General features: G+C 38.2%; 5 protein-coding genes and 1 non-coding gene across 15 annotated transcripts; 2 read left to right on the plus strand and 4 right to left on the minus strand.

The window, feature by feature from the left end:
• Window positions 1–16,880: 16,880 nt before the first annotated feature.
• On the minus strand, window positions 16,881–22,467 carry VCPKMT (valosin containing protein lysine methyltransferase). Of its 2 annotated transcripts, XM_069464698.1 has the most exons (6): window positions 22,202–22,467; window positions 21,996–22,106; window positions 21,762–21,834; window positions 20,685–20,804; window positions 19,858–19,962; window positions 16,881–17,360 (listed from the first exon to the last, which is right to left on the minus strand). In XM_069464698.1, exons 1-6 carry the CDS (start codon window positions 22,465–22,467, stop codon window positions 17,346–17,348), a joined length of 690 nt encoding a protein of 229 aa, XP_069320799.1. In that variant the 3' UTR covers window positions 16,881–17,345. The 2 variants fall into 2 exon arrangements, with proteins under 2 accessions (XP_069320799.1, XP_069320789.1); XM_069464688.1 differs by lacking the exon at window positions 16,881–17,360 and having other exon boundaries at window positions 19,642–19,962.
• Window positions 22,468–23,085: 618 nt separating this feature from the next.
• Window positions 23,086–107,947, minus strand: SOS2 (SOS Ras/Rho guanine nucleotide exchange factor 2). Of its 2 annotated transcripts, XM_069486825.1 has the most exons (23): window positions 107,574–107,947; window positions 86,799–86,924; window positions 84,877–85,008; window positions 83,868–84,032; window positions 81,358–81,561; window positions 80,541–80,684; window positions 76,700–76,810; window positions 71,704–71,802; window positions 62,897–63,024; window positions 61,331–61,986; window positions 60,521–60,602; window positions 58,623–58,745; window positions 53,573–53,676; window positions 51,368–51,590; window positions 48,335–48,454; window positions 48,023–48,185; window positions 43,645–43,762; window positions 40,952–41,124; window positions 37,252–37,368; window positions 35,756–36,017; window positions 35,185–35,226; window positions 25,686–25,795; window positions 23,086–24,817 (listed from the first exon to the last, which is right to left on the minus strand). In XM_069486825.1, exons 1-23 carry the CDS (start codon window positions 107,658–107,660, stop codon window positions 24,308–24,310), a joined length of 3,999 nt encoding a protein of 1,332 aa, XP_069342926.1. In that variant the 5' UTR covers window positions 107,661–107,947; the 3' UTR covers window positions 23,086–24,307. The 2 variants fall into 2 exon arrangements, with proteins under 2 accessions (XP_069342926.1, XP_069342936.1); XM_069486835.1 differs by lacking the exon at window positions 71,704–71,802.
• A 9,953-nt stretch (window positions 107,948–117,900) lies between these two features.
• Window positions 117,901–165,136, minus strand: L2HGDH (L-2-hydroxyglutarate dehydrogenase). Of its 2 annotated transcripts, XM_069464711.1 has the most exons (10): window positions 164,950–165,136; window positions 159,068–159,183; window positions 158,211–158,362; window positions 150,238–150,369; window positions 138,633–138,795; window positions 136,964–136,998; window positions 129,519–129,686; window positions 128,042–128,199; window positions 126,227–126,358; window positions 117,901–118,454 (listed from the first exon to the last, which is right to left on the minus strand). In XM_069464711.1, the coding sequence occupies exons 1-10, from the start codon at window positions 165,087–165,089 to the stop codon at window positions 118,259–118,261; spliced, it is 1,392 nt and encodes a 463-aa protein (XP_069320812.1). In that variant the 5' UTR covers window positions 165,090–165,136; the 3' UTR covers window positions 117,901–118,258. The 2 variants fall into 2 exon arrangements, with proteins under 2 accessions (XP_069320812.1, XP_069320822.1); XM_069464721.1 differs by lacking the exons at window positions 150,238–150,369; window positions 158,211–158,362; window positions 159,068–159,183; window positions 164,950–165,136 and adding an exon at window positions 141,817–141,852.
• On the plus strand, window positions 127,466–127,527 carry LOC138381113 (U7 small nuclear RNA). The gene has a single exon (XR_011233049.1). It is a non-coding gene; the product is annotated as a U7 small nuclear RNA (small nuclear RNA).
• A 108-nt stretch (window positions 165,137–165,244) lies between the features above and the next one.
• DMAC2L (distal membrane arm assembly component 2 like) lies at window positions 165,245–177,968 on the plus strand. Of its 4 annotated transcripts, XM_069464778.1 has the most exons (7): window positions 165,245–165,318; window positions 167,050–167,085; window positions 171,963–172,108; window positions 172,997–173,108; window positions 174,010–174,218; window positions 174,994–175,165; window positions 176,741–177,968. In XM_069464778.1, exons 4-7 carry the CDS (start codon window positions 173,005–173,007, stop codon window positions 176,853–176,855), a joined length of 600 nt encoding a protein of 199 aa, XP_069320879.1. In that variant the 5' UTR covers window positions 165,245–165,318; window positions 167,050–167,085; window positions 171,963–172,108; window positions 172,997–173,004; the 3' UTR covers window positions 176,856–177,968. The 4 variants fall into 4 exon arrangements, with proteins under 4 accessions (XP_069320879.1, XP_069320869.1, XP_069320897.1 ...); XM_069464768.1 differs by lacking the exon at window positions 167,050–167,085 and having other exon boundaries at window positions 171,953–172,108; XM_069464796.1 differs by lacking the exon at window positions 167,050–167,085.
• Window positions 177,969–180,611: 2,643 nt separating this feature from the next.
• On the minus strand, window positions 180,612–237,783 carry CDKL1 (cyclin dependent kinase like 1). 4 transcript variants are annotated; one of them, XM_069464745.1, is made up of 9 exons: window positions 237,616–237,783; window positions 206,868–206,989; window positions 193,137–193,209; window positions 190,572–190,662; window positions 189,321–189,521; window positions 186,893–186,975; window positions 184,060–184,116; window positions 182,397–182,552; window positions 180,612–180,722 (listed from the first exon to the last, which is right to left on the minus strand). In XM_069464745.1, the coding sequence occupies exons 1-9, from the start codon at window positions 237,781–237,783 to the stop codon at window positions 180,612–180,614; spliced, it is 1,062 nt and encodes a 353-aa protein (XP_069320846.1). The 4 variants fall into 4 exon arrangements, with proteins under 4 accessions (XP_069320846.1, XP_069320836.1, XP_069320854.1 ...); XM_069464735.1 differs by having other exon boundaries at window positions 182,361–182,552; XM_069464753.1 differs by lacking the exon at window positions 184,060–184,116 and having other exon boundaries at window positions 182,361–182,552.
• Between the last annotated feature and the right edge of the window lie 15,246 nt (window positions 237,784–253,029).

A 253,029-nucleotide genomic window follows, 5' to 3' on the forward strand; every position in this document is an offset into this window, starting at 1 on the left:
AAGCAATCCTCCTGCCTCAGTCCCCCAAAATGCTAGTATTACAGGCATGCACCACCATGCCTGGCCACAGACCTGACTTTTAAGCTGAGATAGGAGCCTTGAATATTTCAAGGACATTGGCTGGTGGAGTGGCTGTCAGAATTTTTCACCCCTGCCCTGCTAGGAGCCAAAAGGCTGGGTTGAGTCCCCTTTCCACTGCTTACTGGCTGGGGACCCCAACCGAGTCATTTGACATCTCTTAGCCTTGGTTTCTTCTGAAAAACTGAAAGCACTTTGTAAACACTGCTATATAACATCTGACACAATTTCTACTTAGCATGTTTCTTAAAATAATAGTAACAGCTAACATTTGAGGACTTTATATGTGCCCAGCTTTGTGCTAAGCACACATATTATCTCATTTAATCTGTCCAACAACCCCATGAGTTGAATAGCAGTATGTCTCCATATCACAAATGAAGAAACTGAGGTTTAGAGAAGTTAAGCCAGTTGCCTGGGTCACACAGATGGGATGCAGCAGAGCTGAGATAGCTACACCTGGATCTATCAGAACTAGGGGATGTTCTGATGATTAGCTCCAAAACTGTGGGGAGTTATTTAACTGCTTTAAGTTCTGATATTCTTGTATGTTCCATGGCATACCTATCTCCTAGGCCTGTTGTGAGAATTCAGGGAATAACATTTGGGAGTGACATCTAGCACAGTGTGTGGTAGGTACTCAAAGAGTATGATAGGAATTTCCATTGTAGGCACCTGTTATGAACTGAATATATGTGTCCTTCTAAAATTCATATATTGAAATCTTAACCTCTACTGTGATGGTATTAGGAGATAGGGCCTTAGGGAGGTGGTTGGCTCATGAATGGGATTAGTTTCCTTATAAAAAGACACAAGAGCTTGCTCTCTCTCTTTGCTCTCTGCCGTGTGAGGGCACAGCAAGAATTCCTGGTTTCCTGGTTTCCATCTGCAAACCAGGAATAGGGCCCTCACTAGACACCAGATCTGCTGGCACCTCGATTTGGACTTCCTGGCCTCCAGAACTGTGAGAAATAAATTTCTGTTGTCTAAGCCACCCAGTCTCTGCAGCTCGAGCTAAGGCAATACCCCACATCCCAAAACACCAGCCCCTTTGCACAGAGGATAACCTAGTCCCACATGCTAATAGGGGAAGCAGCCAGATTTGCTGGAACTCAATGGCCAATCTGCCATGGTTATCAAAATCTTGTTTCAAGATATATTCGTCCTGAAGAGTTAATGATTGTACAAATTTTATGTTAAGTCTTTTAATATGTTAAGTGAATATCTTATTTTTGAATATTTGTATGAGAAATCTAAACTACTCTGTAACTTAAAGTTTTTGATAAATCAAACAGTCCTTAAAATGCTGATGAAATATATCTCATATTTTAAAACTATAGCTATAAGATTACTGTATTACTTTATTAGGGCTGCCATACCAGAGTACCAGAGACTGGTGGCTTAAACAACAGAAATGTATTTTCTCACAGTCCTGGAGACTGGAGGTTCAAGATCAAGGTGTTAGCAGGGTTGGTTTCTTCTGAGGCTCTCTGCTAGGCTTATAGACAGCTGCCTTCATCCTTTGTCTGCAGTATGTGCTCTTCCCTCTGTGTGTATCTGTGTCCCAATCTCCTCTTCTAAGGACACCAGTCAGATTGGATTAGAGCCACCCTAATGACTGGCCTCATTTTAACTTAATTATCTCTTTAAAGACCCTATCTCCAAACACCACATTCTGAGGTACTGGGGTTACAACTTCAACATATGAAGAAGGGGGGGACACAATTAAACTCATATCAAATACATATTAAGCTGTCTATGGATATATATTTATCAACTATTTTCATAATAGAAATATATTCCTGTTTATCGGATATATTCAGAATCACTGACTCACATGAAACATATATTTATATTTACTGAATATATTTGAGAAAAAAATATGTGCATGAATGTATTCATACAGAGAGTACTCACTGAAACAAGCTTTTGATAAACTGATTATTTTGGTAAACTTGACAAGTTGGTCATATGGTGAATTGATGCTTTGTTGAATTGTCTTTCTGAGAATTAAAAATTGGGCAAATTGATCCGGAGCTTTTGAAAAACTCATGCGAACCAAAATCTAACCACACCTCCCTCCAAGAATATCACACTGTTGCCTGAGAGAGAGAAGCACACAAAGCCACCAGCACCTAAGGAAACAGTACCAGCAATCAGTTCAAGGTTAACCAGCAAAGAAAGCTGTGCAGGAGGCGGATCTTCAGAACTTGGGGAAGGCCAGTTGGGCAGAGTGCACTCCCGGGGGGCCTCAGGATCCTGACACATGCGTGTGGGATGGAAGATGGCCCCAGAGATAATTCCCGTTTCCCCCAGCTCTGTACTCCTTTCTCCCCCAGTCAGGTCACGCGGCCATTTCTGTGTTACAGACGCCACTTCCAAATCACCCAGCAACGGACCCTTGGCAACTTCAGCTCCTTAGTGTTGAGGCCCAGGTCCCCTCCTTCATCATTTAACATTGAAAATTGGAGGACATTAGTGGCGAACTCCTTTATCTTTTGCATGTGTGTCCAAATTTAGCTACATCTCTCTCCCTCCCTCCCTCTCTCCTTCTATTTTTCCCTTCTTCCTTCTCTCCATTAGTCCTGCTGAAGAGGTGACCCTCTTCTTTCCAGAATCAGTTTAACTGCCCTGCTCTGGTTCCTGTTCCTTCCATCCAGGCTTCTCTGCACCTCACAGCCCCCTCCTCTCTTCAACCATAGCCTCCCCCTCCCCATGTGCTTCTGTGAGCCTCTCAACCCTTGCTTTCTCTCCTTGTTCCCACCAAACCTGGTCATGGCCTTCCCAGGCCGTGCGCCCCAATTCTCCAGCTATGAGCTGAGGGGCCATGGTCTGGGGCCATGGGGTGTGCAGCAATCTCAGGGGGATCTTCCGCACTCTCTGCCCATTGTCTTCTGTAACCGTCACGGCCTCGCCTTTCCAGCAAGCAGCAGAACTTCCTCTCTCTGAGCAATGTTGGTGGCTGGGAGGAAGCATGGGCGGGTCCCTGCCACTGAGCGCTCCCTGGAGGTTCAAGCTGGGGGAGCCCTGTCCCACAGGCCAGGCTCGGTGAGGCATCCATCGCCTGCCTGAGTCTCCACAGCAGGGCTTCTCAAGGGCTGGGCTGCTTTAGATCAAGTCCTGGAGCTCCCACAAATCAAAGCAGCATTTACAGCCTGCCGGGGAAGACCTGCACCCTAAATTCTTTTAGGAACAATGAAATGAGACAGAGTACTGAGCTGAGGAGTTCTTTCATTTGATAAGTCAAAGGAGTCAAAGGAAAACACATTTGCAAAATCAGGTCACTCCTCTTTGCTCCAGTAATAAGTGTAATAATAAAAAGTATTTATAAAACGCTCGGCACGTCCCAGGCTCTGTCCTTTCAGGAACTGGTTCCTCTGTGTGACTGTGGGCAGCTGGTATCCGGAGCACCTGCCACAGGGCCTGGCCCGCTGAACGCAAATAAAGAGAGATGGTGACTCCCTGTCTCTGGGCATCTTGTGTGACGAGAGTGAGGGGGGAAGATTGATAAGATCTGGCCCCGGATCAACCAGGGGCTATGAGGAAGAAAGCCCGAGAGACCAAGGAGAGCCGATTCATCAGCTGTCTCCACTCCCTTCTCTGGGGCTTGTTCAGAGATGAAGCTGCTGTGAACAGCCAGCCAGCAGTCCTGGAGAGCCGGCTGTTCATTCTTTTCAAACGTAGTGTGCTGGCCGGGAAGGGGGAAGACGACATCAAGCCTGTTGCCAACCGTGAGCACCACCACAGGAACCCAAGTTTCCATCCAGCTTCCAAATCGACACTTGGCTCTTACATCCCTTTTTCTGTCTGAGCATCCTAAGAACTCTGTGGGTGGACAGAACAAATGTCACCACCACCACCACCATCACCCCTCTCTTACAGATGAAGGAACAGACCTTACCAAGGGACCTGCCTAAGAACTGACAACTAGTGGACAGCAGAGGTGGGAGCTCAGCCTTCACCCCCTGGCTTCTATCTAGTCCAGGAAGTTTCCACCAAATTATGCTGAGGGAAATCTTTAATCAGGAGAGGGACAGGGTGACCTCTGGGTGGTCTGTGTGGCCACTCTCCTAATCACAATCAATACTTGGCATGGATTGTTTGGAAAAGTGGTAGCAAAATACCCAAAGAGGAATCAGAGTGAAGGGAAATTTCTCATGATTGGAGACGTGTTTCTGGGGAGATCCCCAAGTTCCTGAGCAGGGGAGGCTGAACAGGCAGAGCCCTGGGCTCTCTCTTCACAGAATCCCACTTGCCAGGGACCTCAGGGACCTCATGGTAGTGTGGCAAATGATGCTTTTTGTTGTTCTTGCTGCAGAATAATAGTCACGTCTTCAAGGCTATCTGGAAAGTTATGCCTGTGCTCTGGAGACATTAGTAAGAAAAATAAAGCCATAGATTACTCCAGCCTTTTTTTTAATTAATTACAAACCTACTTACAGCCTTCACCCTTTTTCTCTCTCTCTCACATACACACACCCTACTCTCTGCTCATATTTCACAGGTCTGGACACAGATACTTATCTGAATGCAAAGCTCTTAATTGCTAAGTGGCAATATTAGCTTGGGTCTTGCGTTAGCCCTGATCACATTAAGCAAGATCACATAAGGCAGCACTTCTATCACTTCTGACAGTCCTGAGCCCATCCATATGCAATCCCGGCATTTAATCTGGTTTCTGGTTGCTTAGTAATTTAATTCTCCCACAACTGCAGCCAATCATCTGTCAATCATCAAAGCTGCCTTTAAGATCAACTTAGGACTCTCCTGTGGGATCAATAAGTGAAAGGTTGTCTTATGTCTTTGAAAAGTTAGACCCTGTGAGAATCAGGGATCACTCTGGAAAGTTTGGAAATAAATTCATGGTCTTGTTTTAGACTTTTTTTTTTTCTCAATCTGGTTTCAGAATGCTGTCACAGTGTAGGACCTCAGGCATCCTATACAATAAATCACAATTAATTTCTAAAACTACCAATCAGAATAAATGATGTGACCATAAATTGGTTGCATTTACAGTTTCACATCTGGTGATATATAAAAAAATGAGCTCACCTCAATCTTTGCAAATACCTTGACTGCTCTGGAGTATTACACCTAAAAGCTGGTAAAATGTGTACTGTATCTATAGCATCTACACCCCAAGGGTCAACTCTGTCTTCATTCCAGGGCCCCCCTCCCGGTATATAATGGGAATGGGGACGTCTTATCTTGCGCCTCTCCTGAGCGGCCCACCCAGTGTGGATGCCTCCCTGCCCCTTCCAACTCTGCCCTGCCCACCTGGTGAGCTCTCCCTGCTGCTCCCAGACCCGTCCATCTAGAGGATGCTGCCCCCTTCTTTTGGGCCCCGCAGAGGGTGAATGTGGGGCAGGTATGCTCCCACACTGGCCTCTCTCTTCATTTTCTGTCACCCCACTTAGACTGTGCCCGGGTGTCAGACTTTCCTGAAAGCTGGGTAACTAAACGAATTACAGTAGAAGAGGAAAGCATTAAAACTTCACTATACACATGGGTTTCCCCATAATCTAAGAGAAAAGCAGCAAGAAAGCCCCTCCAGATTCTACACTTGCTCTGCATATCTCAAACCTCACTGCCCAAGTACCTCTCCTAATGCATGTTATAACTCTCCCTCTACCTCTCGGGCACCCCCATAACTGAGAGCCAACCCCAGAACCCACCCCACTCTTGTAAACAATTCATTTTCTCAGCTCTTTGAGTTATTCCCTCCAAATAAGGGTCCCTTGGTGGGGATGGAAAGGTGGAGGCCAAAACATTTTCTGGGTGCAAAGAGGGTGGATTTGCTTTGTTAATACATTTAAGCCAAACCACTCCCACAGCAGGTTTTTGTTTCTTTACTTTTGCTTTCTGACTAGTTTTACAGTGTTTACTTTTGTAGTTTGATAGGTTAAGATCTCCACAGTAATGATCAGCAACACAATTCTAGGAAGCTTCTAAATCGACTATGATGATCTGGTAGGTAATAAGGACAAAATGCAAACTTAAAAAGCAGACTACTGGCAGGGTGCAGTGGCTCACGCCTGTAATCCTAGCACTCTAGGAAGCAGAGGTGGGTGGATCATTTGAGCTCAGGAGTTCGAGACCAGCCTAAGCAAGAGTGAGACCCTGTCTCTACTAAAAAAATAGAAAGAAATTAGCTGGACAACTAAAAGAATATAGAAAAAAAATTAGCCGGGCATGGTGGTGCATGCCTGTAGTCCCAGTCACTCAGGAGGCTGAGGAAGGATTGCTTGAGCCCAGGAGTTTGAGGTTGCTGTGAGCTAGGCTGGCACCATGGCACTCTAGCCCGGGCAACAGAGTGAGACTCTGTCTCAAAAAAAAAAAAAAAGGCAGACTACTTCCTGGGAAAAGTAATGTTTGGGAAGGATCTTTAGAGTAGGGTTTGATGGGCAGAAAGGTTGGAAGGCTCTACCAGATAGGAACTGATCCACCGCAAGGGAGAGAAACCCAACCCTAAACCAGCAGAACAAAGTTAACTAAGTTATATAACTGTTGGGTCCAGGGGGTGCAGCTGGCTTTGGGCATAGCTGGCTTCAGAGGCTCAAACTGAATCATCAGGGACAGTGTCCTAATTTCTCTTTTTGCTTCTAGATTCTGCTTTCTTCTGTGTTGACTTTTATTCTTGGGCAGCTCAGGGCTTACTTTATCCTAGCACTAGCTACCCCAGAAAAGAAGTGCCTTGTATCGAGGAGGCTTCTGTGGGTTAGCTTGGGTCCTGAGACCCAAGTTTCTACTTAACCTGGCAGGCTCTTGGGAGGGTTTCAAGCAGAATGATGAAAAGCATGGAACTCCAGTTAGGAGAGTGCTCTACCACCATTGTTTGCACAGATAAGTGTGCAGAGATATTGAAGGTAGGGAGGCTATGAGAGGAGCAAAAGTTAAAAGGAATGAGGCCTGACCTGAGGCGATGGTAGTAAAAATGGAAAGAGGAAGACTATGAGAGAACACAGCAGAGGGGGACTGTAGGGTACACTGATTTTACGTAGAGGCAGAAGGAATTAACGATGGTAAGAGAATGGTGATGCCATCAGCAAAACAAGGATGTGAGAGGCAGAAAAGTATTTTTGCAGAAACTTTCCTAAGAAATGGACATACTATTGGTTGGGCAAGCAAAGGAAGATATCTGGAGGAGGGGCCAGAGCTTAAGAGAGGGGTCCAAGCCAGAGGTCCAGACAGGCGGTATCTATAATAAACTTGTAGTTGGAATCAAGAAAATTGCAAGATCTACAAAGGAGAGTATGTAGCAGAGAGCAGACAAAAGACACAGCTCTAGGGAATCGCAAGTTAGGCAACAAAAAAGGAAAACGAACCAAGAATGATGCCTGAGAAGGAGCGACTAGATGCTGGGCAGAGGGGGAAAGTCAAATAGGAGGGGAGTTCCAGTCCCAAAAGAAAAACAATTAGGCCCCCATGTTCAACACTCCTATTTCCAGAGTTGGTTCTATATTTTAAATTTCATATTCTCCTCGTTCCTCTTCACAAGTGAACTCACAATCAGAGGCCAATGAATAGCCATTGAGGCTAAAACTGTACTTTCTGAGCACCAGTGATTTCCATCCTGATCTAAGTTGTATTGAGACCTGATCTCCTTAGCATTGGTAAGAACGTGTTCTTTTTGGGGTCCTCTAGAATAAGGGCCAGGTATTGAAACAGCTGCCAAGTACTGCTGTGCAAAGACCGCACTGCTGCACTCAACTAGGCTGCGACCAGCAGGCAGCATCACTATGTTGACTCGGGGCCAGATGCACATCTGAACTTGGCACAGGAAGGACAGGTTGGAAGTCACCGTGCATGAAGTACACAATAGGAGCAGTTGAGAGCTGCTTGTCCCTGAAGACAGGGGGGGAAACATTTCAAGATTTCACCTTTTGGGGGACTTTTCTAGTCATTTCTTGAATTTTGGTATTTCCCAGGGTCTTACCTGGGACGTTTTCTCAACCTAGGGATTTGAGGTGATCTGTAAGACCCCATATTTCACTATCTACTCTCTCTTCTGTCAGAAAACCTATATATCGTCCTCCCTCAGTATCCATGGGGGATTAGTTCTGGGAACCCCTGCAGATACCAAAATCCAGATGTTCAAGTCCCTGCTATAAAATGGTATAGTATTTGCATATAACCTACACACATCCTCCCATATACTCTAAATTATCTCTAAATTACATATAATATCTAATGCAATGTAAATGCTATGTAAATAGTTGTTATACTGTACTGTTTAGGAAATGACAAGAATAAAAAGGTCTGCACATGTTCAGCACAGACATAATCCATTTTTTTCCCCAAATATTTTCAATCTGTGGTTGGTTGAAACCCACAGAACCCACAGATATGGAGGGCCAATTGTGTTTAGCTGCCTGTTACGTATATCTAACCAGGGTTGTGTGGTTATTCCGGCTGGGTACTGCAAAGAGTGCCATTGAAAGGGGACATCATTTACATCATAGATATTATTACTGTTTTGAACTTAAAGCAAATAATTAAAATTATAACTGTTGATTCCAAATTTGTATGATTTGTACACAGGACAATTTTCGGGCAGATGTCAGTAAATTCTCTAGTTCTAATAAAACAACTCTTTTCTAAATGAAAGTGTTTTTTTTTTTTTTTTTAAAGGGACGCTTTCTGATGTGTACAAGCACCCTATGTGGGCTTTGGAGGCCTTGACTCTGTCAGGATGCTCCACGGGCACCTGCACCACTTAGTGTCTCTAGTCTGGTCCAGCTCTGCCGTGATGCTCAAGTCCGTCTCGCCCTCCCCATTCCCATGGCTACTGCCTGAGTTCACACCTCACTCCCCAATCCCCAATATCTCTTTCCTGGCTATAGTTAATGCTTCCTTCCTGATTGCTTTACCCCATGTCTTATCTTTCTCTAGCCCACCCACCAAATTGCTTGCAGAATAATCTTTCTAAAATGATTTGACCAAGGGACTTACCTGCTTAAAGTATTACATTATCCTCTCATTGCCTGCAGAATTCAGTTTGCATTCCTAGATACAGCATTTAGACTCTCCATGTCCTTCCCCTGCCCTCCTGCCTACTAGTCATTTCCTACGCACACGCTATGCTCCAACTACACTGAAACCACAGTTGATGCTGTTGCATCTGTTTGTCTAGAAGACCTCACAGGCTGTCCAGTGGATTTCAATTCATCCTTCAAAAATCAGCTCAGTGGTCCCCTCATGAAATCTCCCCTGATCAACTCAGGCACAACTGACCATGCCCTCCTTTGCACTGCTGCTGTAGCTGGCTGCCTACGGTAATGCTCCCAGAGTTGCAGTTACGTTTTGCATGTACCCCTCTTATTATGGATAAGTGAGCAGCTTAAAGGATGAAATCAATCTTACTGACTTATTTGCCTCTAAAACTTAACAGAGCACTGACGTGTACCCCGATACTGAGCACAGTGCCTGCTGACTGCATTGAAAGGGTGAATAAATGTGCTGAATGTTTCAGAGTAGTCGCAGAGGGTGGATCTGATAAAGAGGATCTTTTACCTGAGGTGTTGTTGTTTTAGACTCTTTACACATAAGACTTTGGCTTTAACTGTATAAAAACTTTAACAGCAGCAAGTCCCATTTCATTTCATGTCCTTTTATAGTATTTCGAGGAGTCTCCAGGAACTTTTCTGCTAAGTTCTGTTCCTGCTCTCTCTGCAGCCTCCCCTAGTCTGCTGCTTGGGACCTTTGTGTTTTCAGAAGGGGACTATTTCTTTGGTTTTGTTTTTGGTATTATATTTTTCTGGGAAGTACCCAAACAGTAATGCCCTACAAATTATTTATGCCTTACAGAATTTTTTTGGTAAGAGCAACCTCTCGATTCTCTCGCCCTGTGACTTCTTACTCTCTTCCTGTGATAAAGGTGGGGTCTAAAAGAGGAGATGAAGAAGTCTGAATGGAATATAAATGACATGCACACTGCTAAACTTGGAATCCTTCCTTATTATTATTATTTTATTTTCAGAGGCAGGGTCTCGCTCTGTCACCCAGGCTGGAGTGCAATGGGACGATCATAGCTCACTGCAGCCTTGAACTCATGGGCTCAAGTGATCCTCCTGCTTCAGCCTCCTGAGTAGCTGGGACCATAGGTGTGTGCCCCCACACCTGGCTATTTTTAAAGTTTTTTTAGAGATGGGGTCTTGCTATGTTGCCCAAGGTAGTCTCAAACTAGTGGTCTCAAGCGATTCTCCCAACTTGACCTCTCAAAGTACTGGGATTAAGGCATGAGCCACTGTGAGTGGCCTCTTTCCCTTCTAACAATTGAGGATTTTATTTATTTTTCCTGGACCACTTATGTGTCATTTACTTAGGATGGTTTCTTGCAAACCTCTCTAGTTTGCAAAAGTTTACCACACTGAATTCTCAGAATGAATAGTATAGGCTTAAGTTGGGGAGAATTCCTCCTTATGTATGGTCCCCAAACATTATCTAGTTTAGCCATCACCACAATGTGATTCAGTAGATATCATTCTCATCTTATAGAAAGGGGAACTAACATTCAGAGAGTTTAACTTGCCCAAGAACATACAGCTCGATTAGGTGGTAACAAGATGAGCCATTTTCTCCTTGAGAGAAAAACAGACTGTTCACGCTTGGGTGCATAAAGGGAAGGTGGTCAGATTTATAACTGAGCTGGTGCTGTCTTCCAGAGCTAATTGGGAATTCTGTTCCTATTGGCCACACTACACCTCTCCTGTTCTCTCCTGCTCCTTGGACTCTCAGGTTAACAAGTAGACATTTATGATACAGGGACAAAGGATAACAGACTGAATGTGGGTGTTGGATATATGCTTGAGAGAGAGAGAGTTTTGAACAATTTTTTAAAAAATTTTTGTAACAAGGTTGAGAAAGAAGATAGCTATTTAAAAGCACATTATTGTCCCTGAATTCATAAATGTCACTGAAATCCAAAGACATTCTCTGGTTAAACATTTATTATTTGTGGGAGTGTGAAACTTGTTTTTCCTGTTTTTAAGTTTCAAGAAGCTAGTCCTATGTTCTAAATGAATTATTTGCCATGAGATTATTCTTTGCACTCATTCTGAATGCAAGTGCAAAGCTTCTCATCTAAGTTTTGGATAAAACATGTTATTTATATTTGCAGCACCTTAATATGCAGCTGTATGGTGTATGCAGTACAAACAGGTTTTCAGGACACATTCCTTACAAGAACAAGGTCAAGTATTGAATGTAGACACATGGGATTGTTTGTACTGTGTACATATAACTCTGGCAATGATTTGTCCAAGCAGTGATGAACCAACACGTGGACCTGGAACTCACACTGTTAATGCCTGGATTTCAGTAAATTAACAAATCAGAGTTAAGTTAACTTTCTAAAAATTACTCCAGAGGGTTTAAAAGCACTGACCCATCAAGAGTTTAACATACTGCCAGTGGCACCTCATTAGAGCTAAAAAGCTGAAAGAAATTTGCTAACTACTCAAACATTTAAGCCCAGAAGAGTTGCATTTAGCCATCTCTTTTTCAAGTCTTAATTTTGCTTTGCAAGGAATAAATATTGTTTTCAACCTTGTGAAAATTCAAAAATGTGAATTGATTCATCAAAATAAGTTAATGTATTACAGGTAATGTACAAAGGTTTCTAAAAATGAAGACCATCTATTTAGTATTCACAACAATTTTTTCCATCAATTGAAAACAAAAAGGCCTTGAAAGTTTAACATAATGCAGTAAAAAAAAAAAAAAAAAAAGTGCCACTTTACACTGGCTGATGGAGAAGCAGATACAATTCAAGGTTCTCTCATTCTTGTCTGTTGGTAAAGACATGGTCAGACAGCCCGAGGAATTAGTTAAGTCCTGCAACCCACCACATGCACTTATTATTACACAGTAAAAGATCATTTATGCAGGAAGCAACTGCTACAAAAGTACTTTAAAAAGTCACCTTGCTCTTTTAAAGTTAATAAATCTAAACTCTGAAAATATTGTTATGCAGTTAGATCAAGTCCCAGACTTCAGAAAAATGACTTTCTGCTGTACCTTAATTACCTGCTACCTGGCTTCAGTTTTAACAGAGATAAGAACCATAGAAGGAAGAATTGGCTAAGGGACCAAGGAATGTTAATTTTGGAGCTTCAGGCAATGAACCCAGGCTCCCATATTTAGAAAGGAGGATTTCCTACGTCCCTATTAGCCTTTGAATGCTCATGGCACTTGCTTTTGCACCATAAATATGAACAAAGCTTTTTCTCCCACCATTTTTTCTTCTTTCTAAAATTGCATACTTGTTCATATAATAGTACATGCTGTGGAACAATGTTCTCAACTTCTTCCTATCCCAGTTGCCATTCCCACCATAATGGGGGAGGAATGTTTACACGCACGCTATATTCTCAGAAAGATGCAGATTTCACACTGCAACACAGATAAAATTGATGTGCATTATGCACATTTTCCAAGTCCCTACCTATAATCCTACCCCTATTATATTAATAATCACATCTATTGACTACTTACTACGTGCCTAAGTGCACTGCATTTATTAAACTAATTTAATCCCTTTAGCAACCTATGAGGTAGATACTATTATGATTCTTACCTTATGTACGAGGAAACTGCGGCACAGAGAGCTGAAGTAACTTCAAGGTCACACAGCTAGTAAATGGCAGAACTGGGATTCAAACAGATAACCTGGTCTCAGGGCCTGTGTTCTGACACTCTTTTCAAAATACAAGTGACAAAAACAGTATCATAGAGATAATTTGCTCTAATATATTTTTTAAGTCTATTATTTGCAAACTATAGTATCTTGTTATTAATAATCAATTATTTAGCATATATCTCACAAATTGATGGGGGCTCACTAGATATTCACAGAACTCCATGAACATATTAAGAACTTAAGACAATGTCTTAAATGATCCTAAAACCTAACAGCTTAAGCTTAATTAGTGAAAATGGCTCGAGAGTTCATTGCTTTCCTACCCAACATTTGTAAAGTAAAAACCTTGCCTTCCATTACTTAATTTTCATTAAGATTTTATTGTCACTCTTTCCCCCTGTATTTGTATTAGACTGAAAGTCTCTATGGTATGAAAACAGAATATACTTTTACAATGCTTATTATCAATGAATCGGAACTCTCAAATCTTGATGTTTCCTGAGGAAAAAGAAAAACCTAAAGTCAAATACCTGGCCTAAACTTACAGGGCTGTGGGACAGCCAAAGACAGAGCTTCAGACTTCTGATGTAAAAACTACTACTTACTCTAGTGAGGAAGGAACACTGGTTTGAAAAACTAATTAAAATTAATTAGAAGTTTCAAGCACCTCAGATGTAAAATCATGCATTATGTAAAAGATACTTTCAAGGTGAAATTAGTTTTTAGAGCTTCACTTGAACAAATTTAGCTTCTTAAATGTCTCTCTCCCTCATAGAAGATATCAATAGCAGAAAAATGTTTTATGAATTGCAATTTATGTAGCTTTATGAATGGTATTCAAAAGGCGTATCAGAATGAAATGGACAGAAAAATAAACCAAATACAATTTTAAAAGAAAAAAATCCAGTTTCACTTACACTGTAACTCATACTAGGTAGGCTCATTTAAAAAAAAAAAATCTGATTTAGTTCACCTTTTAAAAGTGTGAATGCATTTCAAAAGATTCTACTTTAACTTTGCTATAAACTGTTTAATGACAAAGTCAAGTAATGCCATCTACAGGCGACCTTTAGAACAACAGTCTATCTCTATGACCCATACTTTTCTTTAAATTTAAATACAGTATCTATAATCTGAGTTACTATTTGGCATCATTTAACAAGTAAAAGGGTAAGAAAAATTATAAAAAGTTATGCCGTGTAAAAAAATTCCACTAACATTCTGCATTAATACTTCAATAATCTAACTTCATTCCCAAGTTCACTCAACATATGATCCATAGATCATTGGATATGAACTGTGGCAGACTAAGATGCAAAGCTATGCGACCTCAATGACCTTTAAAGTTATAACTTAGTATACAGTTGGACACTAAACCTGCAATAATTTTCTGTTGAATCCCCCTTTCCTCTTGAGTAGCACCACCTTTACCTTCTTGACCAGATTCTCTAAATCTTCAGATATTTAGTCTATTTCAGTTTCTAAAGCTCAGTCCTGTTTAAGTCCTGTTTAATTCAAAACGCTTTGAATCCAGTGTGGAATCTTTTATGAAAGTAAAGTCAAGGGGCATTTCAGGCCAAAGACCCCTAAAAGTAGAGTGAAAGGAGGAGGGCATAAAAATTGGAGGAGGGTGAAAAGGCATTCAAAGAATCTAGGTGGACTATGAATATAATTAGTCAATGTCAAATTAATTTTTACAAGTTCCACGTTATGGAACAAGCCAGAAAAGTGGTCACATTGATTCCACATTGGATTCCAAGTGTTTTTTCTCCCTATGCATTGTAGCCTCATTCTAATTACAGATGTTTGCTTTTATATACTTTCTACACTACTCTCTTCCCCTTGGGAAGTAGCTGCTAAAAGTTTCCTTGCTGCAATGGCTCTCAATTTAGGCTTAGCATTAAAATTCCACACTTCTGATTAAATTGGACTAAGATGGGGCCTGAACATGGGTTTCGTTTGCTTTTAACTTTCCAGGTGATCCCATGTGCAGGTTTGAGAAACACTGCCTTACTGTGGGGTTGCAACCCTTTCCCTAATTGGCTATTGCATTCTGATAAATGCTTTATAGGTTCCACTGTGCGGTGGCAACCCACTCACCCACCCAGAGGAGCAGTGCTCATTCCTGAGCATTTTCCCGGCACCGGAAGCCCTTTGCGATTTGAGTTAGCTCTACTCTGCCTGATCCCCAGCCAGTGGCATCAACTCATCTGTTGCACTTGCTTTATACCACACCCACTCCCCACCCACACGTGTTGCTGCAGAAGTCTTCTAGCCCCCAACTCATGTATCAACTCTCAGGCTGATAGGGTGGATCTTTTCAATACCTCTGTCTCACAGTCCCCACAAAACCCCTCCAATTCTATCTCCATGCTCTAGAATCAAACAACAGATGAGCTAATACACTGCTGGATAAACACAAATCCAACCAAAAGGAAAAATGCTTATCTCCCATTCTTGCAAGCATCTTGAATCTTGAGATACTTGCACTCAGGCTTCCCTCCTGAGGTTTCAGAGTACAGATGCTCCCTGTTCCCTCCTCCCATGGGGAAAGCTCAAAGGACTACATTACATTCTCCAACACTGCACTCCTCCAAGAGGGGACTCTCCCAGGGGCCCTAGGCTATCTGCGGAATGGTGGTTGGTGACAGAACATGTTTTCTGAACTGGCACCCCTCAATAAACCCTGCAGTTCTCTTATCTTAGAATGTGCGACGTGGCACCTTTTGACCCCAGCTTTCACCTTATTCCAGAACAGGAAAAATATCCCACTTGACTTTGTTACAAATCACTTACCTCTAGTCAGTCAGTATCTTAGGTCAGTTCCCCAGAAGCACAAAGAGATGAATGTATGCAGGTGGTTTTCTAAGGAGGCGATAAGGAGTGGGAACAGCAGGACAAGGAAGGAAAGTCAAGCAACGGTGTGATTTCTGGCAAAATTGCACAGTGGCTGACTTCAGCCTGACTCCTCCAGGAAATTTTGGAGTGTAAGTTTCACTAGTCTCAGGTAAAGGAGCTGGGCTGTCATACAGTAAAGTCAAGGGGCATTTCAGGCCAAAGACCCCTAGAAGTAGAGTGAAAGGGGGAGGACATAAAAATTGGAGGAGGGTGAAAAGGCATCCAAGGAATCTGGGTGGACTACTATTAATGTAATTGGTCAATGTCAAATTTATTTTTACAAGTTCCATATTACGGAACAAGCCAGCAAAGTGGTCATTTGTTCTAAGATCTCACTAATAATAGCTAGTAGTATCTGTAACTAGCAAAGCAGCATACATTTAGGTTACACTAAGTGCTTGATAAACTGCTCACAAAATGCTAAGGGTAGTATGAACAAAATATTTTGAATAAGAACAGCAAAGCAAACTAAAGATTGAAGTAAGCCTGAAACAAAAGAATTGTTTTCTTGACTTTGACCCTTAATGTCTTTACTATAAGGCTACATTTGCTCTTTCTGGAAAGCAGTCACCTGCTTTAGATGTTCATTTTCTTTAAAACTATTTATGAAACATTCACAAAGTCATAGGGTCTCAAAAACAATGTTTATTTTACTAATAACATAAAATGTGCCATCTAGCACCAATGTCTGTAAATATCAGAATTCCATCCGGTAACTACCCTTTGGAACTGTTATGACTAAAGTCCTTGACAGATTAGTCTACATGAGCAGATAATTATCATGACATAAAATAGAGATGACACAGAATAAAAATTCATTTGATAAATGTATATAGAACTACATTTGTTGTTATTCAAAAAACCTTTCACTATTTCACGTTAACCAGTTAATATCAGTGTTTTTAGCCAGATTTTCTTGGAAGATATACACGAGGAAAAGTACATGAGCCACATAAACACTTAAGACTGAAATTGGGTTTTCTGCTCTCCATTATCAAATGAAAAATTTTGTAAAGACATCTTTTGTTTCACCAATCTCCTGATTTATCTTCTTAGCAACTCACTACAATATAATTTACTATTTACATCACATAGATATGTATGGAGGAGGAAAAGAATAAAACTTTGGCCAATATAAGTATACAAGACTATATTCCAGCTTTTTTTTTTAAAGTAAAAGAATAAGTATTAAAGATAGTTTTTAAAAAATGAAGAAGATATATGATAAAAACTATTGTGTAATTATGTAAATAAATGAAAACCACCTTTTAAATTTACCTATTTTGAAGACGAACTAAGATTTACCGGTTTGAACCAAAAACATTATTATATAATAACTCTCTCTAGAAATTTATTTCTAGTTTCCTGAAAATACCTCTAGTTTCATGAAGCCAACCATGCTGCTTCACTATTTATTTTTGGCAGACTTTAGCCTAACCTCAACACCAATTTTTATTTAAGTAACTGATTTCCAACGTTTCTTTTAAGCAGAACATGATGCTGATTGAGCTCAGTAACCTAAGTTGATTTCAGGCCCACTGGCAGATAAGCAGGCAGGCATTTTTCCATATTGCAGGCAGCCCATGGTGGTTGTCATCTATATATTGGATCTCTAGGGACATGCTGGAAAAATCTGTGAACACAATCTTCCCATGCTGTATTCACATGCTCCATTCACATCTTTAGCTTACCCAGGTTGTTAGAGGCTTGGGTAAGATGACTAAAGGTTTCACGATGGAAATTTCTATAAGAAAAAAATGGAAACTTACAAGATTGATTTTTTATTACCAGTTAAGTATTTACTGGATACTTAATACCAGGTAATACACCTAGTAGTGGCCAAAATGCAATTAAAGTGAACAACCATGCATAATGTTTAGAGATGGTTTTTAGCTGACACCTAAATAAAACACAAGAAACCAAAGGAAAAAAATGAATGTACTGGACATTAATAATAAAAAAATTTGTGCTTCTAAAGACACACTATTAAAAAAAAATGAAAAGAACCCACACAATGGGAGAAAGTATTTGCAAATCATGTATCTGGTGTCTATATAAAGAACTCTTACAAATCAAAAGTACAAAGAAAAATAACTCAATTTAAAAATGGGCCAAGTATTTCCTCAAATACATAAAAAGGTACCCAACATTATTAGTCATTAGGGAAATGAAAATAAAAAACCACAATGAGATACTATCTCACACCGAGATGGCTATAACCAAAAAGACAGAAAATAACAAGTATTGGTAAAGATGTGGAGAAACTGGAACCCTCATACATTGCTGGTAGGAATGTAAAATGGTATAGTAGCTTTGGAATACAGTTTGGCAATTCCTCAAAAAGTTAAACAAAGTTCCCATATAACCTAGCAATTCTACTCTAGATATTAATATATATCCAAGAGATTTGAAAACATATCTTCACACAAAATCTTCTATATGAATAGCAGCATTATTCATCATAGCCAAAAAGCGAAGCAACTGAAATGCCAGCAATTAATGGGTACATGAAGTATGAGATATCCATGCAAAGGAACATTATTCACCCATAAAGTAAAGTGCTAATGCACACTACAGCATGGATAAGGATGGAGAACATTGTGCTAAGTAAAAGAAGCCAGACACAAGAGGCCACACAGTATGTGATTCTATATACATGACATGTGCACAATAGGCAAATCCACAGACAGAGATTAGTGGTTGCCAGCAGATGGGGGGGGCGGTGGGGACAGTGGGGAATGGGTGGGCAGGGGCAGGGACTAGGGAGTGACTGTTAATAGGCATACAGTATCTTTTTGGGGTGATGAAAATGTTTAAAATTCAGAAAGTGTTCATAGTTTGCACAACTATGTAAATATATTAAAAACCACCAAATTGTACATTTTAAAAGGGTAAATTTTATGGCATGTGAATATCTATTTTTAAAAAAGAAACAGTTCTTTGCAAAAAAAGCTTTTATATTCAAGAAACTAAAAATCGTTATGCTTCAAAAAAACTCTACTTTTAAAACGACACAATAACTTCAGCTAACACTAGATACCTTAAGGCACAAAACAAATTTTTCTTTGTCTCTCCAGCACCATGCCACATTAGTTGATCTGAATTTACTAATCCCAGTGACCCCCATTTTTCCTTAGACTGTAATACCTCTTGTTCCCTAAAACTGTAAGTTATATTTCCTTTTAGCTAGAATTCACATAATCAGAATACTTCATCATGAACAAATTCATTCAAAGCAAAGATAATAGAAACAAGTAGGAGCTTATTAAATTTGGCATCCTTAATTCATAAAATTCATCATGCCTTACATTTGTTACATATACAGGAGCTAGGGATACAAAAATGCATGATACAATTCTTCCCTTATTTCTACAGGCTCAAAATATAAGTGTCACAGAGGCAACTTATATAAAATGTGATTGTTATACCAGGTAAAGGAAGAACCAAAAACGGGAGAACATACATAAATTCTACTTAATTAGGTGCACTTTCTCTTTTATGGACCGATCTGTTTGTTTGTTTGTTTGTATTTTTTGAAACAGAGTCTCACTCTGTTCCCCAGGCTAAAGTGCCATTGTGTCAGCCTAGCTCACAGCAACCTCAAACTCCTGGGCTCAAGCAATCCTACTGCCTCAGCCTCCCGAGTAGCTGGGATTACAGGCATGTGCCACCATGCCCGGCTAATTTTTTCTATATATTTTTAGTTTTCCAGATAATTTCTTTCTATTTTTAGTAGAGACGGGGTCTCGCTCTTGCTCAGGCTGGTCTCGAACTCCTGAGCTCAAACAATCCTTCCCCCTCGGCCTCCCAGAATGCTAGGATTACAGGCATGAGCCACCGAGTCCGGCCAAATCTGCTTTTTGTTATAGTTTACTTTGTTTAAAAATTTTTGAATGATTGGAAAAGTTCACAGATTTTAGAATTGGCACTTTAAAATGTCACAGAGATAAAAGAAACATATAAATAACTAAGTCACCTGCCTGAGGTAATGCCCAATTAAAAAGCTATATAAATTACAGCTGGAAAGGACCTTTAAAAAAGCAGCCTGCCTTATTTTAGAGCAAGAATCCAAGGCAACATAGAATAAAAGTGATCTTAATACCGAGAGTTAGTAACTGAGTCCAGTGAATCCTCATAGTTGTTTCTCCACATCAAAATCAAGGCCTGCAACATACATAAGCCCCAGAGACAGTGGCAGGTTGATGAAACCTCCTCAGAGTATGAACTGTGAATGTATTTACCGATTTTTTCTTTCTGATGTATATAATATGAATATCTTCACTTCGATACTCTTCATCATGTTTTTCCAAAGGAATTTTTTCAAAGTCAAAGTCTAGTTGAAGCAGCTATAAATTTAAAAGAGATATACTTCAAATTCAATAAGAACTGACTTGTGGTGATAGAAGTCAGATGGTGGTTACCTTTGGAGGAGTATTGACTGAGAAGGGGCCATGTGGGGAGCCTTCTGAGATTCTGAAAATCTTCTATATCTTTGTGCTAGGTAGTAGTAACTTGGGTGTATATACATGAAAAATTGAGCAGAGCACTTGACATATGTGCATTTTACATGTTTTATCCCAATAAAAACTGTTTAACAATAAAAAATTTTCATTATACTTAGTTCCAAAAGTTCACTAACATTTCATTCTTCATATTCAAGAAAAACATAAAAATAAAAAAGCATTTTAGCATATATTATCCAAGGCAGTCATATACCTGCTTTCTCATTAAACCAAAGTAGTCCTTTCAGCACACAAAATTGAAGGGCCAATTTACCCTCAAAAGGGATCACTCAATATCCGATGGATTTCTGCCCATAAAAAGGGTTTGGATAATCACTAGAAAGGTGAAAGATACTAAAACTCATAAGTACTGCTTTTGTAACTTCTAACTATTTCAAAATAAAAAATTTAAAAATGAAAATAGAATGGCGGGCTGTGAAAGATCCTCTCCTTGGGTTCATACAAGCAGAATGTTTTCTCCACCCAAAATTCCCAAAATATATTTGAACAGAGTCACATGCTGCCTTCCTGAAGGGTAATCACTATACAGATAATAGAGTACTTACCTCAAAATATTTTTTTTCAATTTCTGGATTTTTTCCCATTGTTCGTTGTTCATAACAACATATAATACAAGTCTCAGATCCACTGAGATCTTTTAGAGTTTTCAGCAACGGCTCCAAAGACTATTCAAAAAGAATATATTTTTTGTTTATGACTTAAAAATTTTCTACTTTAAAAGGGGGTTGAGGAGATGGAGGGGCAATTATAATTCTCCTACAATTTATCCATCTCTGAATCAATCCAACAAAGTCCATGTAATTAAAGCTCTATAACTAATGATTGGTAAACTCCTCTTACTAATCAATCGTATTAATTTCAGTTTCCAGAAAAAGAATTCAAGTGACTGCATGTTCCCATGGGAAATCAAATGGAATAGACTTTACTCTTAAAAGTTTTGTTTTATTTAACCTAATTTAACTTGAGATTTAAACAATCAACAATCTACCCTACAAAAGTCTGACACTAACTTTAACATGGGTTGGCTCAATGCTCATTATCATTATTATTTTTTTTTAAATAGAGACGAGGCCTTGCTCTTGCTCAGGCTGGTCTCGAACTCCTGAGCTCAAACAATCCGCCCGCCTAGGCCTACAGGCGTGAGCCACGCCCAGCCAGTGCTCATTATTTAAAAAAATGATTGATGCCCACAACACTAAACTGATATTTAAAGAAAAATCATTCCAAGTCTAATAAACCTTGCACAGAACAGTGAATTTTTTACAATGCAATTTCATTCTCAGTATCATGGTCAACATGTTAACTACAAACAGCTAAGAAAAAAAAGATCATCTTGGCTTTTCATAACAGATCTAAATGGAAAACTCCTTGAAAATTTTTACAGAAGCTTCTAGTAAAATGCAAATGACCTTTTCTCAACACGCTTCACAGGCCTATGTGTTAACCATGAGTGTGTATATACATAATCCCTGGTGACTTTTATCTTCTCTTTACTGCATCATCAACTGTAAGACAAACATCTCCAATTCAGAGATGTTAAAATGTGAAGACGCGTGTCTTTTAGAATTTGTGAAATACGGTTCATCTTCTAAAGGAAGAGATTTCACTCACTGAGTACTTACCTCCTCATAGTATATGCAGTCGGCCATCAGTATGTAATCTGGTGGAGAAGGAAAGTCTTCTATTTCTTCCCCCCTTAAAAATGACAAACAAGTATTTTGACTGTTGCTTAATAATTTAAAATATTCTTGTTTTATAAACAAGAACTGTAAAGTCCCCTTCCATGCTTTTAATGAAACGCAATTTAAAACAAACTAAAAATCGACATCTTAAAACAAGCTGAAAGCCATACAAACCATTTCAGTACCTTGGCTTGAACAGAACCGGTGACAAGATGTTTGTTCATATTAATATTCATCTTCAGCAAGTCTTGCAATTCCTCAAGATCGGTGACTACAACATCTGCCCTATAAAATAACGTCGACTGAGGTGTAGGCAGTGTGGAAAGCCCATAATCTGAGTTTCCCCAGCAATGAGGAACCCCCCTCTCCCCATCTCTTACCCGAGGGTAGCGGCCATGAGCCCCACGGCCCCGGTGCCCGAACCTAGCTCCAGCACCGACCGCCGGCTCAGCGCGTGGGCCCCGTCGCCGGAAAACCCGGGCGTTTCCAAGTATTTAGAAAGGACAATGGCAGCATCCCAAACAACGCAACCCACGCCGCCGGAGACGTGTTGCTGTAGTCGTAGCACCGTGCCATCCCGCTTCTCCAAAACTCGCACAAAGCTCCGCAGCGGGTCCTCCAACGAGGACTCCAGAGTAGCAGCCATCGCTGCCCAGCAACAGCAGGCGGCGCGCGCAGTGGCGTCATATCCACGCGCACGGCCCCGCGGCCCCGCCTCCCCGCGGCCGGGTTAGTGCCACGGCGCGTGCGCAAGTTAACAAAGCCCGGAATGCTGCATTACTTGGGCGTGGCCGAGCGGTGGGACAGCCGCTTCCGCTAGACGCTTGGCTGTTGTCTGTCTGCCCTAAGTCGCACGTTTGGCTTAGCAAACAAGTAGTTTAAATCACTTTACCAGACAAAGCGAGTATATCTGCTCTTTAAAAAGCAAAGCCAACCTCAGAGTGTTTTTACTTAGTTGGAGACAGATTTACACAGTTATTGGCCTTAAATCCAGGCTACTTCTAAAATCCTACCAACGATGTCTATACTCCTCCTCAAGAATTTCCTATAATGCTCCTAGCTTTTCGTATGAATGCACAGAAATAGTTGCTGGAAGCTTGCCACTTGTGTTTAACAGTGAAGACAAAAGTTATCCCTCTAAAATTAACATCACTTAAACTCTTTGGGATTATGTAATTTAAATCACTATTAAAAATAATGTTTATCTACAGGATTCAACAATCTCCCCCTTTGTTCCTTATAATGAAAACACATGTTTGAAAAGTTTTAAAAATTAAGACTGGGGTGATTTATTAATCTTGTTAAGAACTCTGATACAAAGCACAGTAAAAGGCCACAGACCAGTAAATAGACAACGTGGCTTTTGGCTACTTTACAACTGCTGCTACGACACTATCAGCAAAACATGCTTTCATTACTTTGAACGAAGGCGTCCAAATGGCAAATAAAAGTTTTACTCACGTCTCTGATTAAAAAGTTTAATAAAGCTTTAAGTATTTTCTGGTTTAAATATTACCAATCTAAAAAAAAATATTTTTAAAAAATTTCAGTTAACATGAGATTTATAGAGAAAGTTACTAGGTTTTGAAGGCAAGGCAGCTGGTTCCTATGCCATAAGAATTTCCTCTGAATTTATGAATTAGTAAAGTAGCAGATTGTATTATAGGCCTCAAGTCACTTAAATTTATATAGGTTATTAGCAGTATCTTTAAATATACAATATAAACAAAACTGTACATACATGGCATATTAACTTTGCTTTCCAAAACAATAGGCAATTCATTAGCTAAAGACACCGTAGTCTGCAAATACAAAAGGCACATCTGAATGAGATACATGCCCTTTTTTCTTCCATAATTGGGTTATGTAGTCTTTGTTTACATTTTGACAAAATATTTAATAATAAACAGTGCTTTCTATTATTTTCATTCTACTTTTCATTTTTGTCTTCAGCAGCAAATACTGGCATTTAAGACATGGCATTAAAGAGTTTAAGAACAGTTGGTGTTATTCACAATTCTCCTAGATGTAAAAACTATAAGTAAAAACAACTATAAGATGGTCAAAGAGGTTTAAAAATCAGTAACACCATACACCCTCTCCATTTGTGTAAATTCACTGCCTTAAAAAGGCATCTATTACTCAAATTTGAAAAATTCCACAAAAGCACTATCCCCTTTCAGTGCAATCAATGTCACTTTAAACCATATTTTAGCAGAGTCTACAGTGCAAATATAAATTCTTTATACTGGCCTTTTGGCAGCACTGAGGATCCAAGACAAGGCAATGCTACTGATCACCTGAGGATAATGGTGAAGGACATTTGTATTTTTATTTTTCCAATTTTTAAAAGCTTATTTGATCAGTAGCATTTTTGTAAAAGCATTATTTGTAAAAAGTACTAAAATACTATGCCTTTTCTTTAATAAATTAAAAAAAAACTTTACAAATACCATTCCAGTGTCAATGACTACATATGGCTAAGGTCATTGAGGAGTTTCTGCATTTTCTAGCAAAGGCAGTCTATACAATGGGGGGTGCGAAAGCTCCCGTTTGTAAGTCTTTGGTGGCAGTTTTGGTAGGTGAGGGCTTGAATTCTGCCTTGGTGGAACAGGGGGAGCTGGAGGATGAGCAAGATTATTATGACTAGAGCTGAGCACATAGCATCGTCGTGGTACCCTTGGAGAGGGTGTGCTAGGAGGAGTGCTTGGCGAGTTTGGACACGTACTAACATCTCTGAACCAGTCTGGATCTCTGTGAAGATGTCCCAGTGGAGGTGGCTGAAGATTAAATGGACAATTTATAAAGTGTTCTGGAGGACGAAGGGGAACCGGTGGAGGAGTATCAGGAAGAGGATCTCTTGGCGGTGGTGGAGGTGGACTATGCAGAGGCCCGTCAAATGCACCAGTAGGAACAGGAACTCTGGGTTTTACTTTTGGAGGAGGAGGCTGTCTCGGTGGAATAGCAGGAGGGTCATCATCAGATTTCATATTTCCCTCAAAAAAAAAAAGAAAAGAATAATTAAACTATACCTCTATTCTCTTGAAAATTTTGTAATAAAAAATTTTAAAAGATTGAAAAATTCTTATGTGTCAAGTTAAATCCAGAGCTCAAAGTAGATTAATTTGGTTTAATTATCAGATTTATAAGTAAATTACTCCCAGTTTAATTCAGGGCTCAGATTAATATTTTTATATATGAGGTATCTTAATGGAAATGTTAGAACATAAAGCCTTGGGTTATCTTGCTTTGTGTATACATTTCAGAAATTATGTATTAATTATAATAATAGGTAAGTAAATTACAATAATATATAGCTTTGTAGACATGAAAGGACATGATGTCAAGAGGATTTTAATGTCCGGCTTCTGCTTACTGAGCATCTACTTCTATTTTCCCCAATGAGGCCCACAGTAGATCTCAAAAGTGTGACCCAGAGACCACCATCATCAGCAGCATCAGGGAACCTGTTAGAAAAGCAGATTCTTCGGCCCCACCCTAGACCTACTGAATCAGAAACTCTGGGGGAGGGGCTGAGCAATCACCTTTCAGGTAATTCTGATACACCCTTAAATTTCAGAAGCACTGGTTGAAAGTTTGAAGAATACTGCAAATACTATCAAATTTCTTTCCATCTGTACCAGAAAGAAAATGTACTTCTGTGAATCTGCCCAGCCTCTTTTTCAGAAAAGGTTTTCGTGAGGATTAAACAACTACTTAAAGTATTCTCAAATATAACCCAAATGTTGAAAAACCATAAAGGGTAGCCAAAGTATAATTGACAGACTCTTTATAAGACTGAACACTATTTTGAAGATTTACAACTTTCACTAAGTTGAAGCAAACCTAAGTCCTGTTGACTACCTTGGAATTCGAAGCTTCATGATCAAACTTTTTTCGAGGAGGCAGAGGAGGAGGAATCAGTGGCTCATCACTTAGTTTATGTAAATTACCACACGAACTGAAGAAAGACTCTGAGGGAAGAAAAGACTAGTTTAACCACAACTCACAGTGTAATTATAAAACAAAACTTCATCACAACTTGTGATCACTTCTGCTGTGGCATTTGTCAAACTGCATTGTCTTATATAGCTGACTGTTGGTTTATCTATCTTCCCCATTAAACGATAAACTTTCTGAGGGCAGTGTGTGTTTTTGTATCTCTAACATCTAGCACAGTGCCTGCTATATGATAGGTACTATAACTAAATGAAGGCATACAATTAAAATTGATAATGAAATTCTGCTCCCTGGCCGGGCAAGGTGGTTCACGCCTGTAATCCTAGCACTCTGGGAGGCCGAGGCGGGTGGATTGCTCAAGGTTAGGAGTTCGAGACCAGCCTGAGCAACAGCGAGACCCTGTCTCTACTAAAAATAGAAAGAAACTAAAATATATGTATAGAAAAAATTAGCTGGACATGGTGGTGCATGCCTGTAGTCCCAGCTACCCGGGAGGCTGATGCAGTAGGATCGCTTAAGCCCAGGAGTTTGAGGTTGCTGTGAGCTAGGCTGATGCCACGTCACTCATTCTAGCCTGGACAAGAAAGCAAGACTCTGTCTCAAAAAAAAAAAAAAAAAAGAAAAGAAAAAAAGAAATTCTGCTCCCTGAGAAGCCGTTTAAAAATATAAACAAAACAAAATAAAAACAAAACAAAACATGTTTGAATATACTAAAAACTTCCAGAGAAAGATCATCCTAATCAGAGAACAGAGATGTATTTTTGAAGCAGCTACAATCAGGTACATTACTACACAGGTGATAAAACCTCCATATAGGAGACCATAAGGTAGTGTTGTATCACATCACTCTTTCTCCTTGCAAGTCTCTCATTAATAACAAACATGTTATATAACTACATTAAAGGAAATTTATAAAATAAAATATTAGGGGGAAATTACCCCTAAACAGGTCAACCAGACATAGAATAAAAACTATTTTCATTGTCTTTGTATTTTTAATACGATTTTTAAAAATCTGTAATATGGTCCAACTCCCCATTTGGTATCTCTCTATAGACACACAGTTATTATAAAGGCAATAATCAGGTCTTATTTGTCATTATACTGAGATTGGGTACATAGAAGCTAGTTGGGAAAGAAGCTGATGAGTTTCATTTTAAACATTCTAAGTGAACTGCTTATGGGATGTCCAAATAGAGATGACAAACTAATTATTCCATGTGAAAAATTGCTGTCCTGATCATGTGACTCTGCAGTTACCTCTGAGGGTCCTCTGGCTCAGGACCAATAGATGACACAACAGGTATGCCTATGATGTGTTGGCAGATGATGTGGGGAGGTTGGGCAGAGCATTACCTGCTGTAGATGTGCCCAGCATCCTTTACCCTGTCTTTGGGAGAACTCCTCTTAGTGGTGGTGAATCCATACCATTTGGTTTAGTCAGCTAATGCTGCCCAGTGCACCTCAATTCCAGCTCAGAAGTGGGCATGCAACTCACTTTCTTAACATGATCAGATTTTTATCTACCTCTCTTTCATGCATACAGCCATGCACTTCAAGGAAAGTGGACCTAACCCCTTGGCTCAGAGGATAAGGCCTGATTCGCAAAAATCAATCAGAGTAATCCCATTCCTTTAGCCAGAGAGATTGGTTTAACTGTATATACGTGACTTAATTCAGAAAGAGTGAAACTTGAAAGATTTTCTCGGGGCTACTGAAAAGGAAGTTCCTTATTCTTTTGGAAAAGCACTCAGTCATTCTCTGCATCTCTGTACCTCTCTTTCTCTATTACTTGACTGAACAAAGACCCAAATAACCTTTACTCCTCTTGCAAGCACTCTTAGGACTTTGAGGGACAACAGCCTTAGATAAAGCAGATAATCTGGACAAAACAATGAAGAGTCAAAAAGAACTCCAGTTTTTAATAACATCATTGAGCCACTGAATCAACCAGTCTTAAAGCAGCCTTTCACTAGACTTCCAATTATGTCAGAATGTTTTCTTATTGTTTAAGCTAGTCTTAGATGGTAATAGACACACACACTCATGAAAGCAGAAGATATCTGAATGATGATGGGGCAGCTGTGAGAGTTTTTGAATGTGGATCTGATTCTCAAGTCACCACTTAATCACTATGTTATATTTCTCCATAGTAAGCACTCAATAACCCTGGCTGAAGTGTGAATACAATTTTATTTTCTATCAAGAGCATTTCCCTAAAAGATTACAGTTTTCATGAACATTTTAAACACCTGAAGTATTCCAAACTAGTGAATGTAGGATAATTTGCTATACCACTTCTGTAATGTTACTTAGATATCTAAGTCACTTCTAATTTTCTGCCATTCATTCATCCATCCATTCAATCAACAATTAGTTATTGGGCATCTGCCAGGCACTGTTCAAAGCACCAGCAATATAATAGTGAACAAAAACAGGCAAAAAATCATGTTCTTTTAGAGCTTTAATTATAGGTTAGGGACAGAGAATAGATAATTAATTAAAAGTATAAGAGCTATAAATTATAAGAAAAATATTAGGTTGGGAAGGGGTATAAAAAGAGTTCTGGAAGGGGAGCAATTAGGGTGATTAGAGAAGGCCTAAGGTAACACTGAGCAAAATCCTGATAGAGGCAAGGGAGCAGGCCAGAGGTCAAATGGGTGAAGAGCATTATGAGCAGGAATGGCAGGGGCAGAAGCCCTGACACAACGTATCTTATTGTGTTCAGGAGGCAGAGTAGCTATAGCAGTGTAAGTGAGGGGAGAGAATGGTAAAATACGAAGTTTGACAGATCAAAGGCAGCCAGATCGTGTAGGGCCTTGTGGGTCCTGTGAAGGAACTTTGACTTTTACTCTGAGTGAGACAGAAAGTCACTGGATGGCTTTGGGCACAGGCGAGATAAGGTCTAACTTACATTATAAAAGGATCATTCTGGCTGCTATACTGAAAACATACTGAAGTTAAGAAAATGAGAAGTTATGATGCTACTATAATTACACCCCTTCCCGACCTAATATTTCTTCTTATAATTTATACCTATTGTACTTTTTACTTTTACTTAAGAGATTATTGTGGCTTGGACCAGCGTGGCAGCAGTAGAGATGGTGATAGATGGTTAGATTCTGGATATATTTTGAGGGTTATCAAGATTTGCTGACACCTCACATTTGGGTGTGAGAAAAAGAAAGAAGGAAAAGATACCCATAATATTTCTGGTCTAAATAAGTGGATGGTTGAAATTAGAATTAAGATGAAGAGGCAGTGAAAGAAACAACTTTGTAGGGGATGATAAGAAGCTCAATTTTGGAGAAGTTTGAGATTTCTATTAGACATCTAGATAGAGATGTCAAATGGGTCAGTGAATATGTAAGTCTGGAAGTCAGAAGAGAGGTTCTGGCTAGAGATATAAACTTGGGAATTGTCATCATATAAATGACATGAGACTGAATGAGATAACCAAGTGAGTGAGGAAATAAAGAGGTCCAGGGACTGAGTCGTGGGGCCTTTCAATATTAATAGTTTGGGAAGATGAAGAGGAATCAGCAAGAGAGACCAAGGAGCTACAAGTGAAGTAGGATAAAAACCAAGAGAGTGGATGAACAATATGATCTTCATGCATATGACTTTCTCCAAAATATTTTTTGGGTAGTTTATATTACTAAAGGAAGATACTTTGTCTTTCTTGTTTGCCACTGAACCCCTAGCACTTTGCAGAGTAGCTGGTACACACTAAGTATTCAATCTTCTGTTCAATCAGTAAGATCAAAGGGTGTGAATACTTTTATGGTTTGGTATGTTATTTTCAGATTGCTTTCCAAAAGGGTCATACTAATACACCAATTTACATGGGATAAGTAATGTGCCTTTTAACAGAGGATTGTTCATACTAAGAAAAAAATTAATTTAAAACACTAAAATGGCAACTCACTACTGTGTAACTAAAATTTCTCAGATTTCTGATGATGCTGAACACTTACCTATGTTTCTTTACAAGATGTATTTCCTTTGATGCAAACTATCTATCTATTCATGTCCATTGTGGATGGAGTCTTGCTGTTTTTCTCATTTTGTCTGAACACTTTTCATACTTACTATAAATATTTTATTTCTTTCTTTGGGGATTCATTTAAGAATATTCAGAATTTTATGCAGTTAGTCTCAGTGTTTTCTATTAAGTTTCAAAACATAAAATTTTCTTATCATATGGAAAATGTACTATCATTCAAAATAATGTCTATGATTCCTGGCTCTAAAATGGCACAGTGTTACAGGTTGAACTGTTTTCCTCCCAAAAGACATACTGAAGTACTAACACCTGGGTACCTGTGATTGTGAACTTATTGGCATATGGTATTTGCAGATGTAATCAAGTTAGGATGAAGTCATTAAAGTGGGCCATAATCCAATATGACATGACTAATGTCTCTTACAAGAAGAGAAAAAGAGACACACAGGGAGAAGATAGCCATGTGACAAGGTAGGCAGAGAATGAAGTAATGCATCTACAAATTAATGGATACCAAGAATTGCCAGCAAACACCAGAAGCTATTAATAGAAGAGGCAAGGAAGGACTCTCCTCTCCAAGTTTCAGAGTGAGCATGGCCCTGCCAACACCTTGATTTTGGATACCTAACCTCCAGAACTGTTGAGACAAAGTTTTTGCTCTTTTAAGCTACTCAGTTTGTGCTGCTCTGTTATAGCAATACTAAGAAACTAACACACATATTAAAAATATTTCCACCATAGAACAATAAGAAACATACACAAACTCAATAAAACCAGGAAATATGTGAAGCTTTAATTCATGAAGGTGGACTATAATGCACATGAAGGAGACAAATGGAGGAAAATGAAACCCAATGTCTGTAGACAGTGATATTGACAAGCAGCAGATAACTGGCCCCATAGAACCAAATGAAGGCTTAGGAACTAAAGGCACTTGGTACAGTGGAAGATATGGGCATGAAAACAGAAGACCTGGTTAAGTCTGGATAAGTCTGGACTAGAACCCCAATCTCCTCTCCCCCACTTAGCGAGGCCAGGCAACTACCTCATTCCCACCTCTGCAGGAGCCTATGGGTTTTATTTCTGGAGAATCTAAACCCCAGACTTAGGACACTAGTCTATGTTGAAAACATAGATATTCACATTACATGTTGAGACTCTCCCAGGCAGAAGAGTCAAAGATCCTTCTTTAGAGAGACTAAATATGCCTAGAAAAAAAGACTTACAGATTCTGACTGACATTCAGGGATTTCCTAACTAAAAATATTCCCACCACTCCATCACTCTACAGTGAAATCCACAAGTCAACAAACTCCGCCCATGGACATAGCACTTCCCTTCAGTTTTCCTCTCACTATAAAATATGAACAGAAAGGATATCAGACAAGAAAGTAAAGCCTCCAATATGAAAGACAAGAGACTACAACTAATAGAAGAGAGGAGGTTAGAAAAGAGTCAACACCAAAAATAAAACAATTCTTTTTTAAAAGTTATATAATTATCCATCACCTCAAATATTTGTCATTTCTTTGTGGTAAGATCATTTAACACACTGACTACCACACTAGAAAAAAAGTTTTTTCCTTAGGGCCACTATATTTTATTATGAAAATAGAATAAAAATTTTGAAAACAATCCTTTCTAACTTAATGAAATATTTGTTATTTTTTTCTGTGCCTGAGTTATTTGCAACTTGAAAAATAGTTCATGCAGCATCCAAAGTGAAGAGATGTGAGTTACATATGCTTCACAAGGGTCTGGGCTCAAAACTAGTGTGAGTTGAATACAACTCACAGGGCAGTTAATGTGTTAAAATCCTCTCTTTTATCTATTTTGAAATATACATTACTATTAGCTATAGTTACCATGCTGTGCAATAGAACATCAGAACTTATTCCTCCTAACTGAAACTTTGTACCCATTGACCAAAGTCTCCCCTTTTCCTGTCCACTTTAGCCTCTGGATATGCTAAGTAGCCTGATTTGATTATTCAAATGTACATGTATACAATGTGTTGAAATGGAAACATCACATTGTACCCCATAAATATACACAGTTATTATCTGTCAATTAAAAATAAAACTTGGCTGGGCATGGTGGCTCATGCCTATGATCCCAGCACTTTGGGAGGCAGAGGCAGGAGGATCACTTGAGGCCAGGAGTTTGAGACCAGCCTGAACAACATAGTAAGACTCTGTCTCTACAAAAAAATTTAAAAATTAGCCAGGTGTCTTGGTGTACATGTGTAGTCCCAGCTAAAGAGGCTAAGGCAGGATATCACCTGAGCCCAAAATTTCGAGGTTGCAGTGAGCTATGATTGTGCCACATTGCACTCCAGCCTAAGCAACAAAGTATGACCCCAGTCTCTTAAAAAACTTTGAAAAATACCATAATTAATATCTTAAGAGAGATAAAAGACAATGCATCCAGGAAACCAGAACAGGATACTTATAAAAAAGGTATGATTAGAGGGAACCAAAGAGAATTCTTAGAAATTCAAAATCATTACAATTTAAGCTACTTGGTCAGGGGGAAAAAAATAATTTAAAAAAAAAGAAAAAATAAATACAAGAGTTAGAAGATAAAGTGAGGAAATCTTCCAGAAAACAGAGCAAGAAAACAAAGAGATGGACAATAGGAGATAAAAGACAAGAAAACTGGAGGATCCACCTAGGATCTATAAGATAAGGAAAAGGAGCTCCAAAAAAAGGGATCACAGAACATGGTGGGGAAAAAATTATTAGCAAAAGAATACAAAGAACATTTTCTAGAAATCAAACACATGAATCTCTAAATTTAAAGAGCTCATTAAGTAGACAGCAAAATGATAGAAAAAATACCCACGTCAAAGCAGTTCATTGTGAATTTGCAGATCATTAAGAATAAAGAGAAAATTTTATAAGTTTCTCAAAAATATTACAGCAGAGATTGCTAATTGTCTCCCAGTACACATTTCTCATTTTTCCCTTTAGTAATAGGATTCTATTAAATTTGGTAAGGAAATGGCTGCCTAGTTAGAGACAACATTTCTTAGACTCCCTTGTAGCTAGGTATGTCCACATGCCTAAGTTTTGGGATGACAGCAAAAGTGATGTATGCAATTCCCAGATCATGTTTTTATAACAAAGGTCCTTGCCCTTCACCTTCCTGCTGGCTGAAAAATGGTAACAACTGGAGCAGGTGCTCAAGACAGAGATGGAAGCCACATCTTGAGAATTTGAATTGCCCTACTAGCTTGAAAATCCTGTGGAGCAGAGTTGTCTACTTACTCTATTGTGAGAAATAAGCTTCTATTTCATTTAGGCTTTATATCTTTGGGTCCCTCTACTACTGTAGGTATCCCTAGCTATAAAAAAAATTGAAAACGTAGGGTCATTGAGAGAAGGATATTTGTCTATTTTGTTCACTGCCATAACTCTCACACCTAAAATCATGCCTGCACATATCAGGCATTCAAAAATTATGCACTGAATAAATAAATGCATGGTATTAGACTTCTCAACAGTAATTAGGAAAGCTAGAAGACAATGGAGAAATGCCTTCAAGATGCTGAGTCAAAGTGATTTTAAATTCTATGCCCAGCCAAACTATTAACAATTAAAAGTATAATAGGTTTTCAGAAATGCAAGAACTTAAAAATTGTATATCCTATGTATTATCCTTTCTCAGGTAGCTACTGAAGAATCTGCTTCTATCAAAACAAAGGAGTATATCAAGAAAGAAGACATGGAATCCAAAAACAAGGATTCAACACAGGAGGGAAGTAAAGGAAATTTCTAGGATGACAATCAAAGAAAGTTCTAGAATGACAGCTGAGTCAGAGGCTGAGACAGCAACCAGTCCAAACTGGAGCAGGAAGACAAAAGGGCAGCAGGAAGTTCCCAGGTTAAAAAGAAAAAAAAAAAAAAATCCTGATAGGTTTCCTGATTGGTCTGACCTTAAGGAAAACGGCTACGAAAGGGAAAGGTATGAGAAGACTCAGCAATAAATGTTAAACATGTAAATTATTAACTCTAGCAAACAGAGCTGTACAAGAAAGAAAGCATAATCACAGTACACACTACTTCACTTAGCAGTGCATAATATTTGCCCTAAATGTGGTATGTATAGGCAGTGCAGAATGTGAAATGTTCATCTACCATAAAAGGAAATGAATAAACATTGTCCAAAATTGATGATTCCAAAGAGAGAACAATATAAAAACATCATTTAGAAATGTGGAAGTGTCACTGGAGAACAAGAAAAGGAGCAGGGAGACATGAGGTAGGAAACTGCTGTTAATTTCATTTTAAGTGTTTTAGCACTATTTGCATTTTTTATTCATATATCACTTTGATAAAATTTTTTAATTAAAATTAAACATTTAAAAGACTAAACTTACTTTTCTCATAAGATAGGGAATCTTGTTACTATTTAAAGTATATATGTTTTACTATGCTAAAACCAGAAGTCCTCCAGTTTGGGAGAATTATGCCCAAAGCTGCTGTGTTATTTGGGTTATTTTGTTTTAAATAAATGACCACAGGCCGGGCGCGGTGGCTCACGCCTGTAATCCTAGCACTCTGGGAGGCCGAGGCGGGTGGATTGCTCAAGGTCAGGAGTTCGAGACCAGCCTGAGCGAGACCCCGTCTCTACTAAAAATAGAAAGACATTATATGGACACCTAAAAATCTATATAGAAAAAATTAGCCGGGCATAGTGGCGCATGCCTGTAGTCCCAGCTACTCGGGAAGGCTGAGGCAGTAGGATCGCTTGAGCCCAGGAGTTTGAGGTTGCTGTGAGCTAAGCTGACGCCACGGCACTCACTGTAGCCTGGGCAACAAAGTGAGACTCTGTCTCAACAAAAAAAAAAAATAAATGACCACAGAGAGAAAGTTGACAGCATTTATGTTATAAATTATGAAATAATAAAGAATGATAGAAGAGTGGTTTACTTAAAATATGACTTTAATTAAATAAAATAATGTGAAAAAATAAGTGATTGAGGGCTAGCCTGGGAACCTGATAAGCATTGAGTATATTATTCCTATGGGAAAATAGATTAGAAGAGATTAGGAAGAAGAGAAGCAAGTGACATGAAATTACTATTCATTCTGTGCCAAGAAATGTGCTAGGTATTGTTCTACATAATTATTTCATTTGATCCTTAACAAGTTTGGAGATGGCAAGTAATTTGTTCAAGGTCATATAGCCCCTAGAACATAGATCATAAAATGATGAAATAAACTATAGTAAAGTTTAAACAGTACACAGTTGTAAACAAATAATTCAATTTATTTATAACTTTTCTCATTCTTTAAATGTTGCTAAAACCCAAAATACTCAAATATAAATTTAATCAACCAGATTATTATCTTTACAGTCATTTCATTAGAATCTGCTTATAGTCTTACTTACTTGAATGTGGCAAGAGCACTGGAGCAAAGATGCTATTGCTGCCTATTGGAGTAAGAAAAATTAAATTAAAAAGATGGTAACATGTATGATTTTATTCTTTAAATGTCTGCATAAAGCAACATGTAATACACACACAGCACAGAATTTTATCACCATCTTTTGCCATGTCATTTTTTAAAACAATGAACTCAGTATTCTTTGTACCTAGAATGTTTTTCCTTCTTAGTGTAAGTGGTTCCCTCTCTATCACAGTCCCTTTTTAAACTTCCCTTACAGAACTTATCTACTTGTTTTCTTACTCATTGTCTATTGCTCCCTTTAGAGTGGTAGTGGAGCCCAAAAGGCACTAAATAAATCTTTGCTGAATGAATAAAATAGAAGATAATATGTATAAACAATGCACAAATGATGCTTTACTCCCTTGTATTAATCACTGTTTTCACATTTACATGTCACTTTTCACACTAATATGTTCTGCAAAGGATTCTATAGTTCACTAATTAAAAAGATGAGAAGAATTATCTTGAAACACAAGATTCCTTTTTTGCTAAATGGTAAAATCAACACTTACCATAGGAACTGTTGAGATCCACATCTAAAAACACACTAAGGTCTGAAGAAGCAGATACTGGTGGAGTAGATGGTGTATTTGGAGAGGTTGGTGCTGACACTGTTGATTCCAGCTCAGTTTCAGCAATCCGACTAAAGCTTATTTTACATGGTTCTCTTTCTAATGGCGTTGGATGACCTCGTAAAGTGCCTGAGGTAGAGCCATGTCGGCCTGTGTTAGGCCTTATTCCAGGAGATTTTAGGGAGAAAGTTGACTTCCTAGGCTAGGAAAAGCAAACACATCTAACATCATTAGTTTGCATGTATAACACTTTGTTTTTATGGCTAAGAGCTACCTTAGTAATTCTTAAGCATATAGTTAAGAGTGCAATAAAACCTCAATCTGCAAGGTCAGCCTGTAGCATTCTAGCAGAAACTTCCAGATTTGACTGGCTTGATTTTAATTCAAGGTGGACTTGAATATAAGTAAATTTCTTTTCATAACTGCAGAAATAAAATTCTTAAAAATTTGTGTAAAAATCCACTTTTTGCTCCTAAAACATTTGACTTCTCTTTCAAATCATTTATACCAATTTTAAAAACATTTACTGGAAACATAATTTATGCAACATATTATGCTATATGCTTCAGAATTTTTATAAATCCTTTTTCCCCTTTCCTTATACTAAATGATCAACCTCTACAACAGGGCTTTAAAAGTCTTTGGAGAAAATTGCTATCATTGTCTCCCACCCTCACCTCTGGCCCATTTTTAAAATTACGGTAGCAGTAAGCTAATGAAAATGCACAGAACTCATATGTAGAAAACTTGAGTTAAAATCTCAGCTGTGCCAGTATTTAGCTATGTGGCCCTGAAAAAGTTAGTTAATGCCTTTGAACCTCTGATTTTCATTTGTAAAATGAGGATAAGATCTATGTATATCATACAATTGTCGTGAAAATGAGATAACATGAAACCACCTAACTTACTGTTTTGTCCAAAGTTGGTGTATTTGTTTTGCTTAATTTTCAGCTACTTAGAATTAGTCTTCCATTCTACCACCTCTGTTGCCACTGAAAACCCCCAGAGTAACTAGGAAACGTTGCATCAAATGCCACTGAGAGAGGCATGTTCTAGTGGCAACCATGGATCTTGGGGCCCTAATGGCAGAAGTCATGGTCAAGCCAGAAGAACCATAATACATTTGCTTACTCTTTCCCAGGTCTTTTCGTTTCCTTTCATATCCAGCTACCTGTTCGGTTCTCACTTTCTCACACCTTTTTGTCTTATTCTAGCAGGGCCAAAGTGGACAGATAAATAAGTGATACTAAGGTAAAGTTTAAACTAGATTTTATCAAAAGGTTGACATTTTCTCTCATGATATGTATAATTTTAAAAATAGTATCATATTATAAACAAAATACTTAGAAACAGCTAACTTTAAGAGGTTGTTAAACATTGAAAATAATATTATTTTTAAAAACAGAACAATTTTTCCATAATTGTAATGGACTTACAAATCGAGGTGGCTGTTTGCAGTTTCGGGGTTCGATTTCTAGTGACTTATTGAACAAATAATCTGTAAACTCTTTTTCAGATGCACTTCCCATAGGGTTAAGGTTTTCAAAGAATCTCTAGAATTAAACAAATACCATAAGTATATACTTTAGATCTTATTAAAAATTTTTTTGAAAATTATTTCATGATTTCACTACTAAAAAAATTATCAGCAAATTAAGAGATCACAATGTCTGAAAAGTTCACAAGGATTGCTTATTCCAGTCTCTCTAGTTCTGAGTAAGATTGTATAATTTCTGTGGAAGTTATACTCTAGTCTTAAAGTTCTATTAAGATGAAATTTTCATTTATTACCATTGTAATGGCTCAGTAGTTAGCATCGCTTATCCCTTGGTAAACTTGATTCCTACTTACTGGCTGATGATCATTATAACAAGTGAATTCATTATAACAAATGATCAACCAGTAAGCTACCAAAAGTGTTTAGAACAAAATTATAGTTATAATCCACAATGACAATTTGGTAATCATTAAAAAAAAAGTGGAAATACATTGGATTAAGGTGTTTTTCTTAAATTTTTCTTTCTTTTCTTTTTTTTTTTTTTTTTGAGGGATGAGGTCTTGCTATGTTGCCTAGGCTGCAGTGCAGTGGCCATTCAAAGGTGCAATCATAGCATATTGCAGCCTCAAAGTCCTGGCTTAAGCAATCCTCCCACCTCAGCCACCACACCCACCTGGGACTGGACTAAGGTCTATTTAAAAGTAATTTCTGGCCAGAAGCAGTGGCTCATGACCCTAATCCCAGTATTTTGGGAGGCTGAAGTGGAAGGATTGCTTGAGGCCTGGAGTTTGAGACCAGTCTGTGCAACATAGTGAGAGCCCACCTCTTAAAAAAAAAAAACATCAAAAAACTAATCTCAAGAACAATTATAAACTTAAACTTATCTGTGCTGACCTCTAGTATAAAAAATATTTTTATAAAAAAATTTCATCTTTATGAAAAATATTTTCTAAGCTTAAAGTTTTCAAGTAAAAATTTTACATGATTTAGTAGTACCAAAAAAAAAAAAAGACAAAAGAAAAAGAACCAGTAATCTCACTAGCCAGAGATCCCACTGTTTACATTTAATTATTAGAATATCTTTCAATGATTTTACTGCGTGTAAATATATGCATGTATATAAATATTGAAATTTTTTCTGCAAAACTAGGATAACACCACAGTTATTTTTAATCTTTTTAAAGTTTATATTCAATTAATTTTTTCCATGTGGTTTACTTATTTTGTAAAATACAAATTTTAACTCTATAGTATTTCATCAGATGAATGTTCTAGAATTTATTCCACTAACCTCCATACAGTTAGTTTATCCATATAGGTACTTTCTAATTCTTTGCTATTGTAATAATGATAATTGCTATTAGCTCCTTGTATATTTTTCTGTACATTTCTTATGATTTCCTTGAGAAAAATCCTTAGAAGCAAATTACTGAATTTAGCTTTATTTAATTTTGAAGTAGTTTAAAAGTATATATAGGCCAGGCGCCGTGGCTCACGCCTGTAATCTAGCACTCTGGGAGGCCGAGGCGGGAGGATTGCTCGGGTCAGGAATTCGAGACCAGCCTGAGCAAAAGCAAGACCCGATCTCTACTAAAAATAGAAAGAAATGATTTGGACAGCCAAAAATATATATAGAAAAAAATTAGCAGGGCATGGTGGCACATGCCTGTAGTCCCACCTACTGGGGAGGCTGAGGCAGAAGGATTGCTTAAGCCCAGGAGTTTGAGGTTGCTGTGAGCTAGGCTGACGCCATGGCACTCTAGCCAGGGCAAAAGAGTGAGACTCTGTTTCAAAAAAAAAAAAAAAAAAAAAAAAAAAGGTATATAGAAAAATAAGTACTGGGCTTTAGCTCTAGCAGTAGGCAAAATGAGCTTTAAAATTTCTAATATAAAATTTTTCCTGGCCGGGCGCGGTGGCTCACGCCTGTAATCCTAGCACTCTGGGAGGCCGAGGTGGGCGGATCGTTTGAGCTCAGGAGTTCGAGACCAGCCTGAGCAAGACCGAGACCCCATCTCTACTAAAAATAGAAACAAATTATATGGACAGCTAAAAATATATATACAAAAAATTAGCCGGGCATGGTGGCGCATGCCTGTAGTCCCAGCTACTCGGGAGGCTGAGACAGGAGGATCCCTTGAGCTCAGGAGTTTGAGGTTGCTGTGAGCTAGGCTGACGCCACGGCACTCACTCTAGCCTGGGCAACAGAGTGAGACTCTGTCTCAAAAAAAAAAAAAAAAAAAAAATTTTCCTGTTTTTCAGGTATTCTGCCAATTTCAAGAAAATTATTAACATATTACTCCTTTAACAATATTGAAATAATGTGTTCTTATATTCATGTTAGCTAAATTAAATCATATGAGCCAACAATAAAGGATTTTAGAAAGCTATAATAACAGTATTCTTGATTTTCTCATCCTTTGCTCTATTTTTAAATACTATTTAGCTTGGTTAACTATGGTTTGAAAAGTGAATAGCTACTTTGTCTACATTTTAAACCTATTTGACTCAATCAAAAAGAAGGCATTTCCCCCTCAAAATGCTTTAAATGATGATAGGAAGCCTAGACTAGACCACAAAAACCTGTTAGCAGATATGTTTCTGAGATATGAATGATAAAAGTACTATTTCAAGTATACCCAACTAAAATGTAACATTATTTCTGTGGAAAAATATATTGTGAACTCTAATCTGGGCTTCAAGAATATATTTCTTTAGGTTTGTGAAGCTCCACATCATAGAGGATGGGCCTGATGGTGAGGAGATGGGATGAAATAGGTGACCACTGGTAGCTTATCAGCATTTTTTTAAAAGCAAGTATCTGCCTACATTTTAATAAATGGTGTGGTTTAAATCATCCTTTCTTAGGACATTAGGGTACTGTTTTGAACTGGGAACCAAGAACAGTTACTATCTCATAATTTAGGAGGATGGGAGTAATTTTCACTCAATATACCCAACCTACAGACTATGTCTAAAAGTTTAGCACAATTTTTAATGTGACAGGTGAACCTACTTTGGTAGATAGTTATAATGTGTTCTCAATTTCATATAATACAATAACACCTATTTAACATAAAAGTAGTATCATAATTTACTCTAATTCAGAAGGTATCCCACAATTTACGGTGCCACAGAATCAATACTATACACCTACTGCTCAAAATTGAACATAAGTTGATAGAATATTTGAAAAATCATCTTCTGCTATTCATACATACTACTTTCCCAACCCTTCCTCTATTTAAACAGTTTTCTTATGAAGAGATGAATTATTCAATGTTATATTGGCACATGTAAAACATCTAAAATTGGTATCAATCAAATCTAGTAGTGGATTTTCTTTTTACTGCATGGACATCGGAAAGCTTCTTCCATTCTACTTTTTCAACTCTCTTTTTGGAAGTGTTGCTGGAACCAGCTACACAAAGAAGCGATACTTTCAAGAAAAAGTATTTAATATTAACAACTGCAGGCAGTTAGTGTAGAATATCTAATATTTAGCGCTGCTATCTACTGATTATTAACTCATTGTATTATTTTCATAGCAAAGTAAATAGCACGATATGTGATGATATTTCTTAGAGATCACACAGGATTTAACATATTCTTTTTTAAAGATAAGCAAAGAAAATATTTACCCTTATTTCTGGTTCTATCCGTAAACAGTAAGGCTGATTCTGATACTGCTGAATTTCTCCAGTAATTTCAGCCACTTTCCTCCTCTTACTGAAATTGATCAAATCTTTCCCTTTCTTTTTTAAAAAATCATTATTCCCTTCTTCAGTCTTCAGAATATTTGTTAAATATATTCCTAGTTAAAAAAAAAAGTATTTAAAGTTATTTTTAAATTGGTTATTTAATCATTTGGGAAAACAACTGATTTAGTAAAGTTGAAAGATATCCTCCTATATTACTCAGCAGTTGTACTTCTAAAATGTTCGTAAGTCTCTGATAGACAATCATTAATTTTCCATTAAGATCCCATTACTGGGCATATACCCAAAGGAAAAAAGGTCATTCTGTAACAAAGGCACGTGTACCCAAATGTTTATAGCAGCACAATTCACAATAGCAAAGATGTGGAAACAACCCAAATGCCCATCAATACATGATTGGATTAGTAAACTGTGGTATATGTATACCATGGAATACTACTCAGCTATAAGGAATGATGAAGATACAACATCTCTATGGTTCTCCTGGAGAGAGTTGGAACCCATTATATTAAGTGAAGTATCCCAAGAATGGAAAAACAAGCATCACATGTACTCACCAGAAAATTGGTTTCCTTGATCATCACCTAAATACAAATCTGGGAACGACACCAATTGGACATCAGACTGAGGTGGGGGGTGGGGGAGGGGATGGGGGTATGCCTACACAATGAGTGCATTGCGCACCGTTTGGGGAGTGGTAACACTTGAAGGTGCTGACTCGGGAAAGGGGGGTGGGGAAAAAAAATATGATACTATTGTTTTTAACTTGCACTGTTCACTTAATAATTTATCATGAATATTTCCCATATTATTTCATATCATTGTACAAGAAATAATGTATACATTATGAGGGAAAAAAAAAAAATAAAATAAAAAAAAAGAATACATATACAAAAAAAAAAAAAAAAAAAAAAAAATTTTCCATTAAGAATTTTTGGCCGGGCGCAGTGGCTTATGCCTGTAATCCTAGCACTCTGGGAGGCTGAGGGGGAAGGATCATTTGAGCTTAGGAGTCCGAGACCAGACTGAGCAAGAGTGAGACCCCGTCTCTACTAAAAATAGAAAGAAATTAGCTGGACAACTAAAAATATATATAGAAAAAATTAGCCGGGCATGGTGGCGCATGCCTGTAGTCCCAGCTACTCGGGAGGCTGACGCAGAAGGATCGCTTGAGCCCAGGAGTTTGAGGTTGCTGTGAGCTAGGTTGACACCACAGCACTCTAGCCCGGGCAACAAAGTGAGACTCTCATCTTGAAAAAAAAAAAAAAAGGAATTTTTCATAAGGGAAAGAATTTTAAAAGAAAAAGAAATGGCAAATTAAGCTCTTCTAAACACAATTTCACAAAGTTTAAATTGTATTAAATGTATTCCAACCAAATGTTTTAATATTTGATGATAAATATTTAATGCCAATGATCTTACACGATTTTGATCAATACATTAATTTTTAAGCCAATTTTGGTTAATAAGACTACAGATATAACCTAATTTTCTGTTTTCTCAGAGCTCGTAATTTAGATAGAAAAATAATTATTTCTCACTCTTAGACAATAAAAAAGTTTTTGGTCACTTTTTTATGCATAATCACTGATTCATTTTAATTAGTGGTTCTCAACTCAGGTCAGTTTTGTCCGCCAGGGAGTATTTAGGAGTGTCCAGAGACATTTTTAGTTATCATAATTTAGGGAGTACTACTGGCATGTAGTGAATAGAGGCCAGGATGCTGCTAAACATCCTATAATGCAAGACAGACCCTCAAAATAAAGAATTATTTGACCAAAAATATCAGTAGCATTGAGGCTGAGAAACCTTGATTTAAGGCATTCAATTTCAATAGTATTTAAGACAAGTTTCCTTTATAAAATTCTGCTTAATATAATACATAAAAATGTTTTAATTCTAAATTTAAATATCACTTAAAAGTCTTTAATAAATTAAAGAGAAAACAAACACTGTTGATGTGACACAGATATAATAGTTACCATTTATTTCACAAGTACCTACTATATGCTAGACTTTATATTAGGTAGCACAGACAAAATATTTTTAGTCTTTAATTATGACAATTCTGTGAGGTATTATCATAATCTTCATTTTATAGATAAGGAAATAAAGAGTTTATGTATCAATACAGACAGCTACTAAAAGTAGATGAACTCAGATATAAAATAAAGACAACCTGCCTCTAGAGAATGACCCCTCTTGGCTATAACATACTTGCCATCAAAAGATATCCATATTTAGAGACCTAAAAAAAAATTGATCTCAAGGAGGTAGTGAATAGAATGGTGGCTACTAGAGATTGGTAAGTGTGGTGGGAAGGGGTAATGAAGAGGTGTTCTGTTAAATAAAAGGAAAAAGTTCTAGTGTTCAATAGTGCAATACGGCAACTATAGTTAACAATAATTTATTATATTTCACAATAGCTGGAAGTTTTCAAATGTTCCCAACATAAAGCCATGATAAATGTTTCAGGTGAATCATGCCCCAATTACCCTGATTTGATCATTATATGTTATATGCTTGTATCAAAATATAACGTACTCCATGAATATGTACAATTATTATGTATCAATGAAAATTTTAAAAACAGATATCCGTATTTAGTAACTCACCAAAAAAAGGCACACAAGGTGGATTAATTGACTTAAGTTTTACTAAGTATTTTTTAAAGTGATCTTGACTCAGTTCCACAGCCTCATCCAAAATTCTCCGTTTTCTTTCTTGCAATGCCTTTAAAATATATAAATTGAATATAATGTTTTATAATTCAATCATATTTTACGGATGCAGAGCTTTAAATTTTATAAAATTTTGCAAATTAAATGGAAAACAATTTTTTGAGATGAGTGGTATTCCTTTGTGCACTTGCCTGAAATGATCTCTCCTCTCTTAGTCTGTAAATATAAAACCTGTTTTAGGTATACTATGTTGTGGCTGAAAAGATTTCTTACTGTAAAAATGTCAGTTTTTTTCTAATATAAATTAAAGGATTAAGCAATAAAAAAAATTCTTCTTCAGAATCTTGTTAGTTATAACTTTGATTAACCAGGGCTTCAAGTTATAGCTGTAGGAGAGAAAAATTATAATCCCTCAGCATTCAAATATTTTCTGCTCAAAGGTCTTTTGGGGCTAAGAGTAGGGTTTTGGTAAGGAGAAGTAAACTGTGGGAGGGCAAAAAGACAAACAAAAATTGAGTAAATGAAATAAACACAAGCATTTCTTTTATATTTCATTATTAGATTTTCTTATTGAAAATTATCTTAATTTTAACCTGATAAAGCGCACATGTGCACGCGCGCGCGCGCGCGCGCGCACACACACACACACACACACACACACACGCACATACACTCCACAGCAAACAGTATATTTGATGGACACCACTGAATGCATTTCCTTTAAGTTTAGGAAAAAGCAAAGGTAAGAGCATCTTAGCTTTTATTCAATACTACACAGAAGCTAGCATAGATAAGAAAAAGAAACAAAGGACTAGAAATTGAAAAGAAAAAATCTGTCACTATTCACAGAGAATACGATTGTCCATGAAGAAATTCCAATAAATCTACATATAGAATGTTAATGAAGGCCGGGCGCGCGGTGGCTCACGCCTGTAATCCTAGCACTCTGGGAGGCCACGGCGGGTGGATTGCTTGAGGTCAGGAGTTCAAGACTAGCCTGAGCAAGAGCGAGACCCCGTCTCTACTAAAAAAAAAAAGAAATTATCTGGCCAACTAAAATATATATAGAAAAAATTAGTCGGGCATGGTGGCGCATGCCTGTAGTCCAAGGTACTCGGGAGGCTGAGGCAGTAGGATTGCTTAAGCCCAGGAGTTTGAGGTTCCTGTGAGCTAGGCTGATGCCACGGCACTCACTCTAGCCCGGGCAACAGAGCAAGACTCTGTTTCAAAAAAAAAAAAAAAAAAAAAGAATGTTAATGAGAGAATTTAGCAATGTTGCTATTTATAAAATCAATAGATAAAATCAATTGCACTTCTAGATATCAATAAAGAAAACGTGATTTTTAAAAATATTCTAATATAAATTTAACGAAGACGTGTAAGGGTGCTGTCAAAAAAATCATAAAACTTTTTATTAACTGAGTAAATAAATGGAGAGATTTATTGTTCTTGGCTGAAAAGACTTATTACTGTAAAAATGTCAGTTCTTCATTAATTGATTTACAGATCAAATGCAACTCCTATCAAAATCACATTTTTTAAAAAAATGAAGCTTAAATTGATTCTAGAATTTATATAGGAGAACAAAGGGCCAGCAAACATCACTCATGAAAAAGAGTAAGTTTGGTACAGATGTGCCCTACTCTTCTTTATGAAGGACTATTATAAAGTTATGGTAATTTAAACATGTGGCACTGGCACAGGAATAATCAAATAGATCCAACGAACAGAATAGAAAACCAGAAATAGGACCCTTAATTTATGATAAATTTCATTTATTAAATAGATTAATTATTTGGTAATATTTGAGTGTTGACATCTTTAATATATAAAAAGTTTGTACAAATCAATAACATGCGAACACCCAAATAGAAAATACATAATACATACACACATACACACATTATCCTCCATTCCCCTCTAATCACAACCCACTGGGGAAAAAAAACAATGTTAAGAAAGAAGTATGTACCCTCCCACACTATTTTCAATACTTATACAATTACACTTAGAGGTGTAAAGTTTGTTCTGCTTTGTTATACTAAAATGGAATCATACTATAATCATTTTGTGCTTTCTTTTTGTTTTTCCCCTAAAATATCACAAATATTCTTCCAAGATAATACGCATAGATCCCATTTACTTTTTTTTCTATAGCTGAATAATACTCCACACTATAGGTGTAAGATAATGTATATAATCATTCTCCTCTTGATGAACATTAAGGTTGTTTCTAGTTTTTTGCTACTACAATTCTTTTTTTCCTTTCTTTGTTTTGAGACAGGGGCTTGCTCTGTTGCCCAGGCTGGATTACAGTGGTGCCCCCTCCACTCACTGAGGCCTCAAACTCCTGGCTCAATGGATCCTCCTGTCTCAGCCTCCCAAGTAGCTGGTACTACAGGCATGTGCCACCATATCCAGCTAATTTTTTTTATTTTTTGTAGAGACAGGGTCTCCCTATGTTACCCAGGCTGGTCTTAAACTCCTGGCCTTAAGTGATCCTCCCACTTCGGCCTCCTAAAGTGCTAGAGGCACCGCATCTGGCCTTCTGCTACTACAATCAATGCTGCAGTAACTCTATCTTTATAAATATAACATTAGAGTCTGGCACTTTTACTTCTTTAGGATTCTGGATCAAAGAATATGTGTATTTTTAATTTTTACATATATTGCTAGATTACCTTATAGAAAGATTGTAAAACTTTACATTCTCAAAGGCAATATTTTTATGGCTGAGTTTTTAACTTGTTATGCTTCACTTTGAAAAAGACTTTCTAGGTGCAAAAGCAAAGGAAGAACCCATAAATGAAGATTTAACTAAATAAAAATTATAAAACTTCTGTATGTCAAAATATCATAAATTTGTTTTAATTAAAAAGCAGGTAAAATAAAGACAAATAAAAACTAGAGAAAATATAAACAGTTTGACTAATTTTTAATATCTTTAATATATAAACAGTCTATATAAATCAATAAAACACAAGCACTCAAAAAGATAAGTGAGAGAAGACATGAACAAAATAAATCATAAAAAAGAAATAAAAGTGGCCAATACATATGCTTTAAAATATTCAACCTCAGTAGTTATTTTTAAAAATACAATGAAAAAGGAGAACTTTTTCTTTGGCACATGAAATCTGTAAAGAAGTTTTTAATATAGTACATAATGCTCAAGGGTATTTGTCATATCTTGCTGGAAAACACCTTGGCAAAAGTATCAAAAGTCTTTTGTAATTAATTACTCTGACCCAGGATTTCCACCTCTAGAAATTTATTCTAAGAAAGTAATCAAATTCTTACAAAGATTTCTATATATGAATGTTTCAAGATAAATTATTTATTATAGCAAAAAACAGAAATAATTTAATTATTCCACAACTGGGTGATGGAATAAATTATGATTTATCCATGAAGAAACTATATAGCTGTTAAAAATCTTATTTTTGAAGATAAGCTAATAAAATAGGAAACCGTTTATGAGAAAAAGATGCATGCCATAAAAATCTATGCATAATATAATCTCAATTTTGTTATTAAAAATGTACACAAGCAGGGTGCAGTGGCTCACGCCTGTAATCCCAGCATTTTGGGAGACCAAATTAGGAGGACAGCTTGAGGACAGAAGTTTGAGACCAGCCTGGGCAACACAGCAAGAACCTATTTCTACAAAAAATAAGAAAAATTAGCTGGGTGTGGTGGCACAGGCCTGTAGTCCCAGTTACCCAGGAAACTGAAATGGGAGGGAGGATTGCTTGAGCCCAGAAGTTCGAGGTTACAGTGAGCTGTGATTGCACCATTGCACTCCAGCCTGGGCAACAGCAAGACCCTGTTTCTAAAAAATAAAAAAAATAAAAATATATATGTGTAAAATATGTATATACGTATCTATATACACACACAAAATCTTTCTATACTTTCTGTACCTCCTGAATTTCTACATTAAACACATATTATCTTATAATCTAAAAAATAAAATAAATTTCAGTTTTAGAAAGGGTTCTTTTCCATGTTACTCTTTTGTTGAATATACTAAAGGTGATTAATAAGTTATTTGTATATTTATATTAAAAATCCTTTGTCATTTACTTGAGACTATCAATGTATCATTGAAAAAATCCACTTGGAACTTCATTACATTTAGGTAAGTAGATTCATATATCAATATATTTTCTAATATTTTTATGTCACAGTATTTAGGAGAAAAGATGAGTTTGCGAAGAATTTACTCAAAAAGACAGGTGGTAGAAGCAACCTCTTTTACATTAATTTTATCTTCCCCCAAAAGGATGAAATATTTAAGCCTAAAACTTACCTCAAAGGTATGGTCTAGTCTGTATACTGACACTGAATTTACTGCACTGACTATCTCCAATACACCATTGAAATTATTCAAATCTTGAAAAACTTGCAGAATTTCTATAATTCTACTCAGTACTGCCACCCGTTCTTCAAAATTTTCTGCTTCCACAATGCATCTAACAACAAAAAAATTTAATGGTTTAGAAAAGTTTCTTCACCTCACTTAGAAAACAACAACAAAGAAACCTTATAGCCAGAATTTTAGCTTAAATATGATTTAATATTGTGACTATTAAGTATTAACATGGAGTAAATGAAAACTTACTTTTCAAACCAGAGCGTGAGATTTGTGGTATGACGAATCATTTTTAATAAATTTGGAGAATTTATTTCTTTATCTTCTTTGGTCCACACACTCCCTACAAGTTCAGATGGTTGAACTTTCCTGTGGAATCAAAAATCAGTGCAACTTAACCTACAAAGAATTAGTACTAAAATTATTTAAAGATCTCCTAAAACTTAGTAAGAAAAAGACAATTAACTCCAAAGATAAGTGGACAAACATACAAACAAATAACTCACAGAGAAATAGAAATGAACAACCACAAACATGAAAAATAATTTATCTCTTACTCAGGGAAAAGAACATAAAACCGCATTGCAATGTTATTTTACTCCTATCAGACTAACAAAAGTCTGATCATACCAAATGGGTAAAAATATGACAAAAAAGGAACTCTCCAACCATCATATGGAAGTAAAAATGGATATACCCACTTTGTAAAAAATTTGACAATATTTCATAGTACTAAACATACACACACCAGATGACCCAGCCATTCTACTCCTAGGTATACGCCCTACATAAACTCTTAACACAAAGTTACACAAACACATTTACAAGAATGTTCAGTGAAGCATTATTCGCAACAGTAAAAATTCCCAAACAATATAGAGGCTTACCATCAAGAGATTGGATATATTGTGGAACACTCACATAATGGAATACTATACAGCAGCTAACTAGAACTATATTTATCAACTTGAAGAAATATTGAAAACAATTTAAATAAAAATGTTATAGAATGATACATATAGTTTAAAAATGTATAAAACAATGCTATTACTGTCTATGAATATGCATGTATGTATCCAAATTATAAAGACATACAGAGGAACAGTAAATACCAAATTCAGGGTAGTGGTTATTTCTTGGGAGAGAGAACGATAATGAAATTGGGGAGAATTACATGAAGGATTTCAATTTTATCTGTAATATTTTTGTTGCTCATGAGCACTCATTAAGTTATTGTCTATATTTTTTGAATGCCTAAAATATTTAATAAAAAATCAAAGAGAAGAGAAGATTAAATCATTCTATATGGTAAGTCATGATTATATAATTTAAAAAATTGACCAGTGGCATTGCCATCAGTGTCTTATAGACTTCGTTATTCACTTAAAAAAAAAAAAAAGTAGGCCTGACAAGGTGGCTCACACCTATAATCTTAGCACTTCGGGAGGCCTAGGTGGGAAGATTGCTTGAGGCCAGGAGTTCAAGACCAGCCTGAGCAAGAGCGAGACCACATCTCTACAAAACATAGGAAAATTATCTGGGCATGGTGGTTCACATCTGTAGTCCCAGCTACTCAGGAGGCTGAGGTAGGAGGATTGCTTGAGCCCAGGAGTTTGAGGTTGCAGTGAGCTATGATGACACCACTGCACTCTAGTCTGGGCAACAGAGCAAGACCTGTCTCAAAAAAAAAAAAAAAGTTTTAATCAGTAGATTTGAGTACAAATGAGTACTTGCTAACAGTTTTTGAAATAAGTTTTCTTTACTGGCTCTATTATTTCACCAGAAATTTAGTTTACAAATAGCGTGTCAGTGTTTTATGTATGTTACCCTTCTTCCTTAATGCACATCACTTAACCGAAGTATTCTTCTATGTTGTAAAAGTAAGTCCACATGAAGCCAAGTGCTTTGTTTTCTCTGTTCATTCATGTAACAGTCACTCTGTGAGGAAAAACTTGAGTCTGTACTATTTGTTTTGTTACCTCAAGTAACAAGTCCCTTCATTTCTACCTACCACAAATCCCACAATAGAAACAAAACTATATATATTCTTGCTTTTCCCTGTGTAATCCCTATAAAAAATAAATTGGCTGCTAATCAGGATAACTTCTCAAGGGTATTTATATTTTAAAAGGGGGCTCCTACACTATTCACAATAACTAAGATAAGGAATCCTAATGTTCATCAACAGATAATGGATAATGCAGCATATATACACAATGGAATACTATTTCGCCATAAAAAAGAATGAAATTCTATCATTCACAGCAATATGAATAAGCCTAGAGGACACTATGTCAAGTGAAGTACGTCAGGCACACACACAAAAAAATATTGCATGTTATTCCTCATTTGTGGGAACTGAAAATATTTTTGAGCTCATGGAAGCAGACAGTAGAACTGTAGGTACTAAAGGCTGGAAAGGGTAGCGGGGAGGGGAAGACAGGGAGAGGATGGTTAACAGGTACAAAACTACAGTTAGATAGGAGGAATGAGTTCCGATGTTCTGCAGCATTGCAGGGTGAATATGGTGAACTGTAATTTATTACATATTTTCGAAAAGCTAACAGAGAGGATTTTGAATGTTCAAGGTGATGGATATGCTAACTACCCTGATTATCATTATCCATGGTACACACATATCAAAATATCACTCTGTATTCTATAAATAAGTACAATTATTATATGTCAACTAAAAATAAAAGGGGGAAAAAAGAAACAAATAGCAGACACATCAAAAAATAAAAATAAAAGGGGGCTCCTAAAGGCAGAAAAGTTTTTGATGGGATGATAGTGGTGGGGACATATTTTACGACAGAGAGCTGTTACCTGCAAGGTCTGTACTCTTCACAGGAGCCTGGGTTGTAAATGAAAGAAGAAAGCCTGTCTTACTCAATATTCTATTCATTTAGTGGCCAAGAGCCTAGCATCCATACTGATTGACTTCGCTGAATGACCTTAGACTAAAGCAATCTGAGAAAGCATTAGTAGTAGGAGAGGGGCAATTGACTTGAAAGTAGTTGCTATTCTACTGCATTAGTCTTCTCTCTGCCATTCCTCTTGTGAGGGACTGCTAGTCCCTAGTCTAGGCCTAAACAGCAATATAAGACTTTACCTATAGGACAAACTGTAGTTAAAAACTATGCTATGGCTGTTCCTTCAAACCCCTGAATATAGATGAGGTGTTTTTAAGCACTCATGAATAATTTACAAAATGTTTTGAAAACACAGAAGTATGTTCAAGGTTCTTGCAAATAGAGCAGGAAATTAACATTAATTGTCTACCTGTAGAGATCAGATTCCAAAAGTGTTAGCTGACGCGCGATTTCTATTGGATGCAGTGTCATGAGATCAAATGTTTCAAACTGTCCTGGTCTGCTGATATGCCATTCAATTGGTGGAGGGGGACTTTCAAAGGTAATATTATGGCTTATTCCATTTGCCTGAGCTTGTTTCTTCCTCTTGATGATTTTAGCAATTGATTCTACCCATTTCTTCATAGCTTTCCCTGGAAAAAGAACAAATAAAAATGCCTTTTACTTGACAGGGCCGGGCGCGGTGGCTCACGCCTGTAATCCTAGCACTCTGGGAGGCCGAGGTGGGTGGATCGTTTGAGCTCAGGAGTTCGAGACCAGCCTGAGCAAGAGCGAGACCCCATCTCTACTAAAAATAGAAAGAAATTATATGGACAGCTAAAAATATATATAGAAAAAATTAGCCGGGCATGGTGGCACATGCCTGTAGTCCCAGCTACTCGGGAGGCTGAGACAGGAGGATCCCTTGAGCTCAGGAGTTTGAGGTTGCTGTGAGCTAGGCTGACGCCACGGCACTCACTCTAGCCTGGGCAACAGAGTGAGACTCTGTCCCAAAAAAAAAAAGAAAATGCCTTTTACTTGACAGACATAACTACAAATCTTCATATAATCTTTAACCTTCTCTAGCTTCAACAATTATCAACTCATGGCCAATTTTTGTTTCATCTAACCCCACTCGTGCGCTCCCTTCACTGCCTAGATTATTCTGAAACAAATTTAAGACATCATATCATTTCATTCATATTTAAGTATGTGTCTCTAAAAGATTCTTTAAAATAATAACCACAATACAATTATTACACACAAAAACTGATAACTTCTTAATACACTGTATCTTCAAACATTTTGTTAGTGTTCAAATTGCTCTATCTCATAAATGTTTTCTTATAGTTGATTTGAAAAGGAATCTGAACAAGATCCACACACTGCGTTTAGTCAATATGTCTCAAGTCTTCTTTAATCTATAGGTTACCCCTTTATGGTTCATTAACGATTGCAATTTGTTGATGAAACTCAATTAATTGCCCTGTAAGTGTTTTCCAAGCCTGTATTTTGCCAATGCCAACTCTGTGGTATCATTAGTCATGTTTCTCTGTCCCCTGTATTTTCTGAAAACCAGAGACATAAAGATTTGGTCTAATTCAGGATCAACTTTTTGACATGAATACTTGCCAAGAATACTTCTAACAGGAGGCATATAATGTCCAGTTACCTCTCTTTTTGTGATGTTATGCATCTACTTATGATAATTCCCTAGATCTATGCCCCTTCACAATGGCAATAGTTGAAATACTTCTATAAAGATAAACTTTACCTCATGAACTATCTGGTTACCCTGAGTTGTAACTTGTATAGAAAAGGACTTTAGACATTAACATAACCATTTACTTGATTTATTAATATTTTAATGTGTGTGCATTTTAGAAGCTTCTTAGACTACCCATATAATCTAGTGTCCTCATTAAGAATGTAATTTAAAATTAATTTAGTATCATGAACAATTCTAAGCACACATGATAAAAATGTATCTTAAACATCTTAAAGTAGAAACAAAGGAAGGCCAGGCCTAGTGGTTCATGCCTATAATCTCAACACTTTGGGAGGATAGGGCGGGAAGGAGGCTGTGGAAAGAGGATCACTCGAGGTTAGGAGTTCAAGAACAGCCTGGGCAACATAGCGAAACCTCATCTCTACAAAAATAAGAAAAATCAGCCACCAGGCATGGTGGCGTTCGCCTATAGTCTCAGCTCCTCAGTAGGCTGAGGCATGAGGATTGCCTGAGCCCAGGAGTTTGAGGCTGCAGTGAGCTGTGATTGGACTACTGTACCCTGGCCTGGGTGACATGGCAAGACCCTGTCTCAAAAAAAAAAAAGAAAAAGAAAGTAGAAACAAAGGAATCATATTCTCTATCTTAAATAAAATTCCTCTTAAAGAACAAGTAGGACATAAAATAGTCTAGCCTTGTTATGTCATTTATTTTTTTTTCTCTTAGAGATAGGCAGGGTTCCAAGATGACCGTAAACATGTTACCTCCTTAGAGTCTATAAAAACCATTCCAAATGTTATTTCAGCTTCTTAAAAATGAAAAATAGTTTAACTTCTTAATTAAAAGTCACACAAATCTGAAATATACTCATGTGCAACAAAGATTCAATCAAACCTTTAAATAATATACCTCTTACACTTGAAATGAAGGACTCTAGTCTTTCAAGTAATTCCAAATCTCTTTCAAAGTCGTAAAAATGGTGTTCAACCCAGTGCCGAAACACATTTAAGATCCTGATAAAATGGAAAGAAACAAACACATGTTAGTGAAAACTAAGCATTAAATTACACTCCTTTTACTTCTCTAATTCCATGGTGATAGCTTGATATACAAGGGCTAATATAATATTCAATAAATCTCTAATCTATATTTAATTAATACCTTAAGTACTTTAATAATATGAAGAGAGCAGATCTTCAGACTGTGCATTATTTTTAAATTATACTTTTAAAATATTTATAAGCATAAAAATTGTGGTTTCTGTGCTTACCCATTTATATTAAGGAAAAGTCCCTTTTCTTCATTCATATGTAGAAAATTCATAATCTACAGTATAAAAGCTCTTTTTAAATTCTTAAATTAAAAAAGTATTTTTTAACCTAGGAGTATATTTAACTAAGGAGGTGAAGATCTCTAGAAGGAAAACTACAGAATACTGATGAAAGAAATCATAGATGACATAAATGGAAAAACATCCCATGCTAATGGATCAGAATTAATATCCTTAAAATGATCATACTTCCAAAAGCAATTTACAGATTCAATGCAATCCCTATCAAAACGCCAAGGTCATTTTCCACAGACTCAGGCAAAAACAATCCTAAAATTCATATGGAACCAAAAAAGAGCCCGAATAGCCAAAGCAATCCTAAACAAATAGAACAAAGCTGGAGACATCTCATTGCCTGACTTCAAATTATACTGCAAGGATATAGTAACCAAAACAGCTACAGATCAGTGGAACAGCACAGAGAACCCAGAAATAAAGCCACATACTTACAGCCAACTGATCTTTGACAAAGTCATCAATAATACACACTGGGGAAAGGACACTCTTTTCAACAAATGGTGTCAAGAAAATGGGATTGCCAATTGGACCACTATCTCTCAACACATACAAAAATCAACTCAAAATGGATTAAAGACGAATATAAGACCTGAAATTACAAAAATACTAAAAAAAAAACCAAAAAAAAAAAACAACAAAACACCTAAGGAAAATTATTCTGGACATTGGTGTAAGCAAAAAAATTCATGGCTAAGATCTCAAAAGCGCAGGCAACAAAAATAAAAATAGACAAATAGGACTTAATTAACACATTAACTATCATGTGAGTTGTTTTTAACTCACACTAGTTTTGAGCTCGGGGCCTCATGAAGCATATGCAACTCACATCTTTTCACCTTGGGAGCCAAGAGAATTATTTTTAAAGTTGCATATAACTCATGCACAGAAAACAAAAAATAACAAATTCCTCATTGAATTAGAAAGGACAGTTTTGTTTTCAAAGTTTTTATTCTATTTTCATAATAAAACACTGTGGCCCCAAGGAAAAAAAGTTTTTTTCTAGTGTGGTAATCAATGTGTTAAACTAAAAAGCTTCTGCACAGCAAAAGAAATAATCAACAGAGTGAACAGACAAGCCACAGAATGGGAGAAAATACTTGCAAACTACATATCCGACAGGAGACTGATGTCTAGATTTTACAAGGAACTCAACTCAACCAAGAAATAAATTCCATTAAAAAGTAGGCTAAGGGCCAGGCATGGTGGCTCACATCTGTAATCCTAGCACTTTGGGAGGTCGAGGTGGGAGGATCACTTGAGGTCAGGAGTTTGAGACCAGCCTGAGCAAGAGTGAGACCCCATCTCTACTAAAAATAGAAAAATTAGCTAGGCGTGGTGGCCTGCACCTGTAATCCTAGCTACTCAGGAGGCTGAGGCAGGATAATCTCTTGAGTTTGAGGTTGCTATGAGCTAGGCTGACACCATGGCACTCTAGCCCAGGTGACAGAGCGAGACTCCATCTCAAAAAAGAAAAAAGAAAAAAAAAAAACCACAATGAAATACCACTATACACCCAGCAGTATGGCTAAGGTATAAAGACTGACATCATTAAATGTTGGTGAGGATATGAAACAGCTGGAACTCTCACACATTGATGGTGAAACTGTCTTTGGAAAAAGTTTTCGCACTTTCTTCTAAAAGTAAACATACACTTACCTACCTTATGACCCAACCATTCTACTCTGAGTTACCTACCCAAGTAAAAAATACAAGATTTCATAATAAGATTTCTAAGATAAATAGTACTTTATTCATAATAATCAGAAACTGGAAAAAAACCTAGGTATCCTTCAGTGGGGAAAAATGAATAAACAAACTGTGGTATATTCATATAAAAAAACACTAGCGCAGCAATAAAATAGAACAAATTACTGCTACAAGCAGTAATACAAATGACTCTCAGAAGCATGCCGAGTTAACGAAGTCAGACACAAAAGAATATATAAGAATCTATTTATATAAAATTCTAAAGCAGGTAAAACTTATCTATTGAGGGGAAAAAATCAGAATATTGCCTTTGGGCAGTGGGAACAAAAATTTATTAGAAGGGGCATAGGAGAACTTTCTCAGGTATGGTAACATTCTATATCTTGAAAGGACTTTGGATTATAGAGATACATATGTTTGTTAAAATTCAACAATTCTTCCTTTTCCTAGGCAGGAAAAATATTCAGTAAGAGTACACTTAAGATATATTTAATTATATGCACATGTTAAAACAAAAGAATAATAAAGAAAAACTGAACTGTTAATGATATCCAAGGTGAAGTATTTAAGGACCAGTGTATTTCAAAATATGTCCAAAAAATTAGATGATTAATGGGCTAATGGGTGAATGATAAATGAATAGATAGGTAAATAGATATGAATAGATGGACAGATACCTAGGTGGTGGGTGTATGGGAGTGCGTTGCAAAATTCTCTCAATTTTGCTATATGTTTAAAAATTTCATAATAAAATGTTGGAAAAATTACCGTCATGTACCTTGTTAGAAATCCTTCAATGTTCACAGAAACGGTTTAACAATTTGGCCTGGATTTCAAGGTCATCTTCAACTATACCCGACTCCATACAGTTAATCTCATCGACTATTACTTGCAATACAATGTCTATATTCCTCTCAGCTCAATTTCCTTACCTATTTCTCCTCTGCACATCATAGTCATTTCTGTTTTCTTGCCTTTGTTCATATTATTTCCCATTACCCTGAATACGTACAATAACCTTTCTGCCTATCTAAATCCTATACATCCTTTAGAGATAATCTCAGATTTTACCTCTTCCAAAAATGTCTTCCCTAATTACTCCTGCCTAATTTCAGCTATTCCTAAAATTTTATAGAGATATATTTTTCTAAGCCACTTAAACATTCAAAGTAAAATAATACATAACTGTTTCATGTCTCCCTTTTCCTCAATAAAATTATAATATCAAGGTCCCATAATATCATGACAGTCTATGTTATTTTTGTATTCACCATAGTTATGAGTACTGAATTAAGAACACAGAAAATGCTTAGAAATAAAAGAACTTACATGACTGAAAGTCTAAGTTTATATTTCCTCCCCTATATAGCAACCTCATAAATATGTTTCATATTAAGGGATTTAATTTGAATGTAGATTAGTACATTCAAATCGGAGCTAGTAGAAAAAAATTAATTACTTCTTTATTGCTGATGGGTAAATAATCTCATTTTCTTAAACAAAGAATGACATGTTAAAAGTTTTGACTGAAAGACATATTAGCTGGGAGCACTATCATTCCTCTAAAACTACATTTATTTGTGGCAATTATCCTGGAAAATAATTAATAAACTCAGTTCCAAAGTTAAAATTTATTGGTCAACAGTAATCAATGAAAAACATTTAGAGAGAAAAAAATATTTAGATCATATATAATTAATAAAATAACTTGGTTTTCAATGGGTAGATAATACTTTGGTTCTCACTTAGACTATAAAGAAAGCTAGTCAAAGAAGCTTCTAATTTTCAATGCTTAGTGGTATTAAAAAAAATCACATTGAGTAAAGAACTCAAACATAGATTTAAATCCCATTCTGCCACTCCCTTTATATGATCTAGCTCAGATTAACCTTAAGTTTCAATTTCCTTATATATAACGTAGTAATCATGTTGTAGAGATGAGATAAAAAAGTTAAAGCACTTAGGGTAATTAATGCATGGCACACAGTAAGTAATTAACAACTGGCAGTTGCTATAATCGAATACATTTTTAAAAATTAATGGCCAGGTGTGGTAGCTCACGCCTGTAATCCTAGCTCTCTGGGAGGCCGAGGTGGGCGGATATTTTGAGCTCAGGAGTTAGAGACCAGCCTGAGCAAGAGCGAGACCCCATCTCTACTAAAAAAAATAGAAAGAACTTAGCTGGACAACTAAAATATATATATATATATGTGTGTGTGTGTGTGTGTGTGTGTGTGTATATACATATATATATATATATATATAAAAATTAGCCGGGCATGGTGGCACATGCCTGTAGTCCCAGCTACTTGGGAGGCTGAGGCAGAAGGATTACTTGAGCCCAGGAGTTTGAGGTTGCTGTGAGCTAGCCTGACGCCACAGCACTCTAGCCCGGGCAACAGAGTGAGACTGTCTCAAAAAAAAAAAAAAAGAAAGAAATTACTGCAATGATTTCTTAAATAAAGTAGCAAATGTCTATATATTTTGTGAGAGATGATTGGGAAAAGAGCTAGAACTTCCACAAATAGTATAAACTGTAAAAAATCCCAAGATTATTAGATGATCACAATGGGACATGAAGGAAAAAAGTGTGAAAAAAGGTTGACAGTAAGCAAGCCCATTTGAAATTTATAATTTTTACTTAACAACAATAAATGGGTATCCTGATTTCTAAGCATAATATGTCGCATGCCAGAGATATCCAATATAAACCAACAGTATATTTAAATAGTTAAATTTCTTCAGGGTATTTAAGAGTAGCTTCATAGAGAAAGAACTTTGGAAGTTTAACTGAACTGCTGTTTAACAATAATACCTACATTTTAATTAAGAGCTGAGAACTTTTGTGTTAACTATGTATTAAAAATTGAATGACACATAAAAAATATAATATTTAGGCCAAACCTAAGTTGTACTGGTTGGACATATTCCTTGCGAAATCTTTTAAGGTCTGCACTGATGGGCTGCTCTCCTTTCTCTATTGCCAATTTGTCTGCTTCAGTGGGTTCTGGCTCTGGAATTTCAAATCTAAGAAAAAAAAAACAAAAGGAGAGAAATCTGTGCATACATAAATGAAAAGTATTTAAAGTACAAGAGGAAGAATATTTTGACTGAGCAACCCTCTTTCCTACCACTTCAATGAAAGGTACAATTACTGTTTGTTAAACTTCCTTTAGGCTGAGGTTCCCAACCTCTGGGCGGAGGACCAGTACCAGTCTGTGGCCCCTTAGGAACTGGGCCACAGAGCTCTGCCTCCTCCAACCCCTGGGAAAAATTGTCTCCCATGAAACTGGTCCCTGGTGCCAAAAAGGCTGGGGACTGCTGAGTTATGCTTTAAATTTAGACATGAGACTAGCAACAAAGCAGCAATCAAGGGTCAGTGGCAGGTGAGGAGGCAAAGCTTCATCTGTATTTGCAGCTGCTCCCCATCTCCCCATCACTCTCATCACCACCTGAGCTGCACCCCGGCCCACCCTGCATCCATGGAAAAATTGTCTTTGATGAAACCAGTCCCCCAGTGCCAAAAAGATTGGAAACCACTGCCGTAAGGTATAACATGCTACAAAAAAAAATGCCTTTGGCTACACAGTGCTAAGGTTTTGTAGTCTTACTTTTATCAAAAAGTTTTATAACTAGCACTGATCAACACGAAAAGAGCTAAGAAAAGAATCCATAAAGAGTACAACCTCCTTAAAGAACATGACAGAAATGGTTTATCTAAACAATCGGTCCTTAATATTTATGTTATTAAAATTAGACAAATTAAATTTCCTTAAATAAATGAGTATAAATTCAAAGAGAAGGCCAAAACTGAAATTTTAACAATATTTAAAGAATATACCTTAAGTGGGTAAGATAAAAATCAAAGTTTAAAAAAAAAAACTAGACCAATCAGAGGAAATATAGCTAAAATGTAAATCTAACAAGTGTGTTTTCCTTATTTTGGATACAGAAATAGGAATAAATAGATCTTCATAGCACATTACACTGATTCAGTCTGGTCAATTTAGTTTCACAGAACAACACAGTGATAGAAATCAACATAAATTCTGTTAATAAGTTTTTAACTGTGAAACAAAAATCATTTAAAGGTGAAACAAAAATAGTCCAGATTCTATATTTTAAACTATAAAGCATTTAAAATGTCACTAAAATACTGAGAAAAAAAATTCAACCCAAAACTTATTTTCTAAAAATTAATCGTAATAAAGGAATTGTTAATTTTTTAGGTTTAATAATAATATGTGATTTTTAAAAATAAGAGTCCTTATCTTTTAGAGATATATAGAGAAATATTTACAGATGAAATATGTAGTCTGGGATCTACTTCAAAATAATCCTGGGGGTAGGGTGTTTAAATCTGTAGGGAAACAGATGAAACATGAGTTGATAATTACTGAAGTTGGATGATGGATAAATGGGTTTATCATTCTTCTATCCACTCTTGTATATGTTTTGAAATTTTTCATAACAAGTTTTAAAAGTGAAAATCAGAAAAGTCTCTTTTAAGGGAGGATCATTTTATTGACCAAAACAATTTTCATAAAAATGCTAAGTTTTTTTTAATCCTCTAAATTGGTCTTTCAGGTTATCATTTGAAGTACTGCTAAGAGATGAAAAGACCTCTATTATAAACAGGGATTTTGGGGAACACTCTATTTGAAGAGAACAGTAATACTGCCAAATAAATTATGTTCAATAACTACTCAAGTATGTATTACTTACTAGGTACTTTGCAAGATATAAAATAAACAGTTAACTTTTCACAAAATGTCAAAGTAAGTGAAACATATTTTTCTTACCGTTCAATCAGTAAGCTTAGCAATTCCTGTGGTTTACAAAACGAACGATACGTGGTAAGGAAAGTACGAACAAAATTGGGATCTGAAAAGGTAGAGCATAAAACAGGTTTCACGTTTACTTTACTCAGTTTAATTAATTCAGAGTACCCTATTTTGGAGGCCTTCATTCCTTTTTCTTCTTTCTTTGGCTCCTCCCACTGTGGCTTTTCCAGCCAATTGTGGTTTTTTGGTTTGTGTGTGTGTGTGTGTGTGTGTGTGTGCGTGTTTGTTTTTTTGAGATGGGGTCTTGCTCTGTCATCCAGGCTAGGGTGTGGCAGCACAATCATAGCTCACTGCAGCCTCTGATTCCTGGGGTCAAGCAATTCTCCCGCCTCAGCCTCCCAAGTAGCTGGGATTATCAGCTCATGCCACCACATCCCACTAATTTCTTTAATTTTTCGTAGAGATGGCGTCTCCCTATGTTTTCCAGGCAGGTCTTGAACTCCTGGCCTCAAGCTATCCTTCCACCTTGGCCTCCCAGAGGACTGAGATTAGAGATGTGAGCTACTGCACCCAGCCTGTGATATTTCTTGATAAATGAGGATTGTTTTCAATTCAAGATTCATGAATATGAAAATTTTATGAATATTTATTTACTAGTTATTATTACACTTTTAGAAACATAAAGCTATTTATTCCTTTTGCTCATGAAGTATTTTTATATTTTGGAAACAATACATTTTTTTTCCCAAGCCTCAATATTTTTGAACATACTTAAAAAGCTTTTGGATCCTAAGCCCTAGGTAAGCATTTAGAATGAGTTTCACATACCTGCATACATATGATATGTTAACCTTTCAATTAATTTCACCACAGTTCCTCCTTTAATAATGGGGATTCCACTTCGACTTTGCAAGTTGTCTTCAAAAACAATGTTTTCCTCAGAGTCTTTTACTACAAAACGATACACCTCTGGACTTGGTAATCTCAGCGGCTGTTCATTTTCTTCTTTCAGTAATACTGAATCTAGCATTCGATCTAGAGTACTACGATAATGAAGAGAAATAAGGGCTGCCATCCAATTGTTTTTCTCTTCAACAGATTTAGCAGCAAATATTATGCTGTTTTCATCTTTGGATACTAATTCAAAAGCATGTTTGTACTCACAAGTATCTTCTTTATCACAGATTTGTATTTTCCTCATGACAAATTTTTCTTTTAATCTGTATTCTGCACTACTGTAACCTGGAAGTCGGGTCTGGCCATGATTAGGTTTACAACTGATCATTAAGCCATCAAAGAGAAAAATGTGCCGTTCATGTTTAGCACCAATTCTTGTCAATGGTCCTTCCATAATGAATTCATTACAACACTGTCCAATATCTTTGCCTTCCCATCCATCTATGTTTTTCTGAATTTCATTCATTTTTTTGATAGCCAGGTGCTTGCTTCTTAATTGACGATTATAAAAAGGGCAAACAGGATCCCTAAAAACAAAAATACCAAGACAAATTTAGCCTATTCAATGGCTAGGCAACCCTAACTGCTTCAAGTATAAATTACCTCAAATTGAGTGTCAAAAATATTAAGTAACCAAACACTAGATTTTACTCACAGCATTTACTTTCTTCAAACTTTGCCACTACCCCCACAATATGCTGAAATAAGAATAAAAATAAAAGAGAGAAAAAAACCCAAAAAACAAAACTTTGCCACTAAATGAAACATGCCTCAATTTCATTATTACGAAAGAGAAGTACTATAGGCTCTATATTGTTTCTAATGCCTTAAGAACTAAAATTACAAAGAATCTTAAATTTCTTTTACAGATTATATAAGAAATTATTAAATACAACTTTTTAAAAATTTATTAAGTATATTTTAACAATATGACAATGCTAATCTTAAGACTAAAAGACGAAAAGAAAAATGTGAAAAAAGGAATAACTTTCAAGAATGCAACTATCACTATAAATCATACTTTTTTTTTTTTTCTTTTTGAGACAGAGTCTTACTCTGTTGTCCGGGCTAGAGTGCCGTGGTGTCAGCCTAGCTCACAGCAACCTCAAACTCCTGAGCTCACCCAATCCTTCTGCCTCAGCCTCCTGAGTAGCTGGGACTACAGGCATGTGCCACCATGCCTGGCTCATTTTTTCTATATATTTTTAGTTGTCCAGGTAATTTCTTTCTATTTTCAGTAGGGACAGGGTCTCACTCTTGCTCAGGCTGGTCTCGAACTCCTGAGCTCAAACGATCCTCCCGCCTCAGTCTCCCAGAGTGCTACGATTACAGGCGTGAGCCACTGCGCCCGGCCTAAATCATACTTCTTTAGAAAACCTGGCACCAGATACAGTGAAGTATGCAGAAGCATTCATATTTTCAACAATTTGGAATTACCCAGGTCGACGTCTAGGTGAATACTGCCTGTAAATTCGGTCCATGCTACCTTGGAGATTCAGGAGAGCAGTAATAGCTTGGTTCAAACACTCTCTGTCTTCTTGCTCTTCACTACATGCTTTCAATTGCTAAGAAAAAACAAAAACAAAAATTAAAACTGCATTATTTGATTCTTCCCCTAACTTTCTAGTATTTAGAAAAAACAGCAACAAATACTATCAACTCTAAATAAATTTTAAATATACTTAATAAAAAAGCTTACAGTTTTATATAATTATGCATACTTCTTGACCCCTCAAACCAACCCTCTTTCAACACATACAAATACAATACAGATATAAAGTACTGTTAGCATAACGATTAGTAAAAAAAAAAAAGCAACCGTGAAAACCATTTGGACATTTTCTATATATATAAAAAGAGTTAAAAACATCTTAAACATAAAACTTACAAGTCACTTTTATTCAACTATGAATAGAAAAAATAAGATACACTCCTACAAATTATTTCATATTCTCTAACAATTATTTAAGTTTTAGTAATTTCAAAAGCTTACAAATCTTTATTAAGCAACATAATCAAGTACTAACTTTAACATTTCAATCCATCATAAACTTTTCTTCAAAGAGCATCTCACAAAGGATTCCACTGATATCTTTTACAACATAAAATTCAACCACTCTAGTAAATATCAAGAAACCATGAAAATTAATATTCTATCTTACTAACCCTTAGAAATAAGATTTGTAAATTGATTTATTAATCCCCAAAATTCTGGTTTTATTTTATCTATCCAAAAATTTCTTATACCTCACTCTCAAAAAGGAAGAAAATTTACCTTATCATATATAATTCAGATTGGATTGTGCTGCAACATTTCAATATTTTTGACAGAAGAGTTCAAAGTGGAACATTATATAGATTACATAGATATAAATGTTTACTATGTAAGATTATATAGATATAAATATACATTTGTGCAAGAATATGGGAATTTATGATCACTTTCAGAAAATTTTTAAAAACTTAAAACTATTTTGGGTTCTTAAACTAACTTACTAGAAATTTTATGATCAATTAAAATTTTCCTTATGTTTCAAGAACAATCTCAAAAGCATTCAGCGATGATTCCCTTTCCTCAGCAAGGAAATGACTGAATATTGTTTGAGTACTTGGTCCATTACCTTTCATTTACATGTTCTAAAAATTATTCTTTATATGGAACACAGAGCCATCTGATTTGTTTTTGAAGATACATGTAGAGGTCTTGCCATCAAAAGATTAACAATGGAAATAATTTAAGTGACTATGAGAAGTAATACCTTAATCTCCAGATTAAAGAATAAAGAATTGAAAGTGTGAAATGGAGAAAAGTCAAAATACCACAGAAAGTTTTAAAAAGGATCAGTGTTTGGTTATTCTGATTTTTAAAGGTAAAAATTCCTAGCAAGATCACTTATTTTGTTGCTTTAAAGATTTCTTACAAAAAGATCCTTCACAGCTCTACACTAATTGTTTTGTTGATCTAAATTTCCAAATTATCACTAATTACAAGATTTTACCAAAAAGGTATGAGGAAAATTTCTATTATCTACTTGGGTTGTTTTTTTTTTTTTTTTTCCAAATTCCATGGATGTTGAGAATATCTACTTGGTTTTAAGGCTGCTCAAACAAACTCTTCCATGTCTTTTTTTTTTTTCCTTTTCTGTTTTTAAGAGATGGGCTCTCGCTCTGTCACCCAGGCTGGAGTACAGTGGTGAGATCACAGCTCACTGAAATCTTAAACTCCTGGTTTCAAGGGATCCTCCCACCTCAGCTTCTTAAGTAGCTGGGACTCTAAGTGTGAACCACCACATCTGGCTTATTTTTTTTCATTTTGTAGAGACAGTCTCGCTGCTATGTTGCCCAGGCTGGTTTCAAACTCCTGGCCTCAAGGGATCCTCCCACCTTAGCCCCCCAAAGTACTGGGATTACAGGTGAGCCACCATGCCTGGCCTACATGTCATTTTAAAATAGCTACATAATAATTACAAGTTGTCAGGTAGAAAAAAAATCAGGATATTTAGAGAATAGGATTTCCTAGAGATAGAAGAATATAAAACAACAAATGTCTCTGTCATAAACTTAGTCCAATAGTTTGCTAAACATTTCTTTAATTTTCAGCAATGAGATTTACTCAACATCAAATTAATGAATACCCAAGCTAATTTTCTACAGATATTTGAAAGAATATAGCTAAACATTTTACACTGACATAGAAATTACCATACTGAACTACTTACAAATAACTCATGCCCCCCATTAGCTTTCTACATATGGGCTCCTGCCCTTCTTATCCAGCTGGCGAATTTAGCCTCTAGGATACAGCTAAAATGCCTCCTCGTGATGAAGATACCTTCTGATGATGCCTTTTCCCCTTTAAATTTTTTCTTTTGAAATTTATAGAAAAGTTGCAAAGTAACACAAATAACTCCTGTATATCCTGAGTCACCAATTTTTTAACATCTTGTCACATGCTTCATCATTCTGTGTGCTAGTGTGTGCATACCATTTTTCCCAGAACTACTTAAAAGTAGTTTGTGATACTAACCATTCAGTTCCTGGCAGAAGAAAGGGAACCACTGCTGAATGGTTTTGAGATTGTTTTAGGAAAATAAGGAGAAGTCGAAGGTATCATAAATTGCTCTCAAATGGTATCATTCCCCTTTACTCCTTTAATATTTCAGTGGTATGTCTTAGAATAATGATTTTCTTTTACAGAATCACAGTACAGTGATCAACTTTAGGAATTTAACACTGATAAAGTTAAATTATCTAATCTACACTGCATATTCCAATTTTTTCAACTGTCCCAACTTTTCCCCCAATACAGGATCCAGTCAGTGTTACCCTAAGTTGTCATGTTTCCATTGTCTCCTTTAATCTGCACAGTTTGAGCATTTGTCTTTCATGGCTCCTCCAAATAAATAAGGACACATACATACACAGACACTCAGTAGGACAAATCCCTATATACTCAACACCCATATGAATTTTTTTCTGACTTCCCTAAGCAGAGCCTCAGTGATCCCAGAATACTACTACTACTAAGCTTTTATTATATAATTATTTGTTTGATGTCCATCTTCCTCACTAAACTGTGAACTCCTTAAAGCCTGGGGATATGTTTTATTCATTTTTAGCATAGTACTTGGATATGATAGGTACTCGGTAACTGTCAGAAATAATTGTAATAAATGACTATTGTAACAAAATGACTTTTGTTAAGTATTTAGACAAATAATAAACATTTATTGAATTCTACTCAGTACATGCTCTTTTATGCATTAGCTTATTTAATTTTTATTACAACTCTGTGAAATAGGTACTATTGTTATATACATGTTACAGATGAAAGAATTCAGGCACAGAGAAATTACGTAATTTGCCCATTATGAGTAGCAGAGTCTGTATTCAAACCCAGGGGCTCTGATCCCAAAGTCCACACTTTTCAATAGACTACTATATTGCCTTTCTAAAATGACACCACCTATAGCTATGTAAAACACTGGTCTATGCCTAAAACTGGTGACCATGAGTTGAAAGGGATCCCTTCTATGTTAAAAAACAAATTGCATAATTACACAATTTAAAAAATAAAATGAAATGAGTGTGTTTTGGAAAAGAGGTCAAAGAGAATAAATATTCTTGCAATATATGCTTAAACTAAGTAATAAAATGGAAGTGATCTTTCATTAATGTCTAATATCTTATGAGTCTAACTGAAGAATATATTCCTTGCTCACCTGATAATCATTATTCTCCTTAGTTGACGATAAGTGTATCCTGTCCAAGATTTTATACTTCACAGTTTTCTCTTAACTTGATGAGACTTCACTGAAATATGTACCATGCTTTTCTTGAATTCCTACAAAAATGCTACATCTACTATGGATATCTGTGTGCCTACAACAAGGGAAATTATAATAAATTATAAATTTGTCTCTAATTCATTGTATTAGGAGTTCACTCTAGATGTGAAATAATATATTTGAGCAATTCTTTTTTGTTAGTGACAAACTTCTCTCCAGATTTTCATAAAGATAGAGTTAGTAATTTGGTAGGAAATTCAACTCACTAAAATCTATGACCATTTTTTTATGTGCTTTAAAAAAAAATCATCTTTCTTTAGTATGTCCTTGAATGATGTGTCAGTACTGAAAGAGTAAATATGTAATAAAATACTCTTTATAGTATTTTTTTAGAGTCAGAAGATTTCTTTCAATAGAGATTAACATAAGTACTTGATGCTATGAATATACTCACACATACATACACACATGCACACAAAGAATAACAAAGCAAATGCTGCATAATGTTCACAACTGGTGACTCTAGGTGAAGAGAGCTCACTACTGTTTTTATAACTTTTCTCTACTTTTCAAAGTAAAAGGTAATAAAGTATTACCTAAAGAAATTCAATTGTTTCATATTAAAATATTATCTTTCCCAATGAACCTCATTAAAGGTATTAATAATAAGTCTTCCTGTTAAGCTTTAAACTAAGTCCTCCTGAAAGAAGGATAAGTTTTGTTCTTTCCACTACTAAATTTCCAGGGAATGACCAGAGAGTTCAAAGAGTAAGAGGATGTTAGCTGCCTTTGAATAAACCCATTCTGAATTAAGAGTCAATATGTCCTTAGAAATTAAGGATAGAAATAGATCGTTTTCCTCTCAACATATGAATTATGTTATCAAGTTATAAATCAGGAAATGAACTTTCTTTTTCTTCTTATATAAAGACTAAAATATATGTTAAGAAAATAATCTAAATAAAAAAGAAAAGAATCTTTTGCCTAAGATTGCTTTGGGAAAAAAAAAAAGAATCTAAAATTTATCTTTAAAAGTTTATAAAAAAATGAAAACAGTAGTTTGTAATCAACTTCAGACGGGATTAAATTTGAAGAGAACTGGCTGGACACAATGGCTTACGCCTGTAATCCTAGCACTCTGGGAGGCCGAGGCAGGAGGATAGCTTGAGGTCAGGAGTTCAAGACTAGCCTGAGCAAGAATGAGACCCCCGTCTCTACTAAAAATGAAAATAATTAGCCAGGAACTACCAAAAATAGAAAAAATTAGCTAGGTGTGGTGGTGCTCGCCTATAGTCCCAGCTACTTGGGAGGCTGAAGCAGGAGGATCAGTTAAGCCCAGGAGTTTGAGGTTGCTGTGAGCTAGGCTGACACCATGGCACTCTAGCCTGGGCAACAGAACAGGACTCTAAATAAATAAACAAACAAAATAAATAAATAAATATCTGAAAAGAACTAAAAGGAAAAATATTATCTATAAAATGAACTTTAAAATATTGCCATGAGTAATAATAATTCAACAATGTACTTTAAAATAATTTTAGGTAAATTATATATGGCATCCTGTAATTTCTCACTATGTAGTTGTTTTTCCATCTTGCTTTATCATAAATCTGATTTGGGGAAATAAAATTTAAATAATATTTAAATGCTAAATCCACAAATAAATCTCTCTTGGTATATCACTGAAGCAGACATTTCAAACTAAAACAGTGGCTTAAAAGTGCTCTAGGACTGTTTTCTACTCCTAAAGGAACATGATAAACTTTAGTCACATTGGTTCAGTCTTCTTTCTTATGGGCCTCATCCCAAAGTAAATTTACATGAGATGGAATTTACTTTAGATGAGTACGGAGCCAAAACAGTATCACAAAAAGGCAAGCTACAGAATGGGAGAAATATTTGCAAATCATGTATCTGATAGGAGTTAATATCTAGAATATATAAAGAGCTCCTATAACACAACAAAAATAATCTGATTTAAAAATGGGCAAAGGACTCAGATTGTAAAGAAGATATACAAAGGGCCAAAAAGCACATGAAAAGATGTTCAACATCACTAGTTACTAGGGCAATAAAAATGAAAACCATAATGAGATACCAACTCACATCCATTAGGATAGCTGCTATTTAAAAAAAACAAAAACAGAAAATAACAAGTGTTGCCAAGGATGTGCACTCTTGGCGGAAATATAAAATGGTGCAGTGGCTATGAAAAACAGTATGGTGGTTCCTCAAAAAATTTAAAATTAGTAACTAACTACCATATGATCCAGCAATTCCACCTCTGGGTATACACCAAAAAGAATTGAAAGCAGGATCTCGAAGACATATTTATACACCCACGTTCATAGTAGCATTACTCATAGTAGCTAAAAGGTAGAAAAAATCCAAGTGTCTATCAATGGATGAAGGATAAATGTGGTATATACATCCAATGAAATATTATCATCTCTCAAAGTTATCTGTAAGCTTCACTGATGTTGTGTGTTGTTCTAGCTTAATTTTCTTCCACTGTCTGAATCAATTATAACTTTTTATCCTTTCCTGGTTGACAAACAGAATTTGCTATACTGATAACACTTGCTACATTTTTATAAATGTCTTTTGATAAAATATGCATGCATTTTATTACTATAAAGTATCTACTCAGGGATGAAATTGCTTGGTTATAGGGTGTGCATATCTTCTCCAATTTTTTTTTTAGACTCAACGTCTGACTCTGTCACCCAGGCTGGAGTGCAGTGGTGTGATCATAGCTCACTGCGGTCTCCAACTCCTGGGCTCAAGCAATCCTCCTATCTTGCCTCCCGAGCAGGTAGGACTACAGGCGCACACCATCAAATTCAGCTAATTTTTAAATTTTTTGTAGAGACGGGTCTCGCTATGTTGCCCAGGCTGGTCTCAAACTCTGGCCTCCTGCCTCAGCCTTCCAAAGTGCTGAGATTATAGGTGTGAGTCACTGCCCCTGGCCCATACCTTCAAATTTAATAGGTAATGCCAAGCAATTTTCCAAAGGGGTTATATAGCTTATACTTCTATTAGAATGCATAAATGTTCATATTACTCTTTGTGTATATTTTCAGACTTTTAAATTTCTGTCATCTAGTGTGTATGCAATGATACTTGGTTTAATTTTTGGTTTTAACTTGTATTTCCTTGATAATTAATGAGTTTAAATATATGTTGATTGATCTTTTGGATATCCTCTTTTGTGGAGTTATTCACATCTGCCATTTTAAATATCTTCTCTTCTGTAGCTTGTCTTTCCATTCCACATTTCTATTTGTCCTTGCTGTTGCTGTACATAAAACTGAGTATATTTCATATTTATTCCAAGGGTTAGCAGTTGCATTGATAGGACAAGGATGGTTTCTCTTTATTTTTCATTCTTTGAAGCCTTAAGTCACTCCAAACTAATAATAATATCTGCTGCCTTTGGACAAACATCAGAACTCACCAATGAGTACTTCTTTTCCCACTTCAAGATCCTTACACATTTTCTCTTGATCTTTTAAAGGTAGGAGTGGTTACTAAAGTGGGCCTGTGAGAGATGAAGATTTTCTGGCAACTACTCATTCTTATTTCACTGTGTCACTGTCAATATGACTCCAGCTAACACTGGAGGACTTTTGTCTACTTTCAGATTATTTCCCTTTTTCAAATGTAATTCCAACATATCTTGCTCAGTAAAATTTTCATCCCCAACTTCTTTATTGCTCTTTAGAAGCAAAGCATCTTTCTGCTTATTTTGTACCTCTCCTTTAGGATGCCAAGTTAGCATAGACTGTTCAGACTTTTGTCCTTTTAATTCATTGGTAATAATATTAAAATAAAAGCCAGAATAATTCTATGAATATCTTATAAGCATCTAGGCAAGGAATTCATTTAGTAATTTCTAATGAATACCTACCTCAAGAATTCTTTTTTATGGAGTCTTATTACTCACAGCACATGATGCTGGAGGCAACCAGCTTTCATGTACAAATAGATGTACAACTTGATTGTGTATGTCTCTATGGAGACTAATGGATCCACAAAGAACTCATAAAAAGGATTGCAGGCTTCATTTAAATAAAACATAGGCAGGTCCCAATGTATATTTAGATTCCTAAAATTCTTTTAAATTATTTTCACATCTTATTAGAAGTCCTATCATTAGTCTTACAGTAGCCTTCTAATATTTGTCAACATTTAAAAATCCTGGCTTGACTATATCATTGGAACTTATTTTTCTCCCTATCTGGATGATTGGTTTTTAAAATCCCCAAGGTTGGTCTTACTGCTACTATGTCTGTATCTAAGATCAGGACATTGACTATGACAGCCTGACTCATCCTGAGCCACAGCTACTTTTCCCACCAATTAATCACTAGCCTCTAAGTTCTCTTAGCCAATGTGACTAAAACCACCAGGACTAGTGATTAGCCAGTTAATTAAAATAAAGCAAAGAATCATTTTTTAAAAAAGTTTTATATATACATATATATATATATTTTTTTTAATGTGTTGCTTGGGTCCTAGCTAAGAGAGGAAGAATACTATACCGCAAAGAAAAAAATGTCAACTTGGAAAGCACTTTTCTTAATAAGTTAAACAAGATGGAACTTTAGTGCACTGTTTGCACAAAAGCTGTTAATTACTTATATAAAACAAAAGGTAAGAGACTGGTATTATGTGTCTCCAAAAATTAATTTTGAAAAGTAAACTCTTTTCTACTAGTTGAGATTCAACATTATGAAATGACAGACAAAGATAACATTTTCCTCTATCACATGGGAATAATCTGAAGATAAGATATATAGAACTTTCTCCAAGGTCACTGCAAAGAAGTTAGCAATTTTAACATACTTTATTTTAATGAATAAAAAGTATTTAAAAATAATATGATCAGGTCAAAAACTGGTTTTTAGCCCCCAGAAATACAAGTATTTTTGGTTCACAAAGCTTTCATCTTACCTTTAATAATTCAAAATAGTGCCAACAATGATACACTGGCACCAGCATAAGGCGTGGAAGGACATAACGAACTGCCTCTTTAAAACCATCAGCAATGGACTGCAAAGCAAAAAGATATTATAGTCTATCTCTGATATCAAGGATATATAAAAGCAGTGCCTAACAAAAATAGCTTTTAAAAATTCAAGATACAGACTTAGCAAAACTGTAATAGAAAGCATATTCTATATTGAAATTCAAGTGCTGTAAATCAAGTTGTTAGTTTTTTCTCCCTTTCTTCAAGTTATTGAAGATAAATATATACATTTCTTCATCTTTTATATGGCTAAAATAACGTCCACAATAGTCCTCTACAGCTTTTCTTCAAACGTTTGAGCTTCCATATCCCTAAAGGAATTCTGAAAAGCCACGTACCCTCTTGCACATCATCAGATATGTTTTAAATTTAAATAGTTACAAAGGCTGTACTTTGAGGAATGTTGTATATTGTAAATGTGATTTAAATATATTTCACCAAAGAATAAGTGAATAAATTTCAGATTTGGCTCATTTAATTTATGAAAATGTCTGTCATATAACTTGATTGGCAAAGCCAATCTTCACTGTCAAAATAAACAGCTAGCAGACTTAATTTGTCAGAAGTCTGACTTTATTCTTAAATTCAAATATGCATATCAACGTCATGGCCTCAAGAATTAAAAGCATCTGGAAGAATCTACAACTGCTTCTAACATAGTACATCAAGGAATGAGAACTTTATAAGCCTCCCTTCTCCTTTATCCCAAATGACTGAAGTACTTAAAAATGTTATTATATAATAATAATATAAACCTTTTTATAATCATCTCACTTCTTAATTCTTAGGTAATCAGACAGATATGACAAGACATAGAGAAGACATCTCAGCTACCAAGGGTTTTTTGTTTTTTTAAACCATAATCACCCCACATCCTTCTTTTGGAAACTCTTTTGCTTTATATTCAATGAACTCTCCTTTAGGCATAACACCTTTTTTTTTTTTCCTTGGTTAGTGCCCTGGAGGTTTTTACACCTTGGATCAAGGAATAAAGGAAAATTCAATATGGCAAGAGGTAACATGCAAGAAAAGTTGGAAAAGAGAGTGCAAAAAACACAAACAAGATTTCAAGCATACTAGATGTTGATTCCCTTAAAGCCAGTTGTGCCTTTATATACCCTGAAAAATCTCAGTGTATAGTTAGGAATAGGTAATACCTCAGTTTTGGAGACTATTACTCTGCAGAATAAATGATTTCCTAAAATTTATGAGGGATTTAAAAGTCACTCATGTTGATTTTAAACATCTTTAAGGTTCACCTACTGGTATTTCTCCCCTTAAGAAAAATACCAACCAGAGCAATATATGTGAGAAAGAATCTGTTATTTAAAAAAAAAAAAAAAAATCCGCTTGCACAAATACTTCCATAATTCTCATATTTTCTTAACTGAAGTTAAATGATAATTTGTTCAATAGACTTATTACCCAGTAACTAGACTTGTTACTAGGATAGGCAAGAAGAGCCAACTATTTTCTTAAAGATTCATTTCTTTTAGCATTTGCTATGGTCTGAATGTTTACAACCCCCCAAAATTCATATGTTGAAACCTAATCCCCAATGCAATACTATTAAGAGGTGGGACTTTTAGGAGGTGATCAGGACATGAGGGCAGAGCCTTCAGTAATGGGACTGGTGCCCTTTTAAAAGGGGCCCGAGGGAGCTTCTCTGCCCCTTCTCCCACGTGAGGACACAGCGAGAAAGCACCATTTACAAGCCAGAATAAGCCCTCACCAGACACTGAATCTGCTGGCACCTTGATCTTGGACTTCTCAGCCTCCAAAACTGTGAGAAATAAATTCTGTTGTTTATAAAGCAATCCAGTTGATGGTATTTTGTTAGAGCAGCCTGAACATACTAAGAAAGCATTAAAATAATACAGTGATTTGAATTACTCTGGATGTTTTATATATAGTGCTATTGGAACCAATATGAAACTTTAAAATTAGTATATAAGGTCATCTGTTTTATTGATTTGTGCTAAAATGGCTACTAAAGTGTACTCTAAAATTTCTGTAATATTCACAGTGTAAGGAGCCCTCTGATAGTAACTGGAGCTATACTAAGTGTTTAATACATGCCAAACATTGTGTTTCTGCTTTATATGTATTCCTATTTAATTTTCATAATAACTATAAGAGGTATACATTGTTATCATCACCATTTTACAAATAAGCAAACTGAGTCTCACAGATTCAGTGAATTGCGAAAGGTAATGCAACTATTAATTAGCCCAAAACCGCAAGTTCTGGCTCCAAACCTCTTTTTTTTTTTTTTTTGAGACAGAGTCTCACTCTGTTGCCCGGGCTAGACTGCCGTGGTGTCAGCCTAGCTCACAGCAACCTCAAACTCCTGGGCTCACGCAATCCTTCTGCCTCAGCCTCCCAAGTAGCTGGGACTACAGGCATATGCCACCATGCCTGGCTAATTTTTTCTATATATTTTTAGTTGTCCAGCTAGTTTCTTTCTATTTTTAGTAGAGACGGGGTCTCACTCTTGCTCAGGCTGGTCTTGAACTCCTGACCTTGAGCAATCCTCCTGCCTTGGCCTCCCAGAGTGCTAGGATTACAGGCATGAGCCACCACGCCAAACTTCATTTTCTTAAGGTGTGCTATATAGCTTCAAAGATGCTTTTTGGTGAAAGCATTACTTCACCTTAAACTGAATGAAATTTTTTAAGTTAATACAGTATAAGCGAGTTTGGCCTAAAAGGTGTTTTATCTAATTTTCAGTTTTACCGTATATCTGAGGGGATAACTTCAATAACTATGTCCCAAATATTCAAATTCCACTGCAAGAATTCCTAATAAAATAGGAATGAAACAAGAAATGTGTTGTGAGTGCTTTTAATGAGTATCCAAAGTTTTTATACACAGAAGATTGTCCCTTTAATTAATGTTTATTTTACGGTTTTTATGAACCTGTAAGATTTAATTTATTCCTCTCTTGAAGTAATTTGGAAAATTAGGTATAATTTTTATTCCATGTTTACAAATTTTTGAGAATAAAGTAGTAGAAGGAGATACAGGGAATTCACAGTAAAGAGGGCAGGAAGAAGATGGTAAATTCAGTTTTAAACTCGTTATATTTTGAAGTGCCTACAGGATATCCAAGTGAATCAGTTCATGGCAGCTGGTTATATGAAAGTGTGAAAGACACACACACACAGTGCTCATAAGTCAGTGATGGCCTGGAAATACAAAAAGGAAGTCACCAGAATATAGGTATGGATGAAGTCACCCTAGGAGAGCACAGAAAGACAGAAAAACAGAATTGGATAAGAGCTACAATTGAGGAGACTGAGAAGAAATCAGAGAAGTAAAATGAACATTAGAGAAAATGGTATCATAAGAGCCCAGAGACAAGAGGGGGACTAACAAATACTATTGACATAATTATGAAATTAAAATATATGAATTAAAATAGAGGCCAGGCGTGGTGGCTCACACCTGTAATCCTAGCACTCTGGGAGGTCGAGGCAGGAGGATCGTTTGAGCTCAGGAGTTTGAGACCAGCCTGAGCAAGAGCAAGACCCCGACTCTACTAAAAAATAGAAAGAAATTATCTGGACAGCTAAAAATATATATAGAAAAAAATTAGCCAGGCATGGTGGCACGTGCCTATAGTCCCAGCTACTCGGGAGGCTGAGGCAGAAGGATTGCGTGAGCCCAGAAGTTTCAGGTTGCTGTGAGCTAGGCTGACGGCACTCTAGCCTGGGCAACAGAGTGAGACTCTGTCTCAAAAAAAAAAAAAAAAGAGATCTGCTAGATTTGGCAATTAATTGTGAGAGGCTGTTTTTAGTATTATATTCTGATTAGAATACACATGGTAGTGTTTTGACAAAGAACCGTGAAAAAGAACATGAAGACAACTGGCTGCAAAGTGAAAAAATCAAAGAGAGGAGTAGCTAGAGTGAATGGTTTGTTCATTTGTTCGCTTGCTTTAGGGCAATAAAGATTTGACCATAATCACATGCTAAGGGGGGAAAGTTAGTCTAGATGCAGAAGTTTCTACAGCCAATAAGTAGTCAAGTATCACTTATACCAATGTAAGCTTTGCTGTAAGTGCTGATAGAGTAAAAATATAATTTTATTTGGCTCTCTCCACGTATTTTCATTTTATCTAAGTGCATAACTGAACCAATTAACTTGTATACTTCTCCTCAATACAGTTTAAAGATGGCTACTATAATGAATTTTTTAAAATGCAGTATTTACCTCCTTTAAATTATGGGCCTAACACAGAAATCAATAAGAATATATTTGAGGCCATTATGATTTCTCCAAATCTTCCTCCTATAGGGAATATAATCCTAAAATAGCTCTCCAGATTCATTTCTATGTCCAAATCTAGGATGTGCCAGATTCTTCTGGTCATCCAGTATTTGTGATGTTGTACTACAAAAGATTTCCATATAAAGAACAGATTGAGGCCAGGTGCAATGGCACACACCTATAACACCAGCACTTTGGGAGGTCGAAGTAGGAGAATCACTTGAGGCCAGGAGTTTGAGACCAGCCTGGGTAACACAGCAGTGAGACCCAATCTCTACAAAAAAAAAAAAAAAAAAAAAGAGCCAGATGTGGTGGTTCGTGCCTATAGTCCCAGCTACTTGAGAAGCTGAGGCGGGAGGATCCCTTGAAACCAGGAGTTTGAAGCTGCAGTGAGCTATGATCCCACCTCTGTACTCCAGTCTGGGTGACAGAGTGAGACCCCATCTGTTAAAAAAAAAAAAAAAAAGGAGAAAGGCAGAAAACAGAAGACAAGCTACAATGGGTTTAGAATTAATAGGATTTGAGGGATTAATGAAATATTTTCTCACTTGCTTTATAAAAAGACTCCAGAATTACAAACATTTGAAGGATAAGATGGTGAAATATTCCTTTACTTACTTCATAAAAAAGAAAAAAACTTAAGTTTACCTGAAAATGTAGAGCAACTGCAGGTCTGGCCATCAGTTTACTGAAATGTTCATTAAACTCTGGTGAAAGAATGTCCTGTGACAATGTCTCATATGGATCAAATGCTTGTTCCTATTTTTTTGAAAAGAAAAATGTGTTAGGTTTAAAAGAACATGTTATCTACTAATATGGTACAGATTACTTAATGGCAAATTTTTATTCAAGTCCTCGATTAGATTTTATCACTTTTAGCTCTCTATTTTTTCAGGGTCAAATAACAATAACTATGGCTGCAACTGGTAAATTTTTTAAAATGTAAGTAGTGACTTAGAGTAATAGATGGCAAGAGGCTACAGGTCTTAAAATAGGTCACTGACTTTATGGTCACAAATATCAAACTATTAAAATGCTTATGCACATTTATCCCCAGTGAATGAAAAGGGTAAGAGTAGGCTGGAATTTGAAATTCAGCTATGCTTACCTAAGTTGAAATGAGTTTACATTTCAAATTATTTTCAAAGGAAACAAAAGTGATAGCTCTGTTTTATTGACTCTACAGTTTCCAAAATAAGAAAAAGAAAGTCTAGCACAGATAACATACACTAAGATAACAAGCAGAAATCACCCATAGTTTGTCCAATGTCTGTATTTAAATAAACTCCTATTATTTGGTAATAATCAGTAACCCAATGTTTAGTTAGACCTAAGAGATTTGTTTCATTTTTCTAGTTTAAAAGTACAAAAAGAGTGGTTTTTGGGGAAAATAAGTACACTATTGGCAAAAATGCAGAGAAATTAGGATACTTGTATATTGCTAGTGGGACTGTAAAATGGTTCAGCCCCATGGAAGACAATTTGGCAGTTCCTCAAAAAGCTAAACAGAATTACCATATGACCCAGCAATTCCACTCCTAGGTGTACATCCAAAAGCACTGAAAACATTGCAGCATTATTCAAAATAGCTAAAAGGTGGAAACAATCCAGGCATTCATAAGCAAATGAATGAATAAACAAAATGTGGTATACACATGCAATGGATTAGTATTCAACCACAGAAAGTGGTAAGTTCTGACATATGCTATAACATGGATGAATCTTGAAAACATTATGCTAAGTGAAGTAAGCAGGCACAAGGGACAAATATTATATGATTCTACTACATGAAATATCTAAAATAGCCAATTCATAGAGATAGAAGGTAGATTATAGGTTAAGAGGAGTGGGAGGAATAGGGATTTCTTGCTCTTTGGGTAGAGTTTCTGTTTGGGGTGATGAAAAAGTTCTGGAAACAGATAGTAGTGATGGGTGTACAATATTGTGAATTTAATTAATGCCACTGAATTGTACACTTAAAAATGGTTAAAATGGCAAATTTAATGTTTTTTATATATCTATAACCAAAATAAAAAATAAAATAATACGGTATTTTAGAATTACATCTTTAACAGTACAGCAGGCAACCAGACCAAATATAAGATATCATAGCATAAAAACATTCTATTAAGAACAAAGGCTGGGCCGGGCGCGGTGGCTCACGCCTGTAATCCTAGCACTCTGGGAGGCCGAGGTGGGCGGATCGTTCGAGCTCAGGAGTTCGAGACCAGCCTGAGCAAGAGCGAGACCCCACCTCTACTAAAAATAGAAAGAAATTATATAGACAGCTAAAAATATATATAGAAAAAATTAGCCGGGCATGGTGGTGCATGCCTGTAGTCCCAGCTACTCGGGAGGCTGAGACAGGAGGATCGCTTGAGCTCAGGAGTTGGAGGTTGCTGTGAGCTAGGCTGACGCCACGGCACTCACTCTAGCCTGGGCAACAGAGTGAGACTCTGTCTCAAAAAAAAAAAAAAAAAAAAAAAAAAAAAAAAAGAACAAAGGCTGAATATTTTTAATTTTAAAATTTTTTTCTTTTTTTCTCTTCTTCATCATCCTCAGATAATTTTTTTTCTTTTTTCCAAGGTTGAATATTTTGATTAGGCATCAGTAACTGAATATTTCTATACTATCAGTTTCTTTGTCTATAAAATGGATGTAATAAAAGTGATCTAGATTTTCAGAAAAATTATATTCAGAATTCTATATTCAGAGATTATAAAATTAAGAAATTTTTTTACATGAAATCTAAAGACAGCACATTTAAAGCCCTATTTTCCAGAAGACATAAAAATGGCCAATGAGTATGAAAAAATGTTTCACATCACATTTTTAAAAAAGCAAAATTAAAGAAAAATAAATGATTTCTTTTTTCCATTAGAATGGTAAAAATGAATGGAATAATACCCAGAATTAGTAAAAAGGGAGGGGGTGGGCAAAGGGGTACAGGCTTCCATACACTGGAACTTATCTAGAAGTGAATCTGGCAAAATGTTTCAAAGTTCTAACAAATGTACCTAGTCTATAATTTCACTTCCAAGAATATGTCTTAAAAAAATTATTAAACTATGAAGGCATAGTGCAAATACGTTTGTTGCGGTGCTGTTTACAATAACAAAAAAAAAATCTACAACCTTAGGAATATAGATGGTTAAAATGTTACGGTATTTCCACATAACACAGTATTACTAATACTTAAAAACTGGGATAGGTGCAGTAGCTCATGCCTATAATCACAGCACTTTGGGAGGCAGAAGCAGGAGGATCGTTTGAGGCCAGGAGTTCAACACTAGCCTGGACAACATAGTGAGACTCTGTCTCCATAAAAATAAGAAAAATTAGCCAGGCGTGATGGTGCATGCCTGTAGTCCCAGCTACTGGGGAGGCTGAGGCAGGAGGATCACTTGAGCCCTAAGTTTGAGGCAAGGCTGCAGTGAGCCATGATTGCACCACCACACTCCAGCCTGGGTGAGAGAGCAAGACCCTGCCTGCCACCCCCCACCCCGAAAATTTTTTTTAATTGTGTTGAAGTATATTTATTAACACAAAAAACGTTTATGTATGTAGACTAAAAAATAGCAAGTTACAAAATAGTAGGATACTATTTTTTTAAAACACACATACGTTTGTATGTATACACAGAAAAATATAAGAATGAATAAATGTTATAAGAATAAGTTATCTCTGGGTGTTGCAAAATCAAGTGATTTTCATTTTATTTATATTTATCTGTATTTTTCTGAATATTTTTACAATGAGCTATATTACTTTTATAGTCATTTAAAAGACAACATAACTTTCATTTCAGAAAAATTAAAATAATATAAACATCTTTCTAATTAAGATTAAAATCTACAAAATGAGCTATAGTCAATAAAATTTATTTTCCTTCACCTTCACCACACTTACCATTAAGAAAAAAAAAATCCTAAACACTACTCTAGTACATAAACTCTGACTATAAATATTAGCACAAATACAATATAAAGAAAGTATCACTATAACTATAGACAATGCAATTCTAGTTTACTATTGGTTAAATCTTCAGTTTTTTTTTTTTTTTTTGGAGATGGAGTCTGGCTCTCTCACCTGGGCTAGAGTACCGTGGCATCAGCCTAGCTCACAGCAACCTCAAGCTCCTGGTCTTAAGCCATTCTCCTGCCTCAGCCTCCAGAGTAGCTGGGATTACAGGCGCACATCACCACGCCTGGCTAATTTTTCTACGTTTAGTAGAGACAGTGTCTCGCTCTTGCTCAGGCTGGTCTCGAACTCCTGAGCTCAAGTGATCCTCCTGCTTTGGCCTCCCAGAGTGCTAGGATTACAGGCACGAGGCACTGTGCCCAGCCCTTAAGGTTTTTTTTTTGTTGTTTTTTTTTTTTTTTATAATAACCAGCAGTGTCTTCTGATTTTCACAAAGAATTTCTTACTAAACTTCTTAACACAGCAGTTAGGACTCTAATGAGAATATAAAGTAGTTTTGTAAACCTACTTCTGCTAAATCTTCAAAACAGCTGCCAGCTAACGGATGAGGACTGCTTTCATCAGTCATTTCAACTGTGTCTTCAATCAAACCTAAAAGTTTCACAGTCAATTCATGTATATCTGAAATGTTACTAAAAATCTTTTCAATATCCTGAAAAAAAGAAAAAGAAAGGTTAAGATATGGGAGGTTGAGAATTGTGTTTAAAAATTACTAAATAAGTATTAAGGGTGTATTTTCACCCAATCTCAAACTATTTTAATAATATATTCCAAAACATAGTGACAGTCATTTCAGACATGAAAAAGGAAGAGAAATTTAAAAATCTCTTGGATTACACACAGTAAAAATACTGGAAAATATAGATTCTAAATAGTGTCATTAAATAATTCTAAAACCTGGGATTACAGGCACATGCCTGTAATTGTATTTAATTTATAAAATAAAATTATACTGTGGATAATGCTAAGCAACTCTTTACATAAAGAATTCTGGCATTTGAGTGTTTTAAAACTGGCTAAAATGCTAAAAGACTTGATCTAGGTTTTATAGAGCTGGTTAACAAAAAGAGCTGGGATCAGAATGAAGATAACTCCTAATCCAGATTCAATATAGTAAAAACCCCTTTCTAATTTTGTGTCTAATTTTCATTGTCACTGCACTTATTACATTAGTATAATAACTCACATATTTTTAAAACCCATAAATAAATAAAAGCATTTTTATACATTCATAAAGTATATAAAGCTACTATTTATTAATATGATTTTAAGCTGCTGTTTGACTTTTTGGGTACACAGAATTTCAAACCCAAAAAGGTACTTACAGAAGGTTTAAACAGTTTTCTGTCAGAAAGAAAGGCTTCTCGAAACACTTTTATGATCATATTCAGTTCCCGCAGATACTGTCTTTCTTCTGCAATTTCACTTCTGACAAGGTCATAGTAGTTTAATTCACCTGAAGAACTAGGTTCATCTTCACAGAGGGAAACCAAACCTATGTCATCTTGATCAAACATGTCCATCAAAACCTGAGAAATATAAATCAGTAAGATATAAACTTATTTTCCTTACTTTTATAAAACTGCCTCAAAGTACTAGAAATCAAAACATTATTAAACAATGTGTATTATAGTCAAATTTATGTAAGAAAATTTAGAATAAAAGAAAAATAAAAAGTTGAAGGTGGGAAGTGTTCAAATAAAACTGGATATGGCAAAGTAAATATTTCTGGAAATAAGATAGACCTAATGGTGAAATATGTATGTATGTAGATATACATGTGTGTGTGATACAGGGTGTCCCAAAAGTCGCCATACATAAGGAAAATGGGAAATTGTAGCTAAATGTCCCTTTATTTACAAAATATACATTAAGTAATGATCAGTGTGATGCTTTTCTGATGCATATTTACTACCCTGACCACTGCTATTAAGTTCATTTGCTAAACTTCAAACACCCATAGATGCTTAAACAGTTCTAGTGACCATTTCTTCTTTCAGAAATAGTAAAGACTGCTACCATGGACTTACATCAACCAACAGGCAAGAACCAGTTGTAAATTAAAAGCAACAGGAGAGGGTAACCAAACATTATAGAATAATAGTTAAAAAAAAAAAAAAAAAGATTAGACCTAGTTATTCATTCAGTCATTCAAGACTGAATGAAAAATACTCTGAGAGTTCAGAAAGAAGGTATAATCCTGAAAAGGAAATTGAAGAAGGAGAAAAAAGATACATGACAACTAAATAAACAACAAAGGATTCTGGACTAAATCACTGCTATAAAGGACAAGTGGCAAAACCTGAATGTTTGAGAGTTAGATGATACAATGTATCAATGTATTAATTTCCTGGATTTTCACTGTCATACTACAGTAATATTGGAGAATGTTTTTATTTGTCGGACACACTATATTGGCAACTTACTCTCAAATGGTTCAGCAGCAAAGGAATACTTTTTATTGTACTTTCAAATTTTCTGTAAGTCTAAGATACTCTCAAAGTAAAAAAAAAAGTAATCATAATTTTAGAAGTCAAAATATAATGACAAGGTATTCCTACACTGAAATTTAAGCGAAAAATCATTTTTGAAATTATGGCATAGTATAATGAATCTCAGCCATTAAAACTGCACATCTGGAGGTCATTCACCCTTAGAGGTCCCAATTTAGTTAGGCGCCTTCTCTATAAAGTCTTCCTGGCCTCACCCACACTAGAGTTGATTACTATCTCCACTGCACCTTAGACTTATTACTATAATGGTTTTAATCACATTGCGCTGCAATTATTTGTTTATAATATTTTTATTTTGCACTAAAATAAATTCCTCCTAACACAAGGATTGCTATTTTATTCAGTGCTATAACTTCATCATATTCAGGCCAGTGATCGGCACATATGGGGTACTTCAGAAATGTTAATTTAAAAAGTAAGGGGAACAGGCCGGGTGTGGTGGCTCACGCCTGTAATCCTAGCACTCTGGGAGGCCGAGGTGGGCGGATCGTTTGAGCTCAGGAGTTCGAGACCAGCCTGAGCAAGAGCGAGACCCCATCTCTACTAAAAATAGAAAGAAATTATATGGACAGCTAAAAATATATATAGAAAAAATTAGCCGGGCATGGTGGTGCATGCCTGTAGTCCCAGCTACTTGGGAGGCTGAGACAGGAGGATTGCTTGAGCTCAGGAGTTTGAGGTTGCTGTGAGCTAGGCTGACGCCACGGCACTCACTCTAGCCTGGGCAACAGAGTGAGACTCTGTCTCAAAAAAAAAAAAAAAAATAAATAAATAAATAAAAAAGTAAGGGGAACAAAGGAGGAAAAGTAGGAGGGAAAGAAAAAGAGAGAGAAAAATGAAGAGATTCAATTTTTTTCCCCTCAAGTAGCTTACAGCCAGGAAGGAATACAGATATGGAAACAAAAATTATCAGATGAGAGTAACTTCAGTATTGCAAAGTCTTTTTCTGTCTATGCCTCACTAAACTATTCTGTGAATCCAAAGTATGTTCTTCAAAATTAGTTAAAAGTACCTGAGCAGAACAACATATGTTCTCTTTCCAAAATATAAAACTCAAACTACTTTCCTTAAACTGGTTTAAGGCTTTGGAAGTTTTCTCCTGTAAGCAAAAGTTTCTCAGTGAAAAAAAAGAGATCCCCATGCTGCAATATGCTTAAAAACCTGGATATAACATGGTTACTCTGTAAAGCCAGGACTTTTCTGTCTTCCAACAATAGGAATTATAAAAATTACTAATAGAATCATGTATAAAAAAAACACTAAGGCAGAAATGAAATAGTCACTATTATTCAAGTTAAGTTTAAATACCTTTTAATACTTACCTTATCTGCACACATTGATACTTTAATGTCCTGCTGAGATATTTCATAATGTCGGATATTAAAAACATAATTACCAGCCAATTTCAAAATATCAGCTGAGATATACTCTAGTACAGCCACAATATATAGGGACACATGGTAGTCCACTTTGTACCCTAAAACCTCCTGTGGAGAGAATAGATAATTGCAAAAAATGGCACTGTCATGTATCAGTTAAACACTCAAAAATTCCTACTTAACATCCTTGCTTATAAAGAACTTTCTATAAACTAATGTCTAAATTTATGGGTACCATAGGATATAAAATGAGCCTTTGGTCCCAGCATTAGGGTTCTGTTTTTTTTTTAAAGAGACATCTAATCTAACAGCTCTGCCTTTTATAAAACAAGAATAGTTGACTCTAATATATTAATAGAAATCTTGGGCTGAACTTCACTGAAAGCCTCTTAATACATTAACCAACACCCATCTGACAAATATCTGTTAACTTTATCCCCTAATAATAGTAGTTTCTATTGAGGGAAGGATGTGTGTATGTGTGTGCATGTGAGGGGGACACTGTTCTTGAAATTGCTACAAGAGTCTTCAAAGCCATGTACATCAAGCATATTCTAAGACTAAATATTCCCTAGCCTACTTTTCCAGTGTACATAAAATACTTGTGATAATACAGATTAATTGAAAAACTTTGAACTAACAGTAGCTTTTGACATTATGTATTTTCTTAATCAACAAAAGATTGAGAATCATGGCCTACTACATAGAAATCAATTTGGGGTAGCACTCATTAGAAAATGCCACTGAGATGCCATAATGCATTATTGCTATCATTAATTTTTAGTATCAGTTGAAAGGTAATCTGATTTCATCAGAGTATTTTCAGTTTATATACATATGTGTATATGTATGTAAAAGTACACACATGCAAGTGCACATATACACTAACACAGACCATAAATAAAGTATTATTTGTGATAAAGAACTCTCCCAATGGTTAATCTTTTGTTACCTTCAATGAAGGATGGATCTTGTCCACAGGCAGTAAAAGAGGATTTCTTCTTTTTCGTTTCTCTATGGCAGATTGTGCATCAGCAATAGCCCATTTATCAATTGGGTGAGGAAAGGTCTTTTGAACTCGTTCCTGTTCAGATCACAGCAGTACCATTGTAGTATTAACAGATGTGTTCATAAATAGAAATTTCATGCAAAATTCAACTTTATCACTATCCTTAATGCTAGTAGGTAACAGTAACATAACATGTTCTGATTCCTATAATAAATAAATTTTTGGTTTAAAAAAAAAAAAGAGGTCAGCTGGGAACAGTGGCTCACATCTGTAATTCTAGCACTTTGGGGGGAGGCCAAGGCAGGAGGATTGCTTGAGGCCAGAAGTTTTAAGACCAGACTGAGCAATGTAGTGAGACGCCATGCTCTACAAAAAAATTAAAAAAATTAGCCAGGCTCAGTGGCGTGTGCCTCTAGTCCCAGCTACTCCAGAGGCTGAGGCAGGAGGATCCCTTGAGACCCAGGAGTTCGAGGCTGCAGTGAGCACTGTACTCCTGCCTGGTGACAGAGATGGACCCTGTCTCTGAAAAAAAAAGGAGATTGATATTAAATCACTCTCAATCACTCCAAATTAAGACATCCTTTTATACTAAAAGTTGTTGTTTTAAAGAAACAATCTTCAAAAGAAAGGTAAACAATAGGCCAAGCACAGTGGCTCATGCCTGTAATCCTAGCACTCTGGGAGGCCAAGGCGGGAGGATCACTTGAGCTCACGAGTTCGAAACCAGCCTGAATAAGAGAGATACCCCGTCTCTACTAAAAATAAAAAAATCAGCCGGGTGTTGTGGTGCGCTCCTGTAGTCCCAGCTACTCAGCTACTCAGGAGACTGAGGCAGGAGGATTGCTTGAGCCCTGGAGTTTGAGGTTGCAGTGAGCTATGATGATGCCACTGCCGTCTACTCAGGGCAACCGAGTGAGACTCTGTCTCAAAAAAAAAAAAAAAAAAGAAAGGTAAACATTATAGTACAAAGGAAAACTTTGAAAGCTGTAGTAACAGGTATTTCTTTTTTTTTTTTTATTTTTTTTTTATAAATTATAATTTCTTTCTATTTTTTTTTTTTAGTAGAGGTGGGGTCTCGCTCTTGCTCAGGCTGGTCTCGAACTCCTGAGCTCAAACGATCCGCCCACCTCGGCCTCCCAGAGTGCTAGGATTACAGGCGTGAGCCACCGCGCCCGGCCTGTAACAGGTATTTCTAAAAATCTAAAATACTTCCAAGTAACCAAGGCAAAACAATTATTTAAGCACTAATTCACTATTTCTAAATTTCAAATGAATGAAATCATACAACACGTACTCTTTTGAGTCTGGCTTTTTTTTTTTGGCTACGTAATGTCTATGAATTGCAGCTATGTTAATGTACATATTAATAGTTTATTTTTTTATTTTGTTACCAATTAATATTCCATTTTATGTATCTACCATATTTGTTTACACATCTTCTTGTTGAAAGAAATCTGAATTGTTTGATAGTTACTGTGTTTTGAGTCCTCTTTAAAATGCATTTGCCTAACCCCAGGTTATAAAGGTATTCTCCAGCATTTTCTTCTAGAAACTTTATAGCTTCAGCTTTTATGTCTAAGGCTATAATCCATCTTGAATTAATTTTTGTCTGTAGTATGAAATAGGTCTCAAATTTTTTTCTCTCATAAATTTATCTAGTTGTTCTAATACTTTTGCTGCTAAAGAACTTTCTTTCCTCAATGAATTGTTCTGACGTCTTTGTCAAAAATGAACTGGTCATATATATCACACATAGTTTCAGCGGTTTTAGTTTCCACAGTAAGTTAGAACAATACAGATTTGGATACAAAAATTAATTTGTACAGTGGTTTGGTGACTTTTTGAAATAACAAAATAATTTTTACCTCCACATCTTGAACAGTCCTTGGTTGGGCCATGCATAATTTATTAAGCAGCTGAAAAATCAGCTCTTCAATATAATAGAGAGACTCTTCATTAGCTGACAGAGTGGGATGTACTTGCTCCTGCACCTTTAAAAGAAAAAAAGTTCTCAGTTAAATTACTGGCAAAATAACAGGAACTCAAAAGTCAATGAGACTCTTATATATAATTAATAATATTTTACTAGAATGGTTATTCAAAAACAGACATAAAACACAAAATTTTTAAAAACCTGTATATGTTGGTCTCCGTAAACTTTTCTTAACCCACAAGAGTAGTCATTCTTAAAGTTTTTTGGAAACTCTAAAAATCTAAGTAAAGTTACTGAACCCTCTCTTCCCTTCCACCAAAAAGCATATACACATAAAATATTCTACATAATTTTGGAGGAATCATGGATACCCTGAAGTCAACTAATAAATCTCCTAGAAGTCTATGCACTAGGTCATGAATCCCAGTAACAGAGCTGCCTCTGAAAAACTATATTCCTTTACAAATCATAGAGGTGTTCTGTGAAGTAGGTGCTACTCAGCTTTTACAATGGCATACACTCCTTATTGTCATCATCTAGCTATGCTGAGCCTTTTTGTTTTTAAATTTCTTAAAATTAGAATCCAGAAATCCATCCTAAAAAATAATCCAGTCTGACTGGATATAAGAAATACGGTAAATAATAGTGCTAGAATGTAGTAGGTGTCCTGTAAATATTTGTTGAAAGAAAAAATAAGGAAGTATCAATCTTTTTATGCCATGGTATTAAAAGCATATCATGCCACTGGCACAAAAAGTAATAGATAAATAGCCTAATAGTTAACTAAAGGTAATTAAAAAGCCTTCCCATAAAGACAACAGTGTGAAGTTGACCATTTCATCTAAATTTTCAAAATTTAGCATAAAATTTTCCTTCATATCCGGATCACATGCCCACCACGAAATCAATCATTGCCAAACAATGAGTGGCCTAAGATTTGGGGCTTTACCGTTTCCTAAGGGATCCACACCAGAACAAAATCAGGGTTAAAAAAAAATATTTAGCATAAAATGTGTATTATAGCCTCTTATATTTTATAAATCTATAGGGTTTATAGTGAAGTACCTTCTTTCTTTCATTCATTCCTAATATTAGTTATTTGTGTGTTCACTCCTTTTCCTGATCAGTATCTCAGAGGTTTATCAGTTTTATTAATCTTTTTAAGAACAAACTCTTGGCTTTGTTGATCCTCTATTTTATGTTTGTTTTATATTTTATTTATTTCTGCTTCATCTTTGTTACTTCTTCTGCTTTTTATGTTTTGTTTTGTTTTGTTTTGAGACACAGTCTCACTCTCTTGCCTGGGCTAGAGTGCCGTGGCGTCAGCCTAGCTCACAGCAACCTCAAACTCCTGGGCTCAAGTGATCCTCCTGCCTCAGCCTCCCGAGTAGCTGGGACTACAGGCACTTGCCACCATGTCCAGCTAATTTTTTCTGTTTTTAGTTGTTTGGCTAATTTCTTTCTATTTTTAGTAGAGATGGGGTCTCGCACTTGCTCAGGCTGGTCTCGAACTCCTGACCTCCAGCGATCCTCCCAACTCGGCCTCTCAGAGTGCTAGGATTACAGGTGTGAGCCACCATGCCTGGCCTGCTTTTTATGTTCTTTTACTAATGTCTTGGGATGGATACTTAACTCGTTATTTTCCAATCTTTCTTTTCTAATATGTATGTTTTCTCTAAGAACTACTTGTATGTTCTCTAAGAACATACTATGTATGTTTTCTCTAAGAACTCCTAAAAACCCACAGATTTTGAAATGGAATATCTTTGTAATCATCCAGTTCGAAATACTGTCATCACTCAGTATTCCATGGGAGATTGGTTGCAGGACCCCGTGGATACTCAAATTCATGGATGCTCAAGTCTCTAATATAAAATGGTGTAGTATTCACATATAACCTACACACATTCTCACATATACTTTAAATCATATCTAGATTACTTATAATACCTAATACAATGTAAATAGTTGTTATACTGTACTGTTGGTTCTAATTCTCTGGAGAATTCATACTAACATATCCATGCAGGACAAAAATATTATACAGATAACTTATTTGAATTCATAAAAAATAAACTTTTATTTCTATGTACTAGTAACAAAGCCAGCAAATAAAATTTTTAAATAGCATTTACAATAGAATAGAAAATACCACACACCATGAGCCAAATCTTACAAAAGTACACACACCCCTAGGGAGAAAACTAGACTCTGAGAGAAATTAAAGATGTAAATAAATGAAATACCATATTCATGAATTATTCATTAATAATTCATTAATAATTCAATAATGATATTATAAATATATCAATTCTCCCCAAACTGACCCAGGAAGTTATAAAATCACAATCAGAACCAAGTAGGTTGTTTTGCTGACAGTGACAAGGTAATTTCAAAATGTATATGGAAATACAAAAGGCTAAGAAAATTAGTCATTTTTTTTTTTTTTTTTGAGTCAGAGTCTCACTCTGTTGCCTGGCTAGAGTGCAGTGGTGTCATGATAGCTCACTGCAACCTCAAAATCCTGGGCTCAAGGGACCCTCCTGTCTCAGTCTCCTGACTAACTAAGACTACAGGTGCACGCCACCACATCCAGCTAATTTTTGTATTTTTTGTAGAGACAGAGTCTCACTATGTTGACTCAGGCTGGTCTCCAACTCCTGGCCTCAAGCAGTCCTCCTGCCTCAGCCTCCTAAAGTGCTAGACTTACAGGCATGTGCCACTGTACCCAGCCAGTCATGTTACTGGGATTTACTACAATGCATAAGGATAAAGAAACAGATCAATGGAACAGAAAGAAAATCTAGAAGCAATCCCACATATATATGGACCCTTGATTAACAAAAGTGGAACAATAGGGTATGGGGAGTGGTGGGGAGTTGTGGGAGGCAGGGGAAATGGATGAATAGTATGGAATAACTGAATACCCATATGGAGAAAAATCAAACTCAAACCCTACTTCATACTTTATCAAAAAATCAATCCTAGCTGGATTTTAGAGCTAATAAAGTTAGCTAATAATAGACCTAATAAAGTTCTGATAATGTAAAACAAGATGATATTCTTATGACCTCAGGATAGGAAAGGATTTCTTAAATAGGACACAAAAATTACTATCCATAAAGGGAAGAACTGATAAATTTTGTATCATAATTTAATTCAATTTAATTTAATTTTTTTATGAGATGGGGTCTCACTCTTGCTTAGGTTGGTCTTGAACTCCTGGCCTCAAGTAATCTATCCACCTCAGCTTCCTGAAGTGCTAGGATTATACATTATACTTTAAAACTTAAGGTTCATCAAAAGACACCTTTAAGAAAGTAAAAAGGCAAGTTACAGAGTCGGGGAAGACATCTGTAACACATATAACAAAAGGTTTCACATCCAGAGTTTATAAGGAACTCCTAAAAATTCAGTAAGAAAAAAATGATAAAAATCCCAATAGAAAAAAAAAAAGGGCAAAAAATATTTAAACTAGGACTTCACAAAAAAAGAAATTTAAATAGTCAGTATACATTAAAAAAGTGCTCTAGCTCTTTAGTAATCAGGGAAATGCAAATTAAACCACAATGAAAACTATTACCCACTCATCAGACAGCAAAACTAAAAAGTCTAATAATACCAAATGTTGATGGTTATGTGGAGAAACAGGAACACTCACACACCACTACTGGATTGAGCAATAATCAACCATTTTTAATAACATTGCCGGCTGGGCATGGTGGCGCACGCCTGTAATCCTACCACTCTGGGAGGCCGAGGCGGGAGGATCGCTCGAGGTCAGGAGTTCGAGACCAGCCTGAGCAAGAGCGAGACCCCGTCTCTACTAAAAATAGAAAGAAATGATCTGGACAGCTAAAAATATATACATACAAAAAAAATTAGCCGGGCATGGTGGCACACGCCTGTAGTCCCAGCTACTCAGGAGGCTGAGGCAGAAGGATTGTTTAAGCCCAGGAGTTTGAGGTTGCTGTGAGCTTGACACCATGGCACTCTAGTCTGAGCAACAGAGCGAGACTCTGTCTCAAAAAAAAAAAACCAAAACAAACAAACAAACAAACAAAAATAACATTGCCATTATCCACTAAAGTTCAAGATATGCATACCCTATGACTAGGCAATTCCAATACAGGACATACACATTCAGGATATATATATATATATCCTTTAGAGCTATGCAATCCAATATAACAGACACTGGCCACATGTAGTTACTGAATATCTGAAATGTAGGTCCACTGAATTGCAATGGGATGTAAGTGTAAAATATACACCAGATTTCAAAGATTTAGTAAAAAAAAAAAAAAAAGTAAAATATCTCAATAATTTTCAAATTGAATACATGGTGGAATGATTAGATTTATTGGGTTAAATAAAATATATTATTAAAATCTATTTCACCTGTTTTTTTCTTACTTTTTACATGTGGTATGAGAAAATTTTAAATGACACATGTGGTTCACATTATTATTTCTATTAGACTGCTCTATAGAAATGAGTACACGTTTACCAAAAGACATACACAAGAAGGTTGAAAAGTGACATTACTAGTGATACTCTCCAAATCAGAAAAAAGTTCAAATATTCATCTAGAGTGGAATAGATAAATTGTGACATATTTGTACACTGGAATATACACAGCCCCCCAAAAATTACAGTAGTAACAACGGCTTCATAAAATGTGGGTGCATCTTCAACATATCATTGGCAGAAAGAAGTCACATAAAAAGAATACATACAATGGGATTCCATTCACAAAGTTCAAGATCAGACAAAATTAAATGATGGTGTATAGGGACATATGCTTAAGTAAGAAAACTATAAAGAAAATCAAGTCAGTGATTACCATAAAAGTTGCTGCCTTTTGGAGCGTTATTTTGAGAACGCGCTGACAAAGTGCTATCTTCTAACCTTGGAATGGTTACACAAGTGTTCCTTAAACTGTGTATTTATTCTTTATGCATTTTCTGATTGTGTGTTACACTTCATCATAAATAAGGTTTTAAAAAGTTAGAGAATCATCTAGCAAACAGGAAATTATCAATAAAATAAGTCTGAAGGGTTCTCCTAGCACTCAACTCAATGAACAAAATTAAAATGTCAGAACACTGGAGACAAGGAGAATATCCTATAAGACTGGGGGTATGGGGAAGGTAGGGGGAGGAGCGTATTCTATGCAAGAAGCAGACATTAGCTCCAGACTTCAACAGTAACAATAGAAGCTAAATGGCAATGATGTCCAAACTAGAATTCAAAATGCCAACAAATTATAAATCAAATGATAAAATGGAGACATTCTTAGATATAACAAGGTCAAAAATTTTATCTTCCACATATCCTTTCTCATTAAGCTTCTGTAGTTTGTGCTACACTAAAACAAGGGTATAAATCAAGAAAGAGAATATGGGATCTAGGAAATGAAGAGATCAATACATAAGAAAGGAAAAAAAGCCCAGGATAAAGTGAAGGAAAATTATAGGATGGGAGCTATAAGATAGGCATAAAAGTCACCAGTCCAGACTGGAGCAGGTCAGAAGGCTCTGGGAGAAAATGTCTCAAGAAGATGAAATTGACAGTATCTGATGGGACTAAAAATATTGAGAGAATATTTAGATAACTGGTAGAGAGTTTGAGTTTGATAATAAGTACAGTACATAGAAAACTATACAAACAAGAAAACAAGAATAATTACTAACTGTAGTAAAAGGAAAAAGTTAGGAAAGCAAAAGTGGTTTAACTGTAAGTAGCATTCATAGTCACAATAATGTAAATTTTGAATATTAATCTAACCTAAATAAAGATATAACTATGGGGTGGGGGAGGCAGAAATCATGTATATGTGGTAAGGTGTGCATGGTTGGAGGGGGGAGTGTATACGCATATTAAAGAATATTAAGTCCTTACCTTCCACGGTAAGAAGTCAACAGATAATACCCAAAACAGAAAAAACAAAAAATAGCAACATAAGTACTTTTTCTTTCTCAGAAATACAGAAGTGCAGTAGCAGCTCACACCTGTAATCCTAGCACGTTAGGAGGCCAAGGCAGGAGGATCACTTTAGGTCAGAAGTTTGAGACCAGCCTGGGCAAAACAGTGAGACCTCATCTCTAAAAAAAAATTTTTAAATCAGCCAAGTGTGGTGGTACACGTCCATAGTCCCAGCTATTTGGGAGGCTGAGCCAGGAGGATTGCTTGAGCCCAGGAGTTAGAGGCTGCAGTATGCTATGATGGCACCATTGCACTTTGGACGGAGCAACAGAATGAGACCCTGTCTCTATTTAATTAATTAATTCAAAATAGGTTTGAGGGAAATAAATATTTCCTCTTACAGCCTTCACTTTTTTTAGCATGACAAGAGGAAACTTAATTATATCTTAAGTATACATCTCTACTGAATCAATAGAAGTAAAGAAGACTTTTTTTCATATAAAATAAACATTTAGCTGGGCATGGTGGTGTGCCCAAAGTCTCAGCTACTCAGGAGGCTGAGGCAGAAGCACTGCTTGAGCCCAGGAACTTGCGGGCAGCCTGGGCAACACAGCAAGACCTCATCTATCTATAAAACATTTATATTGCAACTGCAGCATAAGGCTGTTTCTTATAACATCTTTTCATAAAAAGCCTCCCAAGGGCCCTACTCAGTAACAATGACTGCCATGAGGATTAAGACGAGTGTAACTGGGATGGATTTTTTCCCCTGTGATTATGATTTTGGTAAATAACCTACAAAACAGCTTTAACACTAAGCATCAAAGTTTCTTATGCCAAACCTCTTAATTTCAAATATGAAAACAGTAATAAAAATAAATATACAATGTTAAAATTCCACCCATAAATGCTATAACAGTACATCAAGATGACAATGAAAGATACCCATACTTTGCACTTCCACAGTATTTACTATCTCAGCATGCTAAGAGACAGTAAACATAAAATTACCACATCAGAATGAATTCACCTATCATATTTTTCTGAAACACTAGTCAGAAAAAGAGCAATTAAAATAATTTTCAGTCCTTTAATAGTAGATTAACAAGTCAGACCTGTATTTTAGTTACACGGTATTTTCAAACTGCCAGAAGGCATTTCCTTACACATACACTGTAAATAGTCGTAATACTATAAATCCATGTATAGACACACATAAAAGCATTTCAAATTATTCTTTACCAATAAACACTATATTTGACAGGTTACAGAAATGTAATTTCCTGATTTATATTTCTTGATTTTCCATATATACAATCAAATAAAAAATCATGCTAGTGTAGTTGTTCAACTAATATTTGAGTTTCAAGTATAATGTGGAAATAAATTCCTTTGGCTACAAAGTCTGACTGATGTTTACGTCAAATTCTTCATTCCATTGCCAAGAATTTTGCAAGGATACAAATGTCTCAAACATCCATTAAGAATACTGGAAGTTTTTTCATTATGAATGAGTTAAAATTTAATTTAAAGAGAAAAATAAATTTCATTCCAAGAATATACACTAAAACTACAAAATACTGGTAATAGAAATTAAAGACTTAAATAAATGAAGAGATAAACTTTATGAGTTGGAAGACTCAACATTAAAATGTCAGTTCCTCTTAAGTGATCTACAGGTTTAATACAATCCCAATCAAAATTCCAGAAGGCTGTTTAATAGACATTGATATGCTGATTTAAAAATTCTTACAGAAATACAAAGATCCTAGAATAATCAAAACAAGTCTAAAAAAGAACAAAGTTGAAGAGCTAACACTAGGGTTAGCTCTAGTGTTAACCCCAGTTAACACTAGATTTTTATAAAGCTACAGTAAATCAAAACAGTATCATACTGATGTAATGATAAGCAAAAAGCCAGGCCCAGTGGCTAATGCCTACAATCCTAGCACTTTGGGAAGCCGAGGCAGGAGGATAGTTTGAAGCCAGGAGTTCAAGACCAGCCTGAGCAACAATTTGAGACCCCATCTCTATTAAAAAAAATAAAATAAAAATTACAAAAATTAGCCAGGCGTGGTAATGTGCACCTGTAATCCCAGCTACTCAGGAGGCTGAGCCATGAGGATTGCTTGAGCCTAGAAGTTTGAGGTTGCAGTGAGCTATAACGAACAGAGGAAGACTCTGCCTCCAAAAAAAAAAAAAAGGATAAGCAAATACATCAGTGGAACAAGATAGAGAATCCAGAAATATGGATGATTGATTTTTTTTTTTTTTTTTTACCAGGCAGGGTCTCTGTTGCCCAGGCTAGAGTGTAGTGACTCGATCATAGCTCACTGTAACCTCAAACTTCTGGGATCAAGTGATTCTCTTGCCTCAGTCTCCTGAGTAGCTGAGTCTACAGGCTCACGCCATCAAGCTCAGTTAATATTTTTATTTTTTGTAGAGAAGGAGTCTTGCTATGTTGCCTGGGCTGGTCTCAAACTCTTGGGCTCAAATGATTCTCCTGCCTTGGCCTCCCAAAGTGCGGGGATTACAGGCATGAGCCACCATGCCCTGCTGGACAACTGATTTTTTATAAATGCACAAAGATCTTTTGCAAAGGAGAAAGGATAGCCTTTTCAATAAATGGTGGTGGAACAAGCAGATATCTATATGCAAAAAATGAAACATACATATACAAAACTATCACATCACATATAAAAATTAATTTAAATGGATCATAGCTCTAAAGGTACACTCTAAATTATAAAACTTCTGGAAAAAAAAATAAGAGAAAATTTTTGAAACCCTGGCTTAGGCAAAGATTTCTTATATATGACACTAAAGACATAGTCCCTAAAAAAAATCAAATGGATAGACTGGACTTTATAAAAATTAAAAACTTTTGCTCTTCAAAATAAAATATTAAGAGAACCAAAAAAAAAAAAAAATGCTACAAACTGGAAGAAAATCTTTGTACAGTATACACTTGACAAAGAACTTGTATCCAGACATGCAAAGAATTCTCAAAACTCACTAAGAAAACAACTCTGCAAAAATAGGCCAAAGACCTGAACAAACACTTTATCAAAGAAGATATGTGGATGGGAAAGAACATGAAAGATGTTCAACATCACTAATCCCTAGGGAAATGCAAACTAAAATCACAAGATACCATTACACCGCTATTAGAATGGCTAAAATTAAATTACCAAGTGTTGGCAAGAGGAACTGGATCTCTCATATACTGCTGGTGGGTATGTAAAACAGTACAACTACTTTGGAAAACATTTGATAGTTTCTCAAAAAGTGAAACATCTACTTACTATCTGATCCAACCACTCTTTGGTAATTACCCAAGAGAAAAGGAAATGTATATACAAAGACTTGTACACAAATGTACATAGCAGCCTTTTTTTTTTTTTTTTTTGTTGAGACAGAGTCTCACTTTGTTGCCCAGGCTAGAGTGAGTGCCGTGGCGTCAGCTTAGCTCACAGCAACCTCAGACTCCTTGGCTTAAGCGATCCTACTGCCTCAGCCTCCCGAGTAGCTGGGACTACAGGCATGCGCCACTATGCCCGGCTAATTTTTTCTATATAGATTTTTAGTTGTCCATATAATGTCTTTCTATTTTTAGTAGAGACGGGGGTCTCGCCTTGCTCAGGCTGGTCTCGAACTCCTGACCTCGAGCAATCCACCCGCCGGCCTCCCAGAGTGCTAGGATTAAAGGCGTGAGCCACCGCGCCCGGCCTACATAGTAGCTTTATATGTAATGGTCAAAATCTGAAAACCCAAATGTACATCAAGTGAATGGACAAACTGTAGTATATCTACATAAGGGAATACTACTAAGCAATGAAAAGGAATGGACTATTGATACATGCAATAACATAAATGAATCTCAAAATAATTATGCTGAGTGAAAGAAGCCAGACAACAAAAGAGTATACACTGCATGATTCCATATCTATAATGATGGAAAGCAGATCTGTGATTGCCTTGGGATGCAGAGTGGGAAGAGATGGGAGGGAGAATTACAGAGTCAAGAGGAAATTTATGGGGCTGAAGGGTATGTTAACTATCTTTATTTTGATTGTTTCACTGTGTGTATATAAAAACTTATCAAATTGTACATTTTAAATATATGCAGTTTATTGTATGTCAATTATATCCCCAATAAAGCTGTTAAAAATAGTATTAAAAATATAATATTCTAAGGTAACATTTTTCAGATCAGAGTGTATAATCAAGAATTAGAACCATAGCTGTAATACTATAAACTCATTAAGGTCAGAAACCATTTGTTTTTGGTTTCCTCCCCTATTTCTCCACCCCTATATTCCTAACACACAGGTAACCCACTACCATGTCATTAAAGGCAGGGTCCTCTGCATAAAGAAAGCACTAAGTAAATACTTGCTAAATAGATTCATGGAGCAAACCAATTTCTTGGCCTCACTGCAATTATATGGAGACTGGGAAAAATTTTAAACTCCATAAAATTTGTTTTTATTCCACTGGATATGTACCTGGAGACGCAGTTATCTCATATAAATGAGGGAATTTCCACTCTGTTTCTCTATTCCTACTGTCTACTAATATTCACTTCTCACTTAAAGTCAGGGATCTTAATTAGGTGCTTTCTTGACAGGTTTTCACAATGTATGTTTATTTAAAATGCAAGTAATAAGTACAGGCCAGGAATCTCATTCTATTTAACTTACTATTAGGTGAGAGCTTACCATAAAACAATTATATAAGAAAGAGTACTAGCTGAAGCAGAAACTTTTGTCATCAAAATTTTCCTTGAATGAAATGAAATGACATATGATCTCTAAGTATCTTCCCATAAAGGCCGGCAAAAGCCTGCAAAACCAAAACAGTATAGGCTACATCAATGGTTCCCAACTTGTTTCAGTGGCAGAGCATTTGGAAGCCAGTGTTACTTGCAGAACATGAAATATTAAGACACTTATATTTCATCATAGTTAGCAGGGACAATGTTAGTAAAAATAACTATAAAACTTAAAATCAAACTACAGGCACACATTTATAAGAAAAAAACAAAAAGCACGATAAGCCATTTTCCCTTTAAAACCTCTGTATCTTTTCATTTATTTTATAATCTCCCACTACTTACTCACTAGCAAGTAAACTGCAGCAGACACCAAAATTTTTTTTTTAATTATGAGAGAAAAACAAAATAGAAAAAAATAATAATATTGGTGCTTTTTCCCCCTGTGAACTGGGAAAAGATCGTTATTACTTTGTTTTATGCTAAATTTAAAAATCCCTGGGCCAAACAGCCACGTCTATCAGCATACTACCTAAAGTACCACATGTACTCTATCTTAAAGAAGAGCTGCCTGACAAGGAGCTTGCACACAAATGGGGAGCAAGTTAGCCTTTCTCACTTTTCTTTCCATAATTGCCCTCCTCCCACTTTACTGAAGAAAGGCAGATCTCTCACTTAGCCTAAAACTCACTATGGTATGTTGTTCTAGGGTGCAAAAAATAAATAAATAAATTCTAGGACACTAAACAAAGACAATTATGAATATTTTCATTTAAATACATCACATTTCCCATCCCTTAGCCTACTGTCAAAAAATCCTCCTGAGGAGATAGGCCCATGAAAACAAAGAAAAAAGAGCATCTTTAAGAAATATTTAAGGCAATATTATAATACCTTCATTCAGGAGAAAAAATCCAAAGCATGCTTTCATACCTTATCTATCTGTCTTACTATTAATATTTGAATTCAGAAGTGAGATGGCGGGCATACGGCAGATAGTAACATTCATTTGACTTAAAAAATTAAATCAGACTTTGACAAAAGACAAATATGACTAGACTGGCTGGCTTAAAAATTAAAACTGACTTTAGTAATGAGGTCATGTGGTAGATATTTTTCATAAAATAATGAGTTTGGTAAGCAGAATTCCAAGATGGCCCCCAAAATTCCCACCCCCTGGTATATATGCCCTGTATAGTCCCTTCTCCTTGAATATGGGTGGAACCTGTGAATATGATGGGATATCATTCCTATGATTAGGTTACCATACATGGCAAAGGCAGCTAAGGTTTTTATGAATTGACTCTGAGTTCATCAGAAAGGAGATTATCCTGGGTGAGGCTGACCTAATCAGATGAGTCTTTAAAACTGGTCTAGAAGTATGAGATAAGGGGTGGTAGCAGATGCATTCCTGTTGACCTTGGTAGAAGCAAACTGACATGTTATGTTAAGTGTCATGTGGCAAGAAATGGCAGGTGGCCTTTAGGAGCTCAGTCCTGTAACTGCAAGGAAATAAATTCTGCCAATAATCACATGAGCTTGGAAGAAGAACCCAAACCTCAAATGAGACCACAGCTGCAGCCAAAACCTTGACTTCAGCTTTGTGAGACCCTAAGCAATGTCCAGCTACACTGTGCCTAGACTTCTGACCTACAGAAACTGTGAGATAATAAACAGGTTTTATGTTAAGCCAATATGTGATAATTTGTTATCCAGCAACAAAAAGCTAACACAATGAGCTAGATCTGCAGCTCCAAAAATTCAAGGAAAATATATTTAAAGAATGTGATAAGATAAAGTGCATTTTATCAATAAATATTGTCTTGGCTAAACTGTACTGAAGTTAATACTGTTTTATTGTCCCAATTTTTCTTCAGTATATTGGATTAAACAAAGTACTCTAAGGACCAGAAAACAAATTAATTTCCAGGCCAGGTGGTTTCCAATTTTTTACCTTAAACAAAACTGAAGGAGAACCCAACTGAGTTGCTGGTAGACAGATCATTAAAAATCATATCTGATGATAGATTTACTATATAATTTGAAAGAATTATATAATTTGGCATATAATTTGAAAGAAGCTTAAAAATTGGGTTTGATTGCTTTAAATTTTTCTTCTAAATTATGCTAACAAGGGTTCTCAGGGCTTATATCTATAAAGTGGAAAACAGGAATAGAATTGATACTGAACTCCGATTCACTTTAGCTAGACTCTCTCTCTCATTATAGCATTAATATTCACCCATGAAACATGAACTAATTTAAAAATAATGTAAATAGTTACACATGTTATTGAGAACTCCATATTCAATAAAGCTTTATAGTTATTAATTATTGTTCAAAATTCATGACATTTGTATGTCTTTGATTGACTATGTCCTATCAACTCAAGATCAATTCAAAAGGAAGGTCTTAAAGCTTTATGATGATAGGAGAAATCTTTAAAAATTCAATATATGGACTTTTTGTTGTAAAGAAGTATTAATACAAAGGAAGGATCAATCAAAGACTTTTTTTTTTTTTTTTAGAGACAGGGTCTCCTCTGTTGCCCAAGTTGAAATGCATGGTACAATCATAGCTTACTGTAAACTCCAACTCCTGAACTCAGATGATCCTCCTTCTCTACTTCCCAAGTAACTAGGACTACAGGCACCTGCCACTGCACCCCGCTGATTTTTTAAAACATTTTTTTTGTAAACACACGGTCTCCCTATGTTGCCCAGACTGGTCTCAAACTCCTGGCCTCAAGTAATCCTCCCGCTTCAGGCTCCCAAAGTGCTGGGATTATAGGTGAAGCCACTGTACCTGGCCAATCAAAGACTTTTTTACCTAAAAGTATTATATTAGAATATAATCGGCCAGGTACAGTGGCTCACACCTGTAATCCCAGCACTTTAGGAGGCCAAAGTGGGAGGGGATCACTTGAGGCCAGGAGTTCGAGACCAGCTTGGGCAATAGCATGATCTCGTCTCTACAAAAAATCAAAAATTAAAAAAATTAGGCAGGCATGGTGACACACACCTGTAGTCCCAGCTACTCCAGAGGCTGAGGCAGGAGGATCATTTGAACCCAGGAGTATGAGGTTGCAGTGATCTATGATGATTCCACTGCATTCTAGCCCAGGCAACAGAGCTAGATCCTGTCTCAAACAAGAATAAAAAATATTTAATTTAGAATATAATTATGTGGGAGAAGCAGAACAAAAAGTTCACAGAGAAAAAAAGAACAATGTAAAATTTCCAACTGTTAAAAAAACTTTGTCATGTGTATTTTAAAAGGATGACAGTAACCAATTATTTGGGCACTTAGATTCCATCTGAAACACTTAAAAGATTGATGAACTGTTTTACTTTAAAACATCAATATTTATAACATATATAAAATTATATCCACTACAACTATTTAAACTTAAGATGAAAATTTCTAGATTCAACATAAAAATGTACAAGTTTTTCAAAATTCTTTTGGAGATACACAGCAAAAAAGTTAGAAAACTCCCAGTTTAGGAGAAAGAATCAAGAAAAGATTCAGTGTTGATTAGATGCAAGCCTGGTGTGAGAAAGGGGGGAAGATGACGATTAGGTTTCTGGCTTGAGAACTGGATATACCATTTATACTGAAGATGCAGGTTTATGGGAGAAAATAACAGCTTGGTTTATATTCTGAACATCTGTGAACAGTTATGTGAGACTGTCCAGGAAGCAGAGGGATGTAGCTGTTTCAGATAGGCTGCAAGGGTAGGCCTCTCCAAGAAGAGGATGTTTGACTATAAAGACCTGAAGGAAGCAAAAGGGCCAGCCACGTGATTATCTGTGGGCACGGCATTTCAGGCAGAAGATACAGAAAGTACAAAAGTCCTTAGACTAAAACATGCCTAAGTGTTACAGGAACAAGAAAGCCAGAGTGGGGCAGGAGTAGAGCAAACAAGGTACAGTAGTAAATGAGGTCAGAGAGATAAAGGGGGGAAGGGAGCACTACCAGAACGTACAGGGCCTAGCAGACCACTGAGAGGACTTGAACTTCTATTCTGAGTGCTAAGAAAATTTTGAACAAAGGAGTGATGTGATCTCACTTATCTCTATTATGCTGAGAAAAAACCGAATGGAACAAGAGTAAAAGAGAGGAGACCAATTAAAAGGCTTTCTCAGTACTCCAGGAGATCGGTGATGATGACTTGATTCCAAGTGGTAAAAGTAAAAAGTCTAAAATGGTGACTGAATATAGTTATAGTCTGAAGTAGAGCTAAAAGGATTTGCTGACAGATTAGATGTGTAGTCCAAAAAAAAAAGAAAGGCAATATTCAAGAATAATTTAATCGCAGCTCTCAGAATCTTAGGAAAAAAAAAAAAAAGAAGAAAAGAAGAATAATTTAAGATTTTGAGTTAGAGCAACTAGAAAGATGAAGTAGCCATTTACTGATATGGGAACGACTACAAAAGGAACAAGTTTTGTGGGGAAGAAAAGTTGTTCAGTATTGGTTGAGATCCCTATGTAGGAGGATCGAGAAAAAAGTTGGATATCCAAGTTTAGGAGAGAGGTCTGAGCCAGAAATATAAATTTGTAAATTATTAAATATAGGTGATACGTGAAGCAATGAGGCTGGGTGGGATCGCCAAGGGAGCAACTATAAATAGAAATAGAAGTCTAAAAACTAAGCTTTGAGGAGGTCAGAATGATGTGGTCAGGAAGATGAGAAGGAATCAAAAAAGAAGACCTAGAAGGAATATCCAGAGAGAGAAAAAACAAAAAAAACAAAAAAAAAAAACCAGGAGAGTTTGATATTCTGGAGGCCAAATGATGAACAGAATTCCAAAAAGAGAAAGAGATCAACTGTCAAATGCTGCTAATGGGTCAACTAAGATACAACTACAAAGTACTTTGTAAGTAAGAGGTAGTGTTTGAATTTGCAAAATGATTTAATGAAGAAAACTAGGGTACAGAAAACTTTACTTGGAAGAGCTAATTAATACCAGTGGCTCTTACCTAGATCATTGATGTTATTTTCATTGCACTTATTTATTTCCACATGTTAAAATGTGAAGTGAATAACACTTTATACATTTCAAAAAGCTTTCTACTTACTATCACGTTTTTATGCAAAAGAGGAAAAGAACTTTAGGTTGTTAACTGTTAATGTGGACTACATGAGATAATGCTAAATCCATTAGTTAACATTAAAATTCCTTTCTGATTCAAGTATTCAGGCTAATAGAGGATATAATCAAACTACTATTTCCTAGAAAGAGAGGCCACGGTTAATATAAAAGACATATACTTGATCTATGTCAAGTGATAACACAGGTAATGCTTTGGATAGTCAGCATAAAACACTTTAATGGAATATTATTGCTCCAAATATACCATACCAAAATTAAACTTAAAACAGAAGAAGGCTACTAAATCATGGTTGACAGGGAGCCAAATGCAGCAAGTTAAAATGCATTCCTAATGCTCATCCAGTTCTGGCTGAACCCCTGGGGTCAGTTTGGGTCATTATTAGTTTGGAATAATTCCAAACGACTCTCTCAAGTTCTGTTGTTACATTCAGCAGCTTTGGGAAACCCAGAACAGGCCTCATGTCACAAAACTCACAGGATCTCTAATCAGTTTCTGGCTTTGACTTGGAGTAATTTTTTCAAAATGCAATTCTGATCAAGTTAATCTAGTTACTTTGTACATAAATGATAACCCTACAGAACGACGCATTCTCGGGCACCAGAGACCTAAACTCGGTGTACCAATAGTCTGCTACACTGGCCTCATCTCCTCATTCTCTTGGTTCTTCAAAACAAGTCATGTTCCTACCTTTCCCTCAGCCTCAAATCCTTTCCCCCCCTTTGTTTTGTTAATTCCTATTGCTCTTTCAGATAATTGTTTAATTCTTTATTATCTGTCTCTCCCAGGCCTCTCAGCCACAGACAGAGAATGGAAGCTTTATGACAGCAGGAGCCTCGAAACATTCTTAGTATCAAGAATAGCACTTGCCCTAACACATGGGAGGCACTCAGTAATATATTTGAATATATCCTCTAGAACGCAGAACAAATGTTACTTCCTTAAAGAAGGCTTCTTGGACTCCCTTATATTTTAGTGACACCAACTTTATTCTCTCAAATCACCCTATACTTTTCTTGTGGGCCCCAGGCAATCTTCTAAAGTGAATTTCCAATAGACATTGGTACAAAGGCAGAAACACTAGAATTTCTCAAAAGCATTTCTGAATCAAAGTCCTCACCCTCTTTTTTTTCTTGCCATGGACAGCTTATTAATTAACCCGGACAGTCTCTTACACCTCTTGCTTTTTAGACAGATATCTAAGAGCAAACTGTCATGGGGTGGGAGGTGGATATTTAACGTAAATCAAATTAGACTCAGGAACAAAGTAATTCAACCAATTCTTTCTACCTCTCTCTGACATTTGTAACTACAGATGGCAAGACAACATTTACTTTGCCATGGCTAGCCTGGTGAAGAACACCTTACCAAAAAGGCATCTACAAGTGGTAACACAGTAATTCTTTGGATAGTCAGCATAAAACACCTTAATGGAAATATCAGGGACTGAAAAACCTGATAAAATGATTTTAAGGCATATTTCCCATACGAAGAATGCTGATTTATCTCAGCACACAATCAAATAACAAGCACAAAGTACCAAAGGCATTTCAAAGACAGAGACTAATAAACTACATTTACAAATATATCCATGCTCTTTTTTTCCCCCAAGTAATATGATAGCTTCAGTGTTCTTGGGGAGTAGTGGTGAAGGCATTTATGTTCCTGGCTCTTTTAGGGAAGATGCATAATTTAGCAGTAATGTAACAATCCATGTATTATTATCCATTAGTAATGTCATTTCACTCTGTTTTGTAGCTCTCTGTGTTTTTAAATGTCCTGGGTGAGGTTAACTAATATTTTAAAAGTTAAAGAACAAACAAGTTAAAGACCACATTTCTATTTCTGAAATTATTTTTCCATAAATCTATTTTTCAATCTTTATGCTCCTACATAATGCAATGAAACTTAATGTTTTTTAAAAATCCCTTGTATTTTCAATGTTGACAAGAGTGATTCTGCCAAATATATATACACATATGTATTCAGTTTTCATAAAAATTAACCAAAACTTGAAAAATAAAAGAGAATAGTAAGTACTTTTCAGTGCAGTGCTATCCTTGAACCATTGGTTACTTTCTATTGACTGGGCTATTTTACAAACCTATAAGATTAACTTACAGATTTTTGGCTGGTAGAGATGCAAATAATTTTTATCCAGTGAAAAAAACTTATCCTTTTATGTTCTTTTAGGATATTAGCTAATTCTGTATCTAACCCAGCAATCTTAATATTCCCTTAATAAATTGCCTATACCTACCTCCTCAAATTTTCAAATGAAGTGGCTTTAACATTGTACTAGTTCCCTCATTAAGTAATGAATTAAATCAAAATCACTGATACAAATTCATTTACATATGCATGAAAGTCATGATTTTACCTTCCTAAAAATTGTATTTTAACAAAGTTTTAGAGGTTCCACCAAGATGCCCAAGTGGACTAACCTGACAGAGCTGATTAAACTACATTGCTCCTTTCACAGACACACAAAAATATTCCTTACAGCTCTGAGCTCAGAAATATCTCATTTACATAAACCAAAACCTCAAAATTTAGAATTTTCAGTCTAAATGGGAAATACCTTTACAACAGGGCCTTGGCTTTTTAAAATTTGTCTTTGTATTCTTAGTGTCCAGCACAGTGACGAGTACCTAAAATGTGTTTAATAAACATTAAGTGACTGAAGGAAGGTAAAGTACACATGTTCAATGGAAACACCAACTGAAGGAAAGAAATATTACAGTCAAACCTAGGAGTCTTTTGTAACTATCTGGTCAGCTGGAGGGGGAAGCCAAGTTCTAGATGCTCTGAATGTAAAGACAGAGCCTCCCCCAAAATGGCAGAAATTCTGATTGTACAAAGTATGGGTGGCAGATAAATATCAGAATTTAAAACTTCCTGCAAAGAAAGAGTAGACCTCTAACTCCTTAAGAGTTACAAATCTTAGCAGACACTATAAGCCTAAAAATTGCAATCTCCCAAATACCACAAAACTGGACATAATCCGAATTACTTTCACTAAAAATTTTCCAAAAATATAAAAAACATTTTCTGTAGGAATGTATCTCAATTCTATAATAACAGTGAGTTAATAAATTAATAGAAATTGCTGTTTTAAATTCATCTCAAAAGACTGTATTTTCTTAGATGTATTTATTTCATAAACAAAGCATATGTCAGAATTGTGGAATATAACATAATGTCCACAAGGCACTTGAGTTCTAGGAAAGCAAGCACAACATATAAATGCAAAGTAATAGCAGCACTAAAGCAATGAATTAGGACTGGAAAACAATCCTGGCTTTGTTTCTTGCCTAACCTGAAAAAGTAAATCTGTATCTGTTCGTGAAGGATTCCTAAGTCAAAGCTATCTACTGAATAAATTATGCAACACATACTCAAATACTATTTGCTACCAGACAGTTCTAATGAATATATACCTGCATCACATTGCCAACAATATAGATCTACATGATAACTGCACTAACACTACTGCGTGGTCAAAGGGCTAATTACTACGTAAGCATTTCCCCCTTTACTTTTAATTAAGACCAGAGTTCATTATCACTACTCAGCACACTTTTCATTGCTTTCCCAGAATTGGGCAGCACATGGAAGGAAGCTCAATTTAATGTAATACTTTAGCACCTGGCACACCAGTGAAATAACTGTTTAAGCTGCCTCTAGTCACCTCCACCAAGTTCTTTAAAAAGACATGACTTAGTACTTGCCCCAAGAAAAGCAATACCTCCTTACAAGAATTAGGAAAATATTGGAAATCTGAAACTCTCAGTGCATGGAGAAAATGTTTTTACCGTTAAAATACACTACTTTCTTTCATTTACAGACATTTAATGTGTGAAGATTTATTTTTTAAGTGCAGCCTTTTAAAGTAATCTTTTTCTCCTTTATTACTTTAAAATTTATTCTTGGTTACTTTGCACAAAAGGCAGAAGGGACTAAGTTTGCATCAATGGCAAAGAGAGCCCCTACTCAGCAGGCAGATAGCTGATCTTTCACCCATTTACAGTTTTTAAATTTGTCCTGACCTTGTAAAAGGATGTATTATAAAAATGATAGTATAGTTATCACCTAAATTACACAGAGGAAGACTGACACCATCTACAGGAGAGACGCACCTTAGCAATGCACCCAAATTTGAAGGATTGATTTGTATAACCTGTACCTTTTTTGTTCCTTAAAATGATTCCAAGTTCTAAATTGCACCCAGTGAAGAAACTGACCAAATTTTATAAGGTAAATCTCTTGTAAATAGGTAAGACATTTTTTTGCAGGAAGTGGAGAGGCGCTTTAAATTTACCTCAAGAACCGTAAAACGAATACGACATTTCACACATGTGAAACATCCATGTTACAAAAAAACATTGCCTCATAAATGAGTGGACACCCTTGACAAGCAAATTGCTTAGGGGGAACACTCCCAAAGAACTTAATTAAAAGTAATTACCCGGCCTGAAAATGTGCTTTTGTTTTAGAAACTGTCTAAATACCAGCGGGACTTTCTCCTGCCCGAATCCAGCCTGAGGACAACAAATTGGTCAACGGCGGAAGTTGCCTGACGAAATGACTGCAACATAAAATCCAGTTTTATGATCATAACAAACCTTCCTTCCGGGACCAGGCAAAAAAAAAAAGAAAAGAAAAGAAAAAAACTTGAGAAAACGTCCTTCTGGATGCAACAGGCAATTATGAGCACCCCCGTAGCCAGCCAAACAGCAACAGTTCGGCCCTGGGGACTCGACACTGGGAGGACGAGCTGCTCCCCGTTAGAATCTCGGGGGGCCGCGGCCCGGGCACCCCGCCCGCCTGCCGCCCGCTCGCCGACGACGCCCCGGCACCTCCCTCGGCCGCCCGGGCCCCAGCACTGACCTTCCGCAGGGCCGAGACCAGCAGTCCCCGCCATTTCGGACTGTTCTCCTCGCTGAAGAACTCGTAAGGCTGCGGCGCCTGCTGCATGGCCCCAGCGGCAGCGCCTCCGCATCGGGGGCGGCCCACGGGCCGAGCCGGGCCGGTGGCCTGACAGGCAGGGTGCGGGCCGCCTCGCCTCGCCTCGCCGGCGGCCGCCGCCTCCCGCCCGGGCCGAGGCTACGGCCGAGGCGGCTCGGAGGCGGCGCCGGCGGGCTGGCGGGGGCCCCAGAGGCGGCTTCCTCGGCCGGGCGGCCCTCGCCCCGCGAAGCGCCGGCAGAGGAAGCGCGGCGGCCCGCGAGCCCGGGCGACCTCCTTTCCCCGCGGCGCTGGCCCGCGGCTCGGGCGGCTCCTCCTCCTTTGTCTGGGTTCGCAGCCCGGCGGGGGTACCGCTGGCCTGGCCCCCGCCCGACTCCCGCTACTGCCGCGGCGGGCGGTGAGCGGCGGCGGCTGCTTGTCTCCTCATCGCCTCATCCCCGCCCTCACAGCCGACACCGCCGCCCGGCCCGGCCCGACCGAGTCACCTCCAGAGGGCCCTGGGGGCCGACCGGGCGTGCGCGTCGGGAGAGCCAGCCCCACTCTAGCGCACACGGTGCGGGCCACCGCCGCCGCCCCTTCAGCAGCCGCGCAGAGCGCCCCGGGGCCGCCGCCGAGCGCCGGGTCCCAGCAGTCGCGGCTCGGCCCGCCCCCTCGGCCCAGCGCTCATTATCCCGAGTCGCCGGAGAAGCCCTGCAAGGAGCATGCGCGCCGCGGAGCGGGCAGAGGCGCCGGTCAGGCGCTGGGGTGCGGGGCCTGGGGGGCCCCGGGGCGGCGGGGGAGTCCGCCTCTCCCGGGGACTTTGCAGGAGGCCTGTTGCAGACAGACTCTCCAACTTATGCATAGGCTCCCTCCTCTTGACCTTCCTAAGGCAATGCTGACTCCGTGTCACTCTTGGCGCGCCTGAGTCCCGGGACTGCAGTCGTGCGTGGCAGTACAGGGATTTGGAGAGAATAAGGGCGTTCAGGCTGGACACAGTATTTAACGTATTTGTGCTCCACTTGGCTTCTTTGTTTATATATGTACTGTATGTAGATACAAAGTGTATACTATATGTAGCATAGTAAGGAGATAGTAACTATTTCATACGGTGGTGGTGTGGGGACCGAAGCATGGAAAGAAAGCATACGGTGGTAAGGCCAGAAGAGGCAGAAGACAATGATGTTGATCAAGCTTGAACTTAAAGATCTTTGACTTGCACGAACCCGTGTGTTTACAGAATCATAACGTTTTTGTAAAACTTTCAAAAGATATTTTCTTTTTTTTTTTTTTTTTTTTTGAGACAGAGTCTCACTCTGTTGCCCAGGCTAGAGTGAGTGCCGTGGCGTCAGCCTAGCTCACAGCAACCTCAAACTCCTGAGCTCAAGCTATCCTCCTGTCTCAGCCTCCCGAGTAGCTGGGACTACAGGCATGCGCCACCATGCCCGGCTAATTTTTTCTATATATATTTTTAGCTGTCCATATAATTTCTTTCTATTTTTAGTAGAGGTGGGGTCTCGTTCTTGCTCAGGCTGGTCTCGAACTCCTGAGCTCAAACGATCTGCCCACCTCGGCCTCCCAGAGTGCTAGGATTACAGGCGTGAGCCACCGCGCCCGGCCCAAAAGATATTTTCTTTATCATGTCTCCAAATTGTGCGGGCTTCAGGTACTGCAAAACCTGGATCCACCCCTGGGATGCGCTTACACTCATTAGCAACCCAGAAAAGATCTCCTGACCTTAAGCTTTTCTGAATTGAAAAGGCATAGACTTTGGAAACTATATCATTAGCACAAATGTCATCCCTCTAAAGATGCTAAGCACATGATTTTTAACAGGTTGTAAAGAAGACAGTCATTTATTTAGTCCCTGTCCTCAGCCACCAGCAGTGAGGAAGAGAAAGGGAAGAACAGAGTGCAAAAAATAACTCAGTGCTACAATTCAGTTCCAGGATTGGTAGCTAAGCAATTATTCTGCCCAAATCACGCACCATTTTGTCATTTTGGCAAAATCAGTAAGGCAAAGTTGGAAAACTTAAGAGATCATTTTTCTAATCCAAGTATCCACTAAGTCAAGAATATCCTTTAATAAATGGCCACATCCATTCCCATGTACTTAGGATAAAAGGTAGGACAGTAAAACCCTTGTATTTCTCCAATTAGTCTTTCAGTCTGTGAGGGCAAAGACTTTGGCTTCTATGAGGGTCCTTATTTTCTCTCCTATTCCCAGACCCCAGCTATAAACTACTAGAATGTCAAACTACTAGGCTGTGACTGTATTTTCTCATAGGAGAGTAAAGTTGTTAGTGAGAAGTTTCATTCTTGGCCAAGGATACTGGAAGGCTTTTCTGGGCCAAATCTGGCCTGACGACACATTTTGTTTAGCTAAGGCTGTATTTAAATTTTTTAAATTGTTAACATTTTAAAATCAAGAGGTTTCATATAAAAATCTGTATTTCCAGCTTCACTTGACAAAGATCTGGCAACTCTGGGCCCTACTGCATTCGCGCAAGGGAATAATCAGCAGACGCTGGGTAGTGGCTGCCCTGTTTAGAAAAGTATGCTGTCCCATTTCCAGTTGGCTATACTCTCCACCTGGCACTCTTCACCCTTTTATGTAACCTGCCTAGTCTCTACAGGCATCTGAGTTGTGATCTCTGGGCTAGGCAAACAGAAATTTGATCCACGTGCATGTGGAAAATAATCCAAGAATGACAGCAGTCAAAAGTTTCCCAACCAGACAAATGGGCCATCTAGAAAAAAATGTTGGATCCATATCCTGCACTCTACACTCGGATAAACTCCAGATATGTCAAAGATTTAAATGTAAAAAATAAAATGAGAAAATAATTTGTTTATAACCTCAGAGTGCAAAAGATCTTTATTCACTGTTATACAAAATCTAGAAGATTGATAAATTTGATTTTTAAAAATGTATGGCAAAAAAATCACCTCTAGATAAGCCTAAAGGCAAATGACAAACTGAAAAATATATCTGCAACTCATTTTTGAAGTTACTTTTCCTAATATATAGAAAAGCTCCTACAAATAAATAAGACTGAAACTAAAAAAGAAAAAAAAGGATAAAGAATATGAAAAGGGAGTTCACAGAAAAAAATATAAATGTCTCTTAAATATATTGAAGATGCTCACTTCACTCACTTTTTAAAATGTAAATTTAAGTTATACTATCACTTTTCACCTATTAAAATATTAATAGCATAGACCAAAAAGTTTGATTACACACTATGATGGTGAAGATATGAGGAAACAGGCATTCTAATTTCTTATTGATGGGAGTATAAATTGTTTCAACTTTTGTCAAGGGCAACTAGATGATATCTATACCAGTTTCAAAGGTACGTACCCTTTGACCTAGAAAATTCTAGGAATATTTCCTGTAGGTATACTTGCTCATATGTAGAATTACTTAGAGACAAGGTTATTCTTTGCAGTGTTGTTTGTTACAGCAAAAACAAAACAAAAAACCCTCTAGAAGTAAACAATTTAAATAATCATCAGTTGGAATTGGGGACTGGTTCAATAAAAAGTAGTAAATCTATACAGTGGAACCTATAAAGTTATTTAAGAATAACCAGGCCTTTCTGAATGTCCTCTAATATATAATGCAAATTGAAAAGAGCAGGATATATAATATAGTGTGTAGAGTGTGGTACCGCTTGCATATAAAAAAGGCAATATTTTATTATATAAGTATATAGTATTTTATTACATAAGTATTTTATTAAATAAATACAATTTCTCTGCAAGGCTACAGAGATTTCTGTTGCCACAAAGATCAAAAACTAGGTAGCTGGGCAAGAGAGGGAGATTTTTCACCATGTACCTTTCTGTGACTTTTGAATTTTCAGTCATATGAATATGATACTTATTAAAAACATCAATTAATTAAAAGGGGCGCCATTGTTTGTTGTTTGTTTGTTCTGAGACAGGATCTCACTCTGTCACCCAGGCTAGAGTGGTGCAGTGGCACAATCATAGCTCACTGCAACCTCAAACTCCTGGGCTGAAGGGATCCTCCTGGCTCAGCCTCCCCAGTAGCTAGGACTACAGGTGCATACCACCATACCTGGCTCATTTTATTTTTTGTAGAGATGGGGTCTTGCTATATTGCCCAGGCTGGTCTTTAACTCCTGGCCTCCAATGATCCTCCCATCTCGGCCTCCCAAAGTGCTAGGATTACAGGCATAAGCCTAAAAGATATTTTTTTAAAGGAAAAATTTCCAGCCTGATTATAAACATTTGCTTCAAATGTTAAAAAATGAAAATGTTAAACACGCTGATACTATAAAGAGGGCCTATGTATATATAACAAAAAGCTCAATCATAAACTTGAACTGAAATTAACATGCTAATTATCATAATAATTTGATAGTAATTTTGCTTGTTGCTTTTGAATTTAGAAAGGCTTTTGGGAGATAATTTTAATAACCCAAGCACATTTTAAGTTTTAAAAGGCAGTTAAAATTTTACCACTAATATTCTCCCACGGAAAAACATTTTGAAGAAGGACTTACTCAACATTTCTCCCCTTTACTCTCTCATACTTCCTCAATTTATTTAAAGCTACAAGTGCTGCCAATCAGTAGCAAACCAAAGCAATGCCACAGCTAGCTCTGGTCCTCTTACAGTCCACCTGCTTGAAAGAAGTTGGAGCAGGCACTCAAACAGACATCCTTTTATGGGTGGCTCATGACCAGAAGCCCAACCCTCTGCAAGAGACAGCATACCAAAAATGTCATCCCAAGAGAAACTATAATTTTGTATGAAATTCCAAAAGATTGATTTATTGTGCCCCCACAAAAAAAAAAAAAAAAAAGCAGCGCTGTGTGTTTATATGCTACATAAAATTTGCTATTGAGCAAACATAATATTTCCTGGTGCTCTGGGGTATGACAATGACACTGAGGTCATCCAGATACTGCCACCACTACTCAATGGAAAATCATTTTTTGTGAGGAAGTAGTTATTCCAGACACCAACTCTTATAATAAAGGTGAAAGGAAAAGGCATCATTCAAGTTCTTGTTATTTATGGGATAGCAATAAAATCCTTCCATGTTCTGACAGTTACAAAGTTGATCTGTCAACAATGAATGTATTCATAATCTGTTCAGAACAACTCCCAGCCAGGGGTGTGTTTGTCGGCAATCATCTGTGTGTATTGATCCTGATCACAGAATAGGGAACTTGGTAAGGAGAAAAGAAATAAGACAGAAACTGACCCGTTTGCCCCAAAGCGTTAACAATTATAGTAATTTGCCTAAGGTGTTTACTATCTGTGCCTAATTACTAGGTGTGATGGATATAGTATATAGCCGGCAACATATATTCTACCCTCCTACTAACCCAGAGATTGGAAAGCTAAAAGCCGTATTTCCTAGATTCCCTTGCAACCAGGGTTCTGAATATGATTTAGGTTGGGCCTATCAGATGCATAGGATTGAAATCTAGAAGGTAGAAGTGAGTTAGAAGCTGCAATTCTGATATTTCTGCTGGCAAGCATCATTCAGTCATTAGTTTTCTGCAACAGCAGCAATTGCTAGACTCACTGTGTGGCAGTTCCCTGTTTGTGGAATAGTTGTTTTGAAACTGCTCTCTTGGTGGCTTGGTTCTGTGGTGTGGCTTTGGAACTTGTTCCTGAAAGCTCAACCTAGAAGCTACTACATCAGCCTTCCAACGATTTTGTATGCTTTAGGATAAATTTGTTCTTTTTTAACTAGCTAGAAGGGATTCTATTCTCTGCAACTGAACCCAAAATACTATACCTCCTCCCTCAGGAGTAGGAAATGTGGCATATGCTAGTTTATATCACTAAACCACAACAAAATGTTTTTATGATTACAATACTATATTCACTGATAATCAAACTTTAATTTGTTGATGAAATTCACATTTACTTTCTACTTAGGAAAAAATAGTGTGATCCTTTGGTGTGATCCATTGATGTGATCCTCTTAAAAACTCCTGTTGCTACTCCTGGAAGCTATTTAAATAGCCTGGAATGACTTTCCAGATTCCCTTCAACCCTGTGGTTCTCACCTAGCATATCCATTCTTAGAATAAATGTCATCACTGTATGCTCTTTCTATAGGAAAGTACTATCCTCTCAATTGGAAATGCTAGTAGAACCTTGAAATCCTTAAATCATGTCAACCTTTCTAAAATAACATTAAATACTAGGCTTTTTCTTTCTTTAACTTCAGAAAACTTACCAAATAATTTTGGAGAGAAATCCAAACTAAAATTGTGTTCAGGCTGAGCGCAGTGGCTCACACCTGTAATTCTAGCATTCTGGGAAGCCGAGGCAGGTAGATTGCTTGAGCTCAGGAGTTCAAGACCAGGCTGAGCAAGAGTGAGACCCCGTCTCTACTGAAAATAGAAAAATTAGCTGGGTGTCATGGCATGTGCCTGTAGTCCCAGCTACTCAGGAAGCTGACGCAGGAGGATCACTTGAGCCCAGGAAGTTGCAGTGAGCTACAATGATTCCACTGTACTCTACCCGTGGCCACAGAGCAAGACTCTGACTAAAAAAAATAAAAGTACATTAAAAAATTCATTAAAAGTACTGTAATGTAAAAATTCATTATAGGAGTGGGAGTTCACTCCTATAATCTCAGCACTTTGGGAGGTCAAGGTGGGAGGATCACTGGAGACCAGGAATTCAAGATCAGCCTGGGCAACATAGTGAGAACTTGTGCCTACCAAAAAAAAAAAAAAAAAAAAAAAAAAAATTCACTACCAACCACAAAATTTTAACAAAGTAAAAGCAAAAAGCATCTTTATATCCCCCAATTCCAAAGCACAAAGTTGGACAACCTTTTCCTTTTGGCCTATAATCAACATGCTTGGTTCTGAATGTTCAGAAGAATCCACGCAATCAGAACTTTGTACATGTCCCAGCTGGAATGATTGATCAAGAATCTAAGAAAAAAGCAATCAAAGGTTAAAGATCTAGGCATCCTGGGAAAAAGCAATTGATATGTGGCCAGTGTGGTTTGGGAAGCCTGCCCCAATCCTACTCAGATATCCAAAAACTGCCCTAGTTGATAAACTGATATCCCTATAGGATACCTCTTATATTCCCAGTGGACAAATTTAAGTAAATTAAATCTGAAAGGCATAAAAGAAACCACCACTACTGTAGCCCTTTCATTCTACTCCTCACTCTTTCAGAACAACAAAGTTAAAAGAGTTTATTCTTAAAATACAGTTTTAAGCAGAACTTAGCTGAAAGTCAAGGTTCTCTAGTGAGAGAAGTCCCTCTGTTAACACTGTCCCTCAGGTCTTTCCCTAAATTAAAAGTTGGGCTCCCTGGGCAATCCAAGGAATACCATCACACACCTCTCTTGCGACATCTAAAAGGTAAAATTCCTCATTTTATCCAAAGAACAAAAGAAATAAGGTAACTCTGATGTGAAACCCTTTCCTTAGCAGAAAATAATAGCACTTAACGAAAAGAACACAATCATATCTAGGATTTGAGGCCAGAAAAGTATGGTTGGTTGGTGTCAACATTGTTCTTCCTTTCAGGGCTTCAAGGTTTTATTTTCATTCTTAAACTCTTTAATGGGTATAAACTATTTGAAAACATCTCTAAGCATCTTTTGCTCTCCACCCACCTCACCCTGTCCTTGCACCCACCCTTCCACCTTAAATACTGATGAAGAATTTCAAAAACTCCCTATGTGTATTAGAAAAACTTAGTGAGTGACTTCACAATTGCTCCTCAAAATGTTTACAAGATCTTTAGATAATAAATAGTGTATGCTCAGAAAGATGAGGAAACATGGACCAAGAAGTCTAGACACAGATCAAGGGCCCTGGAAGACAGAGTCAGCCCTTAAGCAATATAGGCACCATGTCTCCCATGTTCACAGGGATAGCTCACAGGCACAGCCATCAGGGTTGGACAGCCTCCAAAAGCAGGCCCAACAAACTCCCATATGCCAGGGCCTGGCAGTATTCACCACTCTCACCACCATCCTTTGAAGAAAGTTCTAAGAGTTAAAGTTATTCCACAGGCTAGTAGGCAGATTTCCAAATGGCCTCAAGGGAAATGGAACTCTGCCAACAGTAAAGGCAACTCCCCAAACAGTGCAAACTCTGAGAGGATCAAGGGAAGGACTTTGATATATGTATGTATGGGTGGATAAAAGTGTTAAGTGATGAAACACCCAAAATGTAAATGCTCCACTTTTTACTTAAAATATAAACTACTCTACCTCATTGTTATTTATGCACAGATACAGAAATGTTCTGATTTTTTAAAGATTGGCTGTGATCTAAAGAAAACAGTTTATGTTTTACACACAGAAAATTTATTTGAGTAAAAGTTGTTACAGAACTAAAAAATATGTTCTCCACAACATCAAAGCTCATTAAAATATTTTAATATTAATATACATTTTCTTCTCTCAAAAATACACAAAGCCTTTAAATATTATATCAGTATTAAACAATAAAATCCTATGGAAATAAATATAAAATGTTTTACAACCTACATATTCAGAATACTTTCAACAAATTTTTCACTTGTATTTTTGGGGGGTATAGCACAGACTTTCAAGGAATGAAGATTGCTTCAGTTAGGACAGTCATTTTTGAAATTTCAGTTTTTCACAGCCTAGTATGTATGTAATCTTACTGTTGATGAAATAAAGAATTATAAAACTTTCCATCTCTTAGTAGTCTTGTAATGGAACAGAAAAATATCCTGTGTGTTGCATTTCTTCCAGGAATCAGCTATTATGAAAAACCATTAGGCTTGTTTCTTCTGTGAATGATTTCTTTTTTTTTTTTTTTTTTTTTTTTTTTTTTTTTTTTGAGACAGAGTCTCACTCTGTTGCCCAGGCTAGAGTGAGTGCCGTGGCGTCAGCTTAGCTCACAGCAACCTCAAACTCCTGAGCTCAAGCGATCCTCCTGTCTCAGCCTCCCGAGTAGCTGGGACTACAGGCATGCACCACCATGCCCGGCTAATTTTTTCTATATATATTTTTTAGCTGTCCATATAATGTCTTTCTATTTTTAGTAGAGATGGGGTCTCGCTCTTGCTCAGGCTGGTCTCGAACTCCTGAGCTCAAACGATCCGCCCACCTCGGCCTCCCAGAGTGCTAGGATTACAGGCGTGAGCCACCACGCCCGGCCTCTGTGAATGATTTCTGAATCCTTTCAATGCAGTCATCCCAAGTGTTAAATAACTGCCTACTCTATTTACCTAGGATGTGTACTTCTTGGACATGAGCTGATGATATGTAGACCTTCAAATTAATGGATGAGGTAGCTCAATCAATGTAATCACCAACACTTGAAGCGAAAGGAAAAGGAAGAAAACAAAATTTTTCCCATCAAGAAAATCCCACATCTTTGTGTGATCACTCATCACACAGCTTTGGAGAGAGAATAGGAAAGAAAAAATGAAGAGTAGATGATGAATACTGAAAGGTGAAAATGCCTCATCTAAATGTGGTTCTGTAACCAAAGCTCCCCAGTCCGGTCACCACAATTTCATTCACATTTCTATTTTCCAACTTTCTAAATTATACGAATCAATTCAACAGATATCACACACATGTATACAGTATACAGTATGGCACTGGGAACCAACTTAAAATTTTTATGAACTACACATAAATGTAAGGCACTTTCGCGGTTTATAAAAGTGAATGCCTCAAAGTTAGATATTTACCAAAAATGGAGAAATGTCCATATAAAAACTTACAGGAACCCTGAAAAACCAAGTAGGTATGAATCATTAGTGATCTTAGCCAACATTTTGAGAATCTTAGTGTGACTACAGAATGGAGATACAACAGATAAATAACTTTTTAAAATTACAGACTTCTATATAGCCATATCAGGATTCTAAAACTGCTCTCATAAAAACCTATCAGTTCTAAGTTCTTTTAGTTTCTCAACTACCGAAGACTAACGAGTAGGCAACAACTTAGAGTATATTGCTGTCTAGATTTAGTCATTCACCAAACCACATCAGTTATAAAGAGACTGAGAATAATAGAGGCTTTGAGTTTGTTTTACAAAGTTATTTCTTACAAATGTTATAGCTAAGATAGAATCTTACTCAAACTACTTAAAAATGTGAAATTTCATGTGTTTTCTTGAAATCAAGAATTTTTAATTTCCAAATACAAATATTGTTGCTCTAAATAACGTGAGCTTTTCTATGAATCTTCAAAATTAAAAGAACAAAACTTATACTACATTTTCTTGTCTAGGAGAGACAAAAAGTTTAGATTTTATAAAGCCAAAACCTGATTTAAGGGAATAACCAATATTTTATGCCATCTTTCCCCAAATTCTAAAAAAGTCAAATGTTCTCTAGATCATGGTTGGTACGGACAGGTCATTAAAGTGAGGGAGTCAGGACAGATACAACTGTATCTTGCCTCTTTATTCACACACACACAAAAAAGAGTATGAACTTTAATTTTTTAAAAATTATTACCTCTATGTTATATCATTTTAACAATTCAGTGATTATCTTTGACCTAAAAATGAGATTTTTTAAAAACTATTTTCTTAAAAGTAAAGAACACAATTAGTACATTCTTGTTGCTGACGTGGAGATTACAATGCATACCTAGCTCCTTTCATTATTTACAATTCAAATCTTTGTTGTACTTCATCCACAATCATTTCAGAAATTGCAATGGAAGAAGTGGCAGCAGGGGAAGGTGCATTTCTCACATGAAGAATGCGATTTCCGATATGCCCAACTCCTCCATCAAATACAAAATCTTCTACCAGATTTCCATCTCTGTCCAGAGCTTGGGCTCTTACTCCTGCTGGACCTCTGCAAAAGCAAGAGTGAAAGTCAACTGACCCAAAGACATAGGACACTTTACAAGTCAGTGGTTTTCAAAGTATTCTTAAAGCAAGGAAGTCTTTATTCTTCTAAATGTACAAGTATGTGGAAACACAATAGGTTTGTGTTTAGCCAGACTTTCAACTGCAGCCTGTCAAACCTGTATCATTAGCCTAGAACATAATGCTTATTATATAACACTATAACAAATGCTTATCAAATAAATACACAAATACATAAGTTATTTATAAAAGTCTGTTCTTTCCAAAAGTAAATAAATCCACACTTAATTAGAACAGATGCACTTTTTAAAATTTGTATTAATAGAATGAATTTATTATAAAAATCAATCAATGACAACAGAAGTCTCTTCTGATTAATACAAAACAACGAAGGCAGGGGTTATACATTTCAGTTGCAGTCCTATATTTATTTTTATATTTTGCTTTGATCATACACTATTAAAATCTATGGAGAAAAATATTTGCAAGTGGTAACAAGCTCTTGTTTTGTAGTTTGCTTTTATTTTTAAATAGTGTACCCTTCAATATCAGGATCACCTTCAACTAATTAAAGAGAGATGATAGGAAAAGTATAAAAATGATAAATTTTGCAGCATGTTACTATAATAAACCTTCATTATTTAAAGTTCTATTTTAGAACATTTGAGTTCACATATTAGATTTCTGGGTTTTTTTTTTTTAATAGTTAAAATTTACAGATGAAAGTTGAATCAAATGCTTTTGGAATCCAAAACATCTCTTTGAAACTGTTCAAGGAAGCCTAGAGTAAAAAAGTCTATCTTATATATACCACCAAGATTCAAGAAATCAGGCAACAATATTAAACATTTTTATTGATTCTGGGACAACTCAGATATAAGTACTTGCAGAAGATACAAAGAACAATATAAGGGTACTGCCCTCTAAGACCTTAGCCTGGCTAAAGAGAGAAAATAATAATAACAGCTCTTATTTACCAAGTGCTTACTCTGTGTTAAGAATTATCTCACTTAATCCTCAGGACAACTCTAGGAGGCTGATGCAGTTAATATTTAACAGCAAAAAAAAAAAAAAAAAAAAAAAAAAAAAGAAAAGAGAAAGAGATTAAGTAACTTGCCTGAAGAATCATATAGCCATATTATTCATTTATAGAGAGGTAAATAAGAATTATAAAAACAAGTGTGAAAGGCAGTATGATAAAGGTTAGTAATCTTCCCTATAGAATCCTTCAGGGAATCTGTACAGGAGATTTTTGAGCTGTAAGAATTTCCAAATAAGAATCAGATATATCACTTAGAATACAAAAAGACAGAACAAAGGGGACTGAAGTCTAAAATTTCTTAGGGTAAGGATATATCAGTTTATCAGCCAGTGTGTGGTCTATTTTGTGCATTCTTTATTTATAGCTTATCTCAACTCATCAAAGCAACATTTCTCCCCTCTTTTGTTAGAAAATGCTGACGTTGCTATTAAGAGTGTCTCCATGTTTGAGCTTTCCTGTCCCTCTCTTTGTATCTGGCAGAAAACCAACATGTTGGGGATACACAGTGGCATGACCAGCCACTGATGTTGAGTGTTCAATGTAAAACTTACCACTGTACTGAGGTTCTGTCAGCACATTCCCCTGGCTCCTTCTAAGCATACAGAAATTAATACTGATTAACCATAGTTAAAAATGTCTACACTTATTTCCTTTTTTTTTTTTTTTGAGACAGAGTCTTACTCTGTTGCCCGGGCTAGAGTGCCATGGTGTCAGCTACACTTATTTCTCTTACAAACACAAATTATGTTCTCAATGCCCCCTAAACTTTTGTCCAAGTGTTCAAAACCCTATAATCCAAACTAAAAAATACTCATAAAATGTTTTTCTTAGGATCTCACTTTAGTTTAAAGCAAAGTGGTTAGTAACATAAAATGTTTAAATTACCAAATTTTTCATATTTCCTTTTCACTACTTAAGGGAACTTCAGGGTTTTTCTTCTCAGGACTAGATATAGGTTTTCCCCTCAGAACAGCTCAAGGTAAGAATTCTCATTTGAAATCTCATGCATGCCTGTAGTCCCAGCTACTCGGGAGGCTGCCGCAGGAGGATCCCTTGAGCCCAGGAGTTTAAAGTTATAGGGAGCTATGAGCATGCCACTGTACTCCAGCCTGGATGACTGAGCAAGACTCCATCTCTTAAAAAGGGGAAAAAAAAAAAAATTGAAATCTCAGGTAAGACAAACCATTAATTGTCTTCAGGGCAAAGACAGTATCGACACTACTACTTCACCCCCATGTCTAGATTTGTGTCTTCAACTCAGTACATATTCAGTAAGGCTAGAAACTTTTAGCTTTTACTTTTAAATTTTTTAACTTCTAAACTTTTTTTTTAATAGACAGGGTCTCACTCTGTTACCCAGGCTGGCCTTGGACTCTTTAGCTTAAGTGATCTCCCACCTCATCCTCCTGAGGAGCTGGGACTGTAGGTGCCTGCCATCACACCTGGCTAACTTCTAATTCTTTTAACTTTTGTTTTTTGAGACAGAGTCTCACTCTGTTGCCCAGGCTAGAGTGCCATGGCATCAGCTTAGCTCACAGCAACCTCAAACTCCTGGGCTCAAGCGATCCTCCTGTCTCAGCCTCCCGAGTAGCTGGGACTACAGGCATTCACCACCATGCCCGGCTAATTTTTTCTATATATATTTTTAGTTGTCCATATAATTTCTTTCTAATTTTTTAGTAGAGATGGGGTCTTGCTCTTGCTCAGGCTGGTCTCGAACTCCCGAGCTCAAATGATCCGCCCGCCTCGGCCTCCCAGAGTGCTAGGATTACAGGCATGAGCCACCGCGCCTGGCCATCTTTTAACTTTTAATTCTATTTTAACAACGGAAATAATAACTGACTCAGCAAATTAATATCTGCAAATTCAGCTACATTTAATTTAGTATAATATATAGAGATCTGTAGCCATATATTTTGTTACATTTGTAGCTAAATTTAATGGGAATTTACATCCTAGATGCTTATGTATGTGCAGAAACAACAGGTGAATGTGTAACTAATTACATTGATGCATATCGGAGAAGTCCTGTATTGCATTATTGTCATATGGCAGCCGTTATACCATGGGCTAGGGAAACAGCTATGAAAAGTCACAACTAAGATCTTTGGCCAGTCCCAAATAGGACAATCTAGTATTTATAAAACTCTACTGCTAATCTAAATATACAAGTCCACATGAGCACATTTAAATTGGAAGTGGTGGTATGGAGAAAGTGAATAATTCCAACTTAATTTCCAAACACCAAAAAGGGGTATTCTTCTTAAATTTTTTTTATTATGGATACACAACAGTATCCCTCTCCCAAGAGAGGGATATTTTTGTTACTAATTTTCAACTTAACTGGATTATGAAAAGAGAATATGGTTTTGCTACAGCCAATTTTTGAATTTTATTGAGAACCTGGTTTAGAGTTTAGGATAATTTGAGCTTTTGTAAATATTATGTGAGGGCTTAAATAATACCAGTATTCTGTAATAGGGTTGGAGGGATTTGATCTACAGTGTTTTAATTGTGTTGTTCAAATCTTCTAACATTTTATCTGGTTAATCCATCTTTTATTGACAGACATATCTTAAAATCATCCACCACAATTGAGGATTTGTTTATTTCTGCTTGCAATTATATCCTATGGGAGGGGCTGGGTTGAGGGTGTGTCCCTCCACAGAGGTTTTATATTTGCTTCTATTACCACCCTGAGAGTGCTTTCATTTACTTGCTTAATGGAAAATTTTAAACATGTATAAAAGTAAAAAGAACAGTACAGTGAACTCCCATGTACACATTACCCAGTTTCAACAACTATCCATACACAGCCAATCTTACTTCATCTATATATCCCCACCCAACATCCACCTCTCTCCATTAGATTATTTTATTTTTTTTATTTTTTAAGAGAGTCTCACTATGTTGCCAAGGCTGGACTCGAACTCCTGGGCTCAAATGATCTTCCCACCTCAGCCTCTGAAGTAGCTGGGACTACAGGCATGCACCACTGTGCCCCACTGGATTATTTTACAGCAGACTCCAGATGGCATACCATTTCACTTCAGTGTCTATTTATTTTAAAAGGATTCTTAAATAATAACAGTAAACTAACTATTACTTAGTATCAACAATATTCAGTCCATGGTCAAATTGCCTTGATTTTCACTCTGTCTCTATTAGAATTTATTTAAAGTAAGAAAAGGAGGAAAAGGAAAGGGGTGAGGTGGGAGTGGGGGGGAGGGGAGGAGAGAGAGAGAGAAACAGTTGGTTTGAAGATTTGAACAAGTCTGGGTCCACTTTTTAAATTAATTTCTCAGTTTATGGTTCCTAAACCAAACTGGTAGTATAAATTCAAACTCTAAGCACTTGTGAAAGAGTCTAGATTTTTACGAAGATTCCTCCCATTCCTCACCCTCAAGACCAAGTCATACAAAATTCCTTGACACTTTCTGGTGCCACAGGGACTTTTTTCTAGACTTCCTTTTCACAGAGGGTATAGCCTTTTAAGAGTCCCTGGCTGTATGCTGGGGTCTTGGTTCCAACTTTCTACCTTGTATAGACCCAAGGCCTCTTTTCCAGCACTTGAGTGGCAATTAAAAACAAGTCCCTAATATTCTATATCTTGTTTTGTGTGATGGAGATGAGTTTATACAATTGTCAAAATTTATTGAGCACTTAAGGTCTGCATATTTTATTGTAGGTGAGTCACACATGAATTACAAATAAAACTTGGGCCCCTCAATTATTAAAATCTGCTAGCAGATCATCTCTACCTCCAGGCCAGCATCAGCACCAACTCCTCTTAGTACATGAGTTTTCAATTTGCTCTTTGTTTTTTGCTCCTTAGATGTACCTTACATTCCTGCAGTCTCAGCTATATGTATTTCAAGGATGTTTACTGTATTTCTCCAGACTCTTAGTATTTTGTAGTGTGAGAGTTACCAAATTCTCTATGGTGGTTCTCACACAAGAGAGATTTTGCCCCCTAGAGGACATTTGACAATGTCTGGAGACATTTTGGGTTGTCACAACTAGGAGAATGGGTAGCGGCCAGGGATAATGTTTAACATCCTGCAATGAACTGGACAGTCCCCCACAACAAAGAATTATTTGGCCCAAAATGTCAATAGCACCAAGGCTGAGAAACTCTAATATAGATCCTCCTAACCCATTACAACTTTGCTGGACAAATGTTTTGCTTTTGCCTTTGCATTTCACATTGACATAGCCTAGTTATCACTAGTTATGAAAACATCTTGCCCGAAAGTTTACTCTAGAATTCCCCAAAGAAGATATTTTCCAAAATGAAATGTGGGGAAAAGGGAGGATTGTGACCCCCATGTCTTCCTCTTTTATATCCTTACATGCTAACAGATACAAACTGCAGTTAGATTAACACATCAAAATTAATCACAGAATAAATTAAAGGAGTATAGAGTTAAAATTAAAAGCCTTAGAGACTATCATTTAACAGTGAGAAGTTTGTATACTAATGCATATATTTGATAGATTTTAACTTTACGTTATAATCTAATGTTCACCAGCAAATTATTGCCTAAAATGCTCTGGCTAGGCTATGAGAAGTCAAGCTAGATGTCCTGTAGTGGTTAATGAAACTTAAGGACACCATCCTGAGCAACACACCCCACTGAAAGGATTGCTTCAATTATCTTTTACTATCTAGAACTGCTTGATATGTTTCTGCTGCAATACTGATAATACGGTTTTAATACACTGGTTGCAAGGCAAATGAGATAAGACAGGACTTGGGCTTCAAGCTGTGGAAAAGTCTATTGATTTTATTATTACTGAATATTAATATTTCAGGCATATAATAAATTATAGAGAATAACATACTGACTACTCATTTTCTTACCAACCAGCTTAAGAAATAAAGCATTACCCCATAAGATGGAAGCCCCTGTGGAACTCTCGGGATCCTGTTCCCTTCCCTCCTCAGAGGTAACCACTCTCCTGAATTAGGTGTTTATCACTCCCATGCTTGTTTTCATTTTCACATTAGATGTACAATCCATAAACAATATTTGGTATTATTATGGCTATTTTTAAACTTATATAAATGGTATCAAACATATCTTCTGCATCTTCCTTTCTGTTATCGATAATTTCCTGCATTTAATAGCTACAGGAATCAAGAGAAGGAACAAATGGAATTGCTGAATGTATTCAGGTTCTCTGTCTCTAAAGAGAAAATCATCTGTGATTAGGTTGAATTTGTCCCCAAATGCACATGCCTACTGTGCTGTGCCATTTTCTGCTATATGCCAGTGAAACTGGTAACTGAAATTCACACCCTTATACCCAGAGAGAGTAGTCACTAATACCCATAAGCCCGAAGTCCAGTTCTACCATATGAAATCCAGTTGTCTAATAGTTTTCCTTAGGCTTCTGTGAAAGGATGCTAATGGAATACAGGCAGTGAATTCATTGCAACTGTTTCTACACAGATTCACTATGCCCACCTACTGTGTCTTCCAAGGAATATTAATAGCAGTAATAGAGACCAGATTTGACCAATCTATTTTCAGATATACAACCTCACAAGTCTGTTAAAGTAGACCACTGAAAACATAAAAGCCTTTATAAGAAAGGAAATAATGTCTAGATATTTTTATCCCTTTCATTTCGGAAGGTGAATAGAGGGGTGAAGGAGATAACAGTAAAAGCATTAGCTGGCTTTTCATAGTTCTTCTAAGGATTCAAAGAGGCTGGTCTTAGAATGATACATTAGAGTAAGATTTAAACCAGGACACTCCCCTAAGGGAGACAGCTGACGTTAATGCTCTCTTCCCAGATACACAGTCAAGCCTGCTGACATTTTATAGCAGGCTAGTTCAGCAGCTGTTACAGAGAAGGCAGATATTTAGTGCTCTGAGGATTCATGGGAGGATGGATTGTAAATGCAGGATGAGTACCTCAAAGTATACTACTGACTAGTCCTAACAAATGGCCTGTTCATGGAAAAAGGTGAACACTAAAAAAGAGGGAAAAGATAGGCTTGGATAGTATTTAGGATAATCTACAAATCAAGTCCAGGAAATCTTTTATCTCCAAGAAAAAAAGATGTAAGTTTACCCTTACATAGCCCCATACCCTATAGCGAGGACTTAGATCAATTATTACCACTGTTTCCTACCTCTGTCCTGCAAGAGTCCCTGAGGGGAAGAGGGACTGAGAAAGAACAAAAGTAGTAGAGAGAAAGCAAGGAAAGATGTCACATCTAGGAGTGTATTTCTAAAAGGTTTTAAGAATCAATCAAAATATAATGTTTTAATGTGTTTATTCCCTAATTAGTTAACACAGTGATCAATCATCTTATAATTAAAGCCAAAATCACAAAAATGGTGAGGGATATTTTGAAAACTTCAGGCAAAATGTTTTTATCATGAGTGACAGCTAGACACAAAGGTTACGGAGGCATCACAATACAGCTGCAATGGTTATTTCAGTTTAGAGCTGCAAGGTGGTCTAGATAATTACAAATGGACCAGCACTAAAGGCCATGATACAGCAACGGCCTTCTTTTGGGAAAGAGGGAGCAAATAAAGATTCAGGTGACACGCTGATTGACTGTGAAAGTGTGTTTACTAATCACCAAGTCAGACTCATTGACTATGAAAGTGTGTCTACTAATCACCAAGTCAGACTCACCACTCAAGTTCACCTAGGTCAGGACTGTATTTACAATCCTTATCATTTTTTCTTACCTAAGTATATCACCGATGGTGATTTCAGGGATGAATTTTTGAAGGTACTTCACTGTTGCACCAAGAAAACAGGCTTTATATATTTCATTAACTCCATAGGAGAAATTCTGGGACACCAGTTTAATTAAGCCACTGAAAACAGAGACAAAAATCTTTATCAGAGAAAGGAATTCTTTATTACTATAAAACACCTTTACACCTATTGGATTTTTTTTGTGTGTGTGTGTGTGGCATCAGAGAAATATTGGCAAAGTCAGAAAAAGTACAAATTAAAAGCAAATCAACTTTTGACCAATATCAAAAGCAAATGTCATCGACTCAAGAGGTAAACATCTTCCAAACTCAAATTCCCAAGGAATACTTGTTTCAAACTGGGATTCTATAAAGCCTGCCAACATCAAGGTTTTCTAATGCAAATATTACATGCTTCCAACATGCCTAAAAGGCATTAACAGACCTTTTCTTTTTGTGGGGGACAGGGTCTCACACTGTCTCCCAGGCTAAAGTGCAGTGGGTATAATCACAGCTCACTGTGGCCTCAACTTCCTGGGCTCAAGGAATCCTCCTCAGCCTCCCGAGTTGCTGGACGCATTAATAGATATTTCAATCAGGGCATGAAACAAGTCTACCATACTTTTCTTTAGTCAACCATAGGTAAGATATTTTAGTTGTGATTCTCAAGTGAGACTCTGCAGAGCCTATGAATGTATGTAATTTTACATGTACACACATGCTGGGAAGCCCCATCCCAAACTTTCTGTTTCAGAATCTGTGGAAGATGAAACCCAAGTATAGCTTATGATGATTTTGACACGAAACCCTCTGGAGAGGAACATTGCTAAAACTACCAAACAAAATACATCATTATTTTTTTTTATAATAGTAAAAAATGTGCATCCCAGGTCAACACAATCGTACCGTTAGTTTACAAAAAAAAAAAAAAAAAAAAACAAACCCACAAAAAACTTGGGTCATCAGTCATTTCTCCAGCGACTTACAAGATGATAGTGACTGGCTTATAATGATCTTATCAAAGTAAGCCATCTACTGATTTTGAGAGAACCTCCTTTTCGTTTTCAAACTCAGTTAGGTTAACAATGTAAGATTTGGATTGCCAGATGTGTGAATGGCTCTTGGCCTTACCTTATTTTTAACCAAGACATCACTCTGGCTCATCGGAATTTTCTTGAAGTAGTTAAAACATTATGCTTATTCCACAAAACTCTTAATTTGAATTAATAGTTTTTCAGCTCTTTTAGAATTTGTCTAGTGGGTTTTCTGGTTTTCACTGGAAGACCCAAAAATAACAAATAAAAATAAATAAATTTGGATTAATAAAAACTCAATATAACAATCATAAATATGAGGATTCACTCAGTAAGTAGAATACCAAGAAAGACAAAATTTCCCACATTAAAATTATAAGCAAGGCTGGGTGTGGTAGCTCATGCCTGTAGTCCTAGCACTTTGGTAGGCCGAAACAGGAGGTTTGCTTGAGGCCAGGAGTTCAAGACCAGCCTGAGCAAGAGCAAGACCCATCTCTACAAAAAACAGAAAAAATTAGCCATGCATGGTGGAGCACACCTGTAGTTCCAGCTACTCAGGAGGCTGAGGCAGGGGGGGAACACTTGAGCCCAGGAGTTTGAGGTTGTAGTGAGCTATGATGACACCACCGCACTCTAGCCTCAGCAACAGAGTGAGACTCTGTCTCAAAAAAAAAAAGCACATCCTGTAGGAGCTGGATTTTGTGGGGCAAATAAATAAATAAAAATGTAAGCACATAAAATAATTTTTTAAAGTAAATAAAGTTGTTACCTATTTATAATTATATCCATAACATCTCTGGCATTGAAGTCAAAGGGTCTGTAACCTTCCCGCTTAAAGGCAAGAACTGCATTAGGCCCTAGCCAAATATTGCCATCCATCCTTGGTGTGAAGTGAACTCCTAGGAAAGGAAACCGGCTATCTGGGACCTATGGATGTAACACAGCAAAGAACTATTAGCCCCATCTCTCATTTCATTTTATTATAGATGCAAACATTTAATTGGTAATATAAAACACTTTCTTCTCATATATATAATTTACACTGTGAGTTGTACACAGATATACTTTTCTATTAACAAGTTTCTGCTTAGAAATGCCACACAAGGCCGGGCGCGGTGGCTCACGCCTGTAATCCTAGCACTCTGGGAGGCCGAGGTGGGCGGATCGTTTGAGCTCAGGAGTTCGAGACCAGCCTGAGCAAGAGCGAGACCCCACCTCTACTAAAAATAGAAAGAAATTATATGGACAGCTAAAAATATATATAGAAAAAATTAGCCGGGCATGGTGGCACATGCCTGTAGTCCCAGCTACTCAGGAGGCTGAGACAGGAGGATCGCTTGAGCTCAGGAGTTTGAGGTTGCTGTGAGCTAGGCTGACGCCACGGCACTCACTCTAGCCTGGGCAACAGAGTGAGACTCTGTCTCAAAAAAAAAAAAAGAAATGCCACACAAGAAACACTGATGCTGTGGATGCTTGGACACTAATACACACTGTCCCAACTATCCATTTTTCTGGGTAAAGAAAAAAAATGATGAACTGTCTTATTTCAGGTTATTCTCTCTCTCTCTCTCTCTCTCTCTCTATCCTATAACAAGGGATGTCTGTGACTGGCAAGTAACATGAGAACTGCCATAAAAAAACACCCATTCATAGCACAGGCTTTTGCAAAATGGGCAAGTATAAGGTTGAAACACATGAAATTCATGTTTTAGCAAGGTAAAAAGATCAAATAGCTGAATATTGACTATTTCACTGGTTTAACCTCATATATTTTAAGACATTTCATTCATTTCCAGGGTAGTTCCAGACAGAAGAACGAACTCTTCATTTAGACACTTCTGCCTTGTACTCCCTGAAACTACAGAATGGCCACATCCCTTGTCTGCACCCATAGACAGTGAATGAGAAAGAGGGTTGGGTATCTGGGAATTTCATCTGGGAAAGCTTTCTTATGAGTGCTCCCTCCCATGGAGAGGAGGAAGAATCTGGTTAAGAAACCTTAATATACTTCCCATGGTACACTCATGCTTTCTGGAGACATGTACATGTGGGCAATTAATTATAATTTAATAACTATGATATAAAGATTTAGGGATTTAAACATAAGAGAAACAGATGAAATGCTTACATAAACAGCCCTTCAAAATGTCTCTTATTTTTGACCCAGGTAAAAGTTTTTGTTTTCATTCCCTTTATGCCCATAACCAGCTTGAGAAGAGTGAGAAGGCAGAAGCCTCATTACCTACCGGATAAATATTTCCTTTTACAAGATAGCATTTTTCTGGCTTCAATAGCAGGTAATCTCCCCGGAATGGTACAATCTGAGGATCAGGACTGCAGCCACTCAACTCTGAAATTCTGTCTGAGTAAAGTCCTGCACATGTCACAACATACTGACATCGAATTTCCTCTCCCTAGCGCAAAATAAAAGAACAGTGATTTGTACAAAGGAATAGAATAGGTCAAGAGAGGAAAAACAGATAATAGAAAAGGGAAAAAAAGTACAGAAATTGACTTTTTTTTTTTTTTTTTAAGAGACAGGTTCTCACTCTGTCACCCAGTGGCAAGATCATGGCTCACTGTAACCTTGAACTCTTGGGCTCAAGTGATCTGCCTGCCTCAGCCTCCCAAGTAGCTGGGACTACAGCTGTACGCCACCACACCTGGCTAAGTTTTTTTTTTTTTGAAACAGGGTCTCATTGTGTTGCCCAGGCTGGTCTTGAACTCCTGGGTTCAGGCAATCCTTCCACCTCAGCCTCCTAAAGTGCTGGGATTATAGGTGTGAGTCACCTCACCTGGCCAGAAATGGACTTTGTTTTAAAAGAGGAAATCCAGCGCAGGTATTAACAAAAGAAATTCTTCAGCATTTAGGTGGCAGCTAGAGACTTAGGGTATTGGCATGCAGGAGGATGTCACCTTAAATTTTATACTTTAAATTAGAGATAATAATTAGACCTAGCAAGGATACTTAATAAGCTATGCACACATACACAGACCAGCCTATTTTATTAGGACCTACCAGGGAGCTTCTCAACTATTTGTTGTAGGAAGAAGCAAATTTCGTTTAGATGGCCTCCACCAATTTGGGCACCTCTGTATTGCAGACAGCTTCTCCTGTTTTATCTGAGTAATTACCCTATTATTCTTTTGTTACTTTATACGCAATACCCCTGCTCAATCCAACTCTAACCTACCTACCAACCAATTTCTCCTTCCTCCTGATCAACATCTACTTTGCAACTAAGGCTACTTTAAAAATCTCATTCATTCAATTCACATTTATTGAGAGCACACACTGCAGTGAAGGCTTGCTCTGGTGACTGGGAGGCTGCTAATGTTAGGCTATTGTGATTTGCCACAAATATTTTGTGATTATCATCTGCATGTTTTTTAGCTTCACCCTGCCAAGTTTAGCAAATTTGCCACCCTATTCCTAAATCATCTAACCCCCACTGACTACCATACTCTACTTACCATCTCTTTACTTCTTACAGAGTAAACCACTAGCAACTCCTTGTTCTTATTTAGATTTTTTTCCCAGCCTCGGAGTTCTCATCTGTCTTAACATTTTCTTTCTTTCAAGTTCTCACTGATTCAGCCTTATTCTACTGAACTATATTTTCATCTCTATATGCATCCCATTTTTGCCCTTGCTGGACAGTTAAGCCTCTTTTCAAGAGTTATACATGTCACATTTTAGACAAAAATCAGATCAAACTTCTCCATAGTGAAGTCAAATTAGTTAGACTAAACCATGATAGTTTAAAGACCTTTGAAATCAAAAGGGCTATATCAGCAACAACAGAAAAATGCCTTCGTCTAAATAGGTTAATATCATTTCTGTTTATCTAGAGTTATATACCAGAAGTATAAGAGATATTTTTATGTGATATAAATTTACTAGTTCCTACTTAAAAGGTCAGCAGTTCTTTTGTTCCTGGAACATAAAATGCAGTTAGGCTTTATGATAGATGTAAAGATAACAACGGAATTTGTAGAATGGTGCCAGCATGCAATAAGCTAATAGTTCTCTTTAAAAAACTCAAGCAATAATTCCAAAGAAAGAAATTACTAAAAACTATCACAGGTCTTTGAAATCCTTTTATGCTACACATGAAAAACTAATTAAATTCAGTAACATATTAATTTTACTTCCAAACTGAAATTTAAGTAAACATTGAATGATAGATTTGTTCAAACATAAACTTCTTTTAAAACAAAAACAAAAGCCATGCATCTCTATTGCTCTTTCATAAGTGAAACATTTTGTCCCCCATAGCCAATGTATAAATCTTTATTGAGTAAATCCTCTCCCCAAAAGTTTATTTTAAAAATTCCTTTTCTGACAGGCATGGTGGCTCATGCCTATAATCCTAGCACTCTGGAAGGCCAAGGCAGGAGGATTGCTTGAGCCCAGTAGTTCAAGAACAGCGTGGGCAACATAGCGAGACCCCATCTCCACAAAAAAATAAAAAATAAAACAATACCAGGTGTGGTGACATGCCCCTGTAGTCTTAGCTGGGTGGGAGGATAACTTGAGCCCAGGTGTTCAATGCTACAGTGAGCTATGATTGCACCACTGTACTCCAGCCTGGGAGACAGAGCAAGACTAGTTTCTTAGGGGAAAAAAATTCCTTTTCTTTTATTAATATACCTCTCATAAAACCATTTCAATATAAACAGACCTAAAAATTTTAATTTGTACCCCAAAACTATACTAAATGAAAATGCTGAAATAAAAAGCAACAGTTATAGTAACTACGGGGAAAATATATATCCATTAGTATGCGATAGGCCACTGCATATCTTCCATCACATGATGCCATACTCTAGTTCCTTAGATAAGGGTGAGCACAGAAACAGATTTTTATCCTTTGCATGGAAACCCTGGTTGCTCTGCCACTTGGATCACATACTCAGCAGATCTGATGGTAACTGAAGTGTCTGTGGCAGATAGTGATGTTTTTATAGAAACTTTGGCAGGCCCCTAAGGGAAATCATAGCAAAAAACTTTAGGATTTTGGAGGAAAGTTATACCACCCTCTGCAGATCACTATCTTCCTTTTGAGAAAGTGCTTCTGGCTTTGAGTGAACACCACAGGTCACTAAGTTACCCTATGAAGAACCCATTATTAACTGGATATTGTCTGACTCACCAAGCCACAAAATTGGGTGTATACAGCAGCACTCCGTTATCAAGAGGAAGTAGGGTTGTACAGGTCCTGCAGGCACACATTAGTTGCAGAGGACAGTGGCTCAAATTCCCACAACCCCTAGTCTTGCTAAACTGCCTCTTTCCTCTCAATCTGCCCCTAATGGCCCCCACAGGGAGTTCTCTATGACCAGCTGACCGAGGAAGAAAAAAATACAGGCTTTGTTTACAAATGTTCCACACAACAGTCTGGCACCACTCAAAAGTGAACAGCTACAGCACCAGACACCCACTCAGAAGTGGTCCTAAAGGACTGTGGTGAAGGGAAAACCTTCCAGTGGGCAGATCTTTAAACATCACACCTGATGGTTTATCTTACCTAGAAGGAAAGATGGCCAGAGGTATGGCTCTACACTGCTTCATGTTCAATAACTAATGGTTTAGGCCGGGCGCGGTGGCTCACACCTGTAATCCTAGCACTCTGGGAGGCCAAGGCGGGTGGATTGTTTGAGCTCAGGAGTTTGAGACCAGCCTGAGCAAGAGCGAGACCCCGTCTCTACTAAAAAAAAATAGAAAGAAATTATATGGACAGCTAATAATATATATAGAAAAATTAGCTGGGCATGGTGGCGCATGCCTGTAGTCCCAGCTGCTCAGGAGGCTGAGGCAGGAAGATTGCTTAAGCCCAGGAGTTTGAGGTTAGTGAGCTAGGCTAACGCCACAGCACTCTAGCCAGGCAACAGAGTGAGACTCTATCTCAGAAAAATAAATAAATAAGAATAAAAAATAAAAAAAATAAAAAAAAAATAACTTAATAGTTTGGCTGGATGGTCGGGAAAAGGAGCTCTGGGAAAAAGGTATGTGAATGGACCACTCCAAACAGGCTCACAGGGTAAAAATATTTGAGTTCCATATAAATGCTCACAGAAGACTAATTTTGGCCAAGGAAGATTTTAATAATCAGTAGACAAAGATGACTTGCTCTATGGATGTTAGTTAGCCTCTTTTCCTAGCACCCTGTTTTTACCTCATAGTATCATGAACTAAACAGTTAGGGGAAGGGATAATCTTTTCAATAAATGGCACTGGGAAAACTGGATATCCACATGCAAAAGAATGAAATTGGATCCCTGTCTTATACCACTTACAAAAACTAACTTGAAATGGATTAAGAGACAACCTAAGGAATAGTAGAAAATATCTGCAAACCATACACCTGATAAGAGGTTAACATCCAAAATATTAAATATATAAGGAACTCATACAACTCAATAGCAAAAGAATAAATGAACTGATTTAAAAATGGGCAAAGGACCTGAATAGAAATTTTTTCAAAGACATACAAATGTACAGCACAGTGACTATAGTTAAGAATACTGTAAGGTATACTTGAAATTTGCTAAGAGAACAGATCTTAGGTGTTCTCATCACACACACAAAAAAATAGTAACTATGTGAGGTGACGGATGTGTTAACTAACTTGATTGTGGTAATCATTTCACAATGTATTATCAAAGCATCACATTATATACCTTTTAAATATACACAACTTTGCTTGTCAATTATGCCTGAATAAAGCTGAAAAAAAATAATATGGTGGCAAGGATGGAGGTGATGCATGGCCTCAGCAACAAGATCTTACTCACCAAGGCTGATCTGTCTACAGCCACAGCTGAGTGCTCAATCTGCCAACAGTAGAGACCAAGATAGCAACTTATATGGTCCCTGGACTCCTTCCATCATAGAAAAGGCAGCACTTAGTTCTTACTGGAATAGACACTTGCTCTGGATATAAATTTGTCTTCCCTGCCCACAATGCTTCTGCCGAAACCACCGTCTATGAACTTATATGATGCCATATTCACCCTCACAGTATTTTATACAGAAGGATTACTTCTGATCAGTGAACTTATTTTGCAGCAAATGAAATGCAGCAATTGGCTCACGCTCATGGAATTCACTGATTTTACCATTTTCCCCATCATCCTGAAGCCACTGGGTGAAAGAAACTGGAATGGACCTTAGGAGATTCAGTAACAGCACTAGCCAGCAGGCAACACCTTGCAGAGCCAAGGCAATGTCCCCCAGGATACTCTATGTGCTCTAAATCAGTGACTAATATTGTTATTTTTTTCTCCCAGAGCCAGGATTCACAGGTGTAGAAATCAAGAGGCAGAAATGGGAGTAGCCCTTTACTATTACCCCATTGATCCACTAAGTGAAATTTTTGTTTTCTATCCCTATAATTTTGGTCTCTGATGATCTAGAGGTCTTAGTTCCCAAAGAGAGAAATACTTCCATTAGAGAATAAGCAACTTGAAGTTGATATTGCCATACCTGGCCACTTTGGGTTCCCCATGCCAGTGAATCAGTGGGCAAAGAGGGGACTGCAGTACTGAATGGGGTAACTGATCCTGACTCTCAATGAAATAGAGTTGCTCCCACACAGGACTTGGGGATGACAAAGAGAATGTCTGCAATACACATTCCCTGGGGCACCTCTTAGAATTCCCATGTATTGTTATAAAATTTATTGGAAACTACTACAACCCAAAATAGACAGGGCTGCTAATGACACAGATACTTCAGGAACAAAGTTTGGGCTACCTCACCCAACTAGAAACCATGACCAGCTGACATACTTGCCAAAGGCAAAAGCATATGGAATGGATAGTAGAGAAATACAATTATAAATATCAGCTATGACCACATGACTACTTACAGGAATGGGGGATGTTACAGTTATGAGTATTTCTTCCTTACTTTGAAATAAATATATTTATCTATGTATTATCCAATTCTTCCTTTATCCCCATTGTTATACACTGAATTGTATCCCCCTAAAATTCTTATGTTGAGGCCCTAACCCCCAATGTGACTGTTTTTAGATATAGGGCCTTTAGGGAGATAATTAAGGTTAAATGAGGTCATAAGGGTGGGGCCTAAATCAACAGGACTGGTGTCCTTATAAGAGGAAGACACCGAAGTCACTCTCTTTCTGGGCACACACACAGAAGGGGCCATGTGAGGACACAGTGAGAAGGTGGCCACTTAGAAGCCAGACAGAGATCTCACCAGAAACCACCCTACCAACACCTTGATCTTGGACTTCTAGCCTCCAGAACTGTGAGAAAATAAATTTCTAATGTTTAGGTGGCCCACTTTGTGGTATTTTGTTACAGCAGCCTGAGAAGACTAATACACTTATCTCTAACATTCCCCCATTATCTAACACAGTTTCTGAACCTCAGTACTATCGACATTTGGAGCTGGACACTCTCTGTTTTGAGGGCCTGTTCCCCACATTAAAGGACATTTAGCAGTATCCCTGGCCTCTACCCACTAAATGCCAGTAGCACCGCCCCTCCCCTTCTCCCAGCTGTGACAAACAAAAATGTCTCCAGACATTGCTGAATGTCCCCTGCAAACAAAATCACTTCCGGTTGAGAACAATTAATCTAATATAAGATGCTTAAAGAGTGGTTAACCTTATCTCAGTATTTAAGTTACAGGATCTCAAAGGGAGAGTGTGACTAGCTAGAAAGAATGAACATCACTCAAAGATGGATAATGTAGACTCTGCATCTTTTTTGAACAGAGTTAGCTTGTCTTTGGTTTTATGAGGGATAGTTACATCTTATTAAGTGGAAGCACAATTTTACTACTGTCTTTATTTGTAAGCTAAATATGGTTATAAGGGGAGTGTGTGGATGTCAAGTTGACAAGGGGGTTCTACAGGGGATTGTACTGTGTCAATTTGGTTAAGCTGGGAACTGTGCTTGACAGGATCCTTCTCTGCATGGTTTCAACTTAAAGTTGACCAGAACAGGAACTGCATATGACTTGCAGGCAGAAGTAAAACAGCAGCCACTATTCTCTGAAGGGCATCCCAATTCAGTGTTGTGACAGACAGACACCCACTGCCTGGTGAATTCCAGCTCCATATCCAGCTGTTTCCCAACCACTGATCCACCAACTCCCTTCTGAACCTCTGCTTCCTCAGATCCTTTCACAGTTGTGTAAAGCCTAATTCCTATAATAAATCCTGTAGCATTCATTAATGACCCTACTCCCCTGCATAAACCCTGATGATGCAGTAGATATATGGGGAATCCAATGCTTCTGTGCCATTCAATGTTTCTTGCTTTCGGACTACGTGAAGATGAAGGAGAGCAGTCCATTTCCCTCTGCACAATCTTCATACCCCCTCACCACAAAGTCTTCTGATTAGTAGAGAGTCAATGGAGATTAGTAGGCAGAGGGATAAAATATCTATCAGTTTTACTTTAAAATTAAACACTCCAAGTGCCTATAATCCTATTCTTTGCCACCACAGTCACTTTATATAGACATTCCCAACTTGAAACCCTTCTTAGAATGAAAGCTGTTAAATTGCTCTAAAAGAATTTCTCTCAGAATTACTTTTACATTAGATACATTTCATTCAATGACTTAAAATACAGCACTGTGAGTTAATTCAACTTTTTAGGAAGGAGGAGGGGATGAAAGTAAACAACGGTTTTGCTTAAGAATCTTTACCTTTGTATTCTTTATAACAATCGGATATTTCATTCCTGGAAAAAAAAAAAAAGAATTAGTAAAAGATTTATTTTTAGCAAAAGAAGACCAACATTATTTGAACTATTATACTAGTAACAAACTTAAATTACCTTCTCTGCCATAACCATGATTGCACCCCACTTTTCATTCTGAAGCTTTTTACCAAGTAAAAAGATAAAACTAGTTCATACTTGACGATATATAAAACTCTAGCATGTTTCTAGCTTGTTTTATTTTAACTCATCTAATCTATGCTTATAAACCATTTCCCACCTCAGCTCCAACACAGACAGTCCCAGTTTTTCTCTGAACTATAATCCTGAAAATCATGCTGTACAATGGATTATCATAAATCAGCATATATTTTCCCATAGGACTAAAGCTATGATATGAGAAACTTACGTCCAACCTACCTGATTCCTTATAGGTTCTAGGTTGTTTAGAGAAGTAAGAGTTATCACAACACAGAAACTTCTTATAATAAACTGACCATTTATAAAATTAGTTCCCACTCAGATACATGGGATTTCAAAGTCTTATAAAGCATATGTATAGCAAATGAAGAATACAATCTACCTGTAACGTACATTTGATTTATTATGCTACCTACCTATAACAAACTTAATTATTTAAAAATTTTGCTTATTATCTTAGAATTCAGAAGGACACTGGGAGTGATTCAGATGGCCTAGATGTCCTTAAAAACTTGTCAAGGAAGAAAGAACAGAGCACTACTTCTTTTCTCCTTCAAATTTCCCAATAGCAAATAGAAGGCTTACAAATCTTTCATTCAGTTAAAATAAAAATTGATGTCTTCAGAGCAAAACAAAACAAACTCTAAGTATAGTCTTAAATGTGGAGGGGAAGGTAGTTCAGAATGGCTGAGCCATTTTATGACCTTGGGCTATCATTCTAAAACTCCGTGTATCTAAGAATCACTAAAGACTTATTTCAAGACAATTTGATTCAGTAAATCTGAGTGATGCTACAATCTGCACTTTTAACAAGCATTGCCAAGGGATTCTGACTCTAACCTACAGGGTAGGAAAGTGTTTGGGGGCTAATTTTCCATAAACAGCCTTGCTAGATTTTAGTACCAGTCAGAAGTGTCTGATCAGTGCCTAGTTCTACTGCACAAGACCTTCCAGAGTCCCGGTTCTCTCACGTTCAGTCTCACCCTTGTCCCTTCTGTACCCATCTCTGGTTCTGTACCCTACTCTAGCCTCTCTCCTAGTGGCCCTCCCACCAACACTACCCCAGACAAAAACAATCCCAAGTTTTTTTTAACAAGTCAGTACAAGTACAGTCATCCCTCGGTATCCATAGAGGATTGGTTCTAAGAACTCCAAGGATACCCAAATCCATAGATGCTCAAGTCCCTTATATAAAATGGCACAGTGTTTGCATATAATCTATGCACATTCTCCATATACTTTAAATCATCTCTAGATTACTTATAATGTAAATGCTATGTAAACAGCTGTTATACTGTATTTCTTAAATTTGTATTATTTATTGTTGTACTATTATTTTTTATTGGGGTTTTTCTCTGAATATTTTCAATGCTGGGATGGTTGCATCCACAGATGGGGAATCAATAGATACAGAGGGCTGACTGTACTCAATAGAAAAGACAAGGATGGCTTACCATCTTTACTGCTAGAAGGGCTTTCTTTAGCCATTTCAATATCTTTTACTTCAAAACTGGTCAAGACAGAGCCACCTGCTTCTTGAAAATCCTGGGCAAATGACAAAGCCACCTGCCGATAGTCCACAATGCCAGTATATGGACAATCAATAGCCATTAGACCCTGGGACAGAATTATGAAAAAATATACAACATATATATATAATGTCTCTAACAGATAAAAAACATTAAAAATAGGTAAATAAGAAAATCTCTATAATCAGGAAACAATTTTCTCCCTTAGAGGAGTTAATTTGCCAGGTTCTCCCAGCTGCTACTCCATTTATTTATCCCTCACCATATCTGATTCATATCTGACTCTGAGTCAGATTCTATATCATCAAACAAGTATGTTTTAAATATGCTCTACTGAGATTTTCCCAGTAGTATATCACATGTCACGCACATTCAGTGAGAACTCAGAGTTGTTCTAGCTATTCACAATGTTCGCAGAGCATTGTTTTGATTTGCTGCAGACCTTATATCTTATATTCCAGACTACAAATATGGAATGGAGATTTCAATGTGGTTAACTCAAACTTTTTCTTCAGATAATACAAGAAATTAACAGCCTAGTTCATTTTTGTTTGTTTGTTTGTTTCTATTTTTGTCCTTCAAGACAAGTTCAAACTCTGTAGATGAATGAACTATAACCTAAGCTTATTTTATTTTTTGGAATGAATGTTGAAAACGCCATTAGCCTTTTCTAATTCTGAAGAAAAGGATAAGAGTAGAATTTCACACACTAAATATGGACTACATTTTAGTGATCCTTGTCAACAGCACCATTTTCTGTTTCCTTATTGTATATATGAGTATATCAGTTCTCCCAATCAACTTCCCCTAAGAGGGTAGCCTGGTTTCTAGGATAACTAACATCCAGAAGCTGAATGCAACTAGTAAATTCTGTCATCCTATTGTTGGGCCAGCACAGCAGTGTTGTTGTAGTTTTAAAATATTATCTGATATAATATCATTTTAAATATCTCACTCTTGTATTCACCATCCCACCCTCACCCCAACACATTTGCCTGCTTGGCCCTTAAAAGCTTTTGACTTTGCCATCCAACCCTGGCCAATGCTTTCAAAGGGCCAGATCATGTTAAGGGTAAAGACTCACAAAATACCCAATGATCTCTTTTCACAAACTGAAAGCAACATTCGGAAAACTTCAATGTTTTCCTGACAGTCTTGTTTCCAGAATATGAGAGCATTTACCAAGTATAGGAAATTATTCCATTTTGATACACTTGATGTACATAAGACTTTACATTAGACCTAGTCACTGCCCAATAATCCCTAAATTAGGTTAATAACTATAACTCAGCTTCAACCTATAAATAGTATTCTGGGTACAATAACTTTGAAAGGTAATTTAGGATAATACCAAGAGTTTAGTCCACAAAATTTTCCTTACCTAGCATAAAACTATGTGACAAGTATGATAGATAACAAGAGGGGTAAAAATGTGCTGTAAAAGTGCTTCATTCTGGATCAATAGTTTTTTTGAATACCAAATATCTTCCTTATTCATATTTTATTATTACCCAGCACAACGCATGACACATAAAAGGCACTCAAATATTTAAGCAAAGGAATCAATTTGAGGGCTGCCTTTAAACATATACTATTTCTCCCACTCTGGACCTTCTCTAAAGGGTTTCCGTTTTCTTTCTCTTTCTAGTCTTGGCTTTGCCCCTCCCCAATAAGATGCTGGTGTGCCCCACATGTATGTGTGTACTGGGGAAAGGTGGAGAGAGTCACCACTGCCAAGCAATCCAATGCCCTGGCCCAGGACTAGCTGCAGCGCCAGGGCAGAGGCAGCCAAGTCAGGATGGCACTGGTAGACAGACTGGCTGTGTCTGTTAACCAGGAGGCTGGTTATACACTGTCCAGGTCAGCAGGTCAGAGCTTGAAATCTGAAGCCATGACAGGTCAGGTGGCTAGAAAAGAACCAGGCAAGCAGGACAGGAAAAGTTGGGAGTAGAACTCAGTCAGGAGACAGAGGAACAGATGAACATGTGGTTGGCCAATCGTGTTAAAGGCAAGGCAGAAAGATCAGCAGAGCCAAGGTCAGAGGTATCAGTTAGGATTTGCTCGAGAGGGAGCTACGAGAGTTACTCTCCAAAGTCAAAGTTTACAGAGGCAGTTTAAAGTTTTCCAAGAGCCTCCCCCTGGTGATACTTAGTTTTCTTCTTAAAGGGACCTGCTCCAAGAAGCCCTTTAGAGTTGCCCTGATAAACAATTTATCTCCAGAGGGCCTGGCAGAAACACAAGTGATCCCATACCATGGAAATTGTCCCCACTATTTCTGGCAGTGGTGGTGAAGTTGGGGGATAAGGGAGGAATTTACTCAAGCAACTTTTATGAAATAATCAGCCTATATTTTCCATTATCTATTGCCACCCCTAAATACATGTAAACACTAATGATTACATTTTGGCATTACACAAATCGCATCACTTCTGTGGAGGCCTCAAAGAGAAGTAGGATACACACCTTTTGTAAGTTATTCAACTCATTCATCTTTCAAGGTGGGAGGTCATCTCTGAGAAGGTTTTCTGAAACCCTTGGGCTAAGCTAAAAGCATGCCCTTACACTGGTATGAGACAGAGAACCTACCAGCTCTATCAGAATACTTATCACTATATTAAAATGATACTTTCTGCTACACTATATATAACTCCTTTCAGGATGACAGCCATGTTTTTTTGTTTGTTTGTTTGTTTTGAGACAGAGTCTCACTCTGTTGCCCAGGCTAGAGTGCTGTGGCATCAGCCTAGCTCACAGCAACCTCAAACTCTTGGGCTCAAGCAATCCTCCTCCCTCAGCCTCCCAAGTAGCTGGGACTACAGGCATGCGCCACCATGCCCAGCTAATTTTTTCTATATATTTTTAGTTGTCCAGTTAATTTCTTTAGATTTTTAGTAGAGATGGGGTCTCGCTCTTGCTCAGGCTGGTCTCAAACTCCTGACTTTGAGCGATCCTCCCTCCTCGGCCTCCCACAGTGCTAGGATTACAGGCATGAACCACCGCGCCTGGCCAACAGCCATGTCTTATTTATCTTCACATCAGCAGTGCCTACCATAGTGTTTGGCACATGACAAACGAGAAAATTCTGGTTTAACCAAATAGAAAAAAATACCAGTTCCAAGTCAGATCTTGGGCTGGGGAACTCTTCAGGAGCTCTGTGACCCCGGAAAAGTAGCAACCAGTTTCTCTGTTTATAAGACACAAAAATACACATATATAATTTTATTACCTATGCACACATATCTACCTCATTCCAAGGTGCAGACAACAGTATCCACACTCATCCTTAACCTTTGTAACATGTAAAAGGTTTTGGTTTTGCTTTTTCAATGAAGTGTGATATAAAGAATCATGGGTTCCTGTTGCTATTTTTTCTATCTTTAAATTCTTCACAAGGATACACAACAGATAACAATCAGATGAAATCTCCCAAATCCCCCAAATTTCAGTACCACCGGGATTCTGTTTTTCAAACTCTACAATCAAATAATTTTTACCTCATGACCAAATCTACAGGGGGGTCAGCAGCTCAGGTATAATTTTTTTTTTTCTTCTTAATACCAATCTTAAAGTTTGAAAGAGCTTTAGATTTGCAAATAAAAATAACAACATGTTAAAAGTTGGCATGCCGGCCGGGCGCGGTGGCTCACGCCTGTAATCCTAGCACTGTGGGAGGCCCGAGGCAGGTGGTTTGTTTGAGCTCAGGAGTTCGAGACCAGCCTGAGCAAGAGCGAGACCCAGTCTCTACTAAAAATATAAAGAAATGATATGGACAACTAAAACTATATACAGGAAAAATTAGCCGGGCATGGTGGTGCATGCACCTATAGTCCCAGCTACTTGGGAGGCTGAGGCAGGAGGATTGCTTGAGCCCAGGAGTTTGAGGTTGCTGTGAGCTAGGCTGACACCACGGCACTCTAGCCTGAGCAACCAAGTGAGACTCTGTCTCAAAAAAAAAAAAAAAAAAAAAAAAAGTTGGCATGCCTTTTTGAAAGAAATTATCAAATATTTCATTCTCAAAGGTCATATTTGCTAGAAACATGTCAGTGAGATTCTTTTTATAAATTCAAATTTGAAAAAAATTTTCCATTTTATTATTATTATCTTTTAAATCTTTAGAACATGTGAACCTTTTATTTTTAGTTGACATGTAATAACTATATGTATTTATGGAATACAGAGTGATATTTTAATGCATATATACAATGTGTAATGTGATCAAATCAGGGTAGGCCGGGCACGGTGGCTCACGCCTGTAATTCTAGCACTCTGGGAGGCCGAGGAGGGAAGATTGCTCAAGGTCAGGAGTTCAAGACCAACCTGAGTAAGAGTGAGACCCCATCTCTACTAAAAATAGAAAGAAATTATCTGGACAACTAAAAAAATATATATATAGAAAAAATTAGCCAGGCATGGTGGTGCATGCCTGTAGTCCCAGCTACTTGGGAGGCTGAGGCAGGAGGATTGCTTGAACCCAGGAGTTTGAGGTTGCTGTGAGCTAGGCTGACGCCACAGCACTCTAGCCCGAGCAACAGAGCCAGACTCTGTCTCAAAAAAAGAAAGAAAAAAAACAACAACAACAAAAAAAAAATCAGGGTAATTAGCATATCCATTACCTCAAACATTTATCATGCTTTGTGCTGTGAAAATTCAAAATCCTCTCTTCTAATTTTTTAAAACTGTATGTCAGTGAGATTCTGACATCTTAGTCTCACAGCCAAATTCCATCAAAATCACATAAAGCTATGAAACAGCAATTGGTTTAGTATACTTTCAGGAAGCACACGTCAAATAAAGTTTATAGGAGGACACTGTTTTGGACTGAGCTCCTGCACTAGGCCCAACAGACCAAACCAAAATGGAGTCACTCAAGCTAAAAATTCCCTATCACCAGACCAAAACCAAGCTGCTTATCTGACATTCCAAGAAATCAGGAGAGAGAGACAGCCAAACCCCCAAATAGGTCAGTTTTAGCCAGCATGACAAGGAAGTCCTCTCTGTTTTAACCCTATAAGGAAAGTAACTTTGAAACCACCAATCCTCTTTTTGTTCCCTGTTTCTGCTTTCTTCAGTTCTTTTCTGCAAAGCCAAACTCTTCTGCTCAGCTCACTCCCAATAGGGAGTGCCTTTTCTAAATCTTTGGATGAGATGCTCCCTTGGTTCATGAATCACTAATAAAAAGCCAATTAGATCTTTCATCTAAATTTGCTGTAATTTTGTCTTTTAACACATTCAATAGTTTTGTAAAGCACTGTATAGATAAGGAACAGGAAGTGAGTTTAATCTCATTTTAATAGACTATTTTTTAAGAGCAGTTTTAAGTTCACAGCAAAATTGAGCACAAGGTATAGAGATTTCCTATATGCTCCCTGCCCCCACATACATATAGCCCCCTAATCTCTTAATTTTAATATTAGTATTTTTTTTTCCTTGAAGCATGACATCAGTGTAAATAGTAAACTCTTATATGAGTTATTCACAATCCTGGTTTTACAATATGCTAGGATCTCTCTCCACTGTTTTTAAATAGCCTATTTTACTCTACAAAGGAATTGCTAGGGCGTAAAGGAAATAAACAACATAAAATAATGAGTTAAAAGTAAAGCATTCGATCAGGCAGTGTGGCTCATGCCTGTAATCCTAGCATTCTGGGAGGCTGAGGCGGGAGGATCGTTTGAGGTCAGGAGTTCAAGACCAGCCTGAGCAAGAGCGAGAGCCCGTCTCTACTAAAAACAGAAAAAATTAGCTGGGGTTGGCGGTATGTGCGCCTTAGTCCCAGCTGCTCAGAATGAGGCAGGAGGGTCGCGTGAGCCCAGGAGTTTGAGGCTGCAGTGAGCTATGATGACGCCACTGCACCCTAGCCTGGGTGACAAAGCAAGATCCTGTCTAAAAAAGAAAAGAAAAGAAAAGAAAAAAAGTAAAGCATCAGGAAAGGGGCAAATATAAACCAGAGAGAAAGAACACACATAAGTAAATTTCTTTGATTATCTTAACAGATATCTTTGAAAAAGTCCCCAAATATTTCAAACAAAACCAATTTTAGGCCGGGCGCGGTGGCTCACACCTGTAATCCTAGCACTCAGGGAGGCCGAGGCGGGTGGATTGCTCAAGGTCAGGAGTTCGAGACCAGCCTGAGCAAGAGTGAGACCCCGTCTCTACTAAAAATAGAAAGAAATTATATGGACAACTAAAATATATATAGAAAAAATTAGCCAGGCATGGTGGCGCGTGCCTGTAGTCCCAGCTACTCGGGAGGCTGAGGCAGTAGGATCGCTTGAGCCCAGGAGTTTGAGGTTGCTGTGAGCTAGGCTGACGCCATGGCACTCACTCTAGCCTGGGCAACAAAGTGAGACTCTGTCTCAAAAAAAAAAAAAACAAAAAAAACCCAATTTTAATTTACTAGAATTGTTTAAATAAACATATAACATCTACCATTTCTTGAGAGATTAACATATGCTGAATGTTATTATTACACATATTATTTCATTAAATTCTCAGAACCTCCATTTTGCAAAAGAGAAGTTAAAGGCTTAGAAAAATTATAACCCATCAAGTCAACGGCCATTAAAGCAGATGTGAGAGTTGAATTTATGTCTGCATGACTTCTCAGCAGCTGCATGATATTGCTCATCTTATGTTAGATCCAAGTTAATAAAAAAATAGAGAGGATATAGTAAGATAAAATAAAGGATAATATGGCAAAACTCCCTGAAGTCTGAGAATTACTGACCTATGATGTGTAAGAGATATCAGTTAGAAATCAGATAATCCAAAAATAACTATAAATGGCTTTGGCTCTCCTCGCTCCTAGTCCAGTTCCATCCTATGAACCAGAACTTGATTAACTTTCCTAAATTAGGATATTTCACACGTCACTGTTCTGCTCAAATCCTTCAGTCGTTTCCTACTATTTAGATGGGGTAGGTAAACTTTTCTATAAAGGCCAGACAATAAATATTTTTGACTATGTGGGCCTATGATCTCTGTTGCAACTATTCGACCAGGCTGTCTGGCACAAAAGCAGCCACAGATAATACATAAATGAACATATGTGGCTGCATTCCAATAAAACTTTATTTATGGACACTAAAATTTCAATTTCATAAAATTTTCATCTGCCACAAATTATTATTCTTCTTTTAATTTTTTGATTAGCCATTTAACAATGTAAAAACCATTCTTAGCTCACAGGCCATATAAAAACAGGTGGCAGGCTGGATTTGGCCCACAGGCTATAGTTTGCTAACCTCGACTTAGACCATTTAGTATTTGCCCAGAGCTTGAAAGAAGTAGGCAGCCAACAGAAGGCGGCAGCCAAAATGAGAAAGTCAATGAAATGTGTCTTCTTTTTTAAAAAATTAGTCATTAATTCACCATCTCAGGGAGATAAGAAATATGTGGGGAGAGGAAATGGGAGTAAGAGGACCTAGTGTATCCCACAAGCAAAACACTGATTATCCTGACTGAGTCTCAGGGAAGGAATAGGTGGTTTGCTGGAGCTGAAGATACTAAGACCTTCTTTGAATGAAAAACTTATTCAACCCTATTTAAATTCCTAAGTACTACCAGCCTCTTAGGAGCTTTACACAAATTAAGAAAATCTTGGGCCGGGCGCGGTGGCTCACGCCTGTAATCCTAGCACTCTGGGAGGCCGAGGTGGGCGGATCGTTTGAGCTCAGGAGTTCGAGACCAGCCTGAGCAAGAGCGAGACCCCATCTCTACTAAAAATAGAAAGAAATTATATGGACAGCTAAAAATATATATAGAAAAAATTTAGCCGGGCATAGTGGCGCATGCCTGTAGTCCCAGCTACTCGGGAGGCTGAGACAGGAGGATCGCTTGAGCTCAGGAGTTTGAGGTTGCTGTGAGCTAGGCTGACGCCACGGCACTCACTCTAGCCTGGGCAACAGAGAGAGACTCTGTCTCAAAAAAAAAAAGAAGAAAATCTTACATATTTTGACCCAACCTGAACTTTACAACTAGAGACAACTTAAAGTAAAAAAATGTATTTCTATCTTGTCCTTTTGCAGAAAGGATTTGAAGTATTAATAGCTTATAAAAATAAACAAACAGGCTAGTTATCTCAATTGACTGTTCATAGTCATTTATAGATCAAACTCCTTGTTCTACTCTTTCCCCCCTTTTCACTACTACACTTGAGTAGTCTTAAAAACAAACAAACAAAAACACATACAAAACCATATAAACTAACATCAAACATCAAGTCAGCCAAATATACGAATTAGAAAGGAAGAAATAAAATAATTATTATTTGCAGACAACATGACTGTGTATATAGAAAATCCAAAAGAATTTATTAATATAAATGAACTATCAGAATCAATAAGTGAGTTTAACTAGAAAGCTGGATACAAGGTCAAAAGTCAATTTTATTTCCATATACCTTCAACAAACAAATAGAAAATGAACTTTAAATAACAATACTATTTATGAGAGTAACAGAAAACATCAAATGCCTAGAAATAAATCTAAGAGACATGCAAGACCTCTAAATTGAAAATTATAATACCTTATGTAATAAATTAAAGAAAATCCAGATAAAAGGAAGGATATATCATGTTCATAGATTGGAAGACTTAATATCATAAAGATATAAATTGTCTCCAAACAGACCTTCAGATCCAGTGCAATCTCAGTCAAAATCACAACAGGTTATCTTGTGAAGTTTAGTGAATTAATTCTAAAATTTATATGGAAATATAAAGATCCAAGAATAGCCAGGACAATGTTGAAGAACAAAACTGAAGGATTTATTCTACTAGATGTCTAGACCTACTAAAAAGCTACTGTAATTAAGACACTATGGTAGTAGCATAAAAAGAGACAAAGAAACAGAACAGAGTCCACACTCTAGACACACCCATATAGAGTCACCTGATATCACAAAGGTAATACTGCAGCCCAGTGGGGAAATAATGGTTCTTTTGATAAGTGGTGCTGGGTCAGTTGGATATCCATATGGGAGAAAAAAATGCACCTTGACCCCTACCTCATACCATAAACAAAAAACAATTCCAAATGAATTGCAGATCTAACTGTGAAAGGCAAAACAATAAAACTTTTAGAAAACCACATAGAATGTCTTCCAGACTTTGGGATAGGCAAAGACTTCTCAACACAGAAAGCACTAAGCACAATGCATAAATTGATAAATTGATTACATTAAGAACCTCTGTTCATCTAAAGATATTAAGAAAGTGAAATATTAGGAACATTAGAGTGATAGAAGATACTTGTGATATATATATAATGTGTATATGTATGTATATATAAACACACATAAAAGACTCATATATAAAAGACACAGATTATATAATAAACTTTTAAAATTAATAAGAATTGATAATTATAAGAAAGACAGTAGGCCGGGTGCGGTGGCTCACGCCTGTAATCCTAGCACTCTGGGAGGCCGAGGCAGGAGGATCGCTCAAGGTCAGGAGTTCGAGACCAGCCTGAGCAAGAGCGAGACCCCATCTCTACTAAAAAAAAAAAAAAAATAAAATAAGAAAGACAGTGAACCCAGTAGAAAAATGGGAAAAGGACTCAGAGGTACTTCTCAAAAGAAAATATATAAATGGCCAATAAACATATAAAAAGGTGCATAATTTTATGAGCCATCAGGGAAATGTAAATTAAAACCATAATATGATACTACTACTTAACTACCAGAATGGCTAAAATGAAAACAACAAATAATAACAAGTGTTGGTGAGGCTATAGGGCAACTGGAACTCTCATACACAGCTGATGAGAGTATAAATTACAACAAACACTTTGGAAAACTCTTTGGCGATAACTGCCAAAGCTAAACATTTGTATAAATTGCAACCTAGCAATTTCCCTCCTAAGTATACACTCAGTAGAAATGTGTACATGTGTTCACCAAAATATATGTGCTAAAATGTTCAGAGCAGCACTGTTTACACAAAAGAGTACATACGACCTGATTCCACTTATAAAAAATTCAATAACCCATAATGTAAGAAGTCAGGATAGTGGTTAACCTTCAGGAAAAGGTAGTAATAGAGGGCATGACGGAAGTACTGGGAGGCTAGTAATATTCTGTTTGTTGACCTGGGTGCTGGTCACACTTTGTAAAAATTCATTAGGCTATGTATCTATGATTTCTGCTGTACATTATGGATCCAAGAAATTGGGAAAGATAGAAAATAAGTGTGGAAACATAAAGAGGTAAGTTAGTATACAAAAATAAAAATTTATGCTTAACATATCTGGCAAGAGTGGGGTACACTCTTGCCTTGAGTTTCCTTGCAGCCAAGGCAAACATTTAATGGCAATCTGTTAAATGATTCAGTGTCCTTTAGATAAAAACAAGCTAATTGTGCTTAGGAAGAACAAAATTATTCTCAGTACTAAGATCTGAGAGAAATTTCTCCTGAGGGTTCTCAGAACAAGATGTTGTGTAACACAGTGACACAACATATGTTCTCAACCACATCCTTGCAAGTAGAGGCCACAGTGATTGATACAGTGACCTTCTCCATAGGCTGATGTCATAAACCCAAAGCACAATTCAAAGAGAGTAATTGGAGTCAAGGAGTAGAATGGGGAAGACAAAACACTGTAGCGTAGTTGTGCCACTGTGAAAATCTGGAGAGATGTAGAGGAACAACTGGTCTACATATCCTTGAGGCTATCTCCCACAGTATTTCTCTAAACCAAGATTTTGATAGGCATTGCCTGGTGGTGAGTTCAAAGTCATATTCTCTAAGACAGTCTAGCTATTGTATATTGTCAATAAACCAGTGGAAGAGAGCAAACAGGAGATACAGCCATTCATTGGAACAGTCAGTGGAACTGGGGGGTTAGGCTGATAGTCTCTGAAAAGGCTATCAGTAAAGGTTACTTCATGTACCTACTTCTCCCTTTCTTCATGACTTTATTTTCTTCCTCCAACAAGAGGAATAATATGCAGCATAACTATCATATTACTATTCATGTCTCTTTCATGAATAAAGATCTGTTTTTTCCCCATAGCATGTTTTAAGCAAAATACTCTACACCCCACCCTTCATACTCATGCTGGCCTTATCTTCCTAAAATATAGATCAGACACTGCAGCAACCCTCCTCAACAATTTTCAGTGGCTCTCCATAGCCTACTGGCTAAACTTCAAAATTATTAGCATGAATGCCTAACCTTGCCTTTCCAGTCTCATCTCTCATCTCTCACTACACACCAGATGCTCCCAACCACCCCTCACTGCTCAGTGTTTTCTAAACATGCCATATGGTCTCAGACCTCCTCTTGCCTTTATTTATGTTGATCAGACCTGGTATTTTCTCACAGGGAAAGAAGAAATCAGGTGTCCAGAGTTTTCAGCAGTGCCCCCTTGTGTCTGTCACTTCACTACTTCTGTGGCAGAATCATCTAACTGATTTTATATGATTCCTGCCTCCTAGGAACTCACCATCAGCCTCCATGCCATAAGACCGAGCCCTAAATGAAAACATCCCTTTGAACATGTGCATGAAGCTGGTGAATCACTTACCCGACAATATGGCTCCTTCTTTTTTATATCTTCCTGCTGGATCAGCTTCAGGCCCTGGACACCATTCTGTAGGCCTCTCTCATATAAGGACTGAAGTCTGGGAATTTCTTCTTGATCAACAGCTACTATAAGCTTCAGAAAATAAAAATGATAAAGCACATGGATAGTTACACATATCATCAGCTATGAAAGATAAGTCAATGGAAAAATGTATCATCTACTTCTCCCTTTCTGCATAACTTTATTTTCTTCCTCCACCAAGAAAAATTGTCTTAAGAAAACGGCATTAAAACAAATTTTCCCTGAAGGTGAAACATTGCCTCAATTGCTACTTGTTATTACAGTCTCTGCATGTACCTTGGCCAAATACAACTCTTATCACTAACACTCCTTCAATCCCAGAGGGAAGAGAAGCACAGGTTGCTCAGCCTTTACATTTCTTTTTTCCAAAAGAGAATGGCCTTATTTCTATGAGAAAATATGAGGTATCAGTACATCAGAATGACACCTGGTATTCAGTGTAATGGAATATTACTGACAAAACTATCCCTTTTATTTCCTGGAATAAATTTCAAACTATTTACTAATGCATTCTATTGCAGAGGGGAAAAAAACACTAAATTCATCAACTTTACTCATGATTCTTTTACTATTATTTCTGGGCAAAGTATCAGTTTTAAGTAGAGTTTCTTCCTTAATCGTCACCAGCAAAGGAAAGCAGGTGCATGAGAATTCACAAATCATTATTTTAGACCAAGGAGTCAACAGAATTTCATGAGGTAATACTTTTAATCAAGGTGCAAAGGCTATTTAAATTAATAAATAATTAATCTTAAAAACAAATGAAATCAAAGGACACATTCAAGAAAGTAAAAAGATAACCCACAGAATAGGAAAAATATTTGCAAATCATACAGCTGGTAAAGGTCTAGTATCCAGAAAATATCAATTAACTCTTACAATTCAAAAATAAAATGTGTAAATATAGTTTTTTTTTTTTTGGGAGTTTATTAGTCTTTTTTTTTTTATATTTATTTTTTTTTCTAACAGTATATCTTGTTAGATACAGTATGTCCTCATAATGTATACATTTCTTGTACAATGATATGAAATAATATGGGAACTATTCATGATAAATTATTAAGTGAACAGTGCAAGTTAAAAACAATAGTTTCGGCCGGGCGCGGTGGCTCACGCCTGTAATCCTAGCACTCTGGGAGGCCGAGGTGGGCGGATCGTTTGAGCTCAGGAGTTCGAGATCAGCCTGAGCAAGAGCGAGACCTCATTTCTACTAAAAATAGAAAGAAATTATATGGACAGCTAAAAATATATATAGAAAAAATTAGCCGGGCATGGTGGCGCATGCCTGTAGTCCCAGCTACTCGGGAGGCTGAGACAGGAGGATCCCTTGAGCTCAGGAGTTTGAGGTTGCTGTGAGCTAGGCTGACGCCACGGCACTCACTCTAGCCTGGGCAACAGAGTGAGACTCTGTCTCAAAACAAACAAACAAACAAAAAAAACAATAGTTTCATATTTTTTCCCCACCCCCCCTTTCCCGAGTCAGCACCTTCAAGTGTTACCACTCCCCAAACGGTGCGCAATGCACTCATTGTGTAGGCATACCCCCATCCCCTCCCCCACCCCCCACCTCAGTCTGATGTCCAATTGGTGTCGTTCCCAGATTTGTATTTAGGTGATGATCAGGGAAACCAATTTTCTGGTGAGTACATGTGATGCTTGTTTTTCCATTCTTGGGATACTTCACTTAATATAATGGGTTCCAACTCTCTCCAGGAGAACCATAGAGATGTCGTATTTTCATCATTCCTTATAGCTGAGTAATATTCCATGGTATACATATACCACAGTTTACTAATCCAATCATGTATTGATGGGCATTTGGGTTGTTTCCACATCTTTGCTATTGTGAATTGTGCTGCTATAAACATTTGGGTACATGTGCCTTTGTTACAGAATGACCTTTTTTCCTTTGGGTATATGCCCAGTAATGGGATTGCTGGGTCAAATGGCAGGTCTACTTGAATCTGTTTAAGATACCTCCATAATGCTTTCCACAGGGAAGCTTTCCAAGTTTGCAGTCCCACCAGCAGTGTATTAGTGTTCCTGTCTCTCCACACCCACGCCAACACGTGTTGTTTTGGGTTTTATTGATAAAGGCCATTCTCACTGGGGTTAAGTGATATCTCATTGTGGTTTTGATTTGCATTTCCCTGATGATTAGAGATGTTGAACACTTTTTCATATGTTTGTTAGCCATTTTTATATCTTCTTTGGAAAAATTTCTATTCATGTCCTTTGCCCACTTTTGATAGGGTTGCTTGATTTTTTCTTGCTGATTTTCCTGAGTTCTAAATAGATTCTTGTTATCAGTCCTTTATCTGATGTGTAGTATGCAAAAATTTTTTCCCATTCTGTAGGTGGTCTGTTTATTCTCTGGACTGTTTCTTTGGCTGTGCAGAAGCTTTTTAATTTAATCATGTCCCATTCATTTATTTTTGTTGCTGCTGTGATTGCCTTGGGGGTCTTCTTCATAAATTCTTTGCCTAGGCCAATGTCTGTAAGAGTCTTTCCTACATTTTCTTCTAGAATTCTGATTGTATCACGCCTAAGGTTTAAGTCTGTTATCCACCGTGATTTGATTTTTGTGAGAGGTGAAAGCTGTGGGTCCTGTTTCAGTCTTCTACAAGTGGCTAACCAATTCTCCCAGCACCATTTGTTGAATAGGGATTCTTGTCCCCAGAGTATATTCTTTCCCGCTTTGTCGAAAATTAGGTGACTATATGAGGATGGTTCTATATTTGGATTTTCTGTTGTGTTCCACTGGTCTGTGTCCCTGCACTTGTGCCAATACCAGGCTGTTTTAAGAACCACGGCCTTGTAGTATTGTTTGAGGTCTGGCAAATTAATACCTCCCATTTTGTTTTTGTTGCTTAAAATTGCTTTTGCTATACGGGGTCTTCTTTGATTCCATACAAAGTGTATAATTATTTTCTCTATGTCTGTAAAGAATGATGTTGGTAATTTAATAGGGATTGCATTGAATCTGTAGATCACTTTGGGTAGTATAGACATTTTAACAATGTTGATTCTTCCGATCCACGAGCATGGTATATTTTTCCATCTATTTGCAAGTTCTGCTATTTCTTTTCTCAGTGTTTCATAGTTTTCCTTATAGAGGTCCTTTACCTCTTTAGTTAGATATATACCTAGATATTTTATTTTCTTTGTTGCTATTTTGAAGGGTATTGAGTCTTTAATTTGGTTTTCCGATTGACTGTTATTGGCATATATAAATGCCTCTGATTTGTGTATATTAATTTTGTAGCCTGAGACTTTGCTGTATTCGTTAATCAATTCCAGGAGTCTCTTGGTTGAATCCTGGGGGTTTTCCAGATATAACATCATATCATCAGCAAAAAGTGAGAGTTTGATCTCTTCTTTCCCTATTTAGACTCCCTTGATTCTGCTCTCTTGCCTGATAGCTCTCGCAAGGACTTCCAATACTATGTTGAAAAGTAATGGAGACAATGGGCAGCCCTGTCTGGTTTCAGTTCTAAGTGGGAGTGCTTTCAGTTTTTCCCCATTCAGTATGATGTTGGCTGTGGGTTTGTCATATATGGCTTGTATCATTTTTAGGTAGGTTCCATCAATGCCTATTTTGTTAAGCGTTTTTATCATAAAAGGGTGTTGTAAATATAGTTTTATATTTTGCTTCTTCTACTTAACATTATGTCAGGACCATTTTACTATATTACCAAAAAATTTTTCTCATAGCATCTTCAATGGTGACCATGAGCTTTTATTCTTAAAAATAACATGAAGAAGGTGAGCCCTGTGCAGTGACACACATCTCTAGTCCTCGCTACTTGGGAGGCTGAGGCAGGAGGATTGCTTGAGCCCAGGAGTTTGAGGCTGCAGTGAGCTATAATGATGCCACTGCACTCCAGCCTGGGCAATAGAGAGAGACTCTGTGTCTAAAGAAAAAAAAAAAAAAAAAAAATATATATATATGCAAAGAAGGACATCACTACCAACTTTACAGAAGTAAAAAGGCCTATAAAGAAATACTATGAACAACTATGTGCCAACAAATTAGAAAATCTGGATGAAATAGATAAACTCTTAGAAAGATACAAACTTCTGAAACTGATTCAAGAAGAGAAAATGTGAATAGACCTATGACATGTAAAGAGATTGAAAACTCCACAAAGAAAAGCTCAGGCCCAAGGGTTTTACTCATGAATGCTACCAAATGTTTTTTTAAAAAATTAATATCAATTCTTCATAAACTTTTCCAAAAAAACAAGACAAAGAAACACTTCCAAACTAATTCTGTGAGACCAATATTAGCTTGATATCAAAACCAGACATCACAAGAAATTACAGATCAATATCCCTTATAAATATTGATGCAAAAACCCTGAACAAAATACTAATAAACCGAATGCAGCAACATAAAAAAAGGATTATACACCATGACCAAGTGGGATTTATCCTAGGAATGCAAGATCAATTTAACATCCAAGTCAATTAATGTAATAGACTACAGTAATAGAAGAAAGGAGAAAAACCACGTGATTACCTCAATAGAGGCAGAAAAAGTATCTGAGAAAATCCAACACTCTTTCATAATAAAAACAATCTACAAACTAGGAATAGAAAGGAACTATCTCAACCAGATAAAGGGAATCTACAAAAAACCCACATCTAATATACTTAAGGGTAAAAGATTGAATGCTTTCTCCATTAGATCAACAACAACATAAGAATGTTCACTTTTACTACTTCTATTTAACACTGTATTGAAGTTCCACCTACAGAAATTAGGCAAGCAAAATGAATAAAAGGCATCCAAATTGGAAAAGAAGTAAAACTAATTTATTTGCTGATGACATGATCCTGCATATAGAAAAGCCTAAGGAATTCACACACACACAGAACTAATAAATGAGTTCAGCAAGGTTACAGGATAAAAAAGTCAGTATACAAAAATCAATCATATTCTATACATCAGCAATGAATAATTAAAAATGAAATTAAGAAAACAATTCCCCTCACAAAGCATCACAAAAAATAAAATGCTGAGAAATAAATTTAACAAAAGAAGTACAAGACTAACCAGGAATAGTGGCTCATGCCTGTCGTTCCAGCTACTAGGGAGGCTGAGATGGGAGCATCACTTGAGGCCAGGAGTTCGAGACTAGCCTGGGCTATATAGAGAAGACCTCATCTCTAAAAACAAACAAAAAAAAGTAACTGAAAGCTACAAAACATTGTTGAAAGAAATGAAAGAAAATCTAAATAAATGGAAATAAATCCTATCTTCCTGGACTGCAAAATTTAATATTGTTAAGATATCAATAGTCCCCAAATTGCTCTATAGATTCAACACAATTGCTATTAAAAACTCCGGCTGCCTTTTTGGAGAAATTAATGAGTTGCCCCCAAAATTCATTTGGAAATGGTAGGATCCCAGAATAATCAAAAAAATCTTGAAAAAGAAGAACAAAGTTTAATCTGTCATGGGATTAAGGGAGGAAAAAAGCTAAGAAAAAAACAAAAAACAAAATTAGAGGGCTCACACTTTCTGTATTGGCATAAGGATAGACATATACATCAATGGAACAGAATTGAGAATTCATAAATTTATGCTTAACTGATTTTTTATAAGAGTTCCAAAACAATTAATGTAGAAAGAATAGTCTTTCCAACAAATGATGCTGAGACAACTAGATATCCACATGCAAAAGAATGAAGATGGACCCTTTCCTTACAGTATACATCAAAATTAATTAAAAAGTGATCATAGATCTAAATGTATTATAAGAAGTAAGGCTACAAAACTTTTACAAGAAAACATAGGAGAAAATTCTTACAATCCAGTGTCAGGCAATGGTTTCTTAGATATGATACTAAAAGCACGAGTAACAAAAGACAAAAGATACATTGGACTTCATCAAAATTAAAAACTTTAGTGCTTCAATGGACTCCATCAAGAAAGTAAAAAAGAAAACCTACAGAATGGTATAAAATATTTCAAATCACATACCTGTTATACTGTATCCAGAATATATAAAGAACACACACAACTCAACAATAAGACAAAAAAACCAATATTAAAATGGGTAAAAGATTTGAATAGCCAGTTCCTCAAAGAAACTACATGAATGGCCAGCCAATAAACACATGAAAAGATGCTCAACATAGATCCAGCAATCCCACTACTGGGTATATATCCAAAGAAAATATAATCAGTATGTTAAGCAGATATGTGAATCCCATGTTTACAGCAGCATTATTTACAATAGCCAAGTATCCACCAGTGGATGAATGGATAAAGAAAATACAGCGAATATACATAATAGAATACTATTAAGCCTTTAAAAAGAAGAAAATCCTGTCATTTGCAACAACATGGATGAACCTGGAGGACATTATATTAAAGGAAATAAGCCAGGCACAGAAAGATAAATACCACATGATCTCATTTATGTGTGGAATCTAAAACAGTTGAACACATAGAAGTAGAATAGAACAGTGGTTACCAGGAGCTGGGGGTAGGGTTAGGGGTGAGGAGATGGTCAAAGGATACAAAATTTCAGTTAAATAGGAGGGATAAGTTCAGGAATCTATTACATAAAATGGTGATTATAGTTAATAACAATGTATAGTATTCTTGAAGATTGCTAAGAGAGTAGATTTTTAAGTGTTCTTATCCTTAAAAAAAAGTTCAGTACATGAGGTAATGCATGCTGGTTACCTAGATTTAGCCATTCCACAATGTACACACATTTCAAAACAACATGTTGTACATGATAGATACATATGATTTTTGTCAGTTAATAATTTTTAATAAGGAAAAAACAGAAAAGACACTTAACATTATTAATCACTAGGGAAATGTAAATCAAAACTGCAATGAGATATCACTTCATATGGATACAATAAGACAGCTAAAATAAAAAAGACAAGAATAGGTATTAGCAAGGCTATGGAGAAATCAGAATCCTCATAATTACTATTATTAAATAGTGCAGAACTCTGGAAAACAGTTTGGTAGTTCCTCAAAACATTAAACATGGAGTTACCGTACAACCCACACCCAGGTATACACCCAAGAGAGATGAAAACATACATTCACACAAAAACTTGAATACAAATGTCCATAGCAGCATTATTAGTAATAGCCAAAAAGTGGAAACAATTCAAATGCCTATCAACTGATGAACAGGTAAATCAAATGTGGTATATCCATACAATGGAAAATTGTTCAGCCATAAAAAGGAATGAAGTACTGACTCATGCTACAACATAGATGAACTTTGAAAACATTGTGCTAAGTGAAAGAAACTAGTCACCATAAAATACATGATTCTATTTATATGAAAAGTCCAGAATAGGCAAATCCATAGAGGCAGAAAGTATATTAGTGGTTACTAGGGCCTGGGGGGGCAGGGGGTGGGTGGGAATGGGGAGTGACTGCTAATGGGTGTGAGGTTTTTTTTGTGGAGGGGAAGTGATGATAATAGTTTAGAATTAGACTTTGTAAATATACTAAAAACTGAATTGTATACTTTAAAAGGGTGAACATGGCCAGGCACAGTGGTTCATGCCTATAATTCCAGCACTTTGGGAGGTGAGAGAGGACTACTTCAGGCTAAGAGTTTGAGACCATCCTGGGCAACATAGCAAGACCATGTCCTTACAAAAATTTTTTTTTAAAAGGGTGAATGGTATGGTATATAAATTATTTGTCAATAAAACTATTATTTAGAAAATTACATGGAATAAGTCACAACATCATTTTTTTTTAGTTATTCCCTAACATTAGATTTCACAGATTACATAGCTACAAAGGAAGAAAACACCAAGTATTTTTACAATTTCAATATTGAACATCGCTAAGACAATGCTAGTTATAAATAAGTTAAGAACCTAGTAAAAGGCCATACCTTGCCACATTGCTTATAGGAAATTCCCTTTTGGTTACAGTACTCATAGATGAGGGCTGCGCCTTGTACACATAATTTAGCTTTCAGAGATTCAGGTTTATAATAAATTCCACTATGTATGACACCACTGTTATGTCCAGTCTGGTGAAGAGCTATAGAACAAGAGAAACAGGGTAAAAGAAAGTACATGACTCATACAAAATGTAAGAGGTGAGAGAATAAACTTATAATTGAAGCTATTAGAGACCACATCATTTAAAATTCTGCCCTAATTTTTTCAGATCACTGGTAACTTCCTCTAGCAGCCACCCCTGGTATCCATGTTTCATCTCTCCAGCCCATCTCTGATTTTAGCTACAACTTTGGTGTACAAACTCACCTCTCACTACCAGCAAACCACTTTAGGGGCCCACTAGGGCTCTTTGCATTCTGCTCCAGGGCCTTTGGTAACTTGTTTTATTTGGGGGGAGGAGTACAGGGGTGCTCAACATCACTAGTGGCAATACTCAACCAATAGAGACAGGAGCTGATGGATAAATGAGCACAATCCTGGAAGACATTGCTTGCTCCTCAGAGATCCCAGTGAAATCAAGCTCACAGCGACAACCTTGATAATGCACCCTCATGTGGCTTTTCCTCTTTCCTTGTCTTATTCTCCCTATCCCCCTCACTCCTGCCTCCTCAGATAACCTCTCAAATAAATCACCTACATCCAAGTCCTTGTCCTATGCTTTGCTTTCAGGAGAACCCAAACTAAGATACTACCATCAACATTCAGCAAGCATGCCAGATTCCAAACTGACAAAATGAGCAGCTGCCCAAATAAGCCCAAAGGGCAACAATGATAATATACATACCTAAATCTTTCTCCTTTTCCAGAACACCGATAGAAAGTGCTGGATGTCGCAGGATGAGTGCTCTGGCAGAGGCAAGCCCCACAATTCCGCCACCAACGATGACTATGTCAAATGAGCTTCAAGAGAAAGACACCTTTAAAGTAATGCATGTTTACAGTAGACCTCACCAAATTTCACACACACAATTTTCATCACCAATGGACAATTAAACTAATAATCTGTAATTATTAAAATCAAATATGTATTGGGTTTTGTGCTATTTGGCGTCACACTCATGAAAAAGCTAAAAGTTATATGTGTTGTTGGTCAATAGTATAAGCATCACATTCATGAAAAAAACCTTTAAAAGTTACACATATTGCTGGTCAGTAGTACAATCAGATACAACCTATTGGCAAGCAAGATGGCTTGTTGCCCAAACTGCTCTATGTCTCCATAGTATCTGTCCCAGGCTGGTTACATTAAGTGATTACAGTCATGCATCACTTAACAACAGGAATACATTCTAAGAAATGCTTTCTTAGGCAATTTTGTTGTGCAAACATCATAGAGTATACTTACACAAACCTAGATGGTACAGCCTACTACATACCTACGCTATATGGTATGGCCTATTGCTCCTAGGTTACAAACCTGTACAGCCTATTACTGTACCCGAATATTGTAGGCACTTATAACACAATGGTATTTGTGTATCTAAACATATCTAAACACAGAAAAGGTGCAGTAAAAATACGGCATTATAATCTTATGGGACCATCATTGTACATGCAGTCTACGGTTGACCAAAACATTGTTATGTGGTGCAAGACTGTACTTTGTGTTAAGAATCATACTTTTCTACCACCTGGCTTTTAGGAATTCCATAAGAATAACTAATACTAAGATAGGCTTCATATTTTCCAAAACCTCCATAATCTTCCACTAAGGTAGGTTTTAAAACATTTACAAATACTTATCTGTACATGTATGACTTAATCATATTTTATATATAGTCAAGTCACCTCTCAGTATTCACAGGAGCTTGGTTGTAGGAATCTCAGGGATACCAAAGTCCATGGATGCTCAAGTCCCTTATCTGAAATGGCACAGTATTTGCATATTGCCTATGCACATCCTCCTACGTACTATATACTTTAAATCATCTCTGGATTATTAATAATACCTAAAACCATGTAAATGCTATGTAAATAGTTGTAATCCTATATTATTTTTTATTTGTGTTATTTTTTTCAAATATTTTTGATCTGCAGTTGGTTGAATCTGCAGATGCAGAACCCATGGATGTGAGAGCTGACTATACTTTTTCTCCTATATCAAGGTGATATCTATACCAACTGGTGACTATCAATATCCTACAAGAACAAATAAGTCCACAAAAGGAAGGCGTGTGTGAGGGTGTGTATGTAAGAGAGGGTGATGTCTTTCATACTGTTTTTCTTTCTTACTTTCAAGTTCAGCTATGATGCTATGCTTTGCCTTTAAGTCTCAATTCTCTGTAAAAAGTAGCATAACCCTGGCACTTTGTAGGGGTAGTCTTGATTTCTATAACAGTGTTTTTCCATCTTTTTGATAAATATAACATAAAACTGCCTTTTAATAAATATAACATAAAACCTTTGGTGAAGTAGATCTTCCACTGAGAATCACTACTTTGGTACAGCTTCCCAGCCAAGTAGTTTTACCAGGCTCTTGTTTTTGCAGATGATATTATAATAAAACTATCAATGAACTCTTTATTTTCAAATATAAAACTACCATACCTTTTTTCCAACTACATGTGCCACTCTTCACTCCCTCTCCTCAAACCTGAAAAATCCCTATACAATCATTCAAATATGCTTCACGAACTAAACCACAAACCTCCAAGCACCCACTATGGGGAAAGGTACCAAGAACAACAGTAATAGATGAACAATGAAGCATATCTGCAGGCCAAGCTAACCATGGAGGCCAAAGGGGACATCTTTCTCCACAACTCACTTTATCTCAAGTCAACACCAATGAGCAGTTTAACAGATAACTTTTTTAAAGCATTTTACTATGAAACAGTTTAAACCTACACAGAGGTAGACAGAATAGTACCATGAAGCTCTGCACACATATCACCCAGGTTCAATAATTATCAACTCATGATGTATCTAGCTTCTTCTATACCGTACCTATTTTATCCCCTCCTGTATTATAGTATTGTGATGCAAACCCTAAATATAACATTTCATCTATAAAAATTTCAATAAGACCTCTTTCTAGTCTTGAAGATCTCTTTCTAAAAGACCCCTTTATTTCTAAAAGAACTCTTTGAAAACACACATGCTACCATTATTGCAACTAAGAAAATTAACAATCATGTTTTATATCATCATATATTCACTATAAAACTTTTAGGCCAGATGTGGTGGCTCATGCCTGTAATCCTAGCACTCTGGGAGGGTAATAAGGTGGAGAATCGCTTTGAGGTCAGGAGTTCCAGACCAGCCTGCACAAGAGCAAGGCCACCATCTCTACCAAAAACAGAAAAAATTAGCTGGGCATGGTGGCTTGTGCCTGTAGTTCTACCTACTGGGGAGGCTGAAGCAGGAGAATCACTTGAGCCCAGGAGTTTGAGGTTGCTGTGAGCTAGGCTGATGCCACAACTCTAGCCTGGGCCACAGAGTGAAACTCTGTTTCCGGGGAGGAAAAAAAAAAAACCTTTTAGAAAAAGAATTAGGACAAAGTCTTTGGGACCTAGAGTTGACACCAAAAGCATGATCTCTAAAAGAAAAATAAAATGATAAGATGGACTTTATAAAAACTGAAAACTTTTTGCTCTGCAAAAGATGTGTTAAGAGGATGAAAACACATGACCGGCCAGGTGTGGTGGCTCACACCTGTAATCCTAGCACTCTGGGAGGCAGAGGGGGGAAGATCTTTTGAGCTCAGGAGTTCGAGACTAGCCTGAGCAAGAGCAAGACCCCATCTCTACTAAAAATAGAAAGAAATTATCTGGACAACTAAAAATATATATAGAAAAAATTAGCCGGGCATGGTAGCACATGTCTGTAGTCCCAGCTACTCGGGAGGCTGAGATAGGAGGATTGCTGGAGCCCAGAGGTTTGAGGTTGCTGTGAGCTAGACTGACGCCATAGCACTCTAGCCTGGGAAACAGAGTGAGACTGTCTCAACAACAACAATAACAACAAAAAAAGACCAGCCTGAGCAAGAGTGAGACCCCATCTCTACTAAAAATAGAAATTAGCTGGACAACTAAAAATATATAGAAAAAATTAGCCCAGGCATTGTGAATGCCTGTAGTCCCAGCTACTTGGGAGGCAGAGGCAGAAGGATTGCTTGAGCCCAGGAGTTTGAGGTTGCTGTGAGCTAGGCTGACGCCATGGCACTCTAGCAAAAAAAAAAAAAAAAAGATGAAAGATGATCAAAAGATTGGGAGAAAATACTTGTGACCATATTTAACAAAGGACTCATAGCTAGAATATACAAAGAACTCTCAAAACAAACAAGCCATTTGGAAAATGGGCAAAAGATATGAACAAACAGTTCATCAAAGAGGACATATATACAAATGGCAAATAAGCACATGAAAAGATGTTCAACACCATTAATTAACTGCATTGTTGAAACACCATTGCATCAGAGAAATGTAAATTAAAACCACAATGAACTATCACTACACTTCTATCAAAATAGCTAAAATAAAAAAAGTGATAACACCAAATGCTAGTGAGAATGCAGAGAAATTGGATCACTCACACATAGCTGGTGGGAATATAAAATAGTATAGCCACTCTGGAAAACAGTGTGGCAGTTTCTTAAAAAACTATACTGCATTTTCGGGCATTTATCCCAGACATAATTTATGTTCATACAGAAATCTGTATATGAATGTTGATAGCAGGTTTATTCATAACAGCCAAAAACTAGAAACAGCTCAGATGTTCTTCAACTGGTGGCAAATGTTTAAACAAACTGTGATGCACCCATACTATGGAATGCTACTCAACAATTTTTTTAAAACCCACTATCAATATAGGCAACACCTTGGATAGATCAAGGACATTATGCTGCGTGAAAAAAGCCAATCTCAAAAGGTGACATACTATATGATTCCACTTATATAACATTCTCAAAATCACAAAATCATAATGATGCAGACCAGATTAGTGGTTGTAAAGGGTTAGGAAGGGTGGACAGGTAGGGTGTGTACATAAAGGATTAGATAACATAAGGGATATCTTTGTAGCTATGGGACATGTCTATATCTTAATTGAAGTAGTGTTCACACAAATTAACATAAATGATTAAATTGCATGGAATTACACACATATGCACACACAAATGAGTGTAAGTAAAACTGATAGATTCCGAACAAGATTTGTGGATTGTGGCAATATCAACTTTCTGGTTTTGATGTTATACTATAGTTACGTAAGATATCATTTGGGTAAATGGGGAGAAGAGTATACGGGACCTCTCTGTACAATTTCTGTAACTTCTCATGTACGGATTTACAATTATTTAAAAATAAAAAGTATAAACAAAACTTTCACTAACTCCAATTTTCTTCCCTTAAGAAAATGTTCCCAAAAGATTTTCAACATACCCCACAACAAATCACAAATGCTATTGCTAGTATCTCACTTTAATCCCCTCAATCCACTAACACACAGCAGCCAGAGTCAACTTTTTTTTGTTTTTGTTTTTTTTTTTGGCTTGTTTGTTTTTTTGAGACAGAGTTTCACCCTGTTGCCCAGGCTAGAGCGCCGTGGCATCAGCCTCGCTCACAGCAACCTCAAACTCCTGGGCTCAAGCAACCCTCCTGCCTCAGCCTCCAGAGTAGCTGGGACTACAGGCATGCACCACCATGCCCGGCTAATTTTTTCTATATATATTTTTAGTTGTCCAGATAATTCCTTTCTATTTTTTTTTTTTTTTAGTAGAGACGAGGGTCTCGCTCATGCTCAGGCTGGTCTCGAACTCCTGAGCTCAAACGATCCTCCTGCCTCTGCCTCCCAGAATGCTAGGATTACAGGCGTGAGCCACCGCGCCCGGCCCAGAGTCAACTTTTGAAACACCAACATTTAATCACACCTCCCTTCTTTAGAACCTTTTAAGTAGCTTCCTATAACTATTAGAAAAAAAAAATTTAAGGTGTGGTTAAAATAACCTTGCCATGATGCAGCCCTTCTCTGGTGTCATTCTACACCATCTGCCTTCCACTAAGCTCCACTCACACTCACATTGCCCACCTTCTAGTCCTTGAAATAGCCATCAGCTCTTCAGCCTTAGAGCCTTCGCACAAACCGTTCCTTCTACAGAGAGCAAAGACAGTGGTTTCCAATGTGACTTCCAAACTTCAAATCACAGGGCACTGAATTCTGCAGGCTTGATTAGCAACCGAGCTGCTTCTCACGTGGGAAACCCTCTGCAGTATGTGCCAGGTACTGATTGATTTAAGACCCGTTTCAGACCTTCCAAGCAACACCAGGGATGCCAGCTACAGCAACATTTGATTGCTTACAGTATACTAGATCCTTTTATCCTCAAAACGACGACCTACAGGAGAGACTAAGATTCTGTTCACAACTGAGCCCTTAAGGAGGTTAGGTAACCCACCCACAATTGAATAGTAAGTGAAAGGGTTGTATTCAAAGCCAGAACTGCTCTTGACCTCTAATCAACACTGCCGTTCCTCTGGCCCATAAATGCAACAAATGAACCCTGCAGGTTGGTAGCTCCTGGGATCCAAGGCTGGAGCTTCACGGCATCGCAAGCTCCTCTCACGCCTGGGGCAGGGAAGCACGAGCAGGGGCATTGGTCCAACACGAGGCACCTCTGAGAGGAGCAGCAGAGCAGGCGGCGGGGGCCGGCCAGCGGCCACTCACCTGGTGCTGGTGCTGGTGCTGGTGCTGCGGCCACCCCCACACTGAGACCAAGGCCTCCCCGACGCCGGCCTGCACGCCCCGGGGAACCCCCCGCGCGCCCGTCCGCAGGCACTACCTAGGTAACGCAGCGCCGCCACCATTGCCTGCACCTCTTCCCAGCCCACAGAGGTAACCGCTTGAGCCCGACACTCTGTCGGGCACCCGGCGTTCTCCAGCCCCGCCCCCACGCAGGGGCCAATGAGGTGTACGCCTTCGCCCCACGTGGAGGCGGCCTCGGTGGCCAATGGGCGCGCGCGGCGGAGGGCGAAGAGCAGGCCGGCGCTGTAGACGCTGGGGACGCTGGCTCGCTCGCTCGCTGCCTCCGACGCTGTGAGTAGAGCAGCTAGGCCCCGAGCGGGGCGGGACTAGGGTGGTGGTTACGCTCTGCCCTCGCCCTTCTTCCAATGCTGGGCTGGCTGAAAACCTGGTCTTCCGGGTTGTGCGTCTTCCACCTTCACCGCCTAGCGGACTTAGGGCCGCGGGAGAAAGTCTGGGCATGTTTACGGGGAAAATAGTTGGGGCGGGCCCTGGGGCCTCCCTTCTCCCGGCTCGCCCCTCCACGCCCGCCCCGCCCCCCGCGGTCTCCAGCCCCGCCCCCAACGAGCCGCGTGGCGGCTGAAGGGCGCTCCGTGTCCCGCCCTGGCCATTGCTCCTAACGGAGGCTCTTTGTCAAGACAAAGCCTGACAGCCTGCAGTGGGGTTCCTGGCCGTGTCATTCTCATTCAGTCATTGATTCGTCTTTAAATGTCCAGCGCCTACTCTGTACGGGACCGGGCGCTGGACACGGGATAAACCAAACAGTTCTGTCTCTGCCATCATTTAGCAACGTGTCCTTTTTTAAAATACTACACCGAGATACAGTTTTAAATATGCGGTGGGGCCTCTGAATACCTACCTGTAGAGGTCACCTTTTCTTTGTCTGTAAAAGGAGGGCGATGGGCTCTGTAATCTCTAAAGACCTTCTAAACTCTGTAAAATTCTATGATTCACTATCTCTGTGCCAGTTTAACACCCCATCTCAGTGCTTGATGGCAGTTTTAAATGTTTAGGGTTAGGACAGCTGACCAGAGCAAAAATAGAACGATATAATATTATTGCTGAAAGGACTTTATTTGCCTATTTGAATCGGTTCCAGTCATTGGTCGGGTGGCTCAGGGAAGTAATTTCACCTCTTTGACTCAGACCTTCCTCTGTGACAGGAATAGTAGAATAGTATTAATAGCAGCGTCTCCCTCATAGGGCTGTTGAGTGGGTTACATGAGGTGAGGCTCATCAGGTGTTGAGCACAGCTAAGCATTCGGTAAATGACGGCTTATATTATGTTTAAATGGCTTTACCGCGAACAGTAGTACGGATTTTACTTTATTTGTGAAAACAAAGTATTGTGTGCTTGTCCCATCACAAATGAAAAAAAAAAATGAGATAGTTATTCAGCTTTTTATTTTGAGGTAATTGTAGATTCCCCAGCAGTTGTAGGAAATAATAGAGATCCTGTGTACCCAATACCCAGTCTCCCCATTGATAACATTTTGCAAAACTGTAGTACAATATTGCAACCAGATAATTGACATTGACATAATTCATTGATCTCATTCAGGGTTTCCCAGTTTTGTATTTCTCTGTATTATCGTCACATGTGTAGACTCTTGTATCCACCACCACAGTCAAGAGACAGCACAGTTCCAACACCAGGAAGATCCCCCAAGTTGCCATTTTATAACCACAACTTCCCCTTGCAGTCCCACCCAATCTTTTCTCCCTTTCTAAAATTTTGTCGTTTCAAGAATGTTATATAAATGTAATTATACAGCATGTAAGATTTTGGGATTGGTTTTTTTCACTCAGCATAATCCCTTAAGATCCATCAATATTGTTGTATGTATCAATTCCTTTGCATTACTGAGTAGCATTTTATAATATGGATATGCTACCTACAGTATGTTCAACCATTCACCCATCAAAGGACATCTGAGTTGTTTATTGTTTTTAGCTTTTATGAATAAAGCTGTTAAGAACATTAGTGCACAGCTTTTTGTGTGAACCTGTTTTTTGTTTCTCTAGGATAAGTGCCCAAGAGTTCAATTGCTGGATCATATGGTGAGCACGTGTTTAATTTTATAAGAAAAGTGGCTGTACCATTTTACATTCCTACCAGAATTGTATGAGTGATCCAGTTTCTCCTCATTGTCACCAGCATTTGGTGTTGTCACTATTTTTTTATTTTAACCATTCTGATAGGTATGTGGTAGAGATGGTTATTTTTTAGTTTGAACAGGATATAGTTGATTTGTTACTAGCTTAAATATAGAATTATATGCTTTGAGGGGCTGTGATCAGACTTTTGTGGGCTCTGGGCCCATAGTCACGATTGCTTTACTACATGATTTTGAGCATGTGCTTCTTAGTTTAGCCAGGGTGAAAGAACTCAAAATACACATGTTATTTTATTTTATTTTATTGAGACAGGGTCTCTGTCACGGGGCCTGAGTGCAGTGGCACGATCATAGCTTACTGCAACTTAAAACCTCTGGGCTCAAGCAATCCTCCTGCCTAAGCCTCCTAAGTAGCTAGGACTACAGGCCGGTGCCACCACACCTTGCTAATTATTATTATTTTGTAGAGATGAGGTCTCACTATGTTGCTCAGGCTGGTCTCAACCTCTGGGGCTCAAACTGTCCTCCCACCTCAGCCTCCCAAAATGCTAGGATTACAGGCATGAGCCACTGCACCCAGCCACACATGCTCATTTTATAAAATTTTCTCTGCTTACTTTCCCCCCAAGATTTGACTGTATAGTAGTTTGTTTCAATTAAGTAATTTCAAATCAAGGGCTTACTTTGCATTCATATACCCTATAATGTTTGTATTCCTGACACTATATTTCTCCGTTGAGAATTCATGTTCTTCTTCCTCTGTGTAGGTGAGAACCTATAAGAAGTTAGTTAAATGAGTGCCATGTGATGTTGGCCTAAGGACGGCTTTTGGGACCTATGCTTCTAATACCTAATGAATTTCCTCGTTGATTTGTTTCAGTAGATTCTACACACCTCAGGAGTAAGAACTAGAATCAATAATGGGTGGTTTACAGTGGATGGGATTGTAATTTGGGAGAAAAATACCGCATTCTGATGCCACCCCATCCCTCCCGGTCACCACTTTACCATCTTCAACAACTAGTTCATTAATTCAGTACTTTTGACCACCAAGTTAGCCTTCACTTTGAATAGCCCACTGAGTAATTGCATTTAATATGTAACATCAGAACTTCCACTTTAAAAAAAACTGTTTTTATACAAACAGAGAAACTATCAAACTGTAAACTAAAATACAATTTTAAGGCTCACCCCACCCACGGGCTGACTAAATGGACCCCCTCGTGGCCAAAAGGAATATCCTAAATTAAATTGCCTGCCAGGAAGAAGGAGGTCAGACATATCTTATCATGCCCCCTCCCTTCTTGGGAACACCCTTTGTAACCCATTAACAGGCCTAAGGGTATGGGAGACAAACCTGTAGGTCCTCAATTTGCACAACAAATATATGTCTGGTGGCTTATTTCTGATAAACAGCAACTATGTTAAAACATTCCAAGCCTTTAGACAAAGCTTCATGTCTTTAGCCAATTACAAGCCAAAGAATCTTTAAACCCACCTATAACCTATCAGCCCCCCGTTCCAAATGGCCCACCTTTTCGGGCCAAACCAATGTATGCATCCCACGTATTGATTTATGACTTTACCTATAACCGCTGTCTCCCTGAAATATATAAAACCAAACTGTTACCCAGCCACAGCGAGTCCACTTGCTCAAGGCCTCTTGGGCATGGGCTCCGGGTCATGATCCTCAAATTTGGCTGAGAATAAATCTCTTTAAAATTATTTTACAGAGGCCAGGTGTGCTAGCTCACTCCTGTAATCCTAGCACTCTGGGAGGCCGAGGTGGGCGGATCGTTTGAGCTCAAGAGTTCAAGAGCAGCCTGAGCAAGAGCGAGACCCTGTCTCTACTAAAAATAGAAAGAAATTAGCTAGACAACTAAAAATATATAGGAAAAAAATTAGCTGGGCATGGTGGCACATGCCTGTGATCCCAGCTACTGGGGAGGCTGAGGCAGAAGGATCGCTTGAGCCCAGGAGTTTGAGGTTGCTATGAGCTAGGCTGAACCATGGCACTCTAGCCTGGGCAACAGAGTGAGACTCTGTCTCAAAAAAAAATAAATAAATAAAAAGCAAAAATAAAAAATTATTTTACAGAGTTTGGCTTTTTTTCTGTTAACAAAGCCTACTCAGAAAACACTTTGTATATATCCTGTTTTGAGTAACACTTTATAGATCTGGTTTCTAAGTTACAAACATAATTGCAACTTTTAGAAACATTGTTACAAACTTATAGCTCTAAGTTATGTTCTTTTTTTTTTTTTTGGAGACAGAGTCTCACTCTGTTGCCCGGGCTAGAGTGCCGTGGCATCAGCCTAGCTCACAGCAACCTCAAACTCCTGGGCTCAAGTGATCCTCCTGCCTCAGCCTACCGAGTAGCTGGGACTACAGGCATGTGCCACCATGCCCGGCTAATTTTTTTCTATATTTTTAGTTGTCTGGTTAATTTTTTCCTATTTTTTAGTAGAGATGGGGGTCTCGCTCTTGCTCAGGCTGGTCTCGAACTCCTGTCCTGAGCGATCCTCCCACCTCAGCCTTCCAGAGTGCTGGGATTACAGGCATGAGCCACCTCGCCCAGCCTGTTTTTATTTTTATTTTTGTTTTTATAATTTGAATTTCTGGATTATTTATGGCAGCGATAATTTAGTAGTGGCTATTTTCTAACTTTTAACTGGATTATTTTAATTTATTAGAGCTAAATTCACTAACTTACCACTAGAGGTCTCCTCTTTCCCTATAGAAAGCATTCCCAGAGGTAGCTGCTTGCACTCAAGTAGGAATAGTTCCCAAAACCAATTAGCAAAGTTGCAGTTGAGAAGGTAAAAACCTATCAATTTTTTAAACCTCATTGCCAAATATGAATTTAATTTTCATGTTCAAGTTATTTTAAATATATCTAGTGTTTTTAGAGATCACAGCTGAAGTAAATTTTTCCTTCCCCTTAAACTGAATTATAATTGATGGGCCAATGAATCAAGGAAAGTATTCAAAGGCCACTGTAATTCACCTGTTTAATAACAGTTTATTTGGTTTTGTCTTGCTCCATGGAAATTTATGTCAACCATTGAAGACTATTAATTAACACCGTGTTGGATATAATTTGTTTACATGTCATCTGTCTTCATTAGACTATACATTCTATGAGGATGGGAACCATGTCTTTCTCTGTGCCTCTCTCCTTTGCTGTTTTGGGTTTTTGTCTTACCATTGTTTCTTTTGCACTAAATATAGCACACATTCAATAGACATTTATTAAGTGAATGAATGAGCAGATGGACATGGCATTTAAATGAGGTCTGGAGGCTGGATGAGATTTCTGCAGATGGGATTGGTGGGGGTGGGAGGGGGGTGGAATAGAGGGAATAGCCTGAGTAGAAGTTGGGAAGCTCAGACTTGTAAATGAGGTTGGCAACCAGTGGAGTTATTAGAGGTGGGCACAGGTAGAGAGAACTTTAACAAAAAGCTGGAAAGGGTTGAGAAGATGAGAAGAGGTAGCAGGGGGAGAGGTTTGCAGTAATGAAGACAGAGTGATGATGGAAAAGGAGTGAAGAGGGTATTAGGTGATTCCAGGGTTCTGTCCCCAGGCCACATCTCTCATTGCTCAACAGCTTCAACATCATCAGTCACTTCCTCAGCTCTAAGGTGGTTCCCACTCAGGCATCTATCTAGTCCTCTTCTTTCCCTTGAATTCTAGAAATTTGAATGATTAAGGAAAGGGCCCTGGACTGGTAGGCGAGAGAACTGGGTTCAAGTTTCAGCACTGCCACCAATTAGCCATGAAACATTGAGCAAGTCCCCTTAAACACATGCATTTATTAGTACCCCGCCTTGTTCCAGAAAGAATTTAGGGTGTCAGCAAGTTACTTAATATCAGGGCTTCAGTTTCCTCATCTCTAAATGAGAGGTTTGGTCTAGGTGATCTAAGTTCCTTCCAACTGTAGCATTTTGTGACTCTGATTCCAATAATTTATTTGTCATCTCCACTTAGAAGTCCTGCCAAACTTTCATATTTAGAATGTGAAAAACTGGAAGAAAAAAATGGAACTCACAACCCTGTCCTCCTGATGTTGATTTCTGTTAATGACATCACCATCCTACCAGTGACCCGGGACCAAAACTTGGTGTCATCTTCAATTTTAGCCCTTGCTCCCCTAAATCTCACTGAGTCATATGGAATCTAATGACTCTGTAATGTCATTTCCAAACTTCCCGACTGGGCCCTTTCCTAAGGCCACATACAGTTGGGCTGGCTGTCTCATTCTGTTGACTCGAAATCTTGATGCCCCTGTCTGAGTAAATCCCTGAGGCACATCTGTAACAATGCCAATGCTTTGTTCTAAAACCTCAGCAACTCCCGACTGCCTGCAGAATACGATTCCAAACTCCCTGGCTGAGCATGAGAGACCTTTCCTGGCCTGACTATGCAAATTGCCTGCCTCTTCTCATGACTCCCATGTGCTAATGAAACTGAACTACAACATACCTTAAATGTTTCTGCCTCATGTAACAACCTGGTTAACTTTTCTTGACACCCTTGTTGAAATCTCTTTATCCCTTTTTTTTAAAAAAATTCTTTTGAGGCATTTACCAGCGTCTGTCACTTACTTTACTTGATAACTTGTCTTAGTCTATTCCAGCCTGCATTAAATTGTCAGTTCCTCAAAGCAGAGACTATGTTTCATTTATCTTTTTCTCCCCACCTTCCCCACCCCACCACCATACATACCCGGCACATTACTAGAGAAACTTGAATTGAGATAAATCAGATTGAGACCTAGTCCAAAAATCACTTTCTCAACTCATGGTTATAGATTTTTACAGCTGGAGGTCATCTAAGCAAAGCATCTCATTTTACAAATGAGAAAACCAAGGGGCAGAGAGGTGAAGTTACTTGCCCAGTCTTTCCCAGCGGCGCTTGCACAGTTGTTTGCACTGCTCTGGTGACACGAGTTGCAGCTTTGTAATAGGTAGGTCTATTTTCATGTTTTCTCTTCCATCCTGGATGTAATGCATCTTAACCTCAACACATTGTTTTTTTGGGTGACTTTAGTGTGTCGGTTTGATATCGAAAATGTAGATTGGGAGGGGAGCTAGCTGGTTGGGCGCATTTGTAGTTACACTGCCTGAACAGACACTAGGTGGCAACACTGCAGACAGACTGCAATTGAGGTTTGAAAATGGGTCTTAATATTAAAGCTGGAAGGAACATTAGACAACACCATTCAGTCCGACCCTTCCTTTTTGTTTTGTTTTGTTTTGTTTTTGAGACAGAGTCTCACTCTGTTGCCCGGGCTAGAGTGCCGTGGCATCAGCCTAGCTCACAGCAACCTCAAACTCCCGGGCTCAAGCAATCCTTCTGCCTCAGCCTCCTGAGTAGCTGGGACTACAGGCATGCACCACCAGGCCCGGCTAATTTTTCTATATATATTTTATATATATAAATATAATTTATATATAAATTATATATAATTTGTCCATATTATGGACATATAATTTCTTTCTATTTTTAGTAGAGACGGGGTCTTGCTCTTGCTCAGTCTGGTCTTGAACTCCTGAGCTCAAACAATCTGCCCGCCTCGGCCTCCCAAAGTGCTAGGATTACAGGTGTGAGCCACCGCGCCCGGTGCCAACCCTTCCTTTTTGAAGCAGAAAAAAAAACAACAAAGAACAAAACAAAAAACCCAAGTACCAGACAGGAGTGACTTGCTCAATAATTGCCAAAATTGCTGAGTGGGAAGTGAGTCATCAGCTTTATTGACACAAGAGAACTGACTCTGAAGTTGTGAAGTTACTACATGTATGGGACTCTGATTGCCAGCTGATGATCTAATGTGAGCACTGTTTTGTGTGTCTAGATTAAAGGATGCTGTTTGGAAAAGTTTCCTGGCAGTTGTGTGGCCTAAAGAAACTCCCATGGTCATGTGATTCCAGATACTTCTGGGGCTGGTTGAATGCAGTGTTTAATAAGTAAGTTCCTCTAACTAAAGTGAAGAAAGGTGGGATTGTTATAGCTAGATGAGTTCCCAATAGCTCGTTTCATTATTTCATGTATTTCAAGTGTTTTTTGAACATTTTGTGCAGTATGATCTAATTGTGTTTACAAACAAATAAAACACACACACAAACATGGAAAAAAGACAAGAAAAGTAGATTATAGAATATTAACTGTGGCTGTCTGGGTTGCAGGAGTTCAGTGATTTTTCTTCTTTGTCCTTTTGATGCCTTTCAAGTTTTCTAAACTTTTATACAGAAAAACTTAGTAAATGTAATTTTAAAATATTTTATGGCTTTTTAAGGGATGTAGTTAGCCTTTTGAGTACTATCAAGGGAACCCAAGTTTTTTAAAAATTAGTGGGTGGCATGCTTAGAAGTATCATTTTGAAACTGATGAAACTAACCTCATTGCTTACTGTGGCATTGTGATTACTAACTAGAGAAAAAGGCATATGTAGAAGTTAATAAATATCACTTAATGAGATTAACTTGAACATAGGTTCAAAATTATTTCTTCTTTAATATTTTATCAATAATGCTAATCAAGTGTAGTCATTCATTTAATACATAGTTACTGAGTATCTATGGTGTCAAGCACTGTGCTACATATGAATCAATAAAGACTCATGTTTGCCTGATAAACTCATATAAAAATAATATGCATTGACAGTTTATTCGGAAACAAAAACAAAAGCAAAAAATTTAGCAGGTAGAACTATAGCATTTTTTTTAAGAGGATCTCACTAATACATTTATCTCTCTCCTCAGTTATTCAAAATGAAAATTTTTGCTGTTCTGTATTTCTGTTAGTGAATATAGTTAAGAAGTTAGTGATTATTGTAAAATAGAGCTGTTTTTTATCTCTGGTCAACAGAGTGGATTATGAACGCATCAGGGATGTCGGCCCCAACAGGGCGGCGTCTGAGTGGCTGCTGCGATGTGGGGCCATGGTACGCTACCATGGCCAGGAGAGGTGGCAGAAGGACTACAACAACCTCCCAACAGGCCCTCTGGACAAATATAAGATTCAAGCCATCGATGCCACGGACTCTTGTATTATGAGCATTGGATTTGATCACATGGGTAACTACCCTATCATTTTGCTTATAGGCAATGCAGGTGATTTGCATTGATCATTTTGTTGCAGTTGTCTCACTATTATAGTCATAGGTGTGTTCTTTTTTGCCCATTTCAGTACAATCACGTTTGTTTCTTCCTGTGTTTGATATCTATTTTCAAATTAAACAGAGGTTACAAACACCTTCTCCTTCCTCCTATCACTAAGCTTGTTTCTAATATTAATACATGGCTTTATTCTGTGGTTTATTGACTTAAAATTCAAGGCCTTGTTTGTCAAACTTCTAGCATTAAGAAACTCTCAATAATGTAGGAACAATCACATCTACACAGCTTCTGCTTGTGTGAGCATTTCTTTCTTCTAGTGCATGGGCATTTGGTGCAGAGTGGCCCTGTCCATCAGCACAACCTGTAGAGTGAATAACTTTTGTGGTTAATAGGGTAAGCAATTGTTCCGGTTTTCATGAGACTAAGGTATCCCAGAACATAGGGAACTTTCAGTCCTAAAACCAGGTCATTCCTGGGCATACCAGGGGAGTTGGTCATCTTAATGGTAAAGCAGATTTATTTTTATTTATTTATTTATTTATTTATTTATTTTGAGACAGAATCTCGCTGTTACCCAGGCTAGAGTGCCGTGGCATCAGCCTAGCTCACAGCAACCTCAAACTCCTGAGCCCAAGTGATCTTCCTGCCTCAGCCTCCCGAGTAGCTGGACTACAGGCATGAGCCACTGCACCCGGCCTAAAGCAGATTTTTAAACTGTACTTTTTTTCCCCAGAGGGCCTAGAGCATGTTGAAAAAATAAGACTATGCAAATGTCATTACATCGAGGATGACGGTTTGAAGAAACTTAGTCAATTTGAAAAATTACAAAAAAGCATATTGGAAATGGAAATAATTTCCTGTGGGAATATCACAGACAAAGGCATCATTGCTTTGAGTAATTTAAGGTAGGTGGTCAAAACCAAAGTGGAAACGTGATGATGTTAAGGTGAATACTAATAAAAGACACAGTTGGGGGGGTGGTGTCTTTTTTTAGTTTTAAAACATATAATTTAAGAAAATGACCTCATTTTCATATATAATTCTTTTTAAAAGTTAAAATGATCAACCTGAATTAAGGTTTTATTGTATATTTTAGGGGGCATGTTTTTAAAAATTAAATCTACATAAAGTACCTAGCATAGTACCTGCAACAGTAAGCCCTCAATAAGCATTAGCTATTATACTTTCTCTCCTTCTTTTAAAGAAATTTTCCCCAGGTTTTTGGTATTCTCATGACATTAGTTGTATATCTGTTAGCATTTCACTCTGTAATTAAGTTGCTTGAGGGAAAAAACCTTGAAATATTCTCCTATATCTGGAGCCTAGAACACTGCCTGCCACTATAATAAATTTCAAAAACATGCATCCATCGGTTAGGAAAGCTGTTCTACCACCAACCAGACCCATGCCATGGCCTGGAGTAAGTCATCCAATCCCAAACACAAAAACAGATACTGCTAGCAAGAAATGTTTAATAAAAAAATTGTAGGATTCTGAATCTTATCAGAGTGATGGAGAAAGAATATGTTTGTTTAATCAAATCACTATTTAGAGATCTCATCATTCACATTCTGAATCTAATTAATGTAGTTCTGCTTTAACATGTAACGGATCTGCCTGTAACCTCAGTATCACGGGAAGTTTGAGGAATTTTAAACATTAAGACCCAAAGCACTAGATTCTTCATCTCTTACATTAGCTGAGGCTTCAAAGCTTCATCTTCTAATACAAATCTGAATACCTTTAAGAACTTTCCCAATTTTTTTTTCCTTTTTGGGGTTAAGATTCATATTTTATATTTCACATACAAAGGAGATCTATGTCATTATATATATATATATATATATATATATATGAGATATATATACATATATAGTATTTAGAAAGATTCAGCTAGATATATTGATGTAGTTAAGAACAACTATAATTTCCAAAGTCTGGCTTAATTCCTAGCATGAATTTCATTTAAAATAGTATTCAAAGACTACTGCTCTAAGACATTTTGAAGGTGTAGGTTGATATAAACACATTCTTTATGTAATTTTTTTATTTTTATTTATTTATTTATTTTTTTTTTGAGACAGAGTCTCACTCTGTTGCCCAGGCTAGAGTGAGTGCCGTGGCGTCAGCCTAGCTCACAGCAACCTCAGACTCCTGAGCTCAAGCGATCCTCCTGTCTCAGCCTCCCGAGTAGCTGGGACTACAGGCATGCACCACCATGCCCGGCTAATTTTTTCTATATATATTTTTAGCTGTCCATATAATTTCTTTCTATTTTTAGTAGAGGTGGGGTCTCGCTCTTGCTCAGGCTGGTCTCGAACTGCTGAGCTCAAACGATCCTCCCACCTCGGCCTCCCAGAGTGCTAGGATTACAGGCGTGAGCCACCGTGCCCGGCCAATTTTTTTAAAAGTCAATAAATTGATTTACTTTTAATGCTAAAGGCCAAATTGAAGTGACTCTTTTCTGTCTCTATTTGCAGAAACCTCAAGTATTTGTTGTTAAAGGATCTTCCTGGAGTTAGAGAAAAAGAAAATCTTGTCCAAGCCTTTAAGACAGCACTGCCTTCTCTGGAACTAAAATTACACTTGAAGTAAAATAATAAGCGTGTTATTTGAGTATAAAAGATCATTTGAAATTGTTGATCCTAAACAGCAACAAATATACAATCACCAATAGAATTATAAGGATGTCCTATCATGACATCGTAGAAGTAGAGAGTCCATCATATGTAGAAAATAAATATTCAGATGCACTCACTAAAGTTACTGAGAATTTATGTACATTAATTCATTTTAGGAAAAATGCAAACAAGGTAGCATTTTAAATCTAATATGTTCCTCACTTAATATACAAATATATACAGATATCACTGGTAGATACTGATTTAGTGTTCTTTAAAGTGATTTAACTGTGTAACACAGACATTCTTTATTGTATTATAACAGTAATTTGTATTACATTTTACTTTAAAATTACTGAAGCATGTTACTATAAATGCCCAATTATGAAAAACTGGAAGCTAAATTACGGATTCATTGATGGAGTCAATTATGCAAAGCAGTCAGTGGTTGCTGAGGCATGCATTTCTTACTGATTCCCAGGATTTGCATGCATTTCCTATGATCCTGCATTCCTGTGTTCTTGATAGCATACACCCTTTCTCAAAATGCATAGTTGCTGGTTAATTTGTCTATTTTGTAAGCTTAGGCTAGAGTTTTATTAAAACTGAGCTTAGATACTTGGCTGCATTCAAATAGAATAAAGGAAACAATTATAAAGACCAGAAGGCTATATTTAAGTTTTTCTTAAAAAATTGCTTAAAACAAAATTTTAATGTGTCAATTAGAAACTAATTTTTCTTCTCTCATATATCTTGGATACAACCTCTTATAAGCTCAAGGGACATCAAAAAGAAGTGAAGTATAAACACAAATGTCAATTTCTATCTAGAAAGCAGTAACAATGTCACAAGTCGATAAAACAGGTCTTTAATTTTACCTACTTGAAATAGCCTTGATTCTATTATTATTAGTTATATGCCAGCTTGTTTCTGGATTTCTGTATGTTTGGTTTGAACATTCAGTTGTTGAATATCAACTTGATTAAAAATAATTTTTAAATAAACACTTTCTGTGATGCAGCTTTCAGGTAGAAAATGAATTTTAGTAGTGCTTAGAAACTAGCTCATGTAAATAGTGCATAGCATAAATGATACACTATTTATAACAACATTGTCATTTAAAATGTCATAAAATGGAAAATAAAAAAGACAAGGATGTAGAATAATCTCATGTGATACAATGGTGATTTCATGCTGAAGAAGAGGAATACAGATATGGTTAAACTGAACATAAGCATAGATTTACTGGAACTCATTAGAAAAAAATGAGTCCTTTTTCTCAAGTTTGTTTCATTACCATGTGGTACAATAACTGATTTACCATAATTTAGTCAGAGCTACTTTTATATTCTGAATGGTTTTCTGTAATAAAACTATTGGATGAATTAGGCAGTTATAGTCATCTGCCTGCGTCAAGTGCATTTTCTTGGATTAAAGAAAAAAAAAAATTTTAACTATTCACAGAAGTGCGCGTCCCTCCTTGCCATTTGAACCAATGCTGCCTAAGGGGAACTGAATAATATTGGGACTATTGTTTAACACACTGTCAGGTCTATGTATGAAGCTACATACGTTGGGAAGCCTTAGGATATCATTAAATTGCCTGGGGTATCCAAAATTATTGAACAGATGCCAGAATTCAATGGATTACTGAGTAGTAAGTGAATGGGGTCAAACACTGTAATGAAGAAAATTAACACAGGAAGAAAATGAGAGTGCAGAAGATATGTTTTAAAGATACAGTAAAATACAACTTTGAAAACCATGGTTGAGAACTGCTAGGAAATAGTGGCAGCACATCAACCAGAAATGGTGCTGAGCTGTAAGAAGCAGATATGAGGTTTCACATTGCCATTCTGTCTAGGGGACAAGGATGAAAAAGCTTTTTGATTAGGAGCAGTAGGCAAAATCAAAGCTAATTAATTAATTAGTATTATCATATGTTATCATTTTAAGACTCTACAAAGCCAGGAATCCTCGATAACTATAATATCATTTTGGACTTTTTTTCTTTCCTTCCTTCCTCCCTCCCTCCCTCTTTCTTTCCCTTCCCTTCCCTTCTCTTTCCTTCCTTCCTTCCTTTCTTTTTCTCTCTCCTTCCTTCCTTCCTTCCTTCCTTCCTTCTCTTTCTTTCTTTTTCTTTTTTTAAGAGATGGGTCTTACTTTGTTGCCCAGGCTGGAGTGCAGTAGCATGATCATAGCTTACTGCAGCCTCGAACTCCTGGGCTCCCATGTAGCTGGGACTACAGGCACGCACCACCACACCCAGCTTGGACTACTTTCTAATTGGTTGTAAAGATAGTATATATACACACACATACGTGTGTAAGTATATATGCATGTGCACATACACACATATATACCTATAGTGTAAATGTTTCTGGAAAACACCAGTTTACAACCTAAAGTCTTTCATGAGTCAAGTGAAAGCTCACAAACAGTTTCTTCTAAAACCCAGATCACTATATACAGTTTCTACCCTATAGATCTGTCTCCAAGTCTGAGGCTGAGCTGGAGGGAATGAAGTACTAATTATTTTCAATCTAACAGGTTCAGTTACTGCAAAGCCTGTAGGTCTTGTTCTACCCCTTGACCACCCTGGTCAGCTGCCAAGCTTCACGCCATTGTTTGCAAGGAGAATTGAGTGAACAAATGTTGACAGATTACAGTAAATACATCTTGCCTGCAAAAGTGACTAAGATACATCCTTTACTGAAGGTAAAGACAAATGTATATGTAAAAGAATGTATAAACATATCATTAAATATATAAGCATATAAATTACAAAGTATTTATAATTCATATGATTTTAAATATTTGAACTTAAATATTCCAAAAAATTGTTTTAAAATATAAAAATCAAGAGATAGAGTAAGCAGGAAATGGAATTTTAAACATTTTGATTACAAGAACTTAAACTGTTCTTAAATATGATGTTGAAACAATCGGAAAGGCAGGAGATAGGACTCAAGGTAACAGAGATTAAAGGAAATACATATGGGCATTTTATAATCCATTTTTCACATGTAGCATATGGTACAACTGAAGTGTAAATCTTTTTGTTGTTGTTGTTGTTGTTTTTCCTGAAACAGAGTCTCGCTCTGTTGCCTGGGCTAGAGTGAATGCCGTGGCATCAGCCTAGCTCACAGCAACCTCAAACTCCCGGGCTCAAGCAATCCTTCTGCCTCAGCCTCCAGAGTAGCTGGGACTACAGGCATGCACCACCATGCCCGGCTAATTTTTTTCTCTATGTATTTTTAGCTGTCCATATCATTTCTTTTCTATTTTTAGTAGAGGTGGGGTCTCACTCTTGCTCAGGCTGGTCTTGAACTGACCTCGAGCGATCCTCCTGCCTTGGCCTCCCAGAGTGCTAGGATTACAGGCGTGAGCCACCGCACCCGGCCACGTAAATCTTTTTGAAATCATCTAATTTTGTCAGAGGTATGAGGAGTAGATAGAGTTTATTTTCTGTCCCTAAGCTCAGCTGCTTATATAAATAAAAATACAAGTGAAACTCCAAACAGGTTTTTCCTTTCTTTTCTGGACACCATCATCAAGCATGGAAGACTGGATCTGGAATTTCCCTTCATATCATGCCAAGTGGCCTGACTTGCTTATGTTTTCTCCTGGTGTGTTCTCAACATTGTAATTGTTTTCAGTCAAGTGTGTAAGTTTTATTTTCTTCAAATTATTGATCAATTCCTTTTTTTTTTTTTAATCATTAATCTCCTTAAATGTTTGGAAAACGGTAGTTAAGTTTCTTGGTATTAGAGTAGTACTTCTTATTATTCAACGCTGGAAGGGTGCTGCTGCTGCTAGTTAGCTGAGGTAGGTACTGCAACTGAAGATACAAAACTCAGAATTAGGTTCAAAACCATGCCATGCATTTTTTTTCATTATTTAGAATACATCAAAAAAAGAGGTAATTACATAACTTTTTCAGCACAGAAATACTTTTTTTTGCACAGAATCCAGGAACTGAGAGAGGACAAAATGTTTCCATTTGGTCTCTGCTTTTCCTTATAAAGGTTTATTTTATATTGAAAAGCAAAAGCAGGCACATTAAAGAAGATTCATAAAATATGAAAAAGAAAAGAAAATCTACATGTTAATATTATTGGCAAAAAGCATAGGTTTACAAGGGTTGGGAGCTTGCTGGGACCTTAGGGACCATTTAAACCAATGCTTTGTCTTATAGCAGAGAAAACTAGGTCTGGAGCACCTAGGCAATTTGCCCACTTACTCCCTTAGTTAAAAAGGCAAGCCAGCCAGGCATGGTGGCACATGCCTATAGTCCCAGCTACTTGGGACACTGAGGCAGGAGGATCACTTGAGCCCAGGAGTTTGAGATCAGCCTGGGCAACACAGCAAGATCCCACCTCTAAAAAAAGGCAAAACTACTTCCTTCAAGCTTCTGGATAGTGTTTGAATTTATTGTCAGTGTCAAACGAAAGTAAGAACACACCTACAATTTTTGTATTTTACTATATGGCCTTAGGTATCTGAAAAGAGGGTATTTTTTAGTACTTTTAATCAAACCGTTGAATCCTTCAGGACTTAAAAAGCAATACACCAAATAGTGGGGTTCCCCTATTCCAGTAGAAATATTTCCATCAAGACCCTTTGTTCTTGAATACAAAGTAACAGTAAGAAAAGGAGTAACTATGGGGTGGGAGTGGGGAGTCTATTTCTGGTCTGTTTTGCTCCATGGATCACATATGATAGAGAATAAATAAAAACAGTTTTGTAACTGTGGTCTACCTTAGGGCCAGGAGTTCATGCTGTACCTGTTCTTAATGGACTCTTCACCCTTTTCCCTCCTCTGAACCTCACACACACCACCCAAGTACTGTTCAGCGTGCTAGGCAGTGGAGGCTGCAAAGGGAAAGGCTAAGGCAAGATAACTTATAACAAGAAACTTATTGTAAGGCCATTTTACCACTGTACACCAATCAAGATTCTTCCCAGGCTCCCAGTGTGCATTTCGGATGCTATTCTCTGGTTAAACATGCTCTTCTGCTGATACCACTGAAAGCACTCATCAACATACTTGCCCTAGCCAACTCTGACAATAAAGGATCAGGGAAGAAAACAGTTCCTTTTCTGGATAAACATGGAATGTTAATACTGAAGGTGAACATGATGACAGAGAACTGCCTGGGATAAATCTAATTCCATCTTCCTAAGCAGAGTATGTTCAGCTGAACCCACACTCATGCACCTGGCTGAGCTCATGCATGCCAGAACCCCTGGCCCCTGTGTGGCAGCAGGAAACAGCAGGTCAAGGACACCTTTAGGAGTCAGAGAGAAGGGGCCTCAGGTGATAGATGTCTCTGGGGCCCTGGTTGATATATCATGTGACCTGTCTCCAGGTACTGGAATGAGGGTACTGGAACTGCAAGCCACAGTTACCACTCTCAAGTCTAGATTCTGACTCTCTGTACTAGGTGGCAGGTATGAGATCATTTGGAACTATAACCTTGGATGTTTCTGTAAGGCAGTACACCATTTTTACCCCAGGCAGGTGCTTTTGGCTCTGTTGTAGGGTCTTCCTTGCTGGTTTTTCATGTTCTTTTGCCAAATCCCCTACTTCTCTGATGCTGTCAAAATATGGGTGCTGCAACAGCTGTTCACATGTCAGTCTCTCAGCAGGGTCCATGTGGAGGCAGCCCTAAAAGAACAGAAAATTCCCTCTGCTTACTTCTTTAAAATCGTATTAACTTATTAATGTCATTTTTTTTTCTTCTTTGAAAGATTAAACTCTTCAGTTAGGAATAAGAAGGGAAAAAAGTGGGAAAACCCACCAGTTATGATTTTAGCTCTTTCTACAGTCATTCCTAAATGGGTACCCACATAATAAATAGTTTCTACAAGTAGTAACAGATACCTTATTTTGTTCTTTAGGCAGTTGGTGTTCTGTCCTGGGAGAGTAGGATACAATTTTGGAGTTTACCACAGTGGCCAACTAGGATAATCCATTTAGCCAATTTGGTCTTTCGCATGTACTTTGTAAAAACTAGTGTGCTTATTTAAAAAATAATATTTATACATGATACAAATAAAATTAATACAGTATACAGGAAGTCTCCACCATTCTAGGTCTTCTGTTCCTCCTTCTGAAGTCAGCTCCTCTTTTTTTTGAGGGGATAATATATTCTACCAGAAATATTCTATGCATTACAAGCATACATGAGTATGTATGTAAGGAGAGGCATAATCTATATACCTGTATATTAATAATTTTTAACAATTTTATTTGGCATTAAGTAGGCCATGGGGCTCATACTTGGGTAGATTAAATCTCACAACTGCATACCCCAAGGAACTGTCTCAATTGTTTTTGTTACAAATGTATCAGTAAATGTATTAAACAATTTTTACACTATGTGGAACATTGACTGTAACTTCCAAATATTTTCATTGGTACTATACCTCATTTTACTTAAGAGCTATATTTCTAAAATATATAAATCAACTTTTAAAATCAAAACATACTTCAAATGTACTAGGGAATTGGCTATTTGAAAGGATCCTATAGCTAAGTACTTTTTGATTCTTTTTTTTTGAGACAGAGTCTCACTCTGTTGCCCAGACTAGAGTGCCATGGCGTCAGCCTAGCTCACAGCAACCTCAAACTCCTGGGCTCAAGCAATCCTCCTGCCTCAGCCTCCCGAGTAGCTGGGACTACAGGCATGCGCCACCATGCCCAGCTAATTTTTTCTATATATTTTTAGTTATCTGGTTAATTTCTCTCTATTTTTTAGTAGAGACAGGGTCTCGCTCTTGCTCAGGCTAGTCTGGAACTCCTGACCTCCAGTGATCCTCCTGCTTCAGCCTCCCAGAGTGCTGGGATTACAGGGGTGAGCCACCACGCCCGGCCGCTAAGTACTTTTTGAAGAAAAGGATCTCTTTGTAAAACAAACACCGCCCCCTGAAATTTCTATTTTGTGTAAATTTAGATTTCAAATATAATGTTAGGTTTATTTATAGTGAAATACTTATGTTTTCACTGTAATAGAATGTGATCCATTTTAAAAACTGAAAATATTTATACTTTTTAAAGGAGAAGACTTCTAAAAGGAACAATTTTCATTTCATGGATTGACATAAGTAATTAAGATTCTCCACTGATGACAATCCTTGTGTATTTCCCAGTAGGCTGGAAGCTAGGATTTTACCTTCAAGAGCCCCAGGGCAGGATAAGAGATGTTTGGGAATTTTAATTCAAGTGGTTCCTGTTGGAAAGAAAAGGGGCTTTTAATTTACAGCAGGTATTCAAATTAAGGCTACCTCAAATTGGATTTCTTCTGAGTAGAAGCCTCTTCCTGGCACCTTCTCCTCCTCCACCCTCTGTCCACTCCACCTCCCACATGCAGCAACCTCCCTAGGCTTGTTTCACAAGCTCCCTCTCTCCCACTTCTAAATTGCTTTTCCAAATTTACTTCCTAACCATTCCCTTCACTTCCCAAAGAACCGATGCAGGTTGCAAATTATAAGTAAATACTAATGAAAGAAAAAAAATTCATGCTGAGCAAAAAAAAATTGAAATAAGAACTGCTCAGCGTGAATTTTTTTTCTTTCACTAGTATTTACTTATAATTTGCAACCTGGCGTTCACATTGGCATTGTAAAAAGGCAGTCCTAATTATTGCATTTATTGACAATTTTATATAAAGGGAGCTTTGAAATCAATTTTTTCCCCTACCCAGGTGAACAGATGCTTCTTGGTTTTCTGGAATAAACACTGTTGTCTCCTCCCACAAGAGCCTGCAGTTTCCCTGATCAGCCTACTGTTCAAAGAATCTCCCTTTGGCCATATAAGGCTATTTTGCTCCAGTCACCTGCTGGAGACAATCGGGAATAACACTGCAAATGGGAGGAATGCCGAAGGTCAGGCAGACTGGCCAGTTAAAGAGATAGACCACTGGCAATGGCTAAGGAGGGAAGCTGAGAAAATAAGAATAGGCTGCCAAGCTGAGCAAATAAATGACCGCAGTGCGCTGTGTGTATAAAGATGGCAGTGTGTGAGCTGGAGGCTGGAGTGACTGGCCGGGCTCACCTAATGAGCCGCAGTCTGGTGCTGTGGTTAAGTTTCAGAGCACAGTGTTATTGTCGACAGGGAGCCAGCCCCCAACAGCCAGTTCTGGATTGTACACATACTAATCACTGATAACAGAGAGAAAAGCCTCAGTTTTGGAATTCCCTACATTCAACAGGAGGAAAAAAAAATCCTAGAGCAGATTTGCATCAGCCCTTGAAAGTAGCCTTCCCCTCAGCCTCCATAGCTTAAATATTTCTCTTGCTCATTCCGTGTGATGAATCTGAGCACCTCTGGGGATGACTGTGCCATTGCTGACATCAGGCTCTGCTGCCTCAGCAACAAAGCCTGCATGAGGCCGGCTGGTTGGCTGCGATATGCAAAGGTCCATCCTGCCTGCTGAGCCAGTTTCCCAGCCCCAAAAGCAAGCAGGTCTCCTCTGTCAGGGTTACTGACCAGCAGAGGGACTGGAGCACAGATGTTCCACCAGCACAGCCACAGCACTGCTTCTTCCTGTGTTTCTGTCAACAGGAAATCTCCTGCAGGACAGCCTCTGGGAAACTATGGGAAGCTTCTTACATTCACAAAACCTGGGTTGTTCCTGAGGCTTCACCGGTAAACAAGCGAACAGGAAATCACTAAGGGATATTTAGTGCAGAACTAGGAATGTCCAGGTCACAAGGGAGCCAGATGGGTCACCTCCCATATGCCAGGTGTCATTCCTGTCTCTGTCCCAGCATGACCCACTTTTCCGAATGCTGGTGCTGCAGGAGGGGGAGGCAGTGGGGAAGCGGCAGGCTGGGCTGTGGGACAAGCCAAGAGGTTGCGGGGAGAGGCAGAAGGCAAGTGGTAGGGACAGACAGAACTTCCATCTGGAAACTGAGCAGCCCAAGGGTTAGCTTCAATTTGAAAGCACCTTCCTTAGACAGTGGAAACTCAGGATTTCACAGACCTTAATTAAGCTCTGAAATGTTTTTGATTATAATATACGAGCTCATTAGAAGATACTCAAAAATATAAAAAATCATAAAGAAAGAAAAAATTTACCCCAAAATTCCACCACAAAGAGATACCCACTGTTAATGTTTGGGTATATATCCTTGGAGCCACTTATTTCACAAATGTGAAAAGCTTTGCATGGCTTCCCAGAGTCTGTCATATTACTTTGTATTTATATATGTAAACATATGTGTGTATATACATGTGTTGTATATTTATCAAAGTCTTATTATAATTATGTCAAATTATATGTATTGCTTGATAACCATTTTTTTCATTTAACAATATGTTGTGGACTTTTTGTTCAGGGGGATATATAAAAATCTAATTATTTTTACTACATGGTATTTCTATTGTAAGGATGTAGCATAACTTATTTAATTAATCCCCTACTGATGGAACACTAAAGGAAATGATTTCTATTAAATCATGCTACATCCTTATGCTCTTACCTAATGGTTCCATTGGGTTAAGGGTATGAACATTTTTAATTTTTCAGTTTTTTATAAAATGGGTGCTTTTCCCACATTGGCCATAGAGGGCAGGCACCAGAGTGAGGCTGGCCAAGTAAGTTCATTACCGTTTTTGCCCATGGGCTGGGGAGTGAGAGCACAGTGGAGTAGGGAGTTTGGACAATGCTGGGAGAAAAGTAGAATCCTTTTCCTCGATTGGTCAATGTCTAAAAGTTGATTGGCTCTACACTACCTCAGTTCAACTACTGAAAATGATAAAGGACAGGTGAGGCTCAGGCAGGCAGCTCTGCATTCCTGTCCAACAGGCTGGCTAGACTCTTATCAGCAGCCTATGAATTAGCACCGAAGGCCATGGTCTTGCTAACCAATTTGTTCCAATTTTCTTTTTCACTCTTGGACTGACATTCAATGCAGGGAGAGCCATGGGGCTCAGGCAGGTGAGTAACCACCAAAATTTAGCTAGCCTGGCCTGCAGACCTCTCTCCAAAATGGGTCACTTACCATATCTTCAGGATCTGGAATTTTCACCCCACTGAAGTACTGATTCGTGCTAAATACTTGCTGGTGCCTAGGGATGAAATCCCCTTTGGACAAAAAGAAAGAAGGAGGCAAGTAAGAGTGGTTGACAAACACTGATCTGTGGTTTCCCTCCATCAGTGCTGTGTCCATCTGTGCCTACAACTATGAAGCTGCTGTTTCTTTTGCAATCAGAGGGAGAAGAGGCATTCCAGCAATCAACAGCAGCCTGTACTGATCGCTACAGTGGACAACGCACTGTGTTAAGCACGTAGAGGGCAAGCAACAGAAACTGAAGGCTGCAGGTTTCTTGCCTGCAGGGCTTACATTGTATTAATATTTGAGGAATCCAAACCAAAAACTCAGAAGCACATACACACACAAAATACGTCTTTAAAAAAAAAATAGCAAAAGTGCAACAACCACAAATCAATATCATATTAACTGAATCCTGATGGGACAGAATTGTATGGGTCTAGTATTTACAACAGTGCCTGACACATAGCAAGCACTCAATAAATGTTTCAGGGAGGGAGGGAGGGAGGGAACAGAGTGAAAGAAGAAGGGAACAAATCATGAAAGATTTTCTAGCTAGAAGGAATAAGTTTCCAGTGTGGAACCACCTTTTCTTGTTTCACCAGTTAGTGATCACTTGGAAATTTCATTTCATCTACTGTTTAGAAGCACTTATGAAGTAATGCAGAAAAACAAAAGTAGCATTTTTATATACAGGGGATTATATGAAGCTCATCCTGCCCACATTTCAGCCAAATCACCTAAAATCACTCTCATGTAAAATTCTAGGGATATTACACTTGAGAAATTCTGTCCAGAGAATAGAAGGAAATATTCAGAAGGGTTCCCTTGGGGCACATCCAGGCCCACTTCCCAGGGCAGAGTGGAAAACAAAGACGTCCCAACCAGAGATCTAGACATGTTGCAATTGGACTAGGCTAGAGTTCCTACTCCAAGGTATCAAATTGTCTAAATTTACTGGTTTGTTTTAGAAGTTTACCACTCACTCAAATCCAAAACCTGCTACCTCACCCTGTTTTGGACAAGCAATGAAAACATACCCCTTTGCCCCAGACTTCAGTGAGCTGCATCATGAGCACAATTCCCTGTACCTTAAGAATCTCCCATTGGTGCTAGAGGGGTGACATGGGGAGGGTGTCCTGAAATCACTGGAGAAAACACAGTGAAGGAAGGCTGAGCGCCTCTGGAAGGGCTATAATTCACCTTATATGTCACTTGACAAAGTCAAGCTATCAGCAAATATTTACTGCCACAATGTGCAGATGCTGGTGGAGGATAAGAAGAAAGATAAGACATGATATCACCATCAGGTAGCTTACAAGCGTTTTGGGGAAGATAAGAGTACAAGGCAAGATGTGGTGATGGTAGGTGCTTTAAGAGTTTAGAGGAGGAGAAGTTTGCTTTAAATTGGAACACTCGGGGGAGTAGAGTCTAAACTCCCTGACTTTGGAAGAGGGCACTCACTGCTTGCAGATCTTTTCATCTGTCTCCCACCATCCCCCCGCCCCTTCTCTCCTGCTCCTGGCCTCCTCTCCAAGGGTAGAGAGAAAGGAATCAGGGTGGGAAAGCAAGACAAGAAGACTGGCGTGAGAAGAACCAGCCTTTCTTCTTGACACTTAGAAGGGTGAGAATCTTCCTTTACAGAGTCTGAATAATCCAAACTAGTCAGGCAGGCTGCAGTTAAGGACATCCAAATGAATTACTACACCATGATAAATGAAATAAACCATGAAAACATTCTGTAAACTGCTAAGCCCTTATAGAAACGTGAGTTTTTATCGTTGCTATGATCATTATTCAGGGTTTAACTTGATCCAAACTATGTTCAAGTTATTAATACTCAATAACTGTCAATTATTTTTATTAAGCCAAACATGGACCTCTTTTTTTTTTTGAGACAGAGTCTCACTCTGTTCCCCGGGCTAGAGTGCCATGATGTCAGCCTACCTCACAGCAACCTCAAACTCCTGGGCTCAAGCGATCCTTCTGCCTCAGCCTCCCGAGTAGCTGGGACTACAGGCATGCACCACCATGCCCAGCTAATTTTTTCTATATAGTTTTTAGTTGTCCAGATAATTTCTTTCTATTTTTTTTTTTTTTTTAGTAGAGATGGGGTCTTGCTCTTGCTCAGGCTGGTCTTGAACTCCTAAGCTCAAACGATCCACCCGCCTCAGCCTCCCAGAGTGCTAGGATTATAGGCGTGAGCCACCTCGCCCGGCCTGGACGTCTTTAACTGAGTCATTTAAATGAGGCTTTGACAGTTTCCCTCTTTCCTAACTAAAGGCCATTAGATGAGACCAGGAACTTGGCTCTGCCCTGGACCAACGTGGGTGAAACTATCCAGTTTCCCAAAAGGCGGGACAAAAACACCACTTACCCAAGGTTTTCCTAATCAGATAGATCTGATCCACATCTGATTTTCCTGGCCACAGAGGCACTCCTGATAGCAGCTCAGCAAAGACACAGCCAATTGCCCAAACATCTACTGGGGCGCTGTACTGCGTGTCACCCACCAACAGCTCTGGAGAGCGGTACCACCTGGTAGCCACATAGTCTGTGTAGTAGTCACTCGGTCCAGCTGGCAGGGGTGGAACATGGAAAACAGAAAGAGCACTGAAACCTCAGAATCAAAACTGCCAGAGGAAGACCTCAGAAATAAAGCTCGTGCCTAATCTTGTGGCTTTTCTAAATCATTGGTCTCAATGCTGATTGCATATTAAAATCACTTGGAGTATAATATTTTCAAAATTACTGGTACTTGGGCCACACATGAGTCCAGTTAAATCAGAATCCCAGGGGAGGGCCTGTAGCAATCAATATCATTTTTAAAGTTCCCCAGATGATTCTAATCTGCTGCCAAGGTTGAAAACCACTCTTCTAAAGTAGCACTTCTGACAAGTATTATTTTAACAAGAAATGGTGGAAACCAGGAGAGTAATATACTTTTTAATAACCACTTTACTGTAGTATAATTTATATATAGCTTAAATATTTAAACCACTATATGTGCCTAAACATTTTCAGTAATTATAAAATTATAATTTATAGCAAGCGTGTGCCCTAAATATTGTAAGGCTGGTGGTGGGCACACCTCCCCTCCCTAATGAAAAAAAGAAGAAGCCCACGAGAACTGCCGAAAACAGTGCCTGCAGGGCCCAGCTAAGTTAAAGAATAGCCACACCTGGATGGTTACCCTGATAAGGGTCTCGGTTCCTGGAATCTATACATACCACCAGCCCCTCCTAGTTCTCAATACCCACCCTAAAACCATAATGGAAAATTCCTAGCTCTTCGATCCGGAAACCCCCATCCCCCAGCCCTAAAAACATATATAAGCCCACTCAAAACTTCTGGGTGGCATAACTTCTCGGGCCCCTCTCTCAGGACCCGTGAACCTCGCCAAGGCCCCTCTCTTGGGACCCATTACCCTCACCCGGGAGTGCTCAAATAAAGCCTCATTGCTTACCCCTTTCTACTCTGCTCGTCTTTTTTTCTCTGGCGTCGACCATCCAAAAACCTTACAAATATATAGGAACTAGCTTATATATTTCTAAAGCATTTAGATCCTTTATTGTATCAAGAATTTCTCCATCTTTTACACTTAACTAAAGAAAATGTCAATACTCACTCAAAAGCCGAGCAAATCCAAAGTCACAAAGCTTAATCACTGAATGTTTTGTGATGAGAATATTTTCTGGCTTCACATCTCTATGTATGCACTAATTATAAAAATCAAAACAAAAACAGATTCTTAAGGATCAACTCTATATATGTGGGATAAATAAAACACATGAATATTTAACAAATATTGGAGGAATCATTTAAATATCTCATTGGCCTGTTGAATAACAGCAACAGACCAGCATAAAATAAATCTAGTTCTAGTATCATACCTATCACATCCTGAATCATCCCAAATTTCTAAAAGGCCCAAAAGGATCAAGAACAGTGAAAGGAAAAATGAAAGTAGGGTAGCCAGTCTTAGCAAATGAAAATACAGGATACCCGTTTAAATTTGAATCGCAGATAAACAACAAATACAAATAATTTTTTAGTATAAGTATGTCTCATGCAGTATTTGGGATATACTTATACTGAAAAGTTATATATCTGAAATTCAACTGTAACTGGGAGCCCTGATTTTAAGCTAACAACTCTAGGTGAAAGGGAAAATGTTAAAATGCTTGGGCGAGGCCTGTATCATGTCTGCAGGAGCTGCAAGTTGGTGCATAAGCAGAATTCACAATTCAGTTGTTTAACTGAGAACAGAACACAGTTGGCCTGTAAACAGGACAAGCCCTGGGCCTCCTGAGATAAGCTGGGGAAGAGAAGGGCGGTAACCACGAGCTTGCCAAGAGATCTCCCTTCCAGCTCTGACATTCGTCCTGACAAGATAAACAAGAGTAGGCAGCAGCCCTCACCCTCTGGGGATAGTCGCTAGATGTCAGCTGTGTCCCACGCACATCAAGTGCTCTTAGAGCTGCTGCCACCCCTCAGGATGTGGCCCCCGCTCCACAATTTAGACTCAAATCACCTGTGGTTTCCAGACCACAGCCAACATTCTTTAACAGGGTGATATTAGAGGGAAAAATGTTTGAGAATCTTCACATGATTTTCTTATTAAATGACAATTTCCTTGGCAAAGAAAAAAATCAACAACCTAATTAACAATTACATAAAAAAAAAAAAAAAAAACCAAAAACAGTTGGGTCAAAATACAGCTCAGGGTTCCTAATAATCTTCCTTTCTCCCAAGTTGTTTCCTCTCAGAGGGGGAATGTTTACTCCTTCTGCACCCTGAGAAACCCTCCTCAGTCTGCAGCCTTTCTATTAATAGAATCTGGAGAGAAGATAGGGGTTCTTCTTGGGCCTGGCCAGTTCTCTCTCCAAGGGACCTTCTGGGTGAGAGATCAGCATCAGTGTCTCCCCATGGGTATTTATTATTCTGGAAAATTGTGGGGCAGGCAATTTTTGAATTAGTTTATTACAATCTATTTGGTTCTCAGCAATTAATAGATCTGATATCTCTATTCTTTTACCACTAGCTTCACATATTGCTATAAATGGGTACACTCATGAATATCATGATGACATATGGTAAGAAGTACTTGGAAACAAGAATGTGCTCCCATTCATTCTGGGAATTCTTTACAAGTTTCTGTGCCCTCCCCCATCAGCACATGGAGCCAGAGCATCTCCAGGGAGCTGTGGCATGCAATGCATTTGTCTTTAGCATCTCAGATCTTCTCCACAGGGGCCTTCATGCAGTCTCGCCTGCTCCATCATTCCAAAGTCTGCTCTTAGGAAAGTTCTCACTGTCACTCACAGTAACTAGCAATAGGGGTGCCCATTCTCCCTGTTGTACATGTTGATAAGAATGGTAGGCTTCAGCTAAGTGGAGGCTCAGTAGGGAGAAGTACTAGCTACTCTTATATTTTCTCCCTCTGGGAATGCAGCTTCAGGAAAAATCATTTGGAACAGCACAAGGAAGGAGATTTAGCCCTAGCACCTAAATGGACCTTGGCAATTGGAAGGATAACATATTGCCATCAAACTGCACTCGTGGCCAGAATAAAGCTCCAACATTGGAATCTGGTTTCTACGTGCAGGGAGTGGGTAAGTGGGCAGTGTTGTACTGAAGGGAGCAGTAGGCTTCCCAGCATCTGTGAGGTCACATCACAAGGGCAAGAGTCCACTGTGCCTCCCACCAGCCCAGCTGTGGCCAAGAGTGTCAGAGGCTTCCACCAGGCTGCTTGGGTTCAGACTCAGCTCTCATGTCTCACCAAAGCAGACACTAGCACTTGTGCATTGGGCTTGGGACTCCCCCTGCTGCAACTGGCATACTGCAGCTAAACAGGCATGAGTCACCTGGGGTTTCCCTTCTCAATTTCAAAGCGTTTTGAGGGTACCAGAGCAATAAGACTCCAAGTGAGTTGGATTCTACCTTAAATCTCAGTATTTCTAATCAGTATAAATATGACTGGTTTCTTCAAATCATAAAATGCATGTTTTATGTAACCTGAGCAAGAAGGAATAGTTAGGTTGGCATTTTTAGCCTCTGCTAACCCCAACCAGGCTTATGAAGATTTGGGTAAAAAATTATACCCACAAAAGTATGATACAAACTTTGTACAAGGCTCCACCTCAGCTTAAGGGCAGCCTTCTGATTTCTCAAGGGAGATCATGAGACTTACATTGTGTTTGTGGCAAAAATTTACAGCTTGCAGTGTCTGCCAAGTTATGCTCTTCACGAGATGTTCTGGTACCCTAATAAAAATAAAAAAGCAGCACAAACACATTCTTTAGTGTAGCCATGGAATTCAGCTCAAGAAAAGAAAAAGTAAACCAAGACAGGCTTCAGTGGTGAAAAATCCTAGGTGACACATAGAGTCATCTAACTCCTCAAGTAGTCATTCCATGAGTCCCAAGTAGAAAGAATATGTGACCAGCACACCACTGAATCCAGGGAACAGCAGGTTAACAAAAAAGTGCAGACTTCTATAGGGAGGAACATGAAAATCCACCTGGATCTTGATAGGTATTTATAACCACCTATCTCAAACATCTGTGACACTACTGGGAAACTGCCCGGTAACTTGTGCTCCATTTCTCTTTTTTTTTTTTTTCTTTTTTGAGACAGCGTCTCACTCTGTTGCCCGGGCTAGAGTGCCATGGTGTCAGCCCAGCTCACAGCAACCTCAGACTCCTGGGCTCAAGCAATCCTACTGCCTCAGCCTCCCAAATAGCTGGGACTACATGCATGTGCCACCATGCCCGGCTAATTTTTTCTACATATATTTTTAGCTGTCCAGATCATTTCTTTCTATTTTTTAGTAGAGATAGGGTCTCTCTCTTGCTCAGGTTGGTCTCAAACTCCTGACCTCGAGCGATCCTCCTGCCTCGGCCTCCCAGAGTGCTAGGTTGAGCTCCATTTCTATAAAGAACTTTTTGTTGATGTAAAGTTAGTTAATAATATTCAGCACAAAGGATGCTGTTTATTTTTTCAAGTTGCTCCAAACTGATGGCCTGAAGAGGGACTCCTCTTCCATGTGTGGGCACACGGTTTCTCCAGACTCCTAGGCAGCATTGCTTTTTTGGGTTTCTTTCTTTCTTTCTTTTTTTTAGGTAATGAAGATTTTATAGAGGTTTTCATTGCAAACCATGTAACGGAAGTTAATTATCAAAGCCAGAGGCATCGTGGTTCTTTCCCGGCACTGCTCCTCTCTGTCGGCAAGCTGCGCCAGCTCACGGCTTTCTGCCCTCCCCTCCATCACGGCAACTGAACTCTGTGCCACTGTCCCCAGCACCTTTTCCCTGACTTGAAGCTTCTTATATAGCCAGATAGCCAGGGCAACCAGTAGCGCCGGCAGGTCCTTTGTGCAAATTAGAAAAAGGTACCTCATCTGGAAGCATTTTTTTAAAAACATAAGACAATGAGTAAATTGGACTATAGAGACAGTGCATTTACTTTCTGGTGCCCCTACCCCAAGCTGGACTTACTGTTTTTATGAATCACACAATGTTGTTGTGGTCCTCAGACAAAACTAATAAGTAAACCAGGGAGAAAACTCTTGAGTAGTTGTCATTAGGTGACCACAAAAAGTCATTTCTAGCCTCTGAGAGAGGCTACGAGGCCACTGTTGTCACAGACCAGACCATCAGGAAATCGGAAATCCTTTCAAGCAGATCAGAGGATGTTTGAACAGAGTCGGCTAATGTGGGGGAAACAAAGAGGCCACTTCCAGGAAGAATAGCCGGGACACTGCTGGACCAGGACTATGTCGCTGGACTTGAAATAGCTTCTCTCCAAATTCTCTTCCTTGTTCCAGTGGCATATAAACACACATGCTGGAAAAACTCACCTGCCGAGAAAGAAGGCCTAGGAAAACGCAGCTAAGATGGGGACACTTAGGGGAACGCGTTCCCCCAGCCTCCACTTTTTGTCCAGAAAAGTGGAACATAGTTTGATTATTTGATAAATTAAATATTAGTATAGTTATGAGTACCAGACAACTTTAGTCTCTCTAAAAACATTTCCCAAAAGAAATATACAAAAGGAGCATTTAAAAGTAAATTATATCATCATTGCTCCTCTAATGCCAAGCACATTATTACACAATTCTCAAATGTAAAACCTCTATACAACTACCTAGTGTCATCTGCAGTTGGCTACTCACTTCACTTCTTTATTGCTCAGTTTCTTCTCTGGAATGTGGGGGTCTCAGACTCTAAGATCCCTTTTAGCAGCAACACTCTGAGATGATAATAAGAGCCAGGTTTCCATGGTTGGAGAAGGGAGTTACAGATATAGAAAGGGAGAAAAACAGAATATATTCTGTGATGTTGAATTGAAACTGGGTATATGTGTGTATGTATATGTATACGTGTGTATGTATATATGTATGTGTGTACACATATATAAATATAGAGAGAGAGAGAGAGAGAGAGAGAATAGAAAATACTGTGCTGGAAGGGGTGCTGTCTTATATAAGGTGGTCCAGAAAGCTTCTCTGGTTAAAGGAAAATCTGATATAGTGGTTAATGTGGTGAGAAGTGGCCAGATTTGGGCTCTATTTTAAAACTAGAGCCTCCAGGATGTTCTGAGAGATCAAATGTGAGAGAAAGAGAAGAGTCAAGGAACAACGTCAAGGTTTTTAGCTTGAGTAACTGGTACGTGGTGGTGTCTTTTACTGAGGAGAGCTCTGGAGGCGGAATTGGTTTGGGGCGGGGGAGAGTGGATAATTTGCAATCCTTCTTGGACACCCAAAGGAAGATTCTGAGTAGGCAGTTCTGAATTCAGAAGGAAGGTGAGCAATGTGCACTATCTGGGTGACATGTACACTAAAAGCCCTGACTTTACCACTATACAATTCACCCATGTATCAAAAAGCCACTTGTACTCCCTAAACCTATTAAAACAATAACAAAAAAAAAAAAAAAAAAAAAAAGAAGAAGAAGAAGAAGGAGGAGGAGGAGGAAGGTCAGGCTAGAAATATAAATTTGAGAAGCATAAGCATATTGATGGTATTTAGAGCCTAGGACTGGATGAAGCCTAGTAGGGAGTGAATACAGATAAAAGAGAAGAGTTCAGGGTGAGTTCTGAGGCCCTTCGGCATTTAGAGGTCGCAAAGAGGAGAGGGACCCAGCCAGGCAGCCTGGGCTGAGCAGCAAGTGAGCGAAGGCAACACTCAGGAGAATACAGTGTCTCAGAAGCCAACTGAAGAAAGTGTTTCAAAGGGCTTCTGAGTTAAGATGATGGATTTCTAATTTTGTTCCTTCCCCAAACCTGACTAGAACTACACTGAAGACATTTTTTTTTTTTTTTTTTAAAGACAAAACCCCACAAGGTCAGAGAGGACAGGAGAAGAGATAACAGCAACACATTCTGGAATCCGCAAAGCAGTTGAATGAATGATAATTGACTAAACAGATCCCAGAAAGCTGAAATCTAAGCCAGAAGAGGGAAAGTGAAAGACCAACCAATTTACCCCCAAAGAATCGTCAAAGGGCTCTGTGGAACCAGAAGCTAAGGAGGAGTGTGGAAAATCTGTTTAGGAAACAATTAAAACCCTAGATCCCCTCCTCCATTCTATGCCACCAGGGAAAATTCTTTCTGCTAACTGGTGGAAGGCTGAAGTTTTATTTTTTGGGGACGATAAAATAGAGGACATTTGGCATGGTTGAGATTGTGGATACTGTTCTGAAAGCAAGGGATTAAACGGCTGCATATATACCAATCGTTGAATGCTGGAATTTCCCAGTCCTCTTCCCTCACAAGGCTCTGAGAAAGCTGGCAGGCAGACTTCACTTTCTGGGTAAAATATTGAAAGACTTTTTGGGGAAAAGCGTGGGAGGAAAGATCTGAAGGTTCTGACATTGGAGTTTCCTCAGCAAATGGCCCAGCCAGATAACCCCACAGTGAAGCTTACAGCTTCCAATAGTTCCCTACTCTTAACCATGAGCATATAATCAGAGGTTATATAATGCCCAAGAAAATCCTTTAATAAGAAAGTTAGAGATCAGAAAAAAGCAACAGAAATTATGGAGGGTGAAGTGAACATTTTTACAAAGCATTATTATCCTCAGACAGAAAAGGAAAGATGTTTGCATCCATGACATAAGAACAGGATACTAGGCCAGACATGGTGGCCCATGCCTATAGCTCTAGCACTTTGGGAAGCTGAGGCAGGAGGATCATTTGAGGCCAGGAGTTCAAGACCAGCCTGAGCAAGAGTGAGATCCTGTCTCTACAAAAAATAAAAAAATCAGCCAGGCGTGGTGGTGCTCACCTGTAGTCCCAGCTACTCGGGAGGCTAAGGCAGGAAGATCGCTTGAGCCCAGGAGTTTGAAGTTACAGTGAGCTATGATGATGCCACTGCACTCTAGCCCAGGCAACAGAGCGAGACCCTGTCTCAAAACAAACAAACAAACAAACAAACAAAAACAACAACAAAAAAACACAATCACGAGAGGACCAGTCCAAGAGTCCAACACCCAAATAACAGAAGGTCCAGAAAAAGAAAATGGAGAAAACAATGGATAGGAAATCAATAACAAAACAATTCAAAAAAATTTTTCTCTCGGTGGTGGTATAGTGGTGAGCATAGCTACCTTCCAAAACCCTTTTCTCAGACAGAAAGCACCCACCAAATGCCAGCTTAATGGCTAAAAAATCAAGGCCCACTCCTGATTTTCATAATCCAAAATGCTGAGAACAAAGAGAAGATTCTACAAACTTCTGGAAATAAAAAAGGAACAGGACTTTAGAAAGGAAGAGAAAATAGAATGGCATCAGATTTCTTAGCACTAGAAGATAGAAGGCACTAAAACAATGCCTTCAAAGTTTTGAAGGAATATTACTTTCAACCTAAACCAAATACATACTCAGACAAAATATTAATCAAATGTGAGGAGGGAATAAAGACATTTTAGGTGCAAGAGCAAGGTCTCAACCTCTTTTTTTCCCTTGAATGTCTCATACACTCTTTCTCAGGAGGCCCTTGGAGGATTCACTCCACCCAAACTGAGTAGTAAACTATAAAAGAAGATTATATGAGGTAGAGAAAATGGAATACTGAACACAAGAGGGAAGCACCAGGAATCTCTGGGAGGATGGTGAAGGGGGATGACAGGACAACTGCATTCCAGGCGTAAAAAGCAACCAGTCCAGACTGGAACAGTGTGACTCAAGAGCAGGCATGGCAGGGTTGTCATCACCATGCCCTTGGCCTTACACCATCTTAAATAAGTGTGAAAATATTCATCAAACCAACTTAAAAGCTTTGGAAGAGTCTGGATGACTAGCCAGAACCTTCAAGCTAAGGCAGATGTTCATAAGGCTGCAGCCTACACTGGCAAGACTAAGAAGAACATTCCACTTTACTTTTCTTTTCTTTTATTTATTTAATTTTTTTGGAGACAGGGTGTTACTGTGTGGCCCAGGCTAGAATGCAGTGGTGCAATCATAGCTCACGATAGCCTCAAACTCCTGGGCTCAAGAGATCCTCCTGCCTCGACCTCCCGAGTAGCTGGGACTACAGGTGCACGCCACCACACCCAGCTAATTTTTAAACATTTTTTTGTAAAGACAGGGTCTTGCTATGTTGCACAGGCTAGTCTTGAACTCTTGGCCTCAAGAGATCCTCCCACCTCAGCCTCCGAAAGTGCTGGGATTACAGGCATGAGCCACTGCATCCAGCCTCACTCCACTTTAAAGTGTTTGTTTCCATATTGGTAGTAAATGGCGGTCATGGCTGAGCTCTCGAGCAGAATAGAAAAGGAGTGGAACAGGTGTGAAGGGAAGGGGCCCAATTCTCTCTCATTTTTTACTGCCTTTAAGAGCCCTCTAGGGCCAGGCACGGGCTCACACCTGTAATCCTATCACTCTGAGAGGCCTAGGCAGGAGGATTGCTTGAGTTCAGGAGTTTGAGATAAGCCTAAGCAAGAGTGAGACCCCGTTTCTATTAAAAATAGAAAAATTAGCCGAGAGTAGTGGCATGCACCTGTAGTCCCAGGCATCTGCTACTCGGGAGGTTGAGACAGGAGGATCACTCAAGCTCAGGAGTTTGAGGTTGCAGTGAGCTATGATGACACCACTGCACTGTACTCAGGGTGACAGAACGTGACTCTGTCTCAAAAAAAAAAAGAGCGCTTCTACTTCAAAGGCAAATCCTTCCTTCAGAGGAATCACTAAGCTCAACCTTAACCTATGAGGGACGAAGGGGTTTGAACTTTTCTCCTGGGCCTGGTTGTTCTTCCCTACCACGGGATTAGGCAACTGAACTTTAGACAAGCCATATCCCCAGTTCCTCTTCCTAGTAAACAGTGCCCAGAAGGAGCTGGATGGGATTTGGCCTGGGCCTCTTGGATTCCCAGCCAGCTGAGCCTGGTCATGGGATTTGTACTCCTGAAGATGTCAGCTCCTCAGACCTAGAAATGGGAGTGTAGGCATGGGAGGAGAAAGTCAGGCAAGGATACTCCCTTTACTTTCTGTCCCAGACCAAGATGGAAGGGGCCAAGGAGGCATGCTTTCATTCCATAGGTGTCAGGTGATCTCCCTTGAGGTCTTCAGTGCAGTTGCCTTATTGAGAGCTACAGCTGTCCCTCTGGAGCCCACTGAGCTGCTGCAGAGGCAATCCCTCCGGGCAGGGTGGAATGGAATCCATCTTTCGCTAGTCCTCTACCAGTGTGACCTCACGGCATTCTTCCTGCTTGCTTTGGGAATTGTGTTTCACCCCAGGAACATAAAGGGCTCTGAACTACTTGACTCTGAGAAGGGGTAAGGGTGTGTGTGGGGGGGTGTCATTTGAAATGACAATAATCTAGATTTGTGTGTTATTATATATCTTTTGAACCAATTAGAGATGGATGTATTTGGCCAAAAGTAAGAACAACCCAGAAGGAGAAAGACAGAAAATCCAGGAAGCAATGGCTCCAACCATAGAGAAATGCAGAGGGAATTCCAAGGATGATAGCACAGGAAAGTCCCAGGAAGACATCTGGGCTGCAGGCCTGCAGTGCAACAAGCCAGACAGAGGAGAAGGAGGCCTAAAGTCAGGATGTTGCCAAGGAAAAAAATGGAACTAATGGATTACTTCATGTAATTATCCTGTGGGAAAGTATATTGAATGGCTATTAAAAAGAGTGGGAAAAATTAGCAATAGGGTTAAAGAATATTAAGCAAATTTAAAAAGCAAAGCGAATATTAATTTGAGGAAAAACTTCAAGGAAGCCATACTATGGTACAATGCTCAGCTGTAAGTAATATTTACATAGGCACAACAATGGGAACAGTGAATATTGAATTAATAAAGTTTTAATGTAACTATTTTGAGGGATTAGGTACCAGAAGCAGAGGGGATAATAATTTGAGAGCTAAATCTTCAGCTATCATCATAGAAAGCCTATAGATGTCTAAAAATTGATATATCAAGAAATAGCAATACACCACTCTTTTTACATTACATTATATTGCTGAATTTGATTTGCTAATAATTTGCTAAGGATTTTTCACCTAAGTTCATGAAGGATATTCACCTGTCATTTTCTTTTCTTGAAATGTCTTTGTCTGGTTATAGTGTCAGTATATAGTAGCCTTATAAAATGATTTGGGAAATGTACCTTCTTCCTATGTTTTCTGAAAGAGTTTGCAAAAGGTTGCTACTGTTTCTTCCTTATATGTTTGATAAAATTCATATATAAAATATTTTAATAATAAAATTCAAGGTAGCATAACTATAAGGAAAAATATATAACAATCCACATCATTGGTGGTAAGGTAAATTGGTTCAGTTCAGCAAAACTTATGACCCAAGAGTCCCATTTTGAGAAATTCTAAAGGAAAAGTACAAAAGAAGCAAATCCATTTATAGGAAATTTTTTTAATAGCAGAATCATTTATCAGACCAAACACTGAAAATAACCTCAATAGTCAAGAATAGAGGAATGGTAAGATGTAAATGTAACTTAATGTTATGTAGTCATTAATAGCAGATGTAAAGATTATATTGCAACATATATCAAAAATACATACAAAAGAATTTGAAGTGAAGGATAGAAGTGAGGGGAAAAACAGTCATCTCATCACAGAACACACAGAATGCAGTGCTTCATTTGGAAAAGCAGCTAGCAGGTTGGCTGCTTTTACCATGGTCTTCAGGCTTGCAGGCACAGACAATTTTGTCAGCACACCATGACAGCATCCATTTTAAAGGGGCAGGTGAACATGAAACAAATTAACTAGCCTGACATAAAAAACCAGAGTGCCTTCTCATTCACCTACGTTCAAATTCTGAGTACCAGCTCGTGCTTTCTCTGTAGGCAGTTCCACAAAGAAAGTCAAGTTAGAGTGGTGAGCAAAGAATTGGGATGAGTGAAAGTAGGCAGTTTGACTGGTTATTGCTATTAAGCTGAGATAGCTTAATTGTATCCATGTCCACATTAGGAGGGATCTATCATTAGATAAAACATATGCAATCAGTCAAATCCAGCAAGCCCTGCAGACATTCTATCTCTTTCAGATTGCTTTGCATATCTCTGCCCTGATGCATATGTGTTGGTTTCACAAAATAACTCTTGGAAATCAATCTCTGTCTCTCCTTCCAAGTTTTGGGAGGCTATATTGTGCCCCTAATGCCCTAATAACAAGATTGAGATGAACAGAGAGAAACATAAATGACTGCTATATGAAATTGAAGAGGTCTCCCTGATTTTTAAAAATTTCTTCAGAAATATGAGATGGGAGAGATGATGAAGAAATACCATGTATGTCTTTCCAGCATTCTCAATTACAGAAGCCATTCTTTCCACTGTGGCTTATCTAGCATTTGTGACATTGATCAGCAAACAATCAACATTCATTAAGACTTTATTTCTACAAAAGGCTATACAACAAAGATGAGGAATGGGTAGGGGGCTGGCAAGCTTCTATAAAAACAGGAATTTATCCTAAAAGAAATATTTACAGCAATGGTTGTTTATTGTAGCATTGTTAATAAGAGAGAAAAACTAGAAATAATGTAAATATTTATCAATAGGCATTGAATAAAGAAATCATAGTATAGCCATAAAATGGAATTCTATACAGCCATTTAAAAATATAAAAGTAGATATGTATAGATAGGGAGAGATAGCTATAGATATGTATAGATAGCTCCAGAGTACATTTAAAAAATGTAGCTGGGTGCAGTGGCTTGCGCCTGTAGTCCCAACTACTTAGGAGACTGAGGTAGGAGGATCATTTGAGGCCAGCTTGGGCAACATAGTGAGACCCCCATCTCTAAAGTAAATAAAATGTAATTTAATTTAATTTAATTTTAAAAATAAATGCAGAACAGTATGTAGAACATAATCCATTTAAATATATATATGCATAGGCCGGGCGCGGTGGCTCACGCCTGTAATCCTAGCACTCTGGGAGGCCGAGGCGGGTGGATCGCTCAAGGTCAGGAGTTCGAGACCAGCCTGAGCAACAGCGAGACCCCGTCTCTACTAAAAATAGAAAGAAATTATATGGACAACTAAAAATATATATATATAGAAAAATTAGCCGGGCATAGTGGCGCATGCCTGTAGTCCCAGCTACTCGGGAGGTTGAGGCAGGAGGATTGCTTGAGCCCAGGAATTTGAGGTTGCTGTGAGCTAGGCTGAAGCCACGGCACTCACTCTAGCCTGGGCAACAAAGTGAGACTCTGTCTCAAAAAAATAAAAATAAATAAAAATAAATAAATAAATATATATGCATAAAAGAATAAACAATTTCTCAAGCTGTTGATTTTATTTCTATATGTTTCTGTGTTGCTTGAAAAATTTTTACAACAACCAACATATCACTTTTAATGTAAAAGTTCTGGAATTTCATTGTCAGAAACTGAAAACTTGTGGTAATACTCTTAACCAAGAGATGTTCTTTGAACAAACTATATTAGAGTCAGAGAAGGAAATAGTGGTAATGCAATCTGTGCAGGAAAGAACTGATGAAGTATTATGTCTGGCTGCACTTACAGGTAGGCAGAAGAATGAGGAGAGAACATCTAAACTAGTCATTTGTGAAACTGTGAGGTGGTGGAGACCAATAGTTTATAGAATAACAGGTACAAAGCTTATTAAATCCTACAGAAGATAAGGAATGGTAATACATTTGTTTGAGGGCAAATATTAACAATATGAACACAGCACTGGGGATTATAATTGATACGTATTCATGTTACTGTAGCAGAATACATATCTTGTGACACAAATTTGCTTGTTAGTAGAAACATGAAGTTAGTAGTACCATGAAATTGGATCTTGGGAAAGCTTTCCAAGGGAGTACCGGAAGTTACAAACATGTAAATAAGGAGATGAATTAGTATCCATTCAGGTTCAAGGTAGAGATAAGTCTTTGAGTCTGATTTGGCAAGAATTATTTTTAATAATTAAGCAGCTGTTGCCCTTGAGGATGTTATAATTTACTGGGCAAAGGGAGTATGTAGCATAAATAATCCCAGAAGATGTTAGAGGCATCAGAGGAAGGGACTCCTGACTCCCCTCAGTGTGCTGACAGGCATCATAAAGGGGGTCATATCTAAGCTGTGTCTGAAGGACAGCAAGAGTTTTCTAGGCATAGTAGAGAAAGGAGGGCAACCTACGCTGAGAAATCAGCAAGTCCTGAACTCTAGAATACAAATGATTTGACAGGGCGGGTCATGTTTTATGGGGCAAACTGGTGGAAATGGGGCAGTAAAGTGAGTGAGATCTTATATCCTATGCTAGGAGTTTTCACCAAGGCAGTAAGCTTTGGAGAGCTTTTAAAGGATTTTAAGTAGAAGATGACATGATCAACATCGTATTTCAGAAATCTGTACTTGGAAATAAAGACGTGATCGCAGGATATTCTTAGGGCAAGTGCATAAACCTAAGGAGGGCCAAAGCTGGCACAAGCAGGGCAAACACCAGCATCAGCCCCTTATCCCTTGTCGATACTGTCTAACATACCAAATAGGAAACTAAAGGATAATTGAAGTCTTCTGACCCCTAGGGTACTAGATCATCAATTTATAGTATTACAGAGCTGAAAGTCCCCGTAAACTTTACTGAGCCCTAAGCTCTCATTTTAGGTGAGGACACCTGTAAACAACTTGCCCATGGTCACACAGATGGTGCTGACTCACCTTTCCTGGGCATGGACTTACAACATTTTACAGTAGGAGATTTCTAAATTAAAAACAAAACGTGTTCCTATGAATTTAAAAACTTTTGGTTGACACACTTTAACAATATGTACTTCCAGATAAATGCTTCAAGTAAAAAAAAAAAAGAAATAAAAACAAAAAAGAATAAAACAATATGTACTTCTTAATGATGACAAGCAAAAATTTGAAATTGGATTTAAAATAGATTAGAGAATTAACAAATATTTAGTATAATGGAAAGTGACTTTTTAAACAAGCAAAAAAAAAACAAAACAAAACACTTAAGCTTCAAAATAAATGGATATGACCTGGTTAAGAATATATTAATATCTTATTTTTCACACTTGCTCTTTAATAGTGTCCCTTAAGTACATCTTATATTTAATAAATCATTGCATTTTGCTATTTGGAAATGAGGTTGCTTGTAATTAACCACACTTATCTAATGGTTTTTCCCTTCTCTAACCCACCCCCATGAAGCATTTTATATTTCCTAGAACATATATAACACATTTTAGCCAGTGGAGTTGAAAAAATCTGCTTTCAAAACTCTAACCACCCCTTTTCTTCTTCTCAAACTATATGCCAAAAAAACTGACTCCTGATTACTATTAACCCCCACAAATCAGTGTTCCCAAGCCACTCAAACCTAACATGATTAATCAAACTCCCAGCTCCATCTCTCTAGTCTCACATAGCCATGAGTAACTTATACTAGTAAGTTTAACTGAATTGTCACTTGCAACTGTCAAAGATCAAATATCAACATATGAAATGTTTTCTCCTTTGACACATAATTTCTCTGTATCAGTGACTTTCTGGAGGGAGGTGTCTGTCCTCTTGGCTCTCTCTGGTTGTGTAAATTAATATTTTGAAACATGAAAAGCCTGTGCCATGGTCACTAACACACCATGAGCCACTTTCATCCCATTTGCCTGGAGCAGAGCATATATAAACATCATCACATGGCAGAGCAAGCCTGTGGCAAAGATTGAAAGGGTTGTTGGAAGAGCCTCAGCCTCCAGCCACTGAAGTGCAAATGTGAGCCAGGATGGGACACCATTCCACGGCTCTGATGTACAATGCACTCTCCATATTGTCCCCAGCCAAAGTTGAGTTCCCAGGAACAGAGCAAAGAAATGAAAGGATGGGATATCTGTCTCCCCTGCTCAATTTTTCTAAATTCCCCTCCCCTTTCAACTCAAAGGCCACCTCTACCATGAAGCCTTCTTGGATTGACCCACTTTCAATAATATCTCCCGGGGCCTGCTAATCATTCTACCCTCTCCCTCTAGCCACAGTGATTGGCCCAGGTGATTGCATCACCTGAGGTGAGCCAATCAGAGTTCTACTAGATTTAATATGTAGATACTATTCTAGAAGTTCTTCTATAGTCGATCTTCCGTTCTTCTAGAGTATCTATATTGTTTGATATGAGCCTGTGGCCATGCTTTCTATTTTGTGTTTTTCCCTTCCAAACTCCTTCCATCCCACACTACACATATACCCTCCAAAATCTACCATATGGCCGGGCGCGGTGGCTCACGCTTGTAATCCTAGCACTCTGGGAGGCCGAGGTGGGCGGATCCTTTGAGCTCAGGAGTTCGAGACCAGCCTGAGCAAGAGCGAGACCCCATCTCTACTAAAAATAGAAAGAAATTATATGGACAGCTAAAAATATATATACAAAAAATTAGCCGGGCATGGTGGTGCGTGCCTGTAGTCCCAGCTACTCGGGAGGCTGAGACAGGAGGATCGCTTTGAGCTCAGGAGTTTGAGGTTGCTGTGAGCGAGGCTGACGCTACGGCACTCACTCTAGCCTGGGCAACAGAGTGAGACTCTGTCTCAAAAAAAAAAAAAAAAAAAAAAAACAAAACAAAATCTACCATATAAGGAAAGCTTATTTGCAAGACAGAGTAAAACCAAAACTTAGAGAGAAGAATTGAGTAGGGAGGTGGGAAAGAGAGAAAGAGAACAAGAGAGAACAGCCATCACCTATGGTGCTCTGCCTAAAAACACCCAGCTGAGGAGGGGGCGGAAGCTGAAATCCAGCCGGCATCCTGTTCACCCTGGCAAGGGGCTCCCCTCAACTGGAGGAAGAGATCCTCCTCTCCTTTTTCTTTTTCAGACGAAGGCTCTGTCTGCTCACCAAGCCTTCTTCTAATATATACAAAGGTGCTGCATATGGAGGGGGAGAGAGGGAGAGAGACAGAGATGTGATAAGATCAGCGGATGCCCTAGAGTTACAGCCACCAACACATTCCTCTTTCACCTACACTTGCTTTAGTTGGGTTTTTGTCACTTGTAACCAAAGAAGTCCTGACGAACACAGCAGACTAGAGCCCAGATTGCTTCAGATGAAATTCCATGCTTGTTTTAGCCTTCAACATCCCATTAGCCATTGCCTTTGGACTCTTCCTTTCAATCTCCAAGCCTGTATGCTTCCCTAGTCAGGCACAGAATAAGTACTATCCTTCCTTTTCTTTGAGACTGAGATAGCTTCCACACAGAGATAACATACCAAAGAAATCAAGTTCCATCTAATAATGCCGTTGCTGGTTTCTTCATGAAAACGACTATTTATGATCTCTTTCATAACCCTTTTTGGTAATTTTTCTGCTGTCAACCCCAGCAGCAGAGTATGTTGTACAAACACTGGCTGTTCTTGCCTAGTCTTAAAAAGAGTCATCAATACCTTTTCCTCACAAATCCTGGTGTGTTTTTTTGTTTGTTTGTAAGGGTCGGATCACTCACCCTCTTTGGTATCTGTCCAACTCATGGAGAACTGTGTGGTCACAATATTCAAACACCAGGTGAAGCCTCCGCTTCCTCCTGAAGACTTCCAGGAGGTTGACAAGGTTGGGGTGCTTGAGTTGCTGAAAACACAAAAAGCAAGGTGCTTACATGAGAGCTGTGAAAGACAGCATTCTCTAATTTGACCCGATAAAAAAAAGCTGCTTGTCCTTTAGGAGTTTTATTTCTTGGATTGAAGGAGGCTGTAAGCAATATTATCTTAGCTCTCTTCTTGAGATATTAATATTTGTCAGTAGCCTGTAAGAGAAAAATGGTTATAACCCAGGTGGTTGGTGAAGGCAAAGAGAGGTATAAGAAGGCTGGAAAAGAAAGGAGAATGAAAACGGAAGGGAGATGCTAAGTTAATACAAACTCAGCTTTCAAGGCTCAGATCCATGTCCCTTCCTAAGGAGGTCTCCCTCCATCTCCCCAGACTGCTTCAGTGCCTTGTATGTCTAAAAGCCCACCAAAGTACAACTTAGAATTACTAAGTAATTAATAAGTAATCTTTACTTAGTAACTATGGTTCAGTTAATTGTCTAATGTCCTCTGGTATCAATAGATACACACGGATAGCATAAATAAATTCAATAGAATATAAGAAACCATGGCATCAGAGTCTGTGTTCTCTTGTTCACTCAAAATTATGTTGTCATACCTCCAGCATTGCGCCTTACATATAACAGACATTCAATAATTATTTGTAAATGTATGAGTAAGTCATGTTTCCTAGGCCAATGAAACATCTTATTTTTTTTTTGAGACAGAGTCTCACTTTGTTGCCCAGGCTAGAGTGAGTGCCGTGGCGTCAGCCTAGCTCACAGCAACCTCAAACTCCTGAGCTCAAGGGATCCTCCTGTCTCAGCCTCCCGAGTAGTTGGGACTGCAGGCATGCACCACCATGCTTGGCTAATTTTTTCTATATATATATTTTTAGCTGTCCATATAATTTCTTTCTATTTTTAGTAGAGATGGGGTCTCGCTCTTGCTCAGGCTGGTCTCGAACTCCTGAGCTCAAAGGATCCGCCCACCTCGGCCTCCCAAAGTGCTAGGATTACAGGCGTGAGCCACCACGCCCGGTCGAATGAAACATTTTAAAACAGAAAAACAAAGAAGGCTTTCCAATCTGATGTGCCTGAAAATGTGTGTCTAGAAAACAAAGCGCAGGAGTGAATGTCAGCTTTGCAGAGATAAATCTTGTACTTAGCTTCCTGGCCCCTCCTGGACATAATCCTATCAGAAACACTATAACTAGGCACTGATATCTTTTATTTGCTGAGTAAAGCAACAGACTTACACTAAGGAAGACAAAAAATTCACAGGAAACACCTCGGTCAGGGATCCCCTTTCTGCAGTGCCCATCCTTGTTCCACTGATCTAACAGATCACCACTGGTGTCTGTTTTATTTATTGTTGTATGATTTTAACAGTTGGTACATTGCTCCTCTTTTTCCAAATATTCTTTGACAGTGTTATCAGATAAGTTTCCATAAGAATTTTGCAATCAAGTATTGCTTTACCATATTAACTCCCCCTGCCCAATATTTAAAATTGTGGTAAAATATACATAACACAAAATTTACCATCTTAATCATTTTAAAGTGTATGGTTCAGTGGTATTAAGTACATTCATATTGTTGTACAACCATCACCACCATCTATCTCCAGAACTCTTTTCACTTGCAAAACTGAAACTCTGTCCCCATTACACAATAACTCTCCACTTCCTCCTGCCCCCCAGTCCCTGGCAATGACCACCCTGCTCTCTTTCACTGTAATTTTGACTAGGTACCTCTTACAGGTGGAATGATAACAGTATTTGTCTTTTTGTGATTGGCTTATTTCACTTAACATAATGTCCTCAAGTTTCATCCAGGTTGTAGGATATGTCAGAATTTCCTTGCTTTTTAAGGCTGAATAATATTCCATTGCACGTATGTGCCACATTTTTTTTTATCCATTCATCTGTTGATCTGTGAATACTTGTGTTGTTTCTCCCTTTTGGCTATTATAAACAATGCTGCTATGAAAATGGGTGTCCAAATATGTCTTTAAGACCCTGCTTTCAATTATTTTGGTTGTAGGAAGGTCCAGGCATCTGTTTTTTTTTCCCCCAAATTCTCCAGGTGATTCAGTGTGTAGCCAGAGGTATTAATCACCGACAAGCAGGTACTCCATAAGTGATAAAAGGTAGAAGAAAAATTGAAGCTCTTGAACTGCATGCTGTAACACATTTTTATGGATAGTGAGAATAAAGGCAGCCCTCAAAGGAGATACTAAAGAAGACAGTTATTTTCTCATTTTCTTTGTAAAATCCCTCTGTATTTTCAACATACTAAATTCCTGCTCCAGATATTATGCTTGATGAACAAGGATAAAACATCTAAGATACTCTAAAACCCATGGCTTAGTCCATTTGTGCTGCTGTAATGAAATACCTTAGACTGGATAATTTATAAAGAACAGAAATTTATTTCTTACAGCTCTGCAGCCTGGGAAGTCCAAGGTCAAGGTGGCAGCACTGGTGTCTGGTGACAGCTGCTATTTCCAAGATGGTGCCTTGTTGCTGTGTCCTCACATGTGGAAAGGCAGAAGGGCAAGACAGTGCTCCCTTTAACTTCAAACCTTTTTTATAAGGGTGTTAATCCCATTCATGAGGGTGGTGCTCTCATGACTTAATCACCTCCCAAAGGCCATATCTCTAAATACTGTTGCATTGGAGGTTAAGTTTCAACATGAATTTTGGAGAGGTCATCATCATTCAAACCATAGCAGCCCATTAGTCACCTATAGTTCTTAGACCAGAGAGCACTCCAAGCTATAAAATGCCACATTTCTGTTACCATACCTGGAAACTCAGCCTGAACAAACATTTTCCAGACATAGTAGGATAGAACTGACTACTGTCTTAAACCTATGAATTGCATTGGCTCAGACCAGAAACCAAACAACCAAATTAAAAGGGGATAAATAGTAACTTAATGACAGAATTAGCAGAAAGCAGAGGTTTTCTTTCAGACTGAAAAATGATTGCCCTTAGGCTCTACTTTCATTTTCAAACTATTTGGACTTTTGACAAGAAGTGATATTCAGGCCAAGACTTCAAATCTTAGAATCTTTCAGTTTTCCATGTTCCATATCTAGTCCTCACATTTCCAGCCAACCCCCCCCCTTTTTTTTTTTTTTTTTTTTTTTTTTTTAGCAAAAGTAGGAATGCATTAAGTCTATCCAAAAAAAATCCCCTGACCTCTGGATGCTAAGACTGGTGCCTCCAACTTTCTATGTCCAAATCTGCAATGATCACTGTAGGGCACTCCTGCCCCAGGATAAGACCTGAAGAGCCTCTCCACTTGGCCTCTGCTTACCTCTCCAGCCTCATTGCTTGTAACTTTCTCCCAGACACACTGAATTTCTCTCACTTCCTTGAAGTCTCCTATCAGGCCTTGTTTGCTATTTCCTGTCTCTGAACTCCTCACCTCCAGATGTCACTTTCTCTGTCCAGCCTCCTCTGCCCCATCCTGACACAGCTGATATGCACTAAAAGGGCTATGACCTTAGAACCTAAGCAAGGGGTAACCCAGTGGCAGGTGAAGGGCATTGTCACATGGTATCCATGGGTCTGAATGGAAACAGTAAATATTATATCCACCTTGCTATGTTACTAGACACTTTTTTAACCTAGATTTTAAGAACTACACAATATTCTATTCAAATGACATGCAAGTCCTTTCTAGTTTTTGGCTATTATAAATAAGGTTTTGATGAACAATTTATTAGCTGGCTGACCTTAACTTTGCATAAGTTAGTTAGCTTCTCTAGGCCTCAGTTTTCCATCTATAAGAACAGGAAGCTCAAAGGCTGCAGTGAGAATTACACATAAAGCACACACAATAGTGTCAGGTAAATATTAACCTGTTTATAAAGGTTAACTATTGATATTACTACCTTTGGGGTAAATCTATTTGTATTTAGGTTGACTTTTCACTATTCATTTTATTCAACAATTATTTCTATATCTTAAGGTAGGTATATAGGGCACTGTCCTAACCCTAAGGATACAGAGACAAATAAAGCAAGTATTGCCACTACCCTCATGGAGCTTAGAATCTAGGAGGGGAGACAGACACTAGACAAATAATTGCAGATATGATAACTGTTAGAAAAATCAAGGTCAAGGGTACCTGATTTGAGGGTTAGGGTTGGTCCAGGGAAATATCCTTGAGGAAGTGGCCATTAAATTAATGGTTCATTAACTGAGAATGAACTGAAGTTAACTGGGTACCATCTAGAGACCCAGAAGTATAGCCTTATGGCTCTAAATAGTTATGGTCAAATTGCTTTCCAAAAGGATTATGCATATATTTACCCCTCTGCCAGGAGTATGAGAGTACTTTTTACCATATCATGGCCAGCTTTGAGGAGCATATAGACAATTTAAGGCCCGTAATGTATATTGCTAAATTGCTTCCTTTGAAGCCTTACAATGCCTTCTGCAACACAGGAAGGTGTTACATGATTTTTAAAACCACTTGTCTCTCCTATCTTCCTCCATAAGATAACTGTCAAATAATTGCAAATAACTGATAAATTATCTCTCAACTTGTTTTCAGAATAATTTTAATTTAGAAAGATCAATCACTAAGACTAAATCCTAATTAGTGGTTAGAAATATTAAATTAAACATATTTTAAAATAAATTATTAACTCTCTCTAGGTTGGCAGAATTCCGGGTGACCTGAAAATACCCCAGCACAGCAGACATCTGGCCTGGCACAGCACCCTTATGAAGCCAGTCCCTGCCTAGCTGCATTCTTGTGTTCAACAAACATCTACAGAGCACCTACTCTGCATTAGCACTGCTCTGGGCACTAGAAACACACTGGTGAATGACACAGAGGACTCAGGCATTAACCTAAAAAGTGCCATGGATAAGCCCTCTGTATACAAGAGATAAGGCTGCCTCAGAAGAACTGGCCCTAAGGAAGTGACCTTGAGCTGAGTCATGGAGGGTGAGTAAGGTCTGATCAGACCAAGGGCAGGGATAGTGGTGGAGGGACAGATGGCAGCTTTCCAAGCAGAGTGACTGGCCTTGAGCCAGGAGGGAACTTGGGCCACTTAAGGAACTGAAAGACGGTATGGCTTTGAGTCAAGCTCATGGAACTACGGCCAGCCAGACAGCCCGAAGGCAGGTCTTACAGGGCCTTGTGGGCCATGCTAAGCAATTCACACTTTTTCCTAAGTGCAGTGGGAAGCCACTGGAAGGAATTTTAGTAATATGTGCTACCATACCATTTGGGTTTTAAAAGCTCACTGTGGTGGCAGGATATAGAATACCTTGGAGGAGACAAAAAGTGGATGAGAGGGGACCAGTGGAGCACTCACTGATAGCTGAGAGACGACAGTGGCTGGGACCAGAGCAAAGGCAGGGGAGATGGTGAGAAAAGCCCTGTCTTGAGATATGTTTTGTTATTAGAATGGTGAGGATGTGATAATGGATGGGGGTAAGGGATGAGGGAGAGGAGGTGTTGAGAATGACATAAAGGTCTATACAAGGGTGCAGATGGTGGTGCCGTCACTGAAAGGAGGGGCAAGTTTTGAGGGGAAGAGGTTACTGGTTTGGGCTTGTTGAATTGGTGGGTATGTGAGATACCAAGTGCAGTTGTTATGTGGGCTGGATTTTGAGCTGAAGATAAAAGCCAGGGAGTCCGCCCATGTGTAAGTGGAGCCATAGAAACATAGAAGAGTTTGCCCAGGAAGAGCGAGAGTGAGATGGGAAGAGGTCCAAAGAGCCCAAACACCAAGATGTGTGGTGGAGGAGGAGGAAGCACAGAAGAAGAAAGGGAAGAAGGTCCCCCAAGATAAGAGAGAAGACAGCCGAGCATGATGCCATGGGCTATTATGGAAGGAGGAAGTGGTCAAATGCGGCCGATAGGTCAAGAGGAGAGAGAACTGAGAGCACCTAGCAGGCTTCCCCGGGTGAAGTGGAAGCAGTGTCAGTGCAGTGGCAGGACTAGGAGCAGCATCTCAAACTACCATACTCTTCCCTCTCTATTGACTGCCATGCCAACATCTCTGCTTCTGAAACCTGTTTGCAACCAGTAGCCTGGAGGTTTCAATTATAGCTCCATATTGTGAATGTTTGCATTCACAAGGGTCTGGATGTTTCTACTTCAATACTGAATGGACTTCTTTAGGAACATACAAAGGAATTAGATGAGAAGAACCAAGCAACATGATGAATGAACTATTTACAGGCTCACCCTACATTATTTATGACATATATGAGTGATTTTAATAGACAAAACAGACTAAATTACCGTATATACTACAAAGATGTTGTTCAGAGCTCATGTAATTACAATTCCTTCTTATTTATGAGTATGTGAAGGCAAAGCCTCAGGCCTGACTTTATTTCTCAGCATGTTGTTTTGCACTGGCCCAGTTTTAAAGGTCTCAGTGGTCCTCACCAGGCCATTACACTGTCCTTCAGTCATACTCTATCTAGAAGCATGGGCCCGGGCAGACTCAGATTTAGTTTCTCATGCACAAAGTTTCCACCTTTGCTGCTTCTATTTTACTTTGATCTCCCTTTTATGTTCTCTCCGTGGTCTGAATACGGATGTTTCACATTATACTGCTAAGTATTTTCTCTGATATTAAAAAAGGACTCCACTTTTATTATTATTATTATTATTTGGTTGACTTTAACCTGAGCTGTACTTGGTTTCTCTTACAGAGCTGAGAATGCCACATATCCTATTTGTGCAGCTTCCTCTATATGTCATTGGCTCTATGTCTTCATTGGGCATCAATCTGTTGTGAGAAGCCCAGGCTCTACATCCTCTAAGGTCAATTGCTTGGCCTGTTTAGCCCAACTTGTTGCCAATTTTTTTTTTTGAGACAGAGTCTCACTCTGTTGCCCAGGCTACAGTGCCATAGTATCAGCCAGCTCACAGCAACCTCAAACTCCTGAGCTCAAGCAATCCTCCTGCCTCAGCCTCCCCAGTAGCTGGGACTACAAGCACATGCCACCACGCCCAGCTAATTTTTTCTATTTTTAGTAGAGACAGGGTCTCACTGTCGCTCAGGCTGGTCTCAGACTTCTGGGTGCAAGCCATCCTCCCACCTCAGCCTCCCAGAGTGCTAGGATTACAGGCATGAGCCACTGCGCTTGGCCTGACAACTCTTAATGATCAGGAAATGTTACTTTCAAATCCTGGTTACCAGGACTCTCTTGAGCATTCTGGCAATCTAGCAACTCTAGTCTCTGTGGCATTAATGAGCTAGGGCTGAGAGCAGCTCTTCACTTTAGACAAGGCCTATGTGCTTTAGTTCACCACCGTCCCCACCACTTCCCATTACTGCCTGGTACTGAAACCAAATAACAATTGCCCTTTTCATCACTCTTGTATTATTGATTTTCTTATATTAGAGGTAAAAGTGAAATATTTAATGTGCTCATATTTTATCAAAAGTGGGAAAATGGGCTGGACATGGTGGCTCATGCCTGTAATCCTAGCACTTTCGGAAGCGGACGCAGGAGAATCGCTTGAGGCCAGAGTTGAAGAGCAGCCTGAGCACCATAGCAAGATTCCGTCTCTATAAAAAAATAGAAAAATTATCTGGGTGTGGTGGCATGTGCCTGTAGTCCTGGCTACTCAGAAGGCTGAGGCAGGAGAATTGCTTGGTCCAGGACTTTGAGGTTGCTGTGAGCTAGGCTGACCCCATGGCACTCTAGCCTGGAGGAAAAAAAAAAAAAAGAAGAAAAAGAAAAAAGTGGGAAAAGTTGTTTCTCTAAGCAATAGAGACAACTATACAACCACATATTTCATTTTTTGTTGTTATTTTAAAATCTTATTATAAATTAACAGTTTATAATTATATATATTTATGGGATACAAAGTGATGTTATAATTTATGAATATGTGTAGAATAATTAAATCAAGCTACTTAACATATCCATCACCTAAAATACTTACCTTTTTTTGTGGTGAGAACATTTGAAATTTTAGCAATTTTGAAATATATCACTGTTAACTATATTCACTATGCTGTACAATAGATCTCAGAAATAAAACTTATTCCTCCTGTCTAGCTGAGATTTTGCACCCTTTGACCATCATCACCCCACTTTCCCCACCTCCCAGCTTCTGCAACCACCATGCCGCTCTCTGCTTCTTTGATTTTGATTGTTTTAGTTTCCACATATAAGTGAAAACATGCAGTATTTGTCTTTCTGTGCCTGGCTTATTTCACTTAGCATAGTGTTCTCCAATTCCATCTATGTTATTGAAAATGATAGAATTTTCTCCTTTATAAGGCTGAATAGTTATTCTATTGTGTATACAGTCCACATTTTCTTTACCTATTTATCCATTGACAGACACTTAGGTTGATTCTGAATCTTGGCCATCATGAACAGTGCTAAAATGCACATGGAAGTGCAGACATCTTTTCGACAAACTGATTTCAAATCTTTGGGTAAATACCCAGAAGTGGCATTGCTGCATCATATGGTAATTCTATTTTTAGTTTTTTGAAGAACTTCCATACCATTTTCCATAATTTACATTCCTACCAACAATGTACAAGGGTTCTCTTTTCTTCACATACTCATCAACATTTGTTACCTTACATCTGTTTGGTAATAGCCATTCTGACAGGTGTGAGATAATATCTCACTGTGGTTTTATTTGCATTTCCCTAATAGTTAGCAATGTTGAACATTTTTTCACATATCCATTGACCATTTGTATGACTTCTTTTGAGAAATGTCTATTTAAGTCCCATGCCCATTTTTTAATTGGGCTTTTTGTTTTGTTGCTTTTGAGGGGTTTGAGTTCCTTATATATTTTGGATATTAACTCCTTATTGGGTTTATGGCTTGCATATATCTTCTGCCAATCTGTAGATTGTCTCTTCAAACTGTTAATTGTTTTCCTTGCTGTGCAATTACATGATTAGTTTCATGTAATCGCATCTGTCTATTTTTGCTTTTGTTGCCTGCACTTTTGGGGTCAAATCCAAAATAAGCTCAACCATGTCATGTAGTTTTTACCCTTATGTTTTCTTCTAGAAATTCTACAGTTTCTGGTCTTATGTTTAAGTCTTTAATCCATTTTGAGTTGAATTTGTATATTGTGTGAGATAAGGGTCCAATTTTATTCATCTGTATATGAATATCCAGTTTTCCCAACACTATTGAAGAGAACAATTTTGTGTTCGTGGCACCTTTGTTGAAGATGAATTGACTGTACATGTGTGGGTTAATTTCTAGGCTCTCCATTCTGTTCTATTGGTTGATGTATCTTTTTTTTTTTTTTTTGCCAGTTACATGTTGTTTTAATTACTATAACTTTGTAGAGTAGTTTGAAATCAGGTAGTGTGATGATGCCTCAGCTATTTGGAGTTTTGTGATTCTATATGAATTTTAGTATTCTTTTTTCTATTTATATGAAAAATGGCATTGGATTTGTGATAAGGATTGCATTGAATCTGTAGATCACTTTGGGTAGTACAGACATTTTGAATACATGAATACAGAATATGCTTCATTTGTATCTTCTTTAATTTCTTTCATCAACATTTTATAATTTTTAGTGTACAGGTCTTTCACCTTCTTGGTTAAATTTATTCCCAAGTGCTTTTTTGTAGCTACTATAAATGGGATTATTCTCTTGATTTTTTTTTTTTTGATAATTCATAGTTAGTGTATACAGTTGACACTTGAATAGCACAGGGATTGGGGTGCCAACCCTCCATGCAGTTAAAAATCTGTGCATGTCTTTTGACTCCTCCAAAACTTAACTACTAATAGCCTCCTGTTGAATGGAAGCCTCAACTATAACATAAACAATTGCTTAACACACATTATGTATGTTAGATGTATTATGTACTGTATTCTTATAATACAGTAAGCTAGGGAAAAGAAAATGTTATAAAGAAAATCATAAGAAAAAATATATTTACTATACATTAAGTGGAAGTGGATCATCATAAAGGTCTTCATTCTCATCATCTTTACACTGAGTAGGCTAAGGAGGAGGAGGAAGGGGAGAGGTTGGTCTTGCTATCTCAGAGGTGGCAGAGGTGGGAGAAAATCTGCATATAAGTGGGCCTACACAGTCCAAACTTGTGTTATTCAAGGGCCAACTGTAGAAACACTACTGATTTTGGGGGGTTGATTTTTTATCTTGCTATTTTACTGTATTTGTTTATTAGTCCTAACAATTTTTTGGTGACTACTTAGGGTTTTCTATATATAAGATCATGTCATCAGCAAAAAGGGACAATTTCACTTCTTCCTTTCTTATTTGAATGACTTTTATTTTTTATTTTTATCTATCTATCTATTTATTTATTTATTTTTGCCTAATTACTCTGGTGAGAACTTCCAATACTATGTTGAATAGAAGTGATGGGAGTGGGCACCCTTGTTCCAGATCTTAGAGAAAAGGCTTTCAGTTTTTCACCATTGAGTATAATGTTAGCTGTGAGCCTAACATTAGGTCTTATTGTGCTGAGTTAACATTCCTTCTATACCTAATTTGGTGAGGGTTTTTATCATGAAAGAATGTTGAATTTTGTCACATGCTTTTTCTGCATCTAATGAGATGATCATATTACTTTTGTGATTCATTCTGTTAATGGGATATATCACATTTATTGATTTGCATATATTGAACCATCCTTGCATCCCAGGGATAAATCCCATGGGGTCATGGTGTATGACTCTTTTAATGCATTATTGAATTCAGTTTGCTAGTATTTTGTTGAGAATTTCTGCATCTGTGTTCATCAAGGACATTGGCCTATAATTTTCTTTTCTTGTAATGTACTTGTCTGGCTTTGGTATCAAGGTAATGCTGGCCTCTTAAAAACTGTCCCCTACTTTTGTTGTACTGCAATCTATCTCTCCCTTCAAATCCTTTAATATTGGTTTTATAAATTTAGGTGCTCTAATGTTGGGTACAAATTTGTTTACAATTGTTATATTCTCTTGATGAATTGACTTCTTTATCATTATTTATTATTCTTCTTTATGTCTTTACAGTTTTTGACTTAAAGTCTATTTTGTCCAATATAAGTATAGCTATCTCTTCTCTCTTTGGTTTCCATTTGTGTGGAATATCCTTTTCCATGCCTTCACTTTCAGTCTATGTGTGTCCTTAGATGTGAGGTGAATCTCTTGTAGGCAACTGCATATTTCAAGACAAATAAGAAAAAGTGTATTTATTCGTGGAAGTGAATCATTTCCCTGACACCTGCCTGGCCCCTGAAGGTACTGAGTTGGTGACTTCTACTCTTCAGAGGTCCTCAGTGGTTACAGGTTTCTAGACTGACCAGTATATAGACCATTACATTTGTGGTCTCTCATATCCCTCAAGTATCAAGGATTCTCTGGTCTATGTTCTTTGTGGGGGGAGTAGGGAGATATTTACTCTATGTCTGTGATTTAGAGAAAAAGAACAGGCCATTTCCTCAGTGGTTATTTCCTGTTTTCCTTTTAAAAACATTCGTCTTCTCCCACAACTGTGGTAAATAGCAAGAGGACAGAAATTAAAGTTTAGAAAGTTGGAGTTGTGCCAGTAAAATGTTTTTTATAAGCCTTTAAAATTTTTGAAGTTGACTCAAGGTCTTAGTTACACAGACACTTTTGCAAGAATCCTTAATCTTAGCATTCACCTAGAATGGAGACCAGTGATACTCTCTGCCTCTCCCCACTTTAGAATAATTAATCCTGGGTACTTCTCAAGGATTCTCAGACAACCATATTATAACACTCTCAAAGGCTTGAGACTGAGCAAGATTTAAAGATTGTTCAGACAAAGAAGAAAATAAAGAATCAAGCTTCTTCATATTTCTCCACATTCTTCCTTCTCACCAGGATTAATGCTCTCAACTAAATCATGCAACTCAATATAGGAGTTAATGTCAGCAGTATCCAATTTTGCTTTTGACTCAGAAGGCAAGCTCTAAAGTTCACCTGTACCCCATTTAAGGGCTTTAGAAGTACAGGTATGATCCTGATAAAATGAAACCACTAAAGAATTCATATAATAAAAGGTCAATTCTTCTAATAATAATATGTAGATGTAATGCAGTTTCAATTAGAATCCAAAAGGGATTTTTCTGGGAACTATATAAATATATATATTAAAATTTTCAATATAAAATACAGAACAATTTAAATATTTGAAAAAATTTAGAACAACATTTGTATGACATTAGGATGAGACAGAACATCTTGAAAAACAACTCAGGAGATTCAGAAGAAAAAAGACAAGATAGGTAAGTTCGGCTACACAAAAATAAAATAGTGTTGGAGAGATGCAAAAAGTTCTGGAGATAGTTGGTAGTGATGTTTGCACAACAATGTGGATGTACTTAATGCTACCGAACAATACACTTAAAAATGGTTAAAGTGGGAAATTTTATGTTATGTATATTTTATCACAATAAAAAAATAAGATATTGTTGGTTTGATAAAAACACTACAAACAATGTCAAAAGACAACTAATTGGTAGGTAAATATTTGTTAAAGTTATGACAAAAACGGATTATATTCTTTTATTACAAAGAAGCCTTATTTGTGTACTGTTTAAAAAAAAGACAACTCAGTGGGAAAATGGGCAAAAGATATAAATAGGCATTACACAAGAGAAGAAATACAAATGACTGAGAGTCACATGCAAAGATACTCGATCTCAGTGGTAGTAAAAGAAAGTCAAATTAGAGCAATAATGTGATGGCCCCTTTTCCCTAACAGGTAGGCAAACATTGAAAAGACTGGTAGCATCCAGAGCTGACAGGGCCATAGGAAAATGGGTCTTCTCACATGTGGCTGTTTACAGTACAAACTGCTATAACCATTTGGGAAAGTTACTAGCAATATTTACTAAATTAAAACTACACACACCAAAAAGATGGGCCAATGATTCTTGGAGAAATAGCTGACTCTAGGACTAGGGCAAGAAATATACAAGGTGAGACTGGAGGAACTTGTAGTGCCAGAAAGTAAGAAAGTACTAAAACAAAAACAAACCCTACACTGATGAGGGTGGTTTTGAATGGGGTGCAGTTTGGCTTATGCAATGTAGTGGCACATGAGTTGTATGGGGCAATGGTAACTATGGAGATTATTGAATAAGCTGACTCTTGTTAGCACCTTTAAATCATTGAAAAGAGGAAAGAGAAAATGACAGGTCCAAGTGAGCCCAGGTCAACTGTGGGAGTCAGAAGCCCTCTCTGGCAACATTTAAAAACATTTTTCTCCCCTCGGGGAGTGGGGGGAGGGGATGGGGGTATAACTACATGATGAGTGCAATGCGCACTGTCTGGGGAATGGACACGCTTGAAGCTCTGACTCGGGGTGATGGGCGGGACATGGGCAATATATATAACCTGAACTTTTGTACTCCCATAATAAGCTGAAATAAAAAAAAATTAAAAACAAACAAACAAACAAAAAACATTTTTCTCCTGCAGACACAGGAGAGACTGTGCTGAAAGCCAGTCTCAGGACTTAACTTGAAGAGTAGCAGAGCCACAAAGACAACATACAGCTTCAGCAGGCTTCTGTGTCAAAATCAGGGCAATGGTGAGAAAAGAGAGGAATCCTGAGACCCAGGACAGGGACATCTGGCAGGAAGAGCCTGAGAATCTTAAGCTCTCAAATTTCCCTGAACCCTCTGGGCTAGGAGAAGCAGCTCTGTCCTGTTGCCATGGGTGAACTGCTTCCTCTAATACAGAGACCCTAAAAATCTCTCACTTGATTCAGGTGCCTCCTTAGGAAGATGCTGCTTGTCCTCCTTAGTTTCCATCCCCATATCTCTCCCAGGCCCACAGGCCTCTAACTAGGATGAGGTTGTAGCAGTGCCTGAGTAGGGCAATAAGGTTCTTGCTCTGGGAGGAAATAACTATTTTCAAAGAATTACAAGACCGAGCTCCTATGCACCAGCAAGAATCCTGAGTGTGCTGGACCGTGGCATTAGTGAACTATAAGGCTGGATAAGGGAAAATTTATTGATATGGGAGCACTGTCCCATGACCTGGGACTTAAGTCCTGACAAAGACACCTGGACACAGTCTTAAATGTGTTGCTGGCATAGCTCTTTGAAGGCTGGACTGTTAGTAGATAAGGCAGACATGCTGGAACTGCCTTGGCAGAGTACAGAGGAAGGGGTCCGGGCACTCGAGGAGATGTGAATGTTAGAATGGATATATTATGTGGAACTGCAGAACCCATCACCTGAATATGCTCCTTTGGGAGGCCCAGAGGACACTCTGTCCACTAAAGCAGTAAGGAGGTCCTTGGCATCTTTGAGCTCACTGATGGCTGTCCTCGGTAGGCTGGGCACACAGGCTTGTCCTCAGTAGGCTGGGGATGGTACCATGGAACTATGCACTCTGGTTCCAATGAAAGTGGTAAGATCCAGAGTGCCAGAAACCAGGTGCTGACAATGGCAAGGTGCACAAAATTACCATAATGGGAAGCAAGGCTAGATACCTTATTTCACAGAAATCTGTGCTAATGCACAAATAAGATTTCACCATGGAGTTCCTATAGGTGAGAGGGAAGGGCAGCTGGCTAGTGTGTTACTTGATGTGTATTACCAGAAGAAATTGAGAGAGAGCAAGCAGAAGGTTGCTGTCCACTGCTAGAAGGGAAAATTGTAGTTCCTCACCCAGTTGCTAGATCCAAGTCAGTTCATAGATCGAAGTGTCAACTGAGTCACCTTGAGGAAGGATCCTGCGATGCCACCACAAGTCTTCCTCAAACGTTTCCCAAAGGGATCTGTGATCATTTACCAGAGTAACTGGAGGATGAGAAATATTCAGAACTCTCAAGGATTGTGGCTACAAGGTCTGAGCTGGCACTGATATTTGGGGACCCAAAATGCTATCCCGGCCCCAGGTTAGAGTCCTGCCTCACAGTGGGCTTAACCAGTCCATGGATCCGCCCTTGAGATTATTTCTTCCACTCCCAAACGCAAAATTGGGATAAATACACTGAGCAGTTGGCAAATACTCACATTGGTTCCAAGACCTATGGTGTGAGAGCCAATGTGGCAGAAGCCCCCCCAACAATCATGCTCAAAATAGTAAATCAGAAGCAAAACCACACCCCAGCGGAAATTGCAGAGATTAGTACCACAATAAAAGACTTAAAAGATACAGAGGTAGTGGTCCCCATCACATCCCTGCTCCATTCACCTGGTAGACTACCGTAAACTCAATAGTTCCAATTGCAGCTGCTGGGCCAGATGTAGTATCTTTCCTGGAACAGATATACACAGTCCCTGGCACTTGATGTACAAGTATTGATCTGGTGAACATGTTCTTTCCAACCTCAATCAGTAAGTAGGATCAAAAGCAGTTCACCTTTTGTGGGATGGACAGAAGTTCACATTCACTGTCTTGCCTAAAGCCTAGGTTAACTCTCTTGCTGTCTGTCATAATGTAGCCCACAGGGGCCTTGGATCTTTTGACATTCCACAGAATATCATGCTGCTCCACTGTATTGATGACATCATGCTAATTGGACCTCCTGGTGAGCAGCAATGACAAGTACTCTGGATGTCCAATTAAGACAGGTGTGTACCAGAAAGGGAGTAAACCCTCTGAGGAACGGGTGTGTGGGTGATGCTCTAGGAGTCCAATGGCCTGGGGCATGCTGAGACATTCTCTTTAAGTAAAGGACAAATTGTTGCACCTTATATCCCCTACCACTAAAAAAGTGGCATTTATCTTGGTGGGTCTCTGGATTTTGGAGGCAGCATGTACAGCTTTTGGGAATACTGCTCTGTTTAATTTACCAAGTGATTTGAAAGGCTGCCGACACTGAGTAGGACTCAGAGCAAGAGAGAACTTCGCAGCAGGTCAAAGCTGCCCTACTACTCAGGCCATATGACTCGGCATATCCAATCATGCTAGAGGTGTCCAGCTCTTGGCATGTCACTGGGCCTCAGAGGAGTGAGCACCTAACCATGGGACATCAAATGATGAGGTAACCTGGAGCTGCCCATTGTGAGCTGGACGATAGAGATCCACTTCCACTGTACTATGAAAACTACATTCGGGATCAGGCTCAAGGAGGTCTGGAGGGAACAAGCAAGCTACAAAAAGAGATGGCCCATATGGGTCAACAATATAGGTCACCTATATTGTTGCACTGTTGCCTCTCCTTCGTCTTACATGTATGGCTCAATGGGAGTTCCCAGGTAATGGAGGAACAAAACCTCAAGCCTGGCACATGGATAGACCCACTTGTTACACTGGCACTAGTTGAAAATGGACTGCCACTGTACTATTAATATATTCCTACTCTGCAGAAGAATTGAGGGGTAATGGTGAAAGGAATCCTCCCATTGAGCAGAGCTTCAAGCAGTGCACTTGATAGTTCACTTTGTATGGAGAAAGAAAAGACCTGAGATATGGATGGGTCTATGCGCAGTGGCAAATAACCTATCTAGTTGGTTAAGAATTTGGAAGGAAGAAGATTAAAAGATCTTCTGGGAAAGAGGCATAAATTATGTTTGTGGCAGTGGGCACAGAGCTTGAGGATCTTTGGGTCTCATATTAATGCCCACCAGAGAGCATCTACTGCAGAGGAAGCCCTGAGCACCCAGGGAGAGAGGATGTCTTTTCTGGTGGATGTACAGCTGCTCTGTCCTTGGCCACCCCAGTGCTTGTGTAATTGACCCATGAACAGAGTGGCCAGGCTGCAGGGATGATGGTTATACGTGGCCCAACAGCACTGGTTCCCTCTCTGCAAGGCTGATCACCCAATGTGCCAGCAGCAGAACCTGATGCTGAGCTCCTGATGTGTGCTGTCCTTTAAGGAGAGCAGCCACTATGTGGATGACAATAAGCAAATTGTTCTTATTGTCATAGATACTAATTCTAGAGATGAGTTTTGCCTTTCCTGTGTGCACCACAATCCAAGGGCTTAGAGATGCCTGCTCTACTGGCATGGGAGTCCAGACAACATCAGACCAAGGGGCCCATCTTACAGCAAAGGAAGCATGATAATTAGCATATGGCCATGGAATCCATTGGTTCTATTATACTATATACCTCACCACCTACAACCAGCCAGTCTAATAGGAGGATGAAATTTGTATTTATTGCAGCCCTTTGCGGGTATATGCCTTGAACCAGCAGCCATCGCACAGTGCTGTGTTTTCAGTGGCTAGAATCCATGGGCCTTGGAACCAGGAGTGGAAGTAGGATTAGTTCTTCATCATGCTTCCTAGCGCCAACATTCTCTCAAATGCACAAAGCTTTATGTGTACATGGTTAGCCACCTGAATGTCCATTAGTAGATAATTAGTTAAATAAACCATAGGACTTTATAGTACACTCAAATTATGAAATATGCAGCTGTTAGGAAGAATAAGGCATATCTCTACGTGTTGACTTAGAAAGATACCCAAGATAAATTGTTAAGTGTAAAAAGGTCATTACTGAACACTATATGCAGTATGATATATTTATATTTGTTTCTAAAGGTAATATATGTCCTTGTACAAGCACAGAGCTCTTCTGGAATGATACATGAGCAGCTGTGGTTGTTTGGCGGAAATGAGAATGAAGAGTGAAGTGGCAAGGTAGACTTTCTTTTCACTTTGCATTATTCTGTGCCTTCAAGATTTTTGGTTGATTGTTTTTTTTTACATAAGCATATATTACTTTATCATATACATGGTTTAAAATGATTTGCATAATTCCCTTCACTAAATATTTTGAAGTTAGTTCAGAGAGCTAATAGTTCATCTTTGGGGATAAAAAAGCTATTTTAATTATGCAAAAAAGCTATTTTGATTACTCACACTATCTTCAGCCTAGAGGAAAATGTCCCTATAGCCCTCTAGGTATTGTGGAGGAAACTTTCTGTAACACTCCTTTGGTGAAAGGAAGCTGCCTTGATACCATGTTTCCTCCAAATGCCGAGAACCTCAAGGCAGTCGCTTGGCTAAGGTCTTGTTTTGGGGATGGCTAGAGAAGGAAAAGGTGTGACAATACAGAGTGGAGGAGAATTGAGAAAGCTGGAATCACTGGGTGGAGAGGTTGGGGTCCTGAAGTTTGTTTTACATTTGCTGGAGACCACCTGGAGAGAACAGAATATGCCAGGCTGGTCCTCTGGCCAGAGACCTGGGCTAAGATTTCATCTGGATTCCTCTCAAGAGCCAGTACAGGCTGGCGATGCAGACAGTAGATGCCTGATCTGTTTTATTGACTAATAAAAGTATGCAAAAAGTACTATGAAAGAAGGAATAGTACAATTGTGACCAAAATGAAAAATAACACTGACACAGCCAAAAATTAATGCACTAACATACTGATACTGACAAAGCAAATTATTTGTTTGGTTTTTATGGGTAGTTGATAGCATCAATTGGTTTAGAAACTCTTACCTTTCATTATTAAAACAGAAAGGTAGATGGAGTTCAAAGATTTTCAACCAGGCAATTTTACCCAACAGTATTTTTACTAGAGGGCTTTTAAAGTTAATAAGCCATAAAGAAAGTTAATAATTAGCAAGCAAATATGACTGTTGAAAGGAAATTTGTGGCCTAAACCATCAATCCTGCCAAATAAAAGAGTGAAATGAGACATTTGAAAATTTAAAGTGCAAGACATAAGCCTGGCCCATAAAAAATTTTCCATTCATTCCATATAAAAATTACTACCTTTGGGCCGGGTGAGGTGGCTCACACCTGTAATCCTAGCACTCTGGGAGGCCGAGGTGGGTGGATCGTTTGAGCTCAGGAGTTCGAGACCAGCCTGAGCAAGAGCGAGACCCCTCCATCTCTACTAAAAATAGAAAGAAATTATCTGGACAGCCAAAAATATATATAGAAAAAAAAAATTAGCCGGGCATGGTGGCACATGCCTGTAGTCCCAGCTACTCAGGAGGCTGAGGCAGGAGGATCGCTTGAGCCCAGGAGTTTGAGGTTGCTGTGAGCTAGGCTGATGCCACGGCACTCTAGCCCAGGCAACAGAGCCAGACTCTGTCAAAAAAAAAAAAAAAAAAAAAAAAAATTACTACCTTTTAGTGTGGTTTGAATGTTTTATAATAACTACATGTAATATAGGCTGTTACCCAGAAATTTTACTGGTTGGAAATAAAAATAAATTAAGTGGCAAAAAAACCAATGGCATAATTATATTTTTATCAATGTGAATTATAAAATCCCTTATTCTGCCTCTTCCTGCTCTGTGATATTTTATTTTCTAGAGTCTAAGGTGTGTAGCAGGCTGTGTGCAGGAGCATTAGGACACTGGCAGATGTTAGTATGTGCATCCTCTCCTTACAAGCTGGGTGTCTTTAAGAAGGTAACCAGCCAGCTTGTTGATTTCTGCTTCTTTTATTCTGAAAGTATTTGTGTGGCAGCTTTATCACTTAGGAGTTCACTACACAGTAGGAATACAATCTTTCTAGATAAACACATCATGAGCTAAGCCAAAAAATCTTCTCATAAACAAACAAAACAGCTTGTTACTATTTGCAGTTAGTATATTGTCTTGTAAAAAATAAAATTAAACAGGTCTCCACTTGTTGAACAAATAGGGAGACTTTGTTTGGTTTCTATCACTGCAGGCAAGGGAATGCTTTGTTTTGTCTTCCATGCTATTGACGACCAGTTTACATAAACTCCCAACATCTATCTTTATGTCAGTAATGAGAACATCTGCATATAATGAAAGCTGTCTGATCCAAAGGCCCAAAACTGGCAGCCGGTAGGCCAAACATTATCTGCAGATGTGTTTTATTTGGCCTGGAGAGTGTTTAAAGGTTTTTAAAATTACTTGTCGACATTGTAAAGTCAAGAGATTTCATTCTCACTAAAAGGTCCCTAGAGAAATGGCCAATTCCAGGGCTGGTGCAGGATGAGCCTGGGACATTTTATTGTGCCACACATTAAGTAACTGCTCTCAGGATGATGGACATCTGTTAGGACACAAGAGCTGTATCAAAGGAGCCCAAATGGCCATATGCATGACAACTTCAGAATCAAAAAGAATAATGACAGTGATGGTGTGTAACATGTTGACTTTTTAAAAAAAACCATGAACCCACAGTGATACTAAAAAGCGTGTGTAGGCGGTTGGGGGATAAAGGAAAAATCTTTTTTACAGAAAAATGATGGTGCAAGTATCGTCCATGGACATTAAAACCAGTGGGTAAGGTGCACACCTGTAGTTTCAGCTACTCGGGAGGCTGAAGTGGGAGGATCAGTTGAGACCAGGAGTTTAAGGCCACCAGCCTGAGCAACATAACAAGACCCTGTTTCTAAAAACGACAACAAAACTATCCAGTGAAAGTTGTTGGGGAACAAGTTAGTAACACAGTTTCAAAATGTCACCCCACAAATAACTTATGAATTATAAAGGGCAAAATGTTTTGTACAACTGTGAAATTTGGCAGACTCATCTCAACCAAAAGATTAAAACTGACAGCCACGGCCGGGCGCGGTGGCTCACGCCTATAATCCTAGCACTCTGGGAGGCCAAGGTGGGAGGATCACTCGAGGTCAGGAGTTCAAGATCAGCCTGAGCAAGAGCGAGACCCCATCTCTACTAAAAATAGAAAGAAATGATCTGGACAGTTAAAAATATATATAGAAAAAAAAAATTAGCCAGGCATGGTGGCACATGCCTGTAGTCCCAGCTACTCGGGAGGCTGAGGCAGAAGGATCACTTGAGCCCAGGAGTTTGAGGTTGCTGTGAGCTAGGCTGACATCACAGCACTCTAGCCTGGGCGGGGGACTCTGTCTCAAAAAAACAACAAACAAACAAACAAACAAACAAAAAAACAACTGACAGCCCCAATTACAGGATAAAATAACATCAAGTACTTCCTGATGGAAACTAATATGATGGACACAGTCTTATTCATGTAGTGTTCTTACTGAAAACATCTAACCTGTATCAAATCATTTGGAAACAGCCAGACAGTCTAAATGGAGGCACATTCTGCAAAACAATTGGCCTGGATGTTTCAAAAATGCCAATATCATGAAAGACCAAAACAAGAATAAAGAAGGTAGAAAACTTTCAGATTAAAGGAGACTAAAGAGTCATGGCAACTAAATGCAATGTATAGTCATTGTTTAGGTCTTGGATTTAAAGAAGTGACTATATGTATTATATCATTGGTTTTATATATATGGTTATATGTAATACATAGTTTCTATGATAACTATATATTCTTATATTATTATTTTATCACATGATTGGGACCATATGAGAAATCTGAGCATAGACCATATATTAGATAATAATATTGAGTTGATAAATTTCTTGAGTGTGGAAATCATAATGTGATTATATGGTTACATAGAAGAATGCCTTTGTTCTAGGAGATTCATGCTAAATATTTAGGGAGATGGCTCAGCCAAAAAGTGTGTGTATGTGTGTAAGTGAGAGACAGAGATACAAAAGAAGTACAGAAAAATTCTAACAGCTGATGAATGGATCAAGTTAGGAGTATGCAGGTATTCATTGTACTATTCTTTCCACGTCTATATAATTTGAATTTTTTTCAAAATAAAAAGTTGTAGGAGGCTGGGCGTGGTGGCTCATGCCTGTAATCCTAGCACTCTGGGAGGCCGAGGTGGGTGGATCGCTCGAGGTCAGGCGTACGAGACTAGCCTGAGCAAGAGCGAGACCCCGTCTCTACTAAAAATAGAAAGAAATGATCTGGCCAACTAAAAATATATATAGAAAAAATTAGCTGGGCATGGTGGCACATGTCTGTAGTCCCAGCTACTCTGGAGGCTGAGGCAGGAGGATTGCTTGAGCCCAGGAGTTTGAGGTTGCTGTGAGCTAGGCTGATGCCACGGCACTCACTCTAGCCCAGGCAACAAAGCAAGACTCTGTCTCAAAAAAAAAAAAAAAAAAAAAAGTTGTTGGAAAAACACCAGGAGATTTTACACAGAATTCTGATTTCTGGCTTTTTAAAAAAAGACCCTGAAAACCTAACCTCTGGGCTTGCTGTCCATGGATCTGAGAAGTGGCCTCCACGTGCGATGAGACTGAGGCTCCTGCCTCCACCTCTCCATCTCGTTCTGCCTCAGCCCACTTCATTCGTGTATGTCAACAGTGTGATCCCCACAGACACACGAGTTCAGTTTCTAATCTCTTATAATCCGTAACAGAGAATGCTGAACATGACAAAAACAATTTATAGACATATGTTACTAGTGCACCTCAATAAGCCAATTAAACAATTTGAAGAGAAGGGACCCAGAAATGGCCCTTACTAGCAATGGCAGGACTAAATTCTGAAAGATGTCACAGGATGTCCCACTGAGGTTTTTACTGAGTTGGGAAACATTCCTTCAACGAATATACAGGGAACAGAAGGCTTTAAAAATTAAGAAAGCTCTAATTAGATTCTAATGCTAGGGAGTGTTTACATGGTGCTGTGTTAGCATTTAGTGGAATGTGGGCCTGGCACAGAGCACATTCAGTTAAGCACTTAATGAAAGCTTTGGATAACAGGGGACCTGACAGTCCTATTTCCTACTGCATGTGCCCATCACCAGGATAGCAAATGGCCCAGCAGGATTTCTGGTCTGCTGTTCAAAGGCCCTGAGCCCCTTAGGGGAGGCTGTGTGAAGCACTTTGCCTGCCTCCAGCGCCTCTTTGGTCCTGGCGCTGTGTTTAAATCCCGCCCTCGCCTCCTTCCCACTGTGCTTTCCTCTCTCCTGAGCTGCTGCCCCTTCTCACCCTCCACTCTCCTGCCCTTGCACCTCTGAGGCTGCTCCACCGCTGTTAGATGTTTAGCCCAAGAGCTCTGTTCTCCTCAGCAAAAAGTCAGTGAAGCAGTGCCAAACAGGGACATAAATCATGGAGATAAGGTGGGCCAGCTTCCAGGAGGCACTAGAGCTTGCCCAAGGTCACCCGACAGGATCAGAAACTGGAATTCCCACCTGTGGCTCCCGAACCCATGCAGGCAGCAGGGAAGAGGGGTGCTCTGGATATTTTACAGGTTATTACTCTTCGTGACCAACTAAAGTCAAAGGAGAGCATATTTCTGGCACACAGCACACACTCTACAGTCTCACTTGCCCACACCGCTTGTACCTTTTTGCATTTCATTCCCCTGAAGAGTCTTTTTGCACATTTTTTCCTAATGACTTAATGATGAAATTTTAATACCACAAGTATACTGTATATCTGCATATGTTCTCTGTGTGTATCTATATATATATATATCTGTGCTTTGTACAATAAAAAAGTTAGACCTTTTTGCCCTCCAGTGCAAGAACCAATTTCCATCCTCTTAGGAGTGATATTGTTTTCATTAAGAATGTCTGCACTATATTGTAATAATAAAGTTTCAAATGGACATTTCCTCCCATGCTTATTCTCTTTTTCTTCTTCCTCTTCCTCTTCCTCCTCTTCTTCTTCTTCTTCTTCTTCTTCTTTTGGCTGAGCAGTACCACAGTATCCTCCCATGCTTATTCTCATCTGTGTTGGTGGCAAACTGTAACTTTTTGCCTTCTTAAATAATCTATATGGTTATGGAATGAGAGTCGGAAAGAACTGCTATTCCAGCGAGAATCTGCATTTAGACTTTCACGGAAGCCACAAGTCTCACAGCTAAGGCCCTACTGAAGAAAGGGCGGAATAAATTGAGGACCAGTCATTGGGAGACTTCAGAGTATGGTGTTTGGTGTACCGTGATGGTTCTGATGTGGGCAAGCAGCAGGGCCTGGACTTGGGGACGAGAGAACTGTGTCTGCATTCCAGCTTACTGACCAGGAGGCCTTGGCAAATCATTAACCATCCTGAATCCATTCGGAAAACAGAGTAACAACATCCACGTTCTAAGTTGTTATTAGTGTACTCTGTGCATCCTAGGTAACGATACTTGACAGTCTGCCCAAATCTACTGGGTCAACAGACCCTACCTGCCAAATGGTAGTATATGATTCCTTCTCCTAGTCTCTCTTGTTTTTCTTGTCTTCTAGAAGAAGAGTTGTCACAGACAATGTCCTAGCTGTTGCTTTTAGCCCTTGACTGGAGCTGGGCTGATCTATTCTAATGCACCCGTACCATCTTCCACAGGTGGAAGGTCTGCCCAGGCATCCCAGAGTGGCATTGTCCTCTGGTAGCATCTACTCTTTCTGTCACTGGTGGCTGAAATTCTTTCCTTTCTCTTCCAACAGTGCTACTGCACAGTGAGAAGGTTCAGCAGCATAGAGGCTTGAGACCTTAGTAATATAATTACTCTGGGTTGGTTGGCTTGTATTTGTTTTGAACTACACGGCCCTTTCCTTACTGGATACATAGACATTTCCCAGGATGCTGGGTTGAGTTCAAGTACATCCATTTGCTTTATGCAGAAATCTATCCACTTCCCACCACATGGCCTGTGATACTCCAGCCTGTCATGCCTGACTTCTTGATTGAAGGTGATTTTCTTCCAGAGACCTTGACCTTCTCTGTTATCTGGCTTCTGTTATGACCACCCTACCTCTCATCCAATATATCTTTAATATGTTTAAACCTGAGTTATGAAAAGGGTTGAATTCTTTCCTGTAGGGTTCACGTGTCATATACAAATCAGAAGATGTCATATATCCTGGTGGAAGAAGTTCTACACCCACAGCTTGGAGCCAGCTATGGGTCCTGTTACATAAAGATTAAAGATAGTGTATGTAAAGAACCTAGCAACATTTCAAATAAAATAAGAGGTCACATATCTCCCAGATGGTCCATGAATTGGTTTTTTATTACACTATTATATATATACTTGGTTATGGCTCAGGTCCATAACTCAAGGTTATGGCTCCAGCCATTCTCTCTCTCCTATAACATCAAGTTTTCTCTCTGCTGGATTAACACCATTAGCATACAAATATACTTATTTCTTCCATATTAAATACAACAACTACCACAAAAAACAAAAAAACCCTCTCTTCATACCACATTAATCTGAGCACCTATTGCCCCATTTCTTGCCTTACTTTTTTTTTATTATTATTTTTTAGACAGGGTCTCACTATGCCACCCAGGCTAGAGTACAGTGGCATCATCATAGCTCACTGCAATCTCAAACTCCTGGGTTCAAGTGATCCTCCTGCCTCAGGCTCCCGAGTATCTGGGACTATAGATGTGTGCCACCATGCCTGGTGAAGTTTTCTTTTTCTTTTTTGTAGAGCTAGGGGTCTCACTATTGCCCAGGATGGTCTTGAACTCCTGGCTCCAAGCAATCCTCCTACCTCAGCCTCCCAAAGTGCTGGGATTATAAGCATGCACCACCATGCCTACCCCTGGCTTACTTTTATAACAAAGCTCCTCAAAACTGTTGTCTGTCTCACTGTCTCCACTTTGCTCCTCTCATCTCTCTTGAACCCTCGCTGATGAATCCTTCATTCTTACCACTCCACCTAAGCATCTCTTGTCAAGATCTCAACTGACCCTCATATTTTCAAAGCCAATGGCTAATCCTAAATCTGTACTAATGGAGACCTTTGACACCACTGACTATGCCCTCATTCTTGAACCATTTCTTCACAACTTTTAAGAACATTGTTCTCAAGATTTTCCTACCTTGCAGTTGCCCCTTCTTGCCTCCCTTGCTAGTTCCTCCTCATCTTTCTGACCCCCAAATGCTGGGGTGCACCAGGGTTCTGTCCTCAGTATCTGTCCTTCCCCCCATGGTGATCTCACCCAGTGTCATGGCTCATGGCTTCAAATACATTGATATGCTTATGTCTCCAAACTTTGTATCTCCACCCTGGACTTTCCTTGAATGTCAGACTTGTGTCTCCTTGGATTACAAGTCTCCTTGGATTCACATCTCAAACTTAACCCATCCAAAACAGAACTCTTGATTTTCTTTCCCCTAAATCTGCACCCGGGTTCTCTATCACAGTGAATGATCTCTTCAGTCTTCATGTTATTCAGGTCAAAAACCTTGAAGTCATTCTTGATTCCTCATCCGATCATGAGACTCCTCTGTGCTCTCCTCGCAGAATAAATAGAGAATTTGACTACCTCTCACCATCTCCACTGCTACCACTCTAAGCCAAAGCCTATCACCTCACACCTGGATTATTCCAACAGTCTCCTAACTATGAAGCTAGAACAACCAGCAGCTAGGGGAATCCTTCTAGAACGTAAGTCACACCAAGATTCCCATCTGCTCAAAATCCTCTGATGGCTCCTATCTTATTCAGAGTAAAATACACAGACCCTACCATGGCCCACGAGGCCCTCATGCCTGCCCCACTTAGCTGTCTAATTCCCTCTTCTGTGATCCTCACCCTCACTGACTCTGCTCCAAACACACTGACCTCTTTGCTCCTCCTGGAACACAGCAGAACATGCCAGGACCAGATAACTTGATTCTGCCATGGGGCCTTTGTACTCACTGTGCCCGCTGTCTGGAATGCTCTTGCCTTAGATAGCTGCCTCAGTAATCCCATGTTTCTTTCTGGTCTTTTTTCAAATGCCACTCATCAGAACCACCCTATATAAAAAAGCAAGCCCCCCCCATCTCCTTTATCACCTCATCCTGCTTTCTTTTTCAGCACTTGACATATAATTATATTTTTTACTGTCAGTTATCTCTTTAGTAAGATGCAAGTTCATGAGGGCAGGAGCCAGTAACAGTGCCTGGTACATGCAGTTCTGTAAACACCTGCCAAATGAACACATGTCAACTATCTTATGCACAGGTGTTTCATCAAAAACGCTGACTGAAAATATTGAATTCTTTTCTTTTTTTCCCAATGGAAATTGGTTTACAAAAGGGTAAGATAGTTGCTCTGAGCTAAGGTTTTGCTATAAAATTTTATTAGTCACTAGAATGGTATTTAATTTGTTCTTAGAGTATGTGTTGACTAATTTTAACTGGAGCAATTGTTTTTTTTTAAAAAGCCTAATTATGTAATTTGAAATTTATGATTCAAAATTAAAACACTAAAGATTGACTGTAGTGGGACCTGTTGGTGAACAGTGAATTCTATCAGTTTAGGAAACAGTTTATTAGCACAAATTCTGAATTTGTCTCATAAAAAAGGGTCACTTTTGTTTTCAAATGGCATGAAATAATGGTATTTTGAAAAGTGTTTCATAAAAAATCTTTTCTAAAAATCTTAGCAAAATAGTTTTTTTGATAATAATTATCATCTTCCTCAAAAGCATTTACCAATGGACAGCTACATCTTCTTATATGCTTTCACACCAAGAACATGAAGCACTGTAGATGTGCCACCTTGAAAATTGCCCAGTTGATTTCTGGACAATTCACTCCCAGATCATATCTGCTTAAGAGGAAACAACTATAGTTTTTAAAAGAGTTTGATGGCAACTATTAGGCATTGCTTTAAATTGTTAAGTAAACAGTTCAAAAAACATACAAGGAATTCTCTGAGGTTAGATACAGGCCAAATTCTACTATAATATAAAACCCACGGGATTATTCTCTTGTAGGGAACTGACATTATAGTACTCATATTTCATTGTATCAGATATAGATCCTATAATAGGACATCACTTGATCGTCTGGGGAATCTTTTTGTCCCCAGACATAGTGTTTACTGTCATGAGATTTAGGATGCACAAAACAAATGATGTCACTATTTTCATTAATGGGTAGTGAAATGAGAAAAATAAAGACAATGATACACACACAATTACACCCATGCACTCACACACACCAAATAAATATATGTAGATAAAACTAGATGTCAGTTATAGTTGTCAACGTCTCCCTCTGGAAGGACTGTGATTTTTTCCTAAAACTGTGTCTTTCCCAGTTTTTTATTTTAACATTAAAATGTCCTTTCTTTTAGGAAGTGATAGTAGTTGGTAGTTAGTTGGTTTTAAAAAATGTTGACAACTTTATCCCAATTTGTAAAAAGAAAAACATTTTTTTGAAATTATATTTGTCCATGAAATCCAAAAGTCTGCAAATTATACATTTCTAATTAAAAAAAAAAATCTTAGCTAGCTTCCCTTCTTTACAGAAGAAAGTCCAGCTCCGTAGCTTGGCATTTAAGCCCTCTCACATCTGGCCTCAACCTACCTTTCTTTCCTTCCTTGCTGTAATGGGGGTGGTCTGGGGGTCAGCCTCTCCCAGTTCTGACCTGCCTTGGCTAAGATCATTGAGGCACCTTCAGCCTCAGCCCTCCTAGTTCCCGAGTTTGTTCTCATAAAGCCCCAGTTCCGTGAGTGGTGTGCCGAGGAAAACCCTAGAAACTCACTAAGCCACTGAGCTACATCCTTTTCCTGGACCCGCCTAACTGTGCTTCTCTCACAGTTTAGAATTCCTCCTCCCCATGGGCACTGAATTCCAGCTCATAGAAACCTTGCCTAGACCTCACTGGTTTCCTGTTCTCAGGGACTACAACATGACCCCTGGAGTCAGGCTCCAAACCCCATAGGCCACCCAGAACCGTGGTACAGCTATGTGCTAACCATCCCTAGACCTGTATTCTAGGAAACTCTTCATTCCCCCCATACCCCCTGGATACAGGATTCTGGCTTCCTTCCTCCTTCTCTGCCTGGCCTGTTAGCATCCACTAGGCATCTTGGCCAAGACTTTGGGGTTATTACATGTGTTCCCTCAATATACTGCGCTTTCTACTTTACGCACCTTTTCCCAGGATAGACTGTCTGCCCTGAATAGTCTCATTCCATGCCTCCCTAAACATTTCAATGTCCGGCTCAAACATGCTTCCAAACCCTTTATTTTCATCATTCAGCAAGCACTTAGAGAGTCCTTGCCAAGCATGGGCACACGGGTAAATGACACTGGCCCTGCCGATTAGGAAGCCAGTATATCAGGACTGAGAGCTGAGGGGAAATTCGGCTTACCTCTCTTCCAAGAGTTGAGCTTCTGAAAGACAAGGTACAACTTTGTGTAAATATTGTTTTAGGCACAACTGGGGCTCTGTAAGTATTAACCAAATAAATAAATGGAGAAAATATGACTTCATTTCATAGATCCTCAATTCACTAATCCAACTAATATTTACTAAGCACTTATTATGTGTTAGAAATATCATAAAATTCTGAAAGTTGGGGCTTGACAGGACAGATTCTACCAATAATCAAGTCCCACCATCTCATATAGATCTGGGGTGTCGACATCTGTGCACTTGATTTGGAGAGTAAGGTGCTGTGTGCTTTGAAATCAGGCTCCTGTACACACAACCCTAACCTTGAAAATACATCAATATTCAATTAAGAGAACACATCTGACTTCAGAATTTATTGGCCACACCCACCTTTCCAAAGAGCTTATTTTGTTAACTTTTTTTTTTTTTCAATCCAACAATAACATTTTTTGGAAACCTAGTGCTAACTAGTGTGCTTTGGGGCTATAGAGATACAGAGGCAAGGTCCCCATCCCGGAGAAACTCAATTCAGGGAGCTATACCTGCAAACATAATATTGACAAAGTTTGGTGAGAGGTTTTAGAGGGGCAGTCACAGGTGACCTTCAAAATCAGAAAAAGAGTATCCCTGCTAGAAATAAATAGAAATGAACACTATGAAATGCAATTACCACCTTCACCCCAGGGAAAGCCTGAGAAAGTGAAACTGCCTACCAGCCCAAGAGAAACGGTGATAACCTCTCCCTGTGTACAGAAGAGGGCTAGGGCAGTGGGGAGGTCAGACACTGCTAGTCTCACCCTCCCCAGCACTCCACTGGGAGGCTGTGGAAGTGTCTTCTCACAATAGATAACATCCTGCTAATAGAGAACACTCCAAGCCCAAATAGAGATGTTTTCCCAATATCTGCCCATTTTAATGTATCCAAAGCTACTTCCCATTCAGGTTCCTTATCTAGAAGTGACCCCACACACTTAGTCAAGGGGAAAAGATTTTTAGGGAGGCCTGGAGAAAATGGAGAAGCAAGGATAAGAGTAAATCCCCTGGAAGTTTCATTTCTCTCTCACTAAGTTGCCCTTCCCTTGTCACATACTGTGTTATATAGGTCAGAACACAGAGGCTGTAACTGAAGCAAAGTTAGCCCCTGTTGTATTCATTGCATGTCTCATCCTACATTGCGATTTGGATTTCATCTTCATGGAAGTTCAGAAAAGGAGTCTTTCCATTTGAGGGAAAAAACACTTTCAGCTTGTGATAAGCAACTCCCCCCGCCCCCATATCACGGTACCTAGGGTTAACTAAAAAACATTTTAAAACGTGATCATTTCACTTCTTTAAGAAGAAACCTTCTTTTAGAGACAGGACATTATGACGCTCAGTAGATACATGTGAGGTGTAGTGAAAACCTGTCAGCTTCCTAGCAGGTGAATGATTAAGTTTCTTAATGGACTGAGAATGTCAATAGAAAAAAAGCATAGAAGTTTAAAAATCAACAATGCTAGCAAAACTGCGTTGTTCTAAGTTCCTGCACTATCAAAGTGTGATGGCTCTTGAAAATCTAGCTCTACAGGTGATACGGGAGAGAACCTATTGGGAAGAAAAATAAAATATCCCACAGCGTCTCTAAAAGTGAATACCACCTTACCGTGCATTTATGTTTCTGCTTCCTGGATCATTACACAGTGACTTGCACACAGACATCCCATTTGCGTCACTGAAGTCAAAAGTCCACGAAGGAAGGAGATGCAACTGTGTCCTAAGGTGTTCATTTAACATAACACCGCTCACTTTACTTTTTTTAAATCCCTGAAAATTCACTTTAAAGAAAAGGTGAATTACTTACCTTGAGCATGCGGATTTCCCGACGGGCGATTTTCTTTATGACAGGGTCATCTTCTGATTCCAGAAACCTCTTGATGGCCACAATCTGACCCGTGTCCCTGTTTCTGCATTTGAAAACATCTCCATAGGATCCTTCTCCAATTTTCCTAATTTTCTCATACTTCTCCATTACAGAGGAATAAATCTTAAAATGTATTTTTACATAGCTTGAAAATGTCGCTTGTTAAATAGTGGTACGAAGGGACTGAACTAGAGCCCCACCCAACGATGAGTCTTCGTCAAGGACCTAGAAGAGAACAGCACTTGGTAAAGAATTAGGAAATGCACCCAGGTCTTCAGAGACTCGTCCCCTCAGCAATGGCAACGCGGTTAGGGGTAACAGCCTAGACTTAGCTGCCTTAGGTAACCCAACTTTAATCGCCTGTGAAATACCCTGCAAGTTAAAATGTAACCCGTCATCCTAAAGCGAGCAGAGTTGTAAGATAATCTATCTTTTTAATGTTATAATGCATCTGATATAAGACACATGAGCCGGCTGAAGAACCGGGAAGGCTGAGGGCTTCCCCGGTTCTAATTTCGGGTGTCATTTCCCTCAGCAAGAAGACACCTCCGGCTTCCCGCGGGGGCGGCGGCGAGGCCCGGGCCGCAGTAGACCCCTGGGCCTGTGAGGCGCCCGCCCCGCGCGCCTGCCGCGTACCCCGGACGCGGGACCCGAGCTGGGGCAGCGCGGCCGCGGGGAGACGCCGCCCTCACGTCCCGCCGGCGCCCGGGTCCGAGCCGCACAGCCTCGAGAGGCGCCACGTGGCGGCCCGGCCCGCAGGGCCCCGGCCCTCGCCACCTTCCCTGCCCGGCCTCGCGGCGCCGCGGCTGCCCGGGCCGGGCCGCACTCGCGCCTCGCCGCCTCTCGCCCGGCTCGGCGCGCCCGGCGATCCCTGAGGGCGCGGCCCGCGATCCCTATGGGAACCGGCCCCCGCCCCAGGCCGGCCTGGGCGGGGCCGCCGCGCCTCAGCTTCCCGCCCGGCCCGGCCGCGTCCTGGCTGCGGGGAAGGGCCCCGGGAGGCGCCGTCCTGACGGCGGGCCCGGGCCCTGCACGTCCTTCTGCCAGGAGAGCAGACCTGCAAGACTCGCCAACTCCCGCGGGTCATGGAAAATGCGGCTTATGACAATGTCTTCTGGGAAGACGCTTGTGCTAAGAGCCTCTCCTATGTGGTCTGCACTTCTCTGGGGATACACATCCACATCTTACAATACGTGTGGTTATTCCTTATATTCCCGACTAGCCTGCAAACGCCTCGTAGGCAGCTTGTGTGTCTGTCCTGATCAGTGCCGTACCATCAGTGAAGGGATGAGAGGGAGAAGGGAGAAAAAGCAGAGGAAGGTACGATGGCCGCAATGGGTTAATGTCAGCACTTACCCCATCAGCAGGAAGGGTTCCTCCGCACCGGGCTCTCTGATGTGGGAGGTGGAATTTACAGAGCCTGCCTTAAATATTCTAGGTTCCTTTCCCCCCATCGTTCTACCCACTGATTCCTCCTGCTCAGGTCTGAGCACAATGGCGGGAAGTTGACGGACCTGGGGAAATCCTGAGGTAAGGTAAACTGTGGCGGGGCAGACTGCCTCAACACTTTGTCGTCCATCCCATTCCATACGCCTGGTACCCACGTGGGTGCTTGCCCCGGAAGCAATACCTGAGGAGAGAAAATTAACACCCTGACTGGTGGCAAGTCTGGTGGCAGGCAGCGCGGGCTACAAGGAAATCTGGGTGGGGTTCGGGGAGGAGAGAGGGCCGGTGGACGTACAGTAGCAGCATAGAGATGGGTGAGATCTAGGCATGGCCTAGAAGTGGTCTGCCAGCCTCTCAGAAATCCTCTGCAAATGGCAACCACTGATCTGTTTCCTGCCTCTATAGTTCTGCCTTTTCCAGAATGTCGTAGAAACGCAATCATACAAAATGCAGTCTTTTGAGGATGATGGATGCCCCCCACCACCACTTCCGCTCCAGGGAGTTTTCAGATGAGACCGCAGCCGCAGCTGACACGGTGTAAGTTCGACCTTGTGAGACAGCTTGAGCCAGAGGCACCCAGCTAACTCATACCTTGATTCCTGACCTCTAGAAACTGTCAGATAATAAATGTTTGATATTATGTTATATAATAATATGTAAATAACACAGAAACCTTTTATCAGGTAGAGTTATCTTTACCTCCTAGTTTGCTTAGATGTATTTTTGTTTTTAAAAAATCATGAGCGGATGTTGAATTTTGTCAAATGCTTTTCTTCATCTGTTGAGATGATCATATGATTTTTCTTACGTAGTTTGTTGATATAGTGAATTGCATTGATTTTAAAATGCTGAACCAACCTTTCATTCTTGGGATAAATCCAGCTTATTTATGATGTTCTATCATTTTAATATATTGCTGGATTTGACTAGTAATTTTTTTTTTTTTTTTAAGAGACAGGGTCTTGCTCTGTTACCCAGGCTGAAGTGCAGTGGTGTGATCATAGCTCACTGTAGCCTTGAACTCCTGGGCTCAAGTCATCCTCTTGCCTCAGCCTCCTTAGTACTTGGGACTATAGTCATGTGCCACAATACCTGGCTAATTTATTATTATTATTATTGTTATTATTCTTTGTAGAGACAGAGTCTCACTACATTGCCTAGGCTGGTCTTGAACTCCTGGCCTCAATCAGTCCTCCTGCCTTGGCCTCCCAAAGTTGATTAGTAATATTTTCTTGAGGATTTTCATATTCATGTTTTTGAGAGATATTGATCTATAGTTTTCTTGTAATGTCTTTGCCCAGTTTTGGTATCAGGGTAATGTTGATCTCATGAGTTGAGAAATGTTTCTTTTTCTGTTTTCTAGAACAATTTACATTAAATTGGTATTATTTGTTCCTTAAATATTTGGTAGAATTTGCCAGTAAAGCCACCTAGGCCTGTGGTTTTCTTTGTTGAAATGATTTTAACTACAAATTCTACATTTTTAAATAAAATATAGGAAGTTTATCTTCTCAAGAAAGCTTTGGTAGTTTGTTTCTGTCAAGGAATTTGTCTCTTTCATCTAAATAATTAAATTTATTGGCATTAAGTTTTTTAATATAATAATATTACAATATTATCCTTTTTTTTTTTTTTTTGAGACAGAGTCTCACTCTGTTGCCCAGGCTAGAGTGAGTGCCGTGGCGTCAGCCTAGCTCACAGCAACCTCAAACTCCTGGGCTTAAACGATCCTACTGCCTCAGCCTCCCGGGTAGCTGGGACTACAGGCATACGCCACCATGCCCGGCTAATTTTTTCTATATATATATTTTAGTTGGCCAGATAATTTCTTTCTATTTTTAGTAGAGACGGGGTCTCGCTCTTGCTCAGGCTGGTCTCGAACTCCTGAGCTCAAACAATCCACCCGCCTCGGCCTCCCCGAGTGCTAGGATTACAGGCATGAGCCACCGCGCCCGGCCTACAATATTATCCTTTTAATGTCTGTAGGAACTATACTGGTGTTCCCTATTTCATTCTTAATATTGGTAAGTGTTTTTCTCCTTTTTTCTTGTCTGTTGGCTGGGGCTTATCAATTTTGTTGATCTTTTAAAAGAACCAGCTTTTGATTTAATTGATTTCCTCTATTGTTTTTCTGTTTTTCAATTTCATTGATTTTATCTCATTATTTTCTTCTTTCTGCTTGCTTTGCTTTTGGCTGATTTTTCTAATTTTTTAAGATGGAAGCCTAGATCATTAATTTTAGATCTTTCTTCTTTTCTAATATAAGCCTTTAATGCCATAATTTTTACTCTAAGCACTGCTTTAAATATATCACAGAAATCTTGATATGTTGTATTTTCATTTTAATTTAGTTCAAATATTTTCTAATTTCCTTTGTGACTTCCTATTTGACTCATGGATTATTTTGAAGTGTGTTATTAATATTTAATTTCCAACTATTTGAGAATTTTCCAGATATCTTTCTGTTATTGATTTCTAGTTTAATTCCATTGTTTTCAGAGAGTTCACAGTGTATGATTTAAATTCCTTGAAAAGTTTTGTTTTGTTTTATGGCCCAGAATATGGTCCATGTTGGTGAATTTTTTTTTTTTTTTTTTTTTTGACAATGAAAACAAATATATATATATTTTTTTCTTACCCAGCCCTGGGCCTGAAAACAAATATTTTGAAATGAAGTGAAAAAGTCAGTGTGAATTTCTTCAGAGCTGTCATGTCTAAAGTTCATACCAGGTTAAATGAAGTTAGTCTGGAAAATCAACTTTATGGACTCTACAAGGTTCAGCACCCAAGGCCCCTGGAATTGTGCCAAGCCTAGTGGTAGTTAAAGTAAGAGCCAGTGCACTAGTCATTTATGCCCAAGTAGCAGTGAACCAGAAAGGTAGCGTGATTTGCAGCTGCAAGTTGGTTTGTTTGGAGGAAGCTGAAGCAAAATATTAGAGAACAACTTTGAAAGGGAGACAAACAGTTGACGCCACCATTTAGCAAAAAAGAGAGAAGATACCATGGCCTCTATACTGCCAAATTGACAATCTTTTCAGTCAGTAGGTCTGAAACTGGTTTTGATACTAAAGAAGTGTAACTCCTTGGTATTAATAGCATAGCTCTTGGGAAGCTGAAAAATGGTCTGATATGTGGGGTCTTTGTCTTAAACAAGTGCAAAAGACAGTGAAATAAAATTATTTTCCATTATAGTGATCTTTTCTTTGCAGCTCTGTATAATTAGTGAGACTACTTCAGTGTCCCTGGAATAGCACAAACAGTACAATAATATTTTAATTATTTAAGGAAATGATAAACATTCAGTAGAGTAATACGTGGTAACAGAATGAGCCTGGCATCTAGAGTCAGAGGCCTGGGATTTCTACCTTCTTACTGGTGTTTGATCCTGTATGAGATAATTACTATTGCCTATACAATAACAAACAACAACATTATTTAATGAGTGGTTACTTCATAGCAGGCATTATGCTAAGAATGTTTTATACAGAAGCCTCACAATAACTGTAAGAGATAGGCATTAATGTTATTCTGAGGTTTCAGATGAGAAAATCAAGTCAGAAAGGGTAAGTAACTTGCCTAAGGACCCAAAGCTAGTGAGGTGAAGTCAAATTGGAATGCACCTTTGCTCCTAACCATTTTGCTAACACTACCTAATGCATTTGGGTGGTCGTCAGGATTTTTGAGTTAATGTACAGGACATTGGGAGTTGGCCCAAATACTTATTATGTGCAATGTAACACCCTCCTTTTTTTAAAGCTGCCAGGAAGATGAGTCACATTGTGCTTCCTTATCGTGGTTCAGCAACTTCATCCGTGTGCAGCTCCAGTACGCAGGAGAATGAACCTCCATGAGGTTGGGCAGACCACTGATGCCTCATCTGAGTGCTGAACCCCGGGGCAATGCTTAAAGCTTTGTTTTGTTTTGTTTTGTTTTCCTCCAATTATGTTTCCTGCAAGGAAAAGGGAGTTGAGTCACTGTCAGCTTAAAATGATACTATATAGCAGCTTGAGGAAATACTTGAATTTACTTTCTCTGCCTTTAAGTGGATGTGGAAAGGAAATTGTTTTCAGGGCACATACAGACGATACTTAATAACTACCATTTAGGGATACTTATTTTTCAGGCTCGATGTCCACATTATCTCTAATCTTTACAACAATCTTACATGGATTTATTAACTGGCTGGAATTATTAACTGGCTCATTTATACAACTAGAAGCTCTGAGAGATTGGTCATTGTAGACAAAACCATCCTGCTATCAAGGCTAAAGACAGGTTTCAAACCCAGCGCTGCCTATTTCCAAAGCCCATGCTCTGGCAGTGGTGAATGGAATTAGAACAACTAAGAATGGCTTGAGAAAGGGCCTCTGTCCTAGGATGCCCCAGAGAGCCCACAGTGGGGCTGACCTGCTGGTCCAATCCTGATACTCAACAACCTAAAGAGAAGCCACAAGTCAGCCACGTTCTTCTTGACCAGTCACTGGTAAAACGTTCTAAAACCAGGCATAGAAATAACTTTCTCCCTTATCTGGAGATAGGATAGACTGTGAATAAGTGTAAATACTGGAAAATCAATTTAAATTTTAAAAAAGCCTATCATTCTTGACTTTATATGTGGGCCTAGCCAACAATAAAATAAAGCGTTTTCATCCCCTAATTAACATAAACTTAGTTATTTTGTGTGTATTTATTGTACTTTATATATGGCAAGCCAATCCTCTTGAAGTACCTTTTCTTCTGAAAACTTTCTTTGTTTCTGTCCTAACAAACTCAGTACTTTTTTGCATTTCCAGGTTTTAAAAGATCTACCCAATACTTTGATCAAGAAACCCAAATGCCATGAGAGCTCACCACTATTAACACTAAAAAGCCTGGAAGGTTTATGTGGCCAGCCCTGGGCTACCAGTGGGTGAGTCAATGAATACAATCCTTCTTCAGGAAATAAGTCTCAAAGCCTCAAAGTACAGATCTATTTGCCACTTTGGACAGTTGGTTGCTAACCATACTTAATTATAAGCCAATCTGGGGACATTTTTGAGCTATTAATGACTTTGGAGTCATATTCTAGGGAAAAGTCTTTTAAAAGGTAAATTTATGAGACTGAATAAATACAAGAGAGCATTCATTACTTTCTGAATTTCAGCTTAAACTTGTGACACAGAAAGAGCAGCTTGGAAAGCACGCTTTTACCAAGTGCTGACATGTGCCAGATACCTGCTGGGCAGTGGAGACTAAGAGGTGACCTTCTCAAGATTGAACACTGTGTCAACACGCAGACTGAGTTCTCCTGCCTCCTCACTCGGGCTGTCCTCCATGGAGAAAACAAGATAGGGGAACTTGGAGGGCTGGTGTTTACATTGTACTGTTGGTTTCTGAAAACATTTCACAAGGGTCTGTGAAGAAAGAGGGCACATCTGGCATTTGGGGAAACATACAGAAAATTTAAATGACTTGTTCAGAGTCAAGAAGCAAATTTGTGGCAACAAACAGGCCTAGAACCTGGATCTCAATTTTGAGTTGTACTCTTTTCATCCTGCTGTAGCGTACCATGGCTTCAAGTTAGATAGCTCTAATTATGTGGTTAAAGAAATATAAATCTGCCCTAAGAAAACCCAATATTAAAATAGATCCTGTCTCTACCAAAAATACAAAAATTAGCCAGGCACGGTGGTCCACGCCTATAGTCTCAGCTACTCTGGAGGCTGAGGCAGAAGGATCACTTGAGGCCAGGAGTTTGAGGTTGCTGTGAGCTATGATGATGCCACTGTATTCTAGCCAGGCAACAGAGTGAGACCCTGTCTCAAAAAAAAAAAAAAAAAAAAAAAATTCCTCACTTTACATAAAGTGAGATGTCTTTTTGTACAGATTACTTTTTGCTTGTTATTGTTTTTTGTTTTTATTGATGCATAATAGAAGTACATAGTTTCAGGGTACATGTGATACTTTCATACATTCATATAACTTGTAAAGATCAAATCAGTGTACTTGGGATATCCATCACCTTAAATATTTGTATTTTCTTTACGCTAGGACCATTCAGTTTCTTTTAGCTATTTTGAAATATATAGATTATTGTAAACTATAGTCCCCTACTGATCTATCTAATACTAGGTCTTATTTTTTCTATTAAACTATATATTTGTACCCATTAATCAACGTCTCTTCATCCCCACCACCACCCTTCCTGGCCTTTGGTAACCTCCTACTCTCTATCTTCATAAGATCCGCTTCCTTAGCTCTTACATATGAGTGAGAACATGTGATATTTGTCTTTCTGTGCTTGGCTTATTTCACTTAACATAATGACCTCCAGTTCCATCCATGTTGCTGCAAATGCTAGGATTTCATTCCGTTTTTATGGCTGAATAATATTCCATTGTGGTATATACTACATTTTCTTTATCCATTCATCTGTTGATGGACACTTAGCTTGGTTCCCAATCTTGCCTATCGTGAATAGTGTTGCAATAAACATGGAAGTACAGATAGTTTTTCAATATATTGATTTCCTTTCTTTTGAATACATACCTCGTAATGGGATTGCTGGATCATATGGTAGTTCTATTTTTAGTTTTTTGAGGAACCACACTGTCCTCCATAGTGGCTGTACTAATTTACATTCCCACCAACAGTGGACAAGGGTTCCCCTTTCTCTGCATCCTTGCCAGCATCTGTTATTGCCTGTCTTTTTGATAAAAGCCATTTTAACTGGGTAACATGATATCTCATTGTTTTGATTTGTGTTTCTCTGACAGTTTAGCAGAGAAAATGTTGAGCATTTTTTCATAAACCTATTTGCCATTTGCTTGTCTTCTTTTGAGAAATGTCTATTTAGATCCTTTTCCCCATTTTAATCGGATTATTATTATTTTTGCTACTGAGTTGTTTGAGTTCATTATATATTCTGGTTTTTATTCCCTTGTCACATGGGTAGTTTGCAAGTGTTTTCTCCCATTCTGTGGGTTGTCTCTTTGTTGATTGCTTCCTTTGCTGTGCAGAAGGTATTCAGCTTGATGTGATCCCATTTATCTATTTTTGCTTTGGTTGTCTGTGCTTTTGAGGTCTTACACAAAACATCCTTGCCCAGACCAATGTCCAGGACCATTTTCCCAATGTTTTCTTCCAGTAGTTTTATAGTTTCAGGTCTTAGATTTAAGTCTTTAACCTATTTTGATTTGATTTTTATGCATGGTGAGAGATAGAGGTCTAGTTCCATTCTTCTGCATATGGATATACAGTTTTCCCAGTACCATTTATTGAAGAGACTGTCCTTTCCCCATTGTATGTTCTTAGGATATTTGTTGAAGATGAGTTGGTTGTAAATGCATGGATCTATGTCTAGAATGTCTATTCTGTTCTATTGGTCTACGTGTCTGTTTTTATGGCGGAACCATGCTGATTTGGTCAGTAGAGCTTTGTAGTACATTTTGAAGTCAGATAGTGTGATGCCTCCAGCTTTGTTCTTTTTGCTTAGGATTGCTTTGACTATTCAGGGTCTTTTGTGGTTCCATATAAATTTTAGGATTTTGTTTTCTATTTCTTGAAGAATGTCATTGGTATTTTGATAGGGATTGCATTGAATCTGTAAATTGTTTGGGTAGTATTGTCATTTTAACAATATTAATTCTTACAATCCATGAGCATGGAATATCATACCATTTTTTGTGTCCTCTTCAATTTTTGTCATCAATATTTTATAGTTTTCCTTGTACAGATTATTTTAGAAACACATTTCTTTCTTTCTTTGCTTTGAAATGGCTTCATTTTTATTGAGGTAAAAAACACATATATTAATTATTTTTAAGTGTACAGTTCCATAGGTTTCAGGATATTCACATTGTTGCACAACAGATCTTTAGAACTTTTTCACCTTGCAAAAGTGAAACTCTATACCCCCTAAACACTAATTCCCTCCATCCCCACCTCTTGGTAACCACCTTTCTACTCTCTGTTTCTATGATTTTGATTTCATATGAGTGGAATTATATAGTATTTATCCTTTTGTGACTGGCTAATTTTACTTAGCATGATGTCCTCAGGGTGCATCCATGTTGTAACACATGCTAGGATTTCTTTCTTTTTTTTAAAGATGCATAATATTCCATGGTGTGTATATATTAATACTACATTTTCTTCATCCATTTATCCATGGATGGTCATTAGGGTTGCTTCCACCTCTTGGCTATTATAAATAATGATGCTTTGGCTGGGCACCATGGCTCATGCCTATAATCCTAACACTCTGGGAGGCCAAGGTGGGACGAGTCCTTGAGCTCTGGAGTTCGAGACCAGCCTGAGCAAGAGTGAGACCCCGTCTCTAAAATAAAATAGAAAAATTAGCTGGACGTCGTGGCGTGCACCTGTAGTCCCAGCTACTCGTTAGGCTGAGGCAGGAGGATTGCTTGAGCCCAGGAGTTTGAGGTTGCTGTGAGCTAGGCTGAAGCCACGGCACTCTAGCCCAGGTGACAGAGCGAGACTCCATCTCAAAAAATAAATAAATAAATAAATAAATAAGTAAATAATGATGCTTTGAACATGGGTGTGCAAATATCTCTTTAAGATCTGGCTTTGAATTCTTCTGCGTATATACCCAGAAGTGGAATTGCTGGATTATGTGGTAAACCAATGTTTAATTTTTTAGGAACCATCATACTGTTTTTCATAGCAGCTGTACCATTTTGCATTCCCACCAGTAGCACACAAGGGTTCTAACTTTGTATCCTTGCCACCACTTGTTATTTTCTGTTCTTTTGATAGGCTATCCTTATGGATGTGAGACAATATTTCATTGTGGTTTTGATTTGTATTTCTCTAATGATTAGTGATGTTGAGCATCTTTTCATATGCTTTTTGGCCATTTGTATATCTTCTTTAGAGAAATGTCTGTTCAAGTCCATTGCATTTATTTTAATTGGGTTATTTAGTTTCGTTGCTGTTGTTATTGAATTGTATAAGTTTCTTATATAGTCTGCATATTAATCCCTTATCAGAAATATGATACAAATACTTTCCTTTGTTCTGCACGTTGCCTTTTCACTCTGTTGATTAGTTACTTTGACTCACAGACATTTTAAAGTTTGATGTAGTCCCATTTGTCTATTTTTTCTTTTTTTTTTTTTTCTGCTGGCTCCTTCATGAACCAAAACCTATTTTTTCTTTTGTTACATGCGCCTTTTGTGTCATATCCAAGAAATCATTGCCAAATCCAATATCTCAAACCTTTTCTCCCTCTCTTCATCGCTCCCTCCCTTCCTTCCTTCAACAGGGTCTCACTTCATTGCCTTGGCTAGAGTACAGTGGCATCGTGACAGTTCACTGCAACCTCAAACTCCTAGGCTCAAAGCAATCCTTCTACCTCACTCTCCCCAGTAGCCAGGACTATAGGTGCACACCATCACGCCAAACTAACTTTTGTAATTTTTGTAGAGACAGGGTCTCACTCTTGCTCAGGCTTATCTCAAACTCCTGGCCTCAAGCAATCCTCCTGCCTTGGCCTCCCAAAGTGCTAGGATTACAAACATGAACCATCACGCCCAGCCATTTTGAGTTATTTTTTATATATGGTACAAGGTAAGGGTCCAGCTTCATTCTTTTGCATGTGGGTATCCAGTTCTCTCAACACTGTTGAAGAGATTGTTCTTCCCTCACTTTGTAGTCTTGGCTCTATTGTTGAAAATCATTTGGCCATATATGCAAGGGTTTATTTCTGGGCTTTCTGTTCTGTTCCATTGGTCTATATGGTCTTTTTGCCAGTGTCATACCTTCTTAATTACTATTGCTTTGTAGCATATTATGAAATCAGAAAGTGTGAGGCCTCCAACTTTGTTCTTTCTTTTCAAGATTGTTTTGGCTATTTAGGGCCCCTTGAGATTCCATGTGAATTTTAGCATGGTTGTTTTTTCCTAAGAAGTACATTTAGTTCTTAAGTCCTATCAACCCTTGCTCCCCAAGAAACACTTTCATTGCTTACTCATTGGCATCTAAATAACTGGTTGTGCAAACAGAAACCTCTGGCATCTAAGATACCATGGAAAATGTGTCTATGTCCACCATTGAATTTTTAGGCATCTATTGATGTGAAAAGATATAAATGATTTCCCAAGATCATCTTTAAACTGCATGCATGCCAAGGATTGAGTGAAGATCATAGTGACAGCCACATGCAGAAGTCCTGTTATTGTAAATAGCTTTCCAGGAATGGCTCATTGTCAAATATTAGAAGTACAATATTTATTGTGAGATATCTAAAATGAATCCACATGTAGGTCCCTGTAAAAAAATGCATTTAAACAATATTCTTCCAAAATAATAAAAAAATTCTTTACTTTAAACAACATACTTATTTTTCTACAGTATCATCTGACCTGATTTTCCCAATAAAAGCATGAACTCTGGAGCCAGCCAGTCTGGGATCAAATCCAGCTCTGCTACTGTCTGTGAGAACTTGGGCAAGTTACTAAACCTTATGTTTCGTTTGTGTCGCCTGTAACGTAGAAATGAGTTACTTTGAAAGTTATTGTGAGGATTAATTGTGTGCTATTTCCATGTTGGCTTTTATTGTTATTATCATCGTGACAGTAATAATCCCTGCATATTATTTTCTGTTCAGGTGGGAATTTTATTTACTACTAAAATGTATTCCATACTTTACTGAAAACATATGTAAATTTATGGATTCACTTAAGGCTTACCAGAGTCCTAATCAACACTCCCAAGGTTTTTATATGAGGAACCCAGAGCTTCCTACTGCCAGAGCAGCACCGTTTCCACCACATCGTGCTGCTGTTCCTGGGACAATCTCTAAAGAGGAGGCAGCATGTGACGGAGGACGAGCAAAGGCCCGAGAGCCCACCAGACCTGGGCTCATAGCTGGGTTCTACCCTTTCTTGGCTGTGTGAAACCAGGAAAAGAAGAGCTTTTGTTTCTTCTTCCTTTCTTGCAAGTTCTCTGTAGCTAGCTGCAGCTTCTTCCTGCCCTTCCAGAACCAGCCTTATGACACACCTTCAGAGCCATCAGTCCAGGCAGCTCCCTCTCCCCAAGGGCTGAGCCCCAGCTTCATGAGGCCCTTCCTCTAAGCCCCTGGAAGCCAGTGGCAGGAAGGCAGTAGCCCTCCTCAGAGCTCAGAGCACTAACATTGTGGGTGTCTCCTCTGAGCCCCCAGGTTCTAGTAATCCCTCCAACCCTATTGGTGGAAATGGCTCTTTACCACCGAATTATCTCAGTGTGCTATTCTTGCTCTTTCAATCCTTCAATTGTGTAACAATTCCCTATATTAACTCCCTTCTATTAAAGTAGTGTGGTGTCTGTTTTGTTTTCTAGACCCTGACTGATATACCCACGCTCAATATATTTAATTTACTCCCACTATTGTCCTCATTTTCAGAAAACTGGCAGGTATTTGCAACTTATCTGCATGTTACAGAAAATAGACTCTTAGAGTCAAAGAAAAATTTTCTTAAGAGTTATACCCATGAATGAGTTACTCTGTTACTGACTCATGATATTCATTTTATTATAGTTTGATACAACAAACATTTACTAAACACACAATTTTTAATAGGTTTTCAGATTTATTTAATCTATTTTAAAATTTAATATTTTTTTTAAATTCCAGAATATTACGTGAGTACAAATGCTTTGGTTCCATATATTGCCTTCGCATCACCCAAGACAGAGCTACAAGCATGCCCAACCTCTAGAACAGAACACACAATTCTTGATACTATGTTTCAGGAACTATTAGGTGCTGGGGGTGCAAATATAAGTATCATTGCTCCTTATCCTTAAGATAGAAAATAATAACTACCTATTATATAGGTAATAGGAGCTTTATTAAAGAACGCACAAGAGGTTGTGAAATCCTGGAGGTGGTTATTTTGGAATTGGGCTTTAAGGAATTTAAACGGACATTGTTATCCACTGTGGGTTTTCAGAAACCCCAAACTGAGAAATAATTATAGACTTGAAAGCTTGACACAGAGCCAGTGCTTTATATAGAGCATTTACATGTCAAATGGCTGGGATGTCCTGGCAGGTGCTCAATGACTAACATAAATCTCTAGATTCTCTTGTGTCTTTTATTCATCACAAGATAATCACAGTGAAGTAACTAGTCCAGGAAGACTTAGCCTTGAGAAACATGACCAGGATGAAGTCATAGACCCAAAATTAAATGCCATATTTATAGTGTGCTATATCTTACACTTACCAAAATTACTGAGGAAAGAACATGTGGTTAAATATCATGATTAAATGAACCACTTCCCTCACGTAGTAAGTGGTTTTGTTTTTTTAAGCTTCATAAGTGGTGGTTTATGGCTACATAGGACATCTATTGCCTTTACCAGCCCAGCATCCAGTTGAAGGGAGCATTTCTTTGATAACCAATTAAGTTAAATACATTACCACATGTTTATTAACTACTTGGACATTTCCTTTTATGGACAGCCTGTTCAAAATCTTTTGCCCATTTTTCTATTGGGTTGTCTGCCTTTTTTTCCCTGTATTTTTAATTTCAATAGATTTAGAGGGTACAGTGTTTTTTTTTTACATGGATGAATTTTATGATGCTGAATCAGGGCTTTTCGTATACCGATCATCAGAACAGTGTACACTGTAGCCAACAGGTAATTTTTTAGGTTCTTTGTATCTTTTGGATAGGTCTTTTGTGGATATATATAATATGTTTCTTTTTCCATTCTGTGGCTTACCTTTTCATTCTTGTAAAGATGTCTTAGATGGATAATCTTAATTTTAATGAAGTCCATCGTACCAACTTTTTCTTTATAGTCAAAGATTAATGTTCTCTGTTTAAGAAATCTTTGCATATCTTAAGTTCATGAAGATATTACGTTTTCTTTTAAAAATGCTATAGTTTTATATTTGAGATTATATACAATCCATCTGGCATTTATTTTTGTGTAGTGTGTGAGATAGCAGTCAAGATTCATTTGATTTTTCCATTATTGTTTCCAATAAATTTTCAATATAACTTTTAAAAAAGGCTATCTTTTCCTTCACTCCACTGCAGTGTACCCTACTTATACACGAGGTAAGCATGGGTCTGTTTCCAGGCTCTTGTGATTGTATTTCATTGACTTGTCTATCTTTGTGCTAATGTCATACTATCCTAACTGCAATAGTAAATTTTTATAACTCTTGGAAATTTGGTAGCCTACAACTCCCAGGTTTGTTTTTCTTCTTCAAGATTGCCTTGACAGGCCAGGCGTGGTGGCTCACGCTTGTAATCCTAGCACTCTGGGAGGCCAAGGTGGGTGGATTGTTTGCGCTCAGGAGTTCGAGACCAGCCTGAGCAAGAGCGAGACCCCATCTCTACTAAAAATAGAAAGAAATTATATGGATAACTAAAAATATATATAGAAAAAATTAGCCGGGCATGGTGGCGCATATCTGTGGTCCCTGCTACTCGGGAGGCTGAGGCAGGAGGATTGCTTGAGCCCAGGAGTTTGAGGTTGCTGTGAGCGAGGCTGACGCCACAGCACTCTAGCCTGGGCAACAGAGTGAGACTCTGTCTCAAAAACAAACAAAAAAAAGAGATTGCCTTGACTACTCCTGGCCGTTTGCATCTTATGTGATTTTAGAATCTACTTGTCAATCCACAAGATACCTACTGGGACCACACAGATTGACATTTTCATAATACTGAGAACCTTGTAATTCATTAAAATATGGTGTAATCTGCTATTTATTTTGGTCTAATTTCTTTCAGTATTGTTTTGCAGTTTTCAGCATAGAGATCTTACACTTTTCATTTTATTCATTCTTAGGTATTTGATAGGTTTTTGTATTATAAATGGTATCATTTAAAAAGTTCATTTTCTTTATTGCAGGTATATATATATATATATTTGACAGTGTGTCCAGCTGCTTTTATAAATTCACTCAATTGTG

The sequence above is a fragment of the Eulemur rufifrons genome, chromosome 2 (assembly GCF_041146395.1).
Source record: "Eulemur rufifrons isolate Redbay chromosome 2, OSU_ERuf_1, whole genome shotgun sequence".
Taxonomy (NCBI): Eukaryota; Metazoa; Chordata; class Mammalia; order Primates; family Lemuridae; genus Eulemur; species Eulemur rufifrons.

Excerpts from the sequence above, each read along its gene's own strand:
- VCPKMT (XM_069464688.1), bottom strand. The coding sequence starts at position 22,467 with ATGGCTGCTACTCTGGAGTCCTCGTTGGAGGACCCGCTGCGGAGCTTT. Across the intron at positions 20,805-21,761 it reads ACTGCATATACTATGAGGAG|TCTTTGGAGCCGTTGCTGAA; the intron begins GTAAGTACTCAG and ends CTTTTTGAATAG. Across the intron at positions 19,963-20,684 it reads TTGAAAAAAAATATTTTGAG|CTGCTTCAACTAGACTTTGA; the intron begins GTAAGTACTCTA and ends TTAAATTTATAG.
- SOS2 (XM_069486825.1), bottom strand. The coding sequence starts at position 107,660 with ATGCAGCAGGCGCCGCAGCCTTACGAGTTCTTCAGCGAGGAGAACAGT. Across the intron at positions 84,033-84,876 it reads AGATCCATCCTTCATTGAAG|GAGGTTTTAGGGTACAAAGT; the intron begins GTAACAAAAGAT and ends TTCTCTCCACAG. Across the intron at positions 24,818-25,685 it reads ATGAAGCTTCGAATTCCAAG|GGAAATATGAAATCTGATGA; the intron begins GTAGTCAACAGG and ends TTTTTTTTTGAG.
- L2HGDH (XM_069464711.1), bottom strand. The coding sequence starts at position 165,089 with ATGGTGGCGGCGCTGCGTTACCTAGGTAGTGCCTGCGGACGGGCGCGC. Across the intron at positions 158,363-159,067 it reads GGAAAAGGAGAAAGATTTAG|CTCTTCACCAGACTGGACAT; the intron begins GTATGTATATTA and ends CTTGTTCTATAG. Across the intron at positions 138,796-150,237 it reads AGAAGGAGCCATATTGTCGG|GGTCTAATGGCTATTGATTG; the intron begins GTAAGTGATTCA and ends ATTCTGTCCCAG.
- DMAC2L (XM_069464778.1), top strand. The coding sequence starts at position 173,005 with ATGCTGTTTGGAAAAGTTTCCTGGCAGTTGTGTGGCCTAAAGAAACTC. Across the intron at positions 173,109-174,009 it reads TTGAATGCAGTGTTTAATAA|AGTGGATTATGAACGCATCA; the intron begins GTAAGTTCCTCT and ends TCTGGTCAACAG. Across the intron at positions 174,219-174,993 it reads CATTGGATTTGATCACATGG|AGGGCCTAGAGCATGTTGAA; the intron begins GTAACTACCCTA and ends TTTTTTCCCCAG.
- CDKL1 (XM_069464735.1), bottom strand. The coding sequence starts at position 237,783 with ATGGAGAAGTATGAGAAAATTAGGAAAATTGGAGAAGGATCCTATGGA. Across the intron at positions 206,990-237,615 it reads GGGAAATCCGCATGCTCAAG|CAACTCAAGCACCCCAACCT; the intron begins GTAAGTAATTCA and ends TTGTGTTTTCAG. Across the intron at positions 193,210-206,867 it reads TTGGACAGATACCAAAGAGG|GGTACCAGAACATCTCGTGA; the intron begins GTGAGTGATCCG and ends TATTTTTATTAG.